Source organism: Necator americanus, chromosome I (genome assembly GCF_031761385.1).
Source record: "Necator americanus strain Aroian chromosome I, whole genome shotgun sequence".
In the NCBI taxonomy this organism is placed as follows: domain Eukaryota; kingdom Metazoa; phylum Nematoda; class Chromadorea; order Rhabditida; family Ancylostomatidae; genus Necator; species Necator americanus.
The window spans coordinates 14,661,864-14,948,411 of record NC_087371.1 but is presented as its reverse complement, the minus strand read 5'-3'; the positions used below and the strand labels follow the sequence as shown (position 1 = coordinate 14,948,411).

The 286,548-nt window shown below is 41.0% G+C and overlaps 28 protein-coding genes across 46 annotated transcripts; 14 read left to right on the top strand and 14 right to left on the bottom strand.

Annotated features, from left to right (window-relative positions):
- Nucleotides 1-10,242: 10,242 nt before the first annotated feature.
- Nucleotides 10,243-23,732, top strand: RB195_005589 (uncharacterized protein; the record flags this gene model as incomplete). 3 transcript variants are annotated; one of them, XM_064178186.1, is made up of 21 exons in its annotated part: nt 10,243-10,252; nt 12,639-12,680; nt 12,741-12,835; nt 12,941-13,065; nt 14,974-15,083; nt 15,169-15,317; nt 15,370-15,482; nt 16,071-16,147; nt 16,262-16,404; nt 18,607-18,755; nt 19,555-19,712; nt 19,774-19,878; nt 19,969-20,070; nt 20,129-20,264; nt 20,905-21,020; nt 22,564-22,685; nt 22,856-22,960; nt 23,016-23,138; nt 23,195-23,352; nt 23,428-23,476; nt 23,586-23,732. In XM_064178186.1, 21 exons carry the CDS (start codon nt 10,243-10,245, stop codon nt 23,730-23,732), a joined length of 2,334 nt encoding a protein of 777 aa, XP_064035260.1. The 3 variants fall into 3 exon arrangements, with proteins under 3 accessions (XP_064035260.1, XP_064035262.1, XP_013298909.2); XM_013443455.2 differs by lacking the exons at nt 10,243-10,252; nt 12,639-12,680; nt 12,741-12,835; nt 12,941-13,065; nt 23,586-23,732 and having other exon boundaries at nt 14,891-15,083; nt 23,428-23,536; XM_064178185.1 differs by lacking the exons at nt 10,243-10,252; nt 14,974-15,083; nt 15,169-15,317; ... (13 more) ...; nt 23,428-23,476; nt 23,586-23,732 and adding an exon at nt 10,688-10,814 and having other exon boundaries at nt 12,941-13,069.
- RB195_005590 (uncharacterized protein) lies at nt 13,298-13,609 on the bottom strand (the record flags this gene model as incomplete). Its single annotated transcript, XM_064178187.1, has 2 exons — nt 13,298-13,428; nt 13,510-13,609. The coding sequence occupies 2 exons, from the start codon at nt 13,607-13,609 to the stop codon at nt 13,298-13,300; spliced, it is 231 nt and encodes a 76-aa protein (XP_064035261.1).
- A 258-nt stretch (nt 23,733-23,990) lies between the features above and the next one.
- On the bottom strand, nt 23,991-28,138 carry RB195_005588 (uncharacterized protein; the record flags this gene model as incomplete). Of its 2 annotated transcripts, XM_064178184.1 has the most annotated exons (9): nt 23,991-24,065; nt 24,125-24,226; nt 24,295-24,450; nt 24,514-24,663; nt 25,027-25,722; nt 27,578-27,631; nt 27,683-27,787; nt 27,896-27,981; nt 28,048-28,138. In XM_064178184.1, the coding sequence occupies 9 exons, from the start codon at nt 28,136-28,138 to the stop codon at nt 23,991-23,993; spliced, it is 1,515 nt and encodes a 504-aa protein (XP_064035259.1). The 2 variants fall into 2 exon arrangements, with proteins under 2 accessions (XP_064035259.1, XP_013298908.2); XM_013443454.2 differs by lacking the exons at nt 27,896-27,981; nt 28,048-28,138 and adding an exon at nt 27,336-27,407.
- Nucleotides 28,028-30,966, top strand: RB195_005587 (uncharacterized protein; the record flags this gene model as incomplete). Of its 2 annotated transcripts, none has more annotated exons than XM_064178182.1 (9): nt 28,028-28,081; nt 28,738-28,880; nt 29,189-29,325; nt 29,385-29,490; nt 29,690-29,789; nt 30,127-30,326; nt 30,384-30,552; nt 30,606-30,698; nt 30,778-30,966. In XM_064178182.1, 9 exons carry the CDS (start codon nt 28,028-28,030, stop codon nt 30,964-30,966), a joined length of 1,191 nt encoding a protein of 396 aa, XP_064035257.1. The 2 variants fall into 2 exon arrangements, with proteins under 2 accessions (XP_064035257.1, XP_064035258.1); XM_064178183.1 differs by lacking the exon at nt 28,028-28,081 and adding an exon at nt 28,340-28,426.
- Nucleotides 30,967-34,537: 3,571 nt separating this feature from the next.
- RB195_005586 (uncharacterized protein) lies at nt 34,538-52,174 on the bottom strand (the record flags this gene model as incomplete). Of its 2 annotated transcripts, XM_064178180.1 has the most annotated exons (36): nt 34,538-34,623; nt 34,680-34,829; nt 34,952-35,053; nt 36,077-36,169; nt 36,396-36,452; nt 36,822-36,860; nt 37,647-37,791; nt 38,287-38,426; nt 38,625-38,737; nt 39,049-39,155; nt 39,542-39,617; nt 39,672-39,814; nt 39,955-40,026; nt 40,315-40,429; nt 40,592-40,731; nt 41,265-41,366; nt 41,438-41,580; nt 41,944-42,115; nt 42,317-42,460; nt 42,663-42,764; nt 43,185-43,279; nt 43,948-44,044; nt 44,115-44,166; nt 44,907-45,043; nt 45,419-45,556; nt 45,692-45,795; nt 45,851-45,977; nt 46,036-46,137; nt 46,466-46,627; nt 46,778-46,879; nt 48,765-48,919; nt 48,985-49,078; nt 49,139-49,204; nt 49,268-49,384; nt 51,961-52,047; nt 52,106-52,174. In XM_064178180.1, 36 exons carry the CDS (start codon nt 52,172-52,174, stop codon nt 34,538-34,540), a joined length of 3,945 nt encoding a protein of 1,314 aa, XP_064035255.1. The 2 variants fall into 2 exon arrangements, with proteins under 2 accessions (XP_064035255.1, XP_064035256.1); XM_064178181.1 differs by lacking the exon at nt 36,822-36,860.
- A 13,583-nt stretch (nt 52,175-65,757) lies between these two features.
- RB195_005585 (uncharacterized protein) lies at nt 65,758-68,038 on the top strand (the record flags this gene model as incomplete). The annotated part of the gene is made up of 3 exons (XM_064178179.1): nt 65,758-65,810; nt 65,986-66,147; nt 67,966-68,038. The coding sequence occupies 3 exons, from the start codon at nt 65,758-65,760 to the stop codon at nt 68,036-68,038; spliced, it is 288 nt and encodes a 95-aa protein (XP_064035254.1).
- A 478-nt stretch (nt 68,039-68,516) lies between these two features.
- Nucleotides 68,517-69,257, bottom strand: RB195_005584 (uncharacterized protein; the record flags this gene model as incomplete). Its single annotated transcript, XM_013443451.2, has 1 exon — nt 68,517-69,257. One exon carries the CDS (start codon nt 69,255-69,257, stop codon nt 68,517-68,519), a length of 741 nt encoding a protein of 246 aa, XP_013298905.1.
- Nucleotides 69,258-74,948: 5,691 nt separating this feature from the next.
- RB195_005583 (uncharacterized protein) lies at nt 74,949-79,969 on the top strand (the record flags this gene model as incomplete). Of its 2 annotated transcripts, XM_064178176.1 has the most annotated exons (16): nt 74,949-74,966; nt 75,211-75,277; nt 75,406-75,557; nt 75,944-76,035; nt 76,092-76,224; nt 76,295-76,386; nt 76,460-76,575; nt 77,012-77,102; nt 77,166-77,238; nt 77,306-77,440; nt 78,833-78,931; nt 78,999-79,087; nt 79,306-79,376; nt 79,593-79,678; nt 79,835-79,902; nt 79,957-79,969. In XM_064178176.1, the coding sequence occupies 16 exons, from the start codon at nt 74,949-74,951 to the stop codon at nt 79,967-79,969; spliced, it is 1,395 nt and encodes a 464-aa protein (XP_064035252.1). The 2 variants fall into 2 exon arrangements, with proteins under 2 accessions (XP_064035252.1, XP_064035253.1); XM_064178175.1 differs by lacking the exons at nt 79,593-79,678; nt 79,835-79,902; nt 79,957-79,969 and having other exon boundaries at nt 79,306-79,399.
- A 2,236-nt stretch (nt 79,970-82,205) lies between these two features.
- Nucleotides 82,206-83,397, bottom strand: RB195_005582 (uncharacterized protein; the record flags this gene model as incomplete). The annotated part of the gene is made up of 5 exons (XM_064178174.1): nt 82,206-82,394; nt 82,559-82,714; nt 83,011-83,121; nt 83,223-83,298; nt 83,351-83,397. The coding sequence occupies 5 exons, from the start codon at nt 83,395-83,397 to the stop codon at nt 82,206-82,208; spliced, it is 579 nt and encodes a 192-aa protein (XP_064035251.1).
- Nucleotides 83,398-84,605: 1,208 nt separating this feature from the next.
- RB195_005581 (uncharacterized protein) lies at nt 84,606-85,030 on the top strand (the record flags this gene model as incomplete). Its single annotated transcript, XM_013443449.2, has 3 exons — nt 84,606-84,621; nt 84,692-84,815; nt 84,874-85,030. 3 exons carry the CDS (start codon nt 84,606-84,608, stop codon nt 85,028-85,030), a joined length of 297 nt encoding a protein of 98 aa, XP_013298903.2.
- A 277-nt stretch (nt 85,031-85,307) lies between these two features.
- Nucleotides 85,308-90,967, bottom strand: RB195_005580 (uncharacterized protein; the record flags this gene model as incomplete). The annotated part of the gene is made up of 12 exons (XM_013443448.2): nt 85,308-85,400; nt 85,563-85,619; nt 85,805-85,970; nt 86,089-86,246; nt 86,311-86,383; nt 86,499-86,616; nt 87,146-87,313; nt 87,378-87,541; nt 88,812-88,927; nt 89,102-89,239; nt 89,315-89,461; nt 90,899-90,967. 12 exons carry the CDS (start codon nt 90,965-90,967, stop codon nt 85,308-85,310), a joined length of 1,467 nt encoding a protein of 488 aa, XP_013298902.2.
- Nucleotides 90,968-91,350: 383 nt separating this feature from the next.
- Nucleotides 91,351-92,986, bottom strand: RB195_005579 (uncharacterized protein; the record flags this gene model as incomplete). Its single annotated transcript, XM_013443447.1, has 7 exons — nt 91,351-91,401; nt 91,493-91,575; nt 91,639-91,849; nt 91,933-92,064; nt 92,185-92,316; nt 92,575-92,709; nt 92,864-92,986. 7 exons carry the CDS (start codon nt 92,984-92,986, stop codon nt 91,351-91,353), a joined length of 867 nt encoding a protein of 288 aa, XP_013298901.1.
- A 608-nt stretch (nt 92,987-93,594) lies between these two features.
- On the top strand, nt 93,595-95,984 carry RB195_005578 (uncharacterized protein; the record flags this gene model as incomplete). Its single annotated transcript, XM_064178173.1, has 7 exons — nt 93,595-93,693; nt 93,907-94,033; nt 94,443-94,567; nt 94,624-94,746; nt 94,824-94,943; nt 95,651-95,707; nt 95,868-95,984. 7 exons carry the CDS (start codon nt 93,595-93,597, stop codon nt 95,982-95,984), a joined length of 768 nt encoding a protein of 255 aa, XP_064035250.1.
- Nucleotides 95,985-97,513: 1,529 nt separating this feature from the next.
- Nucleotides 97,514-106,093, bottom strand: RB195_005577 (uncharacterized protein; the record flags this gene model as incomplete). Of its 2 annotated transcripts, XM_064178172.1 has the most annotated exons (12): nt 97,514-97,642; nt 97,700-97,750; nt 97,811-97,983; nt 98,050-98,176; nt 98,356-98,440; nt 99,737-99,903; nt 99,978-100,090; nt 100,290-100,339; nt 100,387-100,394; nt 103,312-103,360; nt 105,492-105,575; nt 106,071-106,093. In XM_064178172.1, the coding sequence occupies 12 exons, from the start codon at nt 106,091-106,093 to the stop codon at nt 97,514-97,516; spliced, it is 1,059 nt and encodes a 352-aa protein (XP_064035248.1). The 2 variants fall into 2 exon arrangements, with proteins under 2 accessions (XP_064035248.1, XP_064035249.1); XM_064178171.1 differs by lacking the exons at nt 103,312-103,360; nt 106,071-106,093 and adding an exon at nt 105,688-105,781 and having other exon boundaries at nt 100,290-100,394.
- Nucleotides 106,094-108,715: 2,622 nt separating this feature from the next.
- RB195_005576 (uncharacterized protein) lies at nt 108,716-111,575 on the top strand (the record flags this gene model as incomplete). Its single annotated transcript, XM_013443444.2, has 4 exons — nt 108,716-108,788; nt 111,118-111,224; nt 111,288-111,389; nt 111,462-111,575. The coding sequence occupies 4 exons, from the start codon at nt 108,716-108,718 to the stop codon at nt 111,573-111,575; spliced, it is 396 nt and encodes a 131-aa protein (XP_013298898.2).
- A 6,410-nt stretch (nt 111,576-117,985) lies between these two features.
- On the bottom strand, nt 117,986-119,397 carry RB195_005575 (uncharacterized protein; the record flags this gene model as incomplete). The annotated part of the gene is made up of 3 exons (XM_064178170.1): nt 117,986-118,246; nt 118,316-118,378; nt 119,245-119,397. The coding sequence occupies 3 exons, from the start codon at nt 119,395-119,397 to the stop codon at nt 117,986-117,988; spliced, it is 477 nt and encodes a 158-aa protein (XP_064035247.1).
- Nucleotides 119,398-122,875: 3,478 nt separating this feature from the next.
- Nucleotides 122,876-193,528, bottom strand: RB195_005574 (uncharacterized protein; the record flags this gene model as incomplete). Of its 5 annotated transcripts, XM_064178165.1 has the most annotated exons (33): nt 122,876-122,941; nt 123,084-123,187; nt 123,259-123,341; nt 123,405-123,568; nt 123,635-123,772; nt 124,256-124,522; nt 125,348-125,395; nt 127,469-127,510; nt 127,570-127,697; nt 129,919-130,027; nt 130,100-130,216; nt 130,277-130,377; nt 130,433-130,570; nt 130,665-130,740; nt 130,800-130,855; nt 132,056-132,142; nt 132,234-132,279; nt 132,414-132,455; nt 134,835-134,903; nt 149,387-149,473; nt 151,382-151,557; nt 151,619-151,790; nt 152,557-152,666; nt 181,842-181,959; nt 183,536-183,672; nt 185,572-185,706; nt 186,870-186,992; nt 187,069-187,238; nt 187,307-187,454; nt 187,504-187,605; nt 189,693-189,789; nt 190,197-190,294; nt 193,450-193,528. In XM_064178165.1, the coding sequence occupies 33 exons, from the start codon at nt 193,526-193,528 to the stop codon at nt 122,876-122,878; spliced, it is 3,633 nt and encodes a 1,210-aa protein (XP_064035244.1). The 5 variants fall into 5 exon arrangements, with proteins under 5 accessions (XP_064035244.1, XP_064035242.1, XP_064035245.1 ...); XM_064178168.1 differs by lacking the exons at nt 125,348-125,395; nt 132,414-132,455 and adding an exon at nt 193,220-193,324; XM_064178169.1 differs by lacking the exon at nt 125,348-125,395.
- A 9,187-nt stretch (nt 193,529-202,715) lies between these two features.
- On the top strand, nt 202,716-203,644 carry RB195_005573 (uncharacterized protein; the record flags this gene model as incomplete). Its single annotated transcript, XM_013452895.1, has 3 exons — nt 202,716-202,805; nt 202,887-202,986; nt 203,589-203,644. 3 exons carry the CDS (start codon nt 202,716-202,718, stop codon nt 203,642-203,644), a joined length of 246 nt encoding a protein of 81 aa, XP_013308349.1.
- A 75-nt stretch (nt 203,645-203,719) lies between these two features.
- Nucleotides 203,720-205,735, top strand: RB195_005572 (uncharacterized protein; the record flags this gene model as incomplete). The annotated part of the gene is made up of 10 exons (XM_064178162.1): nt 203,720-203,812; nt 203,922-204,014; nt 204,085-204,213; nt 204,328-204,510; nt 204,570-204,683; nt 204,914-205,018; nt 205,114-205,236; nt 205,318-205,478; nt 205,563-205,665; nt 205,709-205,735. 10 exons carry the CDS (start codon nt 203,720-203,722, stop codon nt 205,733-205,735), a joined length of 1,131 nt encoding a protein of 376 aa, XP_064035241.1.
- Nucleotides 205,736-205,804: 69 nt separating this feature from the next.
- RB195_005571 (uncharacterized protein) lies at nt 205,805-209,636 on the bottom strand (the record flags this gene model as incomplete). 2 transcript variants are annotated; one of them, XM_064178160.1, is made up of 6 exons in its annotated part: nt 205,805-206,605; nt 206,676-207,750; nt 207,830-207,950; nt 208,260-208,751; nt 208,872-209,045; nt 209,519-209,636. In XM_064178160.1, the coding sequence occupies 6 exons, from the start codon at nt 209,634-209,636 to the stop codon at nt 205,805-205,807; spliced, it is 2,781 nt and encodes a 926-aa protein (XP_064035239.1). The 2 variants fall into 2 exon arrangements, with proteins under 2 accessions (XP_064035239.1, XP_064035240.1); XM_064178161.1 differs by lacking the exons at nt 205,805-206,605; nt 206,676-207,750; nt 207,830-207,950 and adding an exon at nt 207,951-208,216.
- Nucleotides 209,637-211,865: 2,229 nt separating this feature from the next.
- Nucleotides 211,866-222,820, bottom strand: RB195_005570 (uncharacterized protein; the record flags this gene model as incomplete). The annotated part of the gene is made up of 26 exons (XM_013452897.2): nt 211,866-211,978; nt 212,174-212,250; nt 212,311-212,444; nt 212,513-212,674; nt 212,739-212,881; nt 213,377-213,541; nt 213,624-213,749; nt 213,985-214,058; nt 214,115-214,223; nt 215,727-215,813; nt 215,911-215,992; nt 216,702-216,755; nt 216,817-216,990; nt 217,055-217,150; nt 217,231-217,306; nt 217,662-217,812; nt 217,872-218,055; nt 218,130-218,263; nt 218,407-218,498; nt 218,557-218,712; nt 219,357-219,502; nt 219,554-219,703; nt 220,415-220,498; nt 220,623-220,757; nt 220,875-221,030; nt 222,686-222,820. 26 exons carry the CDS (start codon nt 222,818-222,820, stop codon nt 211,866-211,868), a joined length of 3,195 nt encoding a protein of 1,064 aa, XP_013308351.2.
- A 543-nt stretch (nt 222,821-223,363) lies between these two features.
- On the top strand, nt 223,364-239,897 carry RB195_005569 (uncharacterized protein; the record flags this gene model as incomplete). Of its 3 annotated transcripts, XM_064178159.1 has the most annotated exons (31): nt 223,364-223,429; nt 223,559-223,703; nt 223,763-223,872; nt 223,969-224,121; nt 224,277-224,328; nt 224,450-224,583; nt 225,476-225,557; nt 225,626-225,695; nt 225,828-225,900; nt 225,970-226,055; nt 226,116-226,163; nt 226,213-226,336; nt 226,468-226,563; nt 226,962-227,112; nt 227,169-227,316; nt 227,439-227,671; nt 228,184-228,219; nt 231,591-231,754; nt 233,658-233,741; nt 233,813-233,923; nt 233,980-234,152; nt 234,209-234,380; nt 234,448-234,525; nt 235,009-235,118; nt 235,941-236,091; nt 236,150-236,209; nt 236,266-236,367; nt 238,747-238,913; nt 238,975-239,146; nt 239,201-239,278; nt 239,793-239,897. In XM_064178159.1, 31 exons carry the CDS (start codon nt 223,364-223,366, stop codon nt 239,895-239,897), a joined length of 3,534 nt encoding a protein of 1,177 aa, XP_064035236.1. The 3 variants fall into 3 exon arrangements, with proteins under 3 accessions (XP_064035236.1, XP_064035238.1, XP_064035237.1); XM_064178158.1 differs by lacking the exons at nt 228,184-228,219; nt 235,941-236,091; nt 236,150-236,209; ... (3 more) ...; nt 239,201-239,278; nt 239,793-239,897 and having other exon boundaries at nt 235,009-235,128; XM_064178157.1 differs by lacking the exons at nt 223,364-223,429; nt 223,559-223,703; nt 223,763-223,872; ... (19 more) ...; nt 234,448-234,525; nt 235,009-235,118 and having other exon boundaries at nt 235,945-236,091.
- Nucleotides 239,898-240,451: 554 nt separating this feature from the next.
- On the bottom strand, nt 240,452-251,489 carry RB195_005568 (uncharacterized protein; the record flags this gene model as incomplete). 3 transcript variants are annotated; one of them, XM_064178154.1, is made up of 14 exons in its annotated part: nt 241,866-241,971; nt 242,138-242,226; nt 245,101-245,199; nt 245,444-245,550; nt 245,614-245,692; nt 245,746-245,818; nt 245,874-245,970; nt 246,352-246,479; nt 246,863-246,948; nt 247,424-247,559; nt 247,621-247,709; nt 248,777-248,925; nt 250,535-250,589; nt 250,712-250,729. In XM_064178154.1, 14 exons carry the CDS (start codon nt 250,727-250,729, stop codon nt 241,866-241,868), a joined length of 1,311 nt encoding a protein of 436 aa, XP_064035234.1. The 3 variants fall into 3 exon arrangements, with proteins under 3 accessions (XP_064035235.1, XP_064035234.1, XP_064035233.1); XM_064178156.1 differs by lacking the exons at nt 250,535-250,589; nt 250,712-250,729 and adding an exon at nt 240,452-240,549 and having other exon boundaries at nt 241,898-241,971; nt 245,549-245,692; nt 248,777-248,788; XM_064178155.1 differs by lacking the exons at nt 241,866-241,971; nt 242,138-242,226; nt 245,101-245,199; ... (6 more) ...; nt 247,424-247,559; nt 247,621-247,709 and adding an exon at nt 251,449-251,489 and having other exon boundaries at nt 248,895-248,925; nt 250,712-250,818.
- Nucleotides 251,490-260,507: 9,018 nt separating this feature from the next.
- RB195_005567 (uncharacterized protein) lies at nt 260,508-263,789 on the top strand (the record flags this gene model as incomplete). Its single annotated transcript, XM_064178153.1, has 13 exons — nt 260,508-260,525; nt 260,632-260,686; nt 260,806-260,954; nt 261,762-261,856; nt 261,915-262,056; nt 262,118-262,203; nt 262,270-262,385; nt 262,624-262,720; nt 262,772-262,844; nt 262,903-263,034; nt 263,293-263,391; nt 263,446-263,534; nt 263,687-263,789. The coding sequence occupies 13 exons, from the start codon at nt 260,508-260,510 to the stop codon at nt 263,787-263,789; spliced, it is 1,254 nt and encodes a 417-aa protein (XP_064035232.1).
- A 513-nt stretch (nt 263,790-264,302) lies between these two features.
- Nucleotides 264,303-268,200, bottom strand: RB195_005566 (uncharacterized protein; the record flags this gene model as incomplete). Its single annotated transcript, XM_064178152.1, has 2 exons — nt 264,303-264,544; nt 268,182-268,200. 2 exons carry the CDS (start codon nt 268,198-268,200, stop codon nt 264,303-264,305), a joined length of 261 nt encoding a protein of 86 aa, XP_064035231.1.
- A 1,179-nt stretch (nt 268,201-269,379) lies between these two features.
- Nucleotides 269,380-270,595, top strand: RB195_005565 (uncharacterized protein; the record flags this gene model as incomplete). Its single annotated transcript, XM_064178151.1, has 3 exons — nt 269,380-269,513; nt 270,328-270,495; nt 270,592-270,595. The coding sequence occupies 3 exons, from the start codon at nt 269,380-269,382 to the stop codon at nt 270,593-270,595; spliced, it is 306 nt and encodes a 101-aa protein (XP_064035230.1).
- Nucleotides 270,596-270,661: 66 nt separating this feature from the next.
- Nucleotides 270,662-274,616, top strand: RB195_005564 (uncharacterized protein; the record flags this gene model as incomplete). Of its 3 annotated transcripts, none has more annotated exons than XM_064178150.1 (14): nt 270,662-270,715; nt 270,808-270,987; nt 271,111-271,199; nt 271,809-271,882; nt 271,940-272,011; nt 272,072-272,182; nt 272,600-272,712; nt 272,952-273,083; nt 273,134-273,224; nt 273,576-273,674; nt 273,811-273,914; nt 273,977-274,058; nt 274,111-274,235; nt 274,488-274,616. In XM_064178150.1, 14 exons carry the CDS (start codon nt 270,662-270,664, stop codon nt 274,614-274,616), a joined length of 1,455 nt encoding a protein of 484 aa, XP_064035227.1. The 3 variants fall into 3 exon arrangements, with proteins under 3 accessions (XP_064035227.1, XP_064035228.1, XP_064035229.1); XM_064178149.1 differs by having other exon boundaries at nt 271,940-272,017; XM_064178148.1 differs by having other exon boundaries at nt 271,940-272,182.
- A 2,684-nt stretch (nt 274,617-277,300) lies between these two features.
- On the top strand, nt 277,301-280,756 carry RB195_005563 (uncharacterized protein; the record flags this gene model as incomplete). The annotated part of the gene is made up of 12 exons (XM_064178146.1): nt 277,301-277,312; nt 277,362-277,386; nt 277,468-277,502; nt 277,791-277,913; nt 277,968-278,072; nt 278,496-278,618; nt 278,676-278,790; nt 278,850-278,971; nt 279,411-279,533; nt 279,614-279,742; nt 280,212-280,377; nt 280,698-280,756. 12 exons carry the CDS (start codon nt 277,301-277,303, stop codon nt 280,754-280,756), a joined length of 1,137 nt encoding a protein of 378 aa, XP_064035226.1.
- Nucleotides 280,757-286,548: the final 5,792 nt, after the last annotated feature.

Sequence of the window (286,548 nt, the reverse complement as noted above, 5' to 3'; positions counted from 1 at the left end):
CTTGACGCAAAATCTTTTTTGAAAAAAAGGCCGAAGAAAACTTCCGCCCTGCGTCAGTTACTCATCGCTTTTTCTCTTTTTCAGTAAGAGGAATGTGAGAAATCAAAGAAATCTTCACAACAAATGCTGATGCTGAAGTGTTGGATTAAAAGAAGTAGGACGCGTCAAAAAGGCAGCTGTCCCAAACAATTTCTGTGGCTCAGTCAATTGCTTTGAGACAAGTAAAGTAGAAGGAAAGGTACACGATCCTCCACATTGTTAGTCCCGTATGTATACTGGACTTCGCCCATGATGGGTACGAAAGAGGATCCCTTGTGAGATACGAGCCAGTGCTCTATGGGTGCACTCGTGTGTGGGGTCTTTGGAAATTGCATGATGGTACGGGTGGGCCCGTGAGCAACCGTCGAAGGTGATGCGTTGATCCCACCAGTGTGAGGACACATATGGCACTGTCTTCAGTGGGAACACATTCCACGGTACTTTTGGTTGCTCTATCGGTGATATCCGACAGAAGTCGCTTGGGTCCCACCGCGTTTTGGTCGTGGGCGAGAACCGAGGTTGGTTGGGAAGAGCGGGGCTGGATCGGCTCATTCGATGCCGTGGGTCGTCGTTACCTACACCTGAGGGCTGCGTACGTTTGGATCCAGACTTTTGTTCGCTATAGGCAGCGGAAGGCACAAACCGGTAGGCTCCAATTCAGACGCACGTGCGGGCCGCAATTCTAGCTGGGAACACCGTGGGAATTGACAGAATATCACAACAACAAAGTACCACGGGCTGGAATTCAGCGGATAGCAGGCCTTCCAGTTGGTGCTCGTAACCGCTCGGTCCTCCATAAATTGGTTCATCATGGTCCCAGATAGGGGCAGTGCTGTGGATTCGCGTGCACTGGCAGCGCTGGACGTCGATGGGCAAGAGTTGAAGGATCACTTCAAAGCGAAAGCGAGGCGGGAGATAGAAATGAGATAAACGATACTGTGGCGAGATCTTTTTCGTCTTTATGTATATATGTAATGTGAATCCGAAATTCTTAATGAAAAAAAAAACCGAGAAAAAAACCGCAGAAATCCACTGGCCGTCAGCCAGGGGCCATTCCAAGCGAAGCAAAGGTCGCTGCCGACGTTCGATCACTGTAAAGAATTTGAACCCTGGGCGTGTCGGCCATCGACAACAATCACAGATATTCAATGATATTAATGCGCCGTAAAACCACAATATTAAAGTAGCACTAGTTCCAGATCTACCAATTTTTTTCAAATGGGGGAAAAAGTCGTACTACCTAACTATGATTACTATTTGCACCTACAAAAATACAAAAATGTATCATGAATGTCATCAATAATCTTATTGGAAAGAGGAACAAGCATTATTCTCGAAGAGAAAAAAGTGAAATTTGTCACCAGTTTCAAGAATTGAAAACCGTTCGGCGCGACTGAGCGGAAAGAAGGCTGTGAATGCTAAGCACTGTAAAGGAGAGGAAAATGACGTCGTGCGCTTGTCGCGACAATGTCGCGCGCTAGTTGGGCAGAAACAGCGTGTACTACATGTATCAGATTACTAATACTTTTTCTAAAACAGGGGACAACTTTCAAGATCGAGGGCAGAGAGTTACCATACTGAACCATCACCCGGACGAATTTCAACTAAGAAAACAGTGCGAGTTCGAGAAGAGAGAAATTACTTGTTCTCTTGTTCAGAATGGCGCTAATTCTTTGTTCTGTGTTCACTTCCGAAACATGGATGCCAACCAATTTTCTTGATATTTTAGTGACTAAGAATTAAAAAAGTAATATCTAGAATAGAGGTGAACCGAAGTATTTATGAAATAAACAAAATATGATTTTTAGATGCGGTAGGAGATAAACAAAGTAAGGAGACATGTTAGAAAGAAACTTTACATATTCGTATATCACCGTCCTCAGGATATTTACAGGTTCGTATTCATGAAGAAAAACTTCACATTTCTTAGTGCTGTGTGCTTTTTGAAATTGCTAAATCGTCCCCTGCTTTACTGTTCGCGTGACTTATCCCTGCTTATTCTCATTCTACTCTTTTCTCGTTGCTGGATTTTCTATTGTTTATTTGTACTCATTCCTTGCCTCTTACTCTGGACACGCCTTTGGACGTAATAAATAAATAAATAAATTTCGCGATCGTTCACCTTGAAAGAGCCAAGCTCAAAACATTACCTCTTTTCAGTTTCGAATGAGCACAAGTGGACATGGTTGTGACACTCGTTTTTTTGCTGATTCTTAATTGACATATACACATATCCACAATTTTTTATTATGGAAAAGATGAAAATAACTGAAAAATGTTATGCCGTGATTTTGAGAGTGTGGTGAACAGTGAGATGTAGGACGGTGGAAATCCGAAAGATGACGCTAAAAATTTCCTCTGTTTTTAACTCCACGTGGAAAAGCTGTGGGAAATTACCGAGCATTTCTGCCCAACGATTCTTCCTGGTCTTGTTGTGAAACGTCCAGAAACAGAGTCCTATAAGTTCGCACGACAGTCATGTGATCACATCATTTTCATTTCCGATCACTCAATGACAATTGGTGTTGACGGAGTGTTCACACGCTGAAAAATTCCCGCTTTTCTCAAGGCCCCCCTGAAAATCATGTCGCTACATATGTGTACTATTACGTTGCCTTATCTATCACTATGTTGCGATGTGTCTACAATCTGGATACGCCTCATCGTCTCTAATCACCTCTGCGCTTTACCAAGTTCTAAAAGACGTTAGCCAGTTACTTTTTAAGGGCGTGAAACTATGTACTCATGTACACAAATCTCAATCACGGAATTCCGAGCCCGCTTCAAAATTCCAGTCAAAGTGAGGAACTATCGCTACAATTACCATCTATTTGCTAAGCACAGTCCAAAAGTACGAGCAGTTTCATTTTGCTTTCCACTTTTTGACCCACTTTTCCGCAATCACACATCGAAACATAGGGGGCGGGACATATTTGCGGTCTATTCTAATTGAATGAATTGATTGATCTGTTTTTCAGTTTCTTTAGTGCTTACGTGGTGTAATTTTTCAGCCTCATTTTAACGCTGCACATCCATTTCCACTTCGATGATTCATTAACGGCGAATGTATTTTTCGTAGTCGCTATGTTCTGAGACTACTTTTTCGCTGATCGTCGAAATTGGTCAGAACTCGTTCCGGTTTATCAACTAATGTTGTAACAAACACTATGACATGGAACGAAGGTGGTGAGAATTATTCAGGACTTTGTCTTTTCTCCATTCTCGTATCTTTCCAGTTTCACTTTGATGTCCACTTAATGGGGCCTTGGATAGTTTCGGTAAAATAATATTAATTTGACGAATCCTTTTTTTTTGTGTTACTGACTACACAACTGCAGAACGTGACGTGTTTTACGTATGTATTACACAGATGGACTTCACTTTTCCATTCTTTTTATAACCAGTTTTAAGGAGCAGTTAAACGAACGAGAACAGCGCTAAACGCTGACTCTTATCACTCAGCACACTTTCTAAAGCTCTTTTACATCAGGAAAACTCCGGAAACTGAACTGATTGTACTGAAAAATTCGAACTATTACTTCAGCCTAGTGTTTAAACCACTCTTTTAGCCCGATCACATTTCCCTCAACTTTTCGGATGCTGCTCTCTAGTGCATGTTTCATGAACTTCCATTACCCAATTCCTTCTTTTAACTCTCCCCTCCCATTACTGTTCAACAGTCAGAACGTTGCCTTCAACAAAGACTGGTCGAGTGGAGTTAGTTACTCTAATGCCCCAATATGCCATTTTAATAAGGTTGACACTTAGGATGGTATACAAAGACAAATCAAATTCAATATTCATTTGAGTTAACTCCATACGGGTTTCTTCTTTTTTCGAATTATCGGTCGAACCGCACGTAGATTTGTTTTTTGTCAGTTCGGTCTGAAAGTATTATAGGACAACAAATGACGTGGATTGTATATAATACTCACTGTCAAAATATGTGCAAAGGTATTAGAGAAGGATTAACGCCAACGAGCGAAATCACGGATCCGAGCAAATTGTTTTCGTTTTCAACAACAATAGAACAACAACAGAAACTCGTAATTTCGCGTCTTTTCGAACAATTTGCGTCGAACTTACGCGTGACTTTTTGTTGTGAATCTATGCCCATGCCATGAACCTAGTTGGGTCTTGATTGGAATCCAATCAGTGACTGGAAGAAAACTCGCCCTGTTAATTTTTTCAAAGTTTGCTTGTCAGAGTAACACTCTTACAGCGACGAAAATTTTTACGCTTGAATTTATGAACCTTTTTCCCTAGAGGCCTTTGACCACTAGGGAGAAAATTGAGAGATAATTAGAATAGAAGGACTAGAAGTACTAATCGTGCTTCTTCCCGTCGGATTTATCGTAGAACGGCATATTTTAGTGGATTGGAGGAAAAAGCAGCCGTTACCAGAGCACTAACTGAAAAAATCACACTTTGAACCGCGATCCACAGTGAAGGTCACACGGTCTCTCCTGGATGAGGATGTACGGCTCATCGGTGCGTCAGGGAACAGTCAGTGTTGAATTCTAAGTCACAATCATTTCTACTTAACAACATTAGACACCTGTTCGGTGGAAAACACTGGAATTGTCTCTTTTATGATCAACTCCGCACGCACGATTCTCTACGCATTTCCGGCTATATTAAGAAAATGCTTCTCAAAAAAGGCTTCCAATAAGTCCACGAAATCCAGAAATGTACAGATCATCCACACTTTCCTAGGAAGTGGTGATTTGTGAGAGATGGTTCGCGTGTGGACGAGTCAATTAGTCAGCCACTGTTCCATTTGGATTTCGAATTCATAAATTTTGTGACGTCAGACTACTCCCCACAAACTAATTTTAATCACGTTGTAATTAGTGTTTTGTAAAATCAATGAACAATTCTAGTTTATAGTTCTAATCGTAGTTGTGATAAGATTAATGGACCCGTCTGTTGACTGAGAACCTGAATGTTGTGAGAAGGTGTGCCGCTATAGATTGGCACTGTTTTTTTTTCGTCGATGGAACTATAACGTCGTAGTTTGGTAAAATCCATTCTTTTATCATCTGGCGTTACGACACCCAAACGCCTTCTTCTATCACTTGAAATTATCGTTCTGTTTGTGATTTGAATTCACTAATCGATCTAGGTTAGCCTGATTACATCCATGATTATTTCCCAATGACATGGAAAAACCAACATATGCCGTATGGAACACTTGTTTAGTGTTCTTAGTTGGTAGAATTTAGTAAAACAACAATTTCAGTCCTTGAAAAAAACTAGAAGGGCGAGATGCTAGCCCGTAGTAACAGAGTAAATCTTCCATTGCAACAGAGTCCCTGAGGCAAAAGATACTCCTGGTATAAACGCAATCAGAGCCGGAATCGGAATCAGAATCAGACTTTTCGAGGTAGGCAACTCCAAATGGCAGAATGAACATTTTTACGTTGCTTACTTACCAAGTATACTTACAAAGTAAAAATAAAAAGTAAACAGACAAACTACTACCGTTATGTCGAGTACAGAACTTCTGAGTTCATTTATATCCACAAATTTTTGTCCGAAACGAGAAGAAAATACAACTTTTTTGGTAAGAACCAGTTTTTATGCATATTTTCATGACCATTTTTCACAAAATTTTGCCAAAAAGGGAGTGATTGGTTAAAAAAAAACCACCGCTGGGTACGCTGTACGCATCGCGGTAGGATCGATCGAGCAGTTGTTCGATTAATAGGTTACGCTTGAAAATAATTATGGCGCTTTGATCGCTTAAAACTATTGGATTTTTGTGACAGGATCGTTTTGCACGTGACCACAAATTTATTGCTTCTCCGCATTTCTCCGATAACCATTTTCAAGGTATTTACACGCATAAAACTGGATACTCAGCAGTAGCAACGACAGAAAAGCAAATAATAATAAAGAACTAGAATCGTCGCCAATATCCTTCTTTTTTTTGTTCCAGTGGGGCAATGAGCAAAAACAAATTTATGAAGCATATGAGCACACCTAACTTCTCTCATTTTAAACGATTACCTTAATCTTTTTTCTCTTTTTTTTTGTTGTGTTGGAAGAATGTGGGGTCTCTCAGAAATTTCAACGATCATTAAGCTGAATAACAGCAATAATAGAACAATTCATTTCTTTGTTTTCTCTAATATCTGGCGCTCTCCACGTTTACTGTAATCTCTCTGCTTTTCTCATTTCATCAAATGTGCAACCTGTTTCCACCGTATAACTTGTTCTACCGCTGTCGTTATCGGCATCGTACACACCGTATCACGAACGTCACTTTGACAGAAGAACAGTTTGTCAGAAGCAGTAAAAATCTGTACATGTCATAGATGTTTGTGTGAATTACGGCGGTGCTGCGGGGAGCGTACAGCACTTATCTCTCTACGTACAGTTGCAGTTCGAATAGATCGAGTAGGGCTTCGAGTAAATCGATTAACGAACCATTCGGAGCATCGACCGATCGAAAAGAATAGAAATCTAGCCATTGAGTATTTAGGTTAAGAGGGCAGGCCACTCAAGTGAAATCGGACAAAAATCAATATTACTAATTGATAAGTGAGTATTGGTTATATAGAACTAGCTACATAATTGTTGAACAAGTAAACAGCAGAAGTCAGAAAAAAGTCAGAAAATAATAAGCACAAAAAGCAAACAATACAAAGAAAAAATTTTGCTAACCGAGCAAAGCACTGCTGACAATTATTTGATTTTTATATGGGACTTGATTTTTTTGAACATTATCCCGATTTTTTGAACACTATTCCTCTCCAGTCCACTTTTTAGCCGTTGCTCAATGGCATGAATGGAGTGATTACTCATCCCAATAATCAACCGTTACTTTCTTTCCGAAAAAAAAAATGAAAAGGAAACATCTCGATTATAAAAATTAGATATTTTTATGGCGATTTTACATTAATGATACGTAGCGTAGAATAATACCACACAAGAGAAAAACATACTTGAACGAGATTCCATTAGGATACCAAAATTTTGCTAAACGGTCTGCTCCTTTTTTTTACTTCTGGATTTAAGTTTTTCATGCATTTTCCACTTGTGGCAAACGTTAATGTACACTTCTATTATTAGAAATAATTTCCATAGATTTAAGTAGCGTTAATCGTGAAAATTTACATGTACTTCAAAGAGTTTCAGAGGGAAACACGTAGGGGAACGTATCCAGACGCATAAATTTGTATATTTCGCAAAAGTGCAAAAGGTTCTCATTCGTGTAATACTCCTTTTATATGCACGTACTCAAACGTACTTTCCTAAAATCACACATTCAACTTTGTCAGGATTCTTTTTGAAGTTCTCCAGTAATATTTCTGAACACGAATATAATAATATCTTCTAAAATTTTCTTACGAGAAAATTATCCCGCTGGAAGAATAACCCCTCACTCTCGCCCATTCGATCACAAATGATCGGTGACAAAAATTGACATCATCCTAGTGACTTCTGTAGAACAACGACGTTAGTTTACAGCGTGCGCAGCGCTGCGCACCGTCTTAACGCTGTTGTTTAACACATAACACACAGAGAGACCTCTGTGTTTGTATGCATGCGTTGATAGACCACAATGTTAGCCTTGATTCCATCATCACTTCGAACATTCGAATCGATTATTTTTTAGCAACGGTGATCTGCACTTGCAATTCTGCCTTTTTTACTGCCCATTTGCACACGAGTTTCTCTTCCTTCACCTACTCCTCATTTTTATTCCGCTCGTTTTTCGCACCAGTCAAGTCAATTTCTATACCATATTTTTAGTTTTTCCCTCAATTCATGTTACCTTATAACTTGGAAAAGACATGTGGCGAACAGTTTAGATTAACTTTCGCGAAAAACCAATATATTCCAGTGGTCGGAAGATATTTTTACTGTTGACTCCCCGGCAATAACTCTTGTTTTTATAAAAAAAAAAACGAAATTAGAAAGGATGCATCCATGTGGAGGTGGAACTCAAGTAGACTCGATCTACTTTAGTTCCAAACAGATCATTTTGGAGTCATTTGAAATCCGAGTGCACTAGAAACGCCGGAGTTCGAGTTGAGCTTCCTTTTCCGAGTTTCGAAATGTCGATCGCTCGAAACAAAATTGGTCGACTGCAGTGCTAGTAATTTATGTTCTTCCAGTAGATCTAATTAAGTACTTGGCCACTTCAATCTTTTCTCTTTTCCCAGAAATTAAGCCTTTTTATGGAGAAAACTCCATATTTAGCGACTGTTCACCTTGAAAGAATCCGGTTCAAAGGTTTTCTTCGTCTTCGTTTCGAATCAAAGTGCAGCGGTGAAGTCCAGCTGTCACATTTATTTGCACTGACTTCTTAATTGACAAAATCTATTGATTTTGTCAGATTGCTATCGCACAACTACGGTAGAAAACACTAGGATTTAATTTGAAACATCAGAGAAGTTGATTAGTATTTTATTTGGAAGTATTAGCAGCACTGAAATTTTGCTGATTTGACCGAGTTGTCCCTTCAATGACTGTGTAGTCGATGGTTGTCCGAGGAGGAGAAAAAGAGAAAGAGAAAGAAAGAAGAAAAGAGAAGAAGAAAAGAGGAAGAATGGAAGGAAAAAAAACAAAAGAAAGGGGGAAACCTGCCCTCTTTAAAAATTAATTGTATCTTGTTTATTTATACCGAAAGAAAGAGACTAAATGAAATATGAGATTTTTCCCAAACGTTTGTGAAGGATTCTAAGAATTTTCGCGCATTCCTGAAGGTGAGTCCTGAATGAAGGAACTACATGTAAGTTGTGTTTAGAGTGAGAGATTCTGGATTCTGAAGTACATACCATTAGGCGAAGTCATCTCAGCTAAACTGAGGGCTGTGGTGCACTTGAGGCTTCGGATTTCTCGATTCGTAAGGGGGCACCACGTTTTCGTTGCCATTCTTGAAAACGACATCCCAAACCTCACGTAATAATAGGTTGATAATGGATTATCAACTCAACATCGTACAGCGCTCTTCAAACGGTGCCTTTGAACTTTAATCCAGTAAGTTCCGCAAAAACATCGAACCAACTGGCGAGCTGTAGCTAACTGTGACTGTAACTGTGCGGCTGTGATGATCTTGTGGTCTAATCGCTATTTTCACTCCATCCGCCAGATTCTGGATGAATGATGGCTTGTCCAAGGTACAACCACGTTCAATAAATCATCATTCATCCAAAACCTGAGATCAAAACGTTGAGCCGCCGACAGATCATGTCTATTTCTTCTCAACAAATATGCCAGGTACTGAGAATTTTTCGTTAACTTTGAAGAATGGGTCTTCTGTAATGCATGTGAGCAAGAATGTGTACACGTACTCCGCACTATTACTGCTAACCTCATTGGCCGAAATCGAGCCTCTCTCGCACGACCTCAGGCTTGGAAGCGGGCATTGTCGTCGCAATTTTAGATGTTGAGCATTGGACATTTCCTGAATTATCTCAATTCGGAAAGATCCAGGTTGCACCGCGCTAAACCAGAATGAACTTTTAATCCAAATGAGACAATAACTTTTGGCTTTTGGGTTTTTAAGATAGTGTTGTTTGCGGATAACTTCCTCGTTGTTCGAGAGTTCGGAAGAAAACGACTTATCCAGCCGTAGATCGTGTTCGTGACAAATATCATTGTAATAATAGTAATATTGTAGCGGGCAAGAAAATATTGCGGGAATATACCGGAAAATACAAATCTTCATGTTTGGATTTCAAACGTCATTTTAAAATTTTCCTTCAAATTGATCAATCAGTTCACTTATTTAGGTTGGTAATTACGCATACTGGATTGCATTACTAATTTTTTGTGATTTCTTTTCCATGTCACGATAAAGTTCTCATCTGTGATCCCTCGAAATTGTTTGAGCTCCGTAGGAAGAACGTTTCAAAAGTTTCAGTCAAGTGTTGGAAACGAAGTGTTGAAAAGAACGCTGTTCGATCCTGATTCTAAGTTTCATTTTTTCATTTGCGTTTCTCCCTCATTGTTTAAATATAAGAGTTTCTTTTTTGTTGGAAATACAACCGTATCTCCTGCTTTGCTTTGGCCGTTCTCAAGTTTCGGAAAGATCGAGATAAACTGGCTAGCTTCCAACGTCCACACTTTCGACCTATCGTTGCACTTGCAGTTCATTAGAGTCGCCAACGTCGCACTGTACCCATCACAGCAGTTTGGCGAAGCAGTGCAGGTCTTGCCGTCATTTTCGCGGCCTGCTGTTCACTGAAGATGACATTGAGTAAGTATTTACTTCCCACAAAATTCGTTCACGGAGATTTTTTGAGTAGGAACTATCAGTCTTCGGAAGGGGCCCGATTTACCTGCCAACTTCCTGCTCAATAGTTTTTTGCCAGATGTATTCGCAACGTGTTTTTTGCACGGGTTATATCAATTTTGTACCCCTGAACGTTCAAGGAAGGCAACATTAGGAACTTGTTCCAGGAGAATTCAAATGGGTAGACTGGTTTGTTCTCTCGAAGACTTTTGACAAGCCAAAAAACCCGTATTTTATCTTTGATGCTGCTTGTCAAGTAAAAACAGCGTTACAAATACCCACGCTATAGATTTTTCAAATATTGTTACAGGTTAGTATAATTTAGAGGATGTTAGTACTTTTATTTGTATGAGCAACTGTTACATGCTCTCGAATAGTGCTCGTCAGACGGCAGAAAGAATGCCTGCGATGGAGAAAGAGCGTGAACTGCTGTGGATGCTTCGTGGTGAACTCAAAATTGAAGATCTTGGCGCCTTGTCCGATTTGGAGACCACATTTCGATCGTTTCACTGCTTTCAGCCCCTAGGTTCGCTTACGCGATCGCGGAACCCCCGAGGCCATCTATTCACTTAATCCTTCTGCACTACACGTTCTCGAGGTTTATATAAAAAGTTTGTTCGCATGCGAACAAAGCAGATCATGTGAGATTTGAATGCAACATGTGCTGCAGTTCCAAAATTGAATAACGATGTCTCCACGAGATCGGGATGCTGAGAATTGCCGGTGGAACTGGCATCTATTTTTAATGAGCAGCAGTTTTGTAAGAGGCGTGTTCAGGAATATCTGTCCGGTTCAACCTATCCTTTAATTAACACAATCATCAAAATTGTTCTAATTTTGACAGGTTGAATGTGTTTTGCCTGTGTGATGCTGCTGTTGTTCCAAAGTTTTACATGGAATGACGTCTTTTCCTGTGAGGAACTTTCTTCTTTCCCAAAAGAGATTAAAAGTTTTGCAGGATAACGTCCCAAGCCTATTATCAACTAGGAGCTTTTCGCTTCATTAACCGGATACCGCATCATCAACGAAGAATCTGCTTCTCTCGAAAATATCTTCATAAATATAAGAAAAATCTGGAAGTTTAAAAGACATCCAAGAGAAGCCGCTCTCCGGGAAATCTCGGGCCGATACATCCATGAAGCGGTTCAGAGAACGTAGACTAGGATTAGAACGACCCTGAACGGTTGTGGAGGCACAAGAGCTATAACAAGCGCCCGAATATGCGAAGCAGTATGGAGAAGCAGTACCCTACCCTATGGAGAGAAGAGCTATAGAATCGCCGGAGAGGCGTTCACTAAGTCCTCCGGACTTCTGAAACTCATAGGCGGCTTTCCCGTGGAACTCGAGGAAATCCGCTGCACTAATAAGTGGGATGGAGGAAGTCATCCACAACCTCTGCTCAGGGAGGGCTACCGTTGGTGGCCTACGGTTACGCAGCCATCGCTTCGTTGATGGCATTGTACTTATAACATGTACCAGTCAAGAGAAACGAATGACTCTCGAAATCGGCAAAAGTGTAGGAAGACCGGTCTTTAACTCGAACTGAAAAGGCTGATGTTTGCGAACAACGGAGGGTCGCAAGCGCTAAACTAATAAAATATACACTAAGGATCAAACTATGGATATTTAGATTGAGAAGTGAACATAATGAACGACCTCACCTCCTAGGCAGGAGTAAACGAACGGCGTAGGGAGCATAAGCGAGCATGGAGGGTACAGTACACGAAAAGAACAACCGCCCTCACACTCATCCCTCAACACTACTGTCCTCGTTGCTCTGACCAGTGCTACAAAAACTTGGGTGCTTCGCAAGCAGAAGAAAAATGCCGTCAGCGTCAATATCCCACCAAAAGAAGGATGGTAGGAACATCAGAAAAGTGAAAGAGGTGATTTTTCCTAGATCAGAGATCAGAAAACTTGCCACATTTACCCAAGAAAGTGAAGTGAGATGGATGGACACGTGATACGTTTCAGCGACAGAGAAGAGAAGGGTCGAGAACAATTGGATTCAGTGAGAGAACACACAATCACCACATGAGAGGCTTCGAGCTTACGCCCAAATTTCCTTCCGACATCCTTTCTAAAAAAAAAAATTCGATGCTATGAGAGTTGCTGGGAAAGCTGAGCGCTCGCGAAAAAACAGGTCACTGACCAAAATCTGCACGCAATCAGGAAAAACGGATGCACTACTTGCATCCGCCAAACCAAATAGAAGAACCGGCGCGGTTGGTGTTGGTAATGCTTCTTGCCAACACTAACAGTAATTATAATCATTCATTGAGATAACAAAGATGAGAAATATTCATTTTAAAAGATTACAAGATCAGTTTCCAAAATCTGCTTTTTCCAGAAGGACACTGCAAAGGTAACTGCCGATTAAAGCATTGCAACAGTAAGTTCCAGCACTTTGAACTACTACTCTCCACTGTTTTTCTTTGAGTTGAAATTCCAGACTTAAAACTAGATCCAGAAATCGGTTTTTGCGAAAGATGGAGGCGAAAGCGCAAAGTACGACCTGCAGAAACAGATATCGCTGAGGCGAGACAAGTAAGTGGATACGAACTGAAATAATCGGAACATCTATCATCTATGGATCAGAAGTAGTGGAATCACTAAATCGTTACGTAATTTAAGGAGAATGTAACCTTCTAGGCAGTTGGGACATCATTCGTCGAACATCACTTGACGATCGAGCAACTTAAAGATCTCTATCCGGATTCATATATTCATCACGAATTCCCGGAACGCAGCGATGGACTGCACAGCGAGGAGGCAAGGTAACGTGGAAATTTCTCTCGCTAAGTAACGTTTCTCAGGAAACCCTCGCATGAGGCGATCAAAGCCAAATCCAAATTTTTTCAAATGTTTGAAAAAAAGGTAGGGATCGCTTCGACTCACTTGAGCCTTCTGAAGTGATTCTGCGAGATATGAGACGCCTAATTTGATTGCCACGCAGGACTTGAATTACAAATGGTGCTTCTGAACAGTTCGGGGCTTAAATATTTTATACTAATTGCACAGTAACAGAAATATGAGTATTCTACATACACTCGAACTTGGGTTGCACTTGAACGGAAAACCGCTCGACCGTCTAGCTTGAACCTTGATCGAACTTGCTACCAATCCCTGGTGAGAGCAGACTGAAATTGTAGCATTTTTATAAGTAAAAATAGAAGGTGCTGCGGGGTAAGGAAGAGAGCTAACTTGAGGGGAAAGCTCACTTGGAGACTGTATGATAGATGTCCGATACGAAGTCTCTCTTTGAATTTGCCTCATTGCTTTATAGCGGTGAAGATCTGATAAGCCGCGCAACCGCAACATTCTGTGCATGACATGAAGCACTTCCTGACCATCGATTGCATACAAGACACAAGAGGAGTCAATACTTGAGCGATGTAAATAATTAACAATGATACAAACAAACAATACATGAAAAATACTACAAACCACTTAGTGGTCGACCTTGTCGTCACCTTCCTACAAAAACTCTATAAAATGGCATTACAAGCGCACTTCGTAGCTTCACAAGTTTTTCTCTGCAAACCGCCTGGCTTTCTATGCTTTGCAAGAGAAGTTCGGAACTAATCAGTTCAATTTAAGGCATCACCCCACAAATCTGGGCTGACACTGGTTCTTGCGGGTAATGCCTATACGGGGTCGTAGATTGTGGGGAAGAGGGGGAATCGGGGGGGGCCGGCTGGTGCCGATGCTTTTTTTTTTATGTCTTTTTTTAAATTAATTTAAAATACGCTTATTATATCATGCCGGTGTTTATATCGGATTTAAATTATTGTTTATATTGCGTTTCTTTTCCCGCGCTCTTTGAAGTAATTACTTATTCTTTTTCTTTCGCTAGTTTACTTATTCGTATTTCGCTCGTTTACCCCCTATGTATGCTGTCGCGGCGCGAGGCGCGGGCGTTGTTAGATAGGGGCGGGTGTAGGTGATCCAGCGGCGGGGACGCTGGGGGCGGCAGGTTCCCGGGGCGAGCGGGCGGTTTCGGTCGTCGCGGGAAGAGGGTGATTTTGTTCATCTCTCCCTGTATCGGTGTGGTACGACCCAAGAACGCTGTTTCTTACGACGTCCCCTATTGCAGCGCGCCACCCTTGCGCATCTGAAACGCGTCCGCGTAAGTTCGCGGTATCGAGAGTGGTTTCACTCATCCCTCTCTAATTGTCGTTAAAAAAAACGGCATGTGAACTGCTTTACTACCAACGAGGTATGTTAGAGCACTCCTCTGTGTACACGTTCCGATCCCTTCAGCAGCTTATTCATTGCTTTTGCTTGAATAAGCTGGTGAGGAGACCTCATTAATCTTCGGTCGCAGCCTTCAAGTTATTTAGGATTTATTTCTTCACGTTTTCTTTCTAACTGCAGATAGTAGTGACATCATTCATTATCGGTGGTGGTGAAAAAAGGAGGAAGGAACGAACAGAGAGAGTGGCGAAAGAAAGACGTGGCTTCTTTCGCCACTTTCGAAAACCACACGGAAAGAGGGAAATTTCGGAGGGGAGCCGATAGTATAATTTAATGGCTCAGAACAAAACGGCTATAGTAGTAATAGTGAAAAGATCAGCAGTGAGATTGTTATATGCGAAGCATATGTACGATAACGAGGTGTTTTCATGTACTCCTGATCTTTCGAACATCCTCATGTGTCCATTCCAACAGCCCGAGCATTACAGGAAACGACTACGTGATGGGGGAGGTAACGTGCTTCCGCCACCAAAGGAAGAGAGTCTATTTCACGTGTTCATCAGACAATTCCATTTCAAATTTTGGCTACTTCTCACGGGTTCGTTGGACGTTTGGTTGATCTAACTCCGTTGTTAACTGAATACTGTTCCTCCATATGTGATCACGAATGGCTTTGTTTCCAGGTGCGGCATTTCTCTCAATAGCCGCTTACTTCGTTCATTACGCACATGGCTACAATGAACCGCTAAACCTCTACTGTGCCTTCATACTTTTGCTTGTTGTGTTGTTCATGGGTTTGTTATCACTGTGGCAAGAGCAAAAAGCGAGAAAAGTAAGCTCAGCCGTCAAAAAAAAGTCCTCATACCACCGAAAATAATTTTCAGGTTGTAAAAAGTTTCACAAAGTTACTTCCATCAAAAGCGATTGTTATCAGAGATTGTGAGGAGAAGGAGGTTAACATCGAGGATATTGTCGTCGGCGATTTAGTAGTGATAAGGTTTGTGAAATTTAAAATTCACTAATAACCAGTGGGATTTGCTACTATTATGTTACACAACCTTAGATCCTTAGGCTCCTCTGCATCTCTTTTTCTTTGAAATGTCACTTCTACCACTAATACACCCTTTACAAATATTTTTGAATTGAGTTTGAGTTTGAGGATAGTTCGGATAAAATCAAAATTCTCCCATCAAAGCTATGAATAAGAAAAATCTCCATGACATACTGGGTAAGAAACAGATGTCGAAGAAGGAAAAAAAAACAAAACTATTGAGATCATTTTTAGGGGAAATGTAGTTTGAGGGCACTCAGTGGCGCCTTATTTCTCGACGCTCTAGTTTACTTTTTTTCTTAGTAACATTAGCTTACATGGCATAGATGCTCTAAGACTAAAGTTTAAGCTTGGGCCCTGACTGATTTAATTGTTTATTCTGAGAAATAAGAGCGCCACTGAGTGCCTTCCCCCAACTACATCCTACCCCACTTCTGTTAGGTCAACAGCGCTGCAACATGTAACAGTGCAACGGTGCAGCAGCGAGGAACCAGCCTCTTCGACTAAAATATCCCCTAATTGTATGTTCTGTAGATCCGGCTCCCGAATACCTGCTGACATTCGAATCCTTCAAACGAACTGCCTTACTATTGAAGTGTCTGAAGTGACCGGTGAGTTCTGTAACGAAAAAAGTGTCACATAAAAGAGAGACGCGTAATTTTAAGAACATTTCAATTAAATGCACTGCTAGAATTCGAGTGTTGGTGAGAAGGCGCCGTTTCCAGGTCAGACGGCCCCAGTTGAATGTACAACAGAGGCGGCCGCCTCACACGTTTCTGTGTTCGATTCGAGAAATGTCGCCTTCAAAGGGTCATACTGCACGGAAGGTGACGGACTTGGTATTGTGATAAGAACTGGAAAGTTTACAGTGGGTTTTGCTTCACTTCAATCCTTCATGTACTCAAAACACATTAATTAAGAATAGGAAATGCACTGAAAGCAGAAGCAAAAATATAAACAAACAGAAGTAAACAAAGTGTCATTTAAAACATCATAAAGGAAAAGTCGCTTCGACTTCTCTTACGCAGCTGAGGATTTCCCACAACCAGAAAATATTTGTCCGATCGTTTGAGTTGAACTTTGTCTCACTTTCCTCTCTTATTGTTGATTATGTTAACGGCTTTGAACCCATTGCGGCAACGTATTTGTTGAAGGGAAGATTCCGGAAAAGTTTCGAGGTTGAGGTTTCTTCACCAGTAGACAGGGGATGCGTATTCACAAGTGTCGTACACAGTAAGTACACACTTGAAAGAAAGAAAGACCAAACTTGGCTACTCAAATCACTTACCCTCACCCACTCAAGGCAGTAGAAGCTCCCGTTGATGTTTTGCTCGGTGCAGCCGATCCTCTACACATAATGAGATTCTGGCGAAATTTCGTTTCTATATATTGTGATGATTAAAAGTATAACTACACCCATGTCAAAGCATTTTACCGAACTGGATCTGCGCAGAATGTTTTGCTAACAAAAAGATGTTTCCGACCATGAAATAAATCAAAGATACTCTCGTAATCCCGCATCTTAACTTGAACATTTGCTTTTGCTGTGAGATTCTATCCAACATCAGAACTAACGACCACGCAGTAATCCAGAGGAGAATAGCTGTTGATGTTAACAGAATGGAGGATGTTCAAAAGTAGAACACGGCCTGCCTCCAACTCCCAAAGAATTTCACGCGTCAGCAGCAGTAAAATGAATGGAACTTTCTACATGTATCTCGGAAATATTATTTATTCTGAGTCTTCTTTGGGACCAGTAACTTGTCTCGTAATGTCTTCAAGGTAATCCGCTAGAATTCTCAAGAAGCAAAAAGTTATTTTTCCAGACCTGCTCATTGCTATCAATCGGATAAAGATAGGTACCGACGGCTGCATTTTGACCACACAAATATAATTTAGAGACGTAAACGTACGAGAACTCACATGATGTAAGCAATTAATCAAGCAATTAATGTAACAACACTCAACAACCAGTTCTTGATCAGGAAATTAAAGACGTCTTCACTGCACATGACTAATTCACGCTCTTTTTCTTGAACGAAATTTGAGTGGCAGAGGTAAAAAGAGGAAAATACCCAAAGATGAACTATTCTGAACGACGAAAAACGGGAGATAACAGTCAAAAGTTGGGAATTTTGCATAGCGAACGGACTTGGACGACATTGCGAGAATCCTTTGCCTACTGTAGTTGTGCTCACAAGCAAATATCCGATAATCAATGGAGATCATGATGTGTTTTGAAGAGAGAAAAGAACTGAAACGCAGGCTTCGTCCTGAACTGTATTTTGGTTTGTGGACTGTGGAACTGATGGATCTGCGCGTTTTCACCGCGAAACTTTGAGAATTATGCGTTCCCTATAGTAGCGTCAAAATGACATGAAGCACGGCGCAATTGCGTACGCGGCTTCTCTCGTGGAGGGGCGTAGCGGTTGGGAGCGTACCGGAACCCTTGTGGCACCACCCATCGCTGCAGATGATCTCATCTCAGTCCCAACTGTTGCACCCACCTCCCATTTCGAGCGCGTACGCAAATGCACCGTGTTTCATGTCGTTTTGATCCGACTATACCTATTTTTAGAGAGATTTCAACTTCGAAAATCTCCCGAACGCTGCCTTTAAAGGCATCACCCCACGAATTTGAGGTGGTACGGATTTCAGGTGGAGTATTCGTACACGGGATCGTAGATTATGGAGAGAAGGGTGATCCCGTCCATCTCTTCCTAATTGCCGTAAAAAAACGGCGAAAATACGTCTTTGGGCGTTCCGGCGCGCTACTTTCTACAACGAGTTTGATTGGAGCGCGCCAGCCTTGTGCACGCGCCGCACCTTCCGGGCCGTTTTTTACGACAATTAGGAAGAAATGGACGGGAATCACCCCCTCTCCATAATCTACTATGCCGTATACGAATACTCCACCTGAATCCGTACCACCCCAGATTCGTGGTATGCTGCCTTTAAGGTTCCCCACCACATATAATAGAACAGAGCCAACAATAAACAGCGCTGAAAAGGACTGAATAGACATAGAAAAACTGACATTTTTGAATCCATATCGCAAACTTAATTTCAGGTCCTGGGTGGAATAGCAAACCTTCACACGCAACTTCCACCTCCAAAAAGCAAACTCCAGACTGAACTTCGCATTTTCACGAATTTTATCTCAGTGCTGGCTATATGTATGGCTGTGGCGATGTTTCTCATCGGATGCATTGTCGCAAAGTAGGTGTCGCATGTTATAGAAACACATTCATTGGATGTGTTTATACTCCATCACTGTCCCACTGGATAAGAAGCAAAAATGACGCGATTTGGCCTCGCAAAACCGAAATGAAGAGACGTCCTATGAACGTCGTTGCCATTTGTGTTTGCTTGGGCGGCCGCGTTTTCGCACTTACTTAGCTCGCTCCAATGAAACAGTTGTGTGGCAGTTATGTAGATAAATGTAAATGGAGGTAGTGAGCATTTCTGCAGCGTACATTGTCACCGTCTTCGGATTCGAAAGAGTCGGACGCTGGCTCTTTTCATTCAAGAATATTAAAGCAGGTGCGCTCCATCAGAAAAGGTCCAGATCGCGTACGTTGAGCACAGCAATGATTATTCTCGAGTGAAAACAGCAATTATCGTCGGAACTCGAAGTAGCAGAATCCAAGAAACGTCCATTTTGTGATTGGTTGTCGTGGAACTCTAACGGAATATATAGTTGGGTCAAAACGACATGAAACGCGGCGTAGTTGCGTAGGCGGCTGAGCCCCAAGCGACGCGGCGAAGACAGAGTCGCGATGGGACCTGCGGAACTCACGAACTCATGCTGCTAGAAATCCTCTCGATCTCGATCCTCTCTCGATCCTAATCGCTACGCTCCAATGCACCGCTTTGAGAGCAGTCACTTACGCAGTTGCACCGTTCTTCAAGTCGTTTTGACCCGACCGTAACAATAATAGTGGGACAGTAGAAAACGAGTATCCAATAGTGTCAAAAGAAATGTGGCTATTACAGTATGATTTACGATCGTGTGTAGGTTCGAGAATGTGCTAGACCACTTTGTGATCGGATTTTTGGTGATTATTGTGGCTAACGTACCTCAAGGATTGCCAGCCACGGTGATGTCGCAACTGCGGATAATAGCACGAAGGATGGCTCAGAAGAATATCTATATCAAGAAGTTGGAACTGATAGGTAGGTGTTTAGCTGTTGAACTCAATTCATTCAACAAAGACCAATGACTTCTTCACTTTAGATGAGCTGGGTGCAGCTACGATAATCTGTGCAGATAAATCTGGCACACTTACGATGAACCAAATGGTTGTCACAGATTTGTGGTTCAACAGGAGAATGGTCACAGGTAGCTTGGTAAAATAGTTAAATTCTACGAGTTATCTAGAATCGTGCAGCGAGATATTCCTACTATTTCCGAGAAAGATCAGAATTACAGGGGCTGGTGTTGATCTAAAGCATCCTCACATTAGAACGATGCGATCTGCTGTCAAATCTGGTGGCGATCGTCTGGAAGAACCACTTCCCGACATTCTCACTGGTATTAAGGCCTTTTTTCTTTGAATGTGCCTGAAACTAATTCTAAAAATACCTTACAGTGATGTCGGTGTGCAACCGAGCTCAATTCGAACACGTACGACGTTCCATGCGTCGCGTCTCGACCATGCGGGCACTTCAGAAGTCCGCCTCAGAAGCGATGCTCAGTGGACCTGTCAAGAAACGATTCACCATTGTGTGAGTTTACCTCAAGACATGCAGCAGAAAAGAAAGAACTTCACCACCAGAATGCAGTTCAGCATAACTACCACGTAAATCTCAAACTTTCTTCAAGGGATTTTCCCTGCTCATCTGGTTGTTATTAGTGTGAATACTGGACACAGATTGTTTCTTTCGTATGTCTTTGTTACGGGCTTGTAGAACGCTTGTCTTACTTCAAACAAAACATTCATATTGCCGTTGAGGACGTACTGCTATTCCAAAACGAACTTAGAACTTGGAACCTTAGGAAAAAAAAGTTAATTAACGATCTCCGTTCAGACTTTCGCAGCGTAGTTTCCCAGCGCGGAAAACAGACAAATATAGGTTAATCATTGCAAATTTGATGGAACCTACGCTATATCATACTACTTCTCAAGCCTATGCACTGCACAGAACGTACCTTTGCGAAAACCAACAGAACAAAAAGCAGAGAACAAATGTAATAGAACCTTGAAGGCTAGTATTACTGCGATAGAAAACTAGCAATTAAATCAGAACACTTTGATGCCGTCAGAACGAAGTCCATCATTCCTAGTTACTTACCCTCAAATATCTTTCTTGCCCAAAAAAGGTTGTTAAAAAGGACTTATAATCGTAGAACAAGATTTCTATTTAGTGACACACGCACCGGGCAAGTGTCGGAACGGAGGCGACCAACTCTTCCAAGTGTGGAAGATCTCTCCGCGCTTGAGCAAAGTATTGATCTAGGAGAAGCCGCCTCCAAACCAACCCGTAAGCTATTCGAGATTAAGTAGTTTTCCTTTTGGAGACAGTAGTGTCAGAAATGCAAAGAAAGGGTGTTTCATGCGTAGTTGAAGAGAAAACCCCTTGTTAGATGAAGAAATCTTTCCTAAAGCAGTCCTAACTTCCTTGCTTACATGGCCTTGCAAGAATCTTGCAGTATCGTGAAACTACGCAACATTGTAACATACAACATAACATCAGGATAAATGTAGTAGGAGAGTGAGGAGGGGCGGGGGACACTCAGTCGTGCCATTATTTCTCAAAGTAAATAATCAAATCAATCGGGCCCTAAGGCCTAAACATTAGTCTTAGCTAATCTATGACATGTAAACTAAGGTTACTAAGAGAGAAAAGTTAGAGCTTTGGGAAATGAGGGCGCCACTGAGTGCCCACCCCTCTCCCAACTACATTTTTCCTCACAACATCATGTTGGAGATCAAATTGTTGCACATCAATGTTTCTCCGATTGGGAAACTTTAGGAAATCTCAGGTAATCCTCACGAATTGTAGGAATCTATCTAAAACGTGTCCCATCTGGGTTAAAAACTCTCACTCGCATCTGAATAATCTCCTCTTTCTTTCCGGCAAAGTACCGCAACTATTATAGTAGGGTCAAGACGAAATGAAGCACTGTGTAGTTGCGTAAACGGCTGCGCTCAAGGCGGCGCGGTTTAGATGGCGGTTGGAATAGATACGGGACCATCACGAACCGCAGAGATGGATGGTGCTCGCATGAGTCCTTCTGCATCCGAACCGCTACGCTCCACCGCCCTGCTTCGAGTGCAGCCGCTCTCTCAACTGCACCGTCCTTGGCGTCGTTTTGACTCCACCATAGGTGTCCTGTGCGTAATGGAGGTGAAAGATAAATCATTTGCAAGAATGGACCATATTCAAAAACTTGTACAAACTGTGCACAAATTTGAAGCTAATCCGAACAAACTATGACTGCAACATTACTGTTTGTTACGGGTGAGTCACAGTGGAAAATTCTATCCAACAGTCCTTTCTATCAAAACGAGCTGAAACCTGACTATCGCGCAAGCAGTTGCGCTCAAGGTGGGTAGGGGTCACACCCCGTCGCCAAAACCTTCTACGCAATTGCACTAAGCACTATGCTCTTTTCGACCTGATTGTAATTTAGTGTTAGCTCTTCCAAGAATGTTAAATTGTCTGGATTTTTATGAAGAAAAAAAGAAGTTATGCTCCCTTTGTCGAATGTATACAGTAGCGTCAAAATTTTCCGCACTGATAGCCGCGATGCAGCTTAAGTTGGGACGGAGCAGAGGAAGACTTAGTGTTCATAAATCGAAGAAGACGTGTCGTAGAAATCTGAGTCAGAAATGTCGGGCGCGGTCACATGTGTTATCGTATTTTCCTTCACAGTGCTTGTGATCTTCCAAACAAACGGCGAACCACTGTGAATATTCCCAAGAAGTGCCTAATTAGTGTCAGTAGAGATTATAAAGTGATTTTCATATCCGTTGATGAAATATGCGGGTATCTTATCAGTGTCATCATTTTTTCTTTGTAGATCTTGGAACAAATCGAACGAAAAGTCGTAAAAATGAGATTTTCGGCATTCCAAGCGATGTAGCACTTGTTAAGTACGTGGAGCTGAACGCGAGTGTGGAAGCTATTCGTCAAAGATATCACGTTAGTTGGGATTTCTTCACTAAATTATCAACTAGTCAGCATGTTTGTTATAATCTTCAGAAGCCTTTTTCCATTAATTTCTTCCAATACAATGACGTGTACATTTTTTACGCTATCCTTCACTGTAATTGAATTGAAATTATGAACTGTCGCTATTACGTCTTGTTCAGTCAGTGCATGAGATTCCATTCAATTCAATCCGTCGATGGCAACTTGTTGTCTGTAGATGTTTGGCTGATGTGCAGTGCCCTGAAAATCTTCCCGAGCTGAGAGAAGTGGGTACTCCTGTTCTCAAGTCTTGTACTATTTTAACAAAGTAATGAAATTTAGAAAGAAGCGCGATATGTGGTAATGATGAAAGGTGCGCCGGAAGTGATTTTAGGGAAATGTAAGAAGGCTCGTGTTCAGAAAGACATTGTTGACGTTGACGATAAGTTCAGACAGGATTGTCAGGTGTTTTAGTGAAGACTATCAGCGCTACGCAAAGGATCAACGCGGCGTTGTTTCAGACAGCATGGGAATCACTGGGCAGTTCTGGACGAAGAGTGATCGCCTTTGCCCAAGCTCATTTCAATGCTTCTATAAACGCTAAATTTGGTTCCGGCGAGGATCGTTGGCCAGAAGATCTTGTTTTCCTTGGGATGGCTGCCATAATGGATCCTCCAAGGTAAGCTTTGCAAAAATGCGAATTTTGAATCGAAAATCGAAAAAAGTATAAGTGAGGAATTGTCCCAGTTTCCAGGCCGGAAACAGCTGCCGCCATTCAACAGTGCAAAGGGGCCGGAATCAAGGCAAATTTGCCATTTCTTTCCCTTTGTTTGGATATTTTTTGTTCTCTCCTCTATCTGTAGTCGTCCTGCTAATATAATTTGGAGGAATGTCTCTATCTTGACCATCTAGGTTTTCATGGTTACTGGTGACCATCCTACAACCGCAAAGGCGGTAGCAACACAGATTGGTTTGATAGGTGACGCGAATGGAAAGGTGAGTGATGCTGTAGCAGTCCTCCATTCCTCTTCTTTTTGTCACTCACTCTGTCCCATATAGGCTTTTCTATCTATTTGTTCCTTTTTCCACTAACTCATTTATTGTTTGTCTTGAATAGAAGTTGTAGCTACAGAACAACTCAATCTGAAATTAACCATAAACCTCCAAACCTGCCTTTTTACTTGAGGATTTGAAATGATATTTTCTCTAACGAGTTACAAATGCGGAAAAGAACATCGTTTTGAGCTTTTACATCAGTTTTTGTAATTCGTTCCACACGATCATATTTATCAAACTATACGATCGATCAATAATGAGTTACAGCGCGATATTTTCAGTTGGTTCCAAGGTACTGCTATAGATCGAATTCCCATAGTCAGGTCGATCAACAACCTGAATTGGGTTAGTGAGTGGTTGTTGTTAGTGAACATCTGTGCAAGTGTTTCGCCTACCGTATAATTGCCGACGCTCTCTTCGACATAGATCTTATAGAAACAGTAGTCGTAGAAGTATGTTTCTATGAGAAACACGACAATCATCACGTAGCAAATAAGCTGGAATGGTGAAACCAGACGGTTTTAATGTAGTATTGTTTTTGCAAACTATAAGTACTGTCTCATACCTCTGAACAATACCATGCGGTAGGATAGTCAGGTTCAAATGTCCCGGCACTTGAATTGTTCCACGTCGTCTCCCAATCTTGACGTAAAAGGAACAGTGCGAAGCCAGAGACACTCCAGAGTACAATTTGCGCCACATTCTCCAAAAATGTCCGACACTGAACCAATTTCTTTCAAAAAGATTGTGGTTGCCGGAATCAACTTTCTTAAGCGAAACGTACTCTTCGTGGTCTGGATAGATTCGTAAAGGTGTGTACCATGCTAGCGCCTGTTCCAATCATACTCACGATAAGGCAAGCGAGAGGAAGTCGAAGCGCGAAACTTTGCGACAGGTCGATGTCACCGAAACCGAGGACGTCTTGCACACTGCTCTGAGACATGTCCGTTCTAAGTTATGGGGATTCCAAGGGGATCTACAATGCTGCTCGTATTTCATGCGAAAAACCACAATATTTTGACGTTTTCAGAACTGAAGCTCTTTTTGAGAAGAAAAATTACGTCCATCTATTTGGATAGTTGTCTACTGGTGAACGCGACCGCATCAGAACTAAAACATTGAAAGTAATTCGTTTTTTTTTATTTTGAGAGATTTGACTCCCGGTACAGTTTTAATCTTGAATTAGTTTTTTTTTTTGAGTTTTACCTGCCAAAAACGCTCGCCCGTCCTTTTTTTTCGCAGAAAATACGAGCAGTTTCATTAATTTTTTGAATGTTTTTGAATTGTGGGTGCTTACCTCCAAACAGTTTAGGACAGTGTTCACTAGTTTGACTGTTGGTGGCCTCGTAGGAACATGCTCGGTGACTTTCTCCGCTGGTTTCAGAGTGGCTGCCTTTGCCACAATCTTTTCTTTTTCCACCGTTGGCTTGACGTTCGTCTCCTTCTCTTTGGAGTTCTCTTTCTTAATTTCTATTGTTTTAAGGTCATGTTGATCCTTAACTACTTTTTCCTCCTTTGAATGTTCTTTTGCTTCGGGTGTTTTAGGTTTCGACTGTCCTTCTGCCTGAGGTGTTTCGGGTTTCGAGTGTTCTTTAGGTGTTTCCGGTTTCGAGTGTTCCTTTGCTTCAGGTGTATCGGATTTCGGTGGTTGTTCCGCCTTATCATCTGCCTCCTTACTTTCCCTCTCGATCAAGGGCTCAATTCTCACCGCCTTCTTTATTATTCTCCTCTTCACTTCCTCAGTAACATGCTTCTCATCGCGATCCTTGTCGTTCTCCACAATTGGCTCGACCTTTGCTTTCGGTGGCACTGATGCTGAATCATTGTGAGCGACGTGGCTTTCAGCTTTTGGTGCGACAATAGCTTTTGAGAGATCCTCAGTCTTAGCAACTTTTTCCTGTTTTGGTTCTTCCAAACTATTCAGCATTCCTTTGCGTCGTCTTGTATTTTCTTCGTGGACCTCTTCTAGAGTAAGGTCTTTTTTTGTTAGTATCTGAAACGAGCAGATTTTTAACTGATGATCACTCTGAGAAATTCTATTCTTGTGTGCTTTTCAATCCATTCTTGTGTAAAAGGAAGGAGAAGAAGAATGGTGTATGTTAGATCCACTTTGAACCGGATAAAAGTTCCATTTTGTTGTACATTCACTCCTGTATTTCAAGCAATATTTTCAAAACACCGTTCTTTGAAGTTTTGTCCTCATGAAAACGAGATAAACACAATTTTTCTTCTTGCCCCTAGTAACGATGGAAAATGTAAAAATCCACAGTGTGTTGGAACAACCATTATTGAGCCTCCAAAACACCACAGTTCGGCGGCACTGCAATCGCCTATGGATACTAAGGGCGCATATACTCTGAATTCATGTTTTGTTTGAAGACTGTAGATACGTAGCAGTTACATACGGGTCTCTATATGCTGTTTTTTTTTCGATTTATCCAGAAATACGTAACACTTTTGTAAAATTGTTTAGAGTGGTGAACGCAGCAAAATGTGGAACCTATCGAAGCTTCCAGATGCCTTCATTTGAGTTACGCCATATGCAAAAAAAGAAAATCTGGTGCATTCGGAATGATACGATTATTCTATTTCTAATGCGGACATGTACTCTGTCGGCAGCCGCCCCTTTTGTCGTTATTTACAGTTGCGACTATTAGCGCAATATAACCATATCCACCTCAAACTTTCCTACTTAATTCTGACCGTAATAAATTACATCTTCTCTTGTCCTTGAACCTTGGCATTCTTTGTATAGAATAGAACTAAAATATACGGTAGCTCACAGGATGCTAGGTGGGACTTTTACTATGCTTTTTGGTCTGACGGTTCGACACCTACGTCTTCTTCGGAGACTTAGAAATGCCAATCTATTCGCTGCTCAGACAACCAAATATATCTTCTCTCCCTGACTTCTCTGCTGACGTTAACATAAGTTTATTGAAGAGAATTCTGCAAACGGGGCAAGCGCAATCACACCGTATTGTATCGGAGATGATCCGCACCAAAGCTGACACTCACTGCAGTTGTGTATGTGTCACCCGCATCTAGGATGATAATGGAAGGGCGGCTTCACCTGCCTCATTTGGGGGATAAAGTGCCAATGTAAGGATAAAGCGTATCAGTGCGCCAGAGTGCGCCAACGCATTTTACTGCGATTAGGAGTCGTTGAGGATTTCGTTTCTTGGCTTATATAATTCCATGCAGGGACCAGCCAACGAGTCAAATTAGTGCCCCAATTCTTCCAGACAAGTCTCGTAACAATTTCTCAACTCAGCAGGAATGAAAGGCTTGGTTGGCACTAGGACGTCTTCAAACCATCGATCGTCCAGTCACACCTTTTACCAATTGTGCATAACCTTCCGGATAAGATATTTGGTAATCCGAATTAGAATTAGCAAATAAAACGACAATTTCAAGCCTCTGATAGAGACGTAAGTGTCGAAACGTCAGGCCACAGAGCATACCAAAAGTTCCATCTAGCCTAGTATGAAGTGCAGCTTATTTCAATTCGATTTTGGGTGTCTTTTTTTGGTGGAAACTCTCGACTAACCGTTCTTTGCTAGTTACCATAATCGTATTATAATAAGGTATGGTATTCTCACTCACCACAACCGTTCTTCGCGGCCGTATTAGTCTACCGGCCGTCGCAGCTTTTTCAGCATCACCTATGCTGAGATCCTAGGAAAAAGCTCTCTTAGTGCGCAGACACAAACTAATCTACAGGGATTGCGCCTGCAGAGGTGGGTGACTGTTAGAAGGGTTAATATCTGTCGGCTTTTTTTTTTCGAAGCCCTTTCTCACTAGTTACTGAGAATTAGTTCTATGCAGATCGCATGAGCTGGACATACCGAATTCAGAGGTGGTATTGCGAGTTTCATGGCACCCAAACATTCGCTTCGAGACTGAAACGGGCTCTTTAAGGGTGTGAACTGACCATCTTTGTAAGTACTCACGTGAATATGACGGGTCTCACAAAAGTTGCCGATGTGCAACAGTCGGAAGATCACCACGGCAGCCACTACTATTTGCAACGCTTTTACGACGTAGAATACGCGCATCTGAAGACGAGAAATGCAATATTGAGACTGCAAATGAGCTTTTGCTCAGTTTTGGAGCCGTTGATCCTCGATATGTGCACCAATATCGCTCCAGAATCTGCCACTTACCACTGAAGACGTTAATAGACCAGTTGCTACGCGCGAATGGTAAAAACTGACTGAGACGTTCGGTTGTGAAGAGTGATTTATCAGCGCTATGTGATATCATGCATCTGTGATATGAACTTGTTGGATTTGTCCATGATAGCCCTAACATCAACCAATTCCAAGATTATCTGTGTCACTTGTTCTCAGGTTAATCTTCGATTTGCTCGATCGCTTCCCTTTCAAAAGGGACGAGGACCAGATCATACTTCGGTTGGAAGAATTTCGTGGAGAAATCTGGCCGCAGGTCCTGTATATCCTAGGTTCATAGGTTTCATACCTCCCTGTATCAGTGTAAACGGACGACACCGGAAAGCTGTTTCTCACGACGACTTCTACTAGAACGCGCCACCTTTGCGCCCCGCCCCGCCTGCGATTTGTCGGTGAATTGCCCATCGGGGCGTCCAAATGGATTTTCGACGAATTGAAGGCGGGGCAGGGCGCAAGAGTGGCCGTTGCAATAGAGGACGTCGTAAGAAACAGCGTTCTGGAGCCGTCTGTTTGCAGGGATACAGGTAGAAATGAGGGAAACCACCCGTGTATACATAATCTACGACCCGATATAGGTAAACTCCAACGAAAATCGGTACTACGCCAGATTCGTGGGGTGATTCCTTTGAAAAGATGGTAGTGGGACAGACAAATATTTCCTAAATCAATACGGTCGACCATTATAGATGTATTCTCTATTGTATTTTCAATTCTGATTCTAATCCTCTGAAGAGTACAATCTGTTTCCCTCGCAGATCCGCTCTGCTCTGATATGGTTACAGTATCATGCCATGACTGAAACTTTCATCTCCTAGGGTTCGAACTCATCGATCTCACAATCCCAACCGAAGCCTAACCCAAGTCGTGATTGGTGTGTGGTTACCGGAGAGCAGTTACAGGATTATGATCAAATTGAGTGGGATATACTGCTCAGACATAAATATATAGTATTTGCCAGGTGAGACTGATTGTTTTTTCGCCTTAATTATATCTAATGTTATATATTGTTGTTGATTTAATTATATTTAAAATATTGCTTCTGTTATTGTCTCTGCTCTATCAAATTTTCTAACGAAAATAACTAACCGCAACAGTAAATTATCTTTATAAAATTCAAAGATGATGGGACAAAAACCCAAACACATATGCGAAAAATATCATCGAGATTCAACTATATAATTAGGAAGTGCTCATTATAAAACCATTGGTAATTCTTTTTTTGTCAACTATTATACTATTACACTGAGCAGATTTCGCTCTTTTAAGGACAAATCCCGAACAGAAATTACTGATAGTGCAAGAAGTGCAACGACGTGGTGAAACTGTAGCGGTCACTGGAGGGGGAGTTAACGATGCTCCAGCGCTTGCTCACGCTAACGTGGGCATTGCTATGGGGTTGTGCGGTAAGATCTGATCATGGCTAATTTTTTCTCTTTCTTAAGCCAAATAGATTTCTATTAAGGTAGTGACATTGCAAGACAAACTGCTGATATTGTGCTATTGGATGACAATTTTGCATCAATTGTAATGGGTATCGAAGAGGGTCGACTGCTATTCGATAACCTGAGGTGATCTTAGATCTAAAATTTACCAACTAATAGTGGTCCTTCCCTCTGGGTCTATGTATTTACTACTTGCTACTTGTTTTCATTTTGAAATTGTTTTTAAAGACGTAGTCTCCAGTTATTGATACCTCATAGATAAAATATAACCCGGCAGTGATTCTCCTCGTCTGCTGCTTCAAAGTAATCAATACCTACTTTCCAGGTTATCCCTGGCCTACACTTTTGCACATCTCTGGCCTGAAATTTTCCCAATAATGCTCACGTTCATCCTTGGACTCCCGTTAGGACTATCACCAATGCAGGTAAGCGTTTGCGTCATGACGATTTTATACATGGGTATACTAAATTGTCAGCTAACGTTGGTTGATCTTCCTTTGTTGGCCCCATTTTTCACTTTGTAACCACTTTCGCATTTGCTTTGTCGTTTTGTCCATCAGTCCTTAACAACTAAGTCCTGCCCAGACCGTGAATCTGGAAATGTCAATGAGTATGGTTTGGATTGTTAAACCACTTAGCTTGTTACTTCAAATGTTCGAAACTACAGATGTCAATAAATTTACTGCCCACCACAGTACCCTAAGCAAAACCCACATGTAGAGATCTGCACTTCTCTGTACATTCTTTTCGTACAGTATTTAGATCCTCTCCATTGATCTTGCCTCGGAAATGCCACCAGCAGTTTCGTTAGCCTACGAACAACCTGAGCAGGATATCATGTTAACTCGTCCACGAAGTGGAAAAACTCGTTTATTATCGAAAGGACTACTAGTCTATGCATATTTATTCGCGGGTACTGGAATCACCATAGGTTGTATCGCAGCATATTTGAGTGTCTACTGGTTAGTTTAATATTGATTCAAGTTTTTTTTTGAGAAAAAAGAAAAGAAAATATTTAGGTATCACAATATCACGTTCAACGATTTGCTGTTCACAGCTGAGCATCACTGGAAAATTGGCGCGGCAAATTTCACCACCAGTGATGGAGTGGTTTATGATGAAAACCAACAGCTATTCATAAAAGGACAGGCTGCTGCAGCTTGGCAGATTGTTCTTGTGATGTCACAGGTTAGTTAACATTTGCAGTGGAGTTCCAGAGTAAACATAGCAATTCCCTCCAGGTATTTCATCTATATAACTGCGCCACAAGACGAATTTCTGTCTTCAGACATGGTATCACCAACGTAGTATCGATATTTGCTGTGATTATTGAGGTTTGCATGCAGTTTGTGAGCAAAAGTAACAATTAAGCAGTTAAATATTATATAAAAGTAAGCGCATTCACATTTTCAGATTCTCCTTCTGGTCATGTTCGTCTACACTCCTGTAAGTCAATACTTTATGGACACTCATGCTCCGCCCCCACATGTATGGGCGATCGCTCCACTTGTTGGTCTGTACATTTTGGCCTATAATGAAGCTCGTAAATACCTCATTAGGAATTATCCAAAGAGTAAACTTATCAAACTTGTGAAATGGTAGCCGTGCTAAACCAATCACTCATCTGAATGATAAGAAAAAACATGAAGAACTAAATAAAGTTGCTCTCTTGAAGTTGTAAGAGGGCAACGCCTCTCTTGCAGCAATATACAGCACGTAGTAGCAGAACTCTGGCATCTTTGTGATATTGATGTTTCATTTAGAGGAAAGCTGACAATTCTAGAGTCATTATCAATGCTATAACAGGAGGAAAATGCACACATCGATCCATCTACGCCTCAGCGTACGCAGTTTTACGTCAGAAATAGGATGTTGTAATAGAGTTCCGGTCAAGTTAATGGGATTTTCACTTGAACATGTAGACTCAAATAGTCGAACAAACGATGATCTTGTATTTATAGTCAGGTCAAAACGACATGAAGCACGGTGCATTTGTGTACGCGCTCGGAACGGCGCGGTGGAGGCAGCACTTGGAACCTAGGTGAGGCCATCGCAAACTGCAGCGATGTGTGGTGCCAACAAAGGTTCCAGTGCGCTCCTAACCGCTACGCTCCACCGCACCGCCTCGAGAGAAGCCGCGTACGCAATTGCACCGTGCTTCATGTCGTTTTGACCCTGCTACATGACTAACAGAAATATGCATCTATTTTATTCTTAATTGCACGCATACCACGGCATCAATGTTCTCGGAACTGAGCGCCCTTTAAAATCAATGCACATTTTAATGCGTTCATTCATTCTATGGTGTCATATAAAGCTACCTTCGCCAATGCTTCTCGTCTGTCGATCAGTTTCAGATTTAAGTCTGATCAGAACAACCTGAAACCAGGTGCAGTTGTGTAAGCGGTCGAAGCGGTGCCGCGGAGCGTTCAAGGTGGAAATCTTGCCAACTCTTCTCTGTAATACAAGTGGAATTAGCAATGTGCCGCTTCGATCGCAACCGTTGGCTCCACTACACCACTTCGGGTGCAGTCGCTTACGCAACTGCACCAGAGTTCAAATTGTTGTGACTGTGATTGAGCTATATAAATTTCCAGCAAACGTAATGTACAGCTGAAAAACTAAGAAAAGCACCTAGTGTTAACAAGAACCAGAAGTTGCGGATAAGCGTGATCAACACGAACCCGAATCAAATTGTCAAAAAAGAAAGGAAAACCCCAAGAAAAGTCAGAGACGTTCATCAAGTAGAGAAAGATAGGAGAAAGGTTAGAGGTGAAGGGATTACCTTGCCAGCGGTCCAAAACTAGCACGTAGCTGGTTCCAACTTTCGCATCTGCGACTGTTGTTCAGCAGAAAGAAAGGAAACTCATCGAAAAATATTCACTAGTGTCAGCTTACCTCGAGTATGCTTATCTGTTTGTTGTGCACTGTGCTTCATTTCACAATTTCGTTACTTACCCATATTATGTGTTTGTTATCACGCCACTTATTGATTACACGTTTTGATGACATCACATGACCAAACCAATGGTCTCATTCATCATACTATCCCCTCATGTACATATATTATATTGCATTACATTCAACGTTGGCATGTGCGTATTTGTTTTATTTTTGCTCTAGTTTTCCATTCGGGATTATCTTGCTCATTTGGAGCGGTATGTGGATTTCATGGTTTTTTTGCTAGTCTTCATTTACATGCTATTGCATTTACAAACTGAATATAGATAAATTTTGATTTCACGGTGTACAAACATTTTCTTCTTTTGAGCCGCATAAACGTAGTGGAAGTGTATGCTAGTATGCTGGAAATCATCTACAACCGGTAGGACAGCTTCAGTTGCTTGTTTGAGTTATACCAGTTGGATTGCGAATGCTGGGCAACGAAGTATAGTAGGGTCAAAACGACGTCAAGCACGGCGCAGTTGCGTAAGAGAGGACCCTTGTTAGCACCATTTCTTGCTGCAGTTCGCGATGGTCCCACATTGATTCCAACCTTAGCTTGACCGTAACCGCATACGCCACTGCACCGTACTTCATTTCATTTCGACCATACCACAATTGCCGTTTTCTCTCGTGTAATAAGCAGCATCGTTAAGGGATAGGACCACACAAAGCTGTTTCGAATGTGTTCTTCCGGATTTGTTCCGTCCTGTATTTTGCAGGAAAACATCAGCTTAGTTCTACCTCGACACACAAAAAACAAAAACTAAAAGGATTTGGGGATAGAAAAACAAAGATTGTTTTATAAAATTACTAGTTGTGCTTGAAAACTACAGAGGCTCGTAAATGCACAATGTCCACAATGCCACGAATCTATCGAATCCATTGCTAGCCCCTGATATATCCAGTAAAAGAATGATTCACAGGAAGATTTAATGGGATTTCCAAATATGCTGTTAAGTATGTAAAATGCGGATCTTAGCATCTATTATCCTAATCTTTTGTATACAAACAATATAACACCAGTACTGTTAGTAATAAATTAAAAGAAAGTGTCCCAAAAATCGTTAAATGAGGGCACCATTACTGAGGATTAAGCTCAATGGGATATCAGAGTGATACTGTTATTATGCAAAATGTAAAGAGGTTCAACCGTCCAATATCTTCAAAATCATCACATCACCGGATCAAAGATCACACTTTTAAACGTGTTATAAAACAAAGGAGAGAAAAAAAAACGGGAACAATTATTATATGTACAAATAATCGAAGCCACGTACCACATCGCATAAGACGCTGTAGTAAGGCAAAGCATGCTTCTAGGAAAAAAAAACCACTAAGCCAGACTGTTTACAAGGGTGCGTATCGTTACGTACCCACATCCCCCCGCGACCACCTATCCTTAAGGGAAACGACTAGCAACAGCGATCGGTAATTGCGCTGCGCAGCAGTTAATACTGCCAGCAGAGCTTTGCGCGTTTACCTTATGTCCCGCCCATCACATCATCCATCATTGGCCCTCATCTTCTAATGAGGTGCGAAACATGCCTCGCACGGGCAAGCTTCGAGAGACTGGTATTGCTTTTTTTAAGGAGTATCGATTGCTTACGTATAGAGATACATCTAGTGATTGCACAAAAAATGCCAGAAATAGAAAACAATAGTGTTTTATCTATGTAAAACAAACAAATCGGAACTTTTACCAACTATTGCAGTATCTTACGTGCATTAAATACTCAGTATAAATACAAATATATATCTATATCTTCTATATAGTCTTTTCAGTCACAAATCTACGTCTTCCAACGATCAGGTTCGCGTTTTTACACTTTTAACTTTTATTTTGCAACGTTTTCAACTTCATTTATACTTTCTGATGTTGTTTTGTTCCTGTACAAATCTTCTACGTTTTGCTTTATTCTTAGCATTTCAATTTTCTACGTTCTTTCCACTTTCTACGTTGCTAAGTTGTTACCTTTTTGTTCTTTGAACCTTCCTAGAAATCAACTCTGTCACTTAATTGCAATAAAAACACGGCACATGACCTCAGTGACGTGGTGATGGATGGGCGAGGCTTACTGATCACAGCTGCCCTAGGACATGCCTGCTCTGGCCTGTCGACAGCCTCTTCTGCAAGCACTTATTCAGCTACAGATAATAAGCTGCGGGTACTTAACGACCGTCCCCCCCCCCACCCCCTGTTTACGACGAGTATTCTTTAGTAACCATCCTAGATCAATTTCTTGTCGTTAATTCCAAGTGCTTTAAGGCGTTCCACTTCCTCTCGAAGAGCTTTGAAATTCGATTCAGGAAGATCTAAGAGAAGGTCAATCAGGTACACATCTAGACGGGGGAAATAGAAATACAACCACCTTCAGTTGCTGGCAATGGTGTCTTCGGTGGTGAAGGGAGAGGGGTTCGAGATGTGAGCAAATGACCGAGAAATCGATCGAATTCCTCGAAAGGTATACTGTCATGTAGTGTCTCCAACGAACGAAGAGGCGGCCAGAATCGTTTAATTTCTAAAGATTTTTATGTACTTCAAGGATGTTCAATGCAATATATAGTTCTGTTGTGATGTGTTAGCAAAAACTATCTTCTTAACTAATCAAATAACACCTGTACATTTAGCCACAAACCATACCTCCAACTGAAATGTCATCTTCGGCTTTGTAAGTTTGTAGTCGAGGTGCACTCGAAGACCTAGCAATTACCGCTGTTGACATAACGGCTGGTCCAGGAATATCTTAAACATCAAAGAAAAAGTGTGCAAAAACCGGAAAATGAAACAAACAATATGGAAAACTATTGGAAAAAAAGTAAACGTAAAAATATGAAAATAATGGAATCTAAAGACCACCGCTGCGACACCCACTAAATACCGAATTCGAACATAAAAACAAATAGTGCTACAGGACAATGAAGTCATAGCAAGCTGCATCTATATTCTAATTTCATACAGTTCTTAGTGACGCTTCACGGCGCATCATTTCTATGTTTTACGTTTCGATTTCAAGTAGGAACACGCACCTTTCCTGGTTTCCGCACCTGAACACACTGTATCCCTGTTCTACAACAGTCGAAAATTATGAAAACGATGACGTTAGGTAACACTGCCAAGAAAAGCTAAACTGCGCGAAAAGCAGCGGCGTTTTTGGACACTCTACTAAAAACCACACCATGGTCAAACGAGATCATACTTCATCAAGAATTCCTACAATGGATCAAAATTCAATCGATATGCTCATCTTGTGACTGCCGTGATCAAATGAACTAATTAGAACCTCTGCAGGGAAACATTTGAACAACCATATCAGAGTAAGCCGGTAAAGATCTCAGATATCAAGAGAGTCGCAACCAGGCGTGAGGCGTTGCACTTTCAGCTCTGGCAGTAAGTGACGATTGACAACCCTTTCTGGCTGGAGTTCCAGCGTTCGACCGTTGACACAAACTGTAGGTGTGGCGCAAAAAAAAGGTTTCTTTTTTGAAAAGACTACAAAGTAATTGGAGACTGTTAAAGCCAAATTAACTTCTATCTATTGTTCACAGTCCTGCTGTAACTCTACGGACAGCCTAAGGATCTTCAAGTAAGCAGAGAAACCTAGAACTCGAGAACCGCGCCCGAAACAACAATAAAAAGATAGAACAAAGCGGAAATCGAATGTTTACCCGCGTAAAATAAACTAGACTGTATCAAACAAACTGAAAACTGGATGAATCCACAAAGGTGATAATTGAACGAGAAAAATATTAGGGTTGAAAGCCTTACATGTCTGCCGACGATTTCTGTCCGAGTGATCTCCGCCACATTTTCCCATAAGCACGTTAGTGCTGATCAGCCGATTTTGCACCTCTGATACTCCTGGAGCAACACGCTAGGTAGGTGACAATAAAGAATGCAAAAAGTATCGAAAGCAGAAGTTGGAAGTGGAAGAGAAAAGAGAACAGAAAGAAAGAAAGATGTGATATCTAAAAAGGGGAAAATGCGGTGAGGAAAACATTATGACAGCATGCATATTTCTACGGAATTAAATCTAATTATCTTGAGTAAATGAGTGATCTCTAAAAAAAACATGGAAAAGTCTAACCTGTTAGTAGATTCACTGTATGATGTTTGAATCTATACGGGAATCGTGAACGACGCGCTAGAACAAATCAATATTAGTTATGAAAATCAGCAGTTTAATCGGTCAATGATACTCAGCACAAACACCTTTCTAAGTTCTATGCATATCTACACAACGGATACAAGAATTCTAGTACATAAACTTAATGAGATCATCTAGCCTCTGGGTTTGCGATATGCCTCAACAAGGGGGCGTTTCTGTACCACTTCAACCGCAAAATAGGATTATACGGCTGTGGTACTCATACACATGAAGAGCCGACCCATCAATATGAGAAACATGTCGGCGATCAAACAGTAATCGATTGATCGACGAATCATCGAACTTTAATGATTAGCGGAGGGTGTTGCTACACGAAAAATGTCACACGACAACTCGTCCACATACATTTATCGTCGGCCAGAATATGCTCCGTGTTTGGCATTGCTGAAAAAACGCATGCGTTACATAGGGGGTTTTGGACAAGACGAATAACATTATCAATGTATATATCCTCGAAACAAATCGACCATTTAGGAAGGAAACGCAACAGTGAAACTCGGGCTTTTTAGCAATTACGCTCTATAACTCTATAACAGTGAAATAGTGAATTCGCCACGTGGATATATGAAAAAGTGAAGTAAACAGTGCAAAGCAGAATGGAGGATGATTAGGAAAAGTGAGGAAATGTCTCATAAACGGATAGTGACTCCTTCATCTCTTGATCGATGAAGTAATGCTCGTTGAGAAAGAAAACTGAAGACACCTCAGCTGAACTCTGAGAACTCGAATACATTAATTTTGTCGAAAGTTGTTAATGTTGCCGAACAACCTTATTCAAACATGTCAATAGAAAGAGTAGGAACACACCACATAATGTCGAGTTTCTCATATTTTCCTTTCCATATGAACCTAGCGAGAAACCACTCCTACCCGAAATCTAAACAGTTTTATGGCCGAAACGATGTAGGAGAAGTTTGGAGTTCTTTTTTTAATGGAAAACAAGTTAATTTGTTCTTTTGCGAGTTACAACATGAACCTGGTGAGCGTCAGAGAACAAACGTAAGCTGAGGTGAGCCTGTGCAGTCCATGCAAATGCAAAAATCACACAACGGCATATTCTAGTACCCTTCCAATATATAGATTTCATGGTGCACATACAATTTTGCCTTCGCGGTTTTCTCCCAATCTCAGTCTCAGTCTCCTCAGTCTCAATCCCAATGTCAAACTTACATCCGCTTTCTTTGCGTTCAAGTTGTTTTTCTTCAACCTCTTTGATGCTGTTCATCGCTCTTCTGGTCTCATCTAGTAAGTCTTTAGCCCATTTCCCTCTTCCATGACCCACAGTTGCCTGGTGATCGTCTTCACCAATAGAAACCTGCAACAACCTGTCTTTCTTGAATTGAAAACATACATACTCAAATTTCGAAGTGGTTATTAGAACAACAGAACCACAATAATTACTTTATTTGCGTAAACTGTGGTTCCAGGAAGAAAGCAAAAAAGAGTGCCGAAGTAAGGAATGAAATGAAATAGCAACTAGGAATGGATGAAAAGGACAGCGAGGAAACGAACAGAAAAGTAGTAAAGGTAGACATACACGATAGGCGAGAATGAAGAGAGAAAGAGGTGAAAGAAGGACGGAAGAAGATACAAATGTGGATGTGAAGCGCAATGCTAATGCGAAAACATGATTGAGTTAATATGCAGGAAAAAAAAACAGAAGTAGCAATATGTGCAATCAGATGAAAGAGTGAATGAATGAATGAATAAGAGAGCAAATGGATACGTGAAGGAATATATAATTCGACAAGTAAGCGTCTGTAAAATTCAATGATAAAGGTGAACTGATAAAAGCAAAAGATAGTCGAACCTGGCTAGGGCTTTTTAACACACCATTCCCCATATTTGGTATTCGCCAGTCTTCTAGATCCTCTCGAGGTCGATCGCCTTCTTCGCTAGCCTTCTCTCCCCCTGTTGCATGTCTTTGTCTTTTAGGTCCTTTTTCATCACCTGTTAAAATGTGAGGTGAAAAAGAGCACGAGACTACACCAGGTGTTAAAGAGTTAGAGGACAGTTGAAAAAAAAACACACGAATTCACCCCGTGCCATGCAAATGTTGATTAGTGTAAGGAGAAGCATAGAGGAAGTGAAAAGAAAATGTAGAAGTGGATAAGGAGAGAGAAGAGAAGAAATATGAAAGGAGCTGACTGTATTGTTTGGAGTTGTTCACTTCGTCCAAGGCAACCAAATTAACGGAGTGCGCATCATTGAGATCATCTTCGGAGTCGTGATGATGGGATTTTGATGATGAGCTGACCAGACTGAAAGACACATTTGCAGAGGAGCGGAAGAGTTAAAAGGAAGCATTTTTAAACGGCATTTCATTGCAATGACTTCACAATTTTAACTAAATCTTAGGAACGAACATGGGACAATTACACCCACTCCAAAGATCTAAGATATAAGGAGGGATGGAAAATCTCATAAAAATAAAAAGAAAAACATAGTCTCAAATTTGGAACGTTCCAGAGAAACAATCGGAGAATAGGAAATATTCGGTTGGAACTATGACATAATGCCAAAGTTATACGAATGAAAATGAAATGTCCCATACGCATTTTGAAAAACATACCCTGCTGTTTCAGCGGCCTTCTGATCCTCATTCGTGCTCGAAACTGATATGTCATCGGCAATAGTTGGAACGGTCATAAATATCGGAGACGCATCTTCGTTCTTATCCTAAAACACTTTCCGAAAGAAAACAAAAACAAAAAGAATTTAAATGGTTAGTGGTTTAAATGGTTAAACAAAAAGAATTATCAACCGTCAAAAGGAGCTTTTAGAAACTCGAAGAAAAAGCGCGAAATATACTAGGGTCAAAACGGCATGAAGCACGGTGCAGCTGCGCGAAGGGGGGCAGTAGAGCCAGTGGTTGGAATCGAGGTGGGACCATAGCGCACTACAGCGAGGAATGGTGCCACAGGGGTCTCCCTAGATTCTAACCGTTATGCTCAGTCGCACCGCTTCGAACGAACGCAGCCACATACGCAACCGCACCGCGCTTCATGTCGTTTTGATCCTACTATAACAGTAATCACAATATTGACAAGGCACGGAATTCTTACCTCTCCTGATCCTGGAGAATTCGATCCATTGACGTTCCCTTCCCGCGAATGACTTTTGGTCATGCCACAGGACTTGCTGAAACAACTTTATATCGTTCCAAATTTATGAAGGTGTAAAAAATCAACTTACTTCAAGCGACTCTCATAGATTCTTTCTTTTTCGGTCAGAAAACAAGGATACAGTCCGGGTGAGAATAACAGCTCAATATGGAACCGTTCTTTTCCTGCTGCTGCACTATCAGTTCGACTGTCCTCGTAAACCATCAAAACTACCTGTACAATATTTTTTTTTGCATTTATGCTTCACATGTCTGACAAATGAATAAACAGCACACAAGATAGAATTTCAAGTAAAAAGAAAACTAAAAAAGAAGGAAACCAGAAACTAACGTTAGGTATGAAATTGAATTCACCTGTGTCATGTAGTTAAACTCTGTGACTCCGGAAAGGAAGTTCATCGCTCGCTGCCATTTCTTATCATCAACCTAAGATATGAAAGAAATAAAAATGGATGACGTGTTGATACAAAGAGAAAAAAACAAAAGAAAAAGAACTTAGAAGAGAAATTCTGTGGTATGATGTCAGCAAAATGTATATGAATAATGTCAAAAGAGGAAGGTATTTAAAATAAACTTCAAAATTTTCAAAAGAAATTCAAAATTTCAAAAGAATTCAAATGAACGAAGAAATGTACAATTAAGTACGAAGAAAAATTGGGGCGAATGAGGAGAAACAAAAATTACATAAACAAAATCACAGATGAGGTAACTCACCGTACAAAGCCCGCCATACCGGATAAGGTTCATAAGGGTGTGAATATGACTTTCACTAGTGAAATAAAGCCGTGTTCGGACATGTCGAAGCGGAGTTGCTATTCCTTGAGATGCTCTGAAGGTTGTTCACTGATTTTTGTGCAAAATATTTTTTGAACATTTCAGAATAAATGGGAGAGGCAAGTGACAAAAATACTAGTGATCGAATGTGCACCAAAAAATTAGTGAACAAAGAATAGTAAACCACAAATCAAACTCTTTGAAGAAATCGAACTACCTTGGATCAAGTCTTGTCTGACTCTCGTCTTCTTCGGAACTTTCAATGCATCTATGCAGATCATTCCTGATCTTCTTTAGCAAAGGTGTACAAACTCTTTGAGCCACACAGATCTTGTTCTCCTTCCGAATACCATATTCCTGAAAATTTGTTAACCATACTTGCGCCAACCAAGTTGAGGGCAATGGTGCATCTTGTATGAGTATACCATTATTCAAGAAGAAACAATTTTTTACTTCTTCTTAAAGAATGAGTGTTGAACAATGCTTGTTCCCATATCATTTGACCTTTAAAGGCATCACCCCACGAATCTGAGGTGGTGCAGATTTCAGGTGGAGTATTCGTATATGGGATGTGAGACTACGGAAAGGGAGGTGATTCCGTCCATTTCTTGCTAATTGCCGTAAAAAACGGCCCGGAAGAGGCGGCGCCGCACAAGACTAGCGCGCTCCAATCGAACTTCTTGTACAAAATGGTGCGCCAAAACGAATGAAGCCGTATCTTCCGGGCCGTTTTTTACGGTAATTAGGAAGAAATGCACGGAATCACCCTCCTCTCCGTAGTCTCCCATCCTTTATACGAATACTCCACCTGAAATCTGCACCACCTCAGATTCGTGGGGTGATGCCTTTAAATAAGATATTTAACCAATCAATTATCGTGAAAGGCCCACCTGAGGAACAACTATATCGGCCATATTTTTCACACACAAATACATTCGCTCGAATTCCCCCTCATTGTTGACACAGAGATCAGGATTATGTTCCATATCGTACTGAATTTATAAGAGACGATATTTGTAATATTAAAGTAAGAATAAGGCAAGAATCTAATCGTTCTACCCACTTTTATGTTATCGTAAATGTCCGGAATCTTCGAAATGTCGTATTCGACATCACCACCTTTATTCTCACGCCTGAACTCACGCAGTTCTTTGCTCCACCGTCGTTCCGCAAGATCCCAAGTCTCATTCAGATACAAGGTACGGTCTAAACAGGAACAGCATAAGCACCCATCCAATTACATAATTCTAACAAACTCTTTTTCTTTCCATTCCGATAGTTGCAATTAGGTCTGGGAAAGATGTTTCTCTTCAAAACTTTTGTTCTTCAATCTATTAAGTAAACTCGTAATTAACGCGGTATTTGACCCTTTCATCATTCATCGTATCCGGGAGAGACGTTTTACATGTAGAAATAGAACAAAAACCAGAGAACAGTAGGTGTTCTGATTAGTTGTTTTGCAAACTTATGCATAGAAACCTATCGAGAATTGGAGGCCCATCCATGAAAACAAAAAAGTGCACGTAAGTTAAATACAGAGGAGTTGTAAGAGAAAATCCTGAAACTCACTTGGTTTACTTATCTTATTGTGGTTGATGATATCACACATCCGCTGCACATAACCGGCGATTTCGTGACACATTTTCTTCGGGTTTTTAATAAATTCCATAGCATTATTGATCGACTTCAACCCGTCTGGATTCAACGCTCGATAGTCTTCAGAAGTCCACTCGCGGTCCACCTGAACAGGAATACTTAAACTTGTTGAATAATACTGTCTCAGTTGAATAGTTGGACCAGAACATCAAATAAAAAAGTAATTAATCTAAATGTGCATAACAAACAAAACTGCACAAGCATTGGCAGAGCACAGTGCACGATTCGTAAATTTTTTTTAAATTGATAGTTTCAATGGACATAAACTGATCAAATTAAGCAATACCTGCAGTGCTTGATGAAGGTACCCTTTGAGCTCGCATTGAAAGTCTCTTGCATGACAGTCGTCGTCCAGAAGACCATCCGTATTAGCTGACTTCACCATTTGCATCAAAATGGGTGTCAGTTCACCTTCCAGAGCAAGCATGCCCTCGAATAGAATAAAACTGTGTGTTTAACAAAAAAAAATTCATTGTATTTTTCAACGCATAGATCCTAATAGTTGGGCAATTAATAGACATTAACAGCACGTAGAAACAAATTAGCACTGGCAACCTACGAGGTTGCTATAAGCTCTTGCGGTGTTGCAACTATAAGTGCGCATAATTTGCACAAGTTTCGAGAACGTGTACCTTTGCAAAAGCGGCTGCCGTCATTTGTACTCGCCCCTCATCAGAAGCATAGATTTTGAGATCATGACGATAAGTTGAGTGCAGCCGCAGAAATCCGAGACCCTGAAATGAATTTCTAAAGGGGGCCGACGGTCATTTAATTTCGACATGGAGCTGATGAATAGCTGCTTTGAAATTTCACTTTATAATGAAAAGTGCAAATAATTAAACTGTTGGCGTTCATTATAAGAAGATATTCGGCTAGACATCAACTATTGATCAGTTTTAAAAGAAAATATTTCGGACTGAGACATGTCCAAATTCCAATTTCATAGCTAAGAGTTTTAATTTACCGCCGTTAACAAAATAGAGGTATATAGACATACAGAAAATTAATTACATTACATTAATGCGTTTTGCTGTAATTGCATACCTACATAGACATTTGAGGAAAGTCCCCAACCTACCAACAGGAACGTTTTAAATACTCAGATGAATGTGTGAGTCCGAGCAATGCTCATCTTTTACAGAAATGAAACAAACTTGAGTATCTTCTGGTGAACTCTTCCCATCTGCCCGACGAATGCCAGGATAAAGTGTACGGAAAAGTTTGCCCAAAGCTTCAGCTTGAAGGTTACCTAGAAATTTGAGATCAAAGTGGTATAGATAACGATTGGATTGCGCGCAGATTTTATGATGTGACTGTAACTGAAAACTAATGTTGGTATAAAGCTCAATAAAACAACTCTCAAATTGAAGGGAAATTGAAAAGACGGAGAAAAAGCCATATTTGACTAGCTGAAAAGTGTGATCTAACTGGAACACTTTCATGTGATCTCTGCAGATAAAATCTTCCATTTCAGGGTAGGAATTAGGTCAAAGTCATGTCAACATCGATGAGTGCTACCCGTTAACTGCAAGAAAAAAAAACAAGATAGCCAGGATTTCAAAGTCTGTAAGCTTTACTAAAGACAGTTTCTACTTCGCGCAGCAGAGTTGGAATCGATTCTAAACATCAGCTGCACGCTCATAAGTCCGAAATGAACGCAAACACTTCTCTAATGAAGTTTACAAACAGTCCACACGCATCTACGACAGACAAGAACAGTGGAAAGAAGAACATCTATCGATCCCATCCATAAGCTCTATTACACGATCAACTCAAGAGAAAACTACTTTTATGGCGAAATTTGTCACCTTCAGCAACATTTCTATAGTGAACACCCTACAGTTCAAAAAGAAGAACTACCGTTCGATCTGAGGTCAAAAATTAAAGTGGCATGCGCGCGACACACTTAATACTTACCAGCAGTCGTTAATTCTCCACCCCATTTAAGAATGAGAAGCAGCGCTGGTCCCTGTTGTGTTGTCTCCTCATTTTCACCAGCACGAAATTCACGAGCCTAAGAGTTCAAGAGATCAGCTCAGAGTTATTGATTCGCTGGACACTCGTTCGCTCAACTTCCTACGAACCTTCAGATATTTCAGTTGAACCTTTCGATTTATACCGGAGAAATGACCATACCTGCAAGTACGGACTTCTCAGTTACAATTACTATAAGTCATTAGATGACTTCATTCACATCCTAGGCCACTTTCTCACAAGATTGATGATTTGGTTTTAAAAAAAGGCAAGAAGAGCGCACAAAAAGCCACTCAGTTCAATTTCGAGAACAATTTTTTTTATCAAGAAAAACAAGTCTAAATCGCTATGTCTCGAGTTTTACACAGAAATCACCACCGTAGTGTGGCTTATGACCTGAAACATAAACCACAAAACAATCTTTATTTATAAATGGAATTAGATGTCGACTTTACACGTTTTATTAAAATCTACAAAAAGCAATAATCATTAATTATTAAAGGCACAACAAAAAGACCAGATAAATGTAGGTAATAAGACTAGAACAGATCATTTACCAGTATTCTCCTAGAAAAATCACTAAGTGTGGGAATAATCACAAGAAGTGATCAAGAATCACAGAAGGAAACAATAGTAACGATCAATAACGGCTGGTTATTTACAACACAGGACTATGCTAAACAGTCTGGATAGCTACAGGCGAGCACCTTCCCATCGATCCCCACATGGAATCACCGCTTTCTTCTTCAGACTCACTTTCATCGCTTGTATGCGATTCTTCACCAGCCGAATCGAGTCGGCATTCCATTACTATGCTGTGTTTTGGAGGACGTTCTTTACTACAGTCTCTGTCACTGACACTCTCTTCATTTTTCACACACTCTCTTTCATGCATGTCGTACATTTCTAGCACTGCTCGCATCTGATCCCAACGTTTGATGCCGTCCTCGACTTGCTCAAGTTCATGCTCCAAGCGTGCACATTCGTCTCCCGAATCTTCGTAATCTTCCATCGACGAAAGCAGGGTGTTTCGCATGGTCTGAAGTTAGTAGAAATAACAAGCGAAAAAAAAAACGTAAGCGCATATTTCGAAGCTTCAATGGAGTAGTCTGAACTCCAATGGAGCTTCGAAATATGCGCCTGTTTGGAAGTAAGTAATAACCATGGAGAACCATCAAGTTAGAAAGGAAAATGTTCCGAACACTACAATTACAGGTGAACTCTGACATTTTGGTGAGTTTTGCTGAATTCAACGTCCAGAATACACACGAAAACTAATCAAAACAATCGTTAATTAAGTTACAGACCCATACACCAAAGATACAACAAAGGATCAATCCAGAGCCTGAACAGATTATTGGAAGAAACAAGAACTAAAAGTCATGAGTTCGCATAAACGTCGAAAACTACTTACAATGTGTTCTGCAAGGATTTGGCGAGCCAATTCCAGCACTTCCATCAACTGATTCGGACGCTTCATTTTGATTTCATTCTTTTTGAAGCCATCGTATTTTTTGAACAAAGCGAAAAATCGCTCATCATGTACGATTACCTGAAGAGCACATTACTATTTTTATGGCGATATTTCTCAACTTCATCAACATACTCATATTTTAACAGTAAAGCTGTTCACTTTAGCAATTCTAATAGAACTAATTTAAATATCTCGTTGAGAAGTAAAAACCACCTTCATCTTCTGTTTTGGTGTCCGATCACCATGTCTTATCACTGCTAAAACACAGCGAAGCTCCATAAGTTTTCCGGACGGTGTCGAAACAAAAGGAGGGTCTTCTGAAAATATGTCGTTAGAAAAGCTGTTGGTAGAAGCTCGACAGTGCTAACTCACCTCCTAAACCGAGATCCAAAAGAGGTGGCGGTTCTTGCTCTCCTATTGGCATCTGATACGGTATTCTGACACTCATTGTAGTCGCTAGTCGACGCATAATTGTATTTCCAAGAATCTTGGCAGTATCCTTAAAGATTACTCTCAAATCAAAAGATTCTAGAAAATCAGAAATTCATCAGTATGACCTCATAGTACTTGGTGGACGTTTTTACAAAAGAAAATCCATTAACATCGCAGACGTAAGACTTTCCATTCGCTCGAAGTAGGTCAAATCCACACACAGTTTGCTAAAATTATTAAAATTAAGGAGTGCCTGGCCAAATCGCAGAATAATTTTATTTCAAGTAGTAAATTCAGAGCGAGTGAAGCCTACTGGAACAAATCCGTGAGTAAATCAGATTATAGAAACCGGTAACTGTGTACAAAATCAAAGTTACACCATCAAAATACCTAACCTTTTCTACGGGTAAACAGAAGCTTAATAACCTTTATTTTCTTCAAGAAAGAAGAAAGAAAGTGAAGAAAGTCACGGCAAAATTACCGTCACTCCAGGTAAGTGACGATCACCAGCAAAGATTTCAAAGAAATGTGATATGCATATTAGTGATTACTCACTCCAAAAGCTAATACCACCCGTCTGGCAATCATTTTCTCCTTGTGACTGAGTATCACTGGATATCGAACTTCTTTGCCATCAGCGTCTCGTTCAACCTTTCCGTCAAGGCCAGGCGCTTTTCGTGCTTCCGCGTGGGCGTAGTACGGACCTACAGCGTAGACCTGAAAGACAGGTGTTTTCAAGTTATAGAACGTCTGAAGTAAACTATGAGGAGGAAGAAACAGCAAGGAAAAAAGAAAAGGGAAAATCACAGGTGAGAAGATAATTGGAGTTGATTTTCACGGTTTCAAACACAATTAAGGAAATCTCACCTTTACATCCGTGCCGTCGGCTGGTATGAAGTCTTCATAAATGTATGAACCATCCTTGCGCACTTCACTCACAGGCGAATACCAACTACTTCGATTATTGATCTTAAATGTGAGCACTTTAGAATGCTCTACTCGACCTTTTATTTTACATATATTCGACAGAAATTTTTTCCTTAGCCTAGGCTCGTTCTTTTGCAAGGGAGTTTCTAAGGATTTCAAAGTTGAAGTGATTTGTAATAATACCCATATTTCTGCTTAATGCTTCTTTCACCAATTATGCTAACTAATGTGTCCTTTAATAGCAAAAGATCCCTACTCTACGTCCTTCCGACTACGACATTTGCGTGCGAAGAACATTAAAAACTTCTTATAGTCATCTAAACGACTGAACTGCTCTTCGAACGCAAGAACTACGCAAATACAGAAATTCTAGCTTGTTAGCGGAAATAGCGAATAGCGCTGGTTAAATGCGATTACTCTGTTCTCACTACAAATGTTGTTATACACTGAAGAATGGATGTGGAGCGCCGTGAAGAAAAAGGTGAGAAAAATCCGCCATGACCGTACTCTAAATCCGCTGTAACCAGCTATTTGCTCTGTTTCTGTCCGCCATCCTATACATGTTCTAATCAAAAGACATTCACAATGGCACCAGTTGCAATTAGTACGAAAGGACATTTGAATGAACCAATCCAGACTAATCTATCAAATAATTTATCTTATTTTAACAATCTCCAAGTCCTCTTTTCTTGAAATCTTCCTGAAGCCTTTGGAATTGGAAATGGGAAAAAGTTTTTGGTACCATCCAGATCTCATGAAACTCCTCCTCTCTTCTCGCCAACCCTCGATGTTGTTGTAAGTACACCATGCAAGACCTTTAAAAGGATCGTTACAATCTTTAAGAACGCGGCGGTTTACCAATCCCGCTAGTCGGTGAGACTGGTCAGTTTGTTTTCCTTCTGAAGGTCTTGCATGGTGTACTTAGAACAATATTGAGGCTCAGCGAGAAGAGAGGAGTTTGATGGGATATGCATTACATCAAAGGCTTCGAAACATTTTCAGGCCTTTGATAAAGACGAGTTTGTCGAAACGTCAGGCCAATAATAAAGTTTCACCTAAACCTCGCTGGCATAACAAGAAAACATAAATATCCTATTTTCATTAGGACAAGACCATAGGTGCCATAGGGAGGAGCCGAAAACTCCTCAGGTAAAAGAGTCTATCTAAAGTCCAGCGCAAGTGATGAGGATCCTTTCGCAACCGTCCAAAAATGAAGGGATCCCTTCGCCAACGGTTCAAAAGTGAACGGGGTCGGAGCACAGGTTTCGACTATCGCATGTATGAACAAAACCATGAATATAGAAATTTAAAACCTAATAAAACTCAATTTTAAAGAAAGTTATAGAAGACTAACTACAGAGAAAACTAGTTATTTAAGATAGAAACCGAAAATCTGAACTTTTCCCCAAAAAGAGCCAAGAATAAGTTGTTGAAAAACTATATATTTTCTCGGAGACAGGACAGCATTTCAGAAAGTTAGGTCACCGCAAAACTAACACAGGAATGCAAGTGAGGAGAATACGACAATTGGAAATTTTACTATGAGGAATTTATCACACTAATATGGAAGTATAAACAAGGGTTATGTAGACTCAAGCGGACTCTGAAATAACCTACTCACATGCCATGATTTTACCAATTTTCCATTAACAGTTACGGTTCCCTAAAAAGGATGAAGTGTTTGATTAAGATCGCAATTGCTTGAAAATGATTATTATCTATGGATAAGATCTAGATGGATTACATGCATTTCAAGTCCTACTGCATTCAAACAGAGTAAAGCAAAAAAATCAAGTCAGTCATCAGTAAAGTCTTGTCAATCGATCTTGTAAAGGAGAAAAAGAACACCTTTCTTTTCTTTACAAGAAAAAAAAAAGAATTCAGAAAAATAGAAACAGCATGTCTTGCGAAAAAAAAAGCGACTTACCTTCCGAAATAATCGTTGCGATCCTCCACCGACTGAGCTCGGATAGTAAATATAAATATTATGATCCTCAGCTGATACCGGTTTTTCCACAAATGGTTTATTGAATACCATCCCATTCACTTCTATATGGTCATTGTGTTCGACAAGAATGCCATCTGAAATTCAGTTTTAAATCTCCTCATCGTTTTCTCAGAAGAGAATGTTCTCTCATTTCACTAACCCTCCTCATTAGCATCGCTTCTAATCAGAACACCATGACGTGGATGTTCGATACCCTCTTTTGCTAAAGTACGGAACACCTTCCGGCGATCCAGCTGGAAAACAGATAGAGCTGAAGGCCTTCAGCGGGAAATCTAACGGGAAAAATCACCTACCAAATCATACTGCCTCTTCAAGTCATTGATCACATAAGGTTTACGAAGCTTAACGTATTCTATAGCCTAAAACATTCACGTGAAAAGAAAATAAGAATTCTATTTCGGAAAAAAGATGGAGTTTCAAACTTTGTGTAATGGGAAGTCCGTTGAGTGAAACGAAATCAAACAATCACAAAGCGGCCATCGATCCACCGGTTCGTGAAGGATGATGGACTCAGGAAAAATGAAATATTCCAGCCAGTCCTAAATTGAATTAATAAGGGATTTTGTAATTGTAAGAGCCAATCTGAGAAGAGGATTTTTCGTCTTTTTTTAAATTTTTCCCTACACAGCCGGTTATCTGAGACATCATCACATCAGACAACGAGCGTTCGCTTTTTTTTTATCCAGAAGAATAGTTTTGGAACACAGAAACTCCACAAAGTTGGTGGGAGTCATTTTTTCCCTTGCTTTCCTTCATTTGATGGCATTCACTACAGTAGGGGTTTGTCGTCTTTTATTCCCTGCTTTGTTTGTTTACGTCCTCAGTTTGCTTGCTTTGCTGTGTTTCTTGTTTTGCTTGCTCTATGGATTCCGAAGCTCCCTAGGCAGATAATGCGAGAAAAATGAGCGTGAGAAAGAACAGTTGGCTCCAATAACACTGTCTCTGTGTTTTGTTTGTGCATCGTGCAGGATTTCACAAGTTCTTTGCTTAGTTAGAACCAGACGTTTTTTCGTACTTTCGGGATTCCTTGCACTTTCTACATTCCGCTTACTTCATTACGTTCGTGTGCACTTTCACTTCTCAATAAACATCTTCAATTACATTCAGCAAAAAAAGGACCATATGACAGAAGATTCCGGGAAGTACATGACCACTACATTCCTATTTATCTGTTCTTACACTTGTCGAATTCATTAACAAATTACTAGACCGTAGCACTGTTTCCACTTTCATGTCTTTGTTATGTGCCTCAGCGGACGGTAACACCTTTCTTGACAACCATATCCCAAAAATATCTTCTGGAGTGCGTTATTTTAGTGTCTATGGTAATGGGTAATCAACTTCACACTATCTACTCAAGTTAGATAACCACCACCTTCCAAATGTTTTCCAATTACACACTGTAACAACCAACACATAAAGCCCAGCGAGAGAATGTGGACCTGTGAGCGGGTTTTTCAAGCTGTCGGACAGAGAATGCTACTGCTATGACATAACCCGTGATCACCCATCCTCCGCAAGTGGTGCGAGGTGTAAAGGAACCGCTCTCTGAGGTAACTAGATGAGATGATTAGATAATTAGAATTAGATAAAACAAAAGAATCGCTTCCGCATGTTTCACATAGCGATAAAGTAACAACAGCCCATCAAGGGCCAATTTATCACCTTTATATAGCGAAATGAATCACAAGGTGTTAAAGATATACTTCATTGGAGCGATAAAACCCGCCTTCCGACTTCGAATTAAAGTCGAAGAGTGTCTCAATAGAATTTCAACTATAAAATAGACGGTCAGAGAGCTATGATTCAAGTATCAGAGTGGTTCTGTTCAGAAGAACCACACAGTTTCACCCAGTTGGCTCCAAATATTCGAATGTGCGAAACAGCAGCTGAATTCACGTGCAGTACATGAAAACAGCTACGAGATCTTTGCGATAAGTGGTCGGTGATCGAAACATTTGAGAATCCTGAGGTTTCGGATAGATTTTGCCCTAGCATAATCCCCAGCATGTTAATTTACGAAAACATGAGAATAATAGCGATACATATTCTCCTTCGAAGATTCCTTAACATGTGAAGATTAAAAAAAAAACTGATATTCTCTGTCTCACAGGATATTACACCGAGATAATTGTTTTATCTGATCCGAGATTTAACACCTTAAAAAGTAATAAATCTAGCACCGCAACAGCTTGTAACCTAGAGAACATTCTTAAAATAGCAAAGAAGATAGTCAATCCGAAAACTAGAAAAGAAAGTTTTTGAGATTGTTGAGTTCTTCCCGAATATTAAGCTACGTGCTGTGTAGAATTGTTAGACTTTTCTAATTTGCCGTTGAGAAAACGACTCTCAGAGCTCAGTTACAAAAGCTCATCGAGAGTTCATTGCTGACATGTGGGTGCAATGAATTTGTAAACAAAGACGTAGCCATTCATCATGAACATTAAACCGTCTTTATGATCAAAGTCAATCTCAGAGTAACATTCCGCCACGAGACCCACTTCCGGTTCGATTGTCCACCCGACGCGTCACGAGATCATCATACGTCATTTCTGATCACTGTGAGATCACATTACGACTTGTTCACTGCGTATCTTATACGTTCGGTTCACACAACAAACATTCCAATCACATCATAGTCATGAAATCTTGTTGGTAAATCGTTGAAACGCTTAGAAATTACCGTTTGCACATATTATTACAATGTGAGCGGAATGCTATACAAATAATGAAAAAACTTTTAAACCACGAGAAACGTGTACTCTTAGGCTAAGTCATTCGTAAAAATTGAGTCAATAGTTACTATTCTCTGCCCCCGCTTTAAAATATGTTCCCAAAGACCATTGTAGACCACGTCAACAGCACCACAATGTGTTATCAGCAAACTGATAACTTGGTTATCGTCAAAAGCAGGAAGCAATTCCGAGACACTCTAATAAAACTCATTAGGAAGGCTCCTCGATCACATTATTCCCTTACTTTTCAAGTGTAAAAAGGAAGCAGTATTGAAAAAGAGGGAAAACCTAAATTCTATAGAAAGAATCTTTAAAAAAAGTTACAACCAGCTGGGTCGCCTGCTATGTGAGTCTATGAACTTGAAAAATTCACAGCTAACCTTATAATAATCAACGATTTTCGACATAATCGCTTTCATAGGCTTACTCGTGGCCTTTCGATTCATCGCACATATGCCAATTCGGATCTACAATTTAAAATAGTCATATCAACAATGAAAACCTGGAAAATCCTCGATTTCGTACCTTCTTTCCTTGAGATCCGCTCTGATCTCCTGTCTCTTCGCCTGGTGGTGGTGGACAGGGAATACTCATGTCTACGCAGTGGAACTTCAAATTCTAATATAATCTGAAAAAGTTCGTACTACCACCAGGCACAGTCAAACACGAAATCGAAAACAAGAACACTCGATAAGGAAACGAAATAATCACGAACCAGGAAACAATCGCCTGCATAAAGCCGGAAACTATGAATATAAGCGAAAAGAAGATGCAGAATAGAGCAATGGCGCACAAGAAAGACGTCAAGACAGATGGTGTCATGTCAAGTTGTTTTTAAGAATTCCTAGTAGGATTAGATAAATAATCCGAGCCGGAGCGAGCAGAAACCACTGTGAAATGAATGTTGAGAACAGTTGGAAATACTCCATCTAATCGGGCACAGCACATAAGAAAGAAGACAGAAGAAACGTCATCGACGAAAATATCTGCTATACTTGATTGGGCTCTGAATTTTGAATGGATGATCGTATAGGTGGTGTAAAGCACATAATTTTCATTTCTTGTTGTCTAAAATTAGTAATCGAAACGAGTATAGAGGAAAAAAGCTTCGTGGAAAAAATCAGGAAGAAAAAGTGCTGAAAAACGCATAATCCACGGTTTTGAGGGAATTCACACGGTTCCACAGCAAACCTCTACTTCAACAGGCGCATACCTCGAAATTCATGAGAAATCCTCTCGAGAACACATCTCCCACCGTCAACGTCAAAAAATCCGCACGAACACACCGAGGAGGGACGTAAGCGGTGCAGCTGAGAAAATTCGGCGCCATGGTCCACGATCCACCCACAAGTTCACGAGACAATCGATAAGCTGCTAGCCGGGTGTCGTGAGTGCCTCCCACGTATAATTTATGCGCACACAAGCTATGATTTAAATCAAGCTATAAAGAAAAGCGGTAGAAATCCGCACCACAATGCTCGCAAAGTTTTGTGGTTCCCTCGACGATGTCACGAGACTACAGTAAGCTGAGGTGCGTCGATTGAATGGTGAAAAAAAAATCCGCTCTTGAGTGGATGTACACAGAACTTAACAGCTCACACGTGCATCGGAGATATTTGTCCAATACGAACCTATCGCTAGAACAACATTTTCAACAAGCAACTGTACAATTACACTACCTATTGACTGTTCACGGAGAGACACATCCGCCTTTCTGCTCACGTACTGGTTACTTCACACTACTCAATTATCAATTTTGAAAAGAAATAAATTGAAAGAAAAGAAACTAAATGCACAATTATTCTATTCAATCTCAAGAATCAATAGTGCGTTGTCTGTAAAACAGAAAACATTTGTGGATAAGACTTAAAACGATAGGAAATTGCGTTGGCGTTGTATTTTCTAATCTCGCATTTAACTACATTCTACACAATGTGGCAATGTACCCTAAATCTACGGCCTCGTAAATTTTTAGTTCTAACTATTATAGTGGTGATATCACAACATCTGGCCGTACAGCTGCGAAATTTGTTGACTCTGCGTCCCACGAGAGCTATGCCGCCACATTTCACTGTTAACTAACTGCACAGCATCCTGAGTGCTTAAGCAAATATAGAAACCATTCAGAAACTAAATCGCCGGCAACACTCGAAATAGCCATTTAAAGCAGAACTTGCTCGATGAACCTTCTACGTCTCTATAGTCTGCTGACCAAGAATTAGGCTACGTCGCAGCCAAACATCTCTTAATAGCTCCGGGAATAACGATCCACGAGAAAACAACAAAAATGCGCACAAAATAAAGATCTTAGTAGGAAATACATCGACGAAACAGAATAATTCTGTAAGTTACGCAAATGGTTAGAAGTAGCAAACAAACAGTAATACAGTAAACAAAATAGGAGTAGCACGAAAAAGTATAAATAATTGAAGAAATTATATCAATTAGAAGTTGCAATCGCAGTCTACGCACAATTATGGGGAAAGTCGACAAGTAGAAGGTGCATTCAGCGCAGACATGAACCATGCAATATATTACTACAAAAGTAGAAAAGCGTAGTTGGTTTAAAAATGGGAATAAAGATTTAAGAACTCTTAGCATAGAACTTATTAGATGAAGGAGATAAAAAAATAAGTTTAAAACAATGCCAGAGAAGTGAATCTGAGCCACATCGGCACCCCGATTATTTCACTCGTTCCTAACCCTGGACTCACGAGATTTAGTACTACAACACCCACAAGGAACCATATTTTTGCCTACAAATGAATGAATTCTCTTGATCGCTATTTTTTAAATGAGCTTAGGCGGGCGCCATGGAAGGACACATTTTTCGGTGGTAGGTCTGAAAAAGGCTGACGCAATCTTCTTGACTTAGAGTACATCTTTTTCGTACCCTTAAGATGAATGGACATAGGAACACTGCTGAGAACTTCCTAGATATCTCGAGTAACGATAAGATTAGTAACAAGTGACGTTCACAAAACATCATGTTTACAGATCGGATAAGCTGATGAGTGCTTTCTGATTCATCGTGTGTTGCAAGAAGTGTTTCTCACGAAAACGCGTGTAGTTGATGCAGCCGGTTTTAAAAATGACTAAGCATCCATAAAACTTATCAAAATTATTGAGCAAAAACAGTGAAATAATCTCTTCGAGAAAAAAAAGGGTTCACCATATACTGAATGCTTAAAATTCCAGAAGCGCACTTTGCGGTGGAGGTCTCCGAAAGCTCTGGATCTGTTACTAAATTTACAAGGACTCTATGATCACTTTCTACTATTCTACCTCCTTTAAAGGTGTTCCAACGAATGCCATGCAATCCGAAACCGCGAAACTACATGTTTAGCGGGAAAATAAACGCTTAAACAACGTAATATCGCAGATTCCTCCTTTAACGATGTGCTGTCGGCTACATGGAAAAGCCGAAAACAACTCGGCATCAACAGCGCAGCGACGGAATAACGCGAAAAAAAGAACCAACGTACTAGAGAGTCGGGTTAGTAGTAGGCTGATAGCAACAGCCTCTCTCCACCCGTGCCCCGGTACGTAATGTACACAATGGACTAGTAATAAAGATTAAACCATTCACAGTAAGATACGCAAAAATGCAGCACACATTAGAGGTGTTTTTGCCAATCATTTAAAGCCTTTTCGGGGAAATCGCTGTCCTTGTCAGAAAGACATATGGCAGAGATGTTTCGATACCAACTGATAACAATATGCGCTTAGCTTCTCGTGGCAACTGGACAATATTATCTCTGGACAACTCGATTGGGATTGAGCGACACGACCAAAAGGCAAAGTATAACCATACAACTCGAACGATTTATACTTTGGCTTTTCTTTAAGAACTGAGAGTAACAGTAGCGGCTAAAACACTAAGAAAACTTAAACAATTCGTTCGCAGTTGAAAAACTGAATCGAAAGTGCACGGACAACAGCCTAACCAATCTTTAGAAGACCATTTGTAAATAAAAACATCTTATCAACTTTTAAAGTACATTCTGAAATTATTTCCAAGTCACTGTAGCCATATGTACGTGGAAATAAAACAACGGCTTATCTCTGTTTCATTTTGATCTCTTTTTGATTGCGAGAATCGTTGCCGAATGAAAAACGGGGGCGGAATCTTAATTAGTTCCATTAGGCATCCCTTGATATAAGAAGTTTTCGCCAACATAAGTGAAAAATTGTTAACTACAACCATGTTCAAGCAGAAAGCATTATCTGTTTGATGAGAAACCTGCATGGGGGAACTCAATTTTTTCTCATTAGTTCTTACCGTAGTGTTATTGCAGACAACTCGACAGCTATGGACAGCCGTCACTTTACTGCTACAGATTGAGAGGAACACGGTTGCAGAATATACAAATACGACGTAACCACAGAAGATTGATTACTAATGTGCTAGGAATAACTCTTCAACAAAAAACTACAACAGCACTGCCACAGCAAAAGCAGTCTGCGAATTACAAATATATGAGAAAAATTCTATGCATGTAATCTATAACAAGTTCTACAGATGGGAATAATCATAGCGGACTCTCGTTTGTTCTAGGAAAGTGCTTATTTTTACTTACTCATTCGTTATCTACACTTAAACTCGCCGAAAAAAGATTTTGAATTTCCTTAGAACAATTAAAAGCTATCCAACCAGACTGCATAATTACATACTCAATCCTCGCTTGAGAGATGGCTAATTTCTTTGAAAAACAGATAAATAAGAATGCCACTGTGCGTTACTCCAAGAAAAATCCATATGATATCAAAATGAATACATCCTTCTGAATACATCCGACAGAATATAGAAGAGCGCAGATTATTGGCGATTTGAAAAGATGAACACTTGTGTCGGTGAACAACGACGAAAACAGAAAAGAATGGAGAACAGAAAATCCGCGTTTAAATAGAGCCGGATAATGACTCATCATTTTTACAAAGTTTTGGATCGAACAAGTGACGCACATATTTCTTACAAAAAAGTAGCCATTCGCGCTAAGAAGAAACAAAAGTGAGAAATGAAGAACTCTATGCGAATGCTTTGCGCTCTACCTAAAACCAAAATTAGGCGCTACTCGTTTTCGAAGGTAGAAATAAAAATGCAGCGGAAACAAATTAATACATTGTTAATAACACTAATTCATCTTCATAACTAATGAAATGAACTACAAAGGTAATCCAAGTTATGGTCTAATAATTTCGTAAGTATAAGTATAAGCACTCCAGATTATTAGGTGTTTTTGCCAGATTTCTCTAGTGAGCCTTGTCTGACGATCTAAACATCACATCGGGTCATTACTATATACGTCGATTTCACGGTGAAATTACGAGAAAAAAACCCGAAAAAGATCGCGGTCCAACCGCGTTCAGCCGACCCAAATGATCGCCAAGCTCGGATTAACGGCCAAGAAGATTTTGTTGTGTGTTTGGTGTGACTGGAAGCGAATCATTCACTATGAGCTCCTACCATCGGCCCAAGCACTCAATTCGGACCTCAACTGTCAACAACTGACCAGATTAAAGCAGACGATCGATCAGAAGCGCCGAGAATTGGCCAATAGGAAAGGTGTTGTGTTCCTGGAAGATGACTCCAGTCCCCACACATCTTTAACGATGGGTCAGAAGCTCCGGGAGGTTCGATAGGTGGTTCTACCGCATCTGCCCTTTGGTCCAGACCTGGCAGGTACCAAAACTGGCCTCAAGAGAGGCTTCTGAAAATGAGGTGGTCACATTTTTCGCCAATAAGGACGAGGACTTCTTCAACTGCGGGATTATGAAATTGCTATCGAAGTGGAAGAAGAGATATCGAATTGTTAATTTCATCGTCGAAAAAAAGCGAAAAAAAACACCCAACTCAACTTTTTACTTTACCTAACATTTGTAATGAAAGGAATTGGGGAACTCTTTCAGTTCATTGTTGCTTTGCAATACACAATGAATTTCCGAGGATTGTCGATGATTAAAAATCTTTAGAAGAAAGTATTTCAACGAAACGTTTTTTGAATTCAAATTGAAAAAAGAGAGGAAAACTTTGATGAATTTAACACATCAGATGAAAAAAGTGGCGATCTGTCAGGAAAATGCAAAACGTCTTCCGTTGCCGGGAATCGAACCCGGGCCTTACGGGTGAGAGCCGTAAATCCTAACCACTAGACCACAACGGACACACAACAGCAGACGCCAGGGCTTATAATCACCAGCATGAGTAGAAGAGCGAAGCTGCAAAAACAAGCTCTCCTTTGACTCACGGTGTAAACTCAACTGAATTATGTGTTGAAACTGCAGTAAACAGAACTTGCGACTGACATAACCAAACAAGTTGAGTAACTTTTACTTAGAAATCCTCAACTGAGGTAAATTTGGGTATGAGTTTGAGGCGCAGAGCTATAAACTAATATACTTCTGTCTCTAAGCCTCAAGCTCATTTGTCCCACCCTCTAGTAGTGGTGCAACGGCGTCTTGATCTGACTTTAAAGGGAGAAATCCCAGCACCACTTGAGATTCTTCGAGAAGAAAGCAGCGCGAACGTTTGAGTACAATAACATCTGAGACGCATTCCAGTAGTCTGACTGAATCTCACAAGGAATCAAAAACCACACATGGATCAGGTGAACGGTGAGATGAAAAAACATTCGCCTACACTCGTTCCGTAAGTGTGCAAACACAGTGCAATATATACTGTAACGTATTCCGATCGCGTAAACAAACTGTGGGAATGAGACACAAAAACTGTGAACATTCCATGCCTGCCAGAGGCTGCCGAAACCACTCAAAAAACGAGTTTTTGGCAAAATTTTCTTGTTTTCTGCACGATCCAAGATGACGACATCAACCCACCGAAAACGAGGTAGGAACTAAGCGTACCAAATCTCGTCGTCCCTCTTCTGAATTCAATTTTGGCAAAGGGACGTTAATGTAGCAGTGCCAAAGTAAAAACAAGTTATAGCGAAAAACGAACGGGTCCTTGACGAAGTTAGCGGAAGGATTTCATCAACATCGGAATAGGGGAATAGGGTGTTTGATTTCTGATGGTTTAGGGAACGAATATGGTGATATTTCAAAGCGAATTCAAAGCGAAGCGAATATATTCCAAAACATCTGAACATCGAGCAGAACTTTAGTGGAAAACAAGGAAGAACAAAGAAGGCTCTTTACAAAAAAAACATTAGCAGTTCTCGACGGCTGTACGACCCAGAACTGCAAACAACGATGTCTGGCTTCTTGTTAACGAAAAAAAAAAACGAAAAAACTCAACTACCGTCCCTCTCTAATACTGCTATGAAAAAGATGGAACCAAGTAATAAATAAACAAAAAAATGTATACGTACATCAAGGAAAAGAAGTCGTAATGTTAACACTTGTTTTGTCTAATGTATCTAATGAAAAATAAGGTTTTCATGCATCCTGAGGACTCGAAACAGAGGGGCGGAAAATACACCTACTGAAAAGCATCAGCAGACAGTAAGCACCTCGGGATAGTAATTCATAATAAAAAAAAACCATGAGTAACTGCAACGAACTCCTATTCAATTTGAGAGGGGGAATCTCTACAAATACGTCGAAAAAAATTGAGGACTAACAGCCAAGTAGGCGTTCAGCAACAACTTCAACCAAAGTAAATATGCTTCACTCGCTAATTTTCGCTTCCCCTAAAAATAAAATCTGTGAATGCGTCAGCGTTGAAAACGAGTAGTCGGTTTAATGTCAAAAACTTCCTAAATCTCTCCCTTGCTTCCTTCCTCCGATTACATGACGTCAATGCATAACGTTGCTGTGAAAGCAAAAACAAATTAGAATTTGATTTCGAAGAATGTACGTTGCTTTCCAAGGAATGTTCAAAGTTCCAGGGGAAAATCACTCCACGTCGAGAAATGCAAACGGGTTGACAAATGTTACTGCCTGTCAACAAAATTCTTGAAAGACAAGAAAAAAGTAGAACGCTTAAAGGCATCACCCCACGAATATGGGGTGGTGCGAGTTTCAGGTGGATTATGCCTACACGGAGTCGTAGATTATGGAGAGAAGAGTGAATTCGTCTATTTCTTCCTAATTGCCGTAAAAAATGGCCCGGAAGATATGGCTTCGAGCGTTCCGGCGCGCTATTTTCTACGAGTTCGATTGGAGCGCGCCAGCCTTGTGCACGCGCGGCATCTTCCGGGCCGTTTTTTTACTGCAATTAGGAAGAAATGGGCGGAATCACCCACCTCCCCATAATCTACGATCTCGTACAGGAACTCTCCATCTGAAATCCGCACCACCCCAGATTCGTGGGTTGATGCCTTTGTGTTTGGCCCTCCAGAGGAGAACGCTGAATTCCTACGTCCTCTGAAGTGACAACAGAACATAAATAACAGAAAAAAGTTGTGAAAAACCTTCTATAATGGATTGGAATTGAAATCCTGGAACTCCCAGAAATTGTACGATAAGAAATCCTACAAAATCTGTTCCACCGTGAATGGTAATTTTGTTGCAAAAAGAATCTCTAGCACACTTCCTAAAAATCACTAGCTAATTAAGGTACTTCAGAAGTCTTTAACTTCCTCGAAGTACATTGTTCTCTTTAAAGGTAGCATACCACTGGCATGGTACGGATTTCAGGCGGCTAGTTCTTAAACGGGGTTGCAGATTGCAGAGAAGAGGGTGATTCCGTTAATTTCTTCCTAATCGCCGTAAAAAACCAGGAGGATGGGGCTTCGAGCGTTCCAGGGCGCCACGAAGAGTTGTATTGGAGCGCCCCAGCCACGTGCTCGCGCCGCATCTTCCGCCGTTTTTTACGGCGACTAGGGAGAAAAGAACGCAATCACCTTCTTCTCCACAATCTACGACCCCGTATAAGAACTCTCCACGTGAAATCCGTACCACCCCAGATTCGTGGGGTGATGCTTTTAATTCTTGGTCACTTCTAATGGTACGACTACATTATAAGTGACTGCATTTTATAGGCTTACAGTAACAAATACAGTTAGAAGCAACGGCTAGGTTGGAGAGCGAAAAGTCCGGCATTTCGTGTCGCCAAGTGCCACTGTCCGTGAAACGGCATATCGCGATTAGAGACCAGTCCTATTCAAACTGCGTACGGCGTACGTTTCCGCGAAATTTCGATCAATCGCGTGGAGGATAAGCTAGTCAAATATTGATTCAAATGTACAAAAATTTCTTTACGAGAACCCCACATCACATATACGTACACTATTGATCTACTTACTACTTGCTTCCAGTACCTACGCTTCGAGCAGTAACAGCGGTCATAGGGACAAACACAGATATTGGTGCCTATATATTACAAAGACGGAAGTAATAAATTCCTTTTGAAAAATGCTACTGAAGATGAATTCAGCGTTTCTTCGAATGAAGGCGAAAACAATGATAAGGATTACACGAAATGTTCCATTTTCCGGAAATGAGTAAGGGGAAATGAAGAGAGAAACTCGTCAAACACCACATCAATCGCAAATTATCATAAACACAAGACTTTCTATGCTAGCTTCGCTCGTCTTCACTGATCAATAAAAATTAGTAGTAGTGACATTCCCTGCAAAATTAGGATTGTGTCTTTCTAACAACGCTTTCCTCTCCTTTAAATAAATTTAGGCGAAAGATTTTATAGTTTTCTTTCTATATGCGTCATTTCTACACTTAGAGAACATTCAAACTTCAACTTCAAACACTCCTTCGATACCAGTAAAGTATAGACACGATTCGAAAGCGTTACACTGAAAGTGGGTTTTCATCCTATTTTCCCCAACAGCTATCACAGAATGATGTTTCAACGTAAAATAATTTGAACAACATCAACGCACTGATAAAGATAACGTTCCACGACAGATCACGTAAACTGTTGGCTACTATTCAGGCATACAATACATACAACCGGCAGGCAACCGGTTTCATTCGTATTCCCACTTTCTGAAGAAGGCTTGCTACCAACTTGAAGCAAACAAGCAAGGAACGCGGAAGAGAACTGAAAAACAACGAGCGCAGCGGCCACGGCTATGAAACGGCTGTGACGTCCCATTTTGCGATATCCACACGAAGTTACTGCGGGATACTACCGCACCACGGGAGACTAATTCGGCGACATTGGACCCGTCTCCTTCCTTTTAGGAATTTCGTGACACATAAACAAACAAAGAAACAAACAAACAGAGGCAGAATAAGCCCGTTATAATATAGCAAAATCATGATACCCCATTTCAGAACAACAATGCTATCAAAAGACTTTTGTATAAAATCGCACATTTCGACGAACTCCTTCTTAATTAACCGCCAAATTTAAAGCAAGCTAGACGTTCAAGTGAAGAAACCAAGCACCAATGTTTCTGGAGGTTTCCCAGAGTTTACGTCAGCAAATCGAGGCCGTGGTCAAGAATATAGACTCCGTTTCGCCTCCTATCTTCAACTATGCCAAAGCAGCAGACAATCGACCCATGAACCCCATCGGTTCTATCTCCACTAACAATAAGCACAGTGGGTATTTGGCATGTCCATACTAAACTGATGCACAGGATGCGCATGCTCTTTCTAACTTAATCACGGTACATTTACAATGCAGATATTGCACATTTCCTCAAAATATCATACATCACCATCATCGCAGAAATTTGTTGGATGAATTGAAATTGATGTTAGATTACGAAAAATCAAAGCAGCAATCAAAGTCAAAAGATGCTGCATGTAATAAACAAGTTCGATGAATAGAAAAAGACACAAACAGAACTAAGGCATGGGATTGGATGAACGGATACTGATTTACACAGATTGTCATAATACAGTTGGTGACAAAATGATGCTATCTATTAATTATACGTCAAAACCAGGAAGTGAGCCTAAAGACATTCCAAATGAAACGAATTCTCTGAACTGGCGTTCTATGCTTTGCAAGAGAAATTCAGAACTAACAGAACAGAACAGAACAGTCCAATTTAAGGGAAGATAAGTCATAAAGTAGAATCATAATTGAGCGCATTGCTGAAAACATTTTGCTTTGAATAACAACGCGTGTAATTTCACCAAAATAAAACATAATTTCCTCAAAACTCAACCTATATTTTTTTCTAGAGAGTTGCGCTTTGAAACAAATTTTTGGTGTTTCAGTCCAAAACAAAAACGAACGCATAACAAAAAAAAATCTAGAAAGACACCATAGGAATTTGTCAAAATTCCAGACAACACTTAGTTCGAACAGATAGATCTACTGAAATCTGCACGTACTATGTAGACCTCTAATATGTTGCTGCGCTTAACCAAAATTTTTTCCAACTGGAATAATCGCTATAGAAGCAGCAACGAAAATGTACGCTCCAAATAAAGAAACAATTTTACAGCTCGAGGCGACTAAAAGAATTTCCTAAGGCACACAATATGCAATTTATTGGGAAACAAGCTTTTACACCTAAATAAATAACACATTTCCATTAAACTTGTCCATGTCGGAGAAGTTTAATCTTAGGAGAAAAATGTGAGTGGAAGAGTTCAAAAGGGATCTAGCTGTTAGTTGTTATCTATTTCATTATCCCAAATGTCTAGAAATAAATGAGACAAAAAAGGATGTGAACATAACATGTGGCTATCCTTTTAACATATCTAGGATTTATGTGAGCGTATGATGGAGGAATGGATCCGCCTAAATTCATGCAGCAAAAGAATATTGCAAGAAAACAAGCGAGCATTCATCTGTGCACCAGCTAGCATTAGTGTGAATTAAGAAAATTATGAAGCGAATGGTGAACATCACAATACCGAAAGGCTTCTGATAAATGGAAAAAAAGTTTAGTACCGCCGAAGTTCTAGTAAAGCAGCAAAAATCTGAAAGCAATAGTGTGAAGAGACCAAAAAGTCAAAAGTTTTATATCTAATCAGCTTGTAATGAAAGGAATTTCTTTTGCATAAAGGTTCACGCAAAAAAAAGAATGCACGGGCAGCGAACAAGAATGAGAGGAGGAGGAGACTTCTATGGGCAGATAGTGAAAACTTATGCATGATTCATCAAATTTCGACAATGTTATAATGGTGTGATTCATGCTCTTTCGAAAAAAAAGCAAGAGTTCAGATTTTTTGATGGTAGGGTCTTGCAATGCCAAGGAGAAAGCAAATAAGTAAGAAGCCAAATAATATAACGTCGAATTCAGGTCCAGTATATTATGAGAGGAACGTGAACAAAAACATTACGAAATGGCTAAAACAATTTAAATGCACTGGGTTCAGTTTTCGCTGACCTATAATAAAAAAAGAAGGATGTAGAAATGACAAATATGACAGAAAAAGCGCCAGCACTAGTCAGAAGTATGAATAGAATAGTTAAAAAAATCATGACTCACCTAGTAGAATGGGATTAGGAAAAGGAGCAGGTGGAAACTCGACACAAGACAGAATTTCAAGCTTTACGCACTTTTCTCTTTCTCAAGAAAAAAAATCCACTATATTTCAGTATTTCCACTTACTAACTATGTGCACTCAAACTACAGTGACACTACGGTCATCTAATGATGTTAAAAAGAGAATGGACGAGAAAAGAGAACGAGAAATATACCTTATTTTCAATCTTAATTCCACAAATTACACCAAAAAAAAGTTCGTCCCGAAATAGGACTGGAAGCGCACTTAGGTAACAAATATAATGAAGTTCAACGAAAAGAATGCAAACAAGTACTCACTTTCCATAACCGAACCCGGGGAAGCATGCGCACTGCAAAATTAAGGTGGTTGAAAGCACGCTCGCGCAGCCAAAAACTGACCGAACAACAGAAGAGGGATTCTAAGATGAATTTGCAGCATAAGGGCGCGTTTGAGAAATGATGAAGATGCTGAAAATGAGTTGCGAAGTCGCTGTAGACCACAATATATTTAAAATGCGCATAAAACATCTTTCGCCAACTAAAAGAGCGTGGAAATTTCTCGTGAAAGATGTGTAGCGGAAACACGCAAGTCGAAAGAAGGGGAAAATAGGAGAAACATCTGTCATGGTTTATTTCCGAGTAGATAAGAGAATGGTGTAAAACATTCGAGGTAGAATCAAAAGCGAAACCTAATAAAAGAGGACGACGCGATTAACTGAAAGTGGCCGCAGTCATTTCAAATACAGGAAATCCCACAAAGAGCGCGCCGTATCGGCATGGAAACGAGAACGCGGAAATAGCGTGAGGGGAATTTTATCCTCCGGATAGATTTCGTCTACCTGAAATGCGACGTAGAATGGGATGTGGATCGCTGGATAAATCTTGATGATTTATGAAATAACCATGAAATGAAAGCACTTAAAAATCCTAACGAGAAGCTGAAGCAGTCTGAATGTACGCTCGAGGTAAAAAACATCTGCATCTCATCACAAAGTGCACTCGAACAGCACTTCCAAAGTAAGTGAGGAAAAGAATTTCACATTAACAATGAACGACTGATTAATTCTGAATCAACGAATCAACGATTTATGCAAAACTCATTACCATTCACCATAGAATTATTTTCAAATTTAAATGTTTGACTTTTGTGCATTCTGAGAAGTATATTCAAAATACTATGTAGGAAGACCGCAGAAATAGCGGCAAAATCGGAAGCGCTGCGGGACTACAGTTAGCAAATAATCCGAAATGACACATGAACTCCATCAAATCAAGTTCGCCAGTTTGAGGCCAGATGACAGACCAAAACGATTCCTTCAGTATTCGTTTTTTGCAATACTTACAACGAAGAAAGAAAATAAGAAATTCAAGATTCACCAAAGAAATCGCCGGAATGGAATTAGCAAAATGTCCAAGAACTTTCCAAAAATCGAAACTATTCCTATACAGACTAGTAATACTAGTAACAAACGTTCTAGCGATATTTTCTTTTGATACTAGAAATAGCAGAAGTAGAAGAAATACTAGCAACGAGTAATGTTTACCAAAACAATGAAAACACGAGCGGAACTGGTGCTCATAACTAATAAAGGACAACTAACTATATAACATTTCAGAAATCTACCACAAGCAACAAATCATGGCTAAGACATCAAAAAGTTCGAAAATAAAACAAAAGGTATACTTTCCAAAGATATTCCTACATTAATTCTTACGATTTTTGGGACTACTCAAACAAATGACCACGCTCTATCCATTATTCTGCACAAAAAATAGTAATAGAATAAAATAAAATAAAATTGCCTCCCTTTTCTAAGTTGACTTCACTCGCTTTTTAGGTAAATGTCCATTACTTCGCATGAAGGAGAAAGTCGGCGAACTGGAAGTCCTGAGAGGTTCCTTAGTAAAGGCAGAACTCAACAATTTACATTCCTCAAGGGATTGAAAGAAGACACGGAGTAGATATAAGAACCAGTAAATGAGTTTATGCGATCACGATAAGAACTAGTTGAACACGAAAACGACAAAGGTCTCATTCGCAGTTCAAAACATCAAGACGGTAATCTTTAGGTGTTTGCCGAATACGGAAACTCGTATGAGAAATCCAGAAATCTCGGAAATCTGCAAAACTGATGAGTTCATTCAGAAAGGAGAAGACATTTTGATGGATGCACCTGTAGATATGTACATGGAGGAAAAGAAAAAAAAAACAAACATCGATGAGAGTGAAATGTATGTCAATACAATCGGTGACAGTGCGGACATACATCTCATTGGACGTCTAAACGACAGCAAATATATTTCGACACATCTGGATGGCAAATGTTGTTGAGTGTTGTTTTTTCAGTGCATTGAGATGAATCAGCTGGCTGAATTAGAATTCAACCGTTTCGCGAAGTGGGTAGAGGGCAAACGAGCTGAGATTATGGTCCCATAAGAACTGTGGAAGTGTCGAGACTGCTTTTTCAAAGAGGGTTTGAGCAACGTTCGAGGTGTTATCTCTTGTTTCAAACTTCTTCGTAATCCCTTTCTTTGTGGGAAACACACGTTATTTCGGGTTCATTTCTATCATTTCTTCTTCTTCCAACCAAAGAAGCAGAACAATCGTTTATTCGCAAAACCACCTCCCGTTCACACACCATCCATTTCTTGGCATGCTGTTTAAAAGGATGAACCTTCCGCAAAATACTTCTCAGCCACGTTACCATTAAAAATACAACTCATAAGACCATGCTAATAGTGAAGTCATTTGTACTTCTTATTTGTTTCCGGGTTAAAAAGACCTCGTTCAGTCCTAATGTTAATGCTAATATACTGTGCCTTCTTTTTTGGAAAGAAAGAATAAGATAAAAAACAAGCTTATAGTAGGATCAAAACGACATGAAGCACGCACGCAGTTGCGTACGCGACTTCTCTCGAGGAGCTCCGGTGGCACCCCTCGCTGCAGTTTGCGACGGTCCCATTTAGGTCCCAACTGCTGCCTCTGCCGTGCTGTTTCGAGAGCGTACACAAATGCACCGCAACTACACTCGTGATTTATGTCGTTTGACTCGACTATACACCTTATTCACTTCTCTTAAGTATATATTCCATTGATAGAATATATTTATGCGTTATGCCTGGGAAGGTTTGCTGGATATCAGGATTCAACAAATAATCTAACAAACAAGTACGAATAAAATTCCTCGATAGATCTTACTGGAATCCTGCCAGTATCGAGCATTAATGTCGTACAAGTGGTGTTTATTGATAAGCGACCATTACACGCATCCTAGAGAGTCCCTGAGCTGCGGACTGTGTATATACTGGAGTTGGAACCGACCTTATAATAATGCGATTTCCGTGTCCCCAAATTCATACAGTACACCTCCTCACAACAGAAAACTTCTGCACCTTGACGCATGAAAACTAACTGTTCACAAGCCTCTCTACGTTCAGTGCCGCTACATCTCAACAACACCTACTCTCAACTTGTTATGACGTCAATAAACCTCTGTACCAGCTCATCGTTGTCTTTGATTTATGACGTTAATTTCGAACAGGCTTGTGACAACACAAGAAAAAATAATGACGACAATTCGATCGTAATGACATTGTCTTTCATGAAGTAAAACAGTGCAAAGCAAAGAGAAACAAGAAAAACGTGCGGTGTTTGCTAGATCCCAAGCCCCTTTATTCAGCCAAGATCTTAGATAAACTCCTCCTCCTTTGTAGTTTGAAGGCACTGGACTACACATGTATTATGCTCATAATATCTCTTACTATACCTACTATGTTTATCCCTTAAATGTTCCGAATAAGCTGCATTCCACAGAAGAAGATGAAAAGAAATGGTCTCACTTCCGTTTGACATCACACATCGAGGAGCCACCATTTCAGCGATGCAAGTTAGCAATAGTTTACGAGATTTTAAGAGGGAAATAAGAGTACACCTTGCAGTTATCCGTTGACTGCTGAGTCGCATACATAACTCGTACAAGATCTGAGTAAGTTTATTGTGCGGCCTTGTCAGAAATTCTCAGCTTAGATCTTCGGTCACCATCATCACAGACAAGGCGGAGGCCTAAGGCCGAGCACGGAATATCGGAAGTTTCTCGGTGATATCAAGATTCATACAACTTAGTTAAACCCTTATGGCATCGAAGCCTGACTCTAAAGAACGCAGAAGATTTATGAAAAGACAACTATTCTGTTACTAATGAGCTACAATGTTAAGAACAAACAAAGAAAAAAGTAGTTGACATTTTCATTGGAAGTTGTCCGGTAATTTTCTGACAGATAACAGTTAAGAAAAACAATCACAGCCTCTAATAACAGAAAAAGAAAGAGAAAACAAGAAGAAAACAGAGAAAAAGAGGCAATACTAAGCTAATGGATAACAGTTAAGGTAGTTAAGTCTGGTTGAGCAAAATAAAAACATGCAAAATTTCGATCACAAAATCAGTTATACGTGAGCATCCCTCCAGTATAAGTACATAGTCAAAGATATCCCTGAGAAAGATTTCACTGTTTCTCAATTTTATAACAAATATTTCCAAAAAAAAACCCCAGAAACTTGTACTAAGTTCTTACAATCACCTAAATCTATGCGAGAGAATAAATCACATGTGTAACCCGCCAGTTACTTCAATAGTCGCTCCAGTCATGTAACTCGACAAATCCGAGGCGAGAAACAGCACAGCATCAGCGATTTCTTCTGGCTCTCCCATACGTCCCATCGGTATTTGTGCACATATATTGTTCAGTACCTTTTCGGGCATAGCAGCTGTCATTGCAGTTCGTATGAATCCGGGCATAACAGTATTGACTCGAACTCCCTTCAGAGCAAGTTCTTTTCCAGCAGATTTTCCAAACGCTACTACACCAGCTTTTGTTGCAGCATAATTACACTGACCAAAATTACCCACTTTTCCAACGATGGAGGACACATTTATCACTGAAAGAGGTGTGTTTCTGGAAACAGCAGATTTCGCAAACATTTGCGTTACCAAAAATACTCCTTTCAAATTTACACCTACAACGTCATCAAAATTTTTCTCAGACATCTTCATCAAAGTCGAGTCTCTCGTAATGCCAGCACAGTTGACAACAATATTTGGGGGAGATTTCTTCTGTTGGATGATGAACTCATGAAGTTTCGCGACATCATCGGGCTTGCTTACATCACAACCAAAGGCAGAGTGTTCGGTGGATTCCCCCAAAATTCCCACCGTATCCATAGCTGCATTCTCGTTCATATCGGCTACAATGAGCTTAGCTCCATGATTTGCTAAACGTTGACAAATCGCACGACCAATACCAGAGCCGCCACCAGTCACTACAGCTATTCTTCCACCAAGCATGATTGACAAACTGTAATGAGGTCGCTAGAAATCGTCTATACTGAGAACAATGTTCACTAGAACAAAACCACACAAATGAAGCAATAACAGATGACGGTTACAATCAATTAAAAAAAGAAGTCTGGATGTCCTGTAAGCAAAAGCGAAGCTATGCCGGAGAGATCTTACAATCCAAGGTTGTCGGTGCCGTTTCATCCATATATTTAGTCATACTCATATGTCACATTCATCCGAAATCTGTTTCACATATTAATAAGATAATATCGGTGTAAGATCAAACGCATCACCTGATACAGCAAAAGCACTATCAACACAACTAATGCAATTTGTTACAAAGAAAACCTATTCAATAAATAATTTCCAGATTGAACCGCAAATAACAACACCTGGAAAACTCATCCGACTCCGTCAATTTTTGCGAGATGAATTGTCCAGAACGCGACTTACAGTAACCACACATTTAGGCGTGTAAAATGTGCTCACGCGTGGGATTTCACGACAGTGTGGAAAAATGACTTGTTGCATCTTGGGTGATGTAGGTTTTGAAATACTTCTGCTATTTCCATCTAGCTTTCAGATTCGCGTGAGCTTCCGCATGTTCACAGGTAAGTAGTTGGATGACACAATGGTCCTGAAGACACGTAAATTCTGTAATTGTAAAGGGTTATAGATTCCTCGTTCAAACCTTGATTCCAACTTGTAAATTAATGTGGAAGTAGCCTTAACATGTCGAATTTCCGATAAACTTTGACATAATGGTAAGATTTGTTTACAGATTTTTCTCTCTAAAATGGATTTGAAAGTTTTTCAAAAATTAAATTCTAGCGACACGATGAGCGATTTCAATGTTGGTTGCAAAGAAAAAATACACAGTGAAACCAACGCTTAGGTTGCCACTAGACCACTCTTAGAACATGTTATTTTAGAAGTTATTCAAAGCCACGGATTTTCTCATAAGATGCTCACCCTTGTAAGGAATTACAATCAGACCTGAAATCTACTTCATAAACACTCAGTCTGCTAGAAAGAAGCTCTCTCATACGGCTCATTTCGGGTAAAATGTAGCTGGGGGAGATGGGGGAGAGAGGGCCAATCGGCGGTGCAATCATTCCTAGAAGTAAATAAATAAATCGGGGCCCTAAGGCCTAAACATTAGTCGTAAAATAGCAAATGTATCTCATCTGCAACCACCCCAAGATGCAACAAGTTGTCATTTTCCCACTCTGCCGTGAAATCCCATGCGTGAGCACTGCACATATTGCACATTTTTGTATCGTTACTGTAAGTCGCGTTCTGCACAATTCATCTTATTCAATACAAATACCGGTTTCCTCACCCGCAACTCATGAGACTTGCTCGGACGGCGCAGTCGCGCTTCGGCGCGCCTAGATGGCCATGCGATAGTCCCTAGAGCGCGGGATTGCCATGTTGGCTGAAACAGTCCTCGACTACTTAAACGCATCACCCCAAGAATCTGAGGTGGTACGGGTTTCAGGTGGAGTATTCGTATACGACATAGTAGATTATGGAGGGGGGGGGGGGTGATTTTCTAAAAAACAGCCCGGAAGATGTGGCGCGTGCACAAGGCTCCAGTCGAACTTCTTGTGGAGAACAGTGCGCCAGAACGTCCGAAGCCGTATCTTCCGGGCCGTTTTTTACGGCAATTAGGAAGAAATGGACGGAATCATCCCCCTCTTCATAATCTGCTATCCCGTATACGAATACTCCACCTGAAACCCATACCACCTCGGATTCGTGTTGTGATGCCTTTAATTTACTTTCCGTAGAGACTCTCTGGTTTTCTTTGAAAGTTAGTTGAGAAGAAGTTGAGAATTTTAGCAAACTTTTCAACTTTTTCTCAACTAACTTTTGAGAGAACGAAAAGAAACTTGAAAAATATAAGAAACATTTATGATATTGGACCAAGTAAGTTCTGCAAACGATGAGCTGAGTTGTTGGACTTTGTTCAGGATCACAGAGATTTTGAGGCGCAGGCGGCAATCTGAAAATTAGCTATTCTTCTCGTCGCAAGATCACGTTAGCGCGGCTGAAAAATTCGACGCGGTATTTTGATGGGGTATCTGGGAAAAAAATCTGACCTTCACCTTCACCACAAATTTTGTTCTCTGCAGGTGCCCTGGTTTTCTCAAGAGCTACTTGAGGAAAATTCAAAATTTTCCTCAACAACCTTCACAAAAGCCAGGAAAGTTAGGAACATCATTTTTCGCTCGAATAGGAACAAATCTGTTTTTGCAACTACGCAAAATTCTGCAGCATGGAATTTATCGTGTTGTTTCGTTATTCATCAAATCGTGAAGACTATTCTGCACTAAATTAACCACTATCTCCAGCTGCAGATGTCTTTTTTTCGCTTCTTAATAGCGTCGAATGTGCTTACTTGAGTGATGATATGAAAAGTCAGCATTGTTCGATAAGAAATACTCTCGCTAAACTCCTTAACACAAGGTGCAGAGATCTCACTTCTGTCAGGGATTGATTAATGTGCACTTCAATAAAAAAAGCCACACCGCGCTGAACGATCGTGGAACCCTGCTCGATAGCACCGCTGCGCCCCTCACCAAACTACTTATTTGCTTCTTACAGCTATGAGTTTATTTAACAGCAGCTATCTCTCTTTCGTTCCTCTTTGCTCTCCTCACTTTTACTTCTTCTTCCCAACTTTCTTCTGGCGTTCCACTCCCTTACGACCTTCTCTTACTCCCACACCTTTCTTACGACACCCCCTCTTGAGAAAATTCAAGTGCACCTTTATCCTGGTTTCTATGGCAGTTGCACCGCTTTCGACTTAGAGCCAGCATACCACGAATCTGACATGGTGCGGATTTCTCGTGAAGAGCTTCTAAACAGAGTCGTAGATTGCGGAAAACAGGGGGGCTCCGCTCATCTCTCCGTAGTCACTGTAAAAAACGGCCCGGAAGCCGCCGTTCTTTTAACGAAGGCTTGCATTGCAACGTGCCACCCTTGCGTACGCGCCGCATGATTGAGCGAACCTTTGAGGATTATTGAGGTCTTTCTATGAGAAATACATAACACGTCAGATTCATGGTATGGTATGGTATTTAAAACAAAAAATATTTTTCATGATCCATGATGTTGATAGTTAACTGCTTCTGACACCTTGAGATGCTTTCCACGTCTAACGATCGTAACTCCTGTGTTAGGGGCCATTGTATTATTATTGTATTATTAGGGTGGCCCAAGTGGAACGGAAGTTAGTCTATTCTCAAAAAGCTTATCAGCTCAGAAAAAACGCAGCACCAAACACCAGTAATCACAATAATCACGTGGAAAACTAAGAACGTCATTTCAGGACACCAGCGATTCTCCTGAATTCTCGATTGTGTCGCAATGTCCAGAAACGCGTAATCATTCTGACTCATAGCAGATTTTCGTGGATTCTAACCAAATCTTGAGAGCCCCCATATCATTGTAATATTTGTAATTTTAATAAATTAAAATGCATATTAAATTAGCTGAAATAACTGCTAGATTAATTAAACACTTACTTTAATTCTTCACTGCTCCTAGAGCTCCTCAAGGGGAATAGGATCAGACAATAGGAGTCTCTTTTGGTGCGGTGCTTCGATGCAACCGTTGCTCAGCCGATGCTTCCAGTACATACTTCAGTGACTTCCAGTACATACTTAGTTGACTCAGACTGCAATATGGAAAATGAAAAATACGCAGAAATACGAATAACAAGAAATGGGCGAATTTTTTTGAAGCTTTAGGAGCTTTTGGATGGCAAAGGATCTGAATAGCATGACCCTTTGAAACTGTAAACAAGAGTGTAAATCACAACAACAGCAACAACAACAACAGGGGGCTTAAAATCTGAATCACTGTTTGGAAACGGAGGATATTCGCTCGTTTGACACATGGTAGGTGCAAATAGAGACCTTCACAAAAAATGATCAAATCTTTCAATCCTTTGAAATGAATGAGACCACATGGGCTTTTCATAATTAGTCTAAGTAAGCGAAAAGCACTTGAGTATACACCCTGGGCTCTACGAGCAGTACAACTTGCACAGTTACATGGCGGAGATTACCCAGATGTTGCGAAAAGACGCTGTTGTCCAGCGCACCGTCAAATTGGTAAAATCACAAAAGAGCGCGTGGAATCCTTGGTAACAACTCTCCGTTTCGTTACGCTGCTGGACAGTGTCGACGCTGAGGTACTCAGATCATTTGATGTCGATTGGCGATTCACGCGAGACACCAAGTCGCGGAGGCTACGGGACCGTGCCAAATGAATGAGTTTTGCGGGAGTTGTAGATCGAAAAAGTTGGGCGGAGCTGCCTTCAGCGATGACGGCGGGGATGCAGGAAGCCGCTTCAGGCGATTACACCAGCCCCCGACTTTGACAAGTCAAGCGTCGGTCAAGAAAAACGCGTGGTCGCAGCGTCGATGTTCGAAAACATGAAAAAGAAGAAACACTTGACCAATCATAAATTGTAAAACAATTGGGTCAAGCAACCTGAAGGCACTGAAAATCGTAACCGTGGCAGCTGCGTGAGCAAGTGAGCTTGTGAAGCAGCTATCGGTGCATTGATGCAGTCGCTTACGCAGCTGCGGTCGAAGCGTTGCAGATGTTGTAGAGGTTCGAGGTGCTACTATGGTGAACGGTAGTGACGAGTAGTGATGGCAGGTGTCCCTCCTCGATCCTAACCGCTACGCTCTTCCGCACCGCTTTTCGAGTGCAGCCGCTTACGCAACTGCACCGAGTTTCATGTCGTTCTGACCGGGCTATTTGAGAGTCGACGTCTGGTGAAGAAAATTCTAATCTTGTCTTCATAAAATAGCGTTAAGCAGCTGCTTTTTTTCAGACGGAAAAAACGAGAAAACTAAAAAGTTAGAATGGTGAGGATTTAAATGACAAGAAAACCAATGAGATTGTCCATTTAACAGGACCAAAGCGCTCAAAATCTTGAGTACAGCAGCTGTCGGAAAAAGGGGCGCTATTTCAGTTAAGTAGCTATTCACCATAGTTCATTCCATGGCTAACAATACGAATGAAATTTCAGTTGTTCCAATGGTATGTTTAACGAACGTTTGGACAATCACATTCCGTTCCACTTGCACATTCACGTCCACCCACGGATTTCAATTATTTGACTGCACAGATGTCCTACTGGCAAACACTATGGCACTAAGTTTCGATTATTTCAACATATGTGTTCAAAAAACGCATGGACAATCAAACTCGTTCGTCAGTGCCTACATGGCAATGTTTTTCTGCAAACTAGCAAACATGATCAGAAAAATGTGTGACATTTTTCATTTATCGGCCAAGTCCCGAGATCCACAGTCACTGCTTTGATCAGGTACGGTACCAATCTGCCAAAAAGGATTGTTCTATGAATTAAAACTCTCTTTGTTAAATGTCGTTTCGGCTAACAATGGGAATAGGATTTTAATTATTTCACTGCACGTGTTCGAAAAACGCGTGGACAATCAAATTCCTTCGTCAGCGCCTACTTTTTTCAGAAAACTACCAAACATGCTAGCTGATGAAACATGTTCATCAGCTAAGTCCCGTGATCCAAAAACACTGCTTTGATCAGGTACGGTACCAATTTGTCAAAAAAGTTTACTCTATTGAGAGGAATTCTTTGCAGTAAATCTGCATAAATACGACGTGCACGTAACTTCACCACATACTTCAACGATGCGAAAATATTTGCTGGTAAGCTCTTTTACTCTTTTTTGTTTCTAGATATGCTATTCCAGCCGAATAAGAAGATGTCACTATATAAAAAAAATTCTCGAAGCACTGTGATGCGATTTCTAGGATTTTGGCTGACCATACTATACTACTTAATGAATAAACTGTTTACTTGCGTTTTAAATGCTGTTTATTTCACTTCCATAGGAAAAGTTCTTCGAGGCAATTAGAAAAATGGAACTTGACAAATTCTTCGCCTTTCCAGAATCTTCTTGCTACTCTTTTTGTCTTTGTGTCATTCTCCAAAGTTGCACCTTTTGCTATCCCAAAACGTAAGTTTTTGTAAGTTCATCTCGAGCTAATCTCTAGTTGAGTCCAGCTTTTCTGAAACATAAATACTGTCACATTGTATGAATTGTTGAGGCATATTTCATTAACATTTTTCGATGGTCAATTATAGCGTTTGGCTGCAAAAATTCGTTGATTTCCGACGACTGGCGAACGGCAGTTTTAAATTTCCATAACGAACACCGCAGAACGGTGGCAATGGGAGAACAAACCTGTGATAATGGTACAAAAACAATGCCTGTGTCAAAAAAAATGAACGAATTGGTGAGCTTTGCTTTGCGTGCATAATTAAGTCAGAAAACAGCTGAAATGCTTCAAGCGGTAACCATAGCAAAAGGAAAGTGAATTAGTTCTGTTTCTGTGAAGAACTGGAAAATGCACGAAGCTGACGCTAATTGCTATCACTCACGCAAGATTTTAAAACATAAGCAACGATCAACTGCAGTAGATCTAATCCAGCACGTGAACGCTCTTTTTTTAAGCTCAGCGATTCTGACCAGTCTTAAAAGTCCATCGGTCCCGGTGGTAGGCTCATTACCAAATGGTCTGTCTCTTCATATCGTATAGTCGATGTACAAAAATAACCTATAATCATAGCTTGTAGGTAAGAACTTCGATGATGAGTTAACAACTAATAAGTTAATATGTAGGTTTGGGATTGCGACCTAGAGCATAATGCTTGGCTGAACCTTTGCGACACGAATATCGCTGTAGATCCAAGTTACACAACGACGGACGAAGCGTAAGCTCAGATAATGCGAATGAAATGAAAGACGAACGAAGTAGCAGTGTTTTCAGTGGTATCGCCGCGAAGGGGGAATGCAACATAACCGAGAAAGCAGTGGATGTCCTTCAACAGTGGTGGAATGAGGCGACTACGCAGAAGCTAGGGACAGCAAAATACAGCGCAAAGATTAAAAATTTCGGGAAGGTTAGCCGTCTTCGTTCCGTTTGTTTCTAAATGTTTGCAACTGATAGCACGGAGAAGAGGTGTTCTTCAGATGGCACTTGGTGAAGTCAGAGGGTTTGCATGTACTTATAGAAAATGCGATGGAACTCAAGACAACAAGTTTATCTGCATTTATGACAAAAAGTAAGCTTTTGAATTGTAGCCTCACAAAAATATTATTTTAATCGTGTGCATCTTTCCAACCGTTTTGTTTAAGACCGGAAAACGGCAAAACGTTGTACTCGTACGCGAAAACAGACAAAGACAAGGTATGCAGTGACTGCCCTTTAGCATCCTGTCAAGCATATCTGTGTCAGTATGAATATGCGGGAGGTATGTTACTGGTTATATGGTATCAAATTCGCGTCAAGACTTTTGAAATATCTCAATAAAATGGAACATGCTATTGCTTTACCTTGGTTTCATGGCACGCATAAAATAATGAGCAATCTATTCATTTTTTCTATCTATTCTAATCTATTCTAACATCGTGGGCGTACAAACTGGAGAAGAACCTAGTTTAGTTTAGAGGAGCTCCAGGAAAAAGGTTGAATAGCAATGACATAGGATAAAAAAAATGTGAAATTCAACAAGAAAATCCAGCCGATTTCTTGTAAAGAACGAGAAGAGAAATAAGAGATTCAATAAGAAATACTACTGCATTCTTTTTTGCACCGTTATTTACTTAATAAAGTTTGTTTCGTTTTTTGAAACTTCACTTGCCCTGCTGAAGTGCATTAAGAAAAAAAAACCATTTCCATTTGTTCAGCCACTAATGCGAATCCTCAGCCAACTTGCAAAGATGATGGAATGACGTACGACATGCAAGTGATGGCTGAGAATATGCATAACTACTACAGGTGAAGTAAACTGATGGTGGCGCTATAAAGTTAATTCGTATAGTATGTTGCACAGTTTTACAGAAGGATCACCGCAACAGGGTGGGCACAGGACAAGAGCGGATACGCCCCGAGAGCGAAAAAAATGAATGCATTGGTAAGGTGTACCTGAACAATACATTTTGTGAGAAACTGTTGCGTTCCAAAAAAAAATCCACCTGCAGAAGTACAATTGCGATCTCGGGAAAGCATCAGTGGATTTGATCGACTGTGATAACCCTACCTACGAAACTGCGACGGGACCTTTGAATTACAGGAAGTTCGAGCACACTGTTACTGTCGAAAGCGCTCTCAAACAGGCACGTACTCAAGTTTTTGATAGCTAGTAATATTTTCTTAGCGGGCGCACCGAATTTCGTGTGATGATTGGCGCGACTGCTCGATCGGTTTCTGTCGGTGGAAAGGCATCGGATTTGTCTTGGAGAATAAAAACGCTGACTTGATATATCGGCTGGCTTCCGTAGATCACTGCATACGCTGCGCACGACTTCATGAACCTCAACGATTCTGAATCGAAGGCGAACGCAAACAGACTGATTCACTAGACTTTCAATGATATTTCGACTGTGGTATTTCCTCCTGCGATTTGGATCCTCACCGTCTAAATTAATCCATTATAGCGACATGTAACTAGTCTGAGCCACGCTCCGAGAAATCCCTGGAAAGCAAACTAAAGCAAAAATCAACTACGAATATGAAATTGAAAGTCCACTAGTCGATTCCGTTACTGTTTTGAAAAAGTGGCAAAGCACCGGACAGAATCACGTTTGTTATTGACTGCATGCAAGCAACCAATTCTGATGTGTACGTCGGAAACAGGAAAGATGGTGCAATGTAATCTTGTAAAGGTGGGAGAGTTTAACCATAAATGTAGTGGTAACATCACAAAATGTTCTCAATGAGTTCGAAGATCGGTGCGCAAGGAATTTTGAGGCGGATTTCTAACGACTGCGTGAGATACAGTGAAAACAGACATTGGAAGACAGATCTCTTGGTTCAGTGTATCTTATCTTTTTATGCCAATGAAATCAGTAACACATGGTCTGGAGCATCGAGTGCCCTGTAGATACGGTTTCGCCAAACGACTTAGTAGTAACAGTCATCTAAAAAATCTGATCTCATTTACTGCATGGCAGAGAGGATGGGATGGAGATCGTCGTCTTTGACGTCTTTTACACACATGTCCATCCGTTGCCTCACCAACTGAGAAGATGGATATGTCGTTCCAATTCAGCTTTTAGCATCCCGAAATGTTGTCATGTCCCTGAAATAACAGTGATATTAGAGTGCAAAGCAGAAATCGGTGAAAAAGAAGGAAAACAATGTTGTTTTCAGCTCGAGCAAATCAATAATAAAGCTAAGTATTGCTCTCTATCAGTGTGCTTGTGAGGTTTTTAGATGAAACCCTCAATAGCCTGGCGTTCTGGCTTTTTCGTCATCCACAAAGGCGTAGTGTTCCATCAGATGTGCTGAATTTGAAGAGAGAGTCAAAGTTTCCCTACGCAGACACAAGTAACAATGGGTTTTAGTGGAAACGTGAGCAAAATATCCATGATATGGTATGAAAGGCGCAACAAAAAACGAAAGACTACGGAAAGCTCAACCTAGTCGACAGCAAGTACCACCTGAGCCAGCCATCGGTTGTTGGACTATTATGCTGAAATCATACGTATGCTAGTCATGACATTCAGGCGATCACTGGATGGTTTGACGAGCTTAAGGAAGTCGACGTTGATGATGAAGCAAAATACACAGCTGATGTGAAGAGAAACGCAAAGGACTTCGCTAATGTAGGGTTTCCATTGTTGAAAGGTCAAAAATACTCTCTATCAACAATTATTCTTCTTTTGTCTACAGATGGTAGTTGGTGATGCTACTAAGGTTGGTTGTGCAGCAAAACAATGCTTGAAACAAGGATTCACGGCTGCAGTGTGTAAATACGATAAGTGAGTTGTCTTTCGAGAATTTAACACAGTAAGAAAGGAAAACAGTGCTACAATGTGGTGAATTACCGATAGGCGAAAAATAAAGAGATAATGATTAGAAGTGGAGTCGGTGTAGATTTTGTGGAATTTGAAGTAGGATAGGTCAGTGAGATAGAGTCAAGCAGTCCACAAACAAGAAACAAACCTCAAATTGTACGTAATCATACTAGTTTTTCCAGAGAGCCGCAGATTGATACTGCAATGTACGAGGTCGGAAATCCATGCTCCGGTTGCACCTGTGATCCCCTCGGTGGGCTGTGTGTTACGCCGTAGAACTCAGTACATGCTATGATTTCTTTATTCTTTAATGGAACTATTTCAATTGTCATTTCTGGCCTGTGTGCGTTTGTGTGTGTGAAACCAATTCAGACTATGACTAGATTCGTTCTTGAATAAAGTCAACTGCAGTGGTTTTTATTGGTTCTATGTTTGTAACGGTAATGGACCGGGACAGTTCTTGCTCAAGCTATCGAGAAAATGAGAATTACTCCACCTTCAACCGACGTCACTGATTACGTCTTTTTAAAGAATCCTAGTTCTCTTAGCAAAACAGTGGGTTTTTTGTCAGCTTCTCAGTTCAACTCATTCAATCTCAACCATTAAAAAACCCCCACCCACCCCAACCCCCCCCCCCCCCAACCCCCCAAACCCCCCCCCACCCCCAAAAAAACCAAACCCTTTTCATTTCAATCTCAACCATTCATTCAGAAAGGATGCTACTATTGTTGGTCAGGGCGACTGCGACGCATTACTGGCATCGAAATGGAGGAAGAGGAGTGAGGGTGAATCAAGGAAAAAGAAGTGCATTATTTGCAGCAGACCTCTTACAGTCGTCTAGTCTAACGGTGTTTATGGTTAACAAGTTCCGCTGTTTTCAAGAACGAATGTCGTTACAAAAAGCGACGTAGGAAAACACGCAGAGCTCAACATCGGAAGTAACGCTTAGCAGCGACAGGAACAATTGGAAGCACTTTTTTGCGTGCTTAAAACTGGAGCCACAATCTTTGCTTTTTGAAATGTTTTCGAGATTATATGTATCTGTACTGTTTGGTGCAGTTTCTGCTGAATGAAGTCTCTCCTTTCTGTTCTACGGGAACTTGCAAACTAACACAGAGTAGGTTTGAAAATATGAAGTGGTTGCTGTAGTTGTACACGTCGGCTCATCTCTTGAAAACCTCCAAAATGCAAACTCAAAGAAGAGAACCAGAGATTGGGACCAACAAAACGGTGTTAGAACCTAACCGTAACTTACTTCAGATTAAACCTCTACTTCGACCTCAACTCACAATCGCTGAGGTTTATGACTCCGTGCGCAACCTGTGCAGTGACTTAGTGGAGCCAGCAGAATCAAACCGGCGTTTCTGTTCTCTCAGACAAGTCAGACAAAAACTAGCAAATACACAGAAATACAAATAAGAAGAAATTGGGCAAGCTGTCTGATGCAGACAAAAGACTTATTCACAACAGCCTGAACTGACCCTTGGAATCTGGATAGGCGCTGGAAATTAGATCTCAAATTCTGAAGTAGCATGGCAAAACAGAAGATATTAGTTGTATCGTATAATAAGATAAGATATCGTTTGACGCATAGGAAGTGCATATTGAGACTTCTTCAGAAAACTGTCAACTTGAAAAACCTGAGTTTCTTTGAAATGCGAAAAGGTTATCGGCACTTAAGCGGCTTTATATTTCGTGTCCGGTCCAGAGAAAAACGTAGATAGCCGTCAGGGCTGAGACGACTGCAGCGTTTATGTTTGAAAATCAATCTGAAAGAATACTCCACGTGGCAAGTCAAATAACACTATGAGTATAAAAAACTGATGAATGGCAAATTACTGGGTTCTATGGAAAGTAGTCGATCCTTCGGAACTTACCAAAAAAAAAAAAACGCATTTTCTTCCTACGTCAAGAAAGTCATAGGCGGCAATATATACAGAATAGGGCTAACTGTGTGAACCCTCATAGATAAGCCTACAGAGCCCAAATATCCATAGATATTCATATGAATAAAATTATCTATGAGGCTGAGGAAGTTCGTCATGAAATTTAGGGCAAGAGCTGAAGGAAATCAACTGCGCTTTTGATCTCGTCCACAAGAGAATACGACATCGTACCCTTTTCAGCTCCTCCCAGTTAGGCTGCTAGCTACTGAGATAGAAATGTGTGGGTGTAGAACAGAGTGGCTGACAACAACTATCCAGAAATTGAGTTTGAACAGGAGAAAACAACGGAAAAATGGAACATTTGCCACTAAGCAAGCGGCATTCACACTTGATTGAAGGCAGCGTATCACGATTTTGACGTGGTGCGGAACCCGCAGCAAAAGAGTAGAGCTCTGATGGTTTATTGCGGAACCCAGTGTGGTTTCGCTTTTATTTTCCTAATTGTTGTATAAAAAAACAGAGTAGAATTTCGCGGCCCTATAAAAGTCTTTTGGGTCAGATGGTAGAGTCTTTATGAAAACTGTTGGGTTATGTAGTAAGGTCAGAACGAAAGCACGGTGCAGTTGCGTAAGATGCTGCGCTCGAAAGCGGCGCGGTAGAACGTAGCGGTTAGTATTGAGGGAAAATCCTTACTGGCACCACGCTGCACGTCGCGTGGTCTCACATGGATTACAACCGCTGTCTCCAACGCGTCGCCTACGCAACTGCACCGTGCTTGAAGTCGTTTTGACCCGATTATAAAGGATAAAGGATAAAGTTGCTGGCGTTAATCAATCCGCTTGGGACGCGCCACCACGTTCACTCCAATTCAGAATCGTTTGAGGTTTACAAACGTGTATCTGGCCTATACAATGACTTGCGATGGCTAGCCGATGTGTCAAGTCAGTGCTTTTATCCTCCCAGACAAGTCTGGTACCAATTTATCGACCCCCGAGGGATGAAAGGCTTGGTGAGCACTAGGGCGGATTCGAACCTCCGATCGATCGTGCATTAAGCGGAACCTCTAACCGCCACACCACACCCGCCCCTTTGACGACTATACCTCAAGGAATGGGCAACTCTATGCTCCTTTTCGCTCTCAGTAGCTCTAGCCTTAAGTCATGGATCCTCGTAGACTAATGCCTAGGTTTTACAGCTCATTGGAATTGAAGAGCTGGGTCAGTTGGAGCTGAGCGTATAAAAGTAACACATTGCGGAAGTGGATGACGTCGAATTGTTAGTTGTGCAGCTACACACACTGCTGCACATACCATAAGCATAAGAGCCGCTTGGTCGAGAATGGTTGAAACACCTTGTTGAAGCCAAACGGGTCCGTGTCGTCCGTCCTAAAGTAGACTGTGTGGAGGGAAGGCTGGAGCAGTTCACGTGCTCGATTATTATGCCGACCTCCCTCCCTTTGCGTTGGATTGTTTCGTGCGATTTACCTTATATCTCGTGTTGTAATGAAATACAGACGATTACGCGAGCTTCCTCTTAATTCCATCCTTACTTTTTTGTACACTTGTCGGACGGTGAGACCATCCCTTAACAGCGAGACTATGTATTGCTCGGCACTCTTCTCTAATCTCAGTTGAGATGGGCGGGCCTCATGTCCGAGATGGTTGAAACAGTGTTCAACTGTAACGCCATCAACTTTCTCTGTCACCTAAAATTTTTCTGGTTTTATTAGGATTTATATAGGGAACCACTTATTGTTGGTGTTAAAAAATGAAGTACACATACATTCATAAAGGCCGAGCAGTGCGCCACAGACTTCTTCGTTTTCTCTGAAACCGAAGCTGAGCGAAAAGCGCAGTGGCAGCGCAAACGGGTGACTTTGGTGTGTTCCGTAGTTCTCGTTCTTGCTACGAAACGGCTTATCACATCCGCCTCCTCTGAGGCTAGCAGCTCTTGAAGGAAACCCACTTGAGAAAAGTGTAATCTATATGCGAACCGTCATACTACTCTAATCTGATAGTCCTGCAGATTTTGAAAAGTGATTGTCTCTACAAGAAATTCATCTGCGTCCTCAGCATGCTCTTGATGAGCATGCTCAGCAAACTCACAGTGACTCTACATATGCAAGTTTAGTAGGATCAGAAAGGGTCATCAACAAAAATGTGAACGCTTATTTCACGGAAAAGCCATCATGAAAGGTATGGACTGTGACTCACCCTGACGGTCTCTACAGACGGGGCAGTTGTGTATTGGCTTTCCCGATGCGGTAATTCTTGGGCTCTTCTTCTGAGCCTTAAACTCCGCAATTTGGTCTGGCGAAAATCCATGAACGTCGACAAGATACCTTTCCATTCTACTTTTAGCTGCGCCGCAAACTGGGCATTCATTCATGCAACACTAGAATAATAAAAATACCACTTGAACACAAAAAAACACGAAGTATAAAAAACCTAACTTGCGATTGACATCTATTAGTTCATTAGTTGTAGTTCGGAAATACGTTCGGAAAGCAAAGAAAATTGTTCGACTAACTCCGTTAGGAGCAACCTCTGATAATGACTTCCTTGCAGGCTTATAGTCGGGTCAAAACGACATGAAGCACGGACAGTTGCGCATGCGGCTGCGCTCGAAGCGAAGCGGTGGAGCGTAGCGGTTGGGATCGTGTAAGGATCCTCGCTACCGCCACTTACCTCTGCAGTTCGCCACGGTCCCACCTCGATTCCAACCGCTGTCTCCACCACACCGCTTCCGAGCGCGGCCGCATACGCAATGGTCCGTGTTTCATGTCGTTTTGATCCAACTATACATGACCCAATGCTGTTCCTCCAGATGGTGGGGTATAAAGAGGCCTTCTTTTAACACCACTAGGCATAAGGTATACTCATTGTATTGAGGGGTCAACAAAACTTGCATGGACACACCTGTTGGCTCATGTGCTTTACTAAGAAGAGTGTAGTGCTAGTAGGCCTTCTTAGAGGTTTCTAACATCAACAAGGCTTGAGCTTACATGTAAGCTTCACTAGGCCGGCAGTGCCCCCAGGGAGGCAACTTATAGAAACTTCGCAGTACACATCAAGCTTCCCCTCCAGAGCATCCAATGGTTCGCATGTTCATATACATGCGACAACAAAGGATGACAGAAGGTACAACAAGGGAAGAGAAGTGTAAAGAAGAAGAAAAATGGATGAAATTACAATTTCAGATATAATCGCGTGCATTGAAGGAGATAACTTATATTTGAGGAACAAGCCATGAAAAAGAGCGTATATGCAAACGAACACAAACAACATACTAAAGACGAACAAATGGACACATAAAATTTTAAAAGAAATCCACGAGAAAAAAAACTAAAACTTACCTGTCGAGTTTTGGATTTGAAGATTTGAAGTTCGTAGAACTCAAAATCAGAGAATATTATTTTGTCATGTTGTAGGGGCCTGCGAATGTGTGTAGCGACATGACTAACAACATATTCGACGCCACATCACTTTTATACGCTTGTGGGAATTTGTGGAGTAACAACTAGTTATCTCCGTTCTCTTTAGGGTGAACATTACCAGGAACTCTTTAACCTTTATCTCCCCTTCTAAAGAGTTAGCATGGTGTGTGATGCATGTAAGTTTCGATCCATATTTCCATGAACATGTTGTTATTTGATTTTTCTTTAATTTCCTCTTCAATTCAGGCCAAAAGAAGCTCACCAAGATTGTTGGGATCGATCCATATCGTAATAAAGCCCATAACAAACTCAGTGGAGTCCAGAAGAGACCCCCAGCTAATCAGAATAAGCTGCTTGGGAGTGAGAAGAAGTGCGTTTAACATGGAGATTTTAAGAGGAAGTCATGCTCTTAAGAAGTGTGTTTACAGAGCAACTGTGATGAATGTGAAGTGCAAGATCTGCAAATGTGCTGTCCATCAAGTGGGTTCACATTATTGTCAGACTTGTGCCTATCAAAAGGGAATCTGCGCGATGTGCGGTAAGAGAATTATCAGTACGACGGGCCTACGGCAAAGTACTGTCTAATCGTTGTATGTATTGTGAATTTCTTTTCGTATTGCAACTAAATAATGTTACTTTTATTTCGCATACTTATTCCTCAGATTTCCAAGTTTCCGGGTTCTTGTTTACAATCTTGTATTTACATTCACGTTTTTCATGAAAGAACAAATCTCACTTCGTTATGTATAAAGTATTGTATAGGCATTCACGTCTTTATATAACAACAATGGGAACAAACTATATTATACAAGCATTACTAAACATAAATTTAGAGAATTTAGGAAGATGTTATGAAAAAGCTTCAGTATTCTGATTGAGTCCACAGCTTAAAAGTACGATCAAACGCTGATGACATCATCCATTTACCGTCTGGACTGATATCAACACACATAACCTGGAAATGCGATGTTGATTGTTAGGAAGTGTATCTACTACTTACTAACACAATAGTGGATAATACAGTTTCTTTTTCATACTGTACAGGATGAAAACGAGGGAGACATTTTCCAAAACAATTTTAATTACCGAAAAAAGAACTATCAATTTAGTAACCGGCCTTTGTATCATGTCCTTTCAACTGTCTCAATGGCTGCCATCCTGAGGTTGACCAGATCTATGAATTTACATATAATAACATGCATATCACATTTCTTTTCTTTCTTTCATTTTTTTTGATGTATAATGGAAGATAAGAACATGAACGCTAGATGTAAGATCAGTCTAGCCGTTTTGAAAAAGAAATAAAGAAAAGTGACGAAGATTACTACACTTTCAATTGAAATACAAAGCTAAACATACCTTTAATGAATTGTCGTAACTTGCTGAAACTAGGTATTGTCCTAAGTGGTCGACTTTTACTTTTGAAACAACGCTAGAGTGCGCAGGCATTGTGTACGTATTCTTTCTTATTCGTAGGTCCCATACTTTCATTGTGTTGTCGGCACTACCCGTCACCATCTCATACCTACAACAAACACAACTGATAGTTAATACAGTGCAACAGAAGATTTGTAGTAATCATCTATAAGTTTACAAAAATATCCACGAGGGAATATATCGAGTGGAAATTCCACGAAACTAACCCGTTTGGAAGCCATTCAACAGTGAAAAGCTCTTTTGTGTGGCCGTCAAGGAACATGATGCACCTGCCGGTTCGTAAATCCCACACGCGCCCATAACAATCCAATCCACCTGTGAGCGCTACTGAACCATCAGGGTGGAATGCTACATCAGCTACTGACTAAAGCGAGATTTCATAAGACGAGTTTCTTTGCGTAGTATTGACAAGATGTTCGCTAAACCACCTTTGCATGTCCTTCCTGAAACAACAAATCTTCACCAGTTTCCACATCAAACATCCGCCAAGACGAATCATAGCTGAAAGATTGTTCTAATAGAGAAAGATTGTTCTAATAGATACATCCGCCAAGACGAATCATAGCTGAAAGATTGTTCTAATGCATGATAATAATTTCGGGAGAATTGAAACTACCAAGCTGTAGCAAGATGTCGACCATTTGGGTGGAAAGCGAGTCTGGAGACTCGAGATTCATGTCTTTCTAATTCGCCTATGGGCTTTTCACTATCCAGTGACCAGAGGTAGACTGTCCCTGCAACAGAAATAACAAACCCTCTGCAACAGCTAGAGTTAAATGAATCAGTCATTCGTCTTCATGTACTCATTTTCAAGCCGTTACGTTCGTTAAAGAGTTTATTTATCAAACTGCCCATGAATATCAGCATAAGTGATAGAACAAATGTCTCTATAACTCAGGCATATTTCTCTGTACTCTCCTTTCTCCGCTTAATGCTTCCATTCCGATGAGAGGTAAACAATTAGCCATTCTATAACTGGCACAACAGTCGAGGTAGATTTACTGCCATATGATTGTTGTTTTTATGGTGAAATAAGGCAAATTTTTCCGAAATGTTGTGTTAGCAAAAACATTCTTCTAGTTTTGTAAAGCCAAGGACAAAATATGTTCTTCTTATGATTTTTTTTTGCTTTGGTTGGAGAAAAATTCTCAAATAATGTTGATAATACTCAAATAATTAATTTGTCCCGCTCTGTCTCCCTCATTCAAGCAATTTTTATTTCAGGTGCTATTAGGATTTCTATACAGTGCAGTTCTTACTTACCGTCATGTGCACAACTGGCTACGTTCACTGAAGATGGATCAGCTGATACATATGCGTGGGGATGGAATCTTGCACAACCGGCTTGTGACTGATGTCCGACATAACGTATCAATCGTTCACACGTGTCTCTCCGCCACACAGATGGTTGTCCTGACCATCCAGCAGTAACTGAAAAGATGAAATTCACAATAAATGTGCACAAATCAATTATGGTATATAACGGAAAACGGACCAATATGCTCTGAATCTGGTGAAAATTCACAGAAAGCTACAGGTCGGCTGTCTGCTACTTGAGATGCGTGGAGATTCAGTTGCTGGATCCATTTATGAGCCTCCTGACGTGCAAGCGCCTTCTCGTGGGGTGGTCGTGCAGCATTCTCACGGGCGCGCGCAAGCCTATGATAGCATGGAAAGTCGTAGGATATAGAATTTAAAAAATCCCATGACAACTTCTACACCAGAGTTTCTAATCCCACGACGAAACGACAAAAGTTTTCTGAATAGATCACAAATGTAAAACTCAAATCTACTTTTATTCACAATCTCTTGGAAGAAAAACTCGAAGTGTAGAGATAGAAGGCTATTTATTTCAGATTCTTTCCAGTCATCAAGTACAAGTTATGATTATGACGAAACCGCCACATCCCACAAAGTAAAACAGTAACGGAATGCCCACAAAGATTAGACTTGGAACGTTGCTGTTGCTCGTACATATTAATGATCTTCCAGAAGCACCAGTACTTTCTGTATCACAAGTCAGCTATTCGAGTATTTATACCACCAATAATGTGGCACTTTTTCAAATTATTTTGAACGTGGAATCATTGCTTAGTGGCCATCACAAATGGAAACTCACAATTTCCACAAAAGGACTGATAATGACTCATGAAAACCATCATCTTTTGATTCATATAAAAATATGCTCGGGAACTACATTACATATGTGGATTTATATAAAAAATATGTCCGGGAACTACATCACATATATGATTTTAAAAAAACTCCAGCAAAGCATTAATATTCAGAACCGAGCTTCCGGTCGTTTTGATCCAGCTACAACATTCTATCGGATTATTAGCGCATAAATTAAAATTCCCTTTAAACACTGCTAAAGTATCTTCTTCCTACAGAGACTTAAGAGGAAATTGAGATGAAGGGGATTAAGATGTGCGTTCCTTAAAAGATCAAAGTTCATACGCCATAGCACAATTTACACTCATGTATAAGTTAACTAATGATAAGATGTATCTTACAATTTTTTCGAATGTCCTTCGTTTAAAAACTTGACCTGTAACAACTTATACGTTCAAAAGTCGTCTAGAGAGAGGCAATGCGTATTCATTCCCGCGGTCCGACTGCACCAAGAGATGGTCTCGCAACTTTTGGAACCGTTAGCAACGTCGCCACTTCAGGGACACCCATTTACGGTATTGCCCAAGCTTTTCAAGTCGTTTTGATCCGAGTACAAAATCTATAGGTAAAGGTTGCTGACTATGCTCAGGTCAACAATAACAGCTTCTACATAATTATTTTTGTTATTCAATCACTGCCTAACTCCATGTTACTAGCGTAGTTCATCTTGGGATCAACTAAATATAGTTGATCCCAAGATGAGGTATAATTTTTAGTTTTGAATATATGAGTCCAAAAAAACTTGTATGCACACCTCTCCTTCGCTCTGCGAAGCGAAAAATCTGCAATCGCGACTCGAGCTGCTCGCAGAGCCATAGGGCCACGGTGATACCATGTTGTTGTCTCTTCGTCTGGTTTTTCCACGAAACCCTTGAAATAACAGAACATCATATGAATAATTACGACTACGCACATAAGCAATTACATCACAGGAAGTAGAAAAAGAGATAATATAGTTGTATTTACCAGAGTTAGAGGTAAATTTATCAACTTGATTATAAGAAGCGACGGAATGTCACTGATAAGTACAAAAGGATAAAAAACCTCTTCGGTGTGTAGTATAGCGGCTACTTCATCCTCTGTCATCGTGGATAGCAGAGCACGAAGGCGCTCTCTGCGATCCAGGATATCCTCTCCAAACAAACATATGGGTTGGTTTAGTTTCCTCAGTTTCAACTTCACCTTTAAAAAAGTTCAACTATAAATTTCAACGGAACTCATTTTGATAGGAAAATTTGTTGACAAAAAAACACCAACTTGTACGTCATCAGTTGGTAATGTGAGCGTTCGAGCTCTTCTTCTACGCTCGAATTCGGCCAATAGTTCAGCTTCATGTTGACTTTCTATAGGATCTGCCTCCATTCGCTCTGCTTTCTTATCTGATGCTGCTGCATTCGAATTCTCCTGAACTTTTAATATCATAATATACATTATTTAAATACTGGCTCTCTGTTAAAAGAATATAACGGAACAGGTGCTGGTGAAATTTATCTAGTGCAATCAACGACAGCATGTGGCATGTGTGCAGATTCTCACGTAGTGCTAATGAAAAAGCAATGCTGATAATTATCTGCTTTATAAAAACATGTATGTGACTGCACTCTGTCATTAACAGTCGACACCTCTCCAAACTCTTCACAAGTAATGTCCGCCACCTATAAAATTCCTCTTTCTAACACTGTCTACAGTAATAAACTCACAATTTGTAAGAGAAACAAGTGCTATAGCCCTGAGTTCCCTTAGTGTTCATCGGATATTTTTTTCTGTTACAAAACTTTTTTTTTTCATCATCGACAAATCAGTGAACTACATTTTTTTACGAGACGTTGCCACGAAGAGACTCAAACAATTACTAGTTATCCGGAAATTTCTTCTCCAAATCAAACGATTTGCATCGATAAAAATTTCTGAATGTTTTGTGGGACTTATCCTTTTTATACATAGATCCGTAGACAAATATACAACAGACAGATAACGCAAGATGAGGCCGAAAGTTCACACACCACGCATATTGATATCTGCTGCACCTCTTTGGTTAGAATGCTATCCGAAAGAGAAAATTATCATTATTGACAATTCCTTCTCGTAGTCAGGACAAGTCTACGACGATTAATGCTGAGAGGGTGAGATGCCATTTCGTGCTGCGTTGCCTTTTATTTGGAGAGCCAGAAATTTATAACTTATCATCACAGAACATCCTACTGATGTTTTCACTCTCAAGAATGACTTGAATTTAAGTAGAAAATCCATCTCAAGGTTTGTTTCAGATGTAAAATACTTCGCGTTGATCAACAACACGGTCCAGTTCATTAGTAATTATGTTCACATAATTGTAAAGCTTATGGCTAGCGCACTAACAATTATTCATAACGGATGGATCTAAGTGTGCGAACCTTAGGCTCATTGAACCAAGAAAGTATGGGTCACTATTCAGTGGAAATGAAAACATAAGGTAAACACAGATCGTTCCAAATTGTGGAGATAGATTGATTACAACAGCACATTTTAATTAACAAAAATAGAGTGAGAGAAGGGGTACAGGGGTAAAGAAAGGAGGTCGTTAGTTGTGTTTTTTCTGCTGATTTGAATTCTTTGCTAAACAAAATCATGGCTTCAGAAAAATTGAAGACTTAAATTCCTTTTACAAAAAATAGCTTCTTCATATTAAAGGTGCGCCAATAGTACCGTATATCACAGTCTCGATACTAAAATCACAATTACGATGTGCATGCAAACACTAAACTAATATCATTTCACGCTGAGAGGAAGATATACACGGATACTTCAAGGGAAGTGAAGATTTGTTTTCAAAAATGAAACGAGAATCACAGAAATTGTCACCTGGATCGCCTTCACCGCTTCCAGTGTGGCTAACGATCCAAACTTTTTGACAGCCCCTTCTTCTGTCATGTTGAAACCTGAAAGAAAACATGCGGCAACATGTTCAAACGAAAAATCCCCATGTTGGACGTGTTCAGGAGCCAGTGATACACAGCAATCAATGGGATTTCTTAATCTAGAAAGCCAACTAGTGACCCTGTAGTCTTTCCTTTGGTTTCGATATCAAAGAAAATAAAGGACGGAATCGATGTATAATTTCTCTGCAGTTATCACCCACTATGAATGAAGTCACAAATATCTAAAACGTTCCTTACGAAAGTACCAGAACCACAAACATACTTCGAAGTATTTATTTATGCTCTTCTGTACAACAATTAAAAGAGATCGAACACCAGAGAAAAAAAAAAACAATCCAAAACCATCCACTGATTTGCTTTACAGCATATTTTAATCTAATTATTGATGGCCAAGCCATGTTGTAGCAATTCATGTCGAAGATTGACCTTAAAAAGTATAAAATCGTGAGAGAAAAGATTGGAAGTGAACAAAAAAGCACAGTAAAAGCTAGATACTGTGATATAAACAGCCCTCAACCTGAAGATCTGTAAGCTTTTTCTTCAATACTGCAACTCCAGAATAAACAATGCGATCAGCTCTCAAAGCACCCGTAGCTTCAACTGTAATAGAAATGTATAGATGGCTGAATGAGTTTCTGAATACATAACCTCTTAAGAACTTACTTGTAAACCAAAACTTATTCGGTTTCCCATGCGGATCATACGGCGCTTCGTACTGTTTCTCCTCTCCTTCTTGATCCTTCAATTGTGAAAACTCGCTGCGAGGCCACTCTTTAGGGTTTGGATAGATGGTGTGCCGTAGGGCATTATCAGGATCGTATTCAAAGCCAACACCACAGGTAGGATTCCATTTTGCATGTTCTTTTCCAAAACCCTGAGAACCTCGTCATACAATAAGAATAGGTAAGATTTAAGCATAGATCCTGATGTAAAGCTGGAAAGCAGAAAATAACACACCTTCTTCGCGTAACACTTCAAGTTTATCTCTTGTCCTTTTCTAAGTTTGACTATGAGAATATCTTCATGTTGACCGTATTCATCACCAAAAGCACTGCGACTTTTCAACTGCTGGCCACAAGCCGGAAAAACCTAGAGAAATGTTGTGAAGGCAAATATTGGAAGACATAATAAACAAAAAATATCTTAATCTCAAAAATGGTAAACGCGTAGATTTGGAAGCGAAAAATCGAAATTACAAGAGAGATTTACCGTATTAACATATCTTTCTGTTTTGCACACAAGGTCAGCCGTCGTAACAGAGCGAGTTGCTTCTTCTTTACACTTCACATTCAGCTCGAATAACACCGAACAAGCATCGCAAAACTCTGTGCAGTTGCATTCCTGGAGAAGCATAGTTGAGAAAGAGCTACTCAAACGAGAAAAGTCACAAACAGGAAACAAAATATTCGTAACTGGTGATTAAAACGGACTCGAATAACGAAGTCATTTCATGTCTCATAACAATTTAATTAAACTCAATTACTCACAATGAAATTCGAATGTGATTCAGAATTGTCCGCTGCAGAGGTGAATTAAAGCCAAATAGTCCTATGCTTTCGAAAATAATACAAATATAATTGAAAACTACTGTGTACTCACCCTGGTGTAGGCCATATCATCAACTACATTGTCTGAGACAAATGGTATCAAACCCATTCGATGAGCTATGAACTCGTCGTGAAGAACGCTTGTGTTTGATTCAATCTGGACCCAATCAATCGCTATGGTGGGGACCTCAACAAAAGAAATCACAATTTTTACTCTGCACACTGCAATAGATTATTACAGCTGTAATGCATCTGAGAAAGAAAACAGATAGGAGTACTCTGTAAATTAAACAAAATTAAATGAGATTAGAGAGCTAAAAAGAAAAATAACCTGATCTGACCTCTGCAATGAAAACCCGTCGGAGCGAATTTGCAACGCTAAGATCAGTGTCTTCCAATGAAAAGCGAACTAAATCATCACTCAACTCCATGATGTTTATCGTCGGCTGATTTGCGTACGGCATCTCTAAGAGGAGTAATACCCAGGTTTGAATTATGAATATGAAAGGGAAATTGAAGGTTGAAGAGGAGAAACTGTTAAAGTGTGAAATAAGCTGTTATTTTCGAAAATATCAGTCATCAGTAAATTGACATGAAAGAAACGCCTATAACCGGAGTGGTAGTTGAACCAAAGTAATCAGAGAAAATGCATTTCACCACTCCATAGCTTACGGGCCAACGCAAAGCAAGGGAAAAAAAGGATTATAACAACATAAAATTGGCAACGCCACACAAAACCTCGACAGTTGAGCACAAAAATTCCTCTATTCCTTGATAAACAAACAATGCAAACGTTTCGCCGAAAAAAAACCTCCCAACTTGTTGCAGTTTGAATCACTAGCCAAACCCGTTCTTAAAGGGCGCAAAAGGAACTGACCCAATACAAACAAGTGTTTCCTTTAAATTATTTGTGATCATGATGACTTTAAGTTGTACCTTCGTTCAGTTTCTTTATAAAATCTTCGAGTTTTGTTTGCTTTTGAAGTGGTATCTTGGTTTTTAATGGCATTACCTATTGTTATTTCATGCATATACTGGGCTGCCCATATTTCTTGTCATTTCAGGGTTGGAAATGGAGCGCTATGATCGTGCCATTACAATCTTCTCCCCAGACGGACATCTTTTCCAGGTGGAGTATGCTCAAGAGGCGGTTAAGAAAGGTTCTACCGCAGTGAGTTGTTTCTCGTTTGGAATTTCTTTCTGAGTGTCAAGAACTCTGACATATAAGAGTTAGATTTCTTGCAATGTTCTAGAGAATAGAAGTTAAGGATTATGTTAATATCCGTTTAACTTGGTTATTTAGACTGTTCCATCGACTAGGCTACAAGAATAAAGCTAATGAAGAACCATTCTCACGATTAGTTGAAGTCTCGATTTCGTTTAGGTCGGTGTTCGTGGTAAGGATTGCATTGTAATTGGCGTTGAAAAGAAGTCAATCCCTGCCTTACAAGATGACCGCACAATCCGTAAAATTCATATGATTGATGATCACGTCATGCTTGCTTTCGCTGGTAATAAAATTTTTGTTATTGACATTAAATGTATCACCCCACGAGTCTGGAGTGGTGCAGATTTCAGGTGGGTTATGCCTATACAGGTCGTAGATTACGGAGAGGAGGGTGATTCCATCCATTTCTTCCTAATTGCCGTAAAAACGGCCAGGAAGATGCGGCGCCGCACTGGGCTGGCGCGCTCCAATCGAACTCATTGTAGGAAATAGCGCGCCGGAACGCTTGAGGCCGTATCTTCCGAGCCATTTTTTACGGCAATTAGGAAGAAATGGTTGGAATCACCCTTCTTTCCATAATTTACAACTCCGTATAGACATAACCCACCTGGAACCCCCACCACCCCAGATTCGTGGTGTGATGTCCTCAATTTAGAAGAAAGAAATTGGTGAAATTCATTTGTATATTTTAGGGCTCTCAGCTGACGCTCGTGTACTTGTTGATCGTGCTCGAATTGAATGTCAGTCGTACAAGCTCACCCTCGAGGATCCAGTTACTGTAGCCTATATCTCCAGATACATTGCTAATACTAAACAGGCTAGTTCTTGGTCACTCATATGAACATTATCATTACCTATTATATTCATTTTTAGCGTTTTACTCAATCTCCCGGCCGTCGGCCTTTTGGTATCTCTATGCTGATTGGTGGCTTCGATTTTGATGGCCATCCTCGTCTTTTTAAAACTGAGCCATCTGGAGCCTACTATGAATATCTTGTAAGTTCCTTCTGCTCCATGTACGTCTTTTTCTTTTTTTTCCTTTGTCCAGGAGAAGATCAGGTTCCTTTTTCAAGGCAAATTCAACGGGTCGTGGTGAGAAACCTGTTCGAGAATATTTGGAGGAACATTATGGTGACGACACTATCAAAGATGAAGCTTCTACTCTCAAACTGGTCGTAAAGGCCCTATCTCAAGTTAGTTAACTATCAGGATGATTTTTCTCGAGTCAAGTTTCTTTTCTTTTCTTTCTTGTATTTGAACTTTTTCTTATGAATTCTTGTACCAGATATTATTTTGCTTCATAAATCTCTTCTTGACGAGGAGAGTTGAAAGTGATGAGTTTAGTAATTACTTGTTGCTGTTGGTGGTGTCCTGAAGACGTCATTCTTGACATTTTAATTGTCAGCTTGTATCAAAAGCAGTTTTGGTTTCGCGATATCTTCATTTACTACATAGGTTTTTTTTTTTGAAAATCTGTGCTCCACATTGTGTACTTGCCCACATGAACGGTCCTGTCACAGAAAGGAGTTTCTTTAGAATATATTGTTAGAGATTCTCAGAATGCCTAATTTCATAGCGTAGTTGCGATAGGAAGGAGCCGAACTCTCCTCATGTAGAGGTATGCAGCTCAGGGGATAAGGATGCCTTCGCCAGCCCTCCAAATGTGGTCTCTTCGCCAGCCATCCAAAAATGAATAGAGTCCGGCTCCGACTGTCGCATGTATGTTCATATACGTTAAAACCTATGCAGAACTTATCAGCTATTTTCGTGAGCGACTTCTTCAAATATCTTCATATAAACCTCTGGAGAGTGGTTTTTTTCAGTCTTAAGGCGGTGAAAGTTCACACATCTTTTTCTTCTGCTCTAGTTTCATACTTTCAATGACTTGTTAGCATTTTAGGTCGTCCAATCAGGAGCACAAAACATCGAGATCGCCGTAATGAAGAGGAGTGATGTTGTAAGTTGTAATGTGCTTCAATTCGTTTATGCGTAAACTTTACAACAATCGGGAACGATGCTCTCTAAGATGTTTAGTTACCACCAGCGACAATTTCGAAATGTGTTTTCATTTACCATTTTCTACAAACTTGTAATTAATGTATCAGATTTTTTTTTAGCCTGGTGAGTGCAGTCATCGAGTTTTGACTGTTGAAGAGGTTGAGGCACTGATGAAAATAGTAGAGGAAGAGCGTGAAGCTGCCGAAGCTGAAGAAGCATCGAAAAAGAAGCCATGAACTCCTACCGGCTTATAGAGATCAGGATTTCTGTTGTTATTCGTTCAATCTTCTTTTAGCACCTAAACTTCAAACATCTTCAACATTCTAGCATTGAACATGTGACGTCTTCAATGGTAGAATGTTTTGTGCCTCAAAGCTATCTATTTATTTGCTGGAAAATATCAAATGTTCTCATTTTTATTTGTAACTAATGCGGGACCTTAATTTCTTCGAATATTCTGTATTCCCGGTAGTTTTTTGTTCAATGAGTTGTTTGATTAAGAACGCAATAAAAACAATCGGGATAGATTCATCGCCCATTTACATATCCGGTCTTCTAGGAACATGCGCAACTTCTGAACAAAAAGATGGCTCCTATAACCTACAGCGCCTGTTTGCTTCTGGTGAATTAAAGGCATCGCCCCACGAATCTGGTGGTACAGATTTCAGGTGGAGAGTTCCTATACGGGGTCGTAGATTATGGAGAGAAGGGTGATTCCGTCCAGTTCTTCCTAGCTGCCGTAAAAAATGACCCGGCAGATACGGCTTCGAGCGTTCCGGGGCGCCATTTTCTGCCAGTTCGAATGTAGCGCGCCAGCATTGTGCACGTGCCGCATCTTCTGAACCGTTCTTTTACGGCAATTAGGAAGAAATGGACGGAATCACCCTCCTCTCCATAATCTACTATCCCGTATAAGAATACTCCACCTGAGATCCGTACCACCTCAGATTCATGGGATGATGCCTTTAACCGAGAAATCTTGTTTCGAGTTGAGTCATTCGCGAATGAAATGACAAAAATTGAAAGATGTCTTACGCGACATGTCTACAAAGTAGTGGGTCTTCTGTGCAAAAGAAGGGGAAGAGGGAAGAGAGAAAAATACAGTCGCGTCAGAACAACCTGAAGATTGATACAGCTGCGCTCGCGGTAGGACGCCTGCTAGCTCAACTAGCTAGCAAAGGTACCATTTTCGCACAAAGCACAACCACTTTCGAATTGCGACATGCTTCAGATTGTTTCAACCCAACTTCGTGTAGTATGAAATTAACATGACGGCAAAAAAAAAAAAAAAACTAGCATTTATGAATGCTGTACAAGCGGACACACCAGGTAACTGCTCAACTAAAGTTTAAAGGAAACATACCACTGATCTGACGTGGTTTCCCCAAGGGTAGGCTAGAGATGGGGTCGTAGATTGCGGTATCCGTGTTGGTGCCACTCATCTCTCCTCAATCGTCGCAAAAAACGGTGCAGAAACCACTTTAGCGGTTTAGTGTCTTCTACGTCATTCTTTTTACAATGATTAGGGTGAGTTGAGCGGAACCAGCTCAGATAACGCAATTTACAACCCCTCTCGCGCTTTCTCCAGGGAAACCCAGACCATGTCAGATTCGTGGTGTGCTGCCTTCAAATTTAAAAACTCGGCTATATGATTGAGTCAGAGTAGGAACGAAAATTTCATTAGTAACCGGGATCAGTTGCAAGGAGTTATTAGATACACTTTACAACAAATATATATTACAATTTTATTCAAATAAAAGATTACTCATGGTATGAAATTAATATCTACATTACCACCGCACAATATTAACACCACTTTCTTGAGGCCGAGCTCAGCTGGTGAAACTTTTAGCAATCCTGCTAATGGCACAGCCGCCGAAGGTTCCACTCTTTGCTAAAATAGGCTTTTGCATGCAATAAATCTACCAACACTCATTGATAACGCTACTACCTTCGTCCTTGTCCATAACAGCTTTAAAGCTTCGCGGATTTCTTGATCACTCTACAGAAATTTTTAGAAACATTGCTGCAAAAAGCTTATTTATAATACCATGCAACTCACCACTGTAATGACCTTGTCCGAACTTGTTCGTTTTAAAATAGGATAGCAGTTTTCTCCCACTTTAAGCACTCGGATACCGTCTGCTATTGTATCTAGAGCATCCTTGTCCTTGGTTATCTCTCCATTTCTGAGATACTCGCTGAGTCTTTTGCCCTCAGGTTCAACAAGGAACACTAGAATGGTTATCTATGTTCTCATCGTTTGCAGTAAAGTTCATTCAGAATTCAATAAGTGCAAACCTTTAATATCTGGTCGGACTTCTGATACGTAAGCGGCTACTCCACTGGCCAACCCACCTCCACCTATGGCTACGAAAATCGCATCAGCTTCTGGGACTTGTTCGATTATTTCTGCTCCTAAGGTGCCCTAGAAATGGACAATAAACCAATCGATAAAGTCAATAAAAGCAGCGTTTCTCGACACCCGACAAAATATATGCCATATACGGGATTTTCAAGAGTTGCAGCTTTCCCTGTATTTCGTTGAAACTGGAAGTGATTTTGACAAAAAAAAATATAGGAGACGATCTTTCATCGAAAACTCACTTGTCCACATATGACATCCTGGTTATCAAAAGGTTCAATAGTGCAATATCCTAGTTCCTTTGCTAGACGGTTGCACGTATCTTCTCTGAAAATACATATAAAATTTAACGGCAGAGCTGCGGCAAAACATAGAAAGAAATAAATTCAAAAACTCTAAAGGAACTCTCCACCTTCTCTCCTAAGAAGCTGCGGAGAATGAGATCAGAGTAGTGAAGTGCTGCGGAGAGTAGCAAAAAAAAAATTGAATCTAATTTGTCCGCAAATCTATTAAAACCAATGTTAAGACCATTAGGAGGCCAAGGAAGGAAATGAAATTGATTACTATCAAAACCCTCGGGGAGCGTACTACCTGTTAGTTGCACATTTAGCTGTTAGAGATCAATGTTGGACGTGCAGCGGTGATCATAATTAAAGTTTTGACGGATGGCGCTACAATCCTGTAGCGAGTGGTACCTAGCCCTGAACATTGACGAAAGACCGTCATTATGCAGATAGATCTCGAGGAATCCAACGAAAGATTGCCTTTTCGATGAATACATGCATATTCTAGTTGTACAAGCTTTTGTTCTACTCTTATATGCCACAGTGAATTGTTATGCCGAAACATCGCCTCAGGAACAAGTGCACATCCTACAGATATATACAGTCAATGCAGCTCGTAGAAGATTCTCTCCAAGCTGAGATTAAAGGCATCGCCCCACGAATCTCGGGTAGTGCGGATATCAGGTGGGTTATGCCTATACGGGATAGTAGATTATGGGGAGGAGGGTGATTCCGTCCATTTCTTTCTAACTGCCGTAAAAAACGGACTGAAGAAGCGGCGCGTACACAAGGCTGGCGCGCTCTAATTGAACTCGTAGAAAATAGCGCGCCGGAACTCTCGAAGCCACATCTTCCGAGCCGTTTTTTACGGCAACAAGGAATAAATGGACGAAATCACCCCCATGTCCATCATCTATGACCCCGTATAGGCATAACCCACCTGAAACCCGCGTCACCCCAGATTCGTGGGGTGATGCCTTTAATTTCGCATAGACATGACATTGAGAACAGCCTACTCGGGTAATTTATGCGAGGAAGATGACAGGATCGAATCAATCTTAGGCTGAACACTACTGCTGACGTTGTTTCCCAGCCATTGAAGCTGCGCAAATTCCTGTCAATTGCTCCAGACCACCGATGAATCAGAATCGACCATATTTCATTAATGTAGCCTCTTACAGACATAGAGTCGGTGTGGAATGTGCTCAGCCAGATCAGTTCAAAGTATGTTTCTCTGCTTCATACACACACCTCTTCACCCCTGCCTATTCGAAGGCGCAATTGAACAAATCCGTGCGAACTGCAACCCTTAGAAGGCGAAATCTGAAAAACATCCAACCTGCTTTTTATTGTCGGTTCGCACAGCTCCAGCAATGCGCCGTAACCTTTCATCGCGTCCATCTTGGAGGGAGGCGCATTCTTTGGAACAGCCACACGACACGGCAGTTCCGCTTGTGCTGCAGCCCAAGCTAAGCCCTGGCCATGATTTCCAGATGAGTGAGTCACCTTAATCAAAATTCCAGAAATAGTGGAAAGAACGAACAGATAAACAAAAAACAGTCGATGAAAAACAGACTCACAACTCCGAGCGCATTTTCTTCGTCCTTTAGTTTCTGGACGGCGTTTAAAGCACCCCTCGCTTTGAAACTCCCAGTTTTTTGGAGATGCTCACATTTCATAAACACTTTACATCCTGAACAAATCAACAAGCTAACATACCCCTAGATTTACAAAGATCACAGAGTTTCAAACTATCTGAATCTGTCTTGAATTCAGGATTATTTATTTATTTATTATTTATCCAGAAAAAGTGGGAAGAGCTGACACAACAGTTGCTTGGCAATTTTGGCGTTTTTAAAGATCTTTACAAGTTCGGTGAATTGAATCCTAACCAGCTATCTTGTCTATGCTCTCACAGGTGATAACAGGCGTTTTATGGATCCTTCCACTAAAGCGCTGGAGCGCCTTGTGAACCTCTTCGGCGCACACCAGCATTTCTGAAAAAGAAAAAAATCTGTTGAGAATGGAATCACGGCAAATTTCCTAACATGATTACTTCCCAACTAATTCAAACCCGTTTTTTTTTCATGGTTATGGTGTATAACATGTGCAAAGACGTCCATATAAGACGTTAATCGTTCTCGTCGTTAGACCACTATTGGGGAAATTGGGGAAAGTGTAGTTGGGGGCACTCAGTGGCGCCCTTATTTATCGAAGTAAATAACCAAATGAATCGGGGCCCTAAGGACTAAGCATTAGTCCTAGAGGATGTATGCCACATAAACAGAAGTCACTAAGAGAAAAAAGTAAGTTAGAGCCTCGCAAAATAAGGGCGCTACTGAGTCGTCCCTCCCCACCTCAACTACATTTTTCCCAATGAAATGGTCTAACGACGAGAACGATTAACGTCTTCTATGGACGTCTTTGCAACTGTTGTGCACCATAACCTGTTTCGCGCTCTGAGTGCAGCTGACACAGTTGAAGTTCCCTCCACGAATGACGCTAAATACAGTAGGAAATCAGTTTGATTTGGGTGCGTCAGGGTGCCTCCCTCAACTACATTTTACCTGAGATAAACTGTTGCGGACATATGCAATCATGAGGAAATAGCGTACAATCACGAAAAAAAACATCTAGAAACCGTTTTACTTCGTTCGCTTCGTTGCATCATAGATCACATTTTAGTGAGACTTTACCTCAACCTCAGGAACTTCCCTAACTAGTTATCGTGTCGCACAATCACGCCGGTTCAAAGTCAGCACAACGAAATGGAGGTTTGTAAATGTTGGAGCGTGCGTAAATAGATCAGCATATTCAGCTACTCAACGCGAACGAATTTATTGATATGTCCACTGATCTTTACAAGTTCAGTATGAGACCATGTGAGCGTTTTTCGGAGCAAAGGAAAAAAAAAGGACGTGGTTTACGAAAAAAAAGTAGGAGCAACGGAGAAAACGTGCAATTACATGGAGAATTTCTGGAATCAGTACCGAAAAAAAGCCACGAAAATATAGCCGACACCGAATGGGTTCAAAAAGAGAGCGCAGAACTTGTACAACTATAGTAGGGTCAAAACGACACGAAGCACGTACGTAATTGCGTACGCTGCTTCTCTCAAGGCGCTTTGGTGGAGCGTAGCGGCTAGGAGCTTGGTGAAAGCCCTACTGGCACCAACCATGGCTGGAGTTTGCAACGGTATCACCTCGGTTCCACTGCTGCCTCCACTGCGCCGTTTCAAGCGCGTATCCACCGCAATTACACTCATGATTCATGTCGTTTTGACCCGACTATACACACTTCACTTGACATACAAATTGGTCTGCGCTGCAGTGATAGAAGGCGTATCGCGCTCACATGGTTGAACATATTTGCCACTGACTACATGTGAAATGAACAAAACAGCTGGCATGCAACTACGCGTAAAATCACTGGGTTGAACTAACGATTACCAATGAGGTCCATATCCTTCACATTTTTTGTCGAATGCTTTGGGATTTGTCTTGATGTCTCCACGTATTTTTAAATTAACGCAATGTTGCACTTATCATGCGTGATGGTTGTCTCGTAAAGCTTTTTGATAACGCAAGACGACTGCTGCATAAGCCCTTCGACCTCACCTAACCACGGGTTCACTGTGATCGCTGCATTTAGTGCATAAGATGTCTTATTTGGATTCTGGTCTTATTTTTTCTTTAGATGGAAAAAGCGTGGATGTAGCTTCGATACGCTGCGATAGCAGTATCAACCTATTCATACCTGATAAGGCGTTACAACCATTCAAAAAATTAACTAGAGAGGCACAGTGGAACATTTTTGGTGCCATTCTTGGCTGTTCTGATACTAGCTCTAAGAGTATAAATTAAGATAATGCGGCAGGATCTGAGTGAACTTAACAAGTACCCTCTTGCTTTTGCAAGTCCCTGTGAGAATTGTGTGATAAGATCGCTAGTGAGTAAAGCTTATGAAAAACGCCGAACAATCACTAAAAACCAAAGCCAAACCTTTGTCATAAGCAGTGTAAAGAAAGAAGTCGGCTACCACAGTTGCACAAGAGATTCCGTAGCGAATGCATACGGCAATGTCGCGACTCTCTAGAGAACTGTATGCCGTGACAAAATAAATGAAATACAGATAAGATCCCCCCTCAAAATGCACCTATTATTAAACGATGAATCGAATGAAAAGTTTCTGTAATCGGGTCAAAACGACGTGAATGTCACGTTAAGGACATGGTCATGAATCACGACTGTAGTTGTGGTGCATTTGCGTACCCTCTCGAAACGGCGCGGTGGAGGCAGCAGTTGGAACCGATGTGGGACTGTCGCGAACTGAAGCGATGCGTAGTACCAGCAAGGGTTTCACTACGCTCCACCAAAGGCGCCTGGAGAGAAGCTGCGTACGCAATTGCGTACGTGCTTCACGTCGTTGTGACCCGACTGTAGGTGCACATACGCGCCCCACGTGTTTGTAGTTAGTCAAACTGTGGACAGGGCAATTAAAAATCCTCATTTGAGAATGCAATATTTCTGATACGTTTTCATTTTGAAAACAGTATTCTTACGGCCATTTTATTTCAAGGAAAGGAGTAAATTTTTCAAATTCTGCCTTCAGAGGAACCACTTTTTAAGGTCTAGTTGCTCCTAGTTTGGAGAAGCAAACGAAAAATTAAGGTTTAGACAGTCTTTGATGGTCAATTTTAATCTTTTGAAGTTTTATCTCTAGCTTGTCAGAGATGATAATTGAATTAAATTGCTTAATCAATACAATTTATTACGTTAACAGAAGAATATGAGAATTTGAGAAAACACGGAGCTTCATTTAAAAGAATGAAAAGACAGCAGAACAGTGACGAACTAGCAGCAATCCTCTAGGTCAAACTTCCTGAAGTAAAAATACCTAATAAAACACACTTACACTGTGGCAAGTTATCGCATTCGGTTTATTTGTCTGCTGGAATCGATCTCTTCAGAGCGCTTGTACAAAGAAACGCCTCTCTCTAAACCCTCCAAGCCTAGAGAGAGTTTGGTCGATCGGACCAGCGACCAATACGGGTCGGTGATGAATGCTGTGCGGAGACTAACGCCCAGCGTTGGTTTTAACCCAGTATCTCAAGGTACTAAGGGCGTCTGACCTTCCACTTGTGGTTGTGTCAAAAACCTCAATTTTTGGAACGCCTTCTCGGGGTATCCGGGAGGGCAACAAGAAGTTAGATTTGACATTGTTGGAGCAGTTCTACGTTCCTTCTTTTCATTCGAGTAAGTACTCTCTGAACTGAACAGTTTTTTTTCTTTTGTAAGCGTAAAAGCACTGCTTGGAATCTCTACTACTAAATTATTTGCAATCTCTGAAAAAATAGCCTCAAAAATTAAGAATTCGTGGTTATCACAACAACTACTAGTATTTTTTTCTTCTCATTAAAAGAATTCAATTAAAAAAAAAACAATTTCTTAATGCTGAAACGGCTGCAGATCCAAAATGAATTTATACTAATTTATCTACGACAGCAAAACAAATTTGACTCTTAGTATTATTTTTAACACTTTTTTCACACACTATATAGAAAGAGTAGGAAAAACGAAAGAAAGAGATTGAAGTCACACCGGATTTTTGTTGAAATGTTTTTGTGAAGCGAATTTCAGTGCTCAGGTCCTCCTGTTACTTGAGTAGTTGGTTATTTTTTCCTTTAAGAAATGTAGACTTTTCATGCAATACAATCAAAAAACTAGCGACAAATCTTCACTGAAAGTTTCGAGTTGATTGTGTGGCTACTGTTGGCTAAATATTTCCCCTTGGCTAATTTGCCCACTCGGATACCCCGAAAAGGCGATCCAAAACTTAAGGTTACTGACACAACCGCAAGCGGTAGGTCAGAAGCCCACAGTACCTTGAGATACTGTGTTAAAACCGAAGATTTCGGCAGCAAACAGTGCGTGGCTCACGTGCCACCGAATTGTGTGTTGGCGAGACCGCGAAGTCTCTCTAGCCGTGGAGACTCCAGAGGGAGAGAGAGGTAGGACTTTCGCAAAAACTCAACTTTCGGTAAAATGTAGTTGGGGCACTCAGTGGCGCCCCTATTTCTGGAAGGAAATAATTAAATCAGTCGGGGCCCTAGGACCTAACCATTAGTCTTAGAGGTCTACGGCATGTAAGCTAAAATTACTAAGAGGAAAAAAGTAAGAAAGAGCGACCAGAAATACGGGCGCCACTGAGTGCTTCATACTCTGTTAAATGTTGCTGTCGTTATTTTGCTAATGATGTGTACTTGAAACAGGAACCGGAAACAACAAACTAAGCTTTACTTCTAGACTAGAAGTTTGATTTTAGCAGTATTTCGTGAAATTTTAGAAGAGTTATTCTGACTGGGGCCGCGTATGCGAGTCTGACTGCTACCTGCTCAAGCTGGCTCAGCTTGTACTAAACGCAACCAGACGTTTGAGCATATGATCGGGTACGTAAGAGCCAAATAAGTTGCACGGTAGTAAGTGCAATAGGGGGAGCCGAGCCCTTCTCAGGTGAAAAGGGTCTAGCTCAGGGGTGCAGATCAAGTGAAGGGAGTTCTTTCGCCAACCGTTCAAAAGTGAAGGGCTCACACCGAAAAAAAGAGGTCAAATGATTAAATTGAGAGTATGAAAGTATGAAAGCTTTGGTAACAAGGCTCCGTTTCGTCACGCTGAACTGGCAGACAGCGTTTGAGGACGCTCCCTGTTTATGGATAACTTAAGTGCACAGGATATTAAACAGCGGTGAATGGACGAGTTTTGTGCGAGTCCCTGCCGAAAATTGAGAAAATAGAACAGAGCTATGTTCAAGGACGACAAGCTAAGCGAGGATGCGGGTCGGCGGTAATATCAGTTCGCATGAGTAGTTGTGATTGCTAAAAAAAAAAAAACTAGTCACGAAACCTCCTCATCCTCCAATTCACGATGTGACTGTACGTTGACTTCAAAAGTCTTTCTCTTTTCTGTTGCACTCACGGATACCCCGAGAAGGCGATCCAAAAATTATGGTTCTTGACACAACCACAGGTGGTGGGTCAGACTCCCAAAGTACCTTGAGGTACTGGGTTAAAACCAACTAATTTAGACCACACAGACCTGAATAAAACCATTGCATCGAATTGTTCATAGGTGAGAGCGGCGAATTCTCTCTCGCTGTAGAGAATCCAGAGAAAGTGTTCGCTGAAATATCGCTAGAAAAGATTGATTCTGATAAGCACAACTACTGAAAGAAGTATGCTTATCATCATACTTCTTCCAGCAATATTGCTCCTATCGTGCTGCCATCAAGAACTTTTGTTGTTCAACCCCGTTGATACTATTTTGCAAAGGTAATGTGCTTGAAGCATTACTGCACAACCAAAAATCTCAGCTACAGCAGAACTCATATTTTAACACTACTCCCTGAACCTTGACTGTTACTGTAGTTGGTGAGATTCCACCACTTAGTTTTTTCCCCTTTATAAATTGTCCATTTTTAAGGTAACGAGAATTGAGACCTGAATTGAGGATGAAGGTATTCGAAAGGTTTCCACCCAAATGTAGAAAACAGATAAGTCAGAAGTAGCGGAGCAATTTACCAGCAGCGAAGAAACTCGTTACACTCATGGGACGGACAGGTCAAAACCTTGTATTAGAGATGAAACCATGCGATAAAGCAACAGGAAGAGTACCCACTTTACGAAGTTTTGTTCCGGCATACTGAATGGTGTAACGAGTTGTACCGTCTGGTAACTCGATCGGTCCACTGCTCCTGATCTAGCTCTATCTTTTCTATGTCATCGTAGAGGTGCTCCATTGTGCCAAACTCCGTTTGCGCTCACTACGTTCTAGTCCTCACCTACTGCTGAAAAGAAACAGAATCGAAAATTTCCATGAATTACTGCCTTCAGAGATTATCGTAATCACTGTATCAATAGCAAAGAAATAGAAGAAGTGAAACGGTCTTGTAAAATGGAAATTAGAGACGTTTACGGAAATGTTCACGTACGTTGATCACGCCACCAAACAGTCACTCTATTGCAAAGCTATACGCGTAGAGCATAACAGGATGTGTTTCTGCTCGACAAACTCTTAGGGCGTTTAAAATACTGGCACAATAATCTGGAAATGTTGGTTGAGTGTTGGAACGAATACAGCAGTTCTCACCTTCTGTTATCCAGTGTAATCGCTGGGATGCAACTCAGTGGAGGTTAGATGGGTAATTGTGGTCTTTGTCTCGTTACGATGGATGACTCCGATCAATCGCTGCTTTTCAACCATCAGGCCACTAAATTGCTCAATCTGACCAATAGTGCCACATATGTATCTTACGAGCATTATAGAACGACTAACGAAAAAGAAACTATGCTAGATATCATACACGCACACGAACAATCGTGTACGTATTATCGTGCGGCTTCAGCTGACTTTTTTGTTAGTTGATTACGGAAGGTCCTTCCAGTCTCGCGACACCTACCGGGAAAGCTGTAGTGGAGGGGGTGGAGAGTGCACTCTATCGCGCTCCTATTCCTGGGAGTGAATTACTAAGTTAGTCAGCGCCTAAAAACCTAAACACTAATGTTAGAAGCTGCTACAGCTACTACATGTGGGCCGGAGATAATAAGAGAAAAAGGAAGACAGAGCTTCCAGAAATAAGATTGCGTTTTAGTACTACTTCTCCCGACTACATTTTCTCCTCTTTACCATTCTGAGAATAGGCAGAACGAAAACTACTCTTAAGATTTAAAAATAGATCTGTTAATCCTACTCTAGTAATAATTCATCCATCTTAGTAAATCCCCCTAGTTTTGCCGTTCTAAAGAAACTCTCTGAGTAACTACAATAGTATCAAATCGCATATTTAATGTCACGAACGATGCCGAACTGAACAGTCTGGCAGAAGGAGAATAAATACGGTAAATAAGAAACTCATTGTTACACTAGATACAGGTGAAACAAAAGGAAAAAAAGAAGGGAGAAGAAAAAAGAGCCACAAACAACCAAAGGATATCGCGCAGGAGTACAACAGTAAAGAAGGAGCATGCTGCGGCTCGGATGTGAGCCGAAATGGATGACCGGCAGATACACAGCGCTGTCAATAAGTCAAAAATGAGCGGGCACAAACAAATGGCTCCCACCGCGCAGTGATACGGTAGAAACAAGTGCAGTGAAATATGACACGTCCCAACCTACGTGAATAAGCACTTCTTAGGAAAGACTCAGCGGCCACTGGTCAGTTCTTGCGAGACTTATTACTTTGCTTGTGGCAACATAAAATGAGCAACTCAAGGCGGTTTTCCCCTTCTTACTCTCGACGCCCTTGTGATCTTCCGAAAGATTTTTTCCGTAGGAGTGAATATAACATGAGGTAATGAATGCATACATACTCGCGTAGGTTATTTGTGTCCTACAGGTAGAAATCACGCCGAAAGATCTCGCACGTCGTTCCAGAAGGCAATACTATACAGTGAACCATACTCAGGCAAAAGTTGGCACACAAACTTCAAAACACTCAAAAGTCAACTTCAGCTTTACTACTATTCATTACTTATTACATTACTTTGCTTTGACGGTAATTCTTTGTAATCGTTTTCAGGTTCCGTTGAAATAATAATCGCATTCCACAGAGTGTGAATTTCACCAAAGTGATAAGAATTATGTGGAGTCACGACTCCAAGGTATCACGACTCCAAGGTATCACGACTTCAAGGTAGTAGCTACTCTGAGCTGTATATTTCACAGCTGAGACCCTCACCGGAATTGAGTTTGTTATGTTTTTGCGGAAGGTTCTACCTCGATACCACAAGCGGTTGCTATTGACAACCGCCGGCGCATTGGCGTAAGTGGTGCCGTGAATTTCCTTCTGGATCACACGTTTTCATAGGAACCTCTTCAGTTTGCACGTTCCTTTCTTTCGGAACTCTTTTGACATTTTCCACTGTTATTTGTGTAGCTGTTTAGCTTGCTAATTCAAACACACCCAAACGAAGCGCCATGAAAAATGCGAGAATTGAAGCTGAGCTAAGTGCAACACGTGTAGAAAAAGCAAGTATGGGGTTGACAGATCTCACCACTTACTAAACTTGTAATACTGACTGAACACTAGAGTTTTAAATCCTCTGTTCATTAAAAACCCTAACTCTTTAGCGACCACTCATTACAGGCAACGTTCTGCCCGCTCTTTCCGTCGTTCGAATTCACTGGCACATTCCTCTGTCTGCATTACATAATAAATATTCCACTGAACCACCGTCTCGGTCAGTTCGAGTATTGTTTCCTTTTGTTATCCAAGCATTGGATATCTTCAGCAATTATTGAGAGCAAGTTAACTTCAGGAAGAAATGGCTGACGAAATTCTGAATAAGGCAGGTATCCACATCGACGAGATGAATCGCATACGGTTGATGGATCCAGGTATGAACGCAAAGTCGGGGTTTGAAACGACATGAACCACGGTGTAGTTGCACGAGAGGTCGCGCCGGAGCAACGCGGTTTTTGAGCGCTCACAGGTGATCTGCGAGCGGTCTGCCGGGCAATTTGCCAACTTTTGCCAAGTGAAGTCACCTGACCGCAATTTTTTATTTGCTTCCATTGTTTTTGCTTTTATTTTTTGCTTCTAGATATCTACATTGTATTTGTATTGTTGTGAAGTTATTGTATTTCTTTTGTTCATGTTTTGCAGTTGAAATTTGGTTCAAAACTGTATTTATTTCATGTTAATGTTTCTTTTTGTTTCTTTGCCTACTTTACTTTCCTTGCAAAGAGGAAGAACATTAACATGGAAGTAAATACATGAACAGAAACAATACAATGACTTAGGAACAATACAGATGCAATATTGATCTCTATAACAAAAGCAAACATAGCGAACATAAGAAAGGTACGAAAAGAAGAAATATAAATGACAAGTAATTCGGAAAGAAAAGAAGAAAATGAAAACAAACAAAAAATTACGGTCAATATCGATATGGGTGACGTCAGTTGACAAAATTTGGCAAATTGAAATTGACAATTTATGCAGCTTTATCTTATCATACTAAGATGTTACCCTTAGCGTTGATTAATTTGATGGTGATGTATGGTCAGCGCCGAAAATTCTCAACAAGGTGGGCACGAACCGCCTTCGACTTGAGCAGTGCCAAATGAAGGAAATGTACCAATCAGAAAAAGGCCGTAGAGCCCGAAAGACGAGCCGTGGGCACATTGTTGAATCCATTCGGCGTTGAGTTCATATAGTAGGGTCAAAACGACATGAAGCACGTACGCAATTGCGTACGCGGCTTCTCCCGAGGCGCTTCGGTGGAGCGTAGCGGCTAGGAGCGTGTTGAAACCCTTGCTGGCACTATCCATCGCTGCACTTTGCGAAGGTCCCACCTTAGCTCCAACTGCTGCCTCCACCGCGCCGTTTCGAGCGCGTACGCAAATGCACCGCAACTACACTCGTGATTCCCGTCGTTTTGACCCGACTATACATATGTTAGTGACTAGCGTACAACCAGAACAATACTCAAACAAGCCAGCAGATCTGTTCAGTTTTTTTTCTAGTACCCATTTCTCGGACTCAATCGTCTGTAAATGAACGCAACTCAGTTCTTTTGAGCAGGTGATAGAGCTCAGGTTATCCTCAGCTGCCGCCTTTTATAGAAATAAATGGAAAGTAATTGTTCTGCAAGAGTTCGAGTACAATAAACGTTGGCATAGTAAGATGTTGATTTTTAATAAGCTGTACACAAAGTTGTTAAATAATTTCACTGATATTTTTTTTAAAATATTTTTAAAAAGGTTACAAAAAAACCGTCTTCTTCAGAGCCTGAAATGGTGAATTCAATTCACAATCTAAACGACCATATCTCTCCACAACTAAACAGACAAACTCTAAGCCTGCTTTTTCAACCACTGACGTAGCGACTGCTCACCGTGGATCGGAGACGCCTAGACTGCTGACTGATCGATCACGAGAGCGAATGGTTCGAATGCCTCATTTGGATCAGAAGAGCCATCCGAGACATGTTTCGAGTCCCCACGTTATCGAGACAGATCCCCCTTTGCGGTTCATTTTAGGGCTTTGATCCAAAATGGCTCCGGCCATTTTCCAGCCAACATTTTAGATTCGTGTGCCAAGGTTTGGACACTGATTTCAAAATCGGCTCCGTCTTGTTTTTTTTTGTTCTGTGGCGCCTAAAAATGTCCATTTCCTACTTACCTACATTTACTTATTACATATTTATTTACCTATTACCTATTTATTTATTTACTTATTTATAACATATTTTGTCCATTCATGAGCTTTTTGATGCGAATACATAGCAGTCGCGCCGTTTCACCAACACATTCCACTCGCACCTGATTACATCGGAGCAGTCTCCTGGTCTATCTGCGCAACAAATAATACAGTTCGATGTTGTACAGATGGTATCGTACAAGCGATTCCGAACTAGCTGACGTTTCGAATTGTTCGGAGGTATTTCAACGACAGAAACTGAGCTACCTAAGCCTGCACTCCTCAGACACCGCCCAATGGCAATTGTGTAATTGTTCTGTTTTCCCGTTACTTAGAATCCGTTTCGTATCTAAATATTAAAATGTTTTGCGACAACAAACCAAATATCCTAAAAGAATCTAGTGCTACTCTGCTTAAAGAAGTACTAATTTTGTTTTGTGGAGAAGCGTAAAGTCAAACGAAGGGGTATACAGTGGAGGAATCATGGATCTTCAAAAGTAGAGGTTGCCCTTCTCGTTTCAGAGATTTCCGACACGCTTGGAGATCTGCGAACCAATTCCCGTGATTTCGCTGCACAAATGACATCGTTTCGAACAACAACCGAAGGCCTTCTCAAAGCATTTGAAGAGGTGAAGCGCTTGAAAAGGAACGATCACAATATGGAACTACAACCATTTTTACCGAAATTTCAGCTGGCCACTCTGGTCGAAGCGGAGAAGCTTCGAGCGATGGCCGCCAGAAGTGCGTTTCAGTCAGTGGACAAAACGAGATCTTCGGACTCTCAACAGCTGCAAGTAATTTTAATTTTATTTATTACTAGTAGTTTTTATTAAATGATTTTCAGAAGTGTTGAGATTCCCTTGCAGATTGTTATTCGAGAAAGGCAGGTGGAACTCGAGAGGCTGCGCGTCGAATTGGCGTCTCTGCAAGCCGTTGAACAGGAACAGAAGGACGTCATGCAACAGATTATACACGGCTGACTGGTGGGTGGTGTTCCGTAACCGACGCTGTGAATCCGCATTTTTTTGTAGTTGAAATTTTAACATGTTCACAGTAAGTGTCGTGGTCGTCCTAATCCTACTGCGGTTCGTTTATTTGTGTTTATGCACATGCATTCGCTCATGGTTGAACTTTTTAAACGGCGGCTTGTGGACCACAGCTGGAGTAGGACGATCTCGACTTCACACGCACGTTGCCTTTGTTCAGCATTGAAGCTGCAGACGACCTCATTCTGTACAAAAGCGCTGTTCATTTGGTGTGAGATTATTCCAATCCCGTTAGTCTCCGCAGCAATAGTGATATGCGTGCTGCAGTTATAAGAGATCATAGGCTTCGTTGGATTTTCACAGAAACTGTGTGTTTTGTTGGATGAGCTTTAAATTACATCCACTCGTCCTCCACCTCCCAAAATAGTAAGTTGGATAATCTCGTGTCATTTTATCAAATTCTGTTTCATCAATTCTATCATTTTTCATTTCTATCAAGTTCTTTTGTAGTCTTGTACCTTGTAGACTCACATGAATCTTTTTATATATCTATGTGCACACAATCGGAAAGTTTGGATTTAGGACGGGACATGCTACAAGTGTTTGTGCACCAACATGCTCGGCTTCCAATCGCTTGCAGTTATCTGCGAGTGCATCACTACCGCGAAGAATTCAAGTGACCTCTGCCGGTCTAACACAGACACGCAACTGAGGAATGGTTGCACGGAGAACGCGAATTACTGATAAGAGTGTACGTCTGTTTGCTCTACGGCAATTGCCTATTCTGTCTATTCTGCCCGTTCTACCTTGCAATAAAAGTTCTTATGAGTAAAAAATGCTACTTGATTTCGAACATTTGCCACAAATCACTGCATGCGTACCTGTAAATATTGGTAATAGAATGTACAGCGTTTCTCCTGTAGAACCTTAGTGAAGATGGATTTCTGTTGCACCTTTGATTTAATTTTTCCTATTTGGGTTTGTATTTCTCATCTGAGGGTTGAATGGTGGTCAGATTTCTCATGTCGTCCAAGACTCAGCAAATTAGTGGAAATCAGCGTACTCCTAAGTTCTGTTTTGAGCAATCAAGACATTCTTCACAAAGTTTCATTTCGTTCCGGAAAACTTGACGATTCGAAGGTGTAAGATATTTATCTCGTATTCCATGCATAATTATCAAAATATATTTGATTTTCGTTTCTCATCTTTGATGTCATGCGAGCGAGAGCTTGACTCCGAGATATCCGACGCCGTTTCAAGGTCCACCACATTAGAAATGGCGAACAAAACGTGTAAATAGGAACAATCTGAAGGTTTTTTATATTCGGAAGGTGCTATAAAAAAAGGAAACAGGCATAATCACAAGAGAAATTTCGATTCCACTCTTTTATTTTCCTAGATATTTCGACAACCTCTGAAGTTGAAACGAACTCTTTAGTGTTATCTTTCCGAACAACATGATTCAAGAAACATTCAACATTCAAGTAATGCTGAAGAGGTTCCCTTAAGTTGGAGTTTAAGTTGTACATTTGTCGATACGATTTAACATCTGTACTATAAAAAAACAACGGAAACACCTACGTATTTAGCATATTCAGCGCTTAAAGGCATCACCCCACGAATCTGGAGTGGTACGGATTTCCGGTGGAGTATTCGTATAGTACGGGGTCGTAGATTATGGGGAAGACGGTGATTCCGTTCATTTCTTCCTAATTGCCGTAGAAAACGGCCCGGAAGATACGGCTTCGAGCGTTCCGGCGAGCTACCTTCTACTACGAGTTCGACTGGAGTGCGCCAGCCCAGTGCTGCGCCGCACCTTCCAGGCCGTTTTTACGACAATTGGGAAGAAATGGATCACCCCCTCTCTATAACCTACAAAGGAGAAATCCTGCTAACCTTAACTTTAATCATCATGATGATCACAATAAGAAAGGCTGAGATTTTGATAGATATACATTGCAGATGCAAGTAATATACTAAATGTGGACCAAATTGACCTACTATTCCGTATACGAATGCTGCACCTGAAATCCGCACCACCTCAGATTCGTGGGGTGATGCCTTTGAAGTGGAGCTAAAATCTGTCTAACTCCCATTCGTCAATACTGTATTTCCTCTACCCCTACTTGAAGATGCTCAAGGAAAAGTAGAAGTGATAAGATCAACTCAGGCAGATTCTGGTGTTACACTCATGGTAAGGCAAAAATACAGTCTTTTTTCTTTCTTACAATCCATTGTATTTTTGATTACTGCAGCCACACCACAGCCGGCGCTGTGCTGTGCTGTCATCTTTCAGTACAATATCGATCAAAGCAGTAGCTTCGTCGTGTTGGATGTGGGACAACGAATTGTGGTACAACAAATTTGGAAGAGACTACAGAACTAGAAAGTCTTGAACTGACTAGGAAACGTTGAGGGGTCGTTTAAGGCAGCATACAACGAATTTATCGTGGTGAGGGGACCAGCGGGAAAAGCTAGAGATTGAGTTGTTGATTGCAGGGTTGCGCTCACCTCTCCCTAATTCTCGTAAAAAAAACGGTGTGGGAGCCGCTTTAGTCACTACGAAGTACGTCAGAACGCCCTTCTTTGTACAAGTTTCGGTCCCCACAGCAGCTTACTTTTTGTTTTTCTTGAATAGACTGGTGTGAAGATCTTTTCAATATTCTACCGCTCGTACTTGGACACGGTGCGTGCGCTAGGGTGGTGCCTTGCAATTGAAATCGTCGTAAGAACGGTGTCTTCCATGTCGTTTTTTTTGCAACGATTAGGGGAAAATGTGCGAAACCAGACCGGATCACGCAGCCTATAACACAAGCCCATCTGTAGCTTTTCCCGCGGGTTCTCTCACCACGTCAAGTTCGTGGTTCGCCTTTAAAGGCAGCATGCTGCAAATGCGGGGTAGTATGGACTTCCGATGGCCAAAGACTATACTGGGTCGTAGATTGCAAAAACGGGTGGGATCACACTCATTTCCTCCTAATCACCGTTGAAAACAGCCCGGAAGATGCGGCGTGCATGTGAAGGTTGGCGCGCTCCAATAGAAGTCGTCGTAGAAAGCAGAAAGCAGCGCCTCGGAACTCTCGAAGCCTACCCGTTTCTGCAATCTACGACCCTGTATAGTCTTTGGCCATCGGAAATCCATACCATGTCGGATTCGAGGGGTGATTCCTTCAAAGATAACGTGCTTTCCCTGACTAACTTGGTCATGTTCGCAAAACTGTTTCTTTTGTTACTTCATAAGAAAAATAAAACAAGGCGATTAGTCGATACGGCGAGAATCTTGGCGAGACCTTTAAAACATCTTTTTTTACCTACTGATTGCCCATTTCTTCCTATTTTTTTAGAACGACTCCGATGAAATCAATAAGCATGGAATGGGTAAGCGTAAAATGGTAGCTCTTAGCAAACTTACGTAGATAGATGATACATACACCCTGAACGCGGAATCCGTATGGAAGAGGTAACGAATAGAAGGCGAAATAGCGTTGGCTGTTATGAAACAGGAGTACATCGCGAAATGGAACGAGACCAACGGTAACAGCAGTTGAAGCACGGCGAGGTTTTCTTTGGCTTGATACTTGGAACGAATGTCGTAGACGTCGCTGCAACTTGAACGGTTTTAAGCCCTTCAATACCTTTCAGTTCATTTTCCTTCTTCGTTAGTTTACTGGAATCATTGAAGAATTTGAACTCTTGGGTTCCCAAACTATGTGATCGATGGAGCAAAGTAGTAATGGTTAAAGATGGCATACCACGAACCTGACGCAGTGAGGAATCCGCGGAAAGAGCTAGAAATAGAGTTATAGATTGAGGGATCCGCTCATCTCTGCGTAATCGTCGTAAAAACGGAATGGAAATCGCTTTATTTCCTACAAGGTACCTGAGAACGCTCCTCTATGTACACGTTCTGGTCCCCTTAGCAGCGTTTTCATTGGTTTCACGTGAATAGGCTGATGAGAAGACGTCCGTCCGCACGCGGATGCGGCGCTTGCACGCGGGTGGCGCGTTGCAACTGAAATTGGCGTGAAAACTGCCTCTTCTACGGCGTTTTTTGTGACGACGGTTAGGGAAAGATGAGCGCAATCACCCCGCAATCTATAACCCTATTTTTTTTTAGCTTTTTTCGGCGGATTTCCTCACCTTTTCAGATTCGTAGTATGTTGCCTTTAAGGTGTAAGTAGATACCTAAGTAGCGAAATAAGAAGTTGGACTTAACTGCAATATATAAGAGTCAGAAGCGAACAATTGATGGTTTTTTTTTGCACCACCACTACAAGTTATACTAGTTATTTTACTCGTGCACTTACTAGGTAATAGTAGGGTCAAAACGACGTGAAGCTTGCTGCAGTTAAAGGCATCACTCCAGGAATCTGAGGTGGTACGGATTTCAGGTGGAGTATTCTTATAAGGGATAGTAAGTTATGGAGAGGAGGATGATTCCGTCCATTTCTTCCTAATTGCCGTAAAAGATACGGCAATTAGGAAGAGATGGAAGATACGGCTTCAGGCGTTCTGGCGCACTATTTTCTACAGGGAGTTCGAGTGGAGCGCGCCGGCCTTGTGCGGCACCGCATCTTCCGGGCCGTTTTTTACGGTAATTAGAAAGAAATGGACGGAATCATCCTCCTCTCCATAATTTACTATCCCTTATAAGAATACTCCACCTGAAATCCGCACCACCTCAGATTCCTGGAGTGATGCTCTTAAGGAAGTGGCCGCGCTGGAGCCAGCTTTTGCTCCGACTGTATCCAGCACGCTGTGAAGTTGGATATAAATATTAGAAGGAAAGCATGGAAAAAGAAATCACGTCCGCATTGTGCCGTCGAGAAGCTTCTACAGAGAGCATAAAAGAGCATTTGTGGGTGGTTTTATTTTTGGGGTTTAAGGGTTGTCGTTTTGACCCCGATGAATGACGAACAACAACAGTAACCAGTGAAAAGATCAGTCGTAGCACTTCATTGGGAAACGTAGGTGAACCCAACTATCAAAAGGCTGGAAAAGGTGACATTTCTTAGGCTGGATAGAGTTGATTTGCGGAATCCGCAGATATTCAGCCACATTTCTTCAGAAATTTATTATCTACAGTACTTAGGGGGAATTATCGTTCAAAATTACAACTAAATTAAGCAAAATAGTTGACGGTTTTTTTAAAAGACATAAGTCACTTAATGTCGTACATAAGTCACTGAGTCACTTAAGAATCCTGCGTATACTTAGATGTCCGATCGAAATCCACTGCACTTAATTGCCGAAGTGAGACAACACTGGGAAGTTTTGGTATTGTGACATGATATTTGATTATTTTCTGTTACCTCGTTCCGTGCTATCGATTTATGGACAAAAGTGGCTAATAATCGATAATCACCCACAGGGTATACACATTTCATTTTCCTTTCATTTTCTTTTCAGTGAGTTTTTGTGAAATTCATCGATATGAAGAGGGGTTCACAGCGATGATTATGACCAATGACATTTGATCCTCTCAACTTGGAACTTTTGAAAAAAGCTTATCCGGAAAAGTAACAAGCAGAAAGGCGAGAAAATGTCCAAGTATAGAGATGGCGTGCGTAACATTAGGAAACATCACCTTTTTTTCGAACTGAGATAATAAACACTCCCGAATAATAAGATAGTAAAAGCCTCGAGAACTTCTAAACCATAGCTAAGAATGGTGACATCAGTGATTGTGTCCTTGGTTGTACCCGAACAGTAGAATGTTTTCACCGAGAACTGGTATTTACCATAAGCGAAAATGGCTAATCCAAAAGCCGAAGCGATCTAAAAGTCAAAATAAAATAGAAACACAATGAAAAAGAGTGCATCCAGACAAATTAGGTTTTGACGTGGTGATACATAGGACCAGTATTCATCTCTGCAGTCCGATTGCAGCGAGCGAGGGTCACACCCCGATCGCACCCGCCAGCTCTACTGTGCCATCCCCAAGCGCGGCCGCTCGTGCAATTGCACACGGTCCCAGGTCGATTTTGATTCGACAGCAGGCAAATCGCAGCACAACTCTTCTTTTTTAATCACAACCTTAATCTTTTCTCAGGAAATGAAAACAAGGGATGCGTAGACTTAGCTGTGGCGTTTGCGTGATTCACTGGGATCTTTTGACTTAGTGTGGATATAGTCGTTCGTGAACGGCCGAGAACTCGGAGCGGCGAGGTTCAGCTGGTGGTTACGAGCGACTTGGACAACAGAGTTGAGAGGAGCTAGTTAGGTTCCCGCCCCGAAGTCCGAGCGCAGCAAGCTCAGCTGGTCGTTTTGATCCGACTATATCATGACGGTGGAAAGATTGCCAACGTTTTTTCTTTCTAAGCTCCCTTCTGCATGATCTTCTAAGTTTCAGGCGTGGATAATCCTACGGTAGGTAAGTTGAGAATTTTAACTCTATGGTAGGTTCACCGATTTGTCTGGATAGTTATGCTTGAGTAAAATTTCACCGAAAGGAACACCAACGCAAAACCAGCAACAGGTGTGCTTCTTTCATAGGTGCTCAGGTATTTCAATGCCACCGCTCTTTCAATCACTATAGATAAATGAATAGTTATATGAGCACTAAAGCACATTGTAGACGGCATTCTTAGCGAATAACAGAACACAGCCGGGACTAGCAGGTCGCAAGGATTGCTGGCAGTGAAGAGTTTATATAAATGAGTGCCCTGGAATAAACAAGTTAACTCGTTGGTAATTCCTTGCAATAATTTTCCAGCAAAAAAAAACTACAGCACCTGTAAAGTTCCAAGGAATAATGAGTGTGCAATGTTAATAACAACTAACGTCCATAGTAGAACCTGAATATGGAGCAAATGATTTTTCCACTAACAACCGTGGATACGTGAAGGATGTGATTATGAGAAGGGTAGATAAGGTTACATTGAAAATCTCGTGGTCTTCGTGCCGGTTTGCTTGTGGCTACGACTCGTCCACAGCAGACGCATGGGCGGCAGGAGCATCTTTTAAATGCATCACCCCACGAATCTAAGGTGGTACGGATTTTAGGTGGAATATTTTTCTACGGGATCGTAGATTATGGAGAGGAGCGTGATTCCGTCCATTTCTTCCTAATTGCCGTAAAAAACGGCCCGGAAGATACGGCTTCGAGCGTTCCGGCGCACTATTTTCTACAACGAGTTCGATTGGAGCGCACGCGCTGTATCTTCAGGACTGTTTTTCACGTCAATTAGAAAGAAACGGAATCACTCCCCGTCCCCTCTCCATAATCTACTATCCCGTATACGAATACTCCACCTGAAATCCGTACCACCTCAGATTCGTGGGGTGATGCCTTTAAAGGGAAACGGAGAAGGCTGTCGGAGAGAAATGACCAGAACGAAGTACAGCGCAAAACACCGAAGTTCAACAAAGATTCATTCAAGTATATCGTGAAGAGGCTTTAAACAACATGAACTTCAAGTCCGAACGGAAATTACTTTTACAACAAGAAGCGTTTCGACTAAGTTATGAGAAAACTCGCAAAAGAAAAGAAAAGAAAAAGAACTTACGGACAGACCAGCGCCTGAAAAGGAACCACTTTGTAAGCAAATAGCAATGGCCCTGTTTACTTCTTCTAACTATCTATTTTCTAGGTTGAGTTTTTTTCTTCATACAATATTTCTAGTCATTGACAAATGAAAAAGTCAGGTAGGAAAAAATTTACCTTACAGTTACAATGGAAGAAAACGTCTTTCCTGCAATATTTTACAAAAAGTAAATTGACGATAATGGATGAAATGCAGAAAGAAACGTGCACGAATAAAATCACACGTTGTGGTGTAAACAACATGTATTCGGCAGCGTCGGTGCAGTTCATTTCGCTAAAAATAATAGGATGTAGATAATGAGGATTGCCAGTTACGACGAATTCAATCTCGATTGATTGCGCGCGCTACGATCGTGATCACAATTTCTGGATATTTGGAGAGGTTTTTTTTAAAAGTTCTCGAGCGAAACTCTAACGTCTGATGCAGTGTTAATTGTTACATGAGCAAATAGAAACAGCTCAAATTGCTGTGATGCGGGAAGAACAGAAATTCTTTCCGGGAAACAAGACGATCGATTTTGTTACTTCTAGAATTTAATTCTAGAAGCGTCTAAAAAGAACTACCGCTTCTCTGGAAACAACAATTCAAGCAAAGCAAGCAAGAAAATTCTTTCAGATAGTATTAATAGCGACCAGTCGAGAAGCGCATCACCTTCTCATGCGCGGAGAGGACGGCGATGTCCTCGTGAACCAACCATACTTGCCATTATTTTATAAAATTATAGTGCAGCAGTCCCAGCAGTTGCTGTGAGTTTAATTAGCGCCAATTCAGGGAAAACGAGATTGAGGACTAATAACTGCATGCTTGTCGGATACGGGCAAAATCTCATTTGTAGGCTGCAGGTCTCCGAAAATGAACTCTGTGAATGCTATGGGCGCACAATCAAACGCATTTATATGGTGCCCCAGGTAACCTGCATGCCATCTCTCCTCTGTTCGTTGATGGACGCATTTTGAAGGCAGCGTATCGCGACATCGAATGGTGTTGAGATCCCTCCGCGATAGGTAGAAATAAGGTTGCAGTTCACAATTATGATCGTAATCACACTCAATTTCACTTAGTAGTTCAGAAAAAGTTGTGAGAAACAGCCTTGGTGAACCAGTCTCCCCAACGATGCAACTTCTTACGCGATAGCACACGTGCAACTCCACGTGGTCCAACGTCCGCAATTCAATCAATGTAACTCAAATTAGTAGCAGAAGCTATCCATCCTGTACAATCGCAGACGCATGGCGACTTGTTATTGTACTAGTGGCCGTAATAAGTTGCATCGTCGGAGAGACGGGCACAACCAAGGTTGTTCGGACGCCATTTTTCGGATTACAAGAGGGAACGGAGTGTGGTGGCGTTGATATTTGAGAAGTATACCCCGATCTCTAATTCTTCATGATGAGATCAAACATCAATTTCGCGATGTGCGGCCTTCAACAAATTGGTGACCGTGCGCTCTTTAAGTTGCCATTGAATGGGACCAGAAACGTTGTTTTTGATATTCTTGATGTTATTGTACTCTAATTACTGTATTTGTCAGTATGTGAGGAAGAGAGGAAACATTTGTAGTCCAAGTACGGTTCCTAGGCGAGCTCCCTATCCGGGGCTGCCATTTCGCTTTTGTTTCATGAGGAATGATGACGATTTTCATTAGTCCTGGAAAATGATCCTTAGATTTGGAAAGATGTAGGTCCTCCTGGATGTAGCGATCATCGTGATATCCATGAAAACCAACAAAAGCCTCCCATTATTAGCATTCAGTTTCTCAGTCTTTGAAAGAAAATAAGTAGAGAAAATTGAAATGACAACAATTTTTCCGAGAATCTGTGTCTTCTTCCAACCATGTACTCCTAGATATTGAGATACTTCAAAATAGAGCTTTATGGGAGTCTTGAGAGAGTAGTACAAGCTGCATGAAGTCCTCAAAGTGCGTGTACTACTACATCCACAGTAGTGAAAAACGCAAAATTCTGCAATTAAAGCTCTCTTTTCAGAGAGACAGGTCGAAGGTCGGATAGGTTGCATTTCATAGGTCAAGATCTATAGGTAAACAATGTAAAAACACAAAAAAATACTTGCGGCTACGGTGGATGTCTCTAAATCAATTCTCTCAAGCTTTTTACGTGTTACTGAACCCTAGTGCACACTAAAACTACAGTGATTCTCTAAGCATGAAAAGATTCTAAAAAATTCAACGGGGCTTTACTGAAACACTGTAAAGAAAATTCTTATCTAAGAGATATAAGTATTTCAACACTAAAGGAAATCTACAGATGTAGATGAAATAAAAGAATTAAAAGTAAAAGATGTAAAAAGTTGAATTTTCTGTAGATGATTATAATCAAAGGCACGTACTAAACGTGAGCAGTAGGGAAAATTTAGCGAGACTTTCTCGTGAGTACAAAAATGCTAATAAAGTTAGGAAAAAATATGGATTTTCTACTGAAGTTCTCGTATTCCCATGACTAGAGATGGATATGGTGTGCCAGAGTTTTTCAAATGTCTTCACGGTTTTTTTTTTGAGCTTCCACCAAACCGGCTATACGTTGAACGAGAGAGAATATTTCTTTAAATGGATATAATAAGAAGTAGTACTACAGTGGCGAGTCAGCGGATAAAATGCATCAGAAGGACGATATGCCGCCAGCACATAACAGCTGTACGTTAATCATTATTTACGAGAATGGTAGCAAGCAGATTTATTGGTGAACAAAAAAGAATGACTGAAAAGAGATGTTGGAGAACGATTTAGGCAGAGATTGAAGCATTTTCCGTGGATGTGAACCATAGCTCAGCAAAACATAATAAGCAGAATAATTTTTCCGCTGCATAGACAGAAATTCTAAAGAATTTCAGTTATTCAATTCATACCGAGATATAATGGAGCCGGCAAAGGGGATGTCATTAATTCTTCTTTTTCTCGAAAATATAATCTTTGAGGAAATTATCTGCTGATTAGTGAAGTGGGCGTTGAAAACAACCATAACACAATGAAACTTTGTCGCTTTAAACTGACGTGGAGCTATAAACAATTTCAGTGAACCACGACATTTCGTTGATAAAATACAGAAATCACGAGATTTTTGTTATTTCCTGTATTTCTCGGACGGGAACCCATATCCACTTGCGATTGAGTGAGAAATTTCCCAACGACTGGCAGCATTTACTTCTAGTAGACACACGAGTTTTATCACAATTATTGAATATTTCCAAAGTCAAATAGAAAAGATTGTGACCGACAAAACAATGCTGCTCTGATCGCAAAACAACAAACAAAACCAATTCGTTGTGCCGGGTCGGCAGCAAATTAAAAGCCTGCGTGCAGCCTCACTTACTACGGAGCAAAGCCTTCGGAAAGAGATTCTAATCAATAATAAATACAAGTAAAACTGACTTCTCTGATTAAAGTTAGCAATACGCTTTTGACCAGATCTATACAAACATTGCACACATTGGAAGCGATCTACGATCAATCAATAATGAAAGATGCATGGGTATTTGAACACGAACACATGCTTGATCGCGATGACATCATCGATCGACAAATAAATATATGAGAGATAAAAGTGAAATCAAAACAACGGAAGGAATGGCAAGAACAACACCGGACGTAACGGCAGACTTAAACAAACGAGATTAACCAGAGAATATGGGGATAGTGCGGGTGAAATTCGATGCCTACAGTACAGTACAGTATCGTTCCTGGGATACAGTAGCTACAGTAGCACCACGGTTGTGAAACGTGATAGGCAGTGATCAAAATATAAATTCGCCCATCCTTTTCTTCTTAAGAATTCGATCACCGTGATACTTGGACATATTCTGGAAAAGAGTCGAGAAAAATAAAGAAAAGAGAAGTACTGCAATGGGAAGTACTGTGGGAAAATCTCCCTTCGATCTGTTTTGGAACAAAAAGGAAAGATAATCTTCGAAAAAAGGAAAATAAAAGATAGAAATATGAAACCTCGACACAGAGAACAATCAGTTTCTGATCGCAGCTGACGAGCTGCGCATGAGAGATCAAACCACCAGGAATTCGTGGATCACCGGCCATAGCGGATAGCGAAGCTAAACGGTACCAGTAACAGAGCACAGTACTTACGACTACAGTACCGCCGACAAGAGATAAAACAGCTCACCGTAATTTGCTCGCCATCCATCACAATAGTCGCCGGCACGTATGCCACCTGTTTTCGATCCGTGCCAAATCCGTTTGTCGGGCCTGGTGAGAAATATGAACTTGTCGATCTTGTGGAGATCACGAGTGTGAAAAAAACCGATTCACCATTGATCATCACTGATGACGTCACGTCTATCGAACGAATACAGTGGGCGAGTGGAGCGTTGTCCATCGTTCAGAACCGCTCTCCAACTAGCAAACAGATGTTCACCACGGATGTTCACCACCGGCGTATCCCAGTCGACTGTGTGCACGATTCGGAGCATGTCCTGAAATATTTGAAGTGATGGCATCGAAGGACGGCAAGAAGGCGAAGTGTTAACGTTGATTGTCACCTGTACATTGCTGGAGAGCATCGCTCTGAACGTAGTCGTAAATCCAGCCATTCGTGCTTCTCGATAACATTGGAGATCAGCTCCGCGCATCCCGCGCATATTTCCATCGTATGGAGTGTTCAGAGCGATTAAATGGATCTACAGTAGAAAAAAATCCTTGTGATATCAGGAAATCATGGAAATATCCCCATTTTGTACGCTACTTCCCTCTGCAAGTCACATTTTTTCAAAAACCCTTTGCGGAATTTGAGGACTCTCGTACACCTCGTAATTCCCTATCACACTTTCACTAACGCTCCCTACAAACACGTTGTACTTAAGGCCAGCTTCGATTATTTCCTGAATTTCATTGAAATTTGATTACTAACAGCAGCAATAGCAGTCGCGTTACACTTCAGTTTAAGAGATGCGGTAGTTCTGAAACGCTGTAAGCCCACAGCAGTAGCCTTTCCCTTTCTCAGATGCAAGTTACCAATCTCCACTACAAACCAAACAACCTTACGGTAGTCTCGACAGCGAAAAAAGTTACATTAGAATTTTTGCGGCAAGGAATTGGTTCCTAATTGCAGTCCTTATCGAAAAGGGTGAAATCCCATAAACCCATAGAAATACGTGACTCACCACTGCGTCTACGTGTTGCGTGGGAAGCTGATCTGTTGGTGGTCTTGGATGGAACCGCGGAGACGGTACAGGAGTTTCCATTTGGTATGGCAAAATTGGTGATGCTGGTTCGTCTTTGGGATATGGTGGATTCGTCGACGGATTACGCGTATGAGGAGGTGACGGATGAGTTCGAAGTTGTGATGGATACGGAGGTGGCGGAGCTGGGCCAGTTTGCTCACGTCGTGGGACAGACGGAGCGGGACGTGCTATTGGTCGAGCCGTTTCCTTAACAAATTCGATTTTATGTCGCACTTACGGTACAAACTAAAAAGTACTGTATCCCACACTATACATGGCAGAGCGTCGCACAACAGTGGAAATGAGGAAAGAAAGACACAACAACGACATTACTAGCGGATTGAGGCAAACCAAAGGGACGCTACGAAAAGTACGGTGAACGGCCACGCTGCGTGACCGCCCCTAGTGTATATCTGCCACGACGCACATACGTGTATGTCCCTTATATGTACATACGATAGCGGAAAAACGACGGCTAACTACGGTAGAGACAGTGTGTGTGTGTGAGTCGGAGTGCTGCTGGCAGGAAGCCAACCAAAACAGAGTGGCAAACCTCGCATACCGTACACCTCACACCATTGCAAAATCTATGGTCGCAGAAGTGCGTTTATGTAGATGTGTGGATACGATATACGTTCGTGATGAGAACAGCTCACAATTACCGTAATCGAGCGACGAACGCACGGTCGGTGTCGAGACATCGTCTCTCGATCTCGCTAAGATAAGATCATCTTCTTCAACCAGCAATCGATATATCGATTAACCAACTCACTGATTTTGGCTGTTTCACGTCACTAATGTTCGGAGCAGGGTCACAACATTATTACGAAGCGACAATGACGGTGGATGATTCGAGTACTGGTTAAATTGACGGCAATGGGACGATGTTTACGCCCAGCGTAGCAAAAATTAGCGCACGCGAACCCTCCACCAGGGACATGTTCGTTTCATGTTTATATGATTTGTAATGTTTCTGTGTGTGATTTTACGTGTGTGACGTGCCCGCACAATTGCACAACGTTAGCTGCTTACCCAGTATTCCAGATGGTTCGACTGCAAATCGTGTTCAGATACTATTGGCTAAAATTCATAAATGTAAATAAGAACAGCCCTGTTAGTTATAGAAGAACAGTTGCACGTGCAAAGGATAGGTATTGATTTTCCGCACAAACGCTAGGTAAGGTTAGGAACTTCGCGATTGCTCATTACGAGACTTGTTCCTTATTTCAGTTCTATGTGCGATCATCTCGTCGCGATCCCAAGAAAAAAAGGTGGATTCGAAAATTTATAAACGCAAATGTGACGGAAATAGCCCGCTCCTACATCGTTTTTACTACCTACCATGTACCTAACAAGTAGGAACTTTTAAGGTTCAAATGATAGGAACTGAAGATCACTTTGAACAGAAGCTCCGCGCAGTTTCAGGTTATCTCTTCATTACGTAAATACGACTTTCAGACAGTTTTGAAGTATATTCGAGGATGTGATATTTTGTTTATTTTATAAGTACAGTTAGTTGTTTTATTTATTTGCATTCATTCCCCTGTTGTCTTAAAGCTCAGACGCCAAATATTCAACCGTGTGCTAAAGTCATTCGGTAATGTAGACCGCAGTGCCGTTAAACCGTCAACCCTTGATATCTGGCTTGTTTCGTTTGACAATTTATTGTTGAAACGTCCGTCTCTTAATAATTTCCAACTACTGACTAGACGTTGACAAATATCAATCTTAACGCTTAATTATTTCTTAAAGCACGCAATAAAAAAGGTTTTTTAGACTCACACACAGCTTCATCCCTATTAAGTATTCAATTTAAGTTACATGAAATAGAAATGCAAAGAGATAGAGTGGGAACTAGTTGCTATTCGAGTAATTCGCTTCCAAAGCTCTGTTTATCATTTGTTTTTGTTTACTGTTTCTTTACGCTCGCCCATCGGCTGCGACCACCTGCTCCAGAGCAAAGATTGCTTCAGCAGAGTTCGCAAGACCGTTGAACTACTTGGAATCGAAGTGTTGGAACCGTCGAATGCTGCTTTATTGCGTTTTTAGCGACAATTATAGATTTTCCCTTCCTTCTCGAAATTTCCATTCAGTAGTTGGCCTCTTACATATGGTGATACTCGTTTCATTTTTGAAGGTTCCATTTCACCCATATTCGCTAAAATTTGGTGTTTGTAGAAAAATATCCATCTTCTATAATATATATCTTATAAATATTCTAGCATATCTTCACCAAAAAAAAAGTTATGTTGAAATAATGTTTTCATGAAAATAGCTCTTTGTATCCTATATTATAGAAGTATTATTACTATACTATACTATATATGTTTCTTATCCTCTATCCTTTAGTTCTATGTAACCAAGTAATTACAAGGCTCCAAAAGATCTGTAGATATTTTTGATCTACTGTGGAAAAGCGATCTAGAAACATGAACGCAACTGCACTTATCAACTGATCATGTGCACTTATTGGTTGATGGTGACATCACGGCTCCACGCCCAAACCTAGTCCTCTATTTTTTTTTGTTGATATTTCAAACCGCGAAAGAACTAAAGAAGTAAATTTGTGTCATCTGCAAAATCTACGGTAATTTGGGAGCATTTTTACTACCATCCACAGGTTTCATAATGTTACCGCACGCAATAATATAAATTTTTTTTTGAACGTTAAAGCTGCCTTTAGAGTCACCGTCGTTCGCTAAGTCATTATTTTCCTACGTCGTTAATGGTAACAATATTCAATCTCTCCCTGACAAAATGAATTTCTGTTGAGAGAAAAAAAATGGAGAATATGGAGCGATTTCATCAAAATAAAATATTCCTTCTTCGAAATTTTTGCGAGAAGAGATCGTCAAAACAAAGTTCATGTAGAATATTCAGTAGCCTCGAAGAAAGTCTCGTGAAATTGTTGATCGTTCATTTTTGCTGTTGTTATTGGGGTGTCTATTTCATGTTTATTCAACAAATTACTGTAGAATAGTAAATGTAACTGTAATTGTAATCCTGTAGAATTTTGCGCATTTTTTCATCTGACATATATAGATTGTTCTAGAGATCCGTCTGTTAGATGATTTCTTTCTGCTATAAATAATTAACGGCAGCAACAATAAGAAAAGTGGTAGTAACAGCGGAAAATCGTAGAAAAGCACTCACCAGTGACTGGCGTTGTTCGACGATCGGATGGAAAGCACCAAGCTGCAACAATTCGCATTTAAAATGAATAAAATGGTTACTGTAGGAGTAAATGCACATACCATAACCTCTTTCCAACCGTTGTTTACTTTAATGTAGAGTTGTTGAGTGGCGGTAGCAAAAGCAAGTGTTCCGATGGGGACTCGTGAGGAGAACAGCTCGTGTGTGCTTGGATATACGCGAACAACGGCTGGAAAACCGAATACATGGTCTCCAAGTCGTAGAGGACCTCTATCGCGGATAATTCTCATCAATCTTTCTCAAAAAATATCCGAGACAATAAGGGGTTTCTATTTTACGACTTAGCAAGCCCGGGCAAAATCGAATCACAACTATGAAGGATGTTGGTGATCATTCATTTACTCAATCGTTTCAATTTATTCATTCGTCCGTTCACTCATTCACTCCTTTTTTCGTTTGTTCGCCATCTATTCATTTTCATTCGTTTCCAATTTTTTATTAGTTCACTTATTAATTCATTCACAAAGTCATTCGGTTGTTGGCCATATTCATTTATTCAATAATTTCCATTTATCCGCGCATAAAGTTTGCACATTCATTCATTTTAATAATAATTCACTTACTATTCTTTTATTTACTCACTTTCATTTATCCATTCATTTCCTGATTTCTATTTACCCGTCGATAAAGTTTGTTGATTCATTTTATTCATTTATTCATTCATTCGTTCATCCTTTCTCTCCATTCGTTCCGCCATTCATTCGTTCGTTCAGTTCTCCTATTACTAGGTTGCAACTCCATGATGATTGTGTTAACGATGTAATCTCTACCAAGTAAATTTTGGAAAACAGCATAAAATGTTGAATTTTGCGTACGATTTCGCATTTTCTTAAAATTCTCGCGCACGCGATTGGGACTAAATGGAAGTATTAATGCGTGCTCGACGAACAGGAGGAGTTAAGGTGATTACGGTAAACAGATGCAGCGTATGACAATACCGTACAAGAAACAAGGATGCTTCGACGCAGCTTTTTTTCTGACACCAGCAACAGTACCGAACTGCACTGACATGCCAAACAAAGCTGAAGCGACCGTCGTCGAAATCTACGAGAGGGTCCGGTGGAACTACACGGTATTCTTGAACGGATATCCATGCAGCCATTTCAGGGATTTTGCTGCTCCATCAGATTTATTTGATCAGGTAAAGGGTAAGTAAGAGTAACTAACTAGGCAAAAAGGATCCACGGAGACCCTGACTTCTCCCTCTATTCTCCTTTCTTTAACCGTTCGTCTCATATTCTCCACAGCTTTCCCCACCTTCACAATATCACGAGTTGGTCTCAAATTACACCATGCAAGTGTCGTGGACAATTGGAATGTTCGAGGAAGATTCTGCTGCGTCCCCTTCTGCCTAGTAATATTTCACTATAACGTGTACACACGCAGACATGATAGCAGGAATGCGTTTGGCATCTGGTGAACACTACTTGGAGTGATTTTTTACTAACCACGTGCGACGTATGTTTTCTGAGGTAGTAGTTTCTTGCGCTATTCGGCGATCCTTTTATGGGTGTCTTTCATAAGAAGACACTTTGTGATCCAGGAAATAGCGGAAAAATTTGCAGATGCGCATAGATAATCCCACGGGGATTTCCGATCCATAAGATTTGCATTCTGCTTGAATAAAAAGACATATTCATAGCGATTATGCAAGATATTTGGGATTTGTGGACTAGAAGAACTAGGAACGTCCCCAGCATTTCCTTATACCATTAAAATATTTTTGTATATTGTAGGTCTCTTTCAGAGGATACAGGAGATATGCAAATCATTCTCAAAGAAGGTTTACATCAAAACACAAAGGACCGTTCAAAAAGGAGGGAGAATTATGAAGTGAATCGTGGAAGATCAAGCATCACTAATATTCGGTTCCCTAACACACAATACACCCAGCATGTACAGTAGTTTCGGCAGTAGCTACCTGCGTGATAGGACCCGGCGATAATTGACACCGTAGAAAAAGGTCCGCAGAACAAAAAAAACCTGGCACAGGGCTTGCTTGATGACCACGTCAATAAATTTCTTCCTTCTATTCTGCATTTGTGGAGCTTTTCCATTTCCCTAGATCAACGTCTTGGTTCCCTTAGGGGTTTTCAAAGAGCAATTTCAGGATTACAGGAAATGATCGAGACAATAATGTTGTCATGACCTTCCTGGATTGCATCCAGAGGGGATCAATAACCTGAGTTGTGCTGGTGCTCGATTCTTTAACACAGACACAAGGTGAAGTGAGCGTTTTTGATGACCCGTCGTTCCTTACATACGTGCCAGGCAATCTGTAACCTTATCGGACTTAACTCTTAACTCCGAAACGTTACCCATAATCAAAGGAAATTGATAATTTTAGCTCTCTGCTACCTCCAATATACCGAGAATGCATTTCAACTCACAAGAATCTCCTCCATAAGACACCGGATGCGACATTCCTGGAGCTCCGGGTACCCCAGGTGGCCCAGGTGGCCCAGATGGTCCGGGTGGTCCTGGCATTCCCCGATCTCCCTACAAATAGATACGAATAGATGAATCAGCTAAAAACTACCGCAGTTATACTCTCCGAAGAAATGCACTCACCTTTTCTCCTTTGAGACCTCTTCGATGATGGTCCCGATCGTACTGAGGCAGTGCGTTGTCGATAGGTGACGGTTGGAAGACGGTAGTGGTCGTATGCACACATTCACCTTTTTCACCCTACATTTCAAAGATCGTAGAATTGAGGAAGGATTTGTGCGCAAAATCGAAAATCTGTACCTTTAGTAGTGGATGCCTAACGATAAGCTCAATATCTCTCTCAGAAAGACCCTGAAAATCGCGACCATCTCGTCCCGGAAAGCCCGTCTCACCTCGCGGACCTAGAAATAACTCACTTAAAAAATTGTCCAAAGGACACATGGTCTTCAAAATTACCTTGAATTCCCTGTGGACCTTGGTGTCCTGGCGGTCCTGGTGGGCCAGGCGGCCCAGGCACAGGTTGAACCTCACCTCCATACGGAGACGTTTGCACATAGCCGGGTTCACCTGGAGGTCCAGGTGGTCCGCGTGGTCCTGAACAGATTCCTTGTGGCTGATTTTGAAGAGTTGGTTCAAATTTTTGGAAGAAAAACTTTTTGGGGTTTTCAGTTCTAAGCGCGTAACTCACCTTCGATACCCTGTGGTCCTTGCGGTCCGATCGGACCACTTGGTCCTGGGAGGCCATCTCGACATTGTTGGATGCACTAAAAATATTTTTTAAACGCTCAATATTCATTATTGACGTAAAATAGCAGAATCCTACCACCCCCGGTGGACCTGGTTCTCCCCGCTCTCCTTTGAGGCCACTTTGTGGCGATTCTGAAAGTAGAAGTCGATAGATCGATTTTTGCACCGCCGTATACAGTAATGAACTCTAAGAGTCCTCTATATCACGCAGTCACTCCATTTCCTAGCCAGCAAATTCCCTACGGATATAAAACTGCCCTTACAGAAGAAATTCTGCTGAAAGCAAGATCTTTCATGGCTTGATCGGTAAATCAATAAATGCCCAACGCATGCACACGACACATGGGTGTTTGCTCTACTTATGTGAGGTGCATGTGATGCTGAAGGCGGATGACCTATGGATATTGGTGAACCGTGTCGGTGGAAAGGTAGCAGAAGACTATCGCCGAACGGATAATACAGATCACGTTCGTCACGATCTGAAATCGATATTGACCTCGGTGAAAACCAATAAATCAATGAACACGTGTTGCTCTACAGGAGATGTTGGTGCATAGTGTGAGTACGGTGTATACGGTATGTGTGTGGATAACACAGATATTCACGAATTCTGCACTTTTTAAGTACACTGCGAGGAAGTGGAGGAAGTGCAGATACACAGAGGACACGAGCAAAAAGGACAGAAGATATGGCACTCGACGGAATTTCGCACAAAATTGCTAAAAGGGTCCTAGACACGGATCGTTATTTGAAAAACAATTCGAACAATTGCGAATATGACCATAACTTCTTCCAAAAGGGCACTTGATAGAGACGCAGGGGAAGGCCAACTGACAAGATCTGTGTCCGTGTACTGTAGCGCTACGAGTGCGCAAAGCTTATGGAAGGTGGAAAGTGCAGTGGAAATAAGAGAATGTTTACTGTAGAGTTCATGGAAGAGACGAGGACAGACAGACAGAGAGGGCGATGCGTTTGCAAGTTAGAGACGCAGAGGAACTCCTCTTATTGACGAAGAAATGGAGGTCTGCCTGAATGCTTTCCCCTAACATTTGAAAAAAAAAACTAGGAAAAAGAGGGGAAACAAAGCTGAATAGGAAATGTACAATAGCAGAGGAAATCGGTTTGAAAGAATCGTGCATAGATTGTGAAATTAAGGCAAAAAATTGGAAGAAAACTAGAAAATATGGAAAAGAATGGAAGTAAACAGGGGAACTTCCTGAGAATGAGGTATGAGCCTGCATCTCTGGGTAGCAGGGAAGGTTATGCTTCTGTTCCATAACATTTTATTATTACATGTCTACAATTTTCTGTGATAATAGAAAAAAGACGTACCGTGCACGACTTTCCCGTGAAGGTCCATTGGAAGTGGCGGTGGCGGAGTCGGTGCCGGCGGTAGCTCGACAACTTCGGTCTTGTCCACTGGAAAATCTGTCGGATACGCGCAGAATCGTGAGGAAACGATGAATTTTAGGCAATGAATTGAATCAATCACAGCCTAAACCACACCCACCTGCTTGATCCTTGAAATGATCAAGACCGGAGCCCTCGTCGTCACTCTGGAAACACGCGGATTTATCGGAAAAGCATGGGAAAGGCGGAGAGGGATAGGCCATAGGTACAACACAATAGCGGAAAGCCACATGATCTCTGATCTACAGAACGACGGTGTCGATGGCATCACCTGACTTACCTGAGCTTTGTGACGAGCCTTTAGGACTTTTCGTTTCCGCCACTAAGATGAAATTTTATGGTATTTTAAGACACGGTGAGTGACATCCATCAATTGAAATAAAGCAATGTTCTGGTTTGCATAAAAATATTGCAAAAAGTCCCCCAAAATTCCATAAATTCTAGAGAATTTCAACGACAAACTGTTGTGCGACTAAAACAAGATACACGGAAATTTCCGGCGAAGTAGAAATATACTTCGTAGAGATGTGCTCTGTTGCCAAATTAATTTCACATCACCTTTTTTGAAACTAAGCGTTGTACTTCTCCGTAAGAAAAAAAAAAACTAGTCTATCCTATGTGGGCGTGTCATTCTACACTATAATTTATCCAATCACAGTTGCGCATAGGTACCACCCTATTATGTCTTTTTGTTTTTTTTATTTCCGCTCCTTTGTAATGTGGTACGTTCATGTAGAGGTGTTGTTTCAGTGCTGCACTGCTCTACTGATTCCAAGCTGATGAGGTGCAAGGAACTCCTTGGTGGACGACGAACGAGTTTGAGAAATGGCTTGCGTTCAGCTTTACACCTATGTTTGCATTGTTGCCACAAAAATATGAAAAGCTGCTTTTTCAGCGGTGTAGCAGCGCAGTCAACAAACTTTAGAATTGAATCGATTTTTAAAAAAAATCCCTAAGTTATATAAGAATTGGTTCAAATAAATTCTTGAAGATCCTTAAACGTAAATCACACTAAAAGCTCTAAACTGTAGGCCAAGGATTTCAGGACTTTTTTTTGTAGACATTTAAGACTTCTAATGTAGTAGTAGAGGAGTGCTAAGCAAAAAGTATTTCATCCTTCAAATTATCCTGCTTTACTTATTAAAATCCTGCTTTACGGATTTTAACTACGTAATAAAAGTGCGGACTCAATCGATAGCCGAAAATTAGCGAAGATACGGTTAGGGTAAAATGCAAACCATGCGTTACTTATTAGTTGCTAATACAAAGAAAAAAGAAGGAGATCTTCTCCTGGAAGTCCTAGGGAATTGTTAAAAAGAACTATGAAAGTACCTCTGCTTCTCTTTCAACTAATGCACATAACCCTTCAAAATTTGCGTAATTCAGGGATCTGGACAATTATTCCAGTGACATAGACGTTTTCGCTATTAGCCGAACAGAACACGCTGCAAATCTTGTTCTTTTACCTTGAGCACTTCAGTGAGGATTCTCGAATGAAGTCTTCTAGATAGCTACATATTGTATTGATGCATCAGAAACAAAAACTATTTTTCATTCATCATTTTTTTCATGAGAAAGCAGCGTGAGCTTTTTTTGTGCGGCAAGAAAAATGGACTGAAATGTAAATCACGTGTCCTGTGGAAACATAACATCCACAAATAAAAACACATCACTAGCAGTAAACCAAATTCCCGGCAAGTGCAAGTTTTTATTCGGTTACTGCCGAAATAATTCATCAGCATCAATAGGTCTCAGTAGTGTAAGCGAGAGTAATTCGTCGTCACAAGGGGCTGATGAAAAATAGGGGGAGCTGGTCACCGACGATGTCGGCTATCACTGGAAATTTTAAATACGACTGTTTTCCGCGATATTAATGAGGTCCTGTGCGTGTGTGGACAAATTTCCACCACCCGCTAATAGCTGAGTGCGAAAAGTTTCCTTTGTTTCCTTGAAAAAAGTCTGCCGTAAAGTTTGCTGCCAAAACAAAAGTTTTCTAAAAAATCCTATGGATCGAAATCCTCAGGAGTCGACATGATAGATCGATACATAGTAATAAAATTAGAAACTGAACTAACGCAAAATAATTTTTCCCTTTGCTGATAGTTAGACAGTGTTTTTCGTTTTTTTTTTCAAATTTTCTAGCAAAGGACTGAGGTGATAAATGAGGATATTGGGCAAGTAACTTCGAGCGAACTTCGAACGCCTTACCTTCTAAGTATAAAACACTCAATTTCTCTAAAAACACGTTGACTATTTCAGTTTTAGTACAACATTTATTAAACGACTTAATTTTGATCCCGATTAATTTCTACAAAAATATGCTAGTAGCACCAAATAAATACTGCACAAGACTTCTTACCTGGAAATGAAAAATCGGATATGAAAACTATGATCCAGATCTTTTTGTGGATACGAATTTTCGGTATCAATTAGTGTTGCATTCGTGGCCGAGCCCAACCCAGCCCACTGATTATGGTTATAATTTCGCGCTGTTTTTCTAGAGATTCCAATGCTTTCTGTCAAAGCAAAGCTCTTGCAGGAATTTTATTCTGGAAATCTCCGTGTATATTGTTACCTGGTAATTTTTGAACTGTGTACACGAAATTTGGCACTTCTGCTTGATTTGGCATGGATAATGAAATAATTTCTACGTGAGAGTAGATTTTCAAGAAATTTGAATAAACATCAACTTCTCTCCTACCCAAAGTTCATCACATTGTTTAGCCGCTTCAGATGGATCGTCGATAATTTTCAGCTCTTGGATAGCACCCTAAAAAATTACCGACAAGTATATGGGCACTAACCGAGTAATCAATGACTTCAATGGGTTCGAACGATGGGAATGAGATCTCCTCCTGGCTGGATCGTTGTGGTCGTTCTACGACCGTATCATGTGAAATGGTGTACTGAACAAAATTTCCAGCATCATCCTGAAATTCGCCGTCCTGGTCCGTGACCCATCCTTCATCCTGCGGCATACGTTTTTGCCTGGACGCTGGAGAGCGCGATGGACGTTTTGTGCTGAACGTTCGTTCCTTTCTTTGGATATTCCTACTGAGAACGCCTTCATCGTTGCGTTTTATGGGTGTCGTATTCGTAGCGGCCCTGGATTCACCGGCCTTTTTGGTGAGAATCAGTTCGTCGTCGATCAAAATTTCATGCAATGGTTCTGATTTGATAGGAGCAACTAGTAGTACGAATAAAACAAGTCGAAATAGCATAGCTGTGAAAATGAATAACTATTCGTTTCCTGAAAGAATTTTATCATTGTCGGCTAGCAGCGAAAGGTGTAGATGACTGATCACGAGTATTACAAAGACGCAGAGAAAAGGTCGTTAATAAAGGAAATTTCTCGTTAGTGAAGGAAATCAAATGAATGTTACGGATCTCCTCCGGACTCATTTATTTTCTGGGTGTCTAGGAAAAAATGGAGGAGGAAACGTGCAATAGATTGTAGGAAAGATAGAGACGCAGAAATATTACCAGAAGACGGCAAGTATTGTGCATAGATATCATAACCTCTATTCTTTTAGGAATGAAAAGGAATCCTGCATATTTATATTTAAAAAAATGCTCATTAAAACCTTCTTTAGAGAATCTGAGCCTATAAAATTCTCAAGACTGCAGGTTTTAGAGAGAAAAAAGATAAAGGAAGGGAATTTCGCGAATCTGAACATGAATATGAAGCTTCGACTACTGCAACTTACAAAAAATACAGTAATTATAGTGAAATCCCACAAAAATTCCTGCAATTCTTCTTTCAAAATTAAATAAGTTGGTATACAAGGCTTGTCTTTTGTGTCATGGGACATCATTAAATGACTTTTTTCTGTTATTTTGCCCCCACCATGTTTACTACAAGGTCGTAGTGGTGGAGAATTTCCAGAAACTGCATTAAAGCCTGCGAATTCTAACAACTGTTGGAACCAGTGGAGAACACCACTTTAGCGTGACATGATAGGTCTTGCTTAGCGATTTAAAATTAAAGGCATCACCCCACGCGTCAGGGGTGGTGGAGGTTTCAGATGGGTTATGCCTATACGGGGTCGTAGATTATAGGGAGGAGTGTGATTCCGTCCATTTCTTCCTACACGCCGTAAAAAACGGTCCGGAAGATGCGGCTTCGAGCGTTCCGGGCGCTGTTCTCTACAACGAGTTCGATTGGAGCGCGCCAGCCTTGTGCACGCGCCACATCTTCCGGACCGTTTTTTACGGCAATTAGGAAGAAATGGACGGAATCACCCCCTCTCCATAATCTACGGCCCCATAAAGGCATAACCCACCACCCCAGATTCGTGGAGTGATGTCTTCAAGCAGCAGAGAAGAACTCTCCTCCAATCAACGAAACAAGAGCAGAAAAAGTACTTATTCAGATTTCAAAGGTCTTCAAACGTACTCGTAGTCGTCGAGGAGTGGTCGTTTATAGTGAGTAGAATGGAGCAGGATTTGGTATCGGAGCGTTGTTAGATAAAGTCAGAAGACCAAACGAATTTCTTTAGAAACAAACTATTGTTGGATCTGAGAAAACTCGAACAAATGCAGTAGCGATAAGAGGAGAGGAGGGAAACCTAGTCATCAGTTTCACTGAGAATAGCTTGTGGTGGTCAGGCGAGCAGCAGCAGCAGTTATCCATTCTTCGGCGATCATGGTGGCGATTTACTGGCACGCCAGATGAGAGCTGAACGCGTAGCCGCGCCCGAGCTCAGTTGGCCAGCGGTTATCTGGCTGCGTATCAAAATATCATAGCGCTACTGAGAGCTTACGTGTTGTGTGTGCGTGCAACAATTTCGAGCGCACTCGCACATGGATGACGATCGCTAAGGGTCCACATCAAAGATAACCTATCACCGGAGTGTCTGCTGAACTGACGAGTGATGGCTGTGAGTGTGAACTCCGCAGTGCAACGAGCAAAAAGGAGTTACGCCAGGTGAAATCCTGATTCCGTGATTCTTCATGGCACGAACAAATGTTATTGCGCTTCTGAGCAAGATTTCAGACACTGCTCTGCTTGGCTTCTACGTGGTGGATGTCCTTACGGTTCAACCAGAAACATTTGGGAAATGGTCGATTTCCAAAGAGCGACAGCCTCTCGTGCAGATTTTAAGCTTGAGCACTTTTTTGCCGAGAAATTTTTTATTCAGGTCTCAGAGGCTTAGGATATCGCAATCCACATGGATCTCATTTTATTCCTTCACATGTTTCCGAGGAAGAAAAAGCTTAGCATTCCACGGTAACGATTTTCGAATAGAAACAGATTTTAGTAAAAAGTGGAAGCTTGTGGAGGGAGCTGTGAGACACTCGGTCTTTCTGCTTTTCTAACAAAATCGCGCTACAATAATCACTGCTGTTCAATTGGAATACCTAGAAAGATAATGGACATTTTTTAAAATTTGGAATCGATGGAAGAAGAATATGAATAACTCTTATGGCGTGTGTATCCTTCATCACTTCCCTTCTAATCTAACAATTCTTTCTAATATTCTCTAATAATGAAAATAAAGGAAAAATGAATGAGGGCCCACGGTCGATGATTCGAAACCGCTCTAGTAACAACCAATCATTTTCTCCCTCGGGGGTCGATAAATTGGTATCAGACTTGTCTGGAAGGATAGAAACACTGACTTGATCATCGGCTAGCCCCCGCAAGTCATGGCATAACGATTCTGAACTGGAGTGAACGTGAGGGCGCATCCCAAGCAGATTGATGCGCCAGTGACTTTATCCTTTTCTATATTTGGAATGAAATATCTTTCCATAGTAAAATCCTACACCCTACCCAACACAATTTCTCAATGATTTCTGAAGAGAGCTCACGGAAATGAACCACGTGCACTGCAGTCCATAACGCTGGAACCTCTTGCGCCAATAAGTCGGATTCGAAAAAAACCTAATGGGAGTGATTAATTAAGATACGTTTACAGCGCAGCCGCGATAGTTTGTTAGTGTGCCGCCGATAGATTGATGTATCACCAGAAAAGTTGGGAAAAAACGTCGAGAAGCTTGCATGAAATACAAAACGAAGCGTTACTTCGGACAAATCGTGCAACGAACGGTTACTGGGAATTCTTAGAGAGGTGGAAACGAAGATGCGAAAATACAGGCAGTCAGGAAGCAGGAGCAACCTTTTCTTTAAAAAAGACCGATTGAAAATTAGAAAAAGTTCATAGGAAACATACAAGAAGCAAAAAATGCTTGCAGGTTCCCTCCTGCATATAATAAACGATCCAGTTTAATCAAAACGTTTGTAGAAAATTTCTATCAGATGATTTCGGAAGGGTGAAATAGAAGAATAATCGAAGTTCTGAAGATAAGCGTAGAAATGCATCCACTACCAGAACCACCCTCGATGTACAGAGGAAATCCAACTGGAATACGATGGAGTATTAATTTCCTTATTGTTCAGATCGCAAAGGTCCCCACCAAAATAGCACATGACCAAAAAAATCTGACCTTAACAGAATGACAAAAAAAATTCTCTGGATTTTTCTAGTCAGGAGATTTCTAGTGAGGATTGATGAGACACAGACAACAGAAGAAGAAACCTATTGCAGCTGATGGATTCCCATAGCTTCGAAGACGTCTGCGTGTGAAGTACCCTGTTTTCGTAAGAGCCAGAAGAGCGTTTAAAAAAATGTAAAACTTCGCAAGCAACAATCGCGATTTTGTTTCAAATCAGTGAATTATAAAAAAAATCATCGACACGATATCTGGTGGATTTTATTCCGTTCTATTAATGCCAAAATCTGACGAAGTAACGGTCTGCTATTAAGGAAATGTCTTTTTTCGTGCTATACCATCAGAACCGACACAGCCACGATTTTCCACTGGCATTGTCTCCATACAAACACTAAAGACTCCTGAAAAGTGCGCTCCTCCGCTGAATCGAGCTCTTACGTCGGGATCGAGAGCAAAGTTATTAAGTTTAAATTGAGTCGATTGGGAATAGAAGCAAAACAATGAGAATAAGGTCAAAATTCCCAGAAGGCAATAAGCAAGCTCGACAACTGTTCCATTTGTAAGTGCATCCGTGATTTTTGACGATATGCTGGGATTTTTTCCCATGTCCAGCTTGGGAAAACCGATGAGCAGGATTAGTACATTTTATAAACTGCAGTGCAGTTGAAGTAAACAAGTTATTCGGTGACCGACGAAGATGTTCGTCCAGTTTTTGCTGCTCGACAAATTCCTGCCCTTCTTGTTGGTAGTTTTTGCTGGCATTTTTGTGCCAGCCAGCATTCGATCAACGACAGCTTGTCGTGCGTCCTTTGCGTTAGTATAAACATCGTAAATGGCAGTAAGCATCAGCAGGAAAGATTACATTGCTGCTACTTCGTAAAATCACTCGGTTATGGTTTCAGGTTTATGTCCTGGGGAAGAGCCGAAAATCCCGGCTGATACGAGAATTTCTGGCAATTCCGATCATAGCTTCCGTCCCTGACTAGCTGTTTTTTTTGCATTAGCGATTATTATGCGCTCAAATTCACGGATTGGTGTTTAAGCTGCAACTTCGTTGATTCAGTGAACGACAACTGCACCACTTTTTTGCACTGGAGTACATTTCAGAGCAGTAATCTGATCTTTTACAATTCTTTCAAGCTTCCAAAGCACAAAAAATCCTATGGAAATATATACGCATCCTACTTTTGTGACTCCTGTCGAGAAATTCGATAGCTCTTGAGCACTTGAAAATTACCTGAATTTCTGGCAAAATTCAGAAAACTTGTCGTTTTCCGGAAATACTCAATAAAAACTAGAAATAAATTCCAAGTTTCTAGCTCAGATTTTAAGGCGAAGATTAGGGAATTATTCAGTCATTCGCTCGAAGATATATACGAAGAGTTGATATTCTGATCAATTTTCTTCTTCGCATGATTCAAGAAAAATGAGGGGAATTTAGCGCACTGACTGTGCAAAGCTCACTTAATAAATTCTCCACTTTTTGTCCTAAACTGCTTTAGTCCTGCTTTTTGTTTAGTTTTCCTCGAAATTTCGTAACTATCAAAAGAGAAAATATGGAAAGCAGAGGGAAACAAATTTTATCTGAACGAGGGGTTTTGAGTCCGGAAAGAAGTTTTTGCTAAACCGCTAGTAGAATTTAAGCCCTAAAAAATTTGAAAAGATCGAAAAAGATCAAATTGAAATATTCAAGAACTGCATTTTTGTCCTCATCTGGATCACTAGAAAAGTCCCCAAAGCATTTTAAACTGAAATTTGTTTTCTTGGAATTTAATTTAAAAAAAGTGCGTACTTTGGAGAACGACAACATAAAAATGACAAGTCTTTCAGTGATTTGTTAACTTCAAACAGGAACAGCATTATGTTTTAGGAAAGTAGTTTGTTTACATCAGGACTAACAGTTCCACTCAGAACCGGAAAAATCAGGGGAAATGTTGTGCAGGATGGAGAAACAGTCTACACAGTTCACCTTCCAAAGAATTCACTACCAAATTGTTCAGAGCATACAAGGAGTAACAGCAGCTTGTACAGTTGATGGCACTCTGCAAGACTTTGGAAGTCTGGGAATAACTTCTTACTCTTTTTTCTTTCATTTTAGTAATGATCTTGAATCCAGAAGCAGGTCACATCGCTGACGAGTATGCGATGTTGAGGACTGCACACCATCCTGCTGGAAGCCGGGCTTGTTAAGTTCGTGCCACAGAATAAGAGTATGTAGAGTACTGTAGACAGAAAGAGTACTGTAGAGATCAATGTGCGACCAAATGGTGAGCGACAGAGAAGAGGACTTCGGCAAGATTGATTTAATATATGTGAAATTGCTCGGCTTCAGTTGCCGATCGTAACTCATTGAGGATGGGAGATAAGAACAAATAATGCTTCTCTATGCGAGAAGACTCAGTAACACATAAATTTCAGGACTAAGACAGAAGAAGTGCGAAACTTTCTCCAAAACGTTATTGACGCAATGAACGAATTTATTCGCTCAGCTCAGCAATAAACTGTTTTGAAAAGGACGGACGGGGAAGAAAACTTTTGCAGCCAAGCGCATCCGACTTCGTGATCGGAAGGGGAGGGAGCACAGTGCCGCTGCCGTAGCAGCGCCCGCAACGATGAGGGCGTGGAAGACCCAGCCCACAGCTGTGTGTCCGTTCGACGGACTGCGACGACGACGACGGTCCGTTGAGCGAGTGACAATCGGTTGAAAACCCATAGGCTCGCGCGCGTAGGACTGGGTATTGCACTTTTTATGTGACGGCAAAAAAACAGCCGCTTCAGAGCAAATGAGTCCATCGAGCATCGATGAATCCAGAGAAAAAAGGGCCGGACAATAAGTGATCATTGCACTCAAGGAAGCGTTGTTTATTCCTCTCCAAACAAACAGTAAACAATAGTTGTTTTCCTCGAAATGGGCCAAAAAATCGTGTAGTTGGTAGGATCTATGAAGAGTCACAGCTTCGAGGACGGGGTCTGAACCGGTGATAGTAACGGAATTTACGGAAGCGTTCGTCCGCAAACAAAAACCTACAGCTGGCAGTTTACACGATGGACTTCAATTCTTCTTTGTCTTCTCGAAAAAGCGATACTAACGCCCGTGAAACGGCTGCGAGTGAAGGATTTTTGCTTGAGAAGCACTTAACTGCAGCATTTCATGGTTCGAGGCTGCATTTGTCCGAGCCGTTACTGGAATTTCTGTGGACGATGGAAAAAAAGCGAAGTGCACAGAGGAGAACATTTCTGCCGCTGCGTAAGATTTCAGTAAAACAATCCCAGCGAAATCACCATCAGACGTCCGGAAATTTTGTGTGTGAGAGAACTCTGTGACATGTTACTGTCACAGACTTCTCTCACACACAAAATTTATGACGGCAGTACGATTGAATTGTACCTTTTCGTATCTTTCGAACATCGCCAGAGGTGTCACGAGCAATCTGTGAGTATCGATCGACAGGAAAATTGAGGGAGAGGAATTCACTAGTGCGTTAGGATCGCATTAATTCCAAAAAAAAATCCCTTTGTTCATCTTCAATGATCAGCAGCGAAAATCTGGAGGAGTTGATCTTAGGATTTGATAGTTTCAGAATGATCACGGTATTTAGAGAGGTTCTCCATTGCTATCCCGAGAACCTTTGAGCTGACAGTTTCTTTCGAGAAGTCTCAGGATTTCACTTAAAAATCCAAAAGCGAGCTGGAAGTATGAATGATGAAAAGGAAAATATAGAGAAGAAAATGTCACGAATGAATGGTACAGTAGAATGGTATATTTATGTATATGGTAATCGATCTGGTTCAGTCCTTCATGAAATTTTTCTGCTCAACTCGTCTTAAGTAGCCATCTTCGCAGTCATTTTTCAACAAAAGCTCTGCAGTAAAGACATACTCATCTGTTTTTTATTCATTTTTCAAACATTTGTTCATAGGGTAAGTCCTACAGGAATGACTCACCGGATAATTGAATGCAAATCTCACTAAAAAGGAAGCGAAGACCTAGACCGAGAAGATAAAGGATAAGAGATAAAGTTTCTGGCGTTAATCAATCCGCTTGGGATGCGCTCCCACGTTCACTTCAATTCGGAATCGTTAGAGGCTAGCCGATGAGTCAAAGGCATCACTCCACGAATCTGAGGTGGTACGGATTTCAGGTGGAGTATTCGTATACGGGATGGGAGACTATGGAGAGGGGGGTGATTCAGTCCAATTCTTCCTAATTGCCGTAAAAAACGGCCCGGAAGATACGGCTTCAGGCCTTCTGGTGCACTATTTTGTACAAGGAGTTCGACTGGAGCGGGCCAGCCTTGTGCGGCGCCGCATTTTCCGGGCCGTTTTTTTCGGCAATTAGGAAGGAATGGACAGAATCACCCCCCTCTACATAGTCTCCCGTATACGAATACTCCACCTGAAATCTGCACCACCTCAGATTCGTGGGGTGATGCCTTCAAGTCAGTGTTTTTATCCTCCCAGACAAGTGTGGTACCAGTTTATCGACCCCGGAGGGATGGAAAGCTTGGTGAACACTAGGGAGGATTCGAACCTTCGATCGATCGTGCAGGCAGCGGAACCTCTAACCGCTACACTACACCCTCCCATCACTGAGAAAATAAAAGAAATAATCTTGTAAATTTTCTTTTAATTCTATGAAACCAAAGCCCACTTTTTCATTCTAAATGATCTTCGAAAAAATTTCACGTACACAAAAAGGACGCAATTTCAGAAAAATTCTTTTTCTATCTTTCTGAGAATTCTTCTTTTTACCCTTCGTTCTTAGGTATAGCAGCACATGTTACCCTTCAGGCAACATAAGCCGTCAATCGAAGAAGTAGAAGGCGAGGAAGTACGGGACGTTGGCGAGTGCGATGCTTCTTGTGTTTTCTTTTGTTGTTGGTCGAAAACTCGACGTTATTAGAAGAAAAAATGAGAGACTACTGCAAATTTTGAATCAGAACAACTGTCATAAATCCTGCGTGGATGCAGCGCAGACGGTTAGAGGTTTCGCTGTGTCTGCACGTTCCATGGCTCGAAACCGCTCCAGCAGCAACCAAACCTTTCAACCCTCCGCATCGCAAGTTACTGTATGGGCTAGTTAGACGTTCGTCAAGCTAAGACGATTCTGAATTGAAGTGAACGTGGTGGCGCCTACCAAACAGTTTAATGAACGCCAGGCACTTTATCCTTTATCCCTCTACCATGAATCCTATGCAAAAGTGCGACAATTATCGTCTATAATGGACAAACTGACAATTCGCACATGCTCGCAATGGTGAACATAGTAAAGGAGGCTTTTTGATCCTATCAAGAACGGTATAGAAAGCAAAGGACAGGAATATTTAATATTGTCTACTAATTTAATATTGTCACGTCACTCGTTGATTCCATGACTTTTGCCTTTAGTTCCCTCAAGGTCTGTTGATTACTGGATTTAAAGAGTTTTTTACGCTAGAAAACCTTACTTCTTCTCCCTCACTTCTTGCAAAGAATTCATCAATTCTTGTATTTTAAATGATTCTTTTCGTTCTATCGAAATTTTTGGGGTTAGAAAAAATAATTTGGATATCAACATAAGGATATTCCCTCTTCAGAAATATTATTCATACAATTTATTCCCTACCAGAGTTCAGAAAAAAGCAGAAGGTGAAGCAGAAAGCTCCTAAAAAATTTTCGACGAAAACTGGTTCTCGTTAGGCGACAGAGACTGCGGTTTATCCCTCTACAACTTCTCGCGTAGTTCAAGCATTCATACGCTCACCGGGATAGCTTTTCGGTGGTACGGGGCTGAAATTTGTCCGGTCAGCAAAAAATCGCACCTCGTACATTACATTGTAGCGTTTTTGCCCTGAACAGCCACAGTGGGTGGGTCCCTGTTGGCGAGCCGTTGTTTTTTCCCGCTCTTCGCTACCTTCCTTTTTTCTCTCCACTTTCTGCTAACACGGTGGGTCCTCAAATTCCCTTCTCTCGTCCACAGTAATCCGAACTAAGAGGCGAACATTTGGGAATATGTCCCCGCCGACACCTGGATTATTTTTGATGAGTCCTCCTAAGTGGAAAATGAGGGTGAATAAGCACAAAACTCAGTTTATTTTTCTAAAAATTTTCCTGCCATTTCTTCTATTTTTTTCCTCTTGGAATATCTCTTTCTTCACCAATCCGTGCCAAGTTCAAGTATTTCCGACATTGGCACGAGCTTTCTCGAGAAATTTGACGCGTTTTTTAAATGTCACACGTATAAGAAAACTCAAACTTTAAACTTGTTGTTTTTCTTTCGGCTTTGGGACAAACTGTGACAGCATGTGCTGGGGGAGTACCGCAAAAACTAAGACAAGTTCAACATGTTTCAACCGTTAAAAATAGCGTGCTGATTGTCACAACCGGTACGAACGTGTAATCGCGCGAACCATCTGGTCCTGAAACGACATCAATCAGCGTGTTGAACTGAGCAGTTGATTGGGTGTTCGTGATTGATAGAAGGTTAATTTCAGCAGATATTTTTGCGTTTTTCTGTACGATATTGGAATGTCTGAATCAGAGGAATGGTAGAGATTCATCGGAAAAAGTCGCGAAAGCTATACGGAGAAAAAACACCAATTAATCTTGAAGGTGTTAGTCATAGTCCAGTCTCTTAATCCAACGGACGATCCGAGCCTTTATCCAACATACTTCACTGCGATGGAAATGAAGCCATCCTCGATCTCCTTCCCCAGCCGCGCTGACCAATATTACTTAGTTGATTAACCGACGCAAAGTCGGCGCAATGGTACTTCGCTGAAGGACCCAACCGTTTGTTGGATGAATATTTTCAATCCTAGTTTTTTTCCTTTTCTAATCCTAGAGCGGATATATATATCCAGAGCATGGATTTAGCCGCGGGCAAATACCTGCTGGATAACACTAACACCCATCCAAGCCCATTTATCCGCCGGAGCGCATTTGTCCACTTGTACGTTACTGGATACAAACTCAGAACCAATGGCTTTACCAGGTAACTGGGCGTGGCCTAACTTCAAAACCTCACAATTCCGTCATTCAGGCAGCGAACTGTGGGGAAATCTGAAGAAAACTATTAGTTTCAAGAAGGAAAATAATCAGGGTCGCATAGAAAGAAGTAAATAAATCCAACCGTGATGATGTATCGATTGCCCTCAACAGATGGCAAGAGGGGACTGATAGGAATGCGATTATTCATTCGTATGTCAGATTTCTCTTACAACACTACGCAAACGTAGGAAAGGCCTTTTGATCAGGCACGATACGTCCACTCGTGCTCCATGTTCCTCTTTCATTTCTTGTTTTCTTTTAATGAGAAAGCCCCACATGTTCATCGAAATAACTGAACGATAAGCTGGTAGGGAAGTGCTCACAGAGCATGAAAATCCTCTGGCGCTGATCAGTCCGCCTGGGATGCGCCAACGCGTTCCACCTTAATCCAGCATCGTCTGGGGTTTCATGAATGCGTGTGCAGCATTACAATGACTTGCGGTGTTTGACCAACGTTTCAAGTCAGTGTTTTTATTCTCCCAGACAAGTCTGGTACCAATTTATCGACCCCGGAGGTATGAAGAGCATGGTTTGCACTGGGGCAGTTTCGAACCATCGACCGTGCACAGCTGCGGGTGTACCCTGGTGTTTTCCTAGGATTAGGAAAGATACAAAGATATTCCAGAGTACGACCGTCAAGAAATTCGTGCCCATAGTTTAAGTAAAGGCCGATTTCTAACTATCTCCCAGAGTCATTCCTCTGTGTCTGAAATGTCTCATATAAGTAAGACGTACGAGAAATTTCCATCAATTTATCTAAAAATGCTCGACACGTGGAGATAGTTGTACACGGCGTATGAAGATGCGCAGGTAGCGAGCTTGTGCTCAACCTGAAGTGCAGTTCCTTCAGATTGAGAACGAAAAAGCTCCGGGAATCGAATAGGAATGAACGACTATGTGCCTGCGTGGTTCCTGAAGAACGAGAACGGAGAAGTGACGATTTTCCAGAAAGCACGACGGTGGTTAGAAAATCACCTCTAACTGCACAAGTGCCTGTATAGGTTGGGACTGGTGTCTCTTTGTTTTTGGAGCGGGGCTCATGTGCACATGAATTAGTGACTGGCGTCCTTCGGATACTGTAGGGACAGATTTATTAAATTAAGTTCGTCACTTCAGAAGATTCCGTGCGATGCGTTAACGTGTGTTGAAGTTGCGCTAATCGGACATTCGTCAGAAAATGTCCTTCACTACTGAGGAAATTAAAAAGTCACATTTTTGATGTCGCAGATTTTCGATTGTTTGACTTCTTATTTTCAAATTTTCGACGTATAAATATGGAGGCGTAACTTCTAAATTCTCAAAGAACGTGTGGAAAAAAACAACTAAAAAATGCATTTCCAGAAGATTATAAACTCGGCAGCGCGAAAAAAGCAATGCGCAAGATTTCTGCTCAATAATTCCTCTCCTTTCGCATAAACATCCGGCGCTTCTCCTACTAAGACCTACCCATTTCAAAGCCTAAACGATGCCCGATTAATCCTGGAGATTTTGCATTCACAAACCATTGGAATCTTTCTTAGATATTGCTGCATTGTGTCTTCGGTAAATTTAAACTCCACAAGGAGGTGAGAGCAAATCTATCATGCGGAAGTACCGCAGCACACTATTACTGTAAATCTGTTGCGGTATCAATGATTTCTCTGTTCAGCAAACACTCGTCTGAGGTTACAGATGGCACGCTCAGAGAAGTCGCGTCCAGTCATGTTTAAGACGCGTCCAGTCATGTTTATGCATGTAAAACAAAGGGTCGGGGGCAATGCATAAAATACGTATCGATCGGAATAAGATTATGAAGCGCTGGGGGACTACCGCAGGCTATCCCTATGTCGTTCTCATTGTAATTCTACATGGTATAAACGCAATTATAATTTGACCAAGGATTATGACCAAAGAAGAATAATTTTCCTTGTTTCTGAAAATTCAACACCAATTCGTCATGTGTTGGCTGCTCCATTTTTATTTTTGCCCTCCAAAAAAATAGGCGATGGAATTTGAAGTAGAAAAAAGGAAACCCTCCTCTGCTGCTTTTTTCCTAGGATTAGGAAAGATACAAAGATGTAGTGTGGTGTACGACAGCAGATACTGCCGGGCGGCAAAAGGCGCAAAGTATAAACAAACAAGTTCTCGAAATAAATACTCGAACACTTCAATAAAACACATAGAAAGTATCTAAATTAATTGCACCGGACATTTAAACTAGCAATTCTCGGATTTCCAAAATTCCTGAGAGTTTCGCATTTTGGAAGCACGAGAATTTTCCACCGAACTGCTCCGGTACCACTGCAACTGATCCGATGGAGGAAGCGATTGTTTTTTCAAACTTATTTGAATGTAAAGATACTTAAACATATGGTAAGAGCATCCATTTCCCACCATCTCTGAATTCCCCTTGCGATACGGACGTTGATTCCTTCGAAAATGAATTCCTGGATCTTCTTGTGAAAATCGTCCGGAAATTGTTGGATGTAAAGAGTAGATCTTATCTCTGAGCTTCTTCAATAATATGTGCCGTGTATTTTCCACCAGAAATTCGAAGCGACTACTTTCTGCCTCGAAGAGCTTTTGTACGAGTTTCTATGGAGCGAGCGCTAAGAAATCGACTCGTTTGGGATCCAACGCAGAGGGAAATTTCCGCTAATTGCGTTGGGCCAACTCGAATGCCAACAAATGCCGCTCAAGTCCTTTGATAAAAAAAGAATAAAAGAGTGCGAAGAGGGAGTGTGTGTGGGTGTAAAGGCAAAATTTCCATATTGCTGCGATATATCGCCGAAATGTCGAAAATGCAGCCAATTTAATCCAAAAATTAGCAAAAATCATACCAAGTGCATGTCGCGGACAGAAAGAAAGGTCCCACAAAGAATCAGAATCAGTTGCCCTGTGCTAATGGTCGGTTTGTAATGTAGCAGCTAATGTGAAGTTAGGTGCCAGTCAATTAGTAGTCAGTGTGCATCGTTATAACCGTGGGAAAATGAAGAGAAAAAAGAGAAAAGAAGAGAAGGAAAAGAGAGAGAAAGAAAGAAATTTAATAGAAAGACGTAGTTTGCCTTAACATCAGGCTGAAAAGTATTATTTTAAAAAATCCCAGCTAATTACCAATGAGACATGGGAAATTTCATCCTAGAACAAGGAATCGCTAGGTCTAAAGAAAAGAGACCATATAATCAGAAGTGAGTCCTCGACATATGGTAAAGAACATACAAAGGATACGAGACCTGAGAAATTGGAAAATTTCCAGATGTGCTGGGAACAAAATGGTGGGAAATCCTAAGAATTCACCACGAAAAAGCGAGAAATTGTGGGAAACGGGAAACTAAATTGAACTGATCCAGAGAAAATTGGAAAAGTCGTAACGTCTTGGTGAATTCTAGCTGGAACGAGTGAAACAACGGCCAATCGGAAGCACATATGTGTGTATGTATATGGCGGCGCAAGTGAAGTGCAGAATACCCAATGAATAGGCAGAAAACGGGCTGAAAAACTGCAGCTGGAGGCACGTCACAGCCCCCGGGAAAAGACTGAAAATGGCTTAGGAAACACTGAGAGGAACGTCCATTTGGTCTGTCGTAAATCATCCAAAGACACAGCGATCCCCAACTTTCTTCTTCTCTGACATTTTCAGGATTCTTTGCTTTGGAGGGGTCCATAGTCGAGCATTGAAGAGATTTCGAGAGATTTCCCGTTATTTCTTGAGCTCTTCTCTTTATTCGGCAGAGGAGTGGATCTCATCCCATTCGAGCGCCGTGGAAAACATAAAAAAGAAAGCGATACCTCGAATCCGGATCCCAAGATTGGACCAGCGCTGCCGATGTACAGCTTGTGTGCATCTTCCATGACTAATTGAGGCAGATCGCTTATCTGAAACGGGAACGGAGATTCTGGATGTTGTTGGGAAATTTACGGATACTCAGTAGAGATCAATTGCGCTAGGAAGTTCTGCACACTTCAAGCGTAAGTAGATAATTTGCCTGTCAATCTCTCCGCTGCCACTCGGCGAAGATATCCGAGAAATTTTCTTTTGAAATTCAAAAGTTTCATTGAAAAATGTTACGCGTTCACGTCTCGTTTCCATTCTATTACTATCTTTTCCTCCTACAATTGAGTTTAGTTCTTGAAAACTTGCTTTTCTACCTTCACTTTTTAGCATTCTAAGAAAAAAAGTAGCAAATGATGACTTTTGATGGTCTTTATTGAGTTATTTCTTTTCTTTATTTTCCTAAGCCAACCACTAGCCTGCATGTAAAGATGTGTTTTTACTTGAATTTAATTTTTTAGACGGAAATTTTAAAAAAAATCTTTACCACCCTTTCTTTCTGCTCTTCTCAATGGTTTATTTCGTCTTGATCATGACTAGTGATCATCAATTAATATGCAAAGGCGGAATCTATCTACTGTTGCTATCAAGGATTCCTAGAGTCTGGAAGCGTTTGGAAAACTGTCGTCGACTACATCATCAATAATTGCGCACAATTTCCCCTCTGGGGATATATGTATTTATTTGAAAATTTCTTTTAGCGGTGAAACGTTAAGGACCACAAATCGCTGAGTCTGATTTTCAGGCTGAAGGCGAATCCCATCTCAAAAAACGAAACGAAATATCAACTCTCCCTTATCCTCCTTTCCCTCGTATTTCTCCTTCTGCCGTTCCGGCGTAGTGAATATGGGATTTATTGGATTTCTGAACTACATAACACTAGGTACATAGCGCAAAAATATAGGCGAGAAAAACTGAAGTATCCCATAATTCACAAAATATTATAAAAACTGCCAATAGCGAAGTGATTAGTGTATATTGCAGTAACCAACATCTTCCAGAAATCGTAAATTTCCCCTCTCCTTGAAGCATCCATGTTCAATTCTCTTTACCGCCTTGCACGAGAACCATTTGCAAAAGGTGAACTTTTAAAGGGCACATTTATCTTCCTTGTTGTCGCCCTCCGAATTTTGCTCTATCTCGCTCAAAAAAAGAAAGTGAACTCTTTTACTCAATGAAACGTAGATTATTGTCTGGAATGTTGAGAGAATTTCCTACTTTCTTTGCTTTTTTCTGACATTTATCTTATGACGTCAGCGAAAGTTTGGAAAATCTGGAAAATGTAAGTTGAAAAGATTGAATGGTCAAAGAAAATGCTTCTTTTCTTTTCTCTTTCTTTCTTTCTTTGCAATCCTTTCTTTGGACATTTCTTTGGATTACAGTAGTCCACAAAAAAACTTTTCAAGAATCTGAACTGAACATCCAGATGCCAGATGACAACAAACCCCTAATAATGACTGTGTAATCGACATTTGTCAAGCCGGGATTTTCATTAGTATGAAGTGTAGTGGGAGTATTCATAGACTGAATTTCCTTCACCAGTGAGAGGGTACTGTAGAATTCAAATGGGATCTCAATCGAAACCTGAGTCAGTATCCAGTATTTATTCCCGGGAGGATAAATACGACGAAAGTAGAAACATCGACAAGTTAGTTTTTCAACCGTTCGATCCATTATTAATTTGTTAATTTTCTGGCGCGAATTCGGCGCAGTGCTATTTCGTAGCGGGACCAATCGCTTGTTGGATAAGCATTTCCAATGCTAGGACAAGTGGATATGTATTTCCTCTGCATTTATCCGCAGGCAGTTTTTTCTTGAATAGCGGTACGACCGAAGCTCTCTTATTCACCAGCACGAAATTTATTCGATTTAAAAATGAAATTGGATGCGGGCACGGAAATCTAGAAAAGTCATTTTGGGGACCAAGGAATTTCCTTTGGAAAAATTCGGACCTCTCTTTCCGCGAATCGTATACACTTGAAGTATAGCGTGACGGAGTCCTTGTTAACTTCAAAAGCGATCTGTGTCCATTGCTGCACGAATTCCGGCACGATAAACGAGGCGATCGCACGCGACGTCGCGTCGCGACGAGACGAATAGATCAGCGATATGTTCGTCTGACCAGATCCTGAAAATAGGCTTTGGTTCTCGTTTGCGATATTCAATAGGTCACAAAGAAAAATCTTCACCAGCTGGCTCCAATAAAACACCGACATCCACCATAGTGTCGTATGGATTAACGATAGCAAAGAGATAACCGCCTCGTCGATCCATTGGCTTCACCGAGGCAAGCAACGAGAATTGCGGGAAAAATCGCCTCGGTAAGTATAGCCGGTAGGGGACGGCGATTTCGACGCCTCTCTGATAAAAAAGCGTATTGAATCTGTCCTCGAATTTCCCTTATTTTCTCGTATTCTTGGAATTTTCGGAAAAGAAAAAGCAAAACGAGAATTTTGCAACAAAATAACATAATTAATATCATAAAAATTACAATATTCATGTGCGATCCATCAACAGAAAGGCTGCTCAGGACCAAGGTATTTCCTCAAAATAGGTGTAATAGCTAAGTTGAGCAAGAAGATTCCGGCAACATGCTCGGAAAAATTCAGTGACGAGTCCAAAAAAAAGGAGTGAGAAACAGTTTTGTCTAATGATGATGATGATCCCCGTGATTAGACTGTAGGCCCTACAGAGGAGTTTTTCTGGAGTATAAGAGGTCTCAATAACAATAATAAGCACAATAAGTTACTTACGCTTTATTAATTTTTACAAAAATAGATAATTTTTCAATGCCAGGTATGTTTGTCCCATGACTCAATAGTTGAGTTGACGAAAGACTGGTGAAATGTTCTGAATTTGCGTATGAAAGTCATGAAAAGAATTCTTTTTGCACTCGACTAGGAAAAAATCAGGGAAAACTCATTTATACTAATAGACTCATTTTTGAAGGAGACTAGCAATAGTGACTGTTAGCAAAGGAAGTAAATTTTACAGAAAAAATCCGAAGATCTGCAAGAAACTGCGTCTAGTAAAAAGAGGGGAAAACCTCCGGTGAATTACTTGAACTCTCCTAAACACATTGCAACAAATTCTGTGGGTTGCTGTATCATCGGCACGAAATAATTACCTGGATTCCAATAGCCGGTAAGCTATCGATACCCTTCGCTCGGAAAACCCGTGGATCACTGTTGAGGGCGCTTTCGACGGGGACAAGCAGGTCCACTTCGGTTTCGCCATCTGAAATTGAAATTTCTAGGATCGTGGAATTTTGGAATTTGGTTTTTTTCAAGGACATAGGTAAGCCGATTGTGGATTGTAGAGATATTTTTTGACTTTTTCCTGACTGTAGTGTATAAGATATAAAATAAGATACCGTGCAATAAAAAATACATACAACACCGCTACTAACCGTACCGTATATAAAGCATATGAAAAATATAATATAAATATAATATGAAATACATAAACGAGTCAAGAATTTAATAGTGGTAATTTCAGTGTGAATATGCAATACAGGACTATGCAGAGGTTAAAAATAAGCGAAAAACCTCTCCAATCTCTAATAATTGGCCACCACGACGAGCTGTTTGAGAGGGAATGTGTTGAAGGTGTTTTTCCTTGCATTAGTAGAAATACTAATATATACATATATATTTACATCTGTTCTGTCATGTTAGTGTAGTGCTATTTTTTTTTATTATTATCAAATTTCATTACTTATTATCATGCACATGGCTATATTTTTATTATTTGTTATTATACTTTATTAAAGTATTATCTATTTACCATTATTTACCAATTCAAAACGAAAACAAACTTAAGCAAAACCCATACACCTAATAAACCTCTCTATCCCATTGAAAACATCATAAAGTTGCGGAAGATAAATTAGATACATTGATTTCCTTTACAGCTGATTTTCAAGCGTATCCTAGGATTTTCCCCTAAAAATCAGATCATTCCCCGAACGTTGAGGATTTTCTGAAGAGGAAGGTAAAAGAACGTTCCCCATAGGCATTTCCCTACGGTTAAACGAAACAATCCATCAATGACGACATTGTCGCGTCGAATACGGTAGAAAAACAACAGATTTCGTCAGACGATCGGTGAAAATGAAAAATTTCGAGCGTCACGAAAAACTGCTGCACCGAAATATGGTGAAATACGACGAATGACGCAGAGGCGCATAGACATCGTCTCCGAGAAAAACGTTTTGCATATGGAAATGTGGAAGATCGGAGCCAATCCGGGGTGCATTTTCTTGTTATCTTAGGAGAGATCTTTTTTTTTGCCAAGTTATTCTGAGTGAAATCATCTTGAAAGAGAAGTGTACAGCGTTTAGAGAAAATTCTTTACGCGAATAACCTTTTGTCGTAAAATTCGTCGTCCTGTAAAGAATTTTTTAGAGCACAGATGACAGTTCTGTCTTAACAATTAAAGAGCAGAAGAAAATGATAATTAATTTCTTTCTTTTCACTTTATCTAGCTTTAACCTTTTTGCCTTCACTCTCATAATCTCATTTCAAATCACTTTTTGTAATTTCAATTGTGTTTTTTTAAACTACGCAATGGTTTAAACACCCCAGATTGAGGGAAAATACTGTGTGAGAGGAGTACAGGTGTTTTCTTAGACTTTTGGTCAATACAGTGCTGGAAAAGGTTGTAGGGAAAAGAAAGGAGACATTTAACGATGAACAAAGATTTCGGAGAGAAATCAATTCTCATCCGATCTTCCTGAGAAATGGAAAGAAAAGATAATCAAAATAAAATCTAACTTAGTAGATGGATGGGTTCTGCTTTAACTAAAAAAAATACCCGTAGTAGGGGAATATTGAGTGAGATCTGTGCTTTCTTGTTGTTGAATGCTTGGAGAATTCTCTACAATATCCAGTCACACCTTGCTCCACAAAAAGAGCACAACGGGCAGTGATAAAATACATAAAGGTTAAGAAATTTGATATATTGATCGACAGCTCGTCCTTAACAATTCAAATTATTTTGCCGGCTATGAATCCCTATTAGGTTGGTGAGTTCATCCTGGAGTTGGGGACGATTCTCCATTATCGCTACTTCCTTCATCGTCAAATGATAAATAGCGCATTGTGTGGGTGACACGCTGACGGCAGCGCCAAAGTGTTATGAGAAAAGTTCCGCCCAGAATTCGGAGCATTCCCCAAGAGCACTCGGGAAATTTCCTGGCACCTCGACACCCCCTTCATGCAAATTTATGCGGAAATTAATGTTTGTCCCTCTCTAAAGGTTTATTTAAAAAAATTAAATTTCATCGTTTTTTCTTTCAAATCACTTACCTAATGGCCGTGGACAAAAAACGCTTGAAAAAGAGCGAACGGAAATTACGGATCTAATTTTTTCAGATTTAAATTAGCGAGATCTAAGGTTAATTATGCGGTGTGAAAAAAAGGAAAATGAGAAATAACAATAACAAGGGGCATGCACTACGGTAATCGAAGAACAGTTAGAAATAAATATTTGAACAATAGTCCTCCATTCAAGCGAGTGTTCAAATATTAAGTAATTCGATGGCGTACAATTTTGCGTGAATTTTCAAATGAAATTCTTACTCTGTTTTCTTTCACCAATTTCTTTTACAGAGTATAAATTCCGAGCATTGCGGTTCCCTATCACCTCCGATAAGGTTAAGGGATAATCCTGTTAGTATTTAGATACTTTGGGATGATAAATGTATTTTCGTGGTTATGAGTTTCGTAGCCGAATGTCTACCACTCTTCCTTTGACCTTTCGACATCCATAAAACGGAGAGGTAATGAAGGAGGACAGGACGGATAGGAAGGAATAGCGGTTGCAATATTATTACTGCTATCCTTATCGAACGATAAGGAATAAACGATAAAGTCGAAAATGTCGGGCGCGCCGATCAATCCGCTTGAGATGCACCAGTAGACTTCAATTCAGAATCGTTTATTTCTATTAAATATTATTGTTTAAGGTTTACAAACCCTTCTCTGGCCTAAGCAATGACTAAAAGGAGCCTAACCGATGTATCAGCTGGGCTTTTACCCTACCAGATGAGGATGGCACCAACTTATCGACCCAGGAAGAGTGAAATGCTTGGAAGGCACTAGAGCGGCCTCGAACCGTCTACCGTGCAGTCGCAGGTGAAGCTCTTAGGGACTCCGCTAAACACCATCCCGTTATCTTCATCATCCTTATTAAATTATTATTACATTAAGACTACTATTATAATTTGCGGTATACTCACTGAAATAGGAGGATTTATTGGATTTTTTGGAAGTTCTGCAAGAAAAAAGCGATGAGAATCACAGTTCTCCAATCCTAAATGTTACAGGCTGTATGAGGAAGATGTTGCCTTGACCTCAGCCTCTTCTCGTTTATGATCACCAATTGAAAAGATGAAACCCAATGGTGTGGGGTTTTTGATTCACACTCGAATATTTTACACCAAGATTTCCTAAGGATAAACAGATAAACAACTAAAATTTCCCTCTTTATAGAGTTGTAGGTTTTTTTGTGACAGATTTCTAACCGCACATTCCAATTTTCGAGCGCAAAAGCTTATGTACCTGCGTACAGGTCCCAACATTCGTTACACTGCACTCACCGTAACAATGAAGGAGCGCAGCGCAACGATGGAATTAATGCACTGTGCTCTCAACTGCTCTCTAACCAGCTGAAACAATCAATCTGGAGAAAAATTTCTTCGGAAAGCTAGAAGTTTCCCGTTTCTAAATCAGCAGGGTGAAAATCACAGAAAAATCCACGAATGACATAAATTTCACATACACCCGCAGCATTTTATAATCCACATGCTTCGACTTTCATCCCATAAAGGAACGAAATAATGAAAAAAATGTAGGCAGGCAGTTTTACATTAAATACAAGTATTCATCCCTTTTGTCTTCTTTCCTTCATTTTTATTTTTCACTGCTTGCGTTCAAATATCCACACTAAATTTTGAAAAAAAAACTTATTCAGGTGACTACCTACATTTCCCAGGGAATATGGATGTCTAGCTAGTGCCGACAATTCCAAACGAGCTGCAATCGCCAACCAAAAACCGATTCGACAAACTTTTTCAGTGCTGTAATTATGTTTTTCCACTCTCAAACTGATTTCACCACAGCTCAAATGGCGAAGGTCAAGGAGCGTGATGTTCAGGAAATGAGAAAATTTCGGCTCACTAGCTCCCAGAAAAAAAACTCCTAATGCCATGGAAAAAAGGAGAAATGGAGTATTAAAGGGTGCATCTGAGAGCTCTACAGAAAAAAAATCAAAATCAAAGCAGATGATCGGTCAGGCACAATCTGGATTAAATCCTGATCTAAAATTCAGCCTATGACGGGGTGAGTCTATGCCTATAGCAATTTTTTCCTTTACAATGAAAAAACTGAAACGGAAATTTCGACGAAAATCCATTTCTCTTCTCCTCTTCAATTCTCCCTCTTCTTTTTTTCTTCTCTCCTTTATCTTGAAAAGCAAAAGTCGCATTGCAATTATATCGTTGCCACGAAATCTCTCAGTCCCGGTCTAAGTGCGCCTAACGGGTCCTCAAACCCCTCATTCCTTATCGAAGCTACGATCTGACAAGCGATAGGGCAGCAAATATTGACCATATCAAATACCCGTCAGGATGTTGGGATGTCCACAGCCGCTCCTAACATGGTCCTTAGGGGGAAGGGTCACGGAAGCCTAAGAACAGAATCCACCGTTCAAGAGAAACTTGGGGACGAAGAGCGTTGGGGTCTACGATCGTTCCACAACAAAAAAAATCACCAATTCCCACGACGATTGCCTCATTCGCCGCCTCTTCGCGTAATCGCCGCACCGTCCGCCTACGCGTTACGGTATCGCGATCATCGTCCTTTCGTACTTTTATGACTTATTATAATGACTAGGATTGCTGCTGATCGTTTAATGAGTTCGGACACACCCCAACCACCGCATCCTTGTCGGCACAGACCCGTCATGGGGACTGTTTATGGATCTAGTATCAACGGGTGCAGTTAAGTGATCGTAAAAATAATTGGCGCTGGGAGTCTTCACATCGCGTTACGATCGGCTCGTTAGAGTTTTGGACTGTGGAAGGAGGATTCTGTGAGATTCATTGAGCATATTCTTCCCCACACATATGATCAAATCAACTCCGCATGTGACAAATTCCAGGAGAACCGCTATGACTTCGCCTACCTGGTCCTGCAGGATGAAATGAAGGCATAACTAGAAATCCATAACTGTTCTCCGTAAAACTTCTGTTTGAAGTCCTTTTCAAAGAAAAAGTTGAAATCACTTTTAAAAACGTCCATTAGAATTCTAGCGCCGCCAATTTTTTTAAAGGAAAAAGTTGAAAAACTCAATCGGAATAAGTTTTGCAACAGTTAGCACTCTGGGACTTTCTGTTTCTTTAATTTTTGAAATTCGACAATGAGGTCCATTATTCTGCTTCATCCACTTTTCCTGGTTTACGAACGTTTTGCAGGAATTTTCACGCTTTCTCACATGTAAATTTCAACTCCAAAAGAACATTCCATCTTACTACTGAAAGAGCCTATTTTTTATTGTTCAGATTTTTCAACTTTTTTTCTTAAATTTTATGTGTAGACAACATCTAAACGTTTGCTGAAGTTGTGCGGCAATAAGAGAATTAGGAAAATTTCCGTAGAACGAAAAGGGAAATATGACTTTTTGTAACATAATTCTTCCAACAAAAAAAAATCCGAATTCCTCTAGCCAAAAGTAAAATGTTAGATGATTTTCAGACTTAAAAAACATCGAAATATCATCAGATTCACAAGAGGATTATTTCTTATGATTTTTCGAAGACTATCGCACTATTAAATGAAAATGCAACTCTAGCTCTGATGTTTTTCTAAAAATAAGAATTCCCACTTCATTATAACAATCTGCAAAGTCTTCGTTCTGTGTATAAACCTTATCCGAAAAAGAAACATTTTTCTTCTTTCCACCTTCTATCCCATACTTTCTCTGAAGGGCCAGAAAAAACCTAGAAATCTTATGAGAATCCTAGGACGTGGTGCATATAATGCCGTTTGCCAAAGAAATCGAAACAATGCCTGCTCGTCTTCTTTCCATTAGATAATATTTCCACATCAAAGTAGAATTTTTCTTTCGAAGGTGGGTAAGAAATCTTAAAAATTTATGTGCACACTTCTATCGAAGGAGACATGTGGAGTTGCCAACGGCCACAGTAGAACTTCAGACTACTGGAGAACCCTCCGATCCCCGCATACATAACTTGCATAAAACGGCGAAATTTAGTCTATTTCTTCCTTTTCTGAGATTTTTTTTAAATTAATTAATTACTTATTTTTGTCAATTACGTCAAACTAAATTCATCCCACTGAACTTTCGAAGACCTTTTTTCAGAAAAAAAATTCTTACACTACCTTGTCTCCCATCAAATTTTATTCATATCCTATAGCATCGAAAAAAGTACGCAGTCATAACCCATTCGTTTTTCCTATACTAAAAACATTTTTTGTTTAAACTGGACAATTTTTGAATATAGTATGGCACTTCCTCAAAAAAATCAAAGAAAGCACTTTTCGATTCGACAAGAAAATATACTTTAATGTAGAATAAAGATAAGCATTGTTTGATCCAAAAATTGATCACTTTAAAGTAAAAAGAAGATATAAGCTAAAGTTTTCTACCTCTCAGAGAATAATGGCTCCTGTAATCTTTCCACATATAACCAACTAACAAATTAAATGTTATGTATTTATATTTTTCGTAAAAATAACCCGTTTTTTTTTAGAAACTTTGTAATTTGTAAGAAATTTTCTGTTTCAACCAGCAAGTAAAGGAAAATCTGGAGCGCACCTTCTGTAGGCCTCGCAGTAGGTTTGGGGACTGAGTCGTCGCTGTTCAAATGCGGAGAATGCAAGATTGACGTTTACAGAAGTGCGGAAGCGATGGGGAATCCGTGCGCTTCGGATTGTAGTTTACGGGACCCAGCGTGGCTCCGCTCACTCCCCCGGTCCTCGTAATAAACAGAGTGGGAACGGCATTTGTTCCTATGAGGTTAGAACACTTCCCCTTGCACACGCTCCACCAGCCTTTTCATTGTGTTAACTTGAGTAGATCAGTGAGGAGAAATCGTTGATCTTTGTGGAAGCGGCACGTGCACAGGAGTGGTGCGTTCCAACTTACCCCGTAGGAAAGAACGTCGTCTTTCACACCGTTTTTTTTACGGTGATTAAAGGCAGCATACCACGAATCTGAGGTGATGCAGATTTCAGGTGGAGTGTCCGTATACGGGGTCGTGGGTTATGGAAACGGGGGTAGTTCTGCTCATCTCTCCCTGCATCACTGCAAACAGCCACCTCCAGAATGCCGTTTTGTACGACGCCACCTGCTGCAACGCTCCACACCTCGCGCCGCCTCCGCCCTGCGATTCGTCGAAAATCAATTTGGACTGCCCCGATAGGCAGTAAGGGACGATAGGCGTGCAAGGGTGGCGCGCTGCAATAAAAGGCACAAAACAGCATTCTGGGGACGGCTATTTGCAGTGATTCAGGGAGAGATGAGCGGAACCACCCTGGTCTCCATAATGTACGACCTCGTATACGGATACTCCACCTGAAATCCGTACCACCCCAGATCCGTGCCTTTAAGGAAAGCTGAGGATAGTTACGCTGGGTTCCGTTATCTACAACACGAACTCTACGAATTTCTTGGGGTTTCCTTGATAAGTCATTTTCGTGATACGCTACCTTTAAGTTGCCGAGAACCCATAGATTCAATAGTTCATGAGAGTTTCAGTTTCAATTTCGCAGTTTACGGTGGGACTGCTATGAGGAAAAAAAACTACATACATTAAAACAGATGATGGATTTTAGTTGTTTTCATGCGGCCCGGATAGAATTGTTATCCTTTTTTTGTAAAACTTTATTTTTCTTTTTTTCTACTCGTCGAATTTTGTTTCTCTATATATGGAGACGACTTCTAGTAGAAGTTCAATTGGTAAAGGACAAAGGATACTATACCAGCCCTAATTCAATTAATATGTGAAGAAAAATAATTAAACAAAGTCAAATCAAATTAATTTTCAACAAAGCTGCTCTGCCCAGCTTATCTTCAGATATCCATTCTTCTTCTCTTACGAACCCATTTTGAGATATCATTTGCAATCTCAATTAGTTAGTCTCTGAATTTAAGAGGAAATTTATTCTTGCGCTCTATTATTTTCTGGAAAAGTTCCCTCTTTCTGGAAGGTTTGTGGACTTCCAATCCACTTTTCTCATTTCTTACATTTGCTTCATAGGATAGGAGTTCATCGCAAAAGGCACTCGCCTAGACCTTCTTCAATTTCTTCCTTTTCTTGTGCTCCGATGAAAGTTGCGAAAAGCCCAACAACCCATTCATCATATTCCTTCCAGGACGCGCAACCTCTGTACTTTGTGGCGCCGCGCGAATGGTGGACGAGCATTTGAAAAAGTTGCACGAAGCCCGAGAAACGAATATATATGTGTTGGTGGAAAGAAATCGCTGCTGTCGAGTATTTTTCGTCCGCTCGGCTCCCTCGGGTCTCCTTATCGGCTATGTGAGCATCCATAAGCGAAGCGAATGATGGATGAAGAGTGGAGGGCATGTGCGCTCAGCAGAACTTCTTCTCTTCGTCGTTCTACTTTTGAACGAGAAGCAGCGGGGAGAAGCGGACGAGGAGGAGGAGGAGACGGGTGAAAACAACGGCCACTGATGTGTTCCATGTGCATTCGCTGGCGGAATCTAATAAATCAGAACGACACTTCTGTTTCCACGAGAACGCGCACATCGTTAAGCAATCGGCCGATGGTCAAACTTTGTCGCAGAAAAAACTAGTTGTTTAGCGCATCTGCTGCTGGCCGGATGCCAGAAGAAGTCCATTTGCATCCAAATGTCCACCATTCCCTGAACTGTGAACTTCTTCAACTTTAAATTTAAACTTAATTTAGATTTAAAATGCTGATGAGCATTGAAGGTGAATACGTGTATATCAGCGTATTTACAACAATCACAGAAATATTCCTTCTATTAGCATGTAATTTAAATGAATGGAGAAAATGATGCATTGCAACCACCCAGTTTTTGTAATGTTTTCACTTCTACAATTTCGTAAATTTCAGACCTTCAGATCTTTTCACAAAATGATTTCTTTTCACATTCTACGGTAGTGAAGAATCTGTATCGCTGGCATTCTTTTGCTAAGCGCCTTACTCAATTTTCTAGCTTGTACTAAGAGATTTGCTGGATTGGGCTGGATAGTTTTCCTTCACGACCTTTTGGATGAACAACTTATTAGATACTATTGATTTCGGTAAGATTTTCTTCAAAATCATTGGACTCTAGAAACTAACCGTTCTGTGGAAAAATTATAAAATACAATCTCACTAAGAACTGCGATAGAATAAAGGATAACAGTTTTCTGTCCGGCTAACAACGGGAGAGAAAACTGTTATCTTGCTCTTCGTACGAGGCTTATTTGTCGAGAAAATACGCTGATACTTTCCTGATGACCGGCTATTGATTTGGACACGATTGTGACAATGCAAAAAAAAAAGACAAATTCGAAGATGTGCTCTTTAACACTTGAGTTTCTCTATTTTCTTCAGTTCTTTATTTTGCAACTGTTCACTAGTACACAGATGCAGAGATTGTGATCTACAATAAGAATCCAAAAAGAAACATGGAAATTAAAGAGAATTAGTATTTTGAACCTATGTCGAACCTCCTGAACTCACAACGAAACAATTTGGACGCCCGCCGTTTAATGGAGGGTTAGGCAAATTGCAGTTTCCTACGATTCACATTCGCACATTAATGCAACATCCATAAAAGATCGAAAAAGTGGCATGTTTGTTTTTTTTTTCTTTAATTTCTTTTTCACCAATACACTCGTTGTCGTAGTAGCATAAATATGTTCAAGAAAAAAATGTTCGACATGGGTCCTGCAAAAAATTGCACTAGAAATCACGTTCCGAAATATCCAGCAATGTAAGGAATTCGTTCAACTGTTTGAAGCTATATGGTCAACGTTTGGAGAGGTGTGCTCGGCTTTACTGTTGAGTAAGAATTGTGGTGAAAATCCGCAGCAGAACACGTTCGTAAAGTGGTTTAAGAACCTTTTTCTTGCATTCACGAAAAAAAACCGCCGAACATTAGGACATGGAACGTCTCATTGCCCTTTATGAATAGCTTTATGCAAAGCATGTACAGCATGCGCCGCTATTCAAACCAGAAGTTCCTCGAACAAATAACGAGGCCTCTCAGGATGAAGCAATATTGTTACTTTGCTACATTTTTCGCCATCAGCACGCCACGGCATACCCATAAAATCGATGTGTTCGTCAGTAAAAAAAGAAGAAACCACAGATACTCGACAAATCCTCGAATTTAACAAATAGCGGCGCTTGGCTGTGTGATTAGGCACACGACTGATGCTTGACAACTTTTTCGATTCCCCTGTGCATCGAAATGTCGAAGAATCTCATGAAAATGGAAAAAAATGGGAAGAAATATGGCATCTTCTTAAAGGATACTTCATGCTACGAAAACTGCTACGAATATCTACTGTAAAAGACGAAATACTGTGCTGCTATTGTGCCGCACTTCAAGAAAATTTCCATTAAACATCATTTTCATGCGGTTCTAAGCAACGATAAAAGACCACCAAAGGAACAAGATGGAAATTTTTCCTTTTTCTGCGATTCGACAGAACTGAATGGTTTTTCATGGATGGAAAAATCACTCAACGTGGATCTCGCAGATATATGAAGGTGAGAAAATGAAAGTATTAATGAAAGTATGGAATGAAGCTGAAAATAGGAAATCATACGGGAAATAAAATTGAAAGGAACGAACCTATCATAACGACAACGAAGTGGAAAGAGGACCAGTCCTAGTAGAAAAATTGAATTTAATCTGTCTGGAAGCACTCTGCGCACCGTGGCTGCAGGGTTTTTTCTTACGGAAAATAAAATCTTGCAAAAGTTAAATCAATAATTTGTAAGCAGCCAGTCTTATCTCAGAGTGAGTAGTTTTACATGCGACTGAGCTTTATCTCATTACGATAGAAATTAAGGTCCCATTGACAAGTTAATTTTTTCAAGGAAAAAACGAGAAGAAACTCTTAAATCCTTGCGACGAGTATATGAATGCAAGTATTCGAGTCGCAAAAAACAAAATTTGTTCTTTTTTCATTCTTTTTCGAAAAATTCGAAACAATTTCCGGAAAATGAGCTGAGAGAGTACAATGGATAGCCAGAAGAAGTGATTTTTTTTGCGTTTCAAAATTTTTTTAACATTTCAGATTACATGCTGGAGAGCACTACGGTACATAGAAAAGAAATCTTGCTAAGGGATAGAATCTTCTAAATTCTTCCTTCGTTTCCAAGAAATTCCTATGGAAATATCACGTACGTAACAGATTTAATCAGAAAATCATCGAATATACAAAATCTTTCGGATCTTTCTCACTTTCCACATCCACATTTGCTTTCAAAAAACGTTTTTCTCTAACAACCTATGACTCCATGGAAATCTCTTGAACGTCCCGAAATTCGGGTTTTCCTTCGGAATTTTGTTCTCTCCACCGAAAAAAATCCGAATCATTCAATAATTGCGGTACAACCGATTCGATCCACGATTAGTACTACGGGCGGGCTCGCGGGTTCTCTCACCTGGATGCGACTGTGACAAGCATTCGCGAGGTGATAAATTGACGACAGTGTAGGTGTGGCGATGCGCTATCAATAACCGCCATCACGATCGCAGTAGGACGTGGATCGCTGGCAGCGACGGCGATTCGTTCGCCAGAATTTTGCGTTTTTATTCATTCTCACCGCATCCTCATGGGCTCGATTGCTTCCAACTGCCATCGGCAGTCAACGGGTAATCCCTCGCCCCCTGCTCCACATTTTCAACCCGAGCTAATACCCCTACTAAGTTCCTAAGCATCCGAAGATACACAACGAGGGCGCCGTCATCCCACTGCTGTCGCTCACCACTAATGACCACATCGATTTGGTTAGAAATACTAAATAAATGGGGAAAGCGTTAACATTGCTTCGATGTCCTTTTTGAAGGGGAATATTTGGAGACAATGTGAATCGTGCCATGATTTGCATGTTTCATGCGAAACACACAGATGTTAGCACTCAAAGTGCATCGATTATGCAAGAATATCAGTGCAGCAAAGAATTTCCCCACAGAATTGCATAAATGATCCTTAAATAAATAAATAAATAGATAAATAAATAAACAAATATACACAGGAATGAATCCAGAATCACTTTTTGATTTGAAAAAATCTGACGGATCTAGCAGAATCACCAATTTTTGATAGTTATTTATTCACTATTCACTAAGCTCGAAAGCTCGTTTATACCTAAGATAATTGAAGGGTTTTTAACTGGTTCTGGATTCGATGGTTAGATCAGTAAACAAAAACCCTCTTCAGCTCTCAACTCAGGTCATTTTTAAACTTCATTTTTTAGAAAAACATTTTTTTTCATGTTGAAAACCAACCCTACATGCATATCTTCGCTAGATTTACTCCTCTTCTGGATTGTTTTTTTGTAAGCACGTATATATTTTTTCTATCATTTTATTATAATGCTCTTCTTTCACTGAGAGATCAGCCATGAGAATGTCCGCGTCCTGTTTTCTCTCTGCAACTTTCAGACCAATTTTGCGTTCATTTCATTTCAAAACTTCATTTCAAAAAATTAAAAAAAACACCTCGAGAACCACAACAGTACGAGTTAGAGTTTTTCTCGAAAAACGATAAGAAACCAAATGGTCCTATAGAATTTTTCAGAGATCAACAGAAAATCTTCAAATCAGAAAATGACGGTTGATTTTTTTGCGCCTTTAAATGTATATTTGTTTATGTTATATTCTTAGAAATATTTATATGCTTTTCGTAAATATTCTTTGTTTATCAGTTTGCTAATCTGCTTGCCTGGTTATTCCAGTAATTATTGGAAAAAATTTTAAATTTATCTTGAATTAAAGAAACAAAGCGGATGTAGTCTTTCATAGCGATCTTCTGCTTCATCTATCTGCTATGGGTATAAAACGATTCCAAGAAGAATAATTTGCGCTGATATTGGGAATCAGGAACAAATCTTACGATGAAAACAAAAGATACTTATGGATTGCTGTTGGGAATATTTTCATCAAAATTTTCGAAAAGAAATGAGTGTACGGAAATTGTTCTAGAATGGGTGAATTGTGATCACTTAATGAGCATGGGCTCAATTCAAATTTTATCTCGGTTTGGACGATACCTGAGCTGTTCGATTTCGTATTGCCCCTATTTACTCGTTTATTTACCTATATAAACAATTACAAATCCAATATATGTGGTCACGAACTAAACATGAACTGCGCCAAATTCAAATCTCTCCTTTTTTTGTCACAATGAATAAGAGAGTAATTTACCTGGAAAAATGGAAGTGATTTCTCTCCTTCAGGCAAATGATAGGAAATTTCGTAGAGTTTGGATAGCAAGATCCATGGACCAAAAAGAAACTTCGTCATCAACAAGAATTTCACGTAAATGACGCGAAACAACCTAAGAGTTCCTAAACCTAAGGCGCGGTTTTGAAGCTTCTCTGTACTCGCGGAAGCAAACTTTCCAATCCATATTGTAGGTCCTACAGTGAGACCGTCTTCCCAGGAGAATACGAAGCCGATGAGATCAAGAACTAAAACCACGAATATTTTGGAACTCACGTCTCCCTAGAGGCACTTTCAGAGACAACGGTTCAGTCGAGTGTTTACGCTGTTCTTGAATGAGGTCGGAGATCATTCGCGTTCAGAAAAAAATCGCTGACCTTCAAGGATTCGCCTGCTGTATTAGTACGTAGGTATTTTTACGTATTATATCGCATCGAATACTTAACGACGACGATTCGCCATATATCACTTCGTTTATTGGATTACCTCCAGAAAAAGCAAATTACTCAAGCATTGCCGTCAAGGTGAAATTATGGACTTCTCTCCAAAAGTACACCGATACTACTGTATAAACTACCGTATGGTTTGAATTTTCCCGCCAACTGATCTTCGATTCCCCTCGTGAAGCTCATGCACGTGTTCCGGAAGACGCGAAAGTGTGCTTGCGATTGTATCGACACATATGGCATCCATTCGAGTCATACAAGGGCACAATCCAGAAAAAAACGGACAAGAGACGCAGAGAAACAAGAGAGATTGCAATTTTTAATGGTTCCCTACGGACGAATCGCAACGAAGAAAGGAAAAAAAACGTGGCTTAATGACCATGCTTTTTTATCCAGAGAAAAAAATGATGAATGGTCGTGAATAGGGCGGAATTTCTCGGTGAAAAAACCTTGGAAACCCGTCAGAGGGGGATCCATACTGCCAGAAATACTGGTTACTATAGATGTCGTTATGTCTACATATAAGGGTCTGATTTATGAGTTGTTTAAACGCTAAAATGTAGGGAATACGGAAGCCAGTTTGGTTTCAGACGAATGGCTAACCCTATGGGTTCTTCCTGAACAGATTGAAGGGACTAACTATTATGTACGTCGTTATAGTGTGAGCAGCAAGGGGACAAGAGCTGGGGGGGGGGGGGGGGGGGTTTGCTGTCGACTCAGATACAGAGGAAACAACCAAATGAGAACTATTTTTTAATCAACTCTATGGAGCTTTTATCAAACTCCAATGAATACTGCTTGGCTATAAGCAAAAGCGCGAAATGGTCAAGAAATTACCCTTATTAAAGTTAGAGGCGCAAAAGCTCAATAATAGAGTCAGATATGGAGTTTTAAATGCTAGACCACAACTTTCAATCAGTCACGTGAACCAGTAGGCGAAATCAAATCAAAGACAACGATCTCTCGGATTTGTGAAAGCAGCAGAAAATAAAAATGGGGAGTACTAGTCCTGTATGAGCAACTCGTTCCGCTCCTAGCCGAACGAATCAGCAACGACACCTAGCAAACTGGGAAACAAATCACGCCCTGAGCTTTAAACACGAAAATGAAACAGAAAGCTCTTCAATTATTAGGGCCATGCAAATTTCACAGCAAAAATTGGGAGACATAAAAAAAGAGAGTTCTAACATAGAAATGAAAGCGAAAACTCATCCTCAGTTGGACTACCTAGGTTTTATTGGTCCGAGATCGAAAAAATCAAAAGAGGGTTTCAATTTCTGTAGATCAATAAAATAATGCCGGCATTGGTAAAGGAAAGATCACTCAGGTTTTAACAAAAAGCCAATAAAATATGAAGTATGTAGGGGTAGCCCACTCAGTAGCGCATGCAAATCAATAAAACGATTCTTAAAAATTTTTCCAATGTAATACATTGACTACAAATACGTAACGAAATCCTCTGAAGTTTTACGCACCCCCTACATCACAATCCGAACCACCAACTCTCCAAATCACTCGAGCATTCGAATACTCGCATGTGCCACCTATTGAAGCAAAGGTATCTTCATTTCATAATATACTGTAGTTGAAGCGCGGAACTTTCAGTTAGTTCTGTAGTATGTTGAAAAAATAAAAAAAAGGATTTCTTAAGTCTGTTATTCTATGAAGTAACTCAAATCCTGCTAATCGAATTTCATATGGTCAGGAGAAATTCGAATTTTATCCCAGTTTAATCCTATTCCTTTTTATACTAATTTCATTTTAAATAACCAGATCAATTCAACGAAATATTTATGGAACTCATTATGAATTACGCTGAATCTCCCTCGACACCTTACTTGAACATTACTCTGTCACTTCACGCAGTGAGACATATTTTCTCTATAGAAATTATCGCTATCACGAATATTACAGTAACTCTCAAAGCTACAATAGTTCTATGTATTTTAAGGCAGTATTCCATACGTTTAAGCAGTTTAGCAGCCAAAAATCTGCAAATAACAGAAAAAAGTTCTGAAATGGCTTGGTGCTTTTGTTTATGATTTAGTGCATGATTTAGTCTCGTTTTTTTTTTAGGAATTCTCCGAGTAATTTTGAGAGATTAATGTGCCTTGCATTGGGCCGAGATTCAAGAACCCAAAGATCGGATGCAGTCGAAACGAACATTTTGAAGTTTGTCTAAGATTTGTAGTGTGGTAGCGAAAAGAATTAAATAGGAAGTTAACAGTTTTGCTCGGAAATGCTGCTTTCTCATTTGTGAACTTTCGGTGGAGCCACGCTTTTGATTTTCCTACATGAACATCAAATCCATTATGCTCATCTTGACCATTAGCAACTTAGGCCACTTAGGTAACCTTATGGATAAGAGCCGTCCTCGTAGTAAACCAGAATTTTTCCCGTAGTAAACCAAAATTTTTGTCCCAAATTCTCCTTTTTTTATAATTCCTAACCCTAATATTTCCAAGCATAAAGTGCTCTTAATATTGTCAATTCGCCTGCTCGTTCGAAAAGCGAAAGTCCTCGAATTCAGAATTTCTATATCATCAGATAAAAACTTTTAAGCACTCAATCAATACGCTTTTCCCTGCGACGTTTTTACGTAAACCTCAGCTTGGCAACACGACATCTATCAGTCCTAAAAAACGGCCATAGGCCAGGCTGAGAAGTTGTCAGCTACGGAAATTCATCCGCTGTGCAAAACCTAACTGGCTCTCAACCTACCGGGTTTTTTTGTCCGCTAAGGAGACAGCGATCAGTGAATCCACAAACGAGAATGAAACGTCTAACATTCTTCGTATAAACTACAGAAAACTGCCCAATTTACCCTACAGTTGTCTATTTTTAAATTTTCAGGTTTATCTTCTATTTTCAAACTCTCGGGTTTATCCAAGCACAGTGATTTCTCAAGCAATTTCTATCTTGCTTTGTTTCGCTTTTTTTAAATCCACAATAACGAAATTTCACGACTCTTGCGTTGTTTTTCGAAACAAACTAAAAATAAGTGAACCATTATAATTTACCAACTTTTTAATAATAATTTTTAGATCAGTTTCAAGTCCAATTAGCTACATATTAATTTGATTTCAAAATCAAACTTATTACTATCAATTATCAAATCAATTTTATTGTTTATCAATTTATTTAAATCATCTTCGTGGTAGGCGGTGACCATACAGCAGCTGAGCGTTCAGGGGCGTGGTTAATAACTCATTTTTTAGGGTTGTTGCCCACATCCGATTCGGATTTTCATCATTTAAATTTAGAGTTACTTGGTTAAAGGTAAGTTTAAAGTAGTAAATGCAATAAACCTCTTAAGCAATTACAATCGTTGCTGTTTTAAGTGCCTTAGTGTCCATTTGCGTAATTTTGCAGCACATAAAGAATCAGTAGTAAAACATCGAAGAAATAGGACAGAAAAATTATTTTTAAAAAAGTAGGACTAGTCATTATAGTAGCTGTATTAAAAGAGTGATGCGTGGAGCAGGTAACACAAAAATAAACATAAAATTTCAACGAGAAATTTCTTCAAAAAAAGTTGCTGACTTCTTAATGAAGTTCTTAGCAGACTTCTTCGTGTATTTTAGCCACTTGCACGTGACGTATGCAGTATAAAAAAGGAAAATGTGCAGGACATTCAAAATCCTCATCGTATAGTACGGATACCGCAACTATCAGACGTTAAAGTTTGAAAAATGATAAATTTTTTTGAAAATTGTTAAATTTAGTCTCAACACGACTGAACACGTTCATTCACGTCGAAGCTCCCGAAAGATGAGGCCAAAATGTGATTACGACGGTAAAGGCGACGTTTTCGTGTGCAAACATGTGGAAAGTGTATAAAAACTTGTAAAAACACCTGTGTACTTGTTAGACAGGTAACTAAATTCCAACTCTTACGTTGAGTGTTCAAGGACTCGATTTTTGGAACTAAGTGAGAACTGCTTCGGTGACGACCACGTCGAAGTAGTTGATGCAAATTGTCCTCTCCTTAACCTGTTGAGCTCAAAAACTGAATATCATCCAGGCAACCATAAAAGAATGGAGAATTCCCTCCTCCCTCCAAAAGCTGCCGAACAGCGTTTGCAAACCTTAGGTCTGCTGTCAGGAAAGGCAAATCGTTTGCTGTAAAGTAGGTTCGGAGAAGCGCTCGACAGTGTGAGTTTCTCGCCTTCTATTGTCCTTGGCACGTTGCCAAGCGTCACGAAAAACGATCTGTGAATAATTCAGCGAGAAACGCTAAGGTGTGAAACTGCGATATATGCAGAGATCTCAAGGGAAGGTCATTGAATGGTGAATATGAAAGAATAGAGGAAAAAATCAGAAAATCAAGACTACCACCAAAACTGTTAACATGGACCAATACAAAAAGCGCGAAGTTTAAACAAATAAATTTCGAGAAAGCCCCACCTCCAGGAAGACTATTCGAGTCGAAACTCTGAGCACAAACTAATGGCCGTAGAAAAACTAGTAGAATACTATAAATCCGCATACTGATCGATATCGATTAGTGGATGGTGCGGAATGGTAGACGAAATCGATTATGATGATAGGGGGCGGGTGGTGATCGAGCCGAATAGAGGAAGATCACCGCCGCCACATAGATAGATGTACGTCGAGGATGCCGAGTGTCACGAAGACGTGGGCGTGGCCTCGTGGCCTCGCCCATCGGGGGACGTCGGCGACCGCTGGCAGCTCTCTCGATCCCTCTCGAACTGAAGCGAACGACACCGACAGCCGAACACAATATAAGCAAGTAAATAAACAGGGATAAGGACGAAAAAATAAGGATTAGGAGGCGAAGGAAAAACAAGAGATGATGAATGGGCGGGGTTTCCGAGCGGACGAGCGGGAAGAACTATAGCTGGTGGATAATTCTATTCCAAGGGAGGAGAGTCGGATACGAGAGAAAAAAACGTGGGTGGGCGGATGTAAGCGGTATCCTATGAAGAAAAAAGGTTCGGAGTTTTGACTTTTTCCGCTTCGTAGACCTCATCCTCCATGATTTGGTGAGAATTCCTTGGAAGAGGAATGGAAGTGGAATTAGTGTTCCAGTTCTCAAACACTGCTATTCCACTCTGACCTTGGCTAGCGGAACTAAGAATGGATAGATTTTCAGTTTGATCTAGTCAGATGCAGTAGGAGCTATATAGAATGAATTTTAACGCTTTTTTTTCGCCAATAGAGTGAATGGCGAGGATCGTTGAGCGAGATCTGATCCTTTAACATGGAAAATTAAACCAAAAAACTTCTTATTCTCAAGACCGAACTGGTCCCATATCAAGACCTTTTCGGAATTTGATCTTTGGGGGGAGGAGGTCATCAGGTGACTCGCAGTAGTGGCACGTGATGGTCTGTTACGTTACCAAATTTAAAGCAAATGAGGGAAGCGCAAGCCGATATGCTTTCCTTTGGGTTTAACTCTCGTTTGAACGCTTACTGTAGGTAGGAAAAATGCTTTATTGAAAAAGTCACTTATGGCTTTGATTTTCCAGGTTTTGAAGGAAGCTATAACGCCGAAACTAAACTTAGTTAATTAATAATAATTACTAAAAAGTTATTAAAAAGGACCGATACTAATCTTGGCTACAGCTCTAGCAAAATGAATAAAAATCATGAATGTTTTTGATTCAAAGCCCTAAGCATTTCCCTTACTGAGAAGAGTTAAAGAGTAAACAAATCAGACATTATCTTCTACGTTCTAGGCATAATTGAAAGATTCAGTAGGCTGCAATTTGGAATCGAATTGGGGAAATCCACGAAGATATACTTCTCAGTAATTCGATGATGGTAAAAACCTGTCCATTTCCTATTTCCTGCATATTTCCTTAAGATGCCACTAACTTAAACTCTTGCTATTTTCTTCTCTTTCTTTTTTCGTACTTTCTCCACAGATGAACACAGTGACTTTCACTACAGTTCTATTTCTGCACATATTTTTCGTTCTAAATGTTGTTTTTCCATTTTGTACAAGAAAGTCTACGAAAATTAATCACAGAAAAAATTGTGGGTAATAGCAAAAGCAGTCTAAGACGTGAGCAAAAATCAGATTACATTAAGGAAACAATTTTAAAAAGTAAGGAAGCGATTTATATGAAGGGCTCGAAGCTGTATTGATTGAAAGTCTTCAGCGACAGAAAATTTATGGGAATGGTTCAACTTTTGAACAACAGATGTAATCTCGAGTAACTTGAATAACTTGGGGTGGAAACAAGAGTCTGGAGTTTGATACGCCTTTATTTTTGCGTTTTTTTAATGCAAGACCGGGTGCACTACGTTTTTGACGATGTCAAATACTATCTTCTCCAGAAGAAAAAAAGACAAAAAGTTTAGGTAAGAGAGATTGTCACCGATTTAACTATGTATGTAGTTATAGGTAAGCAGTTATAGCTCAACTGGTGCAGAGGATCCTCCGCGAGTGCACGGCCAATGGTTCGAAAATGTCCCAGGGCTAACTGAGCCTTTTATCCCTGCGATAAATCCCTCGATAAATTGGTACCAAACTTGTCTGGGAGGATAAAAACCACTGACTTGACACATCGACCAACCCCGAAAGTCATTGTATGGACCAGTACGCGTTTATCAGCCTCAAACGATTCTGAGGTGAAGTCGTACGCTTTATTGCATCCGAAGCGAGTTCATCAGCGCCGGAAGTTTTGTTATAATAATAATAACAATTATAATAATGGTGATAATAACAATAATAATAATAATAATAATAATAATAATAATAATAATAATAATAATAATAATAATAATAATAATAATAATAATAATAATAATAATAATAATAATAATAATAATAATAATGCAGCAGTGGTAAGGAGATGGAGTATCGGTCGGAGTTGATCAAATTTGTGATCTTGCTTAGCTGAAAGCAGTGGACATGCATTATATGCACTATAACCTTATTTTATCCAGTACAGACAACAAAGGACTATCACATACTTCGCCAGTCATTTTTATTGATAAAAGACGAAATTTAGTTCTAAAAAAACACGCATCATGTAGCAGTAGATTTTTCCTGCAGAACATTTTCCTGCTTGTACGAAAAAGAAAAATCCCAATCTAAGTCCGGCTATCAACTTATCGTTGGTGAAGAGAAGAAAGTATATGGCTTGATAACATTCCGTAAAATTTTACACTATTGTTTCCTTTTAATCCTAAAATGTACTGTACCGGAAAAGGGTCCCGCATTAGAAGAGGATTCGCTGTAGAGGTTATCCCAGGTGTTGACTTCACCTATAGATCTCAGAACTTCACAGTGAGCATTGTCAAAAATTACTGAGAGAGATAATCCATGCCGTCGAATTTTGTTTTGTCTTTGTTTCTTCTTTTTTCCCAAGTTTTTTTCTTGATGTGATCTGTTTTACTTTTCTTAGTCGGTCTTGATATTTTGTTTGTTTCTTTTACTTGTTTTGTTTTTTCTTTGTCAACCCTGCAACGATTATGTAACAAAAATATGAATTGTATTATGAGAAAAATAGAGCGATAAGATTTGAGAGCAGCTGAAACAATTTTTCTCTTTGCAATAAATAACCATGAAAGAAAAAGGAAAGTTGTAATTAATCATCGACGCAAATGTTGCAAAAGAAACTGCAAGTGACAGTGAAACACAAGGAAGGTATCCGAAAAAAATCCGCAAACACTGGGGATCCGGGAAAAAGCACGGAAACGACAAAAATGCAGGCCTTGTGATAATGGAACGAAGAATGTGAAACCACGGGACAACCATGTATGTAGTTGCAGAGTAAAAATTGGAAAAAAAAATGAAATAAAGAGGATTGGGAAACTGTGACAAACTGTGACACTGGCAAACCGACAATGAATGACACGGGATTTGAACAAAAAAACGAGCAAGTGAAGTCAACTTATAGGTCAGCACTGCCATTTTTAGCAAATCATAGAATCAAATGCAAGTCGAATTCGACAAAAAAATTTTGCGTGGATAATCCACAAAGCTACCTAATACGAGCTATGATAATTAAAGCTGAAATTTTTGATTTCAACTCATTTTTTAGATTTTTTCTCGGAATTTATCCAAATCAGAAGAAAGTAAGTGATTGCACAATCCACGTCCAGGAAAAAATCTCAGGGAAAAACCCAGGGAATTGTGTGACAGCTGGTTGACGAAACCCTCAACGAGTGGCGAGAATGTCGTTTACAACAAGTGAAGCACGTGTAACTCTTCATGTACACAGGATTGTCGAAATGTTCTGTGAAAACAAAGGAAAAAACTTGATGGATGGCACGGAGTCGTGAAGGTTTCTGTGAAAAACCGAAAAGTTTCTCATTATTTTCTTGGAAGACGTCTATACCAACAATCCTCTTTTCTCGCAGTTAATTCTGTATTGGGCTAAGACATCTGGTCGAACTTTTCTTTATTTGTCCCTCACAAATTCTCACTGACTGCTAAAAAAATGCCGAAATGACAAACCGAAGAAAATGCGCATCATATGTATCAAGTAAGAATTAAAGATGTAAAATTATCAACGGTAGTATCAGGGACATTTTCCCACTGTTCGATTCTTCTATCTTCAAAAAATACCTCTAGTTCTTGATGTTTTTTTTTTGGTACCACACTTGTAAACGATAAAGGTGACTATTTTGAAGGAGAAACCGATCTTTGTCAGAAGCACAATCGCGATCAAATCGAACTTTGAACGGAAAATGGTCGTCAAGACCTAATTTTCTAAGATAATAAATTCTATAAAAATATGGTGCACATTCACAATTCATATAAATTCTTTGGACGAAAATTGGAACGTGAAGCTCGACGAATGAATCACAGTTGTGTGCAAAAGTGCAATGTGTAACGTTTAGAGTTCATTAGGCGTTAAGAAACGTTGAAGTATGTAGTTTAGGGAAGCAAATTTCTAAATTTTTCCCCCAGCTAGATTCTATGACATGGAAGAGGATCAATCAATCCTAGTCCTAGGATCAATCATAAACGGAATCGAAGCAAAAACTGAATTTCAAGCGAAGCAAAATTAGACGAAGAAAGTGTCGATCGTCCTAGGAGTCATGGATAGGATCCGTTACAATAGGCGTTCTTTTTTCCCCGTAACTTCACTGATCCAATTCTCCTCTTCATGGAGAAGATCCAAAATTTGTCTTAAATCCTCTTTAAATCCCCATTAACAAATTTCAAATAGGAATAAAAAAGCAAACATTCGATACTAAAGAGCGTGTTCCTTTTTTCAAAAAATTCCACAATTATTTAAACTTTTTGAATTCAAAGGTTTCAACTGTAAGTCATGGTTCAGCAGAAGGCTCCTAAAACAAGCAAATGTTCGGTTTACTCAAAATCAAAGAAAAAAAACTCCAACAGTACAGTAGACCTCGAAAGATACGCGATTGCAGAAAAAATCGTTTACGATTGCGATCAGTCCATTTCTATCAATCACACCAAACAGCACCTGCTAGACTAATGACAGAGTGCAGAGAAGGGAAATCTACGGAGGACCTCATTTTTCTGAGCTTTCTTTAGGATGATTTAGATCCGATGTGAAGGCGTGAAAAACTCAGCTGGTAAATTAATCACCTGGATATAGAGCAACCTGGAACTCGCTTGTACGTAAACAAGAAATATTATCCCGAAAATGTGATGCTAGAAAATTTTTCCGCAAATACGCTGGATAACTACACTGCGCGGTGCGTGACCAGCAGCTAATTTCTGAATCAATACCAATCAAAAAATGGGAGTTTTCATAAGATAGAACCGAACCAAAAGATCTTTTTTCTACCAGCAGTGCGCTCTGAAAAAGAATTCCACAAATTTCCACTCCAGAATGGATATTTCTTGCCTAGATGCCTGCCTGAAATTCAGAGAGATTTCAGCACATACTCATATATTTTTTTTCATATACTGAAATTCAGGATCCTAAGAATGAATTTTCATCAAAAGGGAAAATAGAACCGAAGTTCGGGTTCGTAAATTTTTTTCCAATTGTCTTGCTGCAAGGAAGACTACAACAGAAATATCTTCTCCAGGAAATATTTTTTCAAAAAAAACTGCTATGAAATTGTTTCTTTTAGAAGATGTTTCCGTTGTAACTTTCCTTGCAGCGAAAAAAAAATAGGAAAAGGAAGAGTTTAGAAAGATTTTCTGCTGTAAGAAAGGCTATGACAAAAATATCTTCTCCAGAAAACAAATTTAAAAAGTGCTTTAAAAGCTTGTTAAAACGAAAACAAATTTATTAAATTCGTTTTAGCAAGCCGTTATAGTTTCTAAAGAAAAATTACCTTTTTATTGACCATTATTTTCAGCCAAAAAAATCATAAGAAAATGATAATAGATCGGGTGCTCTTGGAATAAACTTGTTAGTGAAAAGTTCGGATCTTTTTCAAATGATACTGGGGTGACCAATTCATCCTACTAAGCTGTAGTATCTCCTTTTTGAGATCGTAACTGCCGAAACTGCTCCTTCTAGTCACTAGAAACTGTTTTTACGCATGACTCTCCATGAAGGAACGTAAAGACGAATTTATCGCCGGCTTGAGAAGAGGGAATGATGTTTTCGGGAACAACCTGGCAATCATCCGAATTGTGAAGCCGTGTGGCACGACCATCAATTACCGTAGAGGCCACCGACGCCGTCGCCAATGTCGGAAATCCGACACAAAACGGAATCGTATACGGTAATTAAAGGAGGTTGCCTAGGGATAGGGCCGGTGAGGGACTTATGGGCTCCGTTCGAGCGCCTAATGCTGAAATCGACAAGTGTGCGTGTATACGAGCGGACGGACGGACGACGAGCATCCACTCTTCTGACTCGAGCGCCTATTGTTCCAAGCAATGCGCATCCTTAGCGCGATGCGACGCGTTCTTATATAACGCTGCTGTGGTCCAGGCTCCGATACGTACATGGGCGCACTCACATCGGTGAACGACATGTCGTTAGTGCGTACGACGTTTCGTACGGAACGGATGCGTGTCCACATATGTCACGCACGCTACAATGGCTAGTGAGGAACATCGTTACGAGGAGGAGCGTATAGCACTCACGCGAAGTGTTCCTCAATGAGGTACACCAACCAATTGAGTGCAAGTGCATCCCATGTGGAATGGGGTTGAAGGGATTTCGTGTGGAATGTGGCGATTTGAACGTGATATTCCGAAGGAGGATGCGATTTCTCTAACGTTGGAATTTATGGATGAGTATCTATTGATATCCAGGCTGGCCTAAACCTATTTCAACACTCTGCGAGTGTTTAAAGTGTCTAATATGGCAGATCCACAATCGAACTAACCCTTTTCGGCAAATGAGGATTGAGTTTCGTGAATTTGAAAACCTCCTCCAAATTTATGGATCTCGAACCTTACAAATTCACCTCACCTCAGAGCAGAGCAGCAGACTGAGAGATTAGAGAAGGCGGTACTGTGCCCACATGAAATATTGACTCATTAATGAGAATACGAGCAGTAGGGGGTCGTGCGCAATCGGACGTTTGAAGCAATGTACACCACGTAATTACGAACGTAATCTTAATCATATATTATTACAAAAAAGAATGAAAAACTAAAAAATAGGAATAAGATGAGGCATTACAAAAGCACTGCTGGTCGAAACAATGAGACCGATGAATAGTCGCATGCGGGAGATCAAAAATAACTCTCTTGTTCCATATTCTCCAGGAAATAAAGTACAGAAGGATGCGGTCATCAATGTGCTAGAGATGTGACTTTCATCTATTGTTCGTCAAAAATCACTGCATTAAATAGAAACAATAGAAAAGCCGTCAACTAATATTCACATATTCTCTTTCCAGTTTTGAATTTTTGAGATGTGACCAATGAAATCACCCGATGAAATTTCATCAAGTGTTATAAAAAAAATTTGATTCAGAGAGAGCTCAGTGTAAAAAATCCTGAGCTATGTCGTAATACAGTAAAAAAATAGAAATCTGACATATATGTACTCTATTTGAAATGATTGTCGGCTGAGAAATGCATGCTTATTTGAAAATGTTGAACCTTAAATACCAAATTTATTTCAAATAAAATGAATTCTGAGAAAAAAAGCACGAAAAATTAGCTCAGGCAAAAGTGCTTCAATACTTTCTCAAGCATTTCTCTCCTTTTCTTTTTTTCTTCATATGTAAATCACGGTCATAACAGCAGGGTAACAATAATGTCAATTATTTCTTAAACGGAAAAATTATGGAAAACAGAAAACCATTCGAAAGGCGAAAGCAAACAGCGAACAGTACTCCCGTGCAATGTGTTTGGAACGTTTTAAGAAACTTTTAGAGAGGTAATTACAAAATGTTTTTCTTATCATTTAATTTTGATTCTACTTTTTAAAGGAATCATTAATCACTACCTTCGAAAGTTAGTGCACATTTTTCTTGTTACATACTCTATAAGAAAAACATCTCTACTAGTGTTACTACTGCAGATAGCAGCACTGGCTCACTTATAGATGACGGTGTGAAGAGGAAGCATATTTTCCCAGATTTTCGCTATATGTTATAAGTGAACATTTTTTTCCTGCTATCTCCATAACGATATCGCAGTCAAATGAGGACCGATTCGGCAGTTAAATGAGGACGGAAGGTCGGCGCTGGCGACAAGCCAACGAAAAATTCCTAACGTCTTAACGACATCTTGGAATTACTGGATAAAATCTTTCAGTGAGAGTTGTGTCCCGGCAAAAAATCCTTCATGGAAATGGAGAAGATTAGAACATACTTTGCGCTTGGCTGTCACATTTCCGTATTAGACGCTCCACTCCAGTCATCTTCATGCTCAAAGGCAGCAAGCACACCACAAGTCTGACATGGTGGGGGAATCCGCGAGGACAGCTACAAGTAGAGTTGTAGATTTCGGGATCCGCGATGGTGCCGCTGCTATCTCCCTAATCGTCGTAAAAAAAACGGGAATATGGAAGATGCCGTTCTTTCCTACGATTTCGCTTGCAAGACGGTACCGTTGTGCACGCACTGCATCCAAGTAGGAGCTCTATGGGATTGGAGAGGTCTTCACACCAGTCTATCCAAGAAAAACAAAGAATAAGCTGCTGAGGGGTCCGCAAGGTGCATATAGAGGAGCGTTCTAACCTTCTTCGTAGGAACTAAACGGTCCCTACGCCCTTTTTTTCAGGACGATTAGGGAGGTGAACGGAACCACCCCAGATCCTGCAATCTACAACTCCATGTCTAACTTTTTCCGTGGATTACCTCACAACGTAAGATTCGTTTTAACTGTCTCAATTCCGTCTCTTCCGTCTGGCTCAATTCTTAAACCACTAGAAATCGTTTTTCATCTGAACAGAAAATCCATTTCCACAGAAAAAAATAGCGTACGATCACGAAAAAAGCACGAAAAAAGGGAAATTGCCTCACTTCGTACGCAATCGGGCAGCACCATTTTGTACAATGCGCCTAATTTTTCTAGCGCGTTTTGCGCGATTTGTAGTAGAAATCGAACGAGCGTGAATGAATTCCGAACGAACATCCACTTACTTCATATTTAGAAAACTTCATTGTAAAAAAAAAACGCTGAAAACGTCTTAGAAGGAAGAAGTAATTACATGTGGCTAATTGATTTTACAGGTTAGATTGGATCTTTTCCGGAGTCCTCCACGAGGGTAAATTGTAACCAACGAATCCCAAACGTTTTACGACCATATTGAATACAAGTGAGTCTTAGAACATATTTCAGTCTTTTTAATTTCAAAGCAATTATCTTGAAGCAATTATCTCTTTGCTGAGAGAAATGTTAAGTCACAAATTTTTAGGAGTATGTATTCTCCAACTCGTTGAAAAATTACAAGATCTAATCAATCCAAGCAAATCATATGATTTAAAATTGCAATTTGAAATCATTCTTGCGAACTTTGCAGGTCCTCCACATTTTTTTTAAGATCAGTTAATTTTTTTTTGAGGTTTCGTTGAGCTTATCCTTGAGCATCCTGTAGGAATCAATCCGAAAGGCTTTTATTGCCTTTTTAATACCCCCCTACAAATTCCTAAATTATCAGGGAACTGCACTGTCTGCAACCAAATTTAGCTGCCAGAATATTTAATTTTGTGTTGCCACTTCAGGATGAAAGACGCAATTTCTCTTCTGTTCACACATATTAGTGTTTAAGATTACGTTCCATACCGAAAAGGAACAAACAAACATATGGATTAATTACTACTCATAAAAAAACTCAGTAGTGTCGGTACAGTTTAAAAAAATTTATCTCAATCCTGAAAAACTTCCCTTGAAATTCATAGATGTGCAAGTTAGTAGCGGCGGCCAAAGGCAGTCGCAGATATTGAAGAAAATCCTCGAAGAAAATTCTTTGCATGCAGTTGTTGGCACAGATCTACTCATACTTTTACTCATTTAATCATTTATTTATTTATTTCATGTTTTGCTCAGTCCAACTTGCAGGAATATCGTTTAGAATTTTAATTGGAAGAAATCTCTAAAATATATACACTACATCATTGGTAAGTGGTCAATGTTAGCAAACATTTACTTTTTTACTTGCTTGCTTGCTATTTGCACAATTTTCACTCAGCGTTTTATCTACAGGAATAAAATAAAGCTCATAGAATATTTAGTGGTCGATTGGGGCAATTTTAAATAGTGTGCATATGATCATCCCGAGATTGACACTTATCCATCTAATAACTTATTTCAATTAGCTTCACGCCACCTTAGTTATTATGAGGACGCAGAGTTTTGTTTTTGTTCTTTCCCAGGAACAAATTTGCTCTCGTTTATAACCTTCCAAACGACTTTTACAACCTTGGCAAAGAACCCTATTTACACAGGCGCGTGCATCCGACAATTAACAAAGGACACAACGGCTGATGTCCTTAATTTTCACCTTTGACGATGACCCTTCGGGAACATTCCCACATATGAAATGTTGGACTACACTACGTACACGTTGAGAAAGCAGCTACGCTCTCTGACTAACTCTTTTGTGTGTTCTGGATCTGAGTCACACACCGACACACAGACAGAGCAGAACCGTTGGGGACACAGCCATGTAACTGCTTTTTTCGATAACATTTCTATTCAGGATATGTGGAGCGTTGTCGCACGAGGATCCGGTCATATTCGGATGATTCGTGAAGCGAACGTGGAAATATGGAACGAGTCTCTAACAAGTGCAACTCCTGATGCTTCACCATCACTCCGTTCCACGGAAAAGAAGCGCTATATAAAAAAGCTGCGCTATGGAAGGAAATTCTGGCGATTATCCGTGAATCATGCCAGCTTTACCATGAAAGAAATTCCTCTGCTTTTACAGTTTAAACAATGAGAAATCATTTTCTGCTGTGTCGGAACACACAACACTTTTTTTCGGATTCTATGGGTTCGTTCTTAAAAATCACTGGAAGTGCACAACATGTGAATAAACTACAAATGGACTGAACAATTCAGAGAACCAGTAGACTTTCGGGTTCCCAGAAATTTCTACCCTAAAATTCCGTAACAACCTACTTACCTTTCCTATCTTCTTCCAGGCAAACGAACAAAGAAAAGCTAGGAAGCGCCCACCTCCGATCTGCGCAAGTCTCACTGACTGTGGATGAAATGGACAGACACCGCTCGACAATCGAACTCGATCCAAGGCGATCCATGGAGTTTTCGTTTTCCACGTCACTTCGAAGAATATCTTAAAAATTCACGAGGAATCCTCTAGTCAAGCTCTTAATATTTTATTAATTTCGGAAATATTTTATTAATATTGGGATATTATACATGTTGTCATATTGCAAATATGGATAATTTTACTGCTAATCTATTTTACTGGTACTACGCTAAAAAAAGCGTCACCTACAGTAGTTCGATTACGGTGGCCACACAGTTAAATCCTGAGTTTATCAAGCCACCTGCTATCACTGAAGAGGACTAGATCAGTTCTAGCATAGTCCGGTAAAAACGACATGAACTCGGTGCAGTTGCGTAAGCGGTAGAGCGGTAGAGCGCAGCGGTTCAGGATCAAGAGGGGAGACCTCTGGGTAGCAGCACACATCGCTGCAATCCGTGATGGTCCCATCCCAATTGCTAACTCCACCGCGCCGCTTCGAGCGCCGCCACGTGCGCAGCCGCACTGAGGGGCAAGTCGTTTCGACCCGACTATATGTGTTCATGAATTGGAGGTTCTAACTCCTAAATCAAACTATGTAAGTATTTATTTATTTACTTTTGTTCAGCTCTGCAATATCAGCTCAGCTCGATGGACTCAGATAAGATCTACATTTTCTAAACATAGATTTTGCGTCTACATCAGGAATAAGAAAAAAACACTGAAACGAGAGAATCCCTTGCTTCTTTTATGGCTAGTCTAGCGTCATAGAGAAAATTTCATTCAAAAAAAGCAATAGGTAGCACATTGGGACTACAACGAAGTTCCGGACAGGATAACCCTGATGGTCCTTTGTGGACAAATGTGATAAGTGTTAGGAGAAGGTAACTGTCAAGATCGCGAAAATATTCACCGCAAAGACCATGGGTCCCGAAAATTCTGAAACATAAATTACAAAGGTCGTATATTCCAGTCATTCAAGAAATTTTCTTCATCTGACTTTACCATCACTAGGCTGAACTGGGATTCTGAGGAAAAAAATGGAAATTTCTATCTACGGGACAGGGGCGGTTGTAGTGTCCTCAATAAAAATCCGACTCTGACTGCACGATCGATCGATGGTTCGAGATCGGCCAAGAGCAAGCCAAACTCATGATCCCTCTCGGGTTGGTAAATTGATACCAGACCTGTCAGGAAGGATAAGAACACAGCCTTAATACCTCAGCTCGCCCCCGCATGCCACTGAATGGGATAGACACAGGTTCCTAGGCTCAAACGATAAAAAAAATAGAAAATACAAGTTAAATGCAAGGGCGTATCCCCACAGGGATTGATTAACATCACATTATCACCTTGTCCTTCTAGTTCTATGAGGCAGATGTAAGAGCCACAGTAGTTAAATCACAATGAAACCTATTTTATTTCATGAAATTATAAACAGTAAGTTGTGCACATCCAGAAAACATGAGCCTTGTAGAAGAGTTCGAGTAAATTATTCTACAGCCCATTTTCAATCGTAAAAATATAAACGGTAGAACTTGATGGTGCATATCCTACCGTAATTATGCAGAAAAAAGCCGCAAGCATCCGAGTGCCTAATTATAGGGTACAATTAAGTGCCAAAATTGCGATTATCAGCACTATTGACATCGTCCTGACCTACCTTAAAGGGGCTCTTCTGAGCCGGCAACGGAATCGTAATCTCCTTCCATTTTTGTGCTGGCAACTTCAGAAGCGAAATTCTTAGAAGCTGTTTTTTGCTAGTTTTCTTCTCATCCCGCAATTCCACGTAGAGCTGACCTGTAAATGTGGACGTTTCCGATCAATAGTCCAAAGATCAATGTATTTTGCGATGATTTTCCTTCCAGCACTGCGTTAGCCGCCTTTGCACAACAAAAGCGGTCTTTAACAATAAAACCGTTCAATGGCTGACCACCGCACGCGTTATTGCGTACAGGTGGGCGTGTGCGGGGCCTAACACCGGGTTGACGCCGCATGCCATATGGATCGTCGCGCCACACAGAGGTGCTGAGACCTCCTCCGAGCACGCAAAGGGGTTTCGCGCCGGTGGTGTTTTTCTTTTAACAGCAGATCCAAGGAAATCCTGGGAAAAATCCCACGCTAAATGATAATCATCGATTGTCGGTCCAACAAGGAACAGATTGATACTTTCTTAGATTTCTGTATTGTTCGAATGCAATAGTAATAATTTCGTAGTTGTAACAGTTTTGCCGGCTAATCTAGGGAAGTAACTTGTTCCGGAACCTTTTCCTGCACTTTCTTGGAATTTCCCAGAAAATGCAAGTAGGTGTGATGAAAAAAGCCGTAGTAATTCACCACTACAAGACGATTGTAACGATTCGTGAAAATTTCCTCAGCCGATTTATCCCAGCCACAAATCCAGAAAATGCAACACAATTCTTCCTATGTTTTGTTCTTGCCACACTGCTGCAAAATTCCATACTTTTATTGCTAACGACACCGCAACGGTGCAGTTGAAAATAAAATTTGCGACTGTAAAAAAAACCGAAATGGTGTAATCGTTAGCCGTGGACCGGGATTCGTCCTCGGTTTGCACTTTTTGGATTGACATTTGCAAATTCCACCTCAGAAAGCAAATTTTCCAGTGTTACCGTGGTTTTCCGAGTCATTAAGGTAAGAATTCTGATGAAATCCGAGGAAATACACAGTTAATTTCAAAGATGATGGCTTATTTTCGGCGTCACCATACAAATTTTCATGTCTGTTTCTGTCTCGTGCAAGTGCTATCAGGTGTTAACGATGCACGAACACGATATTTCACGGATTTTACATATCTGAACATGTTTTGCCGTGAAAATTCAACTGAGTTCACTTTTTTATCCTTACATATCATCTTTTTTTTTCATTTTTTATCCTGATATTAGCTTTAGATACAGTGCACGTCTGTGTACTTCCTCCAATGACTAGTCAATATTTCGGATTTCTCGTACATCAGCCTTTCAATCGACATTATTCTAATCGATGTTTCAAACAATCGAGACTGATCTCGAGTTATCTGAACGCACTTGAGTGCAACAACTAAAAGAACTATGTATCCGAGATGAAAACGAATAAATGTATGAATCCCAAGGAACTAAAAAAATGTTAGAATGTCGATGAAAGACGGGAAATAAAATGAAAAATGCAATGAAGAGGGAACAGTGGGATCCGTTCTAGATTTCTGGAGCCATTCCATCTCAGTTTTCTTGACTCAATTAAACAAAAAACCAAATTCTTAGCTGCTATGCAAAAAATTTCGCTAAAAAATTTGTCTTGAAATGTAAAATTCCTGGATTTTTTCGAGTTCAATTCTAAGAAAATTTCGAACAAAAATGGTTGAAGCATCCCGTGATAACGTAAAAATCCGCAAGGCACTTATTCTGCGGACGAGTTCTCGCCGATGTGAATCTGATCTGGACGAGATATCTTTCTGTTTAACGCGTCACAGTTTGTTACTAATCAAAGAGGACTTGACTGGATAACATTCCTTTCTTTACGTACATAGTACCAATAACTTCATGTCAACTTCGTTCCGAAGGTTTCTATTACTTTCAAGTCATATTTGTTCGATTCGAATAAATTCGAATTAAGTCGAGATCTATAATGCAATGCCAATCTCTGAAACATTCTAAAAAGTGCTGGGAATGATTTTTTTTTCAATATTTTTCTACAACCTACCGTCATTTGTCGGTTTCAGGAAGTAGTTGAACTGTAAGCACAAGAATGCACTCGTTTTCATATTGAACATTGGCGAGTAGAGCGACGAGAAATGGTAAGGAGCGGGATCGGTGTCGATAGCTATGTATTGATTTCCTGAAATTTTCCGAAGTTCTTTGAATCCTGGGATCCTGGAGAAGGGGCGAGGACAACTCTACAAGAGTCGTAGAAAAGAGAATATTTCCAACTTTCAAAAACTAACTTTTCACCCAAAAAACTGATTCACTATGTTTTCAGCGATTTTTCCATTCTTTTTAGTTTACATACTTATTTCAAAACAAAAAACATAAAAACTACTAGGTAAATTGAGAACTATGTGTATATGAATTTGAATCTTGTTTATGTATTGTCCATAGTGATGAGTATTCGCAAATAAAATCCTGGGCTCATTTTTTGGTCAAGTTAAATTCAGAAACTAAGGCATGAGAGGCGGACAGCTTCTACAAAACTCTTCACCAAACAAAAATAGGGTCTTTTCGTGGATTTGCCACCTCGAGAAATGTTTAAGTCAGAGAGGAAGGGGAGGAAGAACCTAGGGACTTCCTCTTTATATTGAAGAAGCATGCAGGTGATATAGAAACTTGAAACTTCCACAAGGATCATTTCTTGAAAATTCTTTCCGCTCTCTAAACAAGGCGACCACCTTGTGTATGAATGAAAGAAAATCTAAAAGGGGTGAACACCTGAATACAGCGAACTCTCTTAGAGCTCATTCCACACAATGTCCTGAAAAGGCTCCTCTCTCCAAAGTTGCCACGATCCCATCGTACGAACGAATCGGAATTGTGGCACGCAGAAGTTTGGACGCGTTTTGGATAAAAGCTAACGGTCCAAAAACAAATCAGGAAGGAAGAGTGCATAGCCGTGACCAACGAACAGGCTGTGTATCAAGGACTTTGGGTTTGATCTACGGGGTCACGTGCGGGTCACATCCTATTAACGGAGCGATCCTATCTCGCGGAGGCTCGCTAACATCACGGCAATGCGGCTACTTAGGTGAGCACAGCTATTCCTTTGGTTCTTGGTTCCGTGTGGAGTAACTTAGGTAATGATGACCTAAGGTGTTACACCCGGAATATTCTGGATGAGACATTGGAGAGGATAGGATAGAGCAAATGTTGTGACTTTCCAGGGACGAAGGCGACGACACCGAAAGGTTAGCCGTTATAAAGAGAGCTGACAATTCTTGCTCTTCTTTCACATCCAGCTGCATTTCCTATGCCGAAATTTAAGGAAAATCGAACATTTACGCCTCTTACCGCTATCCGCTGGCGGAGTTCCACCGGCACGAATCCACTGAACGCCGTCTCCGTTACGCATTCCGCACAGATCCTTCTCAAAATCGCATTCCCAATCGTAACGTGAAATTTCTTGTGTTGGATCTGAACAGATGCATACCTCTACAGCTCTCCATTTTTTATAGTGCAGCTACAGTACCCTCCTCAATTGTTACAGTACCTGGTGGAGTTAGGACTATGTCTCTAATGCTCCACGGACTCTCTCTTCCGTCATCTCCTACCACCTTTACAGCAATCTCGTACTCTTTTCCCGGTAGTAAGCCCGTCAACTTCACAGTCCGTGAATTCGACCGCATTTTAGCTAATTGCTCCGATTGGTAGATACCGTATCTGAAGAATTCAGCCACTTCAAATACAGTACATCAACAATCAACTCTTAACGCACCTAACGCACTTACTGTATAAGGTAATGCCTTTGCGTGCCATCGATCTCATTCTCTATATCCTGTTCTGGATTCGGATCCTCCCATGTTACCAAAACCACACCTGGACTGGGAGAATTTGCGCGAACAGCTATAGGTGGCCAGAGCGAAAACGCTGGTGTTCCTGGAAGTAAAAAAATGTCAAAATAAAAAAGTCTAGTCGGTCATCGTACCATCGCTGGGTAGAGTACGAGCTGAGAGCAGAACCGGCTCGCCATCTTCTCCATCCGCTTCGTTGTACGCTCCAACGGCAAAGACGTAGTCAGTGTCAGGCTCTGAAAAGGGTATAAATGATTCCGGAGTTTCCGTTTTCTTGAAACCTCCAGAAATTTCGCTAACATTCCTCAGGAATCCAAGAATTCCGAAGGAAGTCCTTGAATCACGAAACTAACGATTAGGCAAATATAGAGTTCGGGTTGAGTAGTCACGAGTATGAGTGTGGCCCCACTCAATTCGTCCTAATCCTCTTTAGAAAAACAGCGTGGAAGCGTTTGTTCCCACCAAGTATGTTAGAACGCACCACCCTGGCACACTGGCCATTTCTTCAGCAGCCTCTTCGTCGGTTTTACATGGATTGGCAGCTGAAGAGACTTCCCACCGCTCGGCCAAGGATGCGGCACGTTCATAAGAGTGGCGCGTTCTCACGTACCAGGAACAAAAGCCGTTTCCCACGCCTATTTTCATGACTATTAGGGGGAATTGAGCAGAGCCATACTCACATTCATAATCTATACTCCAAACTCTATTTTCGCCTGCAGAGACACAGCTATCTTCAGTTTGGTGTTATGCTGTCCTTAGAGGCCCTAAAGGCGGATGTGGGAATCTCCTCACGAAGAGGTGGGATTAGGAGTGTAGATCACGATTATGAGTGCGATCACGCTCAATTTTTTCTAACTGCCGTTAACGCAAGCGTAGGGAACGAAAGGGTCGGTCAAATTCCCCTACTGGGCCCCTAACAACGTGTTACGTACGTGGACGCAGGCTTACGCGCCATATCCGTGAACGAGCGGACAATCAGGCCCCTGACGGTGTCCTTTCGCGCGCATACGTGGCACGTTGTTAGAAACCTCGTAGGAAAATTCGATCGGCAGGACCGTTCCCCATTTTTGCCGTTTTTCAGGGCAACTGGAGGAAGGCGGCCGCACTCACACTCACTATCTATACCTTTACAATATTTTTGTCCTGGAGAGATCCCAACATCGTCAATCTCGTGGTATGCTATGTTTCAATAAAGTATAAGGTATTTGACGTTCATTAATCCGCTTGGGGTGCGCCCACGCGTTTGACTTCAATCCAGGATCGTTTAATGTTTATGAAGGCGCGTGCAGCCTTACAATGACTTGCGGAGGCGAACCGATGTATCAAGTCGGTGTTTTTATCCACCCAGACAATTCTGCCACCAATTTATCGACCCCGAAGGAATGGAAGGCTTGGTTGGCTTACTGCAGTGTTTATTTGTTTGACCATTTACTTGATCACGTGACAGTCATGTGGTGGTAGGGAGCATACAAACAAGCTGTGATGGATCTAAGACATTTCAGGTGACTATCACAAAAGCAGCGCTCCCGTTCCTATCATGTGAACTCGACACTCCAGCCCCCTCTCCCCTCCCAGAAAAAAACAGTGGAGACGGAGGAGGGGGACTACAGCAAGAAATCTCAGTAAGAATCCTACAGAAGAAAGTACCACTTTAACCAATCAGTGACTACCGTATTCTAGACCCTGATGGATTTCGATCTACGGGGTCGGATAAAAGGATCATCCTCACTGCTTACCGCATCACTCTGGTGATTGGCTAAGTTCAAGTGTTTGCGGTGCTTACAACCGGAAAGATGATGGCTATCCTTGATGTGGTCCTTCCCTCTGAGGTTGTTTATCGCTATCACTTCGTTAGTTTATATTTTGTTGAGTGAGCAGAGGTCAGAGAAAGTAAAAGTCATGCGCCTTTGACTTCTTCAGTCTTGGCACCAAAACTCTTTGACGACAGCGCGCTTTTTTGTGTATCTGGCCCCGATCGACTTTTACGAGCTTCGTCTCCGAGGGTTTAAAGAAGACGACAAAGTCGAAACATCATCCGAAATAAAAATTTGTATCGATGGTAGCGTGCTCAAAAGCCAGCTTGAAACTCAACCTCAGAGCAGTTTCTCCTACAGAAACAAGCTCTTTTGTTCTTATCCCGCTTATTATTGCAAGAAAAACCACCTCAAGCGTTTTCATAAGAATCCATTGCCTGAAAATTTGCTTCTTTCGCCACTTTCTGTGCGCAATCTATGACCGCTTCGGGACAACGCATAACGACCGCATCAACGTCATTTCGGATTTCCTCATGATTTGGACGAGTTTTAGCGGATTTCACACTCACCAAGTCGATTCAGCGTGAAGGAGTTCGTGTTCGCTCCTTCGATAACGATACGTCGTGATGGTGTGGCAACACCGTAGGAAATGGTGTAACCGCGGACCTAAGCATGAAAGTTCAAGTCCAGGAACAAAAACGTAGGAACGTCTATTCACAGTATTGGCTACAGTACTCCTAATTATATAGTGACTGAAATATCTTCTAGTCTAAGTGGGTAAAAAAAATATTGTCTGCGAAAATTGCACAAAAAATTACTTTTCCAACAATACTATAAGTTTTTGCGCTTTCCTATGAGGTTTTTTTTTTCAAAATTTCTTGGCCATGAGAGTTTCCTATTTTTCCGGAGACCTGGTTGAGTGATCATTAGAGGAGTTGAAAAATTGGGACGACCTTGAGCAATTTTTCCGCTATTAATAACAGTAATAATATGTGACAGTAATAAAAATAATAATTTTCAACTGGGACCCTCCCAGTTAGATGAAACACAACAACCTGAACTGGATAACTTGCCAATGTACTCCTGTCTGAAGGAGCGTCCCACCACAAGGTTGCGGTCGTGGCTGTTGTCCTCACCCTCACATTCTCAGGTCGATCAGGAACACGTAGTTCTGGAAACGTTCAATATGAGTCTGCTTGTTGCTTCAGAGTATGGTCGAAATGTTCTTGGTAGTAAAAGCTTAAAGGCATCACCCTACGAATCTGAGGTGGTACGAATTTCAGGTGGAGTACTCTTATACGGGATAGTAGATTAAGGAGAGGGGGTGATTCCGTCCCTTTCTTCCTAGCTGCCGTAAAAACGGCCCGGAAGATACGGCTTCAGCGTTCCGGCGCGCTATTTTCTACAAGGAGTTCGATTGGAGCGCGCCAGCCTTGTGCACGCGCCGCATCTTCCGGTCCGTTTTTTTACAGCAATTAGGAAGAAATGGGCGGATTCACCGGTCTACATAATCTACTATCCCGTATGTACTCCACCTGAAATCCGTGCCACCTCAGATTCGTGGGGTGATGCCTTTAATTGGAAACTTGGGAGTGCCAGAACGATTTCCATTTCTAGTCATCAGGGGTATAGATCAAAATAACGACAAAGGTAAAGTTTGGATTCAAGTCCGGGCCTCCTGCTCAATTTTCACTTCAAATAAATCGTACTCAATGAACCAAGTCCTCGAAAAGTCACTGGGAATCCCATTCCAAAATAAGAGAGATTCTAATTCCAGAAAAGAAAAACGAGAAAGAGCAACAAAGAGTGTGAAAGTTGCGAGATAACGTGCTCTAAACGATAAATAACACAGTCAATAAACATTGTCGTCGTAATCCATGGAGGATTTACGTGTAGCTAATTCCTATCTTTCTGCACAACTTGAAAACCATTGTTTGATTGATATTCGAACATTTTTGCATCTTTTTTTCCATTTTTTTTTGTCCAAAAAATATTTTTGAGGTGTTCCAAGGTTATCCATGGATTTTATTTTCGAATACATCTGTTTTAATAATGGAAAGTGTTATGTGGTTTCATTTAGCCCATTTAATTTACTGTGTACACCAAAACTTCGCTGCTAGGCAATTATGCAACTTTGTTTCCTGAAAACCTTCCACATTATTCCAGAGTTAAGAATAGTGGAGCTGGAGCTTGGATTCATGAAGAGATCCCGAGAAAAAAGTGCCTATTAATAGGTGTCATCCACTTTCAAACGACTGCTGGTTCGAATATTCGAACTAGAATATCAAATTTCCCTCTTTTTCCATAAAAAGATTAAAAAGTGGATGTCAATAATTGATATCTATGGAACACAAGAAGGAAAGATTAGAAAAGGCTTCGATGACAAATTTCCATTACACTTCTAAATAGATCAGTTTGATCTAGCATTAGTTTTTCATGATTACTTACTTAGATACATCTTTATATGAGTGAATTGTTAGGATTGTTGAGTTTTCGCAATTTTCCGAAAATATTGCATTTATTTAGCTTTGTTTCTCAAATTTTTTAAGCTGAAACTTTTAGTTTATTCCTATAGTTTATGATTTATTTGTATACAGTTTCTTCTTTTTTTTTTTGAAATTCGGCTAGAAATCGCCTCCATTTCCGTATAATTCTAGCTGTTTTTAGTCACCACGTTCGTTCAGAAGCTACTAAAATTAGGGAGTTTTCTGTACGCGATGGATGCGGATGCACTTTTTCCGGATATCGCCAGGAAAAAACTGGCATACTCACTTACAAACTTAGGCTTAAGACTTCAAGCGAAGAGCGATGACTATGTTTGTCCGAGATGACCATTTTGCGATGATCCGCTATCGATTAGTTGATTTCTGTTGTCTTAGTAACAAAAAACCCTACATCAAAGAAAGAAATCCTCAATAAAACCGTTGGAATCGCTTTATTTAGGCGCGGAGAATCTGACGGCCACCTGGCCGACGCTGTTTCGCTACCGTTCTGCTGCGGTAAAGTGTCCGGTCATTAAGAGCAACGCCTCGTAATACATGACCTCATAAAGCCCATCCATAGCATATTTCCTGCACGACAGGTATAATTCGGTCATTCATCAGCTACGAACCACTGGCGGCAGCAGCAGCTCTTACCTGCCCTTGTCGGGAAGCTGCTCGGCGCTAATCGGACGTCGGCTACACTTTGTCAGTCTGCTGTTGTTGTGCTTCTCGGACAACATTTGTGGATGTTAGCGTGAAATTTGCATAACAACTAAGGTACAAGTGTAGGGCGATTTGCATAGCCTCGTTCCGCCGGGCAAACCCCCTACGGCAACAATTTCACTATAGAACAGCTGCTGGCTGCTAGTAGCTGCCCAGTTCCCTCGGATTTTCCCGGATCGGCGCACCGGTAGCGGCAGCAAGCGCGCGTGTCAACAAGCGGCAGGAAATGCGCAGCAGCCGGATGCGTACACCACCGAGAAACAATCGTTAATGGTTCTAATTTGGCAATTTGTAGAAGGTGTGAGCACGAGGTGTCCGTTCCAATCAAGTGGAAAGGAATTGTTGATGGAGTGAGGAGGGTGAGGATCGATCAGAGAGGAAAAAGACGGAAAGAAGTCTGTAAATAAAGAAATCCAAAAGATAAAACTGGCGCTGAGAGTAAAAAGAGCGTGAGGAAGCGCAAAAATGGGCAGGAAATTGGTCAAAGAAGGAATCTGAAAGAAAAGTAAAAAAAAAAGTTGAGCCTGTTTCTTCTCAGTTTTCCACTACTCCAGCCAGCATTTCCGAGGACACGCATTTTTTCAGACAAGGTGAAAAGTAGTGACACCAGCGGCCTATTGATATAAAAATAAAACAAAAAAAGATTACAAATATGCAACACATATTGATTGCAAACAAATGAATGAGTGAATGAATGTTCCAGGAGGAAAGGTCGATCGATGGATCTGATCTGACTGACCTCATCGATTGAGTCAGAGGAGATCAGAATATGGCAGGACAAAATAGTGTCGTATATCAAAAAATTGGGCTGGAACAGAAAAAGCGGAAAGAAGAAAAACACCAACGTTTTCCCTTTGTTGAGTCAGTCGAATTCACATTCGATTACAAACGATCCTTTGCAACGAATCGAATGAAACTTTGGAGGTAAGAGAAGCTTCGAGAGCGAGAGAGAGGGAGAGGGACAACCATTCGTCGCTGGAAACTCGCCGCAGAATCTGCGCCAGAGACTCATCAGAAAAACTTAAGAACTCGTATGGGAAACAAGGAAGAGGTGCTGAGACCATGCTAATGTGACTTTTAAGAGGAATAGATACTCCCCGAAAAAAAGCGGGGAACCCACCGTTTGGAATCACGTCGAGTGCGGCGTAGAAACGCGGAAAGGTGCCGTAGAAAAGAAGTGAAACGATGAGAAGCCTCATGTTCTCTAACGTCGTCCTCCTCGTCGTCGTTCGTCGTCGTCGTCAAACCATCGTTCCGCAGTCGTCACTCGCGCACACCACCCAACTTCGAACACTACGCCTGAAATCGACTACTACACCATAAGAGGGCATTGAGGGCAATGGAAAACGAATGGAAAAACTCAGCGAAAACCATCGGGTTGCAGGATTTATTCAATGGCGGAATGGCGCATAGAAGTGACGGAAAGAAAAAAGAAGAAGCCAGAGGACATCACACGGCTTGAATTGGGTAGAATGGATGAGATACCGAGAGGAAAAGAAAAGAAGAGAGAGAGTGAAAGAAAGAGAGAGAATGTGTGTAGAAGGAGAATGTTCGAAAACGAAATTCGAACAGGAACTCGTCGAGGTCATCACTGATTGACCACACCCCCTTGTTAAAATGAAAATGCATGAGGGATGAGGACGAGTTTGCTGTGTGAACTTGTTTGGAGAAAAAACTGGAAAAGTAACGCTTTATTTTTTTAAAAATTAGCACTAGAAGACGGTGAAGATCCAATTGCTGAAAAATCTGTCCATCCGCTGACCCAGTAATGACAAATTCGATGCCTCGGGGAAACGCCTACCTACTGATTAGCCGAGAATTTTTCTCGGTCTTTTTTCTAAGCTTTTTTCTTTCTGGACAAAAAATGCACCAGAATGTAATTTAGCTGTATTTTAGAAGGCCAGCCTGCTGTAATGATGCAACTTTTTAAAAGAAGAAACGAAAATAACCTGCAATTCTCATATAAGGTTTACTTGTTTGGGAAAGTTTACCAAATCCTGAAATAATTACTACAGCAGCTAGAGCAAGTTATTCCAAAAATAGAAGTCAGGTGAACTGGTAACAAAATACTTTTATTCGATACTACATATCACAGTGGATTTTTTTTGTCTTTTTTGTAGGCTATTTTTAAGTTTTTAACTGGAAATCTGCTTTTCCTAGATTGTGACATGTTCGAGTTGATCGTAAGGACAATAGCTATATACAAGTTTATTTTTGTATTTTCCAAAATATTTTTTGCTCTTATTTATATACTTTACAAGTTTCGAAGTTTATCGTTTATCTCAACCGTGGAACCAAACACTAGAACTTCCTCGAGATCTTTAAATCCTTAGAAATTTTGTTGTGATAAATGGATGGAATCCTTTACTTTACTTCATTCTGTTTACTTCACCTCTTCCAATCTACTAAGCAAACAGAAGTTTCCTTTAAAAAACCATGCCATCGTTACCGTTTCGCAGAAAATTTCGTGCTAATTTCCTCAGAAATGCTTGTCATCGTGGATTTTAACGGGTTCCCTGACGTCAACGTCAACGAATCTTCTGCCGCTGATTTTGCAGCATCGCTCGAAAAATCTCAGAAATTGTATTTCGTTGACAAGCATTTTTTCCATTTAAAATGTTGACGAGGCTGTTATTCAAGTGAGGACTTGATTTGGCTGTTGAAGTCGTTTTTTGAAGAATCTGAGCCCTTGGAGATGAGAAAAAGGAAAAATCCTACTATTTGAGGCATAGAGTGACAGAGACCAAAGTAAAAGTTTCTAATTCCGAAAAGATTAGTTCCGATCATTAATTCTTCATGGATTCGCAAGAAACAATCCCTAAACTAAGATGGAAAATCAGAGGGAAAAAAGAAAATGAAGATAAAATATTAGGAAGGAAAACAATGCAACACATGAAAGAAAGAATCAACGCATCACGAGAAATTCCACAGGGAGAAATTACTTCTCTTGAAGAGGTCGCATTGGTGAGAATCTTCTACGGATCTCAACATGTCCACGATTTTCTCGGTGCGATTGAATTTTTCGAAGGGAAAAACGTAGAGAGCAACAAAAACCCGCATTTTCTGATAATTCTAAAGGAATTTTTTTCTTGATAATCCACAAGATGAATGTTCAAAATGCGTCATAATATTGCATAACTTTCAAACTACGTACACTTATTTCATTGCTTGAATTAGATTTCTCATATGGAAAACGTAAAATCCACAGATCGGGCATTTCTAGATTTTGATCCCCCAACATTTCGGTGAAGTTAGAGGATTTCTCAACCAGCTGTAGAAGAACTTATTGTGGAAAAATAGAGAAACAAGTTGAAAAACCCTGTACTTGATCGTGGATTTTCATCCTTATGTAGAAAGTTTTGGAAATTTTCTTTAAACAGAAATATTCAATTGAATATAAAGAAATCAGATCCCTTTCGCTCCACGTTCTTTTCCCACAGCTCCAGAAGCCTAAATCTAGCCATGCACTTATGGATATCGAGTCGTCCACAGTTTATTTATGCTCATAAATCAAAGAAAATTGGCGTAATTTAAATGCAACATGGTTATCTGTATGCATGAACAAACTGCTTTTTCCATTTCCATTGATTTTCTTGAGAAAATGAAGAGAATTTGCAAGAATTAGGGAAGAATTCGACTCGAATAAAAAAATAGCTGCGCTAAGAAGTGTATGGAAACAGTCATCCACGCTAGTATCATTGACGGCGCGTGAAACGGACTATAATAGGTGTGGAGACAATAAAACGCCGAGCGAAAGCGATGAGGCATCATCCGGGAGAAGAATTGGCGACAAACATTCAGCCTTGGATAGGAAAGAGGAGAAAAAGTGAGTTAGCAAACCGCCAAACTGGCTAGCAGGCTGCAGAACAACTGGTCAAGGTGTGCACCACGGAGGGAAATCTGAGGAGGACGTGGGCATCTGGAATGGCTAAAGTCAGACGAGATAACTGAGTTCAACGCTGAACCCCTCAGTGCGACCACGCGATAAACAAAACCCTCTCCTGATCGACAATCAGTGTGAATTTTTCCTCGGAGCGACAAAAAAAGGTGGGCAGCACGAGAGAAATTGAATCTGTCGCATGGACAACGACAACGACTTCTCGGTGAATACGGGGCTAATATCCGAGAACAGCCGGCCGACCGCCCCCTGGGCCACCGACCGAACACTCGAAAAGGTATGCGAGTGCCGGGAAAGTGAGCCTCTTCTCACGGATTGTCATAAATTCCTCGGGAAACACACGGCAGGGCTCTAATTCAGATCCACATCTTCTCTGCACGTCTGCGCTCTCTCGTCCAGGTGCCGTACTCGCCTTCTCCTTCCATCAAAACTTCACGATTACTCGTGGAATAAACGTCCAGCGATAGAACCGAGCGGATATAATCAGCAGGCATTGAGATTCAAATGCGTACCGCTAGGCCACTCCTCCACTCCCATGCGCACACCTCCGGAAGAGCGGTAAGGCGTTTAGGTTGCCGAGAGCGCCAGAGGTGCAGTGGTTTGCTGGGAGTCTCAGAGCAAACCTCTGTGGTTGATTTCCCTTTCTTTGGCTTCATGGGATTAGCCACCGCCTTGAAAGAATTTCACTTTGAAAATCTAGAAGAAATTAGAAAATTAGAATTAGAATGTTCTTCGGCAATTCACCAAGAGACCAAGAGAAATCCTCCCTAATAACGAGAATTTTTCAAACAAAACCTCCAAAGCTCTAATGAACTAAGATCAAGGTGTTGCGGGCTTCTTCCGGAAATTTTAGGGCAAACTACCAAGAACTAAAAAACCCAGCTAAAACTAAGATCAACTATTCGAAAATCGAAACTCCAACTAAAATTCTCCTTTATGTGAGAACAGTAAAATTTTGAAAAATGTAGGGGTTGAATTTTATGGTCTCCAATAAATGAATAAGCTTTCACTACTTTTGTAGTTTTTTTTCGTGAACCTATGGAAATTTTTTCGTTGATTTCATGAATGAAGGAATGGCATCATAAAGATAAAGCGAATAAGATTATTTCACTTAAAAAAGATGTTCCTCACAAAAACCTATGCATTTCAACGCATAAAATTCCATAGCTACTATGCGGAAAATTGACTGCTATCATGAAATGAGAAATTTCAGAGATTCCTTAGCAGGCATTCGATCATTTGGGAAAGAACGGAGAAAGGGTCCTATTAAAAATTATGTCAGTGGTCCATGTAGAGTCTACAGCTTCAGTAATCAGAAGACTTCAGAATGCATTTGTGTGATTCTGGCAGAGCTGTTCCCAAGAAATTTCAAGGACTTCTGGTATCGCGCGGTATTTATGCGAACGCGTTTTATGTCTACATTTAGAAGTCACTCACAGGGATCACAGGATATTCCGAGTGAAGAGGGGACTAGCAAGCAAAGTTGGATTTCCAGCTTTCTTTTCATTTGTGAATGGCCGAACTTTCTGACTTTCTCTTGCTTTGTACCATAGTTCTTCATTTCTTCGCGAAAAACGCGCCAATTTAAAATTATGTCCATAATTACTTAGAAAGAACCATCAGAAACAGTCACCTAAGAGTTGTGGTGAAAATGGACGGTAAAAAGAACTTATGTAATCGTATTATGACTCCCCCAGGAGATTCCGGGAAAATTCCAGCCTAGAGTCGAGAAAATTCGAAAGGAGGTGGGAACAAGGTTCAGAAAACAAAAAAAAAATACGGTAATGAGTGTATCAAAGGAAATATAATATCTTTATATTCTATTTTTCAAACATAGCACTACTAGCAACTGTTCAAAACCAGGATCCTTTCCTTTTCCAAAATCTTTTCAAGTTATATCCGGGAAACCACCGAAAATAGGCAGCATATAAGGAGATATTCTCTTAGAATACAGTGAGGTTTTGAAGATTTTCCAGTTCTCCTGGACATCCTCTGAAAATTTGCCGGAATTCGCCGATGTAGTATCAGCAGAGAAGTCAGTACAAACCTATTTTTGCTAGTTCACGAAAATATTTCCTTTTTTTCCAACACCTACTCTCATATTTGGATTGGTAACCGTAATTGCACAAGTCGAATGACCTTCGTTATTCCTTACCAGTTATTTATAATTCTTATTCTTTATTCTCGTTCCTTTTGAATAATTGTGGATATTATATTGAAATAATTATAACTTAATTCGGCTGGTTTTTCGAAGAATTGAAGAACTTAGATATTAGGCAAGAAAAAATTCTGTCATTCGAAAGTGAAAAAAACAGGATACCCAGCAGAGATCGTTTGATCGCCTGATGTCAAGAAAATCTAGTCCATGAGAAAAAAACACGCATCGAATCTTGGCCGGATTACCGTGTGGATCTGGAGAAGCGGCTGCGTAGCCAGTGCAGTGATAGCTAATCAGCAGAGGACACGACCTTGTGAAACGGAGGGAGTGCATGAGTCGAAATTAAATGCGGCCACAGGCCTACGGCGGCGGTAGGCAATCAGACAAGAACACGCATAATCGAGTTGAAGATGGTGGCAGCCAGGCCGGAAATCCTATTCATATGATTTTCTCTGCAGATGCAGCATGTTCGGGCTGTACAAACCTGTCCTCGCCTGATGGCCCTGAGGGGAAAACTTCCCTCAAAGCTATCGATGGCATCCCACGAATTCTGATGGATCTATGCATTTTGCTATGCAGATGCTGGAGTCCTATGCACTCGAAGAAGTGGAACGAGTTTTTTGAGTGCTCTTTTTTCTTTTCAGAGCGGCAACGTCATCTGACGATGCTTGTTGATCTCGTATTCCTAGATGTATAACGAGGTCAGGATAAAAATCAATGAAATCAATAAGCTTCCAATACACAGGAAGATAAAATAAAGTTCATAACGAAATCTCAGGCCCAGAATAATTCATTTAAGCAGTGGCTTTTTTTCAACATCTACTAATCGCTTGTGTACGGGTGTAGCGTAGTCGACAGAAAGTAACTGCGGCTGCACGACCGATGTTCGAAACCGCCCCAGCGCCAGCCAAGCCCTTCATCCTTCGGGCTCCATTATTAGTATCAGACTTGTCGGCGGATAGAAACAGTGACTTGCGAAATCGGGCCACTCCCGCGAGTCAGTGTGCGGTTGCGCACGCGTTCACAAACCTCAAACGATTCCGAATTGAAGTCGAACGTCACGTCACCATAGGAAATGATCAACATCGTGGACTTCATCGAACTTTATCTTTTGTGGCAGCAAGCTGGACATAAGACGAAATGTTTATTTTCGCCCATTGGAAATCGTATGTACCAGTTTGAGCGATAGAGGATAAGGCGTCTGACGTGAATCGATCCCCTCCACATTCACTTCAAATCAGAATCGGTCGATTTTTACGAATGTGTAACTGGCCTATATAATGACGTGCGGGGCTAACCGATGAGTGAAGTCAGTGTTTTCATCCTCCCAGACAAGTCTCGTCACAATTCATCGACCCCGGAGGCATGCAAGACTTGGTTGAGTTGACTGTGGCGGTTTTGAACCACTGATCGATTGTGCAGTCACAGCGGGACCTCTTACCGACTGCGTTACACCGCCCCTACACAAGCGATATAACAATAAAAAATATTTTAAGGATATCCTTTGTAGGTAATTCACACAGAGTTTTCTTCAAAGCTTCAACCGTCATTCCATGTAGAATTTTGTGCATATGAAAAGAGAACTCCAAAAAAAAAACGTTTTGAACCGTTCTAGGAGGAGAGGGAAAAGTGACGGCAAAGAAGATTTAATATGGGTGGTCATATTTTTAAAGAAAATCTAACACGTGTTGGAAGAAAAAAAGGCTTTTTTACGAAACAAAATTTAAAAAAAAGGACGAAGGTTAAGAGGTCAACAAAAAATTGGTTTGTGAACTCGCAAACACCATTCTTCGTGAACAAATTGAAATATTTGGAAGAAACAGTCAAGAAAAGCTGATAACGTAAAAAAACCACAGACGTCGACGAGAAACCAATAATGTCAAGTGCATACAAGAATGTAAGAAACGGATGAGAGCTAAAAATTGCCTTAAGTTAAAATCAAATCTAAAAAAAAACAAAAACTAGCTATGGTCACCTCTGAAATTCCAATTGCTCAGGAACCTAAGCGAATTTAAGATTCTGTCCATTGAAAATCACTGCAGATCTGGGAACTGGAACTATACATATAACTCTACCTTGAACGCTCCCTTGCATGTGGAAGGGATGGTTGACTCATCAGAACGAAAGTATTCTCGCAGAAAAAAATTCTGTTCGCATCGACGATGTTTATCGCTCCACGAGTACTGAAAGGCATCACCCCACAAATCTGAGGTGGTGCAGATTTCAGGTGGAGTATTCTTATAAGGGATAGTAGATTATGGAGAGGAGGGTGATTCCGTCCATTTCTTCCTAATTGCCGTAAAAAACGGCCCGGAAGATGCGGCGCCGCACAAGGCTGGTGCGCTCCAGTCGAACTCCTTGTAGAAAATAGTGCGCCAGAACGCCCGAAGCCGTATCTTCCGGGCAGCTTCCGTTTTTTTTACGGCAATTAGGAAGAAATGGACGGAATCATCCCACTCCACATAATCTACTATCCCGTATACGAATGCTCCACCTGAAATCCGTACCACCTCAGATTCGAGGAGTGATACCTTTAAAGGTAGCATTACACGAGTCTAACGTGGTGAGGGAACCCGTAGGAGAAGCCAGGGCTGGTGTTGTAATTGCGGGAACCGAAGTGGTTCCGCTCATCCCACTCTATCCGTCATAAAAAAAAACTGCATAAGAACCGTTTTAGTTCCTACGAGGTTCCGTAGAACGCTTCTCTATGTTCACCTTCCGATCCCTTTAGTAGACTTTTCATTGGTTTCACTTGAATAGGCTGATGAGAAGAAACCAGTGATCTTCGGCCGCTCGCACTTGGGTGCGGAGCGTGCGCGCGGGTGACGCGTTGCAACTGAAATCGTAGAAAAATGAAAATACCGTCTTCCAGGCATTTATTTACGACGATCAGGGAGGGATGAGCGAACCACCCCGGATCCCGCAATCTACAATCCCATCTCTAACTTTTTGCACGGATTCCCTACCCACGTCATATTATCGAAGCAGATGGGAAGCATATAAATATAAATAATGAATAAATATGGAAAATGTACATGGTAGTGTATCCCTGAATTAGATGTTCGCAAACATATTGTAGAGGGTTCTACATTTTCCACCTTTCTGAGAGGGTTTCAGTTAAACCTCGTTAGTAAAATATAACACTCGGTGACCCTGACCGACTTGTTAGAAGTTAGTGTGGATGGCTTCACTTACCATTCAACGAAAATCGTCATTGGGATCCAGGTATGTCAAATTTGCTTCCTCGCAAAGTAGGACCATCAGACCGACTGATCCAACAAAGTCAGGAAAGAGCTCTGGGGGATACTTGGTAGGGTGTCGCAAGAAGACCGTAAGATTGTCGGGATGGTGGAGATCCGGAGGCGGATGTCGAGGCCTTGGCGGAAAACATCATGTCTGATGATATCAGCTGCGGGGATTGGTAACCAAGATGGCAAACACATTCTCGACCACAACTCGTCACCTTCATTAACGGCAGCACGAATTGAACTTGTTCTAACTACAAAGTGCAAGGCGCTGATCAATCCCTTTGGATTGCGCCATCGCGTTCGATTTCAATTCAGAATCGCTCGAAGGCAGCACACCACGAAATTGGCGGCTAATCGTTGCCAAAAATGAGGTGGGAACAGTACAATCGATCTGATCCTTCTACGAGGCACCTAAAAACGCATCACGCAGGCTTGTGCACCGTATCTGTCTTCAAGCGAGAGGGACAGGAGCCCATTCATCGTCCGCTGCCTTCAGAGGTTGTTCTAGCGTATGTGGTCTCAACAATGACGCGTGAGCGAGCAATGTATAGTCAGATTAAAACGACATGACTCATGAGTGTAGTTTCGGTGCATTTGCGTACGCGCTCGAAATGGCGCAGTGGGGGCAGCAGTTGGGACCGGGTTGGCTGGCATGGCTGCTGCTAGCAAGAGTTTCACTACGCTCCAGCCGCTACGCCTCACCGAAGCGCCTCGAGAGACGCCACGTACGCAGTTGCGTACGTGCTTCATGTCGTTGTGACCCTACTATATCTAGTCAGTGTTCTTATCCTCCCAGCGATGTTTCGTACCAATTTACGGACCGCGTAGGGACTTTGGCTTTTCAACAACACTGCGCACAAGTGCTTCATATATTCTGGCATGCGCCCCGTCGCCGCTCACATATTTGGTTGCTGACACGCTCCAATGTCAAAATGCGCTCAAATCGCGTTGGCATGTTTCCAGGTTCCACCTAGTCCATCGTGACGGAATTTCTATCACTGTTGCGATGACGGCTTCATACGAAAAGTTCCTGGCCAGCACCATTGGTGATTTCATCATTTTAGGGTCCCGGCTAACAATTTATGGCCTTGTCTTTCTACGGGCTCTTGGAGGCGGCGTTGCTTATTCTTAACGGTATCGCTATTCTTCATCGCGAACGTTTCCTAAAGAAGGTCTCTTGTTTGCACTACTAGATATTGGATTCTTTTGTTGCCACCCATAATGTAGAAGTTGTCACGGCTTGTGTATTTCAGTACGGGTTTGCCGTTCCCACGCATTCGTTTGAGTCTGACTCCGGTTCGATAAAGACTCAACTGATCAGTCTTATTTTGGCGGTTCAGACTGTTATGCGTAGTAAGTTTTAAGCGCCAATCTATTGTTGCTGTCTTTTCTTTTTTTTAATTGAATCCAAACATTTCTCACCCGAAAAAGTGGAAAACAAATTCCCATTTCTTTTGTTTTCTTGTTTCCAAATATAGTCTTCCCACTTAAATTTATTTTCATATTATAAGAACTATCAATTCTTTGTCATTCGTGTTCCATGGATAATGAAGAATGTCTAGAAGACATTTTCATATCCCATGATGGAAATGCCTTCTAGACGATGATGATGCGAAATACAATAATATTTTACTCTCTTTTGTCACACTTGTTTGATTCAAAATTACTTTCAAATCGTGCTTAGATTTCCATGTCTACTTCAACAATTTCATAGGTTCCATTTATTTTCGTAAAGATCCTCTTGTTTTGAGTAAATTTTTTTTTAACTTTACGGTCTCTTTTATAAATTAGATCAATCGTATGGTTACTTCTCCTGTTATACAATTATCGAGAGCGTATGTTTTAAGAATTTGGTGGTGGCAGGTGTTTCTAACATACATAACTTCTCCAAAGAAAATTCTTGGTGATTTCTAGCACTGTCGCAAAGTTCTTTTTATTAATCTATCGCTTTTCAGTGCCTCTTATTGGCATTAACATTGCTGTCATTGCGTTCAAACTCATTCTTGGATAACTCTTCCCACTTTTCATCACAACAAACTCTATTTTCTTTTATTATTCGCTATCAACTGGGTATTCTGTATTAAATATGGTCAAACTAGATGGCAACGCTGTATTGGAATATGCTACTTTCAAAGTTCCTTACGAGGAGCTCAATATGGAGTTTCGGCGAGGGCACAAGGTACTGCTTAGTTTTTTTTTTTCTCTTCACAGGCAATAATGCGTTTGAAGAGTTCTACAAAAGATAACATTACAAAAAAGATGCAGTGAAGTGATGTGATGTTTTTTAGAACATGGAAAGAGTTGGTGCTGGGTTGAAGAGATCGGTAACTTCATTGCGCAGCGCCCTTTCAGAAAAGGATGGATGCGTCTCTGTAACAACTGTACTTTTTCGCCCCCCCAAAGCATTCATCAGAGAAATACAGATTTGTGTTGACCTTTGTACTATTTCAGACTCGTGAGGCATTCCGAGATTTCAAGTTAAAACTTGAACAACTCGATGTTGCAAAAAGAGAAGCTGTGAGAAAGCAAAGACAGTTCATTAATAGTATGCAGTCACGTATCCAATTTCTGCGAAACGAGGTAGGTTTTGAGCGCAGTTCTATAAATGCAAGAAAGGTGTGTTTTGTGTCTATTTTTGACCGAGTTTTCTGGAAGAATTTGTGGGAGGACTGACGATATCCCTATTCCTCCTAGGATATTTCGCGCGAAAAAACTCAGCGAGACCTTGAGATGTGGCGGCGCGATCGTCAACAAGTAGCACGGCTCATTTGCAGTCAGATGTTGAGATGTGGTCATGTAGAGAGTGCAAAGGCTTTGGCCCATGAAATGGAGATTTCCAACATGGTCGACTTGGAGGTGTTTACCAAGGTTGAGCGGGTGAGCTTTGATAGTGCGTTTTTTGCTTATATGAATGTATATGAGTGTCTTTTTTGTAGGTTGTCAACGCTTTACTTAGCAAAGATACAAATCCTTGCCTGGAATGGGTTGGTGAGCATAGATCAAAGTTGAGGCGAATGGATAGCAAGCTGGAACAGGTTGTGCGAGTTCAGGTGACTGTTACGATGTTTTTCTTATGATGGCTCTTCATTTCTATATTAATTCAATGGAATTAGATTAGGGCAACCATGGTTTACTTTGTTTATGTTCAAATCGTGGCAAAAATGAAATATTATGGTTTATCGCCGCGGCAGTTGTCCATATTGTTAAGTATAGGAGCCATTCGAGATAAAAATCTTACCTGAAAGGATTTATGGTCAATATAATGTATTGCTAATTGTAGAATGCTGTGGAGCTTGTACGTGATGGTCGAGTAAAAGACGCACTGATGTACATCAGAAAACATTTAGGATCTTCGAAGGATGGATGGTGTGAGGACGCCATGAAGGTAAACTGAAATAAAAACGCACTGAACTAAGTGATTGGAAGTATTCTATGCCTTTTCTCTGAGATGCTTAAAGAGTAATTTCCACGATATTACAGCTAATGGGCCTAATAGCTCTTCGCAGTCATAACGACATTCCGGCGTACAAAGAGCTTCTCAGTGATCAGCGTTGGCAAAAATTAGCAGATCTGTTCCGTGAAGAAGTATTCGCTTTATATCAGGTATGTGATTGCAAACTTTCGTATGCTTGCTATTTGCCTTAGGCCTGAGAGAGCACAAAAGACTCAAAACGATCATTGCAGCTCCCACGTCAGTCTGCTTTCGCCATGTGCCTTCAGTGTGGTCTTAGCGCTTACAAAACTCCACACTGCTCCCCTGGTGGAGTGGAAAGATGTCCAACTTGTCAACCATGTGCCTATGCTTTAGCCGAAGGGCTTCCATACGCCCATACCGTCAATTCGAGGTTATTAGTTAGATTATTTTGTACTGGAGGACCTTTCTTATTCTTATTTTATTTATTTTTTCGCATTCTCCAAATTTCTCTTAGACTAATCTGCTCCTACTCTGGCGAGGCATTAAACGAAGAAAATCATCCCATGATGATGCCTGATGGAAGAGTATATGGAGAGAAGGCGATTCGTGAATTACAGGTTAGTGTGAACGAACTATTGATTTCAATTTTTTCAATTTCAGTTTTCCATCATCTTTAATTCACTCTAGTTTCTTTTTTTGATTGTTAAGTAAATGTCGTAGGAATCGTCGAACAACACCCTCTTCTTCTTCTTCTTCCTAGCGTTTGTCCCGCGTTGTTGCAGGGTCCGCTTTTCTGCTTCTTGTCTTCCATTTGGTTCTATCCATTGCATCAGCCGTACACAAACGTGCATCTATCATATCCAGCTTCACACGGTCTAACCAGCGAATCTTTGGCCTCCCGCGCGGCCTCACTCCTGAAACGTCGAGCTTCAGAGCGGTTTTGGCAACAGAATCTTCCTCCCGCCGCAATACGTGACCAAACCATCTCAGTCGCGCCTCCTTCATCTTCTCAGTTATCGGGACGACACCGAAGATGGAGCGCACAGTGTCGTTGGATACTTTCTCTTTTAGCGTTACACCTATCGTCCACCTCAACATCCGCATCTCCATAGCGTGCAGCACTCTTTCCAAGGCTTTCGTTGTCGGCCAGCACTCGCATCCGTAAAGGGCAACAGGACGCACAACCGTCCTGTAGATCTTCGACTTCAGTCGAACAGGGACTTTCTTGTCGCATAGTACCCCTGCTGCCATTTTCCATTTCATCCATGCAGCATTAACACGTGCTCGACCTTCTGGATCAATGTCGCCTGTGGAAGTCACTTTGGATCCAAGGTACTTGAAACAGTTCACCTTGTTTAATTCGGTGCCATCAACACGAATTGAACCGTCCTCTATCCTTGGTCCGCACTCCATGTACTCAGTTTTTGATGTGTTGAGGCGCAATCCACATTGTTGCAGCTGATCCTTCCAAGACTGCACTTGTTTCTGAAGATCATCTCGAGACTCCGACGCGAGCATGACATCGTTGGCAAAGAGTAGAGTCCACGGATGCTGCTTCTGGATTTCCTTCGTTATCGTGTCCATGCACAGTATGAACAGCAGAGGTGAGAGGGATGAACCGATGAACCCCTACTCGTACAGGGAATGGCCTGCTTGTTCCAACAGCACATCGTACAGCGCTGGTAGGCTTCGCATAAAGCAGCTTCGTCCACCCACATATTCTTCGGTACTCTAGCGACCTCATGGACATCCATAACAGCTCATGTGGGACACGGTCGAAAGCTTTCTCGAGATCGAGAAAAGCAAGATGCACACTGCGGTTCTTCTCTCGATGTTTCTCCAGGAGGATTCGGACAGCATGGATAGCGTTTATAGTGCTACAGTCCTTCACAAAACCGCACTGGTTGAGTGAAACGCTAACAATTTTCCTCAGACGAGCTTCCAGGACACGCTCAAAAACCTTCATCGTATGGCAGAGCAGTCGTATAGGCCTGTACGAGGTGCAGTCGGCAATGTCTCCTTTCCCTTTCCAGACAGGCACGGTCACGGAAGTTTGCCAAACGTCTGGAGTCCGTCCTTCTGTAACGATCTTGTTAAATAGAGTTGCGAGCCACATGGACCCTCGATCTCCTAGCAGCTTCCAGATATCAACAGGTATGTCATCAGGACCGGTTGCCTTGTTCGACTTCATTTTTGCGAGGGCAGCACTGACTTCGACAGCAGTAATTGGTAGAACAGGACCCTCGACGCTGGGAACGGTTGGGATGGGAGGATGACAGAACTCTTCGTTACACAAGTGATTGTAGTACTCTCGCCACCTCTCCAGGATCTGACCAGAGCGGCGCAGAACGGCTCCATCAGCTCCCTTAACGATCTTGGTGTGCTCCATATCCAACGTTGAGCGATGACGTGCTCTGACTAAACGATACACTGCCCGCTCGCCTTCTCTGGTATCAAGCATGTCGTACACCTTGTAGCGGTCCGACTTCGCCTTGGAGACTGCCTTCTTAGCCTCCCTCTTCGCCGCTAGGTAAGCACCCCGATCTTCAAGCTGACGCGTCCTCCACCAGAGCTTATACTTGGACTTCTTCTCACGAATTGCCGCCTGAACTTCCTCGTTCCAAAACCACGTAGCCTTTTGTACCTTTGGCTTACCTAGAGTCGTCTTTCCCAGAGTGTTTTCCGCGGTCAAGCGTATAACGCTGAAAGTAGACGACCACATTTCCTCCACACTACGAGTAGGGTGGGGAAGTGCAGATGGAGCCACGGACGCAAAAATACCTCCTTCGATCCTTCAGATTCCACCATTTGATGCGCTGTGTTTCAGTCCTTGGATGTCTCTTCCTTGGACGGGAGATTTTCAAGTCCATAACGAGCAGATGGTGTTGGGCAGCGACATGGTCTATAGGGATGACTTTTGAATCCTGCAGAAGTCGGCGATCTCGTCGGCGTAACATCCAGAAATCATTTGTGTTTCACGACCGCCGCTGGTGTACGTGATCAAATGCGATTTTCTTTTCCGATACTGCGTGTTAGCAATGATCAAGTCACTTGCAACAGCATACTCCAGGATTCGCAACCCGTCGTCGTTACGAGCTCCATAGCCGTATCCACCATGACAACTCTCGAATCCGTCTTTCCGGGAACCGACATGTCCGTTGAAGTCTCCTCCGATTAAAAGTACTTCTTCGCTTTCCAGGATTGGACGTACTGCTCCAGATCTTCCCAAAAGCACGCCTTCTCTCTTCACTACAGCCCATCTGTGGCGCATAAGCAGAGACGACTCGCAATTCCACTTCTCCTGTATCTACTTTTACAGCCATCAAGCGATCCGATAGTCGATCCATCGCTGTGACGCTATTTCTAAACGACTCGTTCAATATGATACCAACGCCGTTGCGATTTGATGTGCCGTGGTAGATCAGCTTGTAGCCATCGCCTAATTCCCTTGCCTTGGAGCCTTTCCAGCGAGTCTCCTGTAAACAACATATGTCAACACGGCGTTTTCTGAGACTGTCTGCCAGTTCACGACTTCTTCCAGTAAGCGTCCCAAGGTTAAGTGTTGCCAAGCGCACTGGATGTTGCTGGCGACGGCGGACTAACTTCTTTGGCCGGCTTCGTCCTCTAGCCGGTAGCCCTCGCATATCTGCCACATTGCCCAGGCGAGGACAATGCGCGTCGCTTCTGGGGTACGCCCTAGCTTCTGAAGAACACATAGTAGACATTAGCAGTATGACGCGACGGGGTGTTGTCCTCGGTCGGCTTGTCGCACTAGCAAGCTAGCAGCCTGGCACCGGAATCGTCGTACTACCTCCTCACTTACTAGCTTGTAGCCTTGGCCCAAGGACCGGGCTACTAGCCGGACACCTTTGTGGCATGGTTGAACCTGCCGAGACGAAGTCTCGCCACCATAGCTGCCCGACGGCCAGGGCCACCGCTGCGCCGCTTTGAGGCGTGAGGTAGGATTTGCAGCAGCGTCGAACAACACCCATTCTTCCTTAAAAGAAAGCGCAAAGATTAGCTGATTCAAGACGCACTTACGAAAATCCCTTTCCGAGCTGCAATTTCGAAGAATTTATGGCTACCTATTCAAGTAAACGAGGAGCTCGCAATTAATCCTTTTTTACATGGAAATATGCACCGACTCCAGCACATAAGCGCTCCAGAACTTCAGTTGTTGACCGATAATGTCATCTGACAACTTTTTGAGGCAAAATGTGAATACTATGATCGAACTCGTCAATTAATCTGTCATTGAGTCTATTCATAACGAAGATTTGGGATGAGATGCTGCAGATCTTCAATATAACAATATAATAGCAATATCAAACCTCATTTTTCACCATTTACTTGTGTGAAATAGTCGTTCCGAGGCAGTGCTGTAGTATTGAAAGACATGCTTAATTAGATGGTCTGTGTTCCATGGACGTTCGGGCCCCAGCATCTTTTCCACTCGTTTCGTTTCCTCACCATTTGTCATCCAAGATGTTCTCAAGTTCCGTGAATGACGTTTATGAGCTCCTTTAGGCGTATCCAGCTGAGCTTTCAGCTGGTCTATCCGTGCAGCGAACACATCACTCCATTCCATTAGCAGCCTCCCTCGAGGACCTTTAGCATCTCTTGCGCGTTCTTTCAGTCCGTTTATTGTCGATTCTTCTCATAATGTGACCGGTTCATACATACCTTGCTTTCGATATGTATTCCACTTAGTCGCGAAGACTGGACATTGCTCTTAAATTGGAACTGTCGTTATGTGCCCCGGTAATGCTTCAGAAGACATCACCCAAGGGCTCCCGGGAGTAGTAAGTGGCTTCCTAGACGTGGCAGCTTTGTTTGCTCACGTCTCCGCTGGGTAACGGAGAAAGAACTGCCGAGTCGAACAGAGCACGGAGCTCTTGGTCCGTCAGTTGGTTCTTGGCTTCCCTGAGGGTGTGAAGGCTGCGTCATCCTTCTATTGAGTTCTTCCTTGAAGTCCATGAGTCATGAAATCTATTCATGAAACGTCCGAGGTGCTTCTATGATGAAGTTTCCACGATGTCTGAGTCTTCGAGTCGTACTCCTCCCTCTCCGGAGTAGACATTCTTCTTCAGCTGTCTTCTTTCTGTTTATTCGCAATACTATTATTTTCTCTGCTTCGTTTAGTTTCTTCAGCATCGTCCCTGGTTCATTGCTGCTTCTCGAAAGGATATCGATACCATCCGCAAGTTGAAGCTTCATATAAATCTTCCATCAGCACATATGCCCCTTTCTTTCGAAGCCAGTGATTTCATTATTCACTGCAATAATGTAACGCTGCACTGCAATACTATAATCGAAGTCGTTAATTAATCTGTCATTGCGTCTATTCCATAACGAAGATTTGGGATGAGATGGTGCAGATCTTCAATATAACAATATAATAGCAATATTAAACCTCATTTTTCATGTGTGAAGTCGTTCCGAGGCAGTGCAGCCGCGAACAGCTTTGGTGACATAGTATCGCCCTGTCATACCTCCTCTCCAAAAGGTATGGTGAAGGTGCGGAGAAAAGTTTCATCGTAGTGCTGCATCGATCGTATCAATTTGCTAAAGTTCTCGCATGCGACAATCGTATGTCGTATTGAAAGATATCGCACTACAAAAGCTATAGTAGGGCCAACACGACATGAAGCTTGGTGCAGTTACGCAAACATCTTGAAGTGGTGCGGTGCAGTCAGAACCCAGCGCGATGCCTTCTAACACCATCCATCGCTGCAGTTTGCGATGGTCCCACGTCGATTCCAGCCGCCATCTCTACTGCACAGCTTCGAGCGCAGCCGCTTGCACAGCTGCACCGAGCTTCATGTCATTTTGACGAGGGTATACTTCGTTTGTGAGATCCTTCTATGCCAGATAATAGGTATCCTTCATCTTTGTTTCTTCTCGATTTTTTTCAAGTAGCTTTATGCTTGCAGGTTGACAATATGGTACGTTGCCCGAGGACTGGAAATATGATACCTATAGACCATGTTCTTAAACTTTATGTTCTTTAATGCCAGCGTCCCTCCACATATGTTACATTCACTAATCTTTTACTTTTGCTATAGGTGAACGTAGTTTTAACACAGTTAAATGTTGTTGTCAGACGTCCCTAATATATTTATGTGTTCATAAGGTTGCTTTCAGTACTGCTTTTGTTAGCCTATTTTAATACTGTTTTTGCTATCATTTTTCTTCCAGGGTTGGTAGGATTACTATGTAAATAGTTGAGAGAAATGAACATTTTTCACATGTCAGCAGTAATGTCACAACAAAAGTCACATTACATATTAATTTACATTTACTCTGTATTGTGAAACAGAAATTGACCCATCGGAACAATTCACGATGAGGAAGCAAAATCAAGAAAAGAAAAGTCCCGGCTTGTCCTGAGAAGGTCAAGGCAAAAGATAGCACAAGCATATTCTGGCAATGAAACAACATTGAGAAGAAAGATTGAAACTCAGGAAAAGAAGATATTATGGAATTAATAGTAGAAAGGCTGCTATGCGTGCCACTCACTATTTCTATAATGCACACAAATAACCCTGTAAAAATATTAAAAGGGAGATTGGATGAGCTCACACTTACAGTGGTTGAATTTAGGAATATGGCTAGATGAGGTTTAAAGGCTGTGAAATGACTAGAGATAAAAATGCTGAGAACAACGATATTCTAATAAAAAATGAATGGAGAATGGTTTTTTATAGATAGATGGTTGCAGTGTTTCTGAATATCCAATGTTACACATTTCACAACGTATAAAAAATTATATATAGTCAAAATTTCCCAAGTAGTTATATGCCTTTCACTGAAACAGTTATGGCTTGGAAGACTGGAGTGAGCGCCGTGCGTTCGCATTTTTCATTCGCATTCGACATGCAGGACATCCAGTGAAGCGACCCACAAGACACACAGTGTGATATGTATGACCTAAAGAAGGGAAAAGTAAGCCGGCTCCTAGCACCTGTTTTGAGCATCCTAGGAGTCCTAGAATAAATTAAGAAATAGTGGCAGAAGTTATAGTTGGGGTTGATCTTCGCAACTACTAAGCTACTAGCCACTAAAATAGTTCTCATTTTCTTTACTACTCGTTACTAAGCAGCTTTGGTGTTCTCTTCAACTCACCACAAACGAAAGAGGTCACTGCGAGATCCTTGTTGTCGATTTCGGACCTCAAGCTCAGAGTACAAATAAGACAAGAACTGAAAAAAATCACTTTCAAGACCTTCAAGTGCAGTGTACGAAGGATAAAGAAAAACTACCTATTGCAATCTATGATCCAGCTATACATGGGGGTTTGCTTATGATGCATATCACGTTTCCCAGGACTATTTTTGCATGAATTCACGCTAATGAGGTTGGAAAGATCCAACTGTTGAAGGACATCGGTGATAACCTGAAGATGTGCTCTTTATACAGACAGCACATACCAGAACCAACCTAAATTAAGCATTGAAGAAATACTTTCGAGTTAATTCTGTCCTTTTTCATCGATTGTTCTCGTGCACAAAGAAGAGAAAGCGCAGTAAAGTGCTCAGGTAGCAGGGCCTTAAGAATCAAGGAGCTTTCTTTCACTATTGATATGAGTTCCTGATATCCAAGTACCACGGATGCAATGGCAAGAGCCTGAACAAAAATCATGCAAGGATAGGATCAAATTCAAAAACATCAAGTCTTTAAAAAAACTAACCACTTTAACATCTAAAGCCAACAACCATTTGAGGGATGGAGAGATTTTGTGAGAAATATGAGTTTGTGGTTCAGTCTCAGGTGTACAGCTAACTCCTTTATTCGGCAAATCATTATTGGTAATAGCAGTCGTGGACGATCCACCTGAAGGATGAATAATTGTTGAAAAAATGAGAATAATCGTTCCAATTTCACGGGTTTGGGGAAGCTATTGAACAGACACTAACAGGATGGATTATTCTTTACTTCAGCTTTTTGAGGATTCTTTCATTTCAGTTCCATTTTGAAACTTCGACAGTATTCCTTAAAATAACCATTTCTTTTCTGTCTTATTAGGTCGGTTTAGCTCAAACTCTTAAAATACTACGGTGGGTGTACCTTAGTTCATCTTTTGCCGCACGATAAAGGGAATTTAAAATTAAAAAAAAAACTCCGGAATAAAGAAGGTCTAAATATTGTGAAAAGTCAGAAATTCAAACAAGAGTCTGAAGAGGAAGCGTTCGGGAGGATGGGAGAATATGCTACGATCATTTCTTTGTTTGTGGGAACTTCAAAGCAAATCAAAAGCCGAATGAGAAGAACGAAGAAAATAAAGAGGTGCCAATATCTACTGAAACTCTGATATTCATCATAGCAGACCAGAGGATGAGCAATCTTCATTTCCTCCAGCCGACTTTTCCGGAAGTCCATCGAAGAGTATCCGAGCCATTCGTTCATCATCAATAGATGCACAACGTTGAAAAATTGATTTACAATTAGGTCGGAGCTTCTCAGGAGCAAAGTCTAGCGACGCGGAACCTTGTCCTTAAGAGATTCTGTTGAACAACACCAAGAAATGTTACGAAAAGTGAAACCGAACATTTGAAATCGAGTACGTCTAACATACCAAATATCGACAAACAACTACAAATTGCGGTTTCACAACGGGCACACGGAAAGTCTTCGCCTTGTGGTGAGGTGAGTCGAAATTCCAGGAGATTTCTCCAGTCATTATGCGCAGAAGGTACTGCTCCTGAAAAAGACTATAACTTGGCACAAGATGACGATAGCGTTTAAAATCATTATAAGTAAAATTGGAACGAAAATAAAAAGTGACAATAAAACAAATAAAAAAGTAAACTAAATACATTATAAGTAAAATTCTTGGAATAGTCGCGGTCAGGTTGGATACTTGTCGTTTTATTAACAATGTCAATTAGAGGAACGGCTTTTCGTCGAATCTGTGTTTGTATACTTTCAAACTGTACCTGCACTGAATTGGTTTGTTCGGATCTTGATTTGTTTACAAACCTTAGCCATCATCGCAGCAGCCAACCATGACCTAAGAAACACATACGATGTCACGTAACGTTATTTTCGGTAGGGTATTCATTTTACCGGTGTATTTTGCACTCTTTACAACAATCAGAACTTGAAGATGGAATCGATAACGAAATCTGCTTGGCATTTTCTATAGTTAAAGTGGCAGAGGTGTTATCACTGTTCACTGAAATAAGCAACATATTCAAAAACAAACATATGAAACATAAACACAGAACATTTATACATAGCTTCAAATATGAGTATTGAATTATGCGCTGTATCTATACGTCAAAGAATCATTCTATAGTCTGAGAAAGTTATTTGCAATGCAACCCATTTTATTCCTCTATTTACGAAAGAAGCACATCTTCGCTTAATTTCGTTGCTTTTACCTTCATTTCACCTACCAGTACAATATCGAGTAATTACTGTCACCGGAAGAGCAGCTACTTTCCCCAAACCAGTTTTTTTTTGGAAATTTGAAGCGAAAAATACAGATGCTAAAATTTCAGAGTTCTCACAACATCTAAAGTTCTTCGGTTTCTCTTCAGTCTTGATAGGTTCCAGAGATACCACTAAGACACCACTGATGTATTCGCAATTTGTCATTCGGTTGGTAGACTAGGAACACATGCTGTGATGCTGCTGAGTGACAGAGACAATTGAAACAACATGAGTTCAAAATCAAATTTCAGAGAAAAACTGACAAGGAAAAGTTAAAATACATTATATTCCTTCTCTACAAAATCGATCAGAAAGAAGATGGAAAAAAGAAAAAAAAAAGGATTTTTTCTTTTTTCCATCTTTTTTCTTTCAAAAACATTTTGTTAAAAGACCAGAGAAGAAAGTACCAGAAATTGTTGCAATATTATGACATTGTACTGAAACAACAGTCTTATTCCTCTCAAAATTCATCATTCAGATGAGCAAACCCTAGATGAGATGACCTTCATGTCGAATACGTCAACTGCTTCCCTGTTCGCGATGTCATGCTCGTTGCACTTGAAAAGGCCGATCAGAAATCAATTTCTCAAAGTACAGTTCTCAGTTGCAGTTGTAAGAGGCAAAAATGCGTGGCAAATAGTGCGGCGGGCAGCGAAGCTGACTCACAGCCGCGACGCGACAAGATCGAAGCCACGCAGTGCTAGTGATGAGCCGCAGAATTTAATCTGACAAAAAGATGATGATGTTCAAGCGCGCTCTGAAGCACCCCATTTTTTCTCGCCATCATCATCCGAGCAGCGGCCACATATGTACACACTGTTAAAAACATCCGTGTTGAAGAAAACAGAATTTACGTAATTCGCAATGTTACGCGTACAGGGATAGTATGAGTAACAGAATGTCTCTCATAATACCATTTTCTCAACGTGAAAGACCTGTCAAAGGAAGAGGAGACATGAAGACAGGCTTAATTTGACAAGAACGCAAAAAAGCCCCCTTTAATTAGCTGGAGGAGCATGGAGCACTTCCCGGATACAAAAAAACCTGTATTCATAATAAGGTATCTGTTCTACAACGGACATTTCAACACCACATCCACAACAAAAAGATTAGAACTGTAAGATTGCTTTTAAATAAATAAACTAATTTATACACAGTAAATCCAGCCAAAAGAGTGACAGCATAAATAGTTATATATGACAGCATAATTTTCACAAATCAGAGGTCAAACCGATGTACTTACCGGTTTGGGTCTGTATTTGTGCAAGCCGCTCCATGACAAAGTTCAAATTTACGTTGTTTTCACCATCATTGACAGCTATTACGCAATCTGTTTGAACAAACATAAGTATAAAAATAGAAGGAAAAGCGATGTCAAACTGCAAAAAGCGCGTTGTAAAACCATAACCAGGGAGTAGCAAAATTACCTGTTGTTCCCAAGTCAGGTGAGGTCTCTATGTCGTTGGAATTGTCTCTATTGCACTGATGGTCCTGGTTGAGTGGTCTCTCCTTGAATGTGAAATATACGTTTATATCAAATTCTCTTAGGGAATTGCTAAACAGAAATTGTTCGCGAACATTTGTGGGTAATCAGGACTGAAAACTACGACAATACTTCGGCAGCGACCAGGCGCCAACTGCTGCAACTTAAATCAAAATAACAACTGTCTCTAAGCAGTTCAAAGAACAGAAAGTGAAATAGTGTAAATGGGAAACATTTCTAATTAGCACTCACTAGGAGAGAACAGAAGCAGTGACAAGGGATTAAAACAATCGAAACGCACAAGAATTTAGAATATATTTTGGTGGATAAATGTACAAAGTTTGATTTTATTGGGCAGCAAGATTGCGAGAGATGGATGCCGCAGCCGAGATTTACAACATAAAAACCTCACTACATAACATAGCGGTAGAAGGAGATCGAACTGAGGTTGAAAAACAGGCTCAGGTGGTCCCCTCACAAATGCATACATGCTGGCCTTTAGGACACAAGACATTTCCAATTACTAATTCATATGCTTTGTATGTGTATAGACGGAATGCTTACATAAAAGAAACTCTATCCTATTGCTTATTAATTCAATAATGACCTTCAAAAACAAATTCATGTTAAATTAGTAACTTAACATTTGCAAGATAGTCTCTCAAAAACCGGCAAAACATGCTAAAAAAATACTTGAAACCGAGCGACACAAAAACAAAGTGAAACCACACTTACCACTTCTGCCTTTTCAGACTGACGAGACAATAACGGTCGTACAGATGCGACGGGCTGAAAACATGTAATGACAATGAGAATGAAAATACCATTGTAGCATCTAGGAGCTTCTAACCTTTACTTTGCATGGTCTGACAGCTTTCACTATGCTGGGCCCGGTGCGACGTTTAGTCGACTGATTCTCATCTGAAGAAATCGTACGACCCTCTGCGGGTACCAAACACGAGAAGTTTATAGGAGTTGCAATTGCAAGTGCAGCTAGGGATTTTGCTGCGTTTCCTATGGTGATCTGAAAGGGAATAAATACAAAGCAAAACCCTTAGAAGGAAACCCATTCCAGAACCAACGCTCACTGTAGGTACAAACTTGACGGCGTCGACCATGTCGCGGCTCTTCAGCTGAAGCAGAGTACGCAACGATTCACTGCTAACAATTCGACTATGCGAGCCCTGCAACTCTGTATTCTTATTTCGAATGAGTGATGATAAAGGCGCAAAATATGTGTGGTGCTCTTTCCAATGACACATACCAAAACGCTTTTGAACTGGTGCTCCAGCACATCCTGTGGGAACGATTTTCGTTTTGCAGCCATAGGATAGGAAGATCTTCAAGGAATAATTGAGTTAGAAACGACAGTGGTAGGTTTGAAGGTAAACTAAGGTAAGGTAAAAACTTGATCATGGCAGTGGTAATCAGTATACCAAAAGAGCGATTTAGAAACTGTGACAGACGATAACTAAAATCAATCTTGGGTAAAATCAACAACTGAATAATGTGAGGATTCTTTTGAAAAAAATTGAAGCCAGGATCCTTTTCCAAATTCGTCTTTTTTAATCTGACGAGATCAATTTTTTTTTTATTCTGAAGAGATGAACGGAACATGAAAGGAAGAAAATTAGCTATAACTTGTTAAACGCAATATTTATCTTTAAAAAAAAAACAAAAAGTAAGCAAGCGGACCTTTTCTCTGTACAGCTACTGCTTCGAATTCGTCGTTTCTGTGGAGGATTGCGTTCCTGCACCGGAGACTCATCGATATGCTCGGATCTTTTGTTGACAACTCGATGAATACCAGAAGGTAGACGCACACAGATAGGGTGACTTGGGGCAACTAAGTCTCAACTACCAGTAAAATGCGAGGAATAACAATTACATTATGAAAAGACACACCCGTAGCTTTGTTGCGATCATCGTTGTCATATTCCGACTTTTGCTTCTCTATTAACTGTCGAAGTTCTATTCGAAGTCGTTCCATCTCTGTTTTCCCAGAATTCTTAGCAAGTGCATCAGCTGCTTGACTCAGAACTTCTTCAGGCCATACGGAATCTTTGCAGGAAAGAATGAATTGAGCACTCTGGAAAAAGGGTGAAAGGATGGTAAAATAGATGATGCAATGGTGCAAAAACACGCCGAATAAAACCCATCCACCTGAACGAAGAGGGACTTGGCAAGTAATTTTTTCACAACCGTATCACGATCACAGAGAGTGTACTTTCGCGGAATCGGCAGACTGCGAAAAACAACGAACACGTCCGTACCGCAAACACAAAAAGAACGTATTTCTGAAAATAGCTAATCTAGGCAAAAAAAATCCACACCATGCGCACTGAGATTTAATTTAAATTTAAAAAAGGAAAAGAAGTGGTGATAAGCTACATGATTTGTATACAGAAAAAAGAAGGAATTGATTAACAAAATATATCACCTTCCTCTAAATCGTTGACGAGGATGATTTTGGACTGATCAACGTCGAAGATAATCAAGCGGGATCCAGAAGAAGACACAATAAAAGGCGTACTAAATTTGTAATTATATTAGCAATGACAGCACATGTAACGTCAAAAATAAGACATACCCGTCTACACCAATACGTTTTAGGACGCCCAGTTGAACATCGTCGTTGGAGTTCCCAGTGACTAAGCCAACTGCAGTCATGTCACATGCATAATCGTTCCGCGATGAAATAACAGGAGGGCGCGGCACCGCAGTATTCTCTCGTAGCTGGTGCGTCCTGGTTCAAATGAACGATAATGAGACGAAATTCACCTCGAAAATGGATGTTTTTCCAACTAAGGAGCATGTGATTTGAATGGAAGACATACTGAAGCCCTGAAATTAGGGCTGTGTGGATTTCGGATAATGCCGCTGCGACCACTCAAGAGTTTTCTTTCCTTGAATCAAGAGAATGTGTAGCTCCTAGATGTCGCTTCCAAATGATTTCACCCCAATGTGACCAGCAACAAGGAGCAATGTAGCACAAACAAAAGTCGCCCAGAAATTGCAAGCTCCACATGGCGTTTACGCTTCAAACAATTCAAGCAATTGCCCTTTGCTAAGAATCTCGTTCTTTCCTTTAATACTATCCAAAATCAAAGAAAAAAAAACGTTGTCAGATTTATCGCTAGCTAAGAGCGATATAGAACCCAACACGTATTGACATTCTCTCTAATCTCGGACCGTGTCGAGAGCTCTATCAGTGCATGATTTTTGAAACAACAATTCTATTCCTCCAAAGTAGAGGAAACTTGCATAGAGCAGTTTCCAATAAAACAACTCGTTCGAGCTTTTCTGGCTGGAACTGTAGTGAGAAAATTCGTCATGACAACTTCTTGCGTAAAAACACCAAAATTTACGATTGAAAAAATTGACTCATACTTGTAAACCACTCCAGCAACGTTTGCTTCCCAAACACGACCATTTGGTCGTGCAGCCAACACAAATGCAGATTTGTTAACATGAGATGTTCCGGGCATGGGGAAAAAGCAGGCCCCCATCCGTCCTTTTCGCGGCTTCTTTCCCACCTATAGGAATAATTTCGCATCAGTAGCCACACCAGAATAAGATGAACGAACCTGAGTCGTAGTCTTTTCCTCTGTATCGTAAACATAAGTGGCGTGTTGAGTGGATATCAGCAGTTGCGATCCACTTACATCCAACTGCACGATCTCGCCTTCGCTGAATGTGGCTACCACAGAGCAGGCGGTACGAAAAGGAGACTTGGTCTGAATTTCCCAATCACGTAAATACGTCTCCAGAAGTGAAACAGATTTGGGCTTGCATTATGTAGTTGCACGGAATACCTGTGATTCCTCCAAAAAACGTTTTAAAAGATAAATCAGACCATTTTATAATTGTACTGAGAGCTTATCGAAAGAGTTTTTATAATTTCAACAAATTCTCAAAATTATTGTGAAAACAGAACATTGAACGGTCATTTATACATTTGAGAGAATCACATTCATCTTTATTTATCAGAACACTGATGAGTTCGGCAGAACTTTGACCGGCATGAATGCTGTTCATTATCTTGACTCTTTGAATCCCAGATATATTACATCTCACAAAGAACTATATAGTAAAAAAAAAAGATCAGAAAGTTAACTCCAAAAAGTTACGAGTACGACATTTTACGTCCAAAAAAATTATGAAATGCAACCCGGCAAGGAGAGTACTCGCCTTTAATAGAATATTTGTCGTTCAGTAAAATGGTGTAGTAAAGAGGAGAGTTTTGTCATCTTAATTTTTTCAGAGTCTTAATTTTACGAAGCCTCATATTGCAAGAGGAAAACTTCGCCAAAAAGTGAGATCGCAAGTAAACGGAAAGGTCAATGAATAAAGTATTGGTTAACTCAAACATGAAAACATAAAGTGAAATGTGAAAATGGAACGGAACATTTATGAGGATTTCAGACTGCAAACCCATAAAAACTTACACCCAAATGGTGCGCCATTACGACACCATTAGCATGTCCGGAGTAAAGTTTCTTGGAGTCATCGGCCCACGCCAAACTCGTAACCTAAAAATGAACTATACTTACCAACGAAATGGCAATTTCTCCTCGAGCAACATCTCGGTCCTCTATCTAGGTTAATCCGCAAAAGCAGACAGCTTGGCTACAGAAGAACCCGTTTTCCAGTCACCTTATCAAGCTTTCTAGTGTCTCTTGTGAGTGTTTGAATGACAGGAGACGGAGAAGACGTCGTCAACGATACTATGTGAACACGACCACTATCGTTTCCAACAGCAACTAAGCCTTCTTGTGAGTTCACACACAACTGTAAGCATTGAACATGTTGTTAAAAAGCGAGTAAGCCGAGTAGACGCAAACGAGCAGGTGTGAAAAACAACAAGCAGAATGAAGCGAACATTACTGAACTCAAAAGGACACTAACCGCGCTTACAGGTCCATCCTTGGTGTTAATGAAGTGATAAGGTCCACTCGGAGACTTTATACGTTTACGAGCTGACGTATAACGAGAATACGCTGAGACACCGCCTGTTGATGTGCCCAGGAATAGGAAATGCTGCGATACTGCGATGCAGGTGAGCTAAAAACATTCCGATAATATATATCATGCACGAATGCATTTCTAAGTGTGAAATACAGTACGTTTTTCTACTGTAAAAAGGAACTACTTGTTGCAGCTTTGACCACAAGTTATCGCGCTTATTCACGCAACAAGAGAAACAAGCTTACGAATTGGCCTGAAGCTCGGTACAGTTGCGTAAGTTGCGCTCGAAGCGGCGTTGTAGAGCGTAGCGGTTAGGATCGAGAGAGCATCTTCGCTAGCACCACACATCGCTCCAGTCCGAGTGAAGCTAGGGATGGTCCCCCCTCGGTCACAGCCGCTTACGCATTTGCAGAGACCGCGAAGTCGTTTTGACCTAACTACATAGATACGAATGAGTCATGCTAAGATCATGTGCCATAACAACGGCGTAAGATGTATAGTGAAATAAATTAGGATAACCCTCCCTGGGAACACATAAAATCTTTGGTGATGATAATAATATGGTTTCACACAAATATGGTTTTTGAGACCAAAAAATTGATAGAACAAAAGGATAGGTGAGAAGATCAAAAACTGAAAACGTAATCTTAATTTACCAATGAAGGTTTCTTCGCAACACTTCATATTTTTCCATTTCTAATTATTCATCTATTCATTTACCTAGATTAGCTTTTGAAAAAAAAAGCAAAAAATAGACGAAGAATAAATACATATGAAGAATTGTGAATTATTCTATTCTAACAGAAGCTGCGAATAAACATAGTTTCTTAAACATCAGCTACAGCCAGATGATTTAGGTGGTTTTGAATTGAATATATTGAGATGGGACCCTTACTCATTTCTGCAGTACAACGGCAGCCAGCATGGCTTCAACCTCAACCACCTCCACCACGCTACTTCGAGCACATCCACTTATACAACTGCACCATGATTTAGGTGGTTTTGAATTGAATATACTATTAATCAAATAATGACCTAATTTGCAACATGGAAAAGCTGATGTATGGCTAAAAAGTTCCTTATGAAAGAGTTTGGTCCCGGAATGTTAACTCAAAGTTAAGAATAGGGTTGTGGGCACGGAAATGGTGGTAAAGGAAACATTAATACCCATCTACCCAAATGTGTGGATCTAAATCAAAAGATCAAAAACTCTAACAAACTTACTCAATATATTCACTGGCTTCTTAATTGCTAGAGTGCACTTAAATGATTCGTCATCAAACTAGGAATTAAGCCGTTATTAACAATAGCCGCCAGTAACCTGTGATGACGATTTGATCAGTAACACGATCAAATCGTCATCACAGGTTGAGAAGATGCACAGATAACACTAGTGGGTTGTAAGAAAACAGTTCACAACGCGGGTTGTAAGCGAGCAGGCCAGTTCTACCACAGCTGAACGACTTTGGGAGAATCATCGAATAAAAGGAGCCCTCAAAACATTATGCCTTAATTTATCGACGCCTGAGGGATGAAAGCCTTGGTTGGCACTACAAGAGATTAAAAGTTCCGATCGATCGCGCAGGGAGTGGAACCTCTTACCGATTGCGTCACACCCACCCAATGAATCTGCAGGTCAATGAAGAGCACAAATTGGCGAGAACACCTTCGAAAAGCGCTGAGAAATTGTAGTATATGAAGGGTAGCTTCGGCAGAAGTAAACAAATAGCAGAATAAAAAAAATAACTTACTCGTGATCTCTTTGAAGAGCTTGATGTCATCATAAGATGATCAAGGGTAAAGAGCTCAGCGAGGAAGTGAGTTGGAACGGCTCGAACCGCGTCGGAGGTTGCCGGCAAAGACGTGGAAGATGAGGGGTGATCCATAGTGTGATCTCATGTCGTTGAAAACATAACGACGTGCTTGGATGTAATCTGCAACTATAGGAGGAAAAACATTTATGACTGAGAACACATGACCACGATAGGGGTCTGCTTCATCAAGGAAACGAAAAACACCGAGAAAAAAAAAGATGCAAGATGAAGACCACAACAACTGAACAACTAGCTAAAATTCAGAGCATATTAATACATGAGTAGGAAGATCTTCGACGTATGATTGACATTATGGAAGCGCAACATTTCTCTTCCTGATTTTCTACCCCATGTATCAGTAAGAGTCAGAAATATAGAAGTAAATAAAATAATGCAATAAAAAGAAGAAAATCAGTAGATTTTTCAAGGCGACTTTACAAAGAAAGAGCAATATTGACAAAACGACGATCTCCTCGCCGACAAATCCTTTCCAATTAATTTAGAAAACAAAACATGAGACGTAACAAAAACGTAGCGTACGTAGCAACGAAAGCCGCAATTTTACGTCTCTTTTTAAACATTGCGAGTTTTCTTTTGTCTTCAAGGACAGTTTTGATGCGTGACGATATTTTTAAAAAGTTAACGTTTGGCATAAAGAAGACCCAGAGGCAAGTGACGAAGGTGTGTTCCTATCAGGTTGTTTCTTTTCTCTGCTTTTTTTTCTGGATCTTCTTCGTAGGATCCGAGTTGTGTTTTTTCCCTCCTTTTTTAGTCTTTGCACTCATGGTCATATACTCATTATTTTTATAGGATGACGAAGAGGACGGTGCTTTTGCGGCATTGCGACTTCGTGTTCTACCTGAAAATATAAAAGAGGAGCTAAGAAAACTCAAAAGAAAACTAAAAGGAGAGAAAATCCACCGTGAAAATGCCAAAAATGATGAAGATGATGGAGGTAATTTGAAATGTCATTTCTTATGAGAAGAACAACTTGTATTTAAGCTAGTATTTCAGGAATTAAACTACTTTCTGAAGGTGGGAGTGTTGGCGGCCATGGAAACCAATCCGACTCGGAAAATGATGTCAATAATAGCATTGAGGTCAAGAGAAAGATTGCTGAGATGGTAATTGACAATTCCATTCGGAGAATGATACTGAAGAAGATATTTTGTCACTTGGTTACCTTTAATTAGAGCCACGATTGTCGCTCTTTTTAACAGGTTAACCAACTTCGTCGCTTAAATCGTATCTACACCTGGGGTGATGACATTCCTGATCCATTTATTGGCTTTTTCGAGCTCGATTTGCCGGAAGCATTGTTATGTTCTCTGAAAGAGTTCGGAATTGAAGCGCCGACTCCAATTCAAATGCAGGTGAAGGTTTACTTTTATGAATTATGAAGTTTATTATGAATCGTGAAAGCCCTATTTTCCTGGAGTACGACTTTTGCATATGTTTAGGAAAAATAGAGCACTGAAGTAGTTTCTCAACCCAAAGGCAGTGACAGGCTAAAATGATACATTTTTAGGCCATTCCACTCATGGCTGAACATCGTGATGTTCTTGCCAGCGCTCCTACAGGTATGAACGTTTTGCACCCTTTCATGAGCCACTTTTACAGCATTCATTAGCATTCTCTGTCATTGCTGCTTCTTCTCGGAGTATTTTATTGTATGCATGTGCTACGAAATATCCATTTTAGGATCCGGAAAAACTCTAGCATTTGCAATTCCAATTATCATGGACGTTTTGAGGCTGAAGAAGCTGGATAAGTATAAGGATAGCTCGAGGTTATTAGCAATTGTCTTGGAACCTACTAGGGAACTAGCAGCTCAGGTAGATTTTCTCAGACGACTGGTAAACTTATAGCTAATTTGCCCATTTGGTAGGAAATACGTATATCTGAGAATCTTTTAATTTTCCTTAAAAAAATCAAGAAAGCATGTAGAACAAGAGTTTGAGATCTAAGGTAAGGTTCGCAGACTCGGGATGAGGCTAATAGGAAAGATATCTTTTAAATACATTTCTTCAAACTGGATAGTGTGTTTACAAATGCTTTGCATTGCTGGTTTTCTTGTCGCTATTCATTGGTTAAGGTCGAAATTTTTTGTTTCCTCATCCCTAGGGGTGGTGAAGGGCAGTCGGTAAAAGGTTCCGCTGTGGCTACAATCGGAGGTTCGAATGCGCCCTAGTGAAAACCAAGTCTTTCAGCCCTTCGGGGTCGATAATTTGGTACCACACTTGTCTGGGAGGATAAAAACACTGACTTGGCACATCGGCTAGCCTCCCCAAATCATTGGCTGCTCGATCGTTCATAAACCTCAAACGAATTCCGAGCTGTAGTCGCACGCTTAGGCGCATGCCATAGGGACTGACCAACGCCATGCGCTTTATCCTTTATCCCCAGTCCTGGAAAGCAGGTGAACGATAATGTGAGCAGTCAAGCAGCGAGGAGCTACCTCGATTTTCTTTCTTTTCTGATGAAATAATACATTCATCTTTCGACTGAATTCTGGATTTTTCTTTCACTTTGCATTCACATTACTGCAGTGATGTTGTTTGTAAGCAGCTGTTGTGGGACGAATTTCTTCGTTCTAATCATAGACATCCTCCAAGCAGTTCACCTGCATGCTCGCAACTTTGGACTTGATTACGTATTCAAAATAATTACGAGAAAGTTCTCGTTCGATTCTTAAACGATATTACGTTGGTCCTTTCTTCATTTTAGACATATCGGCAGTTTCTCAAGTTCAGTCAAGACCTCCCTGTAACCGCCGCACTTTTTGACAGCGAGGAACTACCTCGGAATAGTGAGTTTCTTCATATTTTATGGTTTTTTTATCACACATATTCAATGGAATTACCTCTTTTGTTTCAGTAGACGTTTTGGTTTCAACCCCAAATCGGCTTACTCATCATTTGAAGGACATGAAACTGAAATGTCTAAGGTACGCTAGCTGTTTTTTTTTCTATCACTCATGTAAATAAAATAAGTCATCCATCATTTTCTAAGTTTATTGTTAGAGGTTTGGTTCACATGTTTTCCTGAATTTCGTTTGTGCTAATTATCGCCTCTTCAGATGGCTTATTGTGGATGAGAGCGATCGTCTTTTCGAGGTTGTCGAAGGACAAGAACGTTGTTTCCGCAATCAGGCAAGCCAGCATTCTAGAACACAAATAGTGATTTTTTTAAATGAAAATTTACATTGAACAACCATTTAGTTGGCCACTGTATATAAAGCCTGTGATGGAAAGTTCACTCGGAGAGCTTTTTTCAGTGCCACTTTCTCTTACGAAGTAGAAGAATGGTACGTTTCAACATATTCTTTTACAATGTTGTCTGATTAAAAAAAGAGATTTGATTATAGGTGTAAAGAAAATTTGAACAATGTAGCAATGGTATGCATCGGAGAAAGGTTAGTCACCTTTGTCAATGTTCCAAAAAATTATCTGCATTTTGAACAGGAACTCAGCGAACTCGAACGTTGTGCAGGAGTTAGTGTTTGCTGGCTCGGAACACGGTAAACTTCTAGCTGTAAGAACGCTTTTGCAAACTCAGTTTGACCCACCTGCTTTGATTTTTGTACAGGTTGGCAATTTGATTTTCACTCTACATTTCTTTATACTCTTTGATTTTTATCATACAGTTTCTTTACACTCTTTTGATTCCATAGCACGTTTCTTTATACTCTTTATAGTATGTGAATAAGCCTTTTCTAGAGTAAAGAACGAGCTAGAGAGTTATTGTCAGCTTTATCATCACTGACTCCACCGATTCCTGCAGCCTTCATTAGTAGTGAAAAGTCGCAAAGTGAGGTGAGTGAGAGTCGAAGACCATTGTCGGTGTTGTCTCTCGAAACTACTCGTTGTTGCTATTTTTGGTGTAACTTCTGCTCATGACTTTTAACCTGACATTTTCTATTTGCCTTAACAATGAAACATTGAAACTTTATTTAGGCATGTTCCTTCGCATGCAAATTCATCTTGTACAAAAATTTCTGCATTTGACTACACAGGATTTTCATCATATTTATTTGTTTTTATCCATTTATTTGTTTTATTTTATATTTCATTTCACTTTATAGCATTTCTTTACAATACGCCAACTTTTCATGCAACTTTGACTTGTTCTATGTATTCGATCGATCAAATTTGCTCCTTAGAAAGGTTAGCATCCGAATATTGAACTTTAATCTGAAAAATATTGTTTTTAGAGAGATCACATAGTAGAGTCGTTCCGTTCTGGTCGATTATGGGTGTTGATCTGCACAGAGTTGATGGGACGGGGTCTTGATTTACGGAATGTGAATCTGGTGATCAATTTTGATCTGCCAACATCGATTGTCAGTTACATACACCGAATAGGTATTAATATAATTAAACTAAAGTACCTAGACAGTTTACTTATCTGCTGATTATAGGTCGAACAGGGCGTGCGGGTCGAAAAGGTCGTGCGATAACGTATTTCACTGAAGCTGACACTAAGTATCTCAGATCAATAGCTACTGTAATTCATCAGGCTGGATTCGAAGTGCCAGAGTACACTCTTAGTTTGAAGCCGTTGAGTAGGTGAGACACTTTTGCGCAGCATTTTACCTTCCTTTATATTCTCCTAGAATATAAAGGAAGGTAAAATGCTTTTTTTACTTTTTTGCTCTTTCATTCTTTGAGACGATTATTTCTATTTGTAGGAATCAGAAGAAAGAGTTAGTTCGGCATGCACCCAAACGGAAACACATCGCCTTTATCAAAAAGAAGTCAGTTAAGACGAAGGACAGCAAGGATGCCGAAGGACCACCAGTTAAGAGAGCTAAAATTAATAAAAGTGCTAGTGCTCCGAAATCGAAATCTGGGGATTCTGTTGAAAAGAAGTCTGGTGGTGCGAGAATCGAGAACGAGAGAGATAAGAAGATGTCCAAAGTAGGTAAAGCTGAAAATAAGTCTCCTGTTGTTCCCAGCAAAATTAAATTGAGGAAGAGAGGTAGCGCGAAAAAGTTAAAGAAATTGAATATGTGATTTTGGTTATGTTATGCACCTGCTGGATATAGTACGGTTAATCAGACCACTTTTGCGCTGAACCTACACTTGTCGTCGTTTTCGTTGTTGCATTGTTTGTTTGTTTGTTGTTAGTTAGTTTGTTTTACATTTGTCCATGTGTTCAATAAATATATAGTCCTCACCTTTTGGAGTTTTTCAAGATTATCGGGCACTAATCGCTGTGCGATTAGGGAACCACTGGTTCTTTGGTGTTTCCCTATACTTGAGCCCGTATAACTTCAGAATGTTATAGTATCATGTTTCTCAAACAACAGTAACCATTGCGAAAATCTCGTTCTAATGGTAATGCTTAGACGAGATCAGACGACCAATCGGTCACTTTCTAAACATGAATTACATCATTTTTATGGAACAATAGACAGAAGAGCCCTTCTTAAGATTTATGCGCATTTTTTCAAAGGAAAAGGCTTCGAAGTAAGGAAAAGTGTGACATTAGACACGCTCGGAAGAAAAAGGGACAGAATGTTGAAGTTAAATTGTTCCTGTGGTTCGTCTTTTCGTGCAAACTGAGCAATATTGTTGGGGTGATTTTTTCCTTTGTAAAGTTTCCAAATCCAATCAAATATTCGTTTCAGCTGTAAGAGAAGAGTGCAGCTGTGAATAGTACTCTTCAAATTGTTGCCCTCAACAATATGAAGAACAACATGAACAGTATGGAAAAATTTTCTAGCTTTTCTTCTGATTAATGACCGTGGGAAAAAAAACAAGTTCTCGTTGTTTGGGTTCCCTTTGGGTGCAGTACACGTGAACATGGCTCTAAGGTTGTACAACACGCCAGGTATTTTATTCTTATTATGAACTCCCGGTACGTCGCACAGTATTCATAATTTGCAGTTGTAAATGCCAATGCAAATTGATTATGTGGATTCATTCCGCATATTCAGCTCATCGTAGAACTGTGAGGAACTGTACGCTACATACACATTTAAATGGGTTCGCCTGCAATCAGCTTACTATAACTTAGGCAACTGCAAGCATCACGTTGTTTTGACCCGACTATAAGGTAGTACGATAAGAAAGAAACCAGAAACAGACATTGATTTAAGGTCGAGCCCTTCAGTCAACCTTCAAAGAACGTACGTAGCGTTTGGATTGCACGCGCGACTGCGCGTGCAGGTTACCTCAGCTCCTAAATTTGTTGATGACTGTGCTAATCAAATGGCATATATATATCCTTTATACATTGAGTAAAAATGTTGTTGTTTTGAAAAAAAAAACGTTAGGGATGGTTATGGTTGCCTGCAAATCTGTGGTCACCTTAAAGTAATAAAGCAGTGACTAACAGTCTGAATCTGACGTTAATAAGTTGATCTCGTAGGAGTTGGATGAGTAGCAGAGGCTTTATAGAAAGGCCGCGAACATGAAAAGGGTTTAGCAAACGCAGTAATTCACTGAATTAAAGGCAGCACCCCACGAATCTGACGCGGGAAGGATTTCCGATGAACAAACCTTATACGTGGTCGTAGACAGCGGGATCAGGGATGGTTACGCTCGTCTCTCCCTAATCATAGCAAAAAAAAACGGCGTGAAACGCTACCCTGCAATGCTCACTTGCACACGCGCCTCATCCAGCTGCGCAGCGGTCGAAAACCAGTGAGTTCTCCTCGACTGTCTATTCAAGTGAAACTTATGAATAGGTTGCTGACGGGACCAGAACGTATGCGTAAAGGAGCGTTTTAACGTGTCTCGTAGGGACTAAGGCGGTTCCCACACCGTTTTCAGCACGACTAGGTAAAGATGAGTAGAACCACCTCTGATCTACAACCCCATCTTTAGCTTTTGCCGTGGATTCCCTCACCGCGTCAGATTCGTGGTATGCTGTCTTTAAAGGTCTGAGGTGATGCGGATTTCAGGTGCAGTATCCGTATACGGGGTCGTAGATCATGGAGACGGGGGTGGTTCCACTCATCTCTCCCTGCATCGTTGCAAACAGCCGCCTCAAGAACGCTGTTTTCTACGACGCCATCTATTGCAACGCTCCACCCCCTGCGCCGCCACCGCCCTGCGATTCGTCGAAAACGAATTCGGACTGCCCCGATAGGCAGTAAGGGACGCTACGCGTGCAAGGGTGGCGCGCTGCAATAGAACGCATTGTACAAAACAGCATTCAGGGGCCGGCTGCTTGCAGTGATTCAGGGAGAGATGAGCGGAACTACCCCGGTCCCCATAATCTACGACCCCGTATACGGATACTCCACCGGAAATCCGTACTACCCCAGAGTCGTGGTATGCTGCCTTTAAGGAAATGGAGGATGATCTCGATACTGTACATCCAGACCTCGAATCAATTGAGGATTTGCTTTGTTACGTGCCACAAATTGTTGATGGTGACTCACCCAAGTCATTTGTTCTTGAAAGGTTGGAATGATCGGGTTTGTTTCTTATCCCCACAAACTATAAGGGTTCACTAGGCGAATACTGTAACTGAGAACGAGATTATCAGTGTATATTTTTGCGTTTGCTTTGCTGACATTTTGTGACATTTAGTGGTGACACATCTGTCTCTGAGGACATTTTGTAATGCTCGAAACTGCTTAGGCCGCGAAAAAAAAAAACAAGTGGCCAATTGACCCTCATACTGAACATGACAACCTTGACATATTGCTACTAGGCCTGCTAAAATTTTCCGCGACAGCTCGACGCAAATTCGCGAGTATCGTAGCTCAACCTATGATCGGTGTTTTTTTTTAATTTAAAATAAGAATAATTCGGATCAATTTGGCGAAGCTAACGAACGAGAGGAAAATAAAACGAACTATTCGCTATGGTATAAAAATATAAAAAATATAATAAAATAAAAGATAAAATATAAATATGTAAAAAAAAATTAAAAAAAGAAAAAAGAAGAGAGAAAATAAAATATAAATATATAAAAGGTTCGAAGAAGCGAATGGCGTCATCTTTGGATTCAGGAAAAAATTTACCACGAAACATCGTAGCAGTTGATGAAAATCGCGGAATATTCACGGGAATCGAGCTCATGTAACAACCATTATTACAATGCACTGAGTTTACAATATGTCACATGCCGCTGGTGTAGCCAGTCTAAGAACAAGGTGGCAATCTGTTTTGATTACATATCCCTGTGGATTATCCTCAAGGGATAATCTCAAAGGAGTCCGCCCATCTGAGAGTAACTTGGGAAGGTACAATTATGGATATGTTCTGTTGGTGCTGTATCTGCTCTGCTGGGATTTCTTTTTCTGTTGCAGATATAAACAGCTAGGACTACGTAGGACTCACATGTGCTTTCGTTTTTTTTTGGATCAAAAATTTTTGCTGCCAGTCATCAATAAATCACCTCTGATGTATTTCTATCTCTTTTCTTCTTCTTCTTCTTCTTTTTCTTCTCTCTCTCCCTCGTTTCCAGTCGTTAGTTCAATGTTTCCAGTTCAATAATTTTTCTCGGTTACACCTGTGTGGTTAAATTTAGTCTGATTCAGAGCTGCTAATCACTGCAATTTTAAAATCAACCGTACTTCGTAAAGTTAATTATTTGCAATTCTTTTCTTCCACGTGCTATTGTTGTTCTGCAGAAATTTACCAAATGCTGCTTTGAACCAGTTGAAGCGTGAAAGAAGCAGCATACATATTTGCGCCCGATGTTGCAGCCTGCGCCGCCCACACCACATAAAATGGGAGCGACTTTAAATGACTTAAAATTTGGAGGGAATGAGCTTATCGGAACTTTTCATCTCCTTCTTCTGTCCAATGAGAAAAAAGAAATTTCAAAATATTTGCGTTGAAGGATTTATTTCTGACTTATGATATGTCTTTTTTTCCAGATCCTTCCGACTCAGCAGAGATGAAGCGTCTCAACAAGGACGTTATTCTCCACCTATGCTCTTTCCTTGACCTTGGAGCTTTGACCAGTTTGGCAGCAGCTTATCCGCAACTGTCTTCGGAAATTTTTCGAATTTTCAAGAAAACGGTTTGGGCTTTCAAAGTGGTGAGCACTAGCTATTTTTGACATTCATTTATTCTAGGAGAATAAATGATAAAATGAACAAAATACGTTAAAATACGTCAAGAAACTACAATTTTACAACTATCTCTATTATTCCCCTTATGATTTTCCAGTACCTTTCTTTGACTTCTTTTCTTTCTTTTTTACTCCCGGATATCGGATTTGAAGATAAAAGTAAAGAAAATGACCCCTGGGCAAAATATGTATATATCAACAGGCTAATAAAATGAATGGGGCGCGTGTGGCGCAGTCGATTAGAGGTCCGCAGTAGCCGCACGGTCAATGGTTCGAAACCGCCCTAGTGCAAATCAAGAGTTCCATCCCCCCGAGTTCGATAGCTTGGTATCTGTGTCCTGTCTGGGATCATAAAAACACCGACTTGATACATCGGCTAGCCCCTCCTCCAAGTGATTGTATAGGCCAGCTACACGGTCCTGAACCTCAAACGATTCAGAATTGAAGTGAACGTGGATTGATACGCCAGTGACTTTTAATAAAATGAATGATTCTTGAAGGAAAACTCTGTGCAAACTTTGCTTTATGTACAAAGTAAAAGAGGAGGAATCGTAACTCAACTGGATAAGACCCACCGAAAACTCCCCCCGCGGTGCTGTCTCATTTGGACCCTACAATGAATCTTTCTGAAATCTTTCTTTCTGAAACATAGGTCATGGATTAAAAAAATCACTCGCATCTCTAAAACCTAATTCGGAACCTTTTTTAAATTTGAATTGAACACAGTTGATGAAAAGAAATCAGTTTGATGAAGATACTTCTTAACGTACATTTACCTTATGCTTTTTCTAAATTTGCTTTGAGTCATGATTTTTTCTATCAAAAGTCCACCTTTTTCAAGTCTTTAAATTTTTTTCTTTTTCTTTTACACGTGCGTGCGCGTGTGTGTGTGCGTGTGCGTGCGTGTGCGTGCGTGTGTGTGCGTGCGTGTGTGCGTGCGTGCGTGCGTGCGTGCGTGTGTGTGTGTGTGTGTGCGTGCGTGTGTGTGTGTGTGTGTGTGTGTGTGTGTGTGTGTGTGTGTGTGTGTGTGTGTGTGTGTGTGTGTGTGTGTGTGTGTGTGTGTGTGTGTGTGTGTGTGTGTGTGTGTGTGTGTGTGTGTGTGTGTGTGTGTGTGTGTGTGTGTGTGTGTGTGTGTGTGTGTGTGTCACGAAATTCGAAAAGGAGTTGCGACGGATCCAACGGCGTCCGATTGGTGCGCTGGCGCCAGATAGGCATAAAAAGGAGTGTGACGGGTCCCATAGCGTCGGATTGGTGCGCAGGCGTCGTAGAGGGATAAAGGGAGGTGACACGGGTCCAACGGCGTCGGATTGTGCCATGCAGAATTATCACGCAGTAACTTCGCAAAAAATAAATAGGACCTTGCAACCGTTTGCGTTTCATACCCGTAGCTACTGCGCGCGTTGCTTTCACCTCAATGACTCTTCCGTGCGTCTGTTTCCTCGCACGTTTTTCTCAGGTTGGTATTATGCCTTCCTCAGAATATGGAAGCACGAATGAAACCGGCTGCTTAAACAGTAGCCAACGGTTTATGATCTGACGAGAAACGTTATCTTTATCAGTACGATGATGTCGTTCACATCATTTTATGTTGAACATCATTCTTTGATAGCTGTTGGGAAAACAGGAAGAACACCCATACTTCGAGCAATGCTTTAAAATTGCATCTATTTTATATAGGAACCGAAGGAGTGCTTGAAACTGAAGTTTGAATATGCTCAAAATGTGGACGCGACATTTTGAAGCTTTTTAATTTTTGATTAATTTTGATTAATTGATCAGTGAAGGCGATCGAAGAGAACACCACAAAAAGTATGAAGTCCGGCTTTACCCGGACACTCAGACTAGTACACAATAATATGGCAATTTTTAGAGAGTTCTACCGCAGTACACAAGTTTGCAATACTTCTTTCTTGTGAAGCCTAGCGGGGATTGTTCTGACGACAAAGCCTTGCAGGTCGAATTTTCTGCACATTTTTCATTTGTACCTAATGAATGGTCCGATCCGTAAATGTTGACCCTATTCAGGATAGCTTGAAGGTGAACTTAGTGTTAGGACAATGGGAGGAGCTGCACGAATCAACTCGTAGAGACGTACCGTACCATTTGATGCACATCACTTGCTTGGATGTCACTCAGGTTCGAGTCTGAAGATTTCTGGCACATATGTGTCGTATGGGAGTTGCCATGTTCAGTTAGGTTCTGCTGTTGTATCGGAAGAAATGGTGGAAATCCTTGGATCAATGAAGACAGACCAATTAAGTCTGAAATACGAGAATCGTAGTGAAGGAAAGAAAATCCTTGAAAGGGTCCCACTTTACCCTGGAGCCACCCTATACATACATGAACTGTCGTTTAGTGAAGCAACGTGAGTTACTAGTTAATATTCGTAATTTCCGTATGGTTTAGCTGTTCACGTTCCAGGGAACCTCTTATTCAACCACTACAACTCGTCAATGTCAAGGATCTTTGGTTCTGTGGCGATATTTTGAAGAAAGACTTTACAACCTTATTATCGTCGAATATACCCTCTTTGTGTCTAACATTTGATCGATTACAACAGGACTGTGTCATAACTATACGGGAGTTCATCAAAGTATGCCGAAGAACCTCTTCATTCAACGAAATAATGGACAACTGATTCAAAATTTGCAAAATTGCAGAGTTTTCTCGACGGGAAAAGGAGCCAAACTAGTTGCAGGATCGGCGCTAGCGGACAGCAGCTTCGAAATGTGTTCGAAGTAAGTTTTATTTGTTCTAATCTAAAGGATTTATCACCTATGCGAGATGCACAAGTGGACGAGATTTGAGCCACGCCCACTAGTGGACGTGTTACTCCGCCATCCCATATGCTTAGATATCTAGTAGCGGACAATAGAACACTAAACGGATCATTTGATGGAGAATTTCGGCCGCACGAAAACTGTCCTCCGCTACCATCGATCAACTGCTGCCGTAGACTACAGTTGAGGTGTACTTAGGATGGAGTATGTGCGGAAAAACAAAAAATCGAAATTATGGCGAAATAAATCCTTTAAAGCTGTAATATGCAAGACTCCACTGAGGACTTGAGTGCGTTTGGCCCGATATGAACTAAAAGGGAACCATTTCTCGTTTGCAGGACAAATTTTGATCTATCTCAGCCCTTTCTTACGCGAAAGGGGTTTACTGCAGTTTTTACAATTTCTTTGCGAGTTTGCTCTCACCTAAGTTCTACATTTCAGAGCCTCGCTGGCGTTGGAGAGGATTGTTTGAGTAGCGGGCCTCGACAAGTTCATCTCATCACAGCCCTCGAAGAAACCCCTATACATTGCTTTATAGATGCTTTAAATACGTGTACATAAATAAACTTATTAGAAAATGACAACATCTGCAGGACCTGCGTTTACTTAACGCCAGCTATTTATTGTGTTTTCCGTCAGATTTGGAGTCAAATGTTTTGCTTTTATTTTTTGAAGGTTTTTTTTATCATATTGCTCTAAGACGATATTTATCCTTCTTATCCATACTTTGTTAGTATTCATGTTGTTATTTTTCACATTTCGCGACTGCAAAACAACAGCAACCTTTTCTTTGGTTCTGGCAACTCACTTGCTTCGGGAAAGTTACGAGGTTTCGGAATATATTCGCATTCTATTATTTCAAATCGAATTGAACCAGAGGGCAGATTTTGAACATCCATAAAAATCCCGGTAGTTGATCACAACGAAGTGTGTAAACGGATAAAAAATAAGTTCTTAGAGATAAAATTGTGATCAAGAAAAAAGAACGACGCTGAAAAGGCATTGTGAAGTCGCAGAAAAATCGTCCGAAATTCTGTTACTGCAGAGTCAAATGAAAATACTTTTGTAGAAAGAAGTTCTAACGTATAATGTAGCTGTCCACTTAAATACCAACAAAAGAGAAACTGGGGACCGGTTCTCGCTCTACAAAGGCGGAGCGATGTGATTCCTTCCGAATTCAAATGTCTCTTCTTTCATAATCCTTGCTTTGTATACTTTTTGTTCCTAGTTCTTCATATGTGAAAAGGTCAACTTGAACCTAGAAGTTCACAAATGTTTTCTCTGCACCTTTTTATCCTTTTTAAAACGACATCTTCAAACTACTACTGTTTACGCCCTTTAAAACATACATACTTTGACCGTTCTACTCTTAGGGTTATGGTAGAAAACTTAAACGGAGATGTGATTTTCGACATCTGCAAGTTCATGGATCTACCCTCCATCGTCAGCCTTGCTGCCGTTTATCCGCAGAGATCACTGGATATATTCCGTGCGCTGAAGAATCGTGTATACTCGTTGCGAGTGGTGAGCTTCAGACCAAGCCATAGCTAATTTGACTCATGAATCCAGTTCTTTTTCAAAGGAAATAGTGCCCCAACATATCTCCGTCGAGTACTACGAGATGAAAAATGAAACCGAAAAGGTGCTATTAAGTTGGTCGTAAAAAACGTACCCCTCTCAGCAGTCATTTCCTTTCAGGACAAATACTGGATTTTTGAGAAACTACCAGTCCTGCCACAGGCTATTTGGGAGCATATTCCATTTGCTATGTTGCATACGGAATGCCTTGAAATTACTCAGGTCCGTTTTAATACAGAAAAGGGAAGAGCTATTCAATTTTGCCTAGGAGCTGTGAAGCTTTACTTGCTTATTGTCCAGAATTTTTGTGCCTGTTTCGGCGAGTTCGACTTCTCTAATTGTATGAAATCAACTAAACTTGTCCGATGTAATAAAATGAAATTTAGAAAAATTGAAAAAAAATCTCCGTTAACTAACACGAAAGCTTCGAAATACACCTTTTTGCTTGAACACTGAAGTAAAAGACAAAGAGAACAACGTACCTCGTCGTGAAATGGAGGCGTTTAGGGGGACTCAGGTTGGCCACAAAATGGCTTTAGCAACTTCTGGGGAGTCAAAACAGAGCAATCGAACGTAGTGAGAGCTCCTGCACCCTTCGTTCGTGTTCATTTCTGAGCAATGGATGTGGTTAAGCTCCGCTGAATAGAGGACTGGGAGTGATTTCTATTTTTTTGAGACAAATAGCAACCTTATAGTTTTGCTGTTGAAAAATTGTAGCAACCACTGGCAATTTTAAAACTTTAAAAAGTCAAATCTGACCGACATTTCATGTAGAAAATGGAAATCTGCGTCTCGTCGTGCTTGCTTGCATCCAATGAATCCAGTATCTTAGCTCCATTCCTGGACATCCAGAAGTCGTTGAGCAAAAATCTTTGGCGATACATTGCAGCACACATTCGTAAGGCCACATTCACACATCAGGATCAAACCAATGCCGTAAACTTGACCTATATAAGATTATATTCTTCTGCAACTAGAATCCTACTATGCGTGCACCCTCCACAGTGGGTTCCATTTACGTACTGTGGAAGATTGGTCCAGCTCCGCAGTGTGAACGCCGTACAGCGGATAACTCAGAATAGTATTAATTTCATGTCTGCGTTTCATATCAGATGCTAGTAGAGAGCAGAACAATAGCGATGACTTTGATTCACCCGAGAAGAAAAAAACGGATAAAAATGGTTACTAGCTACAGCTAACGTTTCGTTAGAGGCTTAGAGGTCTAGCTATGGGACAAAGGCTGGCACCCACTCTCGCCATTGTTTTCATGTCAAGATAGGAAAATGGCGAGAGTGGGTGCCAAGATAGGGAAGCCTATAATAGACCACAAACCACTACTGTATTATCGTTACATAGATGACTGTTGTGTCGTCTGCTCAACACAAGCAGAATTAGACACGTGCTTCAATCTTCTCAACCAGCAGTATCCGCACATCAAGTTCACAAGGGAGAGACCGATAGACAACTGGTTGGCTGCAGCGATGGGTGGTGCCAGCAAGGGTTCCAGTGCGTGCTAACCGTGGTGCTCCAAAGCAGCGCCTCGAGAGAAGCAGCGTTTTGACCCTACAATATATTGTAGTGGTTACTAGGTCATTATTTTGTTGCACTGCACTCGTATCAAATCACACTTGAATTGGAAAAGGGGACCACGCGAATCTACAAGCTTGCGTGGACAGAGGGACGTGGACATCACTACAGCGAAGACGAATTCGAAGTACATAGAGTTCATGGGTGTAGGAGCATGAACCACTCACACTGAGGTGCACAAGTCTTTCGAGCGGTTACAGATCGAGTGTGAAAATCCATGAATGGACTACGAAGAGGAACACTCACGTTAATTACGACTCACGTTTCATGTCTGAGACTGATGCTCTGTTTGAGGCGGGCAGACAATATTGCCTGCCCACATATTCGCCGAGGCATCTTTGAACACAGGTCGAGCCTACCTTCTCGATCTGTAGTAGGAGTTCGCACAGAATCCATCGTCACTGTACTATATCCTGCAAGACTTGGCGTCTCGCGTGAACTATCCATCGAAATCGAATGACCCGAATATTTCAGGTGGAAAATGTCCTGCAATTCACCGAAGCGGGATGTTGTTTCCGAAGATCTCAAGCTCCCTTCAGGTAATTTGACCTATTTGAGCTGGGCTTTGGCAGTGCGCAGAACACCATCACCTTTCAGCAATATCTCGGTGATTTCTGCCATATTACTGTGTAAGTTATATGGCTTGTACTTACTCGGTGCATATACTCAGTTGCACTTAGTATAAACAGACCATCGCGAACAGGTAGCGATCAGACTCGTATCCGCAGTCTCGATATTCCACCTACACTCATCAACATCCTATCACTGGTTAGGTGGCCGAGGTTGAACTGCAATGTAATGAAGATTTTCTCTTAAGTAAGTGGCTGGAAAAATAGACTTAGAACCTTTATTGTGAAGCCGATCAGCATTCTAGTCATGTAGATCACACTAGACTTCGCTTTTTCAAGGTCTGAAAAGGACGAACTCGCCGAAACATTGGTCGGGAACAAAGATAATAGCTTCTTGTGCGGCAAGAGTTAAAACAACATATCTTGAAATTTTCCTTTTTTCTAGGGAGCGCAAATTCCTGAAGATGTTGAGAAGATCTTGAATGAGCTTGTCATTCACTCCATGTCATTGCAGTTTGTTTGCCGACTTGAGGCAAAAAAAGTGCTAGAACTAGTGAAGTTCACTTCTGGAGCACGGTTAAGCGTATTTGAGTTATCGAAATCGTTGGCTAGGTGGATCAATTTTCAGTTATTTCCTTTTCTTGCCAATCAAACTCAGTTCAAAATATTTCAGTGAGTTTTTGATCCCTCAAAGGTTGTTCGAAGACGGTGACGAACTGGTTTTTGTTGCCGATATGTTGTCCGACGAATTTCATCGTGTTCTGTGCTCAGCAACTCGCTATGTTTTTGTTACTTGCGAAAGGCTTCGACCAGAATTTGCAGTCATGATCCAACATTACATTGAGGTTTCCGTATGTGTTATTTCACATTTAAAAAAGTCCTTAACGTTGCACGTTCAGCGCTTTCTGAGAGATGATGTTTCACAGCTCACTTTCTCTCTAAGAACGTCAAGCAGGATTCTTCGAGAGATTTTTGAGGCAAGTACTTTCATCGCTTCCTATTCTTCTGTCGAGTTTAGCTGGTAATCTAACCTAGTCTTTTTTGAAGTAATGGAGAAGGTGTGAAGATTGAACATGCCTATTTTTTGTCAAATAATTTGGTTTGGATAGAGGCAGAAGGTAGTGGGGACACAATCTTTCGGCTCGCTCGCAATGCTCAATTATATGTGAGCGAAACTGTTGCCTGAGCGAATTCTTCGAAATTCTTTGTGGCTGGGTGTAGTGGTTTATCACATATTCCCATCACTGTCTACCTAAGAATCGAATTTTCCACTAGCAGACAGTCTCTGACTGTCTGGTGATGGGCAGAAAAACAACTAATCCCTCTATGTAGAGTTTCTGTATTGAAAAAAAGCGGGAAGATCCACTAAACATGCACAGAAAATATTGATTTGTCCTTAGATGATGTGCTACAACTTAAAGCAACATTGATGTCTATTTGAATATTCTTTCTTATTTTTTAGCTGGATTGCCATAAGCGTTAATAATTTAGAACGTTGCCGGCAAAGGAGAGGTGCTTGTACGTAACGGAACGAAACAAGTCGAATTTTCATACGATCGCGGAACATCGGAGTTGTTTTGTTCAACTTTAGAATAGCACCTTACAAATGTACACTTGTATAGCTTTATTATGCTTTTACATTTCTGTTTTTTTTAAATTAATTTTTCAACCAGTATCCTGCAGAGCAGATATGATAGAAGTTTGTTTATGAATAACTGCTCACTACTTGTTATTTTTCCTTAAATATTACATCTTAAAAATCTATTATCTAGTTTTTCCTCAAAGGCACAACATATGATTCTAACTAGGAACTCTACAAATGTCTGGAACTTTCAAAGTAATCTTCAGAGGAAGGTTCCGCGATAGAACCGCCAGTGGAGACTAGTGAGGATTTGAATGAGTTATTTGCACTTTGTGAGTGTAGAATTACGTTAAGGTCTTCCAGATTAGTTAGACTTCGTTCAGAGGAGGAAGCATAGGTCAAATAGATAGAGCAGTACGAGATTAGAACACCTGACAGATGACATTTTGCGAAGAAGACAAACACTTCTTATACAATCTCAAATGCACCAAAAATACGGCGCGTAGAAATCGTAGGCGCGATAGGGAGGAGCCAGATACTCGTCAGGATCTAGCTCACGGGGTGCAGCTCAAGTGATGCGGATCCCTTCGCCAACCGTCCAGAAGTGAAGAGGGTCTGAGCATCTGCTCCGGCTATCGTGTTTATGGTAGAGATTCCAACCGTAGGCTAAAGTTTGATAAACAATACTGAAAATTTTCCTTTTTCGATTCAATGTTGTCAGCAATTTTTATCACCAAACAACTATACCATTAACGTATGTATAGAGTTGAATATTTTGTTTAACACCTGCAAAGACTTGAAACACGACATGATAGAACGCCCACGCTCTATACACCTGTTATTCCTAAAAAGTTTTTGCGTAACCCTACAGGGCTGACGAATCGAATTGCGAGTCTATCCGACGCAAAGCTAAGCCTGTCTCCTTTATACGGAGGTTTCGTCCTTTCAAAAAACTCTAGCAAATTAAACAGCACTTAAATAGCTATACGTCTTGTAGGTAGAGGAAAAAGTTTAAAATACAAGTTCTATTAGTTCCTTTTACCGTAAAGTAAACCAGAAAGGCTGCCCCTTTCATTTCCTTTCAAAGGTGTTGTGTCTCAGAAGGAGGAATCCCCATGAGGTTGGGACACCAGTTAAAGGCAGCATACCACGAATCTGGGGTGGTACGGATTTCAGGTGGAGTATCCTTATACGGGGTCATAGATTACGGACACCGCGGTGGTTCCGCTCATCTCTCCCTGAATCACTGCAAGCAGCCGGCCCCTGAATGCTGTTTTGTGCGATGCCTTCTATTGTAGCGCGCCACCCTTGCACGCGTAGCGTCCCTTACTGCCTATCGGGGCAGTCCGAATTCGTTTTCGACGAATCGCAGGGCGGTGGCGGCGCAGGGGGTGTTGCAATAGATCGCGTCGTACAAAACAGCATTCTGGAGGCGGCTTTTGCAGTGATGCAGGGAGAGATGAGCGGAACCACCCCCGTCTCCATAATCTACGACCCCGTATACGGATACTCCACCTGAAATCCGCACCACCTCAGATTTGTGGTATGCTGCCCTTAATGGTGTGTCAAGTGTTTGGCGTTAATCAATCTCTTCGGGATACGCAACACGTTTGATTTCAACCCAGAATTATTTGGAGTTTCTTTTTCGTGTCATTTTCTTTTTTTTTTCGCATGGCCTTTCAATGAGTACCAAAGCCAGTCCATGTAACAAGTCAGATTTTTTTAAAATCATCCTTGACAAATCTGGCACCAATTTATCCCTCAGAAACTAAAGATTGGGCCGTAGCGATAAACCGTGGACCGTGCGTTGCAAGGGAATTTCTTATTATTGAATCATATGTGTCCACACGTAGCCGTTAATAAATCAACCACATTGTTTGAGGGGGATTGATGCAGTTGTTAGACTTGTTGGAAATGAGATTATCGCTTTTGGTAAGAAATATTTTCATGAAATTTGCAACTTTATTGCAATGGAGTTATTTTTAGGCACACAATCCCGGAAGAATTGTCTCACATTGCAGGTTTGCAGTTCTACAGCTCGTACATGTGGTGCCAACCGTGTAGATAGGATCATCAACATTGAGTGCCCTACAAAAATAGATAGATAGATAAATAAATAGGTAGATAAACAAATAAATAAGTGATATCTTTTGATGAGGAGTGTTCCAGGCCGTTATTCGGCACGGTCTCATCAAACGTTGTTTCCGGGAGACCTGCATTTTCGTACAAATTATCAGGTGGTAACGGAACGTACTTGTCAAACTCGCATCCAGCTACGACGTATCCCTGCTTTAAGCAGGTTAGGACGGAGCATCCCACCTTGGTGGCGGTTGCAATCGCCATCTGCAATAGAAACCAACTAACAAGGTAGCGTTCATTTGAACTTTTCAGCTTTAAACTCCTAGTGGGTAGCTGACTATCCTTACAGGATATTCCCAAAGTTAGTTTTAGACGATCAAGAAATATGCTGTCAGCATGGTTTTAAAGGCATCACTCAACGAATCTGAGGTGGTACGGATTTCAGGTGGAGTATTCGTATACGGGGTGGGAGACTATGGAGAGGGGGGTGATTCCAACCATTTCTTCCTAATTGCCGTAAAAAACGGCCGGGAAGATACGGCTTCAGGCGTTCTGGCGCACTATTTTCCACAAGGTGTTCGACTGGAGCGCGCCAGCCTTGTGCGGCGCCGCATCTTCCGGGCCGTTTTTATGGCAATTAGGAAGAAACGGACGGAATCACCCTCCTCTCCATAGTCTTCCATCCCGTATACGAATACTCCACCTGAAATCTGCACCACCTCAGACTCGTGGGGTGATGCCTTTAAGCTGTTATGTACCCACAGCCGATTGCGCGCAACCGAATAAGTGCCAGCAGAAGAGGGTAACGGTAAGAAAGAGTAGGCGTCAGTATCCGCTGTGATCATTAAGCTCCGCCCATCCCAATGAAGTCGCGTTTGGTGTTTGGTGGAATCATATGACAAAATTTGCTCCGAAGAAAATAAAGGAAACATGCAGCTGACAAATTAGTAAATGTTGAAAAGTGGGATTCGTGGAAAATGAAAGAGATCAGAATACTTCTAGAAGCTGAAGAAAAGAAAGAAAAAAGAAAAAAAGAAAGGAAAAGAGGCAATCACCATCTAAAGTGAGAGTTTCGCTGCGGCTTTTGAATTTTGAGGAAGTTCCGCTGAAAGTTTCCAAATTGTGTCAGTGAAAGTGAGTATGAGACATAGACAAATTTCTAGCCATAACGGTTCAAGTCATTTTTTGGTTCGTTCTGTCTAAATACAGAAGTGATTAGTCAACATTTAACGTCACTTTTCATAAAGCCTTAGTCTTTTCACTAACTTCTATTTCTCATTTAGCGAGCAATAACTTGATACGTCTCCTTATTCAACAAATCAGTATACCCAAACACAGCCATACAGCCGGTGTGGGAAAGGCAATCCATCGGAAAAATGTCCCCAGCATACGCTAAGGAGATACTTTGCTCCTGCCAGATATTTTTTGCACTTTACTAGTCAATCAGTAACGAAGGGACAACAGAACGAATATAAACTGTTGTTTATCGATTTATCAGTCTTAATATATTATACTAAGAAGCAAAATAAGAATTCGAATAATTTGAGGAAGGAACAAAAATATCCAAGTTTTAAAATTTCAATAGTTGTAGTCTCGCCATAGCTCAACACTTGTTTTTCATTCTTGTGAATTTGAAGAGTGATAATTAAAGATTGGTTAATATTTGAACATGTTCCATATACTACTTTAGCGAGCAGGCTCGTGAGATGGGCGAGGCATAAGCTAAACGCAGCGCAATGCTCTGCTGATGCTATTAAACGCTGCGCAGCGTACGGTCGCCGTTGCCAGTCATTTCCCCAAAGGAATAGTTGTCGCCGGAGCTGTGGGTAGCTAACGATACGCACCCGAAGGATGAGTGGTGTTAGCGAGGGTTCCCCTTCTATCCGAACCTCTACGGTTCACCGCAACGCTTCCAGCGCAGCTGCTTACGTAACTGCACCTAAGTACATGTCATTTTGACCCAACTATAAGTGCGTACACATATACTGGAATAGGAGCGCGTTCCTCTATCATGACTTACTTGACTTACTTGACTTAATCGGCGGGCTGATTTCATCGCCTGACGCGATTACCCGCATCTTCGCCGAGGTGTGCCGTCCTTGAACACAGCTCTGCCCAACCTTCTCGATCTTCTGCGAGAGCTTGCACAGAATCAATTTATTCGTCGCTATTCCATATTCTGCGAAACCTTACGTCTCCCCTGAACTGCCTAACCACGCCGAGTGTCCTCAGGTCCTCTTTCACCGCCTCAGTCCAGATTTTCCGTTTTCGACAAGGTGGCTTCTTCCAGCTCGAACCCGGCAAACGCCTCAGAACTCGTTGAACAAGGCGATCTGCCGATCTCCTTAATATATGACCAGAGAAGTGAAGACGATTTACTTTAGCCACTTTCGATGGCGGTGCAAGATGTTGGTATCTTCCACGTGTCATCCGCCGGTATACTACATCAATTTCTGCGTAAAGATCTTCATTGTGGCATACCCTAGGCCAAAAGTAGCCAAGTAGCCATCTAAACAACTTTCGTTTTGCAATCAATCCTCTCCATCACCGTAGATGGTGCTGCCCAAGTCTCCGATCCGTACATCATGATGGGGCAAATTGCGGATAGGTAGACTCGCAGCTTGACTTCGTTGGTGATGGAGGCCGACCACAGGCATTTCGTTAAGGAGTTAAATGCAGAAGTGGCCTTAGCGCATCTTAGCTGGACATCTCTCTCGTAGCTACCGTTGCGCCCTGGTAAATGCAATTCCACCCTGATTCCCGTTCGAGGTCCCGAAAAGATCCACATCTGCTTGCATTTACCAGGGCGTAGACGTAGTCCATAGGCTGCAGCCAGCTCCGATACAAGGTTGACAACATGTTGAAGTTTCGTACTGCTTTCCGCGAATATAACAGTATCGTCGGCGTACTCGAGGTCAGTCAAGGTGCACCATGATGATGCTAAGACAATGTCGGCAGGACATTGGTCGACTGTTCTTCGCATAACGTTCCTCTGTCATACAAATATTATATCCATGTTTTGGAAATATCTATTGAAAAAGAAAGAAAACCTACTCTAAGAATCCATAATGAACTGAGGGGGAAATTTAGTATAAGTGTATTGTTGACTAACAAATAACATCGAAATGGCGTTCTCACGTTAGCGAAGTCGGGGGCATTCGTTTTCAGTTCATTGGTAAACTTCGCTTCCTTATCGACGTCAACTTTCTCCAGCTGTTTCCACCAACTCGTTATAGCCTGCAAAACAGAATGCGATATTTTAAGAAGGCTAGAATAATTATTTCGTTTATGAGTGATCACAGCTGATCTTTAGAATTGTGATGAAGTCATAATTTCGGGTTCAAATGTTACCTTGTCTGTGGCTATCGAATTTTCTCATAAAAGAGCCCAACGAATTTTGTTCTCATGCTCTCTTTATCTTTCCTTCAGGAGATCACAACTACTTTCATTTTCTTTTCTTTTCTTTAGAATTAAAAGTCACTATGTTGTTCAATTCTAAAGCTACTGCTAAAAGTTTACATTCAATAATGGATGTCGCATAGAATGAAATTGCTTTAACGCATGGTAAAAATACAGTCATAATTACCTCTGTAAGTACATCCTTGTGAGAAGCAAAAGGATTGTCGACTTTATAATAGCTCAAAGAATTACCAGGTAGAGGGGTATAGACTGGAACATTGCAGTTCATGACTAATTTCGCGTGTGATCCTAACGTGTCGCAGTCATAAGTCTGAATATGCGATGTTAATATTTGATTTTGTTGACGATACGTTTTGATCTCACCAGCTTATTGATTTGTTTTGCCGGCGGCGCATAGCCGTTCTTGTCCGTGCCCCATCCTGTTGCCAGAGCTCTTCTGCATTGATGCGAAGCAATCATCTCTTTGAAAATATGTCAACAAGCGATCCTACCTGTAGTAGTTTAACATGTCTTGCGCCGTGGTTTGCAAGTCCAATGTCATCCCATCATCATTTGGTTGAGTGCACTTCGTTGCAGGGAGAGTAGCAGCTACAATCATATCATTCTTGGATTTATCGTTAAGAAATAGTGGAATTTTATTGTTTTTCTACATCCTCCGAAACATGAGACAACTACAGTTTTCCCTAGAAACTCTTGACTTGCGAACCACACGTAAAATACCCGTAGCTCGCAGACCAAGTGTCATTCCATCATCAGCTTCTGTTATACGTTTTTTAGCAGGGCAGATACTAAGATAGAAACCTGCATTTCGTGCTAGCTGTAACAAAATCGTGAAAAATCCGAAATCGAGAAATCCGTAACATCATACGTAACGATGATGTGAAGGACTCCAAAAGGATTTGCTGAATGTCCCTCTTTTCCATGATCCTTCCAGCGTAATTAGTTTAGTATAAGCGAAGAACAACTTACTAGAGTCATAGGTCTTCGTGCAGAGATATCCAACGCACGTAGCCTGATCTTGTGCGCAAGAGTCGCATGCTTCTCCATCATTACCGGCTACGGTGTACACCGAATTCTGTGGGTTATTGACTACGAGCCTTCAAAGAACGTCATTTGCACGGAAATTTCACTTAAGGAGGATCAGGAATAGGTTTCAGACCGAAGAATGAGTTACTGCCAAATTGTGAAGATACACCCGCTCGATTCACTGCGGCCGCTAACCTCATGCATAGGAAATGTTCTCCTCTGTTGTTGGAATGATAAAGGTTGATGTGTACTAAGCTGTGGAACACTAACGGTATCAATTCTACATAATTTCAAGAAGCGTTTTCTCATCGAACAATCGGATGTATCCGCAGATTTTGACCGAGATAATTTAAAATCACAATCACACTTTGGAGTAAGCCGATTCTTCAAATCCAAATAGTGATTCTGGATCCTCCATCTGCAAGGTCACTATCTTAGGTCAGAAAAAGCTCACTTCTGATCGTAAACGCAAACGAATTTGGCGCCATTGGGACATTTGTTGTACGTGCATGCAAAACCTTTAGCTTTCGCATTAGCCATCTAAAAAGAACCTTTTCACATCCTGCGCGATTAAAGGCAGCATACCACGAATCTGGGGTGGTACGGATTTCAGGTGGAGTATCCTTATACGGGGTCATAGATTACGGACACCAGGGTGGTTCCGCTCATTCTCCCTGAATTACTGCAAGCAGCCGGCCCCTGAATGCTGTTTTGTACGATGCCTTCTATTGTAGCGCGCCACCCTTGCACGCGTAGCGTCCCTTACTGCCTATAGGGGCAGTCCGAATTCGTTTTCGACGAATCGCACGGTGGAGGGGTGGAGCGTTGCAATAGATGGCGTCGTAAAAAAGAGCATTCTGGAGGCGGCTGTTTGCATTGATGTACGGAGAGATGAGCGGAACCACCCCCGTCTCCATAATCTGTCTATCCCGTGTACGGATACTCCACCTGAAATCCGCACCACCGCAGTTTCGTTTTATGCTGCTTTTAAAAACTAAGAGTGAGCACAACTTACGATGCCGAAATTTTTAATCGCATCCACATATTGAACATTTTGGCTGAGGTCCGTTGTCTTGGCCTCATCCCACCACTTCTGTAGGAGAGTATGTGTTTTTGCCGTGATGTTACAGGGGCTGCCACCCAAACTGATGCTGAAAGATTAATAATATTTAAGACTATTTCCGCAACGCTGGCACTTATGTAAGAACTCACTCCGCTTCAACCACGCCGTAGGCAGGATTAACTGCTGTTCTATCGCAACTGTATGCGTACGCAACTTCTTCGATATTGCAGTCCCAGGTCTGAAGGTTCAAAAAGACCATTGAACGAATCAAATTGGGTATACTGATAGATAAAATTGGCTGGAGAAAGAATTTATCCGGAAGGAGGATAAGTGCTATGGGCTCGTTATTTCGACCCATGCATGAGTGCAAGCTTGTAGTCAATACAACGAGATTAAAGTATCGAAACAGATTATTCGAATCTGGCTCGAAGTAACCACCACACTGATATTCTAGTCAGAAAAAGCACTCGGAAAATTCCTCTATGCATTTGAATAAAGTATCTGATACCCGGAGAGGTGAAAGGCTTGGTTGGAACTAGGACAGTTTCGAACCACTCATCGATCGTGCAGTCACAGCTGGATATTTTGCCGACAGCGCTACACCAGCCTCAGTAAGATAATAAGATGTATTATTGATTTCCACAGTTCCGACTCCACAGGTAATCGTGAGAAGGCGGTTGATCTACGCCAACCAGACACTTCAATCATTTCAGAGGTTTCTGGATGAGGATACGAAAAAAACAGAACTAGCGTCCTTATTCTTCAAAAGCTTTCTGGTCAAGTTCTCAGTCACTGGTGAAATAAAGATATTAGAAGTCCAAAGACTCTAGAAGTCCATTCAAACAGATTACCAACAACCAGAAATTTAGAAAATAGTAGGGTCAAGACGACATGAAGCACGTACGCAGCTTCTCTCGAGGCGGTGCGGTGGAGCGTAGCCGTTAGGACCCGCGCACTGGACCCTTGCTAGCACCACCCATCGCTGCAGTTTGCGATGGTCCCACGTTTCCAACTGCTTCCTCCACCGCGCCGTTTCGAGCGCGTACGCAAATGCAGCATGTTTCATGTCGTTTCGAGCTGACTATGCCTTGCACTGACAATCCCAACACATAAGCTATAGCTTGGAAAGAAAGAGCTCCTCACACTACAAGTTCTTAAGGATCTTCTGAAGCTAGTGTTCGAACAATGAGTTCAATGCTTGCATTCACAGTCTCCACGCACTTCTTCCAAAAAAATTGTTTTAGCGCAGCGTGCATGGTTAAAGAAGCATAACTATTTCTCAATTTACGAAGAACGAAAACTTACTAGTTCATACATATCTTTCGCAAAGGGCATTTTTTTATTGTCTTTCGTCTCTTGTTGGTTTTTAACTACATTCTTACGATTCTTGTTGTGAAATTCCAGCACAGTTTGCCTCCATTCATCAGAAATCATTGCATTCTTGCAACCAAACGCTGAAAGAAGATATAATTATATCGAGGAACAGCATATCTGGGACCACAGCTCAATTCATACTCAATTCTGAGTTCGAATCAATTTGACGTTTTCACGCTGCGAATGAGCTGAAGCTCTTCTTTGATAAAGTAAATCCGTTTTTTTGCAGTCTTTTACGTTGCACACAGATTGCATTCGCATCTTAGTTTGGAAATAATATGAGCATTCGAATGAATGCAAAAAAAAATCGTTTTTCAAGTGTTCGACTACATCTAAATTACAACGAAAACGATAAAACCCGTGTATTTCTATACATCATATATTCAAATTGAATTATTGACATCGTTCGTCCAGACACTCGATATCAATCCCTCAAACAGGACGTTGCTGTTCATGGAATGCTCGGAAATATATTTCGAGCCAGAGTATTGTTTAGCTTCTAGAACAATCAAGCTCCAATTCCTACGGAATAAGTGTTGGATATCATTCATCCATGGAATTTCGAGAGCCTCAATGGTTCGACGCTCGAATCCGTGAATCTACTTGTTACGTCTCGTAGCACATCGCAGCTGTGTGGTTCTCCCATCTGTAGTAACGAAAACGAGTTGTTTCTTTTTCATGACAAGCATTTAGAACTAATTCGAGATATCCAACTTCAATTCAAGGGATCTGCAGGAAATTGTGGACTGTTAGCACAAGAGTTTGTTAGTACACAAGTCTGGGCACGGCAAGCGATATTATAATTTCGCAAAAAGATGGAGGACACCAGACTTTGCCACATCTTCTGGAAAGAGGATTTCTCTTTCTCATTTAATCATTTACGTTTTACTAGATTTTACTTTTACTAGATGTTCATTGTTCTTTTTTCTCTAATAATCCCGCTAACGCTTGTTGCAAGACGAAAATACTTACTCGCATATTATATTATAGACTGGACAGAATTTTCATGCAAAGAACGCACTAAATAAAGTATTGGTAGCAAATATACACTGAAAACATAGATGATACGTGAACAAAGCACTAAATTTGTCACTTCTCTTACCCGTGCGCTATATCTCTTTGCTACCACTGAAAGTGATAGAGGACGAAGAATATGCTTATGGGGCTAGATTAATTGCGTAAATATGAAAACCGTAATAAAGGCTTTCGTTTCACGTTGACAATGAAACTGGCGATTGGCCAACGACCTAAAGCTGACTAGAACCAACGTATAAAAGATCACACCAATGTGTTGGTGGATACTACTTTTAGAGATGTTTCCCACTTTGAAAAAGCACAGGATTGTTTGTTGTTGAAGGAAAAGCCTTTGAAGGAAATTTGTTCAGGGAAATTCTTAACGAAACGTTCTGTTCTCATTCTTAGTCGGATTGGCTCTGTATACCTCAATCAGTCTCATGAGTTCACAGTACTGAAACTACTGATAAAGGGCACTACTCCGAAGATAACTTATCGAATAAAAGTTAGCCATAGCTGTAAGAGCAGCTCATTAGTTTTCTTCTACGCAATTGAGCCTCAGGTCCTTCTCTAGGGCTCTTATGAAGGGCATAAGCTCCAAATAAGTTACTGATGGAGTAACTATGACTCTCTGTAAATTTTAAGGTATTAAAAAAATCTCAACAAAAGACCCACATGCGGAACTTGAGGGTGTCACCAATGAAAGAAAATGAACAGTGATAGGTACGCCCTGAAATAAAATATTTCCTCACTGAACAAAAATGCAGAAGTCTGTTAAAAAATTCTTAATTCTTCACATGTCTCGGCAACCTCTCCACTAAATGAACAGAACTTCAGAAGAAGAAAACTCACCAAATAAGCAAACCACATTTTGTTTGGAAGGATGGAAGTTTGTATTGCCCTTTCTCCACAACTGTGTTTTATGCTGAGTGAAACGGTTGCAGAACGCCCAGGACTTACTACAAAACAATGACGAATTTGGATTTTTCACCGAGTTTTTGGAACAGTCTGGCAGAAAAAGTGCCCTGTTCGAATCCAGACTGCCAATTAAGGTTTGCGGAAAGTGCAATCCTAAAGATGGCGCGGGTGAGGTCTACCAACTAGGTGGATTTCAATTTTTTTACTCGCGTAGTCCAGGAAAAAAAAAAGGATGAACGGACAAAAATCATGTGTTCATTTTCCAATTTTTTTCCGCTCAATGTACACGTACTTTCGACACAAATTTTAAGTTTTTTTTGGACTGTTACTGGCATGAAAAGCTGATTAGTGAAACACCAGACAAGTGAGAAACCAGCACAACATAATGCTTCCTTAGGGACCTGTGCGGTAAATACCCAGTTACACTTCTTCTTAGGATCAGTTTATTCATCTCACTGGTGTTTCTCGTGAACAGTGCCTGTGACAAAATTCACTGCCATCTTAGAGCAAGGACGAGATTGACGTCAGCGTGCAGCTACGCTGCGCTATTTCCAGGGTCTCAAAAACTAGTTCCCCAAAATTTCAACCCTTGCAGTCTCTCAATATCATGCTCGAGTGCACTCGTGGTAATATTTGTTTACTTGGAGGATTTACAAATGCCACAGACCCACTTTTTCAGCGTGCAACAGTCTCTTTTGGACGAGGTGGACATCAGTGAAGTATTGCTATCCTTGAAGCCTTAGCAATCGCCTGGACAACAGCGAATTGTTAAACGACGGTAGTGCAGGTGGTAGAAGTTGGATTTTAAGACATTCTTATTGTCAAGGTTCTGAAAAATGGATTTAAAACACTATTTTATGTTCAGAAACAGCATATCACAAAGGTTATGGGAAACCTCAAGCACTTGCAGCGGCAAACATCTGCTTGTGCACACGTTAATGAATGAAGAGAGTTTAGTTTAGAGGCGGATATCTTGGAGGAGGTCTGGCAGGAGTTTCACTGATGAAAACTGAGATAAGTGAAAGTGTTCATGTAATGGTGGCTTTATAATTGTAGTAACATTAAACTAATTTTAATTTTTTAATTAACATTAAATTGTTGGAGCACTTTGGTAAGGCAGCCGACCACGTGGTTGCGTTTGAGTGAGTTTTATGTTCAAGAATAGTTCATTCACCCTAAAAGATTCAATCTGCGTTGCAATGAAAATCGAACATGACGTACTGATTTTGATAAGCTGTACACGAGGTTGTTAAATAATTTTATTGGCTAACGTTTCGGCAAAATTGCCTTCTTCAGAGCCTGAAATGAGTGTTCAGTTCACAATTTAAACGGCCGAACCTCTCCACAACTAACCACATCAAGCAATTGCCGATGAAACACTAAACAAGCTATTATTTGTTCTCCTGTACTGGCCGCAATGGTCCCATGCAAGTTCTCTAATTTGAGAATAAAGTGCCTTAGCATTTGGAGATTGTTGAAGATGCCGTGTTTAGGATATTCGCGTTCATTTCCATTTATATGACATCCAGATAGCGCTTGCAACAACCGACCGATTTGTGCACTGCACTGCAATAATCAAATCAAATTAATAAAAGACATAATTTTGTTCAATATCACTGGTGTGAGACGTCCAAGAGGATACGATCTACTACCCCTCCCATACAATTAATTGTTGGTTCTTTCGAAGAACAGAATTTCTTCTTTTCGAATGTCATCCACACATCTTCAGAAATTGTTATATTTTTGCAGGCAAGCATATAAAGTGAAGGAAATTGTACATTGATACCCTGCAAGGGACACAAAGGGATGTTTAAATGTTTCCTTCAGACATTTTTGAGTGAAATTAAACTGACTACCCACAATTTATCTCCCTTTCCACAATGGTCGATCCCACCGAGGATGCCGACGATTCCAACGGTCACGCGGACATGCACACGCGTTTTATTTCACTCACTCTTAACGTATTTATTCCAATTTATTTTCATTTTTGAAGGCATTCATAAAAAGACTTCACTTTTCTATTGAGGCATTAAAATGACCTTCAACAGTGTATTTGGTTACACTACTAGAACAGACACTCTTCAATCCAGCAAATCACATTTCGGGGTGACGCTGCAGATCCGCAAATCCCCGACCGTGTTCTTCTAATTTGTGTTTCGATTTTGGATATTCGGAATCCGATCAGAATGCCCTTTCATGATAGTTACTAATTGGAACCAGTATAGAAGTTCCTGTGATCCGAATGTTTTTCACCCATCGATTTTCAATTTTGTTTGTCAAAACTTCTAGTTTTCTCTTCTGTAGAAGAAATATCACTTATGCTAGGGAAGGCATGAAATTTATGGAATAAGTGGCGACAAGTTGGGTGAACACCTAGCAACCACCTACGACTACGCTACCCCCTCCTACGACTAAGCTCGTGTAACACAGTGTGACTTGATTTCTTCCCTCGTTTCCGAGACATTCTTTACTTTTTTCCTCAAAACGATCGATAATTCTTTTGACGCGAACAGTGATGGGAAGTTCAGTTCAAATGATTGTTTTATACAAAAGGAGGATTCAATGGCGCATTTGTTAACAGATAATTCAGTTCGACACCGAAATCAAACCGCACAAAATTCAAAAATTAAAGGATGAACTTGTCGATAGTCCAATTTAGCAACAGCCAAAATTGTTAATAAACTTTATTACGACTAAAGTTTCGGCGTCGTCGCCTTCGTCAGAGCCTGGGAAGTCAGATCATTTGTGATATATATACATACATATATATATATATATATATATATATATATATATATATATATATATATATATATATAACAAATGATCTGACTTCCATTTGAGAGTATATATATATATATATATATATATATATATATATATATATATATATATATATACTCTCAAATGCCTCATCAAGAACAAGTCATCATTCCCTAAGATGCCACATCCAAAATTGAAACCAAAAGAGTCCAAAACGTTGTGCTCACCTAGGTAGCCGCGTTGCCGTGATATTAGCGGACCTCCGCGTGATAAAATCGCTCCGCCAATACTAATTAGGATGCGACCCGCATATGACTCCGTAGATCAAAACCCGCAAAGGTTTTGATATAGAGCCAGCTCGTTGGTCAGAGCTATGCATTCTTCCTTTCTATTCATTTTTGGACTTTTAGCGTTTATCCAAAACGTCTCCAAAGTTCTGCGAGCAACAATTTCGGGTTCGTACGATAGGATCGTGGCAGCTATGCAGAAAGGAACATTTTCATGACATTGGGTCCCGAGAAGGGTTGCTGCGTTTGAATGTTTCATCCCATCTAGATATTCTTTAATGCGAACACAAAGAAGTCGCCCTCTCTCGCCAATATATTCTTCGCTGCATGTTTTGCATGAAATCAAATAAACTACACCAGAGACCATGCAGTCGCCTGCCTTATCAAATGGACATATTACGCAGTTTTGAGTCAGGCAAATGCGATCGTACATTCTGTTTCGGACTAACTGCTTCTTGAGATTTGTGGGAATTACTTCCACAACTCTAACTTGGTCATCGAGACCACACCCAACCAGACTGGCCTTTATCGCCTTACTCAGGTCGTAGGTTATAAAAGGTAAGCAGAAATTGATCTTTTTTGGTTTTGATTTTGGATGTAGCATCTTAGGGAATGATGACTTGTTCTGGATGAGGCATTTGAGAGGATATATGACAAATGATCTGACTTTCCAGGCTCTGACGCCGAAACGTTACCCGTAATTAAGTTTGTTAACAATCTCGGCTGTTGCTAAATTGGACTATCGACAAGTTACAATCTCTATGCCAAGATTCAAGGAAAGTCGAACTTTCGCACTTCTAAAAGATGAACATTTTCACAACAAACGATTGGTAATACATGGGTGTGATCAGAGTTTCTGTCGTAGGAAAGTTCGAAGCATCGCATTTATTTTTTTAAAAATGAGTTCATAACCAAGTTGACACTCACAGAAAATTCACAAAACAAATTCAGTAGTACGTGTAAATCTTAAGTTGCAGAGCAAAGTCAGGTGGAACGTCGGGCTAAAAACAAGAACGCGTAATTGCTTTGCTGTAAATTGGTTAAATTATTTTACCTAGTTAAATGTAGATTATCAATTCCTTCTACAGGGTATATAGGGCCGATATACCAATAAGATGTTTTATATTAGTGTGCCTACAAGGTTTTCAGATGGAAAATTTATTAGCCTGACGTTTTGGTTTTTTTGCTGTCTTCAGACGTCTAAATAGAAGTTGATTGGAACAATCTTACGTTAATTCGTCAGCGCTACACTACCGTGGGTCAGTGTTTCCATAATCGTTCAAGTAGCGAAAACGGGAGCCATACATATCAGAAATCACTTCCACGTGGGGTTCTACCGGATGTGCAGCCGCTGATAGCACACACTTCTCGCTGCTCGAAGTACCAAAGAATAACTACTGTGCAGGATTACCAGCGATACTAGTGTAGAGTGGCACGTAACGGAATTTTCATTTTCATTTTTTTTTCCAGATTTTCCCCATCGACCTCTACTTAGGTCACTCCTGAACACAGCAGAAGAGATGCCAAATTTTCGAGACACGAGAACATTCAAACTCCTAGATGAAACAATATTTCCAAACTCCACACAAATATAGGTGGCAGCATGCTATTAAGAAGTGGACTAAGCACCTCTATAGAGCTACATGCTTGAAGAATTCTTTAACAAATTTTTTGAATAGTGGAAATCATGAGAATGGAAAATCTTCCGGTCACTATCAAATAAAGGAGAATCTTTTTTCTTAGTGGAAAAGACTCCAATGTAGTAAAGCTAATTTTAATCCTGGAAAGCGAGTGATCAATATTTCGATGGAAAAGAACTCGCTGTAGCTAAACTCGCTAAGCCCCAGAGACTTTTGTGAACTACGACGTGACTGTTTCCTCTAGATTCGAGGAAATTGTTTAGTACTAGACAGCCTATTTCTAGTTGCTACGAATGGTATATTCCTGTATGATCAAATCCACAAAAGCTAATAATGAAGTTCAAACATATTAATGAGGACTAGTACAGTTACATGCTAAAGTGTAAGATATGTTCCGCGCGAAATGGAACAAGTAAAATTTTAGTAACAGGAGAATTGAACGTATTGAAAGATTTTAGTCGTTGCTTGCTATCATATCACAGTACTTATCAGAAGAAAGCTCGTTTGTCACAAGAAAGCCTAAATCATTGATTCCATCAAGTTTTTGTGGAAGAAAGGCATTTAATTAGTGCAGTAAAATGTATCCTATGAATGAAACATAACACATAAAACTAGGATTTGTATGCTGACCGCCGTAACCTCCACCATTTTTCAATTAGATCGAATGCTTCATGAAGCTTGAAAGTAACAGTTCCATTGAGAGTCATACAAATCAGATTATTAGTATCTAAATCATCAGTATATCCCATACATCTGAATTCGCAAAAAGAGCTTACTTTAGTTAGATTAAATTAATAAGCAACGAGAAGTGCAGGGGAAAAAACATTCCTCGCCGATCCACGTGTTTGGGGTCGCGAACTGGTTGGTTAACACATACTTAGAACGTAGTGCCCGACAGAAAATAATCTGTCCATCAGATGGACCTGATGCATCCGTTTCAAAGTTATACTACTAGTTTGCCATGTACAATATTACAAAATGCTGGACAAAAATCTGACACAGAAGAATCACGTCTAGATTCGCTTCATTACGAATTTGTGCTGTTCTCTCTGTTTCTGTTGAATGAGTTCTTTTTCTAGTCATTTCCTAGGTACGTTTTAGAAAAAAAAAATAGTGCAGAGTCAGTAGTGCCCATGTTCAACTGTCCTTCAAACCTGGCATGTTGAATACGTAGCTTTTTGATCGATTTGCTTGAGCTATGTCGGGATCATAGCTACTAGTTGATAAAGAAAATACTAATCTTGGTTACTGCTCAAGCAATCCGATCAAAAAAGTGTACACTCACTTCATGTCTAAAGGTAGCGTAACGCAGGATTTTCGATGCCGATATCTCCGAATTTCGAATAGTGGCAGAGGCTTAGCTCAAGAGCATGAAGGAGAGCAGTCGCACAAATTCAGAAAAACGCGAATATAGAAGCTCAAATTAAAGTGGAATGTTAACACAAGCTATTTACGGTAAAGATTAAATAAACATAGAACTGTTATGCATTCAGGAGAATGATTGGGACAATCTCGATACAAACGGCTCGGAAGATGCGGCGCGTGCACAAAGGTGGGGCGCTCCCATAGAACTCCCTTAGAAAATAGAGGGTTCCGGGACGCTGTTCTCCACGACGAGTTCTGTTGGAGGGCGCCACCCTTGTGCACGCGCCGTATCTTTTAAGCTGTTTTCTACGGTAATTAAGAAGGAATGAACGTTATCTCACCCGCTTCTGCAATCCACGACCCCGTAGAGTCATTAGCCATCGGAAATCCATATAACTCCCAGATCCGTGGGGTGATGCCTTTAAAAGGCAAAGAGTCCTGCGCAGTAACTTCAAATTGTGGCTCTATAAATTACAAGCCTCGAATCTCACGACTTCTCCAGAAGGTGTGCTATACGCTTACTTCTCATATGTGGAGATTTTTCTTTCTTTTCATTTAGGGTTTATCCAATTTTTCCTAACCAAAACACAGTATACATCGAATATAAGGGTCGTATTTTTATCGTAGCATCAATGGCGAAAATAAATTCCATTTGGTATTTTCTCTCATTTCTACTGGATACAATAGAATAGCTCGGCGAACGGGAAAAAGTTGATGTTGGCGAGCAGCCAGCATGCCAATAATGTAAATCCAAGGTGATGTGGGAACGAGAGCCAGCCAACTCGCCACCAGCATATGAGGAAACGATTAAGTATGCAAATGTGCTTCAGGTCTGCTTTCTATCCCTCCTACAGTCCCTATGATTCTGGCAACACGTTGATTTTTCGGAGCAAAATTCAGAGTAATATTTTGAAAAAGCGACGCGAGAGTTTTAGCTCAGATGAGTCTTTACATAAAACAAAGAGGATTTAACAGCTTGTTTACAACCGGCTAATTAGTTCGGTACTAATATCAAACTGTACGAAATTCAGGGAGTGATCGAAAAGCTTTTTGTAGACAAGGTCTATTTCATGACGAGTGTGAGCAAAATTCTCTTCCATGCAACGGATCGAACCTATTTTTCAGATGTTTAGGCACTTAAAACCACTACGAAAATTCAAAACACAAATGCAGTAGTCAGAATGTCCAATTTTCAACTTTCGTACTGTCCAATGTAATAGAACAGTGCGAAAAAATTAGGCACTGGTACCTGGACAGCCGCGACACACTTTCGTTCAAAGGCACAAAATTGAAAAATCACGAAATTGACGTAGCATGGAAGTCCGATGGAAAATGCAGAGTTCGGAGAGAGTGCGAATGTGAGCGTGAATTACACCTTTACATATATCTTCCGAAGAACATAGGTAGAAGAGACTGCGAATTTGACTTCTCCGAAGGATCATTGCGACTGTGTAATAGAAGATTACAAGAGAGGTTCCACACTGTTTTGGAGTGACTTGAAATACAAATGCTAACGAACTAGGCACGATGTTAATTCACGAAGCTGCTGCTATTCGAACGGAAAGAACGACGTGGAATTGGTTCGATTAACCTCATTAACAACATTCATTTTGCATAAACAGCGCTCGGTTCGGAAAAACTAGAGTCCAAGGACCCTGACGATACGTACTCATCCAACAATGAAAGTAAGTTGTCTCAAAACACCTCAGTAGAAATACGAAGGAGTGATCTCTTCCTTAATATGTTTGAAAAGGCTCTATGTTCCGTGGCACCTCCAGGTTCTTGCAAGATGCATTATAATAACTGACTGGTGCTGGAAAACGTTCTTGTTCACAATTTTGTGGTTCGCAACTAACGTGGAGACCTGGTGACTCCGCGTTTATAGACACTGTACCACGAAAATGAAGTAGTACGGGTATCCCACGGAACCCGTAGAGTTCAGGCTGAAGCTTACTCAACCCAGCGTAGCCCCGCTAAACTCCCTCCGGTCGTTCCTAGAACGGGTTCGCTTGTGTTCACGGTCCGGCCCTCTCGGCAGCCTATTCATAATTTATAAAGAAGATAGTGCGGGCCGTATCATTGATCTTCGACTGATCGCTCGTGGACGCGGTGCGTGCGCAGGAGTGGCCCATTCGAACTTACCTCGAAGAAAAGAGCGCCACTTTCCACGCTGTTTTTACGACTAGGGGAAGTTGAGAAGAGCCACGCTAGGTTCCCCAATCTGCAACCTACGGTCTCAGATCAATACGACCGGCAGAGTGAAGACTAATGAGATGGTCCATCTGGGAACTGACAATCTCGAATGTGTGGGTTAGACGTTCTCACCCGACGGCTAGATTTAATGAGGCGCTCTGAGACAAGAAGATGCAAGATCATCTCTGCTGAGATGCACAGACTCGTCTCTGACCTGCGGGCGGCGCGCTACAGTGTCGGGTAGTGACTCAGTACCTGAAAAGCAACGAAGATCGTCTCGATGTCCATGAAATTAAAAAGGTTCGATGGACGATTCGCATCAACCGCCTTAACCTTATCCGCAACGGCAACATCGCATCTCATCGACGGCAAAGATTAGCTGTAGCTCTTTACAGAACAAAAATATACGAAATTGCTTTCGATGGGATGTTCACGTCCAAGAAGAAGACAACAACACTCTTCGTAAGATCGGCACCGATATAGCAGTCCTCGGCAAGCGCCCAAAGAAAAAGACCGAAGAAGCTCGCCCATAAAACGGGCAAAGATGCTTAAAATGCAGAAGATCAAGACCCCAGTCAGGTACAACTAAATACAAACAGTTCAAAATCTGTTCTGTACACCTACACATGACGGTCCACGTTCAAAGAGAAACGGATAAAAAGTCAGAATGTAGATAAGCAGAAATCCCAGAGTTTTAGAGGTCTGTGGGATCCGTATCTGTAGGATGTTGGCTTTCCCAAAAAGGACGGTGCCAGCAGAGACACAAATTATTCAAAATAGGAGAGGAATTTAACTGATACCGGAGGAATGCCAAGAACATCGCTGCCTCCGTACAAGCGCGACTAAACCAGTATTAGCCTCCTTTTTCCCCTTTCTGAAACAGCAAAAAAGCAGCATTGCGTAGTTGTTTACTTATTGACATGCATGCGATAATCGCTGGTGCTCCAACCCCTTTCAATTCTGAACGGTTGCCGAAAGGACTCCCTTTACGGTTTTTTGGACGGTTGCTGGAGGGATCCTTATCACTTGAGCTGCACCTCACGAGCCAAACTCCCTACAGCTGAGGAGGATCTGGCCCTCCCTATCGCATCTATGCTTATTGAATCAGTACCCGTATAATCTCATGGAAGCCATCGAGCTGAAAAAAGCACCATTAACGTATATATTTCACACTGTGCTAACCTCCGTGTATGCAGAACAAAAAGATCAGACGAGGAGAACCCTGAAACCGGTAAGTGATGCGAGCGAAACTAGAAACCAACAGACGTTTAGACAGCTCTACTGCTGCATAGATTTGTCACTGCGTAGTTGGTTACTGTAACCAGACTAGAAAACAGCTTTTGCAGTTACATAGGTTCAAAAAGAGAGAAAGTATGGACTTCAATAATCACCATTCACGTGACATTTCTCATTGTTTCGTTATTTTTACCCTCCATATAAAACGAAGTACGACCAATAAATCACAGTAGTGTGGATAGCAAAATGTGGTTCGCCTATTTGGTGAGTTCCGGTACTCATTACAATTACTGACTGCTTTAAAAGCTTCCATATACTTCTGATTAGTGAAGGCCAATTCCGTGAGATTATCTTTTCTATTCCATTTCAGAGTATAGCCGTTGTTATACAGTTCTTTTCCATTGTTGCGATTTCCTCCGCCACATGTGAGCTACTACATTTTTGATTTATCCTTGCAAAATCTCTTTAAAGATATACCAGTGCTCAAATTTCATTCAACGTTCAAGATGAGAGTGAGGCAGCAATATTTATTTGTTATTTGCAGCGTTCGGCTGCAAGAATGGTATGATTTCTGATGATTGGAGACAGAAGGTCCTGAGTTTCCACAACACCAACCGGAGGACTGTTTCTCAAGGAAATCAAGCGACGAAAGACAAGGCAAAAATGCCTGTAGCCAAAGACTTGACGGATCTAGTACGTTCCTTTCCCAATACCATTGAAAAGTGTCGTTCTATCTGAACGTCGACGTAGAATTATGGGAGTCAAAAACAGCCTGTTACCAAGGGTTTGGGCGTTTCGAAACATTATTGGAAAGTGTCATTTTGCTTAAATGTGAACACATGCAACTTTCGTACAGAGCCCTAACAAGGCAATACTAGTCTTACTGATGTAATAAGGACAACCTGCATCCTTCAATAGCTAGTTCCAACTACTCGCTTTCATTTTAAGCAATTGATGCCCTTGTCCTAAATAAATTAGCAAAAGTAAAGTACTTACTGAACTGTTATCCAGAAGAATAAGCTTTCTACAACCAGGTAGACCTTTAAATCCCAATTTTTATCAAAATGCCTACTTGAACAATTCACAAGTGAATTTTGGTTACCTTTTCCTGCCTGTAAATACCTTTGTCTAAATTTCCAGAAATTACAAAAAAATAATTGCAGAAATATTTAAATAAATATATATTCAAACATCCGTTTAATTACTGTGTTGACTTCCAGCTCACTTTTCTCTCTTTGTGACAAATGATATGAACAAAATAATAGTGAACTTATGTCACATTTTATTTTTGGAAAATTCTCGAAGTCGTTCTATCAGAATGATGGATAGGAAAAAAATATATCACAATAAATACCTGCACAATTCAAAACTTATTTCCAGTTACAGTCCTGATTTTACCACACCGTTTACTATGTTTAGAACTAACAATCTCGTTGTTAATATGATTATCACTTTGCCTTTCTTTTTTTTTTGCATTTAGCATTCAAAAACTGTTTTCAGACCTGGGACTGTAATCTCGAAGGCCTCGCATCTTCGTATATCTGCGGGAAAACTGCTATTCCGACAGGAAATACGTATGGAATTATCAGTGCAGCGTGGGTACTTCTATGAGGACCTCCGGAAAGGAAAAGGGAAAATGAATCAAATCTTCAGGATAACCTTAAGTGGTGACTCTTGTGACATCTATGTTCAAAAAACCAAGCCTGTTCTGCAAGATTGGTGGAACGAAGCTAAAGCAGTGGATCTTTCTACTGATGTCAAATATGACGAAGCTACAATAAAGGAATTTGGCATCGTAAGCAGTTGTTCTCTCACGCTTTTAAAGTCAAATCACATAAAAAAAGACTTTTTTCCAGATGGTTAACAAGGATGCTACTGGCTTCGCCTGCACATACGACAAATGCAGCTCGGGCGCTCAACTGCTTTGCGTATACGACAAAAAGTGGGTCTTCTAATGATAGCAACCGCAAATCATTATCTTTGATGATACTCTCCTACGAACTTCAAGGCCTGCCGCCAATGCCGATCTTTATACAAAAGGCACTGCTGCTAGTGATGTATGTAGTGTCTGTGCAAACGCAGCTACTTGTAAAAATTTCCTCTGCTCGCCAACATACGACTCATGTAAGTAGTCAGTCGTTCCACTGATGTTAACCCTCAAAATCACAGTCAGTTCTTTTTCTTTTCTCTTCTTTTCTTTTTTCCAGAAATTCAAAAATCCTTCAATAAAATTGTAGTTTAAGAATTTCACAAGACGTTTAAAAAGAAAGGAAGGGACAGGAGGTCATTGCTGCACAGCCTCTACACTTCTAATTCTATCATTATGAATATTGAAAAGATGAAGGTAAAACTATACTCTCAGCTGCGACGCTTCCTGACGACAAGTGCACCAACAAAGGTGATGATGGAATGACTTTAGACTTGCAGAATATGGCTGTAAACATGCACAATTATTACAGGTAAAGGTCTTTCTTGGAATATTTTCCCGAAAAACTCCCTCTTTTTTCAAGGAGACAACTAGCAACAGGATGGGGTTCACAAATGAGTGGGTATGCGCCTACAGCCAAACAGATGAATTTATTGGTGAGGACTAACCGTTACATTAAAGAACAAAAAAAAATCATCGATGTTCTGCATCTAGAAGTACGACTGTGACAATCTCGGGAAAGATACAAAGGATAATAAGCTAGTTTGTGGAACCCAAGACTATGCCACCATTAATTATCACAAGGTCAAGAATCTCACGGCTACTCCAGAAGATGTGCTAAAAGAGGTACTGAGTCTCACAGTTAACTTCCTACATTTGTTTCCGTCTTCTGTTCTTCACTGCTCTGCAATTCAATATTTATCAGTTCCCTCGTTAGTGAAACAAGTTGTTTTACTTTCGTTTGAACAGAACGATTGTTTTTTTTTTCTTGAAGTAACGGTAATCGCGGGACTTCAAAACAAAATATTTTTTGTAATAGAGCTCTGAGGATTCCAGAAACAAATTAATGACAAGTTCCACGAAACCATGTCCAGTTCTTCGTAGGGTATAATGAAATGGTTCGAACAACTGGAACTAGTTAATCTCGACAAAACGGCAACGTATACAAGTGATGTAGCAACAAAAGCCAGCAAATTCGCCCACGTGAGTATCCTCAACCTAGCTTGTCAGTTCGACTGTACCACAGACTCGTTACAGTTGGCAGTTGGAGGAGCTACTCAAGTGGGATGTTCCGCTCTGGTTTGCGACAAAGAAGGCTACGTAATTGCGGGATGTCAATACGACCAGTAGGTTTCCGCTCACCTTATAATGCGTGATGAGAAGACGACAGACACAGAAACAGAAGCGTTTGTTAAGCACATCTTTGTAAGGGACACACTAGTCGCAAATAATGAGCTTTCTTAGTCTCCTGGAATAGGTATTTCTACTCCATATTTAGGGACCCCGTTGAAGATGACGCCCTCTACACGCCGGGGAACACATGCGCGGGATGTGCAGGAGCAAAGTGTGAAAATGGCGCTTACACAGCACTGTGTGTTTGAGCAACTTTATCAAACCCTCTACTTTATCAAATGAAGTTCATGCATTAATTTCTGCAAGTTGTAGGAATTAAAAAAAAAGAAGCAAGGAACTGTTTGATCCCAATTCTCCGCTTACTTTCAAACTCAGTCTCAAAGAGCTGATTTTGAGGGAAGCATAAATCCCATGAGATAAGTATGCAACATTTAAAGGCATCACCCCACGAATCTGAGGTGGTGCAGATTTCAGGTGCAGTATTCGTATACGGGATCGTAGATTATGGAGAGGAGGGTGATTCCGTCCATTTCTTCCTAATTGCCGTAAAAAACGGCCCGGAAGATGCGGCGCCGTACAAGGCTGGCGCGCTCCACTCGAACTCCCTGTGGAAAATAGTGCGCCAAAACGCCTTAATAGTGTGCTTGCAAATTGCTAATAATATAACAGGCGGTAATATCAAACCGTACAAAATGCAGAGAATAATAGGCAAACTTCCTGCCAAAGATATACCTCATGGTGAGTGTGACTTAATTTTCCTGTTATACACTAAATTGTGAGGGCGGGTGTGGTGTACCAGATAGAGGTTTCGCTCCCTGCACGATCGATCGAATTCGAATTGAATTCGAATCCGCCTTAGTGCTCACTAAGCCTTTCATCCCTCCGGGGTCGATAAATTGGTACCAGACTTGTGTGGGAGGATAAAAGCACTGACTTGACACATCGGCTAGCCACCACAGGTCATTGTATAGGCCAGTTACACGTTCGTAAACCTCAAACGATTCTGAATTGAAGTGAACGTGGGCATCCCAAGCGGATTGATTAACGCTAGAAACTTTAAATTAAACACTAAATTGTGCTTATTTTTGAGATTTTTTTCAGATCTTTAAGTAATTGATACCTTCTTCTTCGGGAATTCAAAACACAAATGAATCAGTCCGAATATTCAGTTTTTAATGTGAATTGGTTGTTAAAAAAGACATATTTGGTTTCGTTCTCATATGATCTCACTGAGATCCTCGCAGCCAGTTGGAGGAAGAGACGCACTACGAACATATTTATTCCATAACTATGCCGTACTCTCTATATGGGGAACAAAATAAAGGGGAAAAGCAAACAACTTAATTGATTATGTTTCAGTTTTAATTTTAATTTTCAACTTTTTTCTAATTTTAACTTTGATTTGATTACAATGATTCTGGTGTTAGTTCCAACTTATTCTTGGCTCTACTGGATTTCCGAATATGCGAGACCCAGAATAAATTTGCAAAAATAGGTGGAACACGTCTTGAAAAGCACTCACCTATATTTGTCGAGAACATGTAGTCGACTCGTGATTGTTTGGTCGGACTCCGACAGGAGGGAACGAATTCGTCACCAGAGCAATCAGCGACAAAGTTGAACCAGATGCAGTTGTTGAACTAAAAAGAACATATAAAAAATGAGAGACCTCATTGTTAGACGAAAAGGTCCTTTGGCGAATAGCCCCATACATGCTAAAGGGCAAGAAAAAGTACATTTTATAAAGAGCAACAGTGAATACCTTAGTAGATAAGATGCTCTATGCGAAGGGATAATGCAGAGCAAATCGACAACAAAAAGATAAGGGAGACAGGAACGAAATTGTATGTGTGTGGTCCCACAGGGAATCACCTACGCGCTTCCATAAATTAGTAGAGTCCTGACCAAATTGCGGTCTGCGTCCTAGGCTGTGCGAGACATTCGGTGCCTGACATGTCCTGTGACAAGTCAGCGTCAGTGATAAATTCAGTAACACCAAGAACGTTCAAACAAGCGCAATCACGTAAAAATCATGTGTAATCAAGAAAAACACGATGGGAACCGTCAAACCTTGTATGTGACGCAAATTAAAGAGAAGCCTGCACAGATGTTAAAAGGAGGTATTAAATGACATCAGAAACTTTAACAGAGAAAAACGGCAGCAAAACCAATAACTCGAAAAGCGTGCAATTTTTGTTTGGAAAAGATCTCGTCAGAGATGATTTCTTGACTTTTAAGTCACTAAGGTACGCACTACGAAAATGACGACATGGATGTGGTTTAAATGGAAGAGAAATTCCCCAGTTCCATAGAATTCCACTACTCCACAACAGACCTGTATTCTACTTGCAAATCTCTGGATCTCAAAGAGAAAACATTCCAAGAACGCTATCCAGTCCGCTTTTATTTTTTGCAAACAATCTGGAATGGACTATCACCACTGGGAGACAGAGGGATCGCTACTTATTATAAGCTTCGAAAAGGCTGAACAATGCACATGCAGTGGTTAATGAAGACTTTCAATAAGACGCTATTCCACGCAAAATAGCGACATTTAAAAAAGGGTCCTGAGAATTTTTGTAGGAGTGGTGTAGGAGCAGGAATGAGGTTGTAAGGCGGGTCGAAAGTGGAAGAAAATGAGAACGAGTGGAAAAAGACGAGAAGGTAGTCGATTTTAAATAAACACACATTAAGGTATGCAAAATATTGGAACAATAGATGGCGTGAAGTATTTTTCAAAGCATTTTGCTGGTTTAATTTCGGACACATTTTGAACCGGTTTGGGAAAATACTAAACAAATGAAGGACATCGAGATTAGGGTAAATGGATCGGGATCGTAAGTACGGAGGCAAGAAAAAGAGTATAAATTATACAATGCGTTTTGAACTATGTCTGACAGCCCTGCTTGAGGATGAGTTGTTTAAAAAGATTTAAAAGAAAAATGGAAAATTTTGAGTATGGGGTCAAATGACTATCCGGTACTGGCAATCAACTGTCAGAGAACGAACCATTGAATACTTAGGTAAATACAGTGTACTATAAATAACGTGGTGGAAGCTGTGAAAGTAATGAATTGGAAAACAAAGTGTTTTGAATACACGTTGCTGAGTAAAAATTTTGATCCTCCTAAAAATTCAACCTGCTGTCACTACCATCAAATCTGACCAGTTTTTGTATTATCATTTTATACAAGGATGGAACTACCAGAGGTGACTTCGTGTAATGTACTAAAAGGCCGTAAAAGAAAAATTTCATTTATTTCTTTGACCTTTCCCTATAGACCTCTAGCACTCTCAGTGGTGCCATGTTCGACTATTCTTGAATCTTCGCATGTTGAATACGTAGCTTTTGATTTATTTGCTTCAGCTGTACCCAAGATTGCCATTGATCATCAACTAACGCTAACGTTTCGGCCATCTTCAGAGCCTGGAAAAATCAGTGACATATGCTACCAATACCCGATCATCCTACAGAAAGGATTCAAATGAAAGATAAACTGAAACAACAACACATCGGCTAGTGCACACCCATTTTCCTCAAACTGGAAACATAACAGACCACAACTATGAATCACAGCCGTTTTTTTACAGGTACCCTACGGCCCTCTTCGATCTCAATCGGATCGAGGAGATCTCTGAGGATCAAAACCCGCACAGAGATTGAGATGGGGCTACTTCGATTGTGACCGCAATGCACTCATCGTTTCTGTTCATTTGGAACTTTTGGCAGTTATCCAAAATGCCTCTGTGTTCTGCACACTATGATCTCGTACTCGAAGGGTAGTATCGTAGATTCTACTTCTATTTCGGACTTCTGATTTCGGATGGCATATTCTCTGGTGGGCTCCGAGTGGGGTAGAGTTTAGATTTTCCGAGTCCACCTAGACGCTCCTTGACGCGAATACACAGCCGGCGTTCCGTTACCCCCACATAATCGTCACCATACGACCTGGACGTAATACGACACATCACTTCTGATACCATGCAATTACTCTCTCTTCCACATGGGAAAACCATGCAGCTGGGAGCTGTGCATAGTCGGTGAAACGCACGTCGTTCTGTAGACTTGCTCTGCGTAGATAGCTACGAACCGCTCTGCTCATATCATCGGAAATGTGAGGCAAAAAGAACGGGAGCTTTCTTGGACCGTCCACGACGTGAGGCCTTCGGGAGGAAGCTCATACCTGTCGAGTAACGCAGCTCTGACGACGGCGAAAACGCCGAAGCATTAGCTGTTAATTAGTGAAGAAAGATCAATACCAATCTTGGCTACAACTCGAGCATATCGATCAAAAAATACGTACTCTGTTGAGAGGCCGATGATGCTGTCTTGCAGTGCTATCCAACGGCGCAGTACGCTGCACTACCGTTCTTATTGAAACGGTTAGGGATTGAAACGGAGGGATTGCCTCTGAATCACACCTAAATGCGGAAAGTAATGTTGTGAATACAAATTCAGAAAAATTGCTGGTGAAATGCTCTTCTGAATAATTCTTTTTTCGTTTTGCGAAAATCAAGATTCTTGCGGAGATCGAACTATTCTTGACAGTGTGACAATGCTTTTGGGATACGTTCTGCAGCGGTATTAGTTGCTTTTTTTCCAGTCTGGAAAAATGGAAAGATCCCGAAGGAGATCAAACCTCGACCGTTCGTTTTCATCTTCAGTGGGTAAGATTGTCTGTAAATAGTAGAAAATAGTGTGGAAATGGTTCTAAAATGCCCTCTGTCATTCTCAGTTTCTTCTTCCATTTTGCACAAATAATGATTCCGGCGGGGATCAAACTCTCGATCATTTGTTATCACTGTCAAAAGAAAAATTGTGTCGTCGGATACACGCTGAGAATTTCCTCATATTTTCAACCTATATGAGGACGCATTCTTTCTAATTCTTGCAGTGAACCATCTATGGCGTTTACAATATATACTTTTCTTAGCTTGCAGCACTACACATTAGTACTCATTATTTATTTATTTATTTGAAAACACCTACGACTGTACCATGAAACTATAATAAAACAAGATGGAACAGAGCTCACTGGAATTTCGCCCATGTTTTACACAGCTAGTCCAACTCTCCACAGCATAATATGTGGTGAGCTGGCTGGTCACTCTCCTGCTACAGAAGGAGAAATCCTCACGCGTGATCCTTTTCCCAAACCCAGAACTCTACAGTAGATAAACTGATACCAGGGTTTGGGTGACCAACTTAATCCAGAACTGAGGAATCCGTCAGGGACCCTGGGCGAATGGATGGGGACCTCAAGCGGATGGGATTATAGCACTATTTATTAATATTTACTACATTATATTACTTTGTTTTAATTTACTTATTAAATTTGTTTCTTTCATTCTACTTATTATAAGTAATTTTTGACTACTATATGAGTGGCTATACTAGGAAGAATGAAATAAGGGGGTCGTTTTTATGGTGGTCTTCAATGGGGGAAGTCGTTTTCTGAAGGGTTTTTCCCGACTTTACGCTTGACCCTATCTCAAATAGTGCCTTCACAGTTCTATTATGCTTCTTCCTTGGGTTCACCCACTTTTGCAAATCTCAGACTTGGGACTACAATCTTAAAAAAAATGCATTTTTATATGTTGACCCCAATATTGACCTTAACAAAACTAAGAAGTTCGTGAGCCCACAGCAGTAAATTGTGCGACTTGCAATATCACGGAAGAGGTTGTAGAAATTGTCGGGTTCTGCAGGAATTAACGGAACGAGGTAAAAATGACAGAGGATAGAAGTATCCGACGTAACCATCTACAGTATCGGCACCGCAAGTCTCATTTGTTCGTAACTGCTTCGACTACATGAACGCGAAGGCTTCCCTTCAGATGGTTATACTCGGGTCAAAACGACCTGAAGCTCGCTGCAGTTGCGTAAGAAGCAGCGGTCGAAGCAGTAAGCTAGCGGTTGTGATCGAAGTAGGACATCCGATATCTCCATTCATCTCTGCAGTCCCAGTGAGGTTGGCGATGGTTCGAGCTCGATCCCAAAAGCTACCTTGCTCCACCGCGCCGCTTCGAGCGCAGTCGCCTACGCAACTTCACAGATTAAAGGCATCACTCCACGAATCTGAGGTGGTCCGAATTTCAGGTGGAGTATTCGTATACGGGATAGTAGATTATGGAGAGGGGGTGATTCCGTCCATTTCTTCCTGATTGCCGTAAAGAACGGTCCGGAAGATGCGCGCGTGCACAAGGCTGGCGCGCTACAATCGAACTCGTTGTAGAAAATAGCGCGCCGGATCGTTCGAAGCCGTATCGTCCGGGCCGTTTTTTACCGCAATTAGGAAGAAATGGACGAAATCACCCTCCTCTCTATAATCTACTATCCCTTATAAGAATACCCCACCTGAAATCCGTACCACATCAGATTCGTGGAGTGATTCCTTTAAGCCGTATTCACCCAGTTATACGAAAGAGACATGTGTTAGCTGTTAACCCTTTTACGTTACCTTCACTTCCTAGAAAATATTACTCTTGTAAGTAGTGGTTTTTGCTCAGGGTGAACGGCTGAAGGAGCATGTGTCAATTAGAGTACTTTCGTACATAGCAGCTGAAATCATGCGTCGTTTTAGTAGACTAAAGGAATCGATAACCAACAGATCCAACAATATCGCACATCCTACTCATGGGAAGAAAGGAAAAGTAATTTGGAAAAAGTTCTCAAAAGAAGGTGAACAGACGAGGGGCGAAGTGAAGCCAGCGGTAGGGTCCACTCGAAGGTCGCAACCGCTGACTCACCGCGCCGCATCGAGCGCAACGCTTTTGCAACTGCAGTAAGCTTCAAGTCGTGCGGACCCTACTCGATCACCAACACGTTGGTGTCTGCAACGTTGACGATCTTTTGTTGTTATCGTCCACAGGTGTAAACGAGGTTGTGATAGCGACATCCAGCGTGGAGAGCAATATTCCCGGAGAGTACCACTCATTCGCAAAACCACCACGGTCGGTAGCATTGTTCCAACGTTCTTTCTTCTGGAAATTTTCATCTTTGCTTGGTAGGTCTCCAGCGAAGGCATCTCAAAGTGTGACTTCTTTCAGCTGAGCTAAATACTGTCAGCCTCCGTTCTGACACTACTTACCCACCAAACAAGAATTCGCATCGATCAGCATGGAAACTGATTCACTGAGTGTCGCATCGACACAGTCAGATGAGGATGGTCAGGTAACATACTGCATGTTCTCATTTTATGAGGGTCTAAAGCAAAAAGGTCTTCTCTAGTAGCTCTGAGAATGCAGAACCACCTGTTCATCTAGGCAGCAGTTGTGGAAAACACGGAATCGCTTTGCGTTACTGAGCGTACATCCGAAGGACAGCAGGACGATAACGGTTACAGTCAGCACTTCAAAAAGAACGCGACCAATACAAGCAGTAGCGCCAGTCGATCACCTGCACACGGTCGTAATTTTGTGGGGCGTGGCGGTCGAACGAGACAGGTTGGTCCCACCCAGGTCAACTAACATTTTGGTGTACGCGCGGCTGCGTCGCGGTCAACATTCCGATTCTTTGACAGCAGCCTTGTAAAGCATGTTTTAACACGACGCTCGATGTGTTTACAGTTCCAATCCCGTGGTGGTATGTTCAGTCCGGGACGTTTCGCCCAGACTCCGCCCACTTACATGGGTCGAATGTATGGCATGGCTACTCCGTGAGTTAATTTTCGCATGCATTCCTAGTTTACCCATCACTATAGTCGGGTCAGAACGACCTGAACATCCATGCAATTGCGTAAATGGCTGCACTTGAAGCGGCACGGTGGAGTGTTGCGACCGCAATCCAAGGGAGAGGTGGCTGACCCCTACTCATGTCTTCAGCCTGAGTGAGGTGCGCCTCAACAGGAACTCCTAGCTCTACCGCGTAGGTTCGTGGATAATCATTTGCATGGGGCTTCAGGCTGTTTTCTCCCGACTGTATCCCGCTTTTGAGTGAGAGGCTGTCGTATTAGCACTGGGAGCACGCGTAATATCCGCCTTCAGTACGAGTTCCAATTGATCTATGCCATCGTCGATCTAAAAGATTGTCGTTGGACTCTGTTGCCATTGGCGATGACTGCCAAGATTGCAGTTCCTTTTTATGTGGGAAAAATCACAAATGTTGGTCATCGTTGCCAACGACGGCGCAATGTAACGTTAAACTTTAGTTCCTATTCTTCCAATCTATACAACAAGAGTTACAACATGCATGGGCGAGTTCTTACAGTGGTGCTGTCTGACATCATTTTTTATCTTTTCGAAAAAAAAAGTCACTTCTTTTTCAGAATGGGGGTTCAAATGCCAGTTGTTCCACCATTCCCCGGCGAGTATTTCGAACCACAGGGCAGCTTATTCTCTCGTTCGTAAAGCAATTTTTATCTTAATTTAGTAGTTGTAATACCGACTATAGTTTCAGCTCGATTCCGAGTCCCAGCTGCTACGCCGCTGCGACACCTCAACAATCGCGGCGGAGGCCCGGACAGTCCTGGTGGAGGTGGCGGGGTAAGACGCCGAGCCAAAAGCCCAACATCAGTCCCTTCTAGCGCAGATGCTACGAGTCCGCAACAGAATCGCGATGTTGGACGAGACCGAAGAGTAAGGGAATGCAAGGAGAATCGTGACGAGGGCACCACAGCACCTAAAGCAGCGGAGGAGACTTGTGAGTGAAGCTATAAGAAGTTGCCCTCTTTCTGTGCCGGAATCCACATTTGCTAGAAATAACTTTAAAAAAGAACTATCGGATAACTAATATTCTTAGGATGGGATTCATGGCTGTCAATGGTTTCAATCGAACCAGTTCATTCGAAGAAAAACAGCGAAATCGTTCAAAGCGAACAATAGAGTGTCGTCTGACAATTCATATGCTGATTTCACTATTGTTTGGGAGCAAAAAGAACAGAACTTTTTTGAAGTAAAGAAAGCTATAGTCGATTAACTAACTTAAGGCTTGTTTATACTCCTATGTGTCGATGAAATTGGTTCGGTTGAATTCTGCCAAACAGTTTTCATGTCACGTGTTCTGGGATAGATAGCTGTTGACTTGTTGTCCGCGTAAGACTTCACACTGATGTTTCAGCACCATTACCGGCCAAAAGCGATTCATCTCGTCGTGATCACCAGAAATTTGCTGCAGCTACGCCGACAAACGACCCTCGTTCGTCTGCTCCTTTACGCAGCCTACGCACAGAAGTTTGTGATTGCATAAGATTATTCAATGATGGTGCCAACTTATAAGTCGGGTCAAAAAGGCCTGAAGCTCGGTGGAGTTGCGTAAGCGGCGGGGAACAGTGAGCAGTTAGGATCGAAGTGAGAGCGTCGTTAGCTTCTCGCAGACCGCTGCGATGAGTAGAGCTAGCGAGGGCACACCAATTCTTATTAAACTGCACTGAGCTTCAGTTAGTTTTGATCCGATAACAGTGCTGTTTTAGTCTGGTCGCGTCACCTATCCGCTGATCTACGTATCACCTGCGGGTTCGATTTCTGTCATTTTGTCGCATGCAGTTATTATCGAAATGTCGATCGATCGATGCGTTCGTGTCGTATGTCATGACAATTTCGCTGTGAGTATATCAGGCACCAGTCTTAGCGTTCATAAGATGGAAATTTCTAGGCGTTTATCAATGGACGAGGGACGGCATCGTGTATTTTACATAAGAAGGCCAGGATGCTGCACACTCGTGATATGGTCTACACAAAATTCTGTGAGTGTAGCAATGTTGATTAATGATCAGTACTTTAAAATAGGCTGGGATATTATGTCCGGAACTAGTGTTAGCAACTTTCAAACTGAGATTTTTGGCTAAAAAAATCTGCGGTGACTTTCCCGCTCAGAGTCACTACGAGAACTGTGCACCAACGGGATCTTCTTAATCAATGTGCGCACTTACGAGACTTTTTTTAAATCAAGGATTAGAGCTAGGATTCTTAGTACTAGCGCTAACCTAAATTTTCTGACCTAGTTTCGTACAGCTCTAGGCGAAAAGCCGTTAGGAAAGTTCGTAGGACCTATGATGAGTTTTTATATATTTGCACCACGTTCTATCACATTTCAGCCTCCACCAATGATCGATTGGCAGTAATAGGCGACGAAGGAATACTGTTCTCAATGAGCCATTTAAACGAAGCTTACCTTGTGTCCAGCCACATCAAAGGTTTTCTTTCAAATGTATCTTGTTCGTTTCATATTTTTGTAAAAAAAACATATATAATAATATATGCAAATCATATAGTTGAAGAACAAAACCATGATGTAAGGCACATCATATGATGCAGCCATACTCGTTTCAGGACCTTCGGCTGTATCGCTAGAGACGCTCGACTTCTCCTCGGGACACTTGGAGAACGACTTCTCTATCAGACTGTTCTACCACGAAGCCCAGACTGGCACTCAGGTTCAATGCTCTTCGATTCCTAATTCAAGGTGACTTTAAACAAAAAATACTAATAAATTTAGTTCACGGTGATGTCAAAGGAGATCGTTCATGAAGCGTCGTACGATCGTAAGGCAGATGGATCGCTTCTCATGCATATCAATGGTATCTGAACGTTGCACTTCACAATACTCCGGTCTGTACCAGTAGTTTGTAGGGATGTCGGTACGTCAGAGTCGTAACGGTGATGTCACTGTAGATGCTCGACCGCGAGTGATTCAGTGTAGTCCATCAACAGCCGCTGTATTCGTGCGGAGTTCATACATCGACATGGGAGTGCAGGTTGATTCTCTCTTAAAGGCTTCTGCTGTCTAGTCCAATTTTTTATTCCAATGGTGCAGGAATGGATGGATCACGAGTAACATCCTAGCAGCTATGTTTTGCGCAATCGCGAAGCGTAGGTGCAATCTGCTGAGCCAAGATCGTGTAACCACTTGGACTGTTTTTGAGTTGGATTGAGCAAGCGTTCGCCATGCTAAAAAAAGGAGCTTTTTCGCTAGACGATTGGAATTAGTCTACATTGATTCATTACAGGAAAGCGAAAAAGCCTATGTGAAACGAGGTCTGAAACGTGTCCACGTATCCCGATCAGGCATGGTGGTCTCGGACGGCAACTGCATCACTTCCATGGATCATTTCGGACGAATTGTCAGCAGTACCTGACCACACCTAACCAGAAACTTTCGCGTTTGGTGTGAATTTTTTCCGCTGGTTGTTGCCTATTTTGGAGACACCGTAATTGTTGTTTTTCTAGGGTGGCTTTATTGATTTTATGTTTTTCTCCTTTTTAGAACTTATTGAACTGGTGTCTATTCGGATCGAATAGGTTCGATTATTCGTTAGCTAGTCCATTGTTCAATGTGAGACATTCCATTGTACTGTTGGCGCCAACTCGGATGATGACAGAGCCGCCGTCGGCTCCGTTCATTCCACCCAAACCAACTGAATTCTCCAAAATTTAGTTCTCTTCACGCAAGAGGGTCATCGTACTTGTTTCATTGGTCCATTCAGTATGCCACAGTAGTTACATCACGCCCACATTGATGTCCGTGTTCGAACCCACCAATTTGTCTCGTCATTTGCCTTTGAAAAAGCGTTTTGTATTTGTTGATGATGTATTATGTTATTTTTTTAGTGTACTATGCACAGCAAAGCGACTCCGAAAATATGAGTATGTGGTTCCCCAAAAATTTCACATTCCACCTTTTGAATTATTTAGACACTCCATTCATCACTTCTAAGACATGTTACAGATCAGACATGCGGAAAATACCGGGCTGCTCTAACCTGCATAACTTCATATTGTGCGAATAACAAATTAATAATAACAAATTTGAGTGAAACATGGAGAAAATTCCTACTAGAATGCATAGGAACAAGTAGAGTAAAACAAGAGCAAAAATAAAACCTTAGGGTTCTCCTTTGGGGCTTGAGCTGATAATACATGATGTTTTCCAAAGTCTCTGGCTGTCCACTTTTCCACATTAGTCCAAGAAAGCTAAACACCAAGAGCTGCATTCCAACACCTCTTATTTCGTTTCCAAAGTAAAAATTTGGTTCTGCCTTTGAGAAAGCATGGAAAAATTGGGAATGCGGACGAATTTAAGTACTGGATGACTGCAATGAAAGAAAATGCCGATTGAAAAGCGAATCTAGTAAGCGTAGTAAGGGAGCGAGTGTGAAAAAAGCTCACATTCCTGAGTAAGAATGCTGAAGAACAACGATGTGTATGACTGCTTGCTACAGTCGGGTCAGAACCATCTGAACACTGGTGCAGTTGCGTGCAGCAGCTGCGCTCGAAGCGGCGCGGTGAACCTAACAATTACGACCGAGGGTCCCAACCCGATCGTAATCACCGCCATAATGCAACGCCTCGAGTGCTGCCGCTTACGAAACTTAACATGTTTCAGGTCATTTTGACCCTAGTATACCTTCATTAACGTCAATCCACTTCGCTGAATAACTTATTTGTGTTACATAATGACTGAGTATTCTCGTGATCTAACCTTTATCTCCAAGAAATCTTGCATGACTTGTCAACTCGGCTAATGTGGATCTTCGATGTTACGGCTGAAATGGTGAGTTTTGTTGATGGACCTTACTATATGAAACCGGGTCAAAACGAAATAAAGCACGGTGTGTAGTCGGATCGAAACGACATGAATCACGAGTGTATATAGTTGTGGTGCACTTGCGTACGCGCTCGAAAAGGGGCGGTGGAAGCAGTAGTTGGAGCCGAGCTGTGACCGTCGCAAACTGTAGCGATGGGTGGTGTCAGCAAGGATTTCACCACGCTCCAAGATACTACGCTTCACCGAAGCGCATCGAGATAAGCCGCGTACGCAGTTACGTACGTGTGTCATGTTGTTTTGACCCTACTATAGCTTATGAGCAGCTGCGCTCTAAGCGGCGCAGTGGAAACAGCGATTGGAATTGACGTAGAACCATCGCGAACTACAGCGATGAGTGGTGTTAGCAAGGGTCCCTCCTCGATCCTAACCGCTACTCTCCACCGCATCGCCTGCACTAGACTTCATGTACGTATACGTTGACTGTGACTAAAAAAATAAAAAGAAGTGATATTCTTAGTTTCGTGCTTTGTTCCATGAGACAACGGACCTTTCTGGCACTCTTGGGCAGAGTTAAAAGCAGCACACCATGAATCGGACGTGATGAGGGAATCCGCGTGAGAACTATAGATACGGTTGTAGAATGCGGGATCCGTGGTAGTTCCGCCCATTTCGCAATAATCATCCTGAAAAACGGCGTGGGATCCGCTTTAATTCCTACGAGGTAGGAAGGTTAGAACGCTCGTTTATGTATACGTTCCGGACCCCTCAGCAGCATTGTTTTCATTTCTTGGTTTTACTTGAATCCGTTAATAAGAGGGCGTCACCAATCTTCGACCGCTCCCATGTGGATGCGCACACACTCGCGCGCGCAACTGTGGCGCGTTGCACTGAAATCTTCGTCGAAAAACGTCGCTTTCCACGCCGTTTTTTTGCGACGACCAGGGAGAAATGAGTGAATCTTCCCGAATCCCGCAATTTACAACCGTATCCTTAGCTTTTGCGGCGGATTTTCTCAGCACGCCAAATTTGTGGTGTGCTGCCTTTAACTGCTGTTTTCAGTGTCGCTGCCCTCACATGTTTTTTGTTTGTATACTGGCATAGGACATTGTAACTATTAAACCGCTCTTGGACGCATCTTGCACTGGAAAAGTGATCTTTTTCTCTACCATCAGCTTTATCGCAGAAGTTGTTGCAAATCATGACGTGCAGTAGGAAATAAACATATTTTGAAGAACTCTCATTTCTAATGCATACAACTTCACAAGTGGTTCCAATATGCTGAACAAGGTGAGTTTTATTAAGCAATATTAAATTTTCCAGAGAATTATTTATTTAGGTTGCTAACATTGTCACTAACGTAGGTGAGTTGCTCTTTTTTTAATTTCCTATGATGCCTTCAACAATATGTATCTCTGGACCTTCTTACATTCTCTGCTTTTAAGGAGCACAATTAGCCGGGAACCCTGCTCAGCAACAAGTTTGGTCACTTAAAACATAGTTATGGTTGAGTCAAAACGACATGAAGCACGGACTGTTACGCAAGAGACTGCGCTCGGAAGCGGTGCGGTCGAAACAGCGGTTGGAATCGAGGAGGGATCATGGCGAACTGCAGAGGTGAGTGGCGGCAGTGAGGGTCCTTACGCGATCCTAGCCGCTACGCTCCACCGCTCCGCTTCGAGCGCAGCCGCTTGCGCAAATGTCCGTGCTTCATGTCGTATTGACCCGACTATGCAACTCAAAAGGATGGACATTTTCTGGTTTACAGCCGAGTGCGCTAAACCCTCGCAGTGCTGCATGTGTACGGTGTTCGCAGGTGAATTGTGTTCGTATCGTGCTGCGTCAGTGTGGACATATCAGTTGTGTTGCCTGCATCTTGGATCATTTGACGGTAAAAGGTGTTGTCAATCAATTTTTCTCTTTAAAAGTACCCAACTCGTTGCAGTTCTGGATTCGCGACAAATCTAAGGCCCGCATAAAATGTGTAAAGTTAACGTGTCCTCTGCGAATACACGAAAACGACATCAACGCGGTGTTAGACGAGAACGAAGTGGGTTTTTTTTCCGAAATGTTTTTGTGCAAGAACTATTTCTGTAGACCTCGTAAAAACTACAGCGCTACGAAGGTAACTTTCCTTTTTTAAGTAAGGTGCTATAATCGAGTCAAAACTATCTGATTTGCGATGTAATTGCGTGGACGCTTGCGCCCCGACGGGATCCTTTCTGGCCCTGATCGGACTAGCGAGGCTGAGTAAGGATCTCATTTTGCTACTTCGAACGCAACTGCAATGACAATGTGTAAAAAGTCAGCTCGTTTTTATCCGAGTGTAGATGATATCTCTGCGAGGTCTTGGAGAAATGGACATCTTCTACGTGAATACTTCTCGCATACATTTCTTGCACTTGCCGAAACGCTCGTGCGTAAATACTGAAAGTGAAGCTCTGTCCCATAGTTCTGTCCATTGATTTTCTAGGACGGTCTTAATCTGTTCATGCCTTTGGATCATCGCCAATGGTTACAGTACTACCATAACAAAGATGTAATCTATTATGCACTCGGTGGAAATCACTTGGTCAAACAGTGCCCACTCTGTAAGGTAAAATTAGCATGATATCGTTCGCTTAGCAGGAAAATGATCAATATTTTGTTTCAGTCTATGTACACAGAAAAGGAAGGCTGCAGTTATGTCACGTGTGCAAATTTGCGTTGTAGGACTAGATTCTGTTGGCAGTGTGGAGAACCTATTGAGAGCATCATGCATTTCACTGGTAACTGTTCCATACAGAATTTCGATCTATTGACTCAATGGCCCGTTTGTTCCGATCAGGTGAGAAGTGTCGAGTCGGCTACGATGACATCGAGCGCGGTTTGTTTTGGGTGAAGCTTGCTGTTGATTTACGAGCTTTCGCCCTAATTATCTACCTACCAGTATTCTTCTTGGCTTGCATGGTGAGCCTTTCCTCGTTGTTCTAGCCAGCTTTGAGCTTTCCTGGTCCTACTGCTGAGCAGCGGCACACATATCGTATATTGTCAGAAGTTTCAAGAAATTACTTCTGACGGAACCTTTGCGTCGTCACGTCGCAAGATCTGTCTCATTACTGTACGATTACACCTAACAGGTCAAAGCCGTCTTAAGATCGATGCTGTTGCGAAAGCGGCTGCGTTCGATGCGATGCGTAGAGCGTAGTGACTAGGTTCGAGTGGGAACCACCCATCTCTACAGTTCGCAATGGTCCCATTTCTAACTGCCTTCTAACTTCTAGCATTCTAACTGCCAGCTTCACTACGCCGCTTTGAGCGCAGCCAACAAACCTCGTCGAGCTCCATGTCGTTTTGACTCGACTATACATAACAATTTTTAGTTTGGCATTCCACTATATTTCTTTAGATTGGTATTCCACTTTTTGTCTTCTTTGCGTTCCCCACCTTTCTCGCTCAAAAGATCTACAACAATGCCACATCAAAGACGGATTTTCTGACCCCGGCAGAATGGGCCCTCGTCATCTTTAAGGTGCATCGTATGCTCTCTCACCTATGAGCACTCAATTTATGACTCAATGCCTGTATTTTTCATCATATGATATCTTTAAGATGGTTTGCATCGCAGTCGCTGGTTTACCTGTCGGATTATTTCTATCCCTGAACTCAATTGTCACTGGATCGTTGGTCTTCGCTGTGTACGTCGCCTTCGTGGTACTGAAAGTCACCCCATATGCAAAGGTTAGTTCCGTAGGGTTATTCTTACTTGTTCCATTGTTCATTTTGTTGTTGTTGAAACGTGTGTTGGTCATGGACTTGGCTTAGCAGCCATATTTATATGCATTTGCCTTGGCTGAGGTTACATGTTTGGAATCGAGATCGCCGCCGATTTCATGTCCATTTTGTACATAGATGTGAAGGTGGATGACGATCCCGCATGAGAGGCTACCACTTCCACATCACGCCAGATCTCCATTCCTGCCGCTTATAACTGAATACGTATACAATTCTATCCGACATTCATATTACGTTCAGACTAGAGCAATATTTATTTATAGCACCTTACGATGAGTGTGCGATTTTCGCAAATCCTGCGAATTAGACTTGAATAGTTTGACTTAGACTCAGCACATAGTGTCGCAACAGAGCAAAGACCTGTTGCTTTGCACCTCAATGGAGGAAGTCCGCGAACGGATCTAGATGATTGCAGATACTAGAGGAAGGCTATGACATCTTTCTACCAATGGCATCAAAAGCAGGCCTTGGACCATTTAAACAAATGTTAAAAGATGGGAAAGAAGCGAAGCGAAGAAGAAAACAACTGCTTAAAGAACAGGCAGAGATGGAAGCAAGCGAAAGAGCGGAGATTGTGGAAGGTTCGTTCAGAGCAGCGGGAAAAAATGTACTTGGGGGGAGGGAGAGGGGGAAACACTCCGTGGCGCCCTTATTTCCCGGGGCTCTAACTCATTTTTTTCCCTTAGTAAATTTAGTTTGCATGTCATAGATTGTCCTCTAAAACTAATGCTCAGGACTTAGAGCCTCGATTGATTTGAATATTTACTTCGAGAAATAAGGGCGCCACTGAGTGCCACCTCCCTCTCCCCCGCCCACATTTATCCCCAGAGTAGCTATTGCCTCATATTTTTGCCTTCTTGGTATTCACTTGAAGACAACGCTGGTATTATATGAAGTTAAGCTTCTTCGAGCACAAAAGGAACATCGGAAACAAAAGAATCTGGTACTGCTGGGACCTAAGAGCAGTGGAAACTTCGTCAACTCGAGAAAATCTCAAAGGAATTATTTATAAGACCGGATTTCAATTATTTACTCTCATCCTTCTCTTACATAAATAATGTTTATTTTTCTTTGAACTCTTGTTCATTTCTAGTGCAGCAACTGATTCGCTCAAAAACATCTATCGAGTAAGAATTTTACAAGAAATGATCATCACTGACTTACCTAATAATCTTCAGAGTCTTCTTATAAAAGCCGACAGTGGGATCATAATCTATATTGATTAGTTGTATGCCACACATAATTACTCCGTCATGGTTCTACTATTAAGCAAGCAAAAATCAGGAAGTATTGAGTTCTTCAGTTCGTACTGGTTCTCAGGAATAGTAGGGTCCAAACGACATGAAGCACAGTGCAGTGGCGAAAACGGGTGAGGCGGAGAGTATCTGTTAGGATCGAAATGGGACCCTCGCTAGCACCGTTACAGTTCGCCAGGTTCCTCACTCGATCCTAGCCGCTACGCTCCACCGCACCTCTTCGAGCGTAGCCGCCTACGCAACTGCTTCAAGTCGTTTTCACCCTACTGTACGTTGGCTAACTTCCTCACTCCAACCGAACTTTGTTGATTTTCTTGGGATAAACTTGAAAAACCTACACCTTGAACTATTTTGACATGATATCTCTGCCATGATCACATTGCAGCTACGGCTATAGTATAAATGATAGGTTTTTCTACTGTGACATCGGTAAAAAGCAGTTCTCTTTCTATACCATACCATTTCTACTGAGTGTCTATGGTGGCTGACACAGGCAGATGCCTTAGATCTGCTCATACATCAACGGAATTCTTTCGTGCTTTTCTGCACAACCTCAAACCTTAACTCATCATTTGCATAAATATTCGACTATTCGAATATTCCATGGTCTGTAGCTCGTGTGGAATGTTAAAATTCGCTTTTACGACAAGTACTGGTCTGAGTACATGGTATCGGAAGTTAACTTTACAGTTAGGACACAAATCGTTTTGTGAACTACGAAAATATCCTGTGCTTGACGGACATGACCAAAGCAAAGTGCCAAACATGACCCCATAAAAAATCTCAAAACAATCACTCACCTATAGCACACAAATCAGCACATTCTTCAGTCGAATCAATCATCATTTGTTATAATCATCAACATCATTTGTTTACAGATTTGACATTTGATTTATTACAGAAAATATGAACACATTGAAAATGGACGTAAAAGGATAAAGTATATAGTGTCTGGCGTTAATCAATCCGCTTGGGATGCGCCCCACGTCCAGTTCAATTCAGAATCGTTTGAGGTTTTACGAACGTGTAACTGGCCTACAAAATGACTCGCTGTGGCTAGCCGATGTGTCAAGTCAGTGCTTTTATCCTTCCAGACAAGTCTGGTGCCAATTTATCGACCTCGGAGAGATGAAGGCTTGGTGAGACAGTGGTGTATGGAGGAGCTATAATATTTATATACCATATATAATACAATATTTAATTACACATAATGTTGTTATATTTTGAAGTTTTGTTGTAAATGTTAGGGCGGGTGTAGTGTAGCGTTAGAGGTTCCGCTTCCTGCACGATCGATCGGAGGTTCGAATTCGCCCCAGTGCTCACCAAGCCTTTCATCCCTACGGGGTCGATAAATTGGTACCAGACTTGTCTGGGAGGATAAAAACACTGACTTGACACATCGGCTAGCCGCCGCAGGTCATTGTATAGGCCAGTTACACGTTCGTGAAGCCCAAACGATTCTGAATTGAAGTGAACGTGGGAGGCGCATCCCAAGCGGATTGATTGACGCCAGACACTTTATCCTTTTTTATCCTTTGTTGTGAATGTTTAGTTTTGAAGTCTTAAGTTTGAACAGTTCCGCCGTGTCATCTTAGCGACACCCACTCAGATGACAGTCACCAATGTCCAGTCGGGTTTTTGATTGTTTGGTAGGGATTTTCGTGATGCTTTCACCTTTCATACCGGGTTTGGGTTTGTAATGCACAAGTAGATCTACGAAGCTGTTTTTTTTCTCTGTCAATCTGTGAAAATGTCTATTTTTGAATCGACTGATGTCCAGTTTGAAATGAAAATGATATAGTTGTAAGACTGATTGTTATTGTCCAGGGAAGTTCCGCAATCAAATACTCCCATTTTAGAAGAGCTTACACTGATTTGGAAATCTATACATTCAAAAATTTTATGTTGGAAAGTAATTACACCGCGAAAAACTGCATGCTGCACAAGTGAGGCCATCTGTAAGTGTTGAAAGTAGCCGAGTTATTCCCATGTGATTCTCAATGATCAGATGATTTTAAGTTTTCTCTCCTTTGAAATGGAAGAGAAATTAATTCCTAATGAACTACGATGCTAGAGGGGCCATGATAGCAAATGAGGCAAAACTACAAAAAATAAGGCAAAACTACAAAAATTTGATAAGCAATTAGTTAAATTTTTCCGTTCTTCCTATGCTAATTTGCAAATTTGCACTGTGCATATCTAGTTACCACATTTCGCAACTCTGAGAAATTAACAAAAACATTTTGATGAATAATTTACCAAGGGCATCGTTAGGAATACATTGCAAAAATCACGAAACCGACGAAGATACGTTCTAGGTAAACTATTTCAAGAAATTAGGGGACTTCCACTTACACACAAACACATAGATTCTAGACCTCAGATATGGATGAATGGGAGATCACATACTGACAACTTTCTCACTGCACCCTCTCCACAAACTTGCTCCGCATGTCGCTGCAGCGACACATGGAGACACAGTGTACAATTAAACCGGCGGATCAACAACTGAATGTCCAAGTGCTTCAAAAATGGCTGTCCAAACCCTAGGGCTCTGCTTCGTGTGGACGGGCGACCAATGAGGGACCAATGGACCTATCAAACATGGATAATAAACGACACAGCCCTGAGCAATCCAAAATCTTTACGCGGACAGCCGTTGAATAAACAGTCGCGCTGTCGTGAAAGAGTTAAACTCGAGGTTACACATGGTAGGGCTAGGATATACATATGTAGTGTAGGATGAAATTCTATGTTAGAGCGCTGAAAAGATAAGCTCCCATGAAAAGACAAAATACCTCTTCAAATTGTCCTACAAATTATCCAGTGAGATCCACTCGCGTTCCATTTCAGCTTGAAAAAAAAAATCCCTTCATCATTTGCGTTATGTATTAGAAAATTTTTCGGAGATCAGTAGTGTCAAAACTCAAGTGTGTTTTAAAAAGTACGCGAAAAACTAGGAATCAGTGGTAATCCGAACTGTAGCAGAAAAATACAAGAAAATTACGAAGAAACATCGCCACCTTCTTTGCGGAAACGTTGATGAATGACATCAACGTGGAATAGTCGTCACAAAGGTTTTTGTTTGAAAATCCGCTCAGCAAACAACCACAGGTAGCGGAAATGACATTCACAATAGAGGTTTCTTATTTTTATACTACAGTTTAATATCACTAATTAGTGCGTATTATTGATTGTATTGTGTATACTATACTGTATTTCTATGTTTTGTATAGTACGCCTTATTCCTATGAAATCTGTAGTTTCAACAATTCCTTACTGGTTTGCAAACCTTTTTAAGGCATTTCATTGAATTCTTCAGGATTACTTATTATTCTTTACGAAAGCACAACATCATATTAATGCTTAAAAAAAATTTAGACGGTAATTTTTAATTCACTTGGCTGGCAGGGTATGTAGGATTCGTTATCCATGGCATCTCCTTTGCAAAAACCTTTCTGACAATATAGAAGTAAGAATTCTGAAGAAGTATGGGCCTTTGTGGAACTGACCTCATCAACGAACCACTTTGAGAAATTAGTGCCCTTTAAATATTTTTAATGTCATATAAATATGACATTAAAATAGATAATTTCATGTCCATGGATATGTTATTGCTAATCCTCGCAGAAGAATTCTAGCTTTTTTAGAACTCTTATGATGCTGTTTAAAATCTACATTACCTTTTATTATAGAGAAAAGTACTTCTAAGCTTTTTTTTTTCCTGTCATGTCTAAAACACTTCAAAAAAAAAAGCTAAAAAGATGTCCAGTCTACGCCGGTGACAATCTATGGCATAAAATAAGGAGGTTGATAGCCTAGGGTGACAAATTGAAGTGTAACATAAGCATGAGAATGTAATAGGATATAAGATACGATTACGTACCTGATCATACATGGATCCAAAACATTATTACACTCATTACATAAAATAGCAATTTTGGTCGAAAAATTTCTGAGGATCGTGAAGAAAGCGTAGAAGGTTATGATTTTGAAATTTCTCTCTTTAGAATTGCTGCTATCGTTAATTCCATGACATTTTGCGCGCATAAAGGAACGTTCCGTTTTTAAAATAGGTAAAAATTCTATCAACGGTTCCGAGTCGGGGAACAATTCTGGCATTCGTCGTTTAGCGTGAAATGGTGAAGTGGTGAAATGGTGTTGAATGTGAAATGGTGTTGTGCATCAAAAACCCTGGTTAACTATGAATAGCTGTTGCGGTTATCGTTTCGTGAACCTTTGGGACGACAAACGATCAGAAAAAAAGCTACTTGTTTGCTGGTACCGTATCGGAAAATTTGTTCTATTTTACTTGTATTCCCTTTACCACTTACGTCCATATCGTCGCAGTTCTTCGATTCATCTAAGTTTTCACGTCTCTTTGCACATATAATTGTATGTAAACAGAGCTTTTTTGGAAATTATCTAGAGAGTTCGGCGCTTTTGTGAGTTCCACTTGTGATGATAAATTATATTTCCACTGTTACCAGCGTATGTGTACTTTCCATTTCTCGCTGGCTAAATAAATGCGGTAAGAACGTCTGGCTTGCCATGTCCTTGAGAGTTTTATGCGTATTAGCACTATACATCACTAAGTACTTTGGCTGATATGGTGAGAGTGTTCCAGAGCGCCAAACTAGTTCCTCTGCAACATTTGGTCGGAAGATTTATGCACATTTTCTATCCCGCCATATTATTTGTTTTCTCGTGCAAGAACTGTGCAAATCTAGTTACCGCAATTCGCAACTCTGAGCAATCAACAAAAACATTTTGATGAATAATTTACCAAGGGCATCGTTAGGAACGCATTGCAAAAATCACGAAACCGACGAAGATACGTCCTAGGTAAATTATTTTAAGAAATTAGGGGACTTTTGTGCACGCGGGCGGCTCGCGGCGCGTGCACAACTTCTCAGAAGTATCTAATTTGTTGCTCTAAGCTCTGAGCTTTCGACTCCAGATCAGTACGCAAGCCTTCAACGGTGAAATGACGCACACGAGGGGAACGGCGGTGCGTACGCGGTGGCAGCCTTCACTCGAAGCAACCTATCAGCTTCCGCTTTATTCGACATCTCAGGCGCTGCTCGTTGAGATCTGAGTTTACCTGAGGAGCATTCTGCTTCTGTGGTCATGCCAGAGATTCTTTCATCTCATTCCGTCTTTCTTCCTCTCTCCTTCTCTTCTTTAAACAGAACTAAACCTTTTAGGCTACCAGAACTATCACGTTTCCCTTTTTCTGAGTTAATTCATCATTTTGTGTAACAACCTGATGATCTTGCTCGTTACCATCTAATTTTTTTTTAAAGAAAACGAAACCAGCCGACCCACTATTTATGAATAAGCGTGACTTCATAGTTTAAATTGTCGTCGTTCTCCAAATTTTGTTTTTCAAGCTGATGTTTTCCTTTGTGTTGCGATTTTAACTGTGAAGAAGTGAAACCGTGTCGCATGGAAACTAATCAGTCAACATATGGAATTTTTTTTAAATTCTCATTG